At 39.0% G+C, this 288,358-nt stretch overlaps 3 protein-coding genes, 1 long non-coding RNA gene and 1 pseudogene across 15 annotated transcripts; 3 read left to right on the top strand and 2 right to left on the bottom strand.

The window, feature by feature from the left end:
* Positions 1-28,051: 28,051 nt before the first annotated feature.
* Positions 28,052-55,859, top strand: LOC123939249 (annotated as a pseudogene).
* Positions 55,860-79,395: 23,536 nt separating this feature from the next.
* MAP3K1 (mitogen-activated protein kinase kinase kinase 1) lies at positions 79,396-159,742 on the top strand. Of its 4 annotated transcripts, none has more exons than XM_045998637.1 (20): positions 79,396-79,877; positions 125,688-125,838; positions 129,120-129,320; positions 132,778-132,978; positions 133,380-133,496; positions 133,857-134,005; positions 140,721-140,842; positions 141,451-141,532; positions 141,637-141,820; positions 144,054-144,329; positions 148,103-148,224; positions 149,811-149,902; positions 150,363-150,552; positions 150,864-152,142; positions 152,502-152,654; positions 154,019-154,181; positions 155,425-155,556; positions 156,446-156,588; positions 157,323-157,454; positions 158,783-159,742. In XM_045998637.1, the coding sequence occupies exons 1-20, from the start codon at positions 79,396-79,398 to the stop codon at positions 158,930-158,932; spliced, it is 4,521 nt and encodes a 1,506-aa protein (XP_045854593.1). In that variant the 3' UTR covers positions 158,933-159,742. The 4 variants fall into 4 exon arrangements, with proteins under 4 accessions (XP_045854593.1, XP_045854594.1, XP_045854595.1 ...); XM_045998638.1 differs by lacking the exon at positions 79,396-79,877 and adding an exon at positions 80,002-80,471; XM_045998639.1 differs by lacking the exon at positions 79,396-79,877 and adding an exon at positions 80,575-80,945.
* LOC123937861 lies at positions 143,339-199,217 on the bottom strand. Of its 2 annotated transcripts, none has more exons than XR_006817631.1 (4): positions 198,953-199,217; positions 163,518-163,614; positions 145,549-145,689; positions 143,339-143,574 (listed from the first exon to the last, which is right to left on the bottom strand). It is a non-coding gene; the product is annotated as an uncharacterized LOC123937861 (long non-coding RNA). The 2 variants fall into 2 exon arrangements; XR_006817630.1 differs by lacking the exon at positions 198,953-199,217 and adding an exon at positions 198,777-198,945.
* SETD9 (SET domain containing 9) lies at positions 198,992-209,817 on the top strand. 3 transcript variants are annotated; one of them, XM_045998641.1, is made up of 7 exons: positions 198,992-199,089; positions 200,695-201,062; positions 202,804-202,927; positions 203,214-203,329; positions 204,263-204,368; positions 209,458-209,677; positions 209,788-209,817. In XM_045998641.1, the coding sequence occupies exons 1-6, from the start codon at positions 198,992-198,994 to the stop codon at positions 209,663-209,665; spliced, it is 1,020 nt and encodes a 339-aa protein (XP_045854597.1). In that variant the 3' UTR covers positions 209,666-209,677; positions 209,788-209,817. The 3 variants fall into 3 exon arrangements, with proteins under 3 accessions (XP_045854597.1, XP_045854598.1, XP_045854599.1); XM_045998642.1 differs by lacking the exons at positions 209,458-209,677; positions 209,788-209,817 and adding an exon at positions 206,071-206,509; XM_045998643.1 differs by lacking the exons at positions 204,263-204,368; positions 209,458-209,677; positions 209,788-209,817 and adding an exon at positions 206,071-206,509.
* A 977-nt stretch (positions 209,818-210,794) lies between these two features.
* MIER3 (MIER family member 3) lies at positions 210,795-264,674 on the bottom strand. Of its 6 annotated transcripts, none has more exons than XM_046000108.1 (13): positions 264,633-264,674; positions 243,798-243,822; positions 240,616-240,761; positions 231,311-231,445; positions 229,307-229,427; positions 228,261-228,346; positions 227,990-228,062; positions 225,634-225,785; positions 222,624-222,705; positions 221,124-221,215; positions 215,371-215,498; positions 215,145-215,287; positions 210,795-215,039 (listed from the first exon to the last, which is right to left on the bottom strand). In XM_046000108.1, the coding sequence occupies exons 1-13, from the start codon at positions 264,657-264,659 to the stop codon at positions 214,582-214,584; spliced, it is 1,668 nt and encodes a 555-aa protein (XP_045856064.1). In that variant the 5' UTR covers positions 264,660-264,674; the 3' UTR covers positions 210,795-214,581. The 6 variants fall into 6 exon arrangements, with proteins under 6 accessions (XP_045856064.1, XP_045856063.1, XP_045856065.1 ...); XM_046000107.1 differs by having other exon boundaries at positions 210,796-215,039; positions 221,124-221,218; XM_046000109.1 differs by lacking the exon at positions 264,633-264,674 and adding an exon at positions 245,260-245,351 and having other exon boundaries at positions 210,796-215,039; positions 221,124-221,218.
* Positions 264,675-288,358: the final 23,684 nt, after the last annotated feature.

Here is a 288,358-nt window from a genome sequence, read left to right as displayed (position 1 = left end):
GAGCTTTGGAAAAAAAGTTGTACATGTACTTGACCCAGTTACAATCTTCCTTTCTCTTTTCCCCTACCCACTATTCAGGAGCCTCTTTCCTTACTTCTAATTATTTTTTTTTTTCATTGCAACGTATTTTTCATCTTAGAGTTAGATTTCATTCATTTCAATCTCTTTTTCTTCTATAATGTTTTCTTTAAAAAAATTTCTATGAAAACACATTAAAAGTTGTCTACTATAAGACATTAAAAAATACAAAGAAGCAAAATAAAATCATTTCTTATCCTACCACTTGGATGATCACAATCTTTTTCTTTATTAATCCCAGGTCTTTTCATTTTTCTTTGTGTTAGTGTGTATGTGTGTGTGTGTTTGTACATATATTCAGTTATTTTACAAAACTGGAATCATTCCAAAACAGTTTTGTGATCTGCTGTTTTCTAATTATGATGGCAGCATATTCTCAAGCCATTAAATACTCTTTGAAAATACATTTCTTTAAATAACTACATAATTACTATTCTTTTTCAGGCTTTGACTTCTGAATGCAGTATATTAAATGGAATAATACATGGATTTTTTCCTTTTTTTTTTTAAAGATTTTACTTATTTTATTTGACAGAGATCACAAGTAGACAGAGAGGCAGGCAGAGAGAAAGAGAGAGAGAGAAGCAGGCTCCCTGCTGAGCAGAGAGCCCGATGAGGGACTCCATCCCGAGGCCCCGAGATCATGACCCGAGCCGAAGGCAGCGGCTTAACCCACTGAGCCACCCAGGCGCCCCCTTTTTTCCCTTTTTAATGTAACTATGAACCATTTGTATTTGATTATACTCACTTTTTATGTACTTCTCTATTGTTTTTCAAAATCAGACATTTTAAGTGCATCCAATTAAGTTGAAAACACTTAAGAACACCAGGAAAAATTCACTGATGGTAAAATACTAATGATACCTAAGCTAGCTACATGTCTCAAAACAGCCCCATATATCTACAATCAAAGTTCACCTCCTAGGAATAAGAGATTGTTTCTTATGATTTTAAGAGTGAAAATAGGCTGGCTTAGTTATGTTGTGACCTGTGATAGCACTGTATCCCCTGCTATTGGCCATCCATTTGTAAACATCTGAAAACTTGTATCCCATCAGATGGCCTTTATTAGCCTCACACTGTCTAGACTTTTAGAAAAATCTGGATAAATGACTGCATTATCAGTAGGATTAAACTTTCTAACAACTATTATTCCCAATGTCTGGCTTCAAACTGGTTGTTTGGAGCTCTCAGAAAACAGGCTCCCAAAGAAACAAGCTCTAAGTAGTAAAGAGCTAACCAGGACCTGAGGCCACAATATGCCATGCTACAAGTACCATGTAACAGTGTCACAGTGATACTGGCAGAATACTGGTGGGATCAGTGGGATCAGTGACTTTCTCACCTTTCACCTCAGATACCCAGCAGCAGGAGTGAAGATTTTAGAAGGCAATTTTGGGACACTCAGAGAGGCAGAGTGGTGACAGGAAAGTTCAAGGGCTCTCAAGAAACATGTCTCTTTCTCAGTGTGGGTCAGCTTTCAGACACTCTGCACTGAGCACTGCTTTAACTTTCTACCATCACCATCTTGTGACGCCCCCCCACCCACCTGTCTCAGGCTTTGCCCACTTCCCAAATTCTCTCAGGCCTTCCTTTTCCTATAAGCAAGTTCAAAATCTTTTGAGGTTTTCTAGGAGCATGTGTTGCTAGGGATACTAAGAAAGTTAAAAGCTTCCTCCTAAAGTTACCTCCCTCTTAAATTTACTAACATAAGATATTAATTTTAATACCCTATAGTGAAAGATAAGGGTAACAGTAAGGGATTAGGGAAGCTTCAGAGTACACAGAGGCCTAAAGAAAAATAGGCATCTACATTTCAGAGCAGCATTCCAAGTCAATGACCCCCTTGATCATTGGGGCCCCCCCACAGAGCAGGGAGGGAGAATGAGAGGATAAGGTAGAGATAAGGATTCTTCCCTGTGAGACCTCATGAATAGCAAAGGGAGAAAACCTACATAAGAATCAGCCTCTGGTCCTCTTTTTCACCTTTTTGTTATTTGCATTTCCACCACTTGTGTGGATGGGAAATAGGGTATGTTAAAACAGGAATGAGTATTTCTCAAATCTTATCAGGGTTCAGGCACTGGGATTATACAAATGAGAAATAAGACTCAAAAGAAGTTAGAATAGAAACAAGGACAAAGGGAAGCAGGAGGAGGGCCACAATTCTTAACAGAAGCAAAGCCAAAAACAGGGAAGAGGGATGGAAGTCCCAAAGGGTGTCAGCTGGGAGCAGAAATCAGCCCTCTGTTCCCTGACTGCCATTTCCTGATTCCTGGCTGAAATGGGGCCACCATCCTGAAGACTATTCCTACGTATGGGATAGATGTAAGGCATGCATTTGTATTCTGATTTCCTTTCAGATATTCTGGCATCGTGTACACACCACCATGGCATGTTTCATTTCTACCAAAACAAAAAACCCTCAAAAGAAATTATTTACAGCTTAATGTTGGCAAGCAGACAGCCACTCTACTCTCTCCAACCTGCACTGTCAAGCTCTGAATTTGGTTCCAAAATCCCAGTCTAGTCTATAGTCTTTAATGCTGAAAATAAATTGCAATTTAAACATGAATTTTATTATTTTCAAATAGAATAGTGCTTGTCTTACTTTCAATTGTTCTTACATGAACTAACAGGAATTTGCTTTCCTTTTCAGGGATCACTCATTTTAAAATTTCATTTCTTTCTTTTCCCTTTAGCTGGTTATACCAGGTTTTTCCCCCAATGTTTTAACCTCTTTATTCTAAAGCTCTCCAATAAATCAAAGTTGTAGACACTTTTCTTACGATCTCTAGAAAAACTCTTTCCTAAGTAATTTGAACTTTATCTTCTCATTTTAATAGATCACTTAGCATTTGTTGTTATTCTCATTGATGAATAATATTAGCAACAAAGACAGCAACCACAAAACCATTCCTAAGGAAAGGAGATGAACTGGAAAGCTCAGGCAAGAATTGATAATATTCTCTCATACTTGGCCAATTCCATGTTATTGCTCAGTTCAGAATGTGGCATTACAAATGTTGTGGAAACAAAAATATGAGCATCCCCGGGAAAGTCTTGTTTTCAAAGAGCAAGAAAACATTTGACAATCATGCAGAAAAGGTCTAGACACTCCAGCAGTGAAACAGAAGGAGGGTATGGTTCTTACCGGCAGTAAAGCCAACAAAAAGGTATATATAAGAAGAGTCCCTGGACTGTCCATTATAAAGCAAAAATTCTTTGGGCTTCTTCCAAAGAAGTCCCTTCAGCATGGAATATAAGCAACTGCTTCATTAGCACTGCCAGCAGTTAGAAGTTCTTTGCAATCTAAGCACAGGGGACAACTTCATTGTTGAAGGGAAGTATGCTCTAGTTCCCTGGGTCATAGCCATGACAAATCTCAGAGGCAAAACAAGATTTTCTTCATTGTTCTCATGGGACACAAAGTCTTTCTGAGGTTTAGAGTTCAATTTTTTTTTTTTTAAGATTTTATTTATTTATTTGACAGAGAGAGATCACAAGTAGACAGAGAGGCAGGCAGAGAGAGAGACAGGGAAGCAGGCTCCCCGCTGAGCAGAGAGCTCGATGTGGGACTCGATCCCAGGACCCTGAGATCATGACCTGAGCCGAAGGCAGCGGCTTAACCCACTGAGCCACCCAGGCGCCCTAGAGTTCAATTTTTACAGGCACTTTACTTTTGCCTTCAGAATTACTTTATATTTACATGGTGAAATCTCTTAATTTCCACAGGCAAATTTATTCCCTATAAAAGAAGCAAAAAAATCAAAGATGTTTAAAAAGCTCAGAAACTTCAGTCCAGAGACTTACAAACACTTTGGATTTTATTTATGTTTTCTGTCCCTTGGTGTGATTATTTATGTGGGTTAGGTTATTATGGATAAACAGAACTTGTTCTAAAATTTAGATAAATGGATAAGTGAATAAAGGTATCATTCATATTCATATGTACACACACACACACACACACGCACACACAATGGAATATTTTTCAGCCATGAGCAGAATGAAATGTTGCTATTCACAACAATATGTATGGACCTCAAGAGCATTATGCTAAGTGAAATAAGTCAGACAGAAAAAAACAAATACCATATAATTTCACTTACATGTGGAATGTAAAAAAAAATTGAAAGAAAGACAAATACAGAGAACAAACTGATGGTTAGCAGAGCACAAGGAGTGAGGGAATGGCAAAACAGGTGAAGGGGATTAAGAGGAACAAACTTCTAGTTATAAAATAAATAAGTAATGGAGATGAAAAGTACAGCCTAGGGAATATAGTCAATAATATTGTAATAACTTCGTATTATGCCAGATGGTAACTACACTTATTGTGGTGAGCATTTTGTAATATATATAATTGTTTAATCACTATGTTGTACACCTGAAATTAATATAACATTGTATGTCAACTATACTTTAAAAAAATACATAAATAATTAAGTGAAAAGGAAATCATTACAAGTATTTATAGCACATTAGTAATAGCCTAGTATGGAACTATTGCTTTAGTTTTACTCTTTAATCACTAATAATTATATCTTAATAAGCCCTACCTTTCATTGTGTGTGTTATTTACAAAGCACAATTTCAGTAGCTATAGCTTTTCTTCCTAAAGTTTTATGTGATATGTTTCAAATGAACAAGCTTTCTGTTTTAGTATTCATTTCATTATTTAATTTTCCCCTAATTTTATTTTTCATAATTTTATCTTTCATGCACATCCTTTTTTTCTCATAACTTTTTTATTGAAATATAGTTGAAACACATGTTACATTAGTTGCAGGTGTACAAAATAGTGATTTGACAAGTCTACAATATGCTATACTCACCAAAGTACAGCTACCTCTATTACCATACAGTGGTATTACAATATCACTGAATATATTCCCTATGCTGCACCTTTTATCCCCATGACTTATTCATTCCATAACCAGAAGTCTGTATCTCCCACCCCCCTTCACCCATGTTGCCTATACCCCACCTCCCATTTCTTTCATTATTTTAAACAAACTAATTTTATAATATCCTAAATTTCATAACGCTTTATTAAGTTCCTAGGATATAAACTTTCCAAATTTTAGTTCCCCTATCATTTCGTTCTATGGCACATGGGGTGTGTGTGTGTGTGTGTGTGTGTGTGTGAATTTTGTATGCTGTGAAGTGCAGAAAATACTTTGAGAATGATTTTGAGTTTTCCTACAAAGGAAGCCCCAGGGGTTTCATTACTCCATAGTCAGTTTTTATACTAATTTTTCAGTTTGGGATTCCCCAAGATGCAGGTAGGTTAAATTTGGGTTCTATACCCATGTGCAGCACACTCATGTGGATATTATTTTTTCTACCAGAATGCAGGATACTCAGGAGCTGTCTCAGAGCTTTGCAGGACCAGTGGAGAGTTTTTAAAGTGCACCTTTTATTGGAAGAGCAGGCATGAGCTTAGCCTCATAGTAGGATCTCAGGAGCCTTAATTAACCCAAGGACAGATCTTTGGGCATTAAAACCCTACCACCTATCTAAACATTTGGGTCATATATCAATGTTTAATTCTCTTCTGTGTCCTGGTGACATCTGCTCATTAGCTTACCACTCCAGTTTGGGTTCCCTCTTTGCGTCTGGTAGAGATTTCACTTTCTTCTTTTGAGGACCACTTTCTATTTTTAATATTTTATAAGTTTTTAAAAAATTAATTATTGTGTTAATGTATGTGTTTGTTGTGCACAGTCTTCTACAATAGACTGTCATGATGCTGGAACCAAAAATTCAAAGAACTTTTTTTTTAACAATGTATTTATTTATTTGAGAGAGAGAGAGAGCATGCATGCAGATGGGAGGGGGAGAGGGAAAGGGAAAAAGAGAGAGAACCTTACGCAGACTCTACACTGAGCATTGAACCCAACATGGGGCTTGATCTCACAACCCTGAGATCATGACCCAAGCCAAAACCAAGAGTCAGATGCTTAACTGACTGTACCATTCAAGTGCACCAAAAATCTAAAGAACTTTAATGTAATTTTCTCATTTGTTCATCATGCCAGTGAGGTAAACAGAATTCACCCTCACAATTTTATATGTGAGGGAACAGAAAGACACTCAGACCTGTTAAGTCACAGAGCCAGTACATGATGAAACAAGGCCTACAACATCTAGACCTTCCTTCTTTCCACTCTGTTAGAGATTACTCAGGGGATACTTTGAGCCTTTTGACTCCAGACACTGTCTTCAGGCTGAATAAATAATGCCTTAACATGTATATTCTACTACACTTCAAATATATCTAGATTTTGTGAATAATAAATATGAGTTCATTTAAAAGGAAAACTCCCTGCAAGTCTTCTTCTTGGTACCTACCCCAAAGAATAGTTGACTACACAATTCTAAGGAGACCCATACATACAAAGGGTGTTTCAGAGAACAAATGTACCAGACATATAAAGCAGCACCGAATATATACTATTTTTATGTATTAATAAGATAGCAGAGAAAAGATAGGGATGGATATGAACTATATTACTATGAGCAGTTTCCTCCAGGGAGAAGACAAGAAATGGGGCACAGGTAAGAAGTGAGAAAGAAGGTACAGTTTTACGGGTTGTATCTAATTTACTCAACAAAAATGTAGACATATATTAATTATATAACTAAAAATTAATGAACAATTATACATAAATACATTCAAACAGATACCATGTACCTGAACTCGCAAAAGCTTTTTTTGTTTACATTTTGTAATTTCTCAATCCACAGATACTAAAAAGACATATGTTAATGAAAATTGTTGAAGCATAACGGGCCCCACAATCACATAATTGGGGACCTCTATCCTTAGCCATATGCCTCTTTAAGTAATTTATGGATATGTTGCTGAGGATGGAAAAGCAATATGGCATTTACTGTGAATCAAACAAGTCCTTGACGTGTCAAGTCCATGACTAGTAGTCCTACGAGTAGGCTAGTAGATCACAAAGAGGTGTGAATTAAGTAAGCAAGTGTCATATGAATCTGCCATTGCCACAAACATTAATGTAAGAAAGACAATATATCAGAGCCCCTCACTGTGAAAACAGTCTTTATTTGCACATGGATCAATAAAATGGGCAAAATGCTAAGATCAAACAACCAAAAAAAAAAAAATTACACATCTTTACACATCTTTCTTGTGTCTTTCTCACATATTATTTCTTGTCTTTGGAGATTCTTTCTCCCTGATGAAGGTTAGGCATGCTGGGTATTTCTCTTACCACTGAAAACAGCACTTATCCTGTTTTTCCCTTAATTCTTGAAGTTTTTGTTAAAAAAAAAAAAAGGAGGGGAGGTAGCCCAATAGTAAGGCTATTGAAACCAAGCCCTCCTTCTGGGAGAAATTCTTACAAATACAGACCGAAGGACCTTTACATTCAAATCATTTATAGCTACTAAAGACCCTGTGGTACTCCAGGAGGCTCATGGTGAAGAGGCCCAAGAAAATACAAATAGGGGAAATGCACAGAAACAATCAAACATCAACTGTGAAAGAGCAGTGCATAAACCTATATATACCCACTGCTGACAAATGGTTCAGCGTCCCTCATTCCAGTAATTTTTTTCAGACCACCATGAGTGCACCTTTGTCAGGAATGAAAAAGGAACACTAGCCAACACGTACCTTTAACAAGGGAAATGTCTTTAAAATGAGAAGGTCAAATTCTTCAATAAATACAAATCCATTTATAGATCTGGAAGTAGCCAGAAATAAGGTCTACAATGCCAAGCTAAAACAGTCAGGTAAATTGGACTTTGCAATGATCTACAAACTCCCCTCCAGAGTATCAAGAGCCCTCAGGAGCATGCAAGGGTCTAGACTACTTGACAAAGCCTCACAGAGAACCACTCTGCACTTTGAATTAAACCAGGTTTAAAAAAACAAAAACAAAAACAGATCTATCAAGTCAACGGGCAAGTCAAAACATTCATGGATATCAGTGCTATTCAGTGAGGTCTAGACCCATGTTTCTCAGTGAAATCCCTACATGACAGGACTTAGAGAAAACATTTCTTATCAAAAGAAAGAAATTTGCTCAGAAATCATGGGAGAAATTCTCCAAATGCTTGTTTTAGAAAACAATTTCCCATCACTTAAAAAAAAAAATTTCTTGCTACATGACCATTTTCATGCAGATTTAAGCACTTTATACAATTTGCAAACGCAGCTACTGTCATTTCTCAGACCTTGGGTGATGAACACAAAGACTGCAGTACCTCATGGGACCATGGAAATTGAAAAGCTCTGTTTTTCAAGTAAGTTACATTAACTTTAGAAATGCCAACCAGGCAAAGCTCTTAGCTCTTTTTTCAGTTTCTCTATAATAAGCACCATTGTACTCAAACTTTAATGAGTTTTAATATTATCCCTTCAAGCAAGGGCAAGTCTTATATCCACAGAAACATTCTTATGAATCTGAACAAAAGTATCTCATTTACTTTTACCCATTAGATAGCATCCTGGCTCAAAGGCTACAATGAAAAGTCATATTGCGTAGGGAATTCAACCTTGAGTTCTCATTCATTCAGTATGGCTTAGTTGTTCTCAGCTATGCATAAGATCTCCATCTGATGTGAAACGGGTTAGTAGTTTGGGCAGATATAGCTAAGTATCAACAGGGAGTAAGAATTAGTTCCAAGATTCCATCAAAAGCATGTATCATCATGGAAGTCAGACTACTCATCATAAGAGTGTTACTGCTACCAAGGTCCTTACAGTTCTACCTAATTTTTCCATTTGACACAGAAGGAAGGGAATTATAACTTCAGCTATCATCAGAGGGGCATTTTGCTTTAATGCATTCTCTGACTGAATTCTCAGTGCTACAGTCTGAGAATCAGATACTATCATTATTCCATTTAGCGATAAGAAAACTGTGGCTGGAAAGACCAAGGACTTCCTTTGGATATCCACTCAAATGTCATCTTATCTGTGAGGTGTTCCCCTTGTAAGACAACAATCTCTGTGACACTCCTTCTCCCTCTTATTCTGCTTTATTTTTCTCCCTGTCACTTATTTCTATCTGACACATTTATATTTTCACTATGTTCCCTTCTAGCAATATGAGCTTCATGGAAAATAGGCTTTGCTTTGTTCACAGCTATATCCCCAGCACAGAGAGTACCTGGCACATAGTTGGTACTCAATAAATATGTGGTGAGTAAAAAGTTATTAAAGAAACCTGCCCAGGCCACAGAGCTAGTAACTAGTAGACCCAGAATTTGGACCTAGACCTATAACTCTCAAGCACACACTTTGAACCATTTTGCTTTTTACTTGTGGTTACTTCATTTTCTCTAAGGAATCAGCTTACTTCACTAAGATACTCTGCAAGAATTCCAGACTGTCTTTAATCTTCTCTGGTTGCCTCCTCTCCCCTTGTGGTAGTTACGCTCTAAGGATATTTATTTGAACGAAAGAGGACACATGAGCTGGGGATCCTAGAGGAGGCTCTATGCCTAGTTAACTGGTTACTGAACTTTCCTACATCTTGCTTCATCAACAATAAGCATTCTCTCTGCTTAAGCTCTAACTCTATTATTCTAAATTCTTAGAACAAATATTTACAATGTGATAAGAATCCCAAGTAATTCCAAATGATGGCAGAAGCCTCCTAATCAAAATTAATTTTAATTGAATTATAATTTTAAAATAACTGTGTATGTTATATCCACATTCTGCATGCCCAAACCCCTCCGTGCCAAAAAAATAATGTTTTTTTTAATTCTTGATAGAAAAGTCTACAAGAAAATACAAAAAATATTAACAGAGTGGGCATTTGAGACCAGTAATGACTTTTTTCTTCTCATGTTCCTATATTTACCAAATTACCTTTCAACAGAAAAATATAGCTTATCTTAAAAAGAAATCTAAAGGGGCGCCTGGATGGCTCAGTGGGTTAAGCTGCCTTCTGCTCAGGTCATGATCCCAGGATCCTGGGATGGAGTCCCACATAGGGCTCTCGGCTCAGCAGGGAGCCTGCTTCTCCTCCCCTCGCCTGCCTCTCTGCTTACTTGTGATCTGTCTGTCAAATAAATAAATAAAATCTTTAAAAAATAATAATAATAAATAAATAAATAAATCTAAAAATAAAATAAAGGTATATCTGACCTCATTTTTAAGACAAATGGAGTTTCATCAAGAATGCAACCATTCATTCTATAATTTATTAAGTATCATTATGTGATAGGCACTGTAGTATTCCTCGAAAAAAAAAAAAAGAAGAATATTGGTCTTTAATTTATAAAGTATAGTAACACCAAGAGTCCAGGATAAAAGATTTTGCTAGATTTGTTTCCATTTTATGAATGGGTAAATTTAATGATAAGATGGGGAAAAAAGGGACTTGGCCTCTTACTCTGACCCTTTAACATTTATCTTTTCCATAAACACCTTAGAACTGCCTAGGGATTCACTGTAATTCATGTGATCAATGGATTCTAATTCACCTGAAGAGTCTACTTAATATTGATAACTCTAGAGTAAGCCATGGATCTTAATCAGAAGCTGGACATTTTACTCAATAAATTGAGTAAAATTTTCAGTTTGGAATCCTTCCCCCTTCTTTTTTCCCATTCTGGTGGTCCCTCTGACCCTCTCATTCCCCTGGTCCCTGGAGACTCTGTTCACACAGATTTTTTTTTTTTTTTATCAACCGGTGCTTTCAGCCCTAGCAAGAGCCAGCTTCACAGTGCCTATCCTCTCAGATGTGGCCAAAGCAGAACAATGTGACTAACAAGAGAAGAACAAGAAGAAAGCAGTCAGGCTTTTCTGTAGCCCCAATTTATTGAGTCATTAATGGCCTTGGTGTCACCTAGTCTTCCAAAAACAACAGGGCAGTAATTAGCTTGGCTTGGCCAGTTAGCAGCCCTCAATAAAATGCAATAAAATGGAAAGACAAAAAATAAAATAGGTTTACAAGAAACATACCTTTAAACATTTTATTATCATTTAAAATGAAAAGGTTTAGACTTTTAATTACATAATTAATAGCCCAAAAAGCTACTTGTCTGGACAGAAGGCATACCAACTTCAAGCACCAGAGCAAGGGTGCCTAGGAGCAACTTGGGCACAGGAAGGTGCAAATTATAAATTCGTTTATGGACAGCAACAATGTCTAAAAGCCTCTGATCTCCCTCCTGAATTTTCTTCCAGAGAGGAGTAAGTATTCTGCTGTCCCCAAAGGAGCCGCGAGGACTGGCAGCCTAGGAACCTCACAAGGCAATTAGCAAATTATCTTTTACCTTCAGTAAAACAACACTTAAATTTTGGACTTGGTGCCCACTTCACAAACACCCTTGTTATGTTTTCAGTAAATAAATATAATTTCAGTATGTGTGTATTTATGTGTATATATACACACATATATATATATTTATATATATAATACACATACATATCCATGAACCAACCACAAAGCCAAACATAAATATCACTTCAGGTTAGCATTAATGTTAATATCAGTTTAATTATTCAGATTTTTTTCCAAGGCCATCTTGACTTGCAATGTTACAATGTAGAACTGAATAAGTCTTAGATATTTGCAGCTTGGAGTGAGACAGTTGGGTCTTCTCAAAACCACTGTCTAGCTTGGATATGGATCTCCAAATCCATATCCTCATGAGCAAAAAATAATGTTACCATTGCTACTGAGAATGGTCATGGTCTTGGTGACATTACCCCTCCCCATGGTCACATTTGAACAGGTACTGCTACTACAAGTATCTTGAGTGAGGGTAGGAACAGTGAGCTGTGATGAGACCCTAATTACAAGCTAAAGGTAAAAGAGAAAAAAAACAAGAAATGAGGGAGCCAAAGCTAAGAGAACAAGACCATGTAAAATGTGAGCCCTTAAGGGGAGTGGCCAACAGTCCACACCACAGTGTGCAAAGGAGCAAGGTAATCTAAGCTCAGTGCAGAGCAGCATGAAAGGCGCTCTAAGATGCTGAGTGGATGCAACACTTGGAGACCCCAGACAGACAAGTATCAACACAGGATTCTAGAATATCTTAGCTCAGTGCAGGACCTCGCCCAAGAAAAAATTCTCTATAAAGAGTTGAGGATGGGGGCCCCTGGGTGGCTCAGTGGATTAAGCTGCTGCCTTCGGCTCAGGTCATGATCTCAGGGTCCTGGGATCGAGCCCTGCATCGGGCTCTCTTCTCCGCAGGGAGCCTGCTTCCTCCCCTCTCTCTGCCTACCTCCCTGCCTACTTGTGATCTCTCTCTCTCTGTCAAATTAAAAAAAAAAAAAAAAAAAGTTGAGGATGTGTAGACTGCAGCTAAGAAAGCAAGCTACACTTCAAACCTAGTTCTAAAAAGACAAAAAGTAAGGAATGAGAAAGCCAAAGCTCATATAACAATGCCTATGCTTATGGCCATAGTGAGGGCAGGGAAAGTCAGAGGTAAAGCAAAAAGAACCATAGTGGCTAATACCTTCAAAGCCTTGACCAAGATTGGCTCAGAACAGGAATCTGTTAGTAGAAGTTTCCTGATATTATAACAGAGCTGAGGGGAACTAAGGGAAATCTGTAACTGAAAGGCCCTAATGGGAAAAAGTGTATTGAAATAACTATAATATAGTTCTTAAAATCTGACATCTATCCTAGCCTGAGGATAGGTGGATAACTGCTTTTAAAACTTTCATGTTTCCTAAAAGTGAGCATTTGTGTGAAAATCAATACTCTGAATTCCCCAGTACGTTTCTGCTAAAATAGACAAGGAACATGACTCCTCAGAGCACAGGCCTGGGTACATCTCCTTAGATATCAAGATGATTAGAGGAAAGGGCAACTGTCTTCCAGGTTCTACATGGAGCCACCCTCCAAAGCCAGAAGAGAATAATTAAGACTAGGAATCTTAACAAGCTATCATCTTGACACTATAAGTGAATCCAGTGGTTGTATCTGCTCCTGGCCAGGAGTTTCCTAACCAGCTTCTGGATAAATGCTTAATTAACATTATTTTTACTCTGTCTAGATCTGTGGTTAAAAGGTTAGTCATGTTCTGTTTTACAACATGAGGGGAATTTGGTCCCTTGGAAACAGAGTGGCTAACACAGACCATAGGCCAGCGGTTTTCAACTCAGGCAGCACATGGAATCATCTGGAAACGTTTTTTAAAAAAATAGCAGGGGCACCTGGGTGGCTCAGTGGGTTAAGCCTCTGCCTTCAGCTCAGGTCATGATCTCAGGGTCCTGGGATCAAGCCCCACATCAGGCTCTCTGCTCAGCGGGGAGCCTGCTTCCTCCTCTCTCTCTGCCTGCCTCTCTGCTTACTCGTGATCTCTCTCTGTCAAATAAATAAATAAATAAATAAATAAATCTTCTAAAAAAACACACACACACAAAAAAACAGCAGTGTCAGGGCTCCACCCCTAGAGATTCTGACTTAATTTATCTGGGATAGACAATATGCCATGGAATGTTTTAAAAACTCACAGGTGGGGGCGCCTGGGTGGCTCAGCGGTTTAAGCTGCTGCCTTCGGCTCAGGTCATGATCTCAGGGTCCTGGGATCGAGTCCCACATCAGGCTCTCTGCTCAGCAGGGAGCCTGCTTCCCTCTCACTCTCTCTGTCTGCCTCTCTGCCTACTTATGATCTCTCTCTGTCAAATAAATAAATAAAATCTTTAAAAAAAAAAAAAAAACTCACAGGTGATCCTTCCGAATAGCTAGGTTAAAAGCAGTTCTTCTCAAACTCTAATGGGCATATGAATCCCACAGGATATTATAAAATAAGCAGACCTTGATCCTGTAGCTCTGAGGTGGAGCTTCCCAGGTGATGCCCAAGCTGTCTGCAGGCCACACAATGCGACATTAAAAAAAGGGGGAGAAAGTATCAGGAAAGAGGTTCCACAATCATGTTCTCCCAGGAGTGTTGGTAGGTGAGCCCTCCCTGACCAAGGCAGAACACAACCCCACTCCCAGGCCTGTGGTTCTGCCCTAATTATGAAGTTGAGCAGATGTTCCCAGAGCTCAGAGATGACCTTCTGAGTTATAAAAATAAGGAAGTGTCCAAATATCTAGTAAGGCCTCAAATTAATCTGGAAAACACTAATGGGAATCCCAGAGTGAGCAAGTAAGAGTCAAAACAGTGAACTTTAAAAAAATGAATCTGCCTTTGTTTCACTTTGGCTCTGTGTTTGTGGGGAAACTCCATAAGCAGAAGCTTGTGTGGCCCTAGTTTAGTCAGATGGTGAGCAGGAACTATAAGGGAAGAGGAAAGACACCAAAGAAGGAGGGCTCTGTTTACACAGAGTGGCTTACTAGAACCCACTACACAGTTCACTAAATTCCACAGACCTAAAACTTGGTCAGTGGGAGATTGGACCGTATGAGGTCCTCCTGCCTGCCACTCTCCTCTTCTGTCTTCACTTTCCTGACATCCTGCTTTTCTCATCTCCTTTCCTGATCAGAAAAGTCTACCAGGATGAACTCCAAACTCTGTGTGACCTCTAGATCTGTATAATTCCTCAGCCTTATCTGCCAGGACATTTTCTTTTCTGTCCTCCCAAACGCAGGGGTCACCTCTTCATCAGGGCTATCAGCACGACATTTCCCCACCTGGAACAGTCTCCCTTGCACATTTCTATTACTGAATTTCTCCCACTCTTCTCAAGGCCCAGCTCCAGCCCAATCTTCCTCATCAATGACTCCCTCATCCTCCAGCCACCATACCTTCCTGGGCACTTCTAGAGCTTTCCCTTTCCCCAAATTCTACTTGTTCTGCTGCTCCCTCCTTGTCATCTTTTCATAAGAATATAGTATATCTTTCTAACTACAGCATAAACTTCTCCTGGCAGTACTGTACCTATATTTTCTTGGACCTCCTATACTAAATACGGTTCTATGTAAATGAAAGATGCTGCAGTAAGATTTGTCACATGTTTACCAGAAAACTCACTCAGCTGAAACAGAGATTCCCACGGGCAAGATTCTCAGGAGCTTCCACTCACAGACAAGACTTCCCACAACTAACAAAAGTGTCAGTTGCCTCAATGCCTCAGATCCCTTTCTACTCCTGTTATGTTAGCCATTACGCGGCAACAAACCGTCCCTGTTCTGGATTCGCTCAAAGCCCTATGCTTTATACTCTAAGAGTCCTCATGCCTAGCCAGCCCTTGTGTTAAGGTGTGCATCCACTTCCATACCCTAATCTTCAGGTCTGCCCAATTTTCAGTCCTTGTAAGGACGTCAAAATTCCTTTCAGGATCAGGCCCTCAGTCTGCTCCTCTGAAGAGAAAAACAATAGGGTGTGGTCAGGAGAAAAGCGGAGACCCAGCCAAACAAATGTCTCCTGGAAAAACTATTCATATAGCTGGAACAAACAGGTATGGCCATTCCACTAGCTCTAAACAGAACTGTGCCAATGCAAGGCTGCAGACAAATATGGAGGAATGCTATCCAAAACCATTCATACTGGTACCACTAAACTTTCTATGCGGGGAAAAGCCTATCTAAAAAAATAAATAAAAAACAACGGAAATTGTAGATGTGATCATTAGAATGCTCCAGGAGAATACTCTGAAAGTAGACCTCACCTAGGGGTCTTAGGATTATCCCAGTGTACTGGCAGCGCTTGACAAAAAAAAGCAAAAGAAAAATGAGATTCATTTGCTGCACATTTTAGATTCTCCCCCAGGGCTTAGTGCACAAAGGTCCTACTCCTTTCTCCCCCAGGATACACAGCCAAAAATGCTACTCTCAGTTGCACACAGGCTTGGTTTAGCTAGGTTCTGTGTTAGCCTTGGGCACTACAGGCTGTTCTGAATCCTCCCCCACTGCCCTCAGTCCTCTTTTGTTTTGGTTATACTTCTCTCAGGTCTCTGTCCTCCGCATTTCAGACAAGTAAGAGAGTTGGGTTCAATCAAGGTTGAGAAGAAGACTTTGCAATTAAACTGCTAATTAAGGAAGTACCAACCTGAAGAAGCTAATTTGCACTGATCTGTTTAAAATATCTAGCAGCAGATCGGGCATGAATTGAGGTACAGTCCTTTTATGCGTCAGCCAACTGGCCTTCTTTCAGAGCAGCAGCTATCAATAATTCCATGCTGAGGACCATCTGATAGGAAATCAACCACAGGCCCCTGGAATGCCAGCATTCCCCACTGCTCTGTTTTCCCAGTTGTCAGATCTGTTTATAAATTGTCCATTTATAGCAAATCCAGCACCTGCTATGAACACCTCATCCTGCCAAGTGTGGGACTGCATCTCAAAAAGAGCCACTATAGATTTTTTCAGTTCCTTTTAACCTTCCCCAACCCAGGAGTCTGAATATTTGCCTAGGAATTCTGAGGGGGAATATATTCTATACGGAAAAATCTAGTCTATTAAAAGTCAGCATTTTGCTCCATTTAAAAAAAAAAAGAACTCATTATTCTCTTGGGAAATATAATGCTCTCTTTCTGAACAAGTCTGACATTGGGACACATTTAAAATAACCCCCAAGATATTCAGCAGGGTAAAAATGTTCTGGGGAAAAGTTAAGGGAGGCTTTCTTTTTAACTCTATTATATAGCTTTTTAGCTCATTGTCAATACCTCCACTTACGAGACAATGCTGCCTGCTGTTCAAAACCATTATGTAAAATATATTTAAAGACACCTTCCCATTGCTGGAAACCCAATATATATGGCCTAGATTTGGGGGTTTTTCTTGCCAATTAGCCATCTGCAAAGTGCCTAGAATTAATTCTCAAAGTTCCATCCCTTCCCAACCCCACAATGCTTCTGTTCGTTTTGGTCTTCGCAAAAAAATAGAAAATAGTATACATATAATAATTGTAGTGTGGGTTCATGATTTCTAGAGGGTTATGAAGTTCAAACCAGATGCCATGGTGGACAGAAATGTGTATATAACCCTCAGAAATGTGGGGTAACCCCCTAATCCTTCAGTTTACACCTTCCCTCAAAAATCCTTCTCAAGCATAAGACTGTTACTTTTTTTAAGCCACGAAGGCAGACCCTAATTAAGAGCACGTGGCAGAGGCAGCTGGTCTGATGGGGTGGCATTTCTGTTGCCCAGTTCTGCATTCAGCAAAGGGGATAGCCCCGTATTTTCATGGGAGGACTTGGGCACTTAATATTTCTTTTTTAAAAATGTTGAGGTATCTGGATACAGAAGATAACTTTTGCAAGGTAATTATTATTAGTAGGCCAACAAAGTTAGGCGGTCATGAGATCAGGCAAAACAGAAAGAACTCAAGAAAAAGAATTAGAGGGCATGAAATTAAACACCTGTAAAATTAAAAATGCTTGCTCTAGGTAATGGTTTTCCTTTACAGAGGCCAAGGTCTTCAGCATTCTAGTCAGGGATAGCTTGTATCTTTCTGTTGCAGTTTATATATATTAAACTAATCTTAAATTACATATGCATAAATTCTTTCTTTCCAAAATGGAATTGTGCTTAATCTATTACATGTTACTCCAATGCAAATCATCTTTGCTTACTTTTTGGTCATTTGATGACCATCTGTTTTACCAACCTGGATTCTTTCACTCATCACAGAAGTCAGGCCCCATTACTTGAGATGATCTCTAAGATGCCCCTGCTGGAGAAAGGAATGTGCAAATTAGAAGACTACAAATCAGTTTGAAAACTCAATGACTCCTTCCCATAAATCTGTGTCCTTAATATTAAAAATCATTTGGAGGTGCTGAAAAGAGAACTGAGAGCTAACAGAACACAGCAGTCCTACGCTCTTCTGGTCATGGATTAGCAGTTGAGAGGGACAATGCAGATCTAAATCCATATTCTCCTACCAAAAATAGAAAAGAGGAAACCTTTGAAGCCAAAGAAGGCCTAAGAATAACTGTCAGTAAAGAGCTAGAGCTCCATGGGCAGGAAGCAATGCTCAAGTGGCCGTTTTGTGCTGCTTTTTTCCCCCCCTCCCGGGTGGCTTTCACATTTATCCTGTTAGAAAGATAGCTTTGAAAGACTTCCCTTTAACACAGACACACAGGCCTTCACAACCCGCCTTTCTACAGCAGCTCAGGGATCTGGCGCTACACATCACTTCCACACAGTCCTTGGGTTTGGTGCGATTTCCCCCCACGGATCATTTCAATCTGTTTAAGGCTGAACAGTGAACTCTTCATAGACCACATTACACAGAGAGCCTCAGTAGGAAATGGTTGGCCAAGCAAACATTTGTTTCCTGTTTTGCTTTTTCTAATTTTACATTCCAACTCAACCTAGCTTTCATCATTTTTATTCTTTTTATAGTCACAAAAATAAATGCACCAAACCAGTGAAGTTTGTTTGATCTCATGTGCTTCGAATGACACATAAAACCATACACTTGAATCTATCTTATAAAACATATTTGAGTTAGAAGAGGTTTTGGGGAACAAGACAGGGAGGGCGCCTTAAAATGGCCTGTGGGACAGCTGGAGAGGCACAGAGGCTGAGAAGGTTACTAGAAGGAGATCTGGCCAATACATGATGATGGGCAGTTTAACGGCCAAGGAATGGAAAATAGGGTAGGAAGGAGAATAGAGAGAAGTAAGACACTGAGGAAGATGACAGAGCCTCCTCTAGCACTGCGGCATCTTATGCAGATTAGGAAAAGCAACGCTTTTGAGCACACATAAACTGATGTGAAGGTGCATGGCTGGATTTCAGCCCTCACTCTTCCTTCCCTTTGGACAGGTGCCTTTCTGCAAGGCACAGACTACAACATACCACATCTGGGGGAAAATGTGGGCAGGAGACTGAAAGACACAAATGGGGAACTTTAGACAAACTGACAAAAAAAAAAAAAAGAGTCACAGATGCTTCTGGTAGCATACAGGAAATCCTGTTTTGAATCAAACAATTTTGCTGGTGAGTAGGGGTGGGGGAGGATGGTTGGCAAAATTGATTTCTGCAAACTAACTATATCAAAACATTCCAGTAGAATGTTTTATCTTTTGTTATGTTTCATACAATGCATGTATTGTTCATTTTAAGAGAGGTTTGCATTCATCACATCTAATGAATATCTTCCATGATTAATACAATTCATATTTATTTGTCAGGATCTAGGCAAATAGAAAAATTCTGGCATAAATTGCTGGAACTTGTTAAAGATGAGCACAGTTCATAGATTGAAAGTTGGGAATGCTTAACTACCTTTATCTCAAAGTTCTTGAATGTCTTATTGAAACAACTGGTTAGGCTTCAGCCAAAATAAAAACATAATAACCCCACCACTCAGAGAGACTGCTTTTTCAAGGTCCTGGCCTCAATCTGTACTATATAATCCTTTATAAATCTGCTTCAGTTAGGTCCATGAGTTGCATCATAGCAAAACTGAAATGGGAAAAAATCATAATCTCACAGAAAACAGAGAACAAAAGAAGAAACAGTAAATATGACATTACATACCTATTATTAAAACACAATCAGTATACCAAATGTGCCACTCTTGCTCTTGCTCAGGACTTGGGCATTCAATGACTATAAGAGGAACCATTAACATTTATAACAATTTACAGGTTTTATAGTTCCTCAACAACTATAACATGCACCATCTCACTGAATCCTCAAAGAAGTCCTTAGAGGTGGGGCACCTGGGTGTCTCAGGTGGTTAAGCAAGAAGTCTACTTGTCCCTCTCCCTCCGCTCTCACTTTTCCCCCTACCCCTTGCACTCTCCCATGCTCACTCTTGATCTCTAAAATGACTAAATAAAATCTTAAAAAAAAAAAAAAAAGTCCATAGAAATAAGTATGGTTTCATCATCAACTTTTATAGATGAGAAAATTGGGAATTCAGACAAGCTGAGACCAACTCAGTAGTAAGTGACAGAACCAAGACTCAATCCCAGGCCTTCTGGCTCAAAGCAATGATCCTACCAGTATACTGGTTCTTTGGTTCAAACGGAAATATCTCCTGATAGCTTGTTGCATCACGGACAAGTCTACCTATTCCTAGGATGACATTAGTTAGCCTGAGTGGTGATGGGATCAGCAGTGATTTATTCTAATAATCTCAATGACTTACTTTTAAATATCTATTTTACTTGTTAAAGATTTCTTCTTCATGCACTCCTTCTGCCAAATGCATTTTTGGAGAAGTCAGAATGTTAACTGATTTCAGTTAAAAACAGCCTCCGAGTTATCTACTTCTTTAACACCCTCTCTCAGTTCTAACGCAGATTCCTGATTAAAAATGCAAAACTATTTTTTTTAAATAAAAAACTACATTTAAAAATTAAGGATACATTTGTACTTACAACTGCATGGGTCTTGAAACCAGTGTGATTAGCTTCTGAGTATCAGAGTCTCAAGCTGTCTAACAAGTGACAAAATAATTTGGGAGGTTTTAAGGTCAAGGCTGGCAGTGATCTGTTAGAAGAATTGCTTCCGAAAAGATTCAACCACGTGACCAAGTGATGACACCAGATGGTCAAACTCATCCATCCTCACGTTTTTACAAACAGTATCCTTTAGAATAAATCTATTGGAAATGATATATAATCTAACCAATTAACTAGTGATAGTTCAAAAAAAATAGTCCCTTACAACTTATATCCACTTTAGTCCTAAAAGTTTAGGTTACATTGTTAAAAGTTTTCATTTCCCAACCTACTCTCTAACAACAGAAATTCTACTTCTAGTTTTCTACTATAAAAAATTCTTGCACATGGGAGAAGTACAAAAATGTTTGTGGCTGTTTGACATTTTTCAAAAGGTAAGAGACAACTCAACCACCCCTTATTGGAGAAATGATTTAGATATTTATAGTTAATGTAAATAAATCAGAATTATATACAACAAATAAAAGGAATGAATTGTATGTACACATCAAGGTGGATAAATCTCAAAATATACTGTTGAAGTTGAAAAGCAAACTGGAAAACTGGACATTCACAGGCAAAAGAATGATATTGGATTCATACCTTATACCATATATTAAAATTAGTTCAAAATGGATCAAAGACAGGGGCGCCTGGGTGGCTCAGTGGGTTAAGCTGCTGCCTTCGGCTCAGGTCATGATCTCAGGGTCCTGGGATCGAGTCCCGCATCGGGCTCTCTGCTCAGCAGCGAGCCTGCTTCCCTCTCTCTCTCTCTCTGCCTGCCTCTCTGTCTGCTTGTGATCTCTCTCTGTCAAGTAAATAAATAAAATCTTTAAAAAAAAAATGGATCAAAGACATAAACATAAAAACTAAAACCATAAAACTCTCAGAAGAAAATAGAAGGAAAAGCTTTATAGCATTGGATTTGGTAATGATTTCTTGAATATGACTCCAATCACAGAGGCAACAGAATAAAAAATAAATTAGACTTTAAAATTTAAAAATTTATGTATCAAACAACACTGCTGACAGAATGAAAAGGAAACCCACAGAATGGGAGAAAATATTTATAAATCATATATCTGATAAGGGATCAATATCCAAAATATATAAAGAATTCCTACAACTCAACAAAAACCCAACCCAACTTAAAAATGGGCAAAGGACTTGAATACATAATTTTCCAAAGAAGATATACAAAGGGGAAAAAAATCACATGAAAAAATGTTTAACATCACTAATCATTAAAGAAATGGAAATCAAAACCACAATAAGATACCACTCACATCCACTGGGAAGATTATTATATAAAACAAACAAACAGGGGCGCCTGGGTGGCTCAGTGCGTTAAGCCTCTGCCTTCGGCTCGGGTCATGGTCCCAGAGTCCTGGGATCAAGTCCCGCATCGGGCTCTCTGCTTAGCAGGGAGCCTGTCCTCCTCTCTCTCTCTGCCTGCCTCTCTGCCTACTTGTGATCTCTGTCAAATGAATAAATAAAATCTTTAAAAAATAATAAAAAATTTTAAAAATTAAAAAAAACAAACAAAAATATGTGTTGGTAAGTATGTGGAGAAACTGGAACCCCTGGGCAATGCTGTTGGGAATATTAAATGGTACAGCCACTGTAGAAGACAATATGGTGGTTCCTGAAAAAAAATTCATGAAGTTCCTATCTGATCCAGCAATTCCACTTCTATGCATATACTCAAAAAAAGTCAAAGGAGGGATTTAAACAGATATTTGTAGGCCAACATTCATAGCATTATTCACAATAGCTAAAAGACCAAAACAACCCAATGTCTGTTGACAAACAAATGGATAAACAAAATGTAATGCAATGGAATATATTCAGCCTTAAAAAGGAATGAAATTCTGATGCATGTTACAATATGTATGACTCTTGAAAACATTATGCTAAATGAAATAAGCCAGACACAAAACAATAAATATTGTATTATTCTACTTATATAAACTACCTAGAAGAGCCAAATCATAAAGAGAGTAGAATAGTGGTAAACAAGGCCAGGGGAAGGAGGAATTAGGAGTTATTATTTAATGGATAGACAATCTCATTTTTGAATGATGAAAAAGTTCTGGAGATGAATAGTGGTGGTGTACAATAATGTGAAGGTACTTAATGTCACTGAACTGTACACTCAAAAAAAGGTTAAAATGTTAATTTTTATGTTATATATCTTTCATCTTAATAAAAAATTTCCTTCAGGAGGGAGAAAGAGGTGAATCAAATATGGCAAAATGCAAATTTACTATTTCTTTAAACCCAGTGGTAGGTTTACAAATAGTCTATTAGTTTCTGTACTTATGTGTACATGAAATGTCTCAGCTTAATTTTTGTTAATTTATTGTAGGTTTTGAAGAGAAGTTTTAATAAAATTATTCTGACCCTCACTGTAAAGTAGAACAATGAGACTCTGGGACAGGGTACAGAAGGCTGAAGGCCTCAAATTATTTGATTAGTTTCTGGGCTACAGAACAGCATTTCTCAAATATAAAGTGCATACAAATTACCTAGAGTTCCTATCAAAATGCAGATTCTGATTGAGCTGGTCTAGAGAGGCCTGAGAGTTTCCCTTGCTTACTGGTTCCCAGGTGATGCCCAGGCTGCCGGGCCATAGACACATTGAGTAACAAGGATCTAATGAATGATAGTACTTGTCACATATTATCTTTAATCTGAAATTTTCTTAATTATGTACTTCTTGATGATAAAGGGCTAAAGCCAGTCTTGAGTACATTTAAATGTAAAATTCGGGGTGCCTGGGTGGCTCAGTGGGTTACGCCTCTGCCTTCGGCTCAGGTCATGATCTCAGGGTCCTGGGATCGAGCCCCGCGTCGGGCTCTCTGCTTAGCAGGGAGCCTGCTTCCTCCCCTCTCTCTGCCTGCCTCTCTGCCTACTTGTGATCTCTCTCTCTCTCTCTCTCTGTCAAATAAATAAATAAAATTTTAAAAAAATGTAAAATTCATCATCTTATAATGTGTTTGATAAAGACTACCATAAAGCAAAATAACAATTAAAACCTAAACATCATTGAAAATATTTCAGAAAGACTATACCTCTTTCAAAAATCCTAAATTAGAAACTTTGACTCAACTATCGAAATATATAATAAATGCGTAGTTTAGGACATATTAATCTCTCTTCCCCAAACAATTTGTGAAATAGGAATTTCTACAGCTCAAATTTCCACTGATGGCAAGTTACTTCAGTTAATTATACAGTCCTTAAATAGTTTCTTTTTACTTTGTAAATTCCAGTATAATTCTAGGTTGGGAGCTAATAATTTCACCTACTATAAAATGACTGATTAATTGCCTAAAATGTAAAAATCCTCTAGGACAATATTTCTTGCCAGAATGGTTTAGAATCTGGTCGTCTGGTGGACCCCAAGGTGCCAATCTAGTTAAATGAAGTAAAGCTTCAGGAGATAGAGTGTTTCCAGAATCGCCACAAATGTGATCCACCCCACTGCCAAAAACAAAGAAAGCCTCTATATTCCCCAGTTAACCAACAGGCGATCAAATTCCTCCTTAAAATCAAATAGTATGGTTCTCTAAATAAGTATAGTTGATTAAGAATAAGCAGACTTTAGGCCTAATGAGCCCAGCTACTGAGTTTGTTTCTAAATAATGTAAGGCCATACTATTTGCAGCATTCACTATCTTTCATCAGTCTATCATTTCAGAGGCATGAATTGTCTTTAGTCCAAACTTAAAATTTTGACACATTTATTATGTTAATCGTTCTTTGGAATCTGCTAACAAAGTAATAGTTACAATAATAATATATATATTATATATATAGAGAGAGAGAGAGCCCACTCACTTTTACAGTCCCCAAACTTTGTGCCAAGGCCTGATTTGTTTACATGGATTATCTACTTGAATCATTTTAACAACCCTGTAAAACACATATTATAATCTCTAATTCACAGTTAAGAAAACAGACTCAGAAAATTAAGTAACAGGTCCAAAGTCACAAAGTAAGTGGCACTTTCTGACTCAGGAATACTATTCCTAACCATGATGCTCACTTGTTAACTTTAATTGTTGGCGCGACTCCCCATAATGAATGGTGTCAGATAAGTCCGCTCCAAACTGCTTGACAGAACTACAGTAAAAATTGGAAGGAACTCCCTTTCTTGATATCAAGTATCCTCCTCTAAGTCTTTATTCAATATCATTTAGAGTAATCAATAGAAGCCTATGGGTCTATGGCTAATACTGCCAAGAAAAAACAATCATTATATTTGGCAGAAAGGCTGCAATATCTAAGTGGAAGATCACTAATGCCTCTATTGAATCACTCAGATCAGTTTGCCCACTTAGAGTAGCAAGCAATAGAAGTAAAATCTAGGGGTCTGCTGAGATTTCTTTTTGAAGGATGGCTAGTCGTAATGCAAGCCTGAAAATAAAAAGCTGGGTTTGGGAAAATATCAGCACATTTTCATTTCCAAAGTAATTTGAATTTCTTCCCAAATGACTTATTTCCCTCCACAAAACTAGGCTCTTAGATTCTGGGCTTGATATTTCATCAGCAAATTGAGAATAGCTCTGTATACATACAAAATATTAATAGCCCCAAAGGAGGTCACATAGATTCAAGAATCACCTATTTACTGAGCCTGCGTCAGAGAGCTCACACTCTAGGTGAGTCAGAGGAAGAAAGGGTTGAAGGATATTGACACTATCAAGTCTGAAAACAGAAAGCCCACTCTATTTCAATCTCATTTGTAGACTTATATCACAACTTTTACTGACAATTCACTATTTCAGAAAGACATTTCTCAATAAAATGTAATTCAAGGGCAATTTGCTTCCCAGAGGCCAAATGGCCATCTTATCCTTCCAGATGAGCATAGCACATTTTCCTCAGAACCTGAAGGCAATAAAGATATATTTAATTGAGAGAGGAAACCAAAAGACCACAAGGCTTCCTCAAGATACAGAACGAGTGATGGTTCTTTTAAAATTAGCAATTGCAAATTAAACACTAGCAAAGAATCAAAAAGAAAAGCACTTAGGTCATTAATCAGAGTGATTAATTATAAAGGACCTAACATACATATCTCTTAACTCTTCTTTCACCTCACAAACATAGGGAGAAAATGGCAAAGCTAAAGATTGCATCATGAGTGGGGTCAGAACTACAGGATGGCCAGTAAGTATGAAACATACTTTATGCATACACACACATACACACACAGAGAGATTAAATTCCCTTGATTACTTCTTTCCCATTATGCAAAGGCATAGGTTTACTTAGTTAAAAGCAGAGTCACATATCACTTGAGGCCACTCATCTGAGATGTATGTGCAGAGATTTACCTAAATACCTGGTTAATGCACATGTTCCTTGTGGTTTTGCCAGAGCACTGGACTATGTGCTGCTGAAGAGAAACAACACAAAGAGAGAAATAACATCATATATCATAATACAAAAATTATCTATTATAGATACTTGCCATATTTCCAAACTCAAGGACTGCCCTATAGAGTTCAACCAATTATTCTATCTAACAGACCAGTGCTTGTGAAATATTTCAGGCTTGGGAATTTTTCACACTACTAAAATACTAATGAGGTCCTCAAATAACTTGTTTCTATATAGGTTATATAGACCAATATTTACCGTATTGGAAACTAAAAAAAAAAAAAAGAAAAGAAAATTTTAAAATATTTATTCATTTAAAAAAACCCATTGTAAGTTAATATATTTTAACTAACAGTACATTTTTCAAAACAAACAAAAATTAGTGAGAAGTGGCAATGTTTAAATGTTTGTCAATCTTTTTAATGTCTGGCTTAATAGACAATTGAGTTCTTTTATATTCAATCTGTTCTGATACACTGTTTTGTTAAAATACATGAAAAAGATACACACTCTGGGGCACCTGGGTGGCTCAGTCATTAAGCATTTACCTTCAGCTCAGGTCATGATCCCAGGGTCCTGGGATTGAGTCCCACATCAGGCTTCTTGCTCAGAGGGGAGCCTGCTTTCCCTCTGCTTGCCTCTCCCCCATCTTGTGTGTGTGTGTGCATGCACATGCTCTCTCTCTGAGAAATGAAGAAATAAAATCTTTCTTAAAAAAATAAATAAATAATTTTTAAAAATTAGTTGCAATGTAGAATCTAAAACAAAACCCCATCAACAAATGTTTCATGCTGTTGGGGTGTCTGGATAGTATAATTGGTTAAGCATCCTACTCTTTCTTGGTTTTGGCTCAGATTGTGATCGCTGGGTCATGAAATCAAGCCCTGCAATGGGCTCCATGGTCAGCACAGAGTCTGCTCAGGATTCTTTCTCCCTTTCCCCCATCCTTTCCCCCAACAAGAACACATTCTTTCCCTCTTTCTCTCTCTCTCTCAAATAAATAAATCTTAAATTTTTTTTCATACAGTTATACTAAAATCCATTAGTCTTATGCATTTTAATGGGTCTTTTACCCATGTTACAATGTAAACCTATGCATTGTCATTTGGAAAGTTCACTGGAGTTACAAAAATCTTCCAAATGTTGACACAATTCTTCACACAACAGCAAATGTTGACATTTGTTGATTACAATCACACTAGCATATAATATTCATTAATGTAACACTGATCTCATTAAAAAATCTTTAAACATTGGGCAGCTATCAAGCTCACAGTGACAGATACAAGTTTTCAGGATTTCTTTTTTGTTGGAAATCTCGGGTTTTAACACCGGCAAAAATACTGCCAGTTGTTCTTCTGAAATGGCAGTCTACCTTTGTTCATTTTAAAGAAAATGTGTGCCAAATACCCAAATTTAAATATCCATGGTTTGCCATTCCTTCAAGTAAAGATGGTGTTCCAAATTCAAAAAATTGTATAATTTCCTTTTTTCAATATGACACACTTCAATTTATAACAGAAGTACTTCATGAAGCAGACTTCCATTTCATTATAAAAAGTATTTTTAAAAATTGTGTCAACAGTGTGGTGATGAAAAATAAATATAATTACAACTAGTCCAATTTGGTGCTGCTGCCTTTACTTCTGTTGAGTGACTAGCAGCTTTACCAACTATTGTTTTTGTGCCATCTGTGCAATCGTCAACTCAGATAAAAAGTAAGCTCTTGGGGCGCCTGGGTGGCTCAATTGGTTGGGCGACTGCCTTCGGCTCAGGTCATGATCCTGGACTTCCAGGATCGAGTCCCGCATCGGGCTCCCAGCTCCTTGGAGAGTCTGCTTCTCCCTCTGACATTCTCCTCTCTCATGCTCTCTCTCACTCATTCTCTCTCAAATAAATAAATAAAATCTTAAAAAAAAAAAAAAAAAAGCAAGCTCTTACTGTTATAAACATTGTTTTGAACTTGCTGACCCCCTGAAGAAGTCTCAGAGACCCCAACAGTCTGTGGGTTACACTTTGAAAACCAGTGGAGTACACTATAGCTCACATAAAAACTCATCATGTGTGAACTGCGTTCTTTAGGAGACAATACCTATACAATTCTGGAGTGTGGTTGCTGAGCAGAAGGCCTACCAGAATGGAGACTCTTGACCGAGGAGCAAATGTTATGTGCTGAAATATCATTTTCATTTAAAAAATCGTTCTACTCTCTTTGTGTGTCATATGGTAGATGATAGTAACCGTGACCGTGGAGAGGGGTAGTTGCAGAAGAAGTTTAGGAAGATGAGATGGGAAGAACCCAGAAATCTCAATGACATACCTGACCTTGTTGATTTGGAACCAGTGCCCCATCACCCAATCACCCAGTTACCACGTCTGGTAGGCAGTGGAAATGCCAGGAGCCCCAGGAACATAGCCCCAGGAAAAGAGGCCTGTTATCTGGCATTCGAGATAGCCTCAGGCAAAAAGGAACTAGGGCAGATATTGCTAGCATCTATGAGTTAGGTATTTCCAATGAGGACATTGTTGTGCCACATACCACTGGGGGTCCCCCACCTGTCCTGTGGCTTAGTTGGCAGGAATTCTTTTTTAACATATTTTTAGATCTCTTTCAACACATACAGCCAGGCTCCAATCCCATATTTACAATGAAGTTTCAAGAGAGGGGCTAGTAGCTCCTGACTTCCCCACATTCCAAAACTGGGCCCCCAGATTTTGAATAAACATCTCATTGCATGGATCCAAGAATTCATGTTTATACTTTAACTTTGCCCTTCTCATTTTTGATGTGAATTTCTTTTGTTATGTTGTATTTTTAAAACCCTCATTCTTGGGGCGCCTGGGTGGCTCAGTGGGTTAAAGCCTCTACCTTTGGCTCGAGTCATGATCCCAGGGTCCTGGGATCAAGCCCCACATTGGGCTTTCTGCTCAGCAGGGAGCCTGCTTCCTCCTCTCTCTCTCTGCCTGCATCTCTGCCTGCTTGTGATCTCTGTCCATCAAATAAATAAATAAAATCTTTAAAAAAAGAAAAACCCTCATTCTTACTACTCAGAAGTAGAAACTCTCATTCTGTTGATTCTGGTAAGATTTTTGTTGGTGCTAGTTTGGATAGTAAGAAGGAACACCTGGGCTAAGGAATATACAAGGTCTTTTCTGTTGTGTACAGAAAATATTTAAGAGGCACAGTAACAAAGTTTCTCCACATACCCTACTGATCTATCTATCAGCAATTCCTGTGGTATTAGTAATATCTGCAAGTAATTCCACTTTACAGATGGAAAAATGAGGCACCCAAGGTTTAGCTAACTTAGTTAAATCAGTGGACAAATACGAGATTTGAATACCCTCAACCTGATGTATTTTATTCTAGGCCAGTGGTTCTGGGAGATTTCAGCATTCAGGTTCATATCCCACCTCTCTATCCTCCACCAACCTTGCACCATACCCCCCCAACAACAACAACAAAAAAGCCAATTTTTATCCATATTGTTGTTAATATTGGGAAGTTAATGAGAAGAGTGATAATGACAATGAATACTGAGTCAATACCAGCAACAACAAAGAAAGAAAATAAGTTTACTATAAATGCTTTTCCATGGTGGTTTTTGGTTACAAAAATATATTTTAAACATGTACTGGTCATTTTTTAAAAATAAATTTTGGATACTGATTCACTTGCCCATTTTACCCTACCTAGCAATATGCTGATATCACCTATAATTAATGACTGGAAGCAGAACTCTTATCTTCTTTCAATTTGATTGTTGGGTCTGTATTTGTATTATAGAAAGTGCTCATAATTTAATAGTATTTTTTAAAATGCGCTACTTTGAATTGATCTGTGACCCCAGTTGCCTTGTTTTCCTTGTCTTTGTTCTATAAGAAGAGCTTCTGTTGGATCCTGATTTGTAGAACTAAATATACTCTGACAGAAGCATAGCCCAAACCCCAATGCTATTAAGGCTTCATTCAATTATAGGTAGAAATGAAATTAAGAAGCTTCCTGCAGTGCAGAGAGCATTCATATTAGGTGAACCATTTTATTAGAATGGTGGCAGTTTCTACTATTGCTTATTTCTACCTTTGCCAATGGACCCTCCATCTCTTGCTCGGGCAATCAGCTCATTATGAATATTTGAATTATTGATAATAACTATTTGGCACTTAATTAGGGCACTGTGCTAATGAGGCCAAATTGCAGCTGTGTGTCTGTGGCTGCGATTGGTTTCACTCCATTTGTCCCAACCTCAGCTCACTATCTTGCATCATGCTTTCCACCAAGTTCACAAAGGGGACTCAGCAAGCAAATGAAGAGCTGACTCAATAAAAAAACCAACAATGCTGTCAAATAACTTCCAAAATATTTATTCTATTATAGGGAATCAAAAGCATGATCCAAAATTATATATAATTCTTATTATGTCTTGAATTTGTACAAGGCATTTCAACTAATGGAAATTAAAGTATACTACTGAAGTTACTTCAAATTATCTTAAATACTCAGTGTCTATAAGGTTCATAACCTTATGCTAGCCATGGGAAGTGACATAAAAAAGTGAATAAGGCCTGGTCCATACTTGATTATACCCTAAAAGAGAGGTGGGAAGAAAATTATAACGTGTATGTCATTATTAAACTGTATGTTGAAGATAATGTTCTAAGAACTGTACACTACCATATTTTCTCCCCAATCTCCCCAATCACTGAGGTAGATATTAGTATCCCCATATTACTAACAAAGAAACTGAGGCTCAGGAAGTGGGAGTTACCAAAAGATATTAAGTGCCTGAGGTATAATTAACTCATGCCTCTTTGATATCAAAACCTTAACATGTAGCTACAATGCTAAAAATTACAAAGACTCGAAACGGGAAAACAAGACATCAAAAAAAAATCAATTTAATATAGTTGAAAAGTTCCCACACTTTATCAGTCCACTGATACCAAGAAAGAAAGAAAGAAGGAAGGAAAAAGAAAGAAAGATCAATAATGAACAAATCCTGTCTTTGCTCCACCTGCACCCATGGAGTATTTGGCTGACTCTCTGAAATGTACATGCCTCCCCAGTTATTTTTGGGAAACCACAAAGGAGCTGCAATCTTTTTTTTTTTTTCATTAGTTTCTTTTTAGCGTAACAGAATTCATTGTTTATAAACCACACCCAGTGCTCCATGCCATATGTGCCCTCCATAATACCCACCAGTTAGAATGGCCAGAAGTAGCAAGACAGGAAACAACGTGTGTTGGAGAGTATGTGGAGAAAGGGAAACCCTCTTACACTGTTGGTGGGAATGAAAGTTGGTGCAACCACTTTGAAGAACAGTGTGGAGATTCCTTAAGAAATTAAAAATAGAGCTTCCCTATGACCCTGCAATTGCACTACTGGGTACTTACCCCAAAGACACAGATGTAGTGAAAAGAAGGGCCATCTGTACCCCAATGTTCATAGCAGCAATGGCCACAGTCACCAAACTGCGGAAAGAACCAAGATGCTCTTCATTGGACGAATGGATAAGGAAGATGTGGTCCATATACACTATAGAGTATTATGCCTCCATCAGAAAGGATAAATACCCAACTTTTGTATCAACATGGATAGGACTGGAAGAGATTATGCTGAGTGAAATAAGTCAACCAGAGAGAGTCAATTATCATATGGTTTCGCTTATTTGTGGAGCATCACAAATAACATGGAGATGGAGATGGAGATGGGAGGAGATGGAGAGGAGAAGGGAGTTGAGGGAAATAGGAAGAGGAGATGAACCATGAGAGACTATAGACCCTGAGCCAGGTGATGAGCTGCAGTCTTATATGTGTTCACAAACCACTCTTTCAGCTAACATCCTCAGGAGGCACTTACCTGAGGCTTTACAGAACATGAAGAGTTAGTACTAGACTTTCTAGAACCAGAATCTTACCCTAGATAGAATTAAGGAAATAGAGTCTCAACTGGCTATTACAATGATGTTTAAAGGACTCACAAGTAATTCCACTACTCTATACTTAGTTTTGGGATTCCCTCAGATGTGATCCTGCACATACACACGCACAGATTGAACCTGGTCCCCTAAATCTCTCAGTCATTACTAAGGGCATTCAAAGGGTCATGTCTGGAGCTTGAATCAAAAACAAGCATATGCAAATGTGCAATTGAAGAAGTTGTGCTTTTTTTGTAACAGAGAACTGGGTGTTTGATTTCTGTTACAAAGACAATACTACAAGCTCACTACACCATTTTTTATGAGCACACAGAATGAATTTCCTAGCTTTCTCTGAAGATAGGCTGGGAACTGGTGAAACAGAGATGAAAGTACTGAAGCCACTTGTTACACTGGTCATCAAAAACATCTCCCTTGATAATCCAGCATTCTCTTTCCACTTCATGGTTACCTGGGAAACCATGTGTCTAGATAACATGGTCAAATGAAGAAAGTTCTATAAGATCCTTGAGTTATAGCCCCAATGCAAGCTGCTAAGAAAAACTACCTGACCTGAATTAGACTCATGGGAGCAAGAAATAAATCTGTATTCCATTAAGCCAATGAGACTTGGTGGATTATATTACCAAAACGTTGCTTAATCTATCCTAACTGATATGGCCCCTTAGTGAAAGCTCCAGGACTCTAAGTATATATCAAGAACTTTTTTCCCCCAAGGAATATCACTGTGTTTGATATTTAGGATAACAAACAACGGGTTAGGCACTATGGGAGACAAGGAGTTGTGTCACCCAAATATTCCTTGGTACAAACTGAAAAGGAATGAAAGGGACTATACCACAAAGGACTGCCAAAAACTACCTGTGTGTGTTGGGCAGATCCAGGAGAGGACATATAGGACTGGATTCTGAGCTACTACATGAAATTAGTGAAGAGTATGTCTTGGAATTCTTCTGAGATGTAGGATTTCACACCTTGGAGAAGACCTTAGGAAATGGTAAAGTCACTACTATGATAGCTCCTAGAAGTATGGAAAAAGGATGGGCATGCCAAATAAAGCTGAAATGCCAGAATTACCATGACAGATGGTGGACAAAGGGATTAAAAGGCTCAGGAAGGTGACCATACTGGAATGGATATACTGTTTATGGCCAGATGATCCATCAGAATATTATGTTCCACAGAAAAGCCCAAAAGACACACCATTTGTAAAGCCATAAGGTATACACCAGGGAGAAGGGCAAAAATAAACCAACAAAAAAACAGTGTTGGCTCCTCTTCATAGGTCAGGGCTGACCAGGGTAGGAGATACCATTATAGAACTGGGCTGACTGACAGCAAAGAAAATAATAGGGCTCCAGAACATACAGTCCCGAACTGCCAGAACCCAGCAGTTTACAGTCATTGCAGGAATCAGCAAAACTGAGATGGCAGTCTAGGGTGCCTAACTCAGAGCACAGTATCCAAAGGAGCAAAATAATAAATGGCAGACAAAAATACTATTCTACTTGTACCAGCAGAAAATTAAGGACAGATACCTGGGAGCTAGAGGGCACTCATCCCAATAAAATGTCACACTTCTTGCCCAGTTTCTAGACTCGAGCCAGTTTTCAGATCTAAACCCAAAGACTGAAGATGTGGACAAGTTCATAGGAGAAAGGACCATGCTACACCATCAGCAAGAAGCATAAACCTGGTAAACCTCTTGAGGATCTGGAGACAACATACCCACATGCAAGGATACTTTTCTGTCCCACATACTGATAAAAAAGGCTGCCAGATTTCTGGGTGGCCTAGATGGTAAAGGGATCTATAGCAGATTCAGGCTGTGGTAAAGATAGCCCTTCCACTAAGGCCATATGGTGTGTAGACACTGTGGTGTTGGAACTATCAGTAATAGGAGAAGATGCCATCTGAACTGATGGAAAGTCTCAGTGGAAGAAATCTTCTACAGAGATCTACAGGTTTTAGTCCTTTTCTCAGGATCTGTTTCCAGAGAACCCAATCTATGATCAGGGTAAATGGAATGCTTACAACATTGCCATGTGATGAGGATGCATTACAGAAAGAAATATGAGGAAAAAAAAAAAACAAACAAACTTCATGATAAGCATATATTGAGTGTATCTCTGTTTCTGTATTTAAAAAAGGAAGTTACAACCCAAATAAACAAATTTCCCCATGAAAAACTTTTTGAAGAGTATTGCCAAGATTCACTCCATGTACCTTTCAAAGGAGAAGGCCACTGTTCTTCCAAAGTCACAAAAGACCCAACACTCAAGTAGCAGGGCCAAAGCCTGATCCTGATATTCACTGAAGAAGAACATCAAAGAATGTTGGAAACTGAAAGGATTTTGTGGTCTTTATTCATTGGTAAACCCTGACATCACACGATGGAGGCTCCAAATGTCTAATAGTCATTTTCCTACCTTCCTTTGTGACTACAGCAAGGAACCTAAGAAGTCGGCTGAGGTCTTCTATGAAAGGTTTCTTCCCTGATTTAAAAAAAACAAGGACAACACACACACACACACACACACACACACACACACAAAACCTTACAAGGAAGTACACTCTTGATGCCTAAAACCATGGCAGCTATCTGCAACCATCAAGAGAGACATTAAACTAAAGATGACAGCATAAGACAAAAGAGTCTATGTCCTTAGTTATAACACTGAGCTGCTGAGCCAATCCATGAAATAATCTTAAATCCAGAATTTTGATTTTGACATTATACATCCCTTATTTTTAAACCTTATGATTTTTATACCTTATGATTTTCAGACAAAAGTCCTCTGTTTAGGCATCATCTAATCCAGTAACTTTGTTTCACAGATAAACTGAGATTCCAAATGAGTAAGTAACTTGCTCAACACTAGCAATGATTAAGTGAAAGAGCAACAGCTCAAATGTTGCTGTCCTGTTTCTTGGACTAGAGCACTCTCTCCCAACCCTTGGAGAACACTCTAGCTGGAATCAAAAGGAAATAGGAAGACCAAAGAGAGAGGCCTGGTAGGCTCTGAAGGGAACAATCTCAGGTACTCAGGGAGAAAAGGGTTTGGGATAGAAAGTACAGACCAAAGGGACAGGATTCCATTCAATTTTGAGTGAATTCCCTGTCTTGTTCCTGACCTCACAGCCCACCCTTGTGTCCCCAGAAAGCCAATTAAAAATAACCACTGACCATGTCACTGTCCTAGATACATAAAAATAACATTACTGTACATGACCAAAAGTGAACCAGATTCTCTGAATTTTTTTCCAACTTCCAAAAATAGTTAGGACTTTCTGCCAAAGAGAGTGGTGCTTGAATTCCCATGAAAAAAAAAAAAAAAATCAATCCATGGCATTTTCTCCAGTGTAGAAAGAATTAAGTACACACTCAAGAATGGAATTCTCCATGCTCTCTCACCCCACAAGCCTGTTTTCTGAAAATAAAGGGGAAAAAAGCAACAACCAAGACGTAGTTAAAAAAAAAAAAAGCATGAGACTTGGAATCAAGAAAGCTAGAGTCTAAACTTCAGTAAACATTTGCCATTCTTTTCAGTGACCTTCCTTTACAGGTTTAAGGGCTCTCTTGTCTTAAGACCCAGAACCTATCTCACATTATATAAGCTTCAAAGACCAGATAGTCATTATCCCAGCCTCCCTTGCAGCTAGAATTTGGGTACATGATGGCTCCACTGTGATGACTTACTTGATGTGTCAACTTACTGGGCCACAGCCTGCCAGATATTTGGTTAAATAATATTCTGGGATGGGGTACCTGGGTGGCTCAGTTGGTTAAGCAGCTGCCTTTGGCTCAGGTCATGATTCCAGGGTCCTGGGATTGAGCCCCGCATCGGGCTCCCTGCTCAGCAGAGAGTCTGCTTCTCTCTCTCTCTCCTTCTGCCTACCGAACTGCTTACGTGTGCTCTCTATCTCTCTGTCAAATAAATAAAATCTTTAAAAAAAAAAAAATTCTGGGTATATAGTGTGCCTGTGAGCGTGTTTCTGCATGAGACTAGCATTTCAATCCATTAACTAAATAAAGCAGATTGCCCTCTCCAATATGGATGGGTCTTGTCCGATCCACGGAAGGCTTGAATAAAACAAAAAGGCAGAGGAGAAAAAATTTGTTCTTTCTCCCTGACCTTCCTCAAGCTGAGACATCTGTCTTCTTCCAGAAGCTGAGACATCTGTCTTCTCTCTACCTTCAGGCTCAGAGTGGAACTCATACTATTGACTTTCCTGGTTCTTAGGACTCTGAGTTGGAATGAGACTATACCACCAGCATTCTTGGGTCTCTAGACTTGCCAACAGCAGATCGTTTTTTTTTTAAGTTTTTTTTATTTTTTAAGATTTTTTATTCATTTATTTGACAGAGAGAGATCACAAGTAGGCATAGAGACAGGCAGACAGAGACGGGGGAAGCAAGCTCCCTGCCGAGCAGAGAGCCCAATGCGGGTCCTGGGATCCACCTGGGTGGCTCAGTGGGTTAAGCCTCTGCCTTCGGCTCAGGTCTGAGATCATGACCTGAGCTAAAGGCAGAGGCTTAACCCACTGAGCCACCCAGGTGCCCCCAACAGCAGATCTCGAGATTCTTCAGCCTCTATAATTATATGAAACATTCCTTATAATAAATCTCATTCCTTATAATCTAATTCCCTACAATAAATCATATATATCCTACTGGTTCTGTTTCTCTGAAAAAGCCAGACTAATACGTGCACCAATCAAAAGTGCCATCCCTAGACTTTGAACAGGAAGTCAGTGTGGCCAAGTAGGATCCAGAAAGAGGGGCTGGTGAAGAGAAAGGGAGGGAAAAGAGAGAGTTGATTAGACCCTCCTATTTGAGATCTGACCAGGAATCACAGGAAACAATCCTGAGTCTTTAACAAAAAACCCGTACAATGCGGAGCTTTTATTTTATCTCTGTGTTGAGGCAATGAATATCATTGATTCACAAGCCAGTCTTTGGATCTTGTCAAGATTGCAAGCTCCATGAAAAAAGAAATCTTCACTGGCCTATTCATCACTGTGCCCTTGCACCCACCTCAGTACCTGGAACCACTAGCTACTTAAAACTCTTTGTTGAATGAGGTCATTTTTGTAAAGGAACATATCGGCCATTATTTGCAAATAGGACCATTTTATTTGGAGAATTTTTTTTATACTGATCAAATCACTGTAGGAACTTTGTGGAAACCCCAGGCTAACAGAAACATAATAATAACCAAAAAGGTCTGGATTTGGACTTAACTTCAGGTTTGACTGCAGTTTGCAGAAGCCACAACACTGACCATTTCTCTAACAATGAAGGATCTAGCAATTGGCCCTTTGGCTGGGATGGTGATAACCTCCAACCATACAAATTCTCATACTCCATGCCAAGATGAGCTGGGATACAGAGTAATAAGACCTGCCTGGACCATATCCGACTAGACAATTTCAACAGCGCCTCAACTCACATTGTGGTCTTGTTACATCTTGCTGTTGCTATTAAAGGGTGAAAGGGAGATCAAAGGAGCAAGCAGATTCCCCCTTTATAATCTGCCTTGCAATCTAATCTCTAAGTCTAATTATTTTCTTGATGTGTTTATTATATTACAAAACACCTTTAGTTCAAAATGTAACAGAAGCTTACACTTAAAGATATATAAAAAATGGAAAATGCAGTTTCTTTTGTCAGAATCTTATTTCTTCAGGGCATTGTCTGGGTGTGGCAGTGTGTGTAAGGCAGGGCACAGAAACTCATACTCACTTAACTGGAACAGAAATTTCTCTGGGCTGATCCTGGATACCCTAACAAGCTGTAGAGGTACCACTTACAAGCAGATATTAGGTGTTGGTCACTAAGTTCTTTATAGGCACTAGCTCAGGTAATCTTCACAAATCCCAGTAAGTGTGTTACCATCATTTTACCCATTTTACAGATAGACAAAGCAGGCACAGAGAAATAAGTTATTTACACAAGTTCACACAGCTAGGATAGGAAGAAATGAGATTCAGATCCAAGCATCTGGCTCTGGTCTATGCCCTTAACTACTATATAAGTGAACAATAATGGAAAAACCCAGTAACTCCTGCCACAGACAACATGGTGCTCACTACCTCAAGATGAGCCAGGGCTAAGAATTAGTGAGTGAGGAACAGGCTGAGGAGCAAAGAACAAGTTTAAGGCCTTTTTTAAAAATCCACAAAAGTCACCTTCAGTGCTGTTTATTTACTAATTATAAAAAGGATATGCTCATAGGAGAAAAATGTGGAAAATATCAAGTATAAAAAAATGAAAATGTCGGGGCGCCTGGGTGGCTCAGTGGATTAAGCCGCTGCCTTCGGCTCAGGTCATGATCTCAGGGTCCTGGGATCGAGCCCCACATCGGGTTCTCTGCTCCGCAGTGAGCCTGCTTCCTCCTCTCTCTCTGCCTGCCTCTCTGCCTACTTGTGATCTCTCTCTCTGTCAAATAAATAAATAAAATCTTTAAAAAAAAAAAAATGAAAATGTCATGTCAGTTTGAGTCTTTTATATCCATCCACAGATCTTGCTCATTCATCTGCGCATGTGGCCTACCAATTTTTCAGCATACTTTTTGCATTGTGCTGTGTCTGGCTCTGTGGAGCAATTAATTGTACAAGTCACATAAACTAACTCAGCTCTGGTTTAGAAGAGGAATTAAAGCACACCTAAGAAATTTCCATTATCTACAATTTTAGGCAAGCTGTTATTAAAAGTGATGCAAATGGAGCACAAAGGGTTTTAAGGCAGCAGAACTAGGCTGTGTGATTCTATAATAGACATTTGTGAAAACTCTCAGAATGTGCAATACCAAGGATGAACCCTAACGTAAACTATGAATTCTGGATGATAAAGATGTGTCAATTGTAGATTCAACGATTGTAACAAATGTGCTACTCTGCTGAGGGATGTTGATAGTGAGGGAAACCATGTCTATTTGAGTGGTGGGGGATAATGTGGAAATCTGTGTACCTTCTGGTCAACTGGAAACCTAAAACTGCTCTAAAACAATAAAATCTATTTAAAACTCAAAAAATTTTAAGTTTGAAAAATTGATACAAAGTTAAAATAACTAATGAATTGTGCTTATGGTGTGCTACATATAGTTCCAAGAAGCTATACGAATTAACTCATTCAATCTTCAGTACAACCAAATTTAAATCACCGTTTTATAGATGAGAGCGCCAAGGCACAGAAAAACTATGTAAGTTACCAAAACTCACAGCTATTAAATGGTACAGGCAGACTTTGAATCTGAACAGTGAGCTCCAGAAGGTCCTAATCACTATTGCCCCCAATGATTTCATGAAGACTTGAGATAGCTAAGGATGGTGGGATTGCTTCAGTGGAGGGTAGAGTGAAGGGAAGAGGGGAGCTCTAGAGTGGTATAAGCAGGACAGAGGAACATTTGAAGAAGATGGAGGAGTCCTCAAGTTTCTTGTTCCTCAAATATTTCAGAGCCTCCCAATACCTTGTGGGTGCATTTCTACAAGGGCAGAAAGCTAGATTTCTGATCCTTGGATGGAGGGTTCACACCAAGCAAAATGACAACCATTTCCAGAAAGAGTCATAGTGGACTTATGACCACTGTAAGATAAGCACTATAGATATACTGTATATTTAGGCCAGAGTTGAGTATCTCTGTCTCAGTCAACTTGTCCTGTGCCTCTCTTTCTTCCCCTCACAGCCCTATCTCAGATCTCTTCCCAGTGACAGCTTGTCCTTGTCCCTCCAGGGCTGCCGCAGGACAATACTCTGCCAGCATCCCCGACCCTCTTTCCTGGCACTTCTGCTCAGGTTGTGGTTTGGCCCTGGAGGTCTACACTGGCCAGGGACAGCAAGATGAACTACAGATAATGAGAAAGTTCCATGTTTGCCTGAGGCATGACAAGTCATTCAATAGAACCTTATACTGGTTAGTACTCCAACCCAGCTATGCCCTCACTGTATATTTAGGGCTGCTAAGGAAAGCCAGTCTTGATAGGCCTACTTCTCTCCCTCATCCTCATTTAGGGGCATTACTAAGACTTCTTTCTGACATAAATTTCTTTTTCTGTGCAATTCTCTAAGTATTCAACCACTTCACAAGTTTGCCTTAAACTGTACCAAACTATATTTGAATACATTTTCAAAAGTCATCTGTGGTAGCTTAACTCCAAAATGACTAGCATCAATTCCTACCCTCCCTGCAGGTACCTGCCACTCTTATTCCATCAGGAGGTGTAATCTAGGCTAGCTGTTACTGCTTTCAATAACAGAATATGGTAGAAGTGACCAGGACCAGCTCTGGGTCCTGGCCTTGAAAGGACTGATAGCTTTTCTTCCTATTCATGGAGCCCTGAGCGCCATGGAAGAAATCTAAGCCACTTCACTGGGGAGAGGCCATGTGGAAGAGCATAGAAATACCAGACATGCATGAAGAAGCCCTGTTAAATAAATGTCCAGCCCAATAAAGCCTTCAGATAACTCTAGCCCCTGCCTCCACCTAACTGCATGAGATCAGAAACTAGAACTGCCAAGTTCAGCTCATTCGACCCACGGAATCATGAATGTCAATAAATTATTTTAAGTCTCCCAGTTTTGGATCAGTCTGTTCCATTGCAACAGATAACTAAATTATGATCATTCAATTTTATCTAGTAATTCTGAAAATCCAGAAAAAATTCTGAAATATCGACCAAGATTCATGAACAAAGATGTTTAGTATATCATTGATGCTCACCATAAAAAAAGAAGAAAATAAAATACAATAGTCAAGTAAACTGTATATATAACTTATTACGTAGCCATTTAATGCCTAAGAAGTTTTTCATATCATAAAATTCTTAAAACATATGTATCCAAAAAAAGATTAAAGAAACAAAAGAAACTGAGTTCCCCAAACTATACATACTCTATGATCACATAATAGACATATAGAGAAGGATGACTGAAAGGAAACTGGCCAAAACATTAGCATTTTTAACTGAGTGGTGGATATGGGATAATGGTTATTTTCTTCCTTATACTTCTCTGGATTTTCCAAATTTTCTAGAACGGACATGTTTTTTATTTTTCTGATCTTAAAAGTACCATGTGCCTATTTTAAGGAAAAAAAAATTCAAAAGTTCATAAAAATAAAGTGCTATCAACCCAAGCCCACCTTGTAGAAGATAACCACTGTCAACATTTTGGATTAACATTTAGGATTTACTTTCCTCTGTACATTTCCATGTGTAAATACATTTTAAAATAGTCAATAATACTGTACATGCTGCCTTATATTCTGATTTTTGTACTTGTTTTATACAAGAAAATAAATCTTAAAACATAAGATCAGTATTATTTTTCTCAGGACTTCTCACGCCTTTTTATCACTCTTCTTACATATAGGTTTTCAGATATGTGCAGATATACATAAATAATGTAACCCCAGGAACATAACACACCATGCCCAAAAATAGCAGTGTAAAAAGTGTGCCATTAAGTAGTAATTTATATATGAGGAAAACCGATATTTAGCAGCCCAGAGAAAGAGGCTTCTTGGTTCTCCCTTTTCCCTTAGAGTTGCCTTGGAAGACCTTGAAACTAACACTGACCCACGGCAAGTAAGGCCTATTTAGCAAAGAGGTTACAAGCAGAGCTATGCTCAGCCAGCCTGCCTAAGTTAGAATTCTTCCTCCTCCACCTCAGGCTGGCTCTCAGACCTTGGGCAAATGATTTGACTTTGGCAAACCTTCATTTCCCTATCAAAAAACACAGGCAATTCTATTAATGACCTCAAAGTGTTCCTGTAAAGATTGAATTGAGCAGTCCATGTGAGGTGCTCAGCATAGTCAGTTATTATCTAGGTGGTAGTGATATACGTTTGATCTGGCTTAAACCCCACCAAGGCAAACAGCATTTAGTCCTTCCACTATTTCGCCAGCATTAAGAAAAAGAAAAAAAAAATCAAAAGGCAGAAGACATTACACATTATAAAGTATACATATAATAAAATAATGTACCACAGGGTCACCTGGGTGGCTCAGTCAGTTAAGCATCCAACTCTTGATTTTGGCTCAGGTCATGATCTCACAGTTGTGAGATCAAGCCCCATGTCAGCCTCCTAGCTCAGCATGGAGTCTGCTTGAGAGTGTTTCTCTCCTTCTCCCTCTGCCCCTCTCCCCACACATGTGTGCAACACATGTGCTCTCTCTCTAAAATAAGTAGATATGTTTTTTAAAAATAAATGGAAAGAAAGGTTATCATTTAGGTTTTTACACATTTTGTTAGGCATTAGATATCATGATACTAACAAGAGGAGAAGGGAAGGAAGAGAGCAGCTATAATTTTTGCATGCTTTCCATATGTCAAGTAGCATACTCTGGGAGGGTAAAGAACTAAATGCTCCTTACCAGTATTTTTGCCCCCATTTTACAAATGGGGAAACTGAGAATTAAGGAAATTAAACAACCTGCCTAAAAACACACACCTGAACCCAGAGTATTTGATTTCAAAACTCTGAGCTCAACCGCAATGATACTCTTCCCAACAACTCCACGAAGTGGGCATTAGTTGGAGTGTTATCCAAGGTTAACACCTAAAAATCATTCCATGCTGGAATTTACAACATCTTTTCTGGAATAGAAAAACCTGGAATAAAAAAACCCTCAAAACTAGATGTTAGTTCCCTGATCAGAAGCTGATTTCATGGCTGCACATTAAAATTACATGGACGGGATTTTGGTTTTGTTTTTTTTTTTTTGTTTGTTTGTTTGTTTTGAGAGAAAGAAAGCAGGGAGGAGGGGCACAGGGAGAAGGAGAGAGAGAATCCCAAGCAGGTTCCACATTCAGCCCAGAGCCCAACAGGGGGCTTGACCTCAAGACCCTGAAATCATGACCTGAGCTGAAATTAAGAGTCAAATGCTTACATAACTGAGCCACCCAGGCACCCCTAGACAGGATTTTAAATACAGTAAACACTCCTACAGAGATTCTAATGTACTGTGTCTGGGTGGCCCCAAGTCCACCTCAACCCAACTAAGCCAGCATGGAGAAGAACTGCCCTAAATAAATGGCACCAAGAACACCTACGGCTCCTGAACAGATTCTCAAGTGGTTTCCCCATCCCCTCAGCATCCCAGGATTCCTACTCCATCCAGAAGCACCTACAGCTCTTGCCCTAGGTTTGTTCTTCTGTCTCAGTCATTCTCTGCTCTGTCACTTTAAGTCACTTCCCTGAATGTTCCACCTCCCCCATTGCCCTTCCAAAGTTTCCTAGAAAGCTTTGGTGAAAACAAGTGCTATTCTTTTGTTCCAGTGAGTTTGGGGAACCACTCTTTCTGTGGTTGTAACCAAAAAAAAAAAGAAAAAGAAGGGGAAAGAAAAGAAAGACAAGACAAGAGAAAATGATGGCCTTGTCTGAACAACCTGAAACTGATTCCAACCTCTACAGAAAGCTTTTGCAGTTTTGCATCCCAGAAGAATCTTGACACGTTAAGAAGAATGTAGAAACAGAAACCATGATATTGCTGTACAGTCTCCTCTTGAAAGGACTCTGGCTGATTCATGTGCACCTCATTATTAATTTACCTTTTGCTGCAGAGAGAAAATGCACAAGGACCAAATTTCCAAGAGCAATGTTGGGGGGAAAAAAAGGGTTTACCATGGTGTTTCTGGAAAGGAGTTCCAAAAGATACAGAATTAAGAACAAATTGTTTCAGCAACACAAGGTGCTTCTTATTGAAACTGGTCTTCAAACACATGCACACACACAGATATAGGAAAACAAGGGTTTAACAGTCGTTCAAAAAGTTACTAAATTGAGCACCTGGGTGGCTCAGTCTGTTAAGCATCTACCTTCAGCTCAGGTCATGATCCCAGGATCCTGGGATCGAGTTCTGCATCAGACTCCTTGCTCAGCAGGGAGCCTGCTTCTCCCTCTGCCTGTCCCCCTACTTGTGGTCTCTCTCTCTCTCCGACAAATAAATAAAATCTTTAAAAAAGTTATTAAACAAAACCATCTAAACTGGGATAAGTAGTTACTTAAGGATAACTTACTGCTTTGAAAAACAAAGTGACTATAAGAATTCTGTAAACCCAATTTATAAATTATATGACTTATTAACTTTAAAGTCACTCAAAATCATGTTCATTGCAATTATCATCTTTTAGAAAAGACAATAAAATGAATACAATATACTCAGTTTTATAATGATGTAAAATAAATTGAAATCAGAATTAGTTAACAAGGAGGTGGACAAGGCCCATTTTAGCACTTAAAAATACTTGTTTAAAAACTTCTCGGCGGAGGAGTCAAGATGGCGGAGAAGTAGCAGGCTGAGACTACATCAGGTAGCGGAGATCAGCTCGATAGCTTATCTAAACATTGCAAACACCTACAAATCCAACGGGAGATTGAAGAGAAGAAGAACAGCAATTCTAGAAACAGAAAATCAACCACTTTCTGAAAGGTAGGACTGGCGGAGAAGTGAAATCCAAAACGACGGGAAGATAGACCACGGGGGGAGGGGCAGGCTCCCGGCAAGCGGCGGAGCAACAGAACACAAAATCAGGACTTTTAAAAGTCTGTTCCACTGAGGGACATTGCTCCAGAGGCTAAACCGGGGTGAAGCCCACGCAGAGTCAGCGTGGCCCCAGGTCCCGCAGGGTCACAGAAGGATCGGGGGTGTCGGAGTGTTGCAGAGCTTGCAGGTGTTAGAACGGAGAAGCCGGCTACAGAGACAGAGCCGAGGACTGAACTCTCAGTTCGGGGTTACCTTGAACCGGTCGCAGGCTGTCGGAGCACGGCTGGAGGCCGGGGATACGGGAGTGATTGGGTGCTGTTCTCTGGGGACGCACTGAGGAGTGGGGCCCCAGGCTCTCGGCTCCTCTGGGCCGGAGACTGGAAAGCCGCCATTTTCATTCCTGCCCTCCGGAACTCTACGCAAAGCGTTCAGGGAACAAAAGCTCCCAAAAGCGAACCCGAGCAGATTACTTAGTCCGGCCCCCGGTAAGGGCGGTGCAACTCCGCCTCGGGCAAAGACACTTGAGAGTCACTACAACAGGCCCCTCCCCCAGAAGATCAACAAAATATCCAGCCAGGACGAAGTTCATCTATCAAGGAAAGCAGGTTCAATACCTAGGACAGCAGTGGAATTCCAGAGGAGGAGAAAGCAAAGCACGGAACTCATGGCTTTCTCCCCATGATTCTTTAGTCTTGTGGTTAATTCAATTTTTTTTTTCAATTTTTTTTCTTTCTTTTTTCTTCTTCTGCTAAATTTTTTTTTAAATTTTATCCTTTTCTTTTTAACGTTTTTTGACTAGTTTATCTAAAATGTATATTTTTTCTTTCTTTTTTATATTTTTTCTTTATTTGTTTTATTTTTTAAATTTTTTTCTTTTTTTTTCCCTGAACCACTTTTTATCCCCTTTCTCCCTCCCACAATTTGGGGTCTCTTCTGATTTGGTTACACTGCATTTTTCTGGGGTCTTTGTCACCCTTTTAGTATTTTATTTGATCCTTCATATCCTCTAATCTAATCCAAATCTTCATATCCTCTAATCTAATCCAAAATGACGAGGCGGAAAAAATCACCACAAACAAAAGAACAAGAGGCAGTACCGAAGGCTAGGGACCTAATCAACACAGACATTGGTAGTATGTCAGATCTAGAGTTCAGAATGACGATTCTGAAGGTTCTAGCCGGGCTCGAGAAAGGCATGGAAGATATTAGAGAAACCCTCTCTGGAGATATAAAAGCCCTTTCTGGAGAAATTAAAGAACTAAAATCTAACCAAGTTGAAATCAAAAAAGCTATTAATGAGGTGCAATCAAAAATGGAGGCTCTCACTGCTAGGATCAATGAGGCAGAAGAAAGAATTAGTGATATAGAAGACCAAATGACAAAGAATAAAGAAGCTGAGCAAAAGAGAGACAAACAAATACTGGACCATGAGGGAAGAATTTGAGAGATAAGTGACACCATAAGACGAAACAACATTAGAATAATTGGGATTCCAGAAGAAGAAGAAAGAGAGAGGGAGCAGAAGGTCTATTGGAGAGAATTATTGGAGAGAATTTCCCTAATATGGCAAAGGGAAAAAGCATCAAAATCCAGGAGATGCAGAGAATCCCCCTCAAAATCAACAAGAATAGGCCCACACCCCATCACCTAATAGTAAAATTTACAAGTCGTAGTGACAAAGAGAAAATCCTGAAAGCAGCCCTGGAAAAGAAGTCTGTAACATACAATGGTAAAAATACTAGATTGCCAACACAGTTATCCACAGAGACCTGGCAGGTCAGAAAGAACTGACATGATATATTCAGAGCACTAAACGAGAAAAACATGCAGCCAAGAATACTATATCCAGCTAGGCTATCATTGAAAATAGGAGAGATAAAAAGCTTCCAGGACAAACAAAAACTGAAAGAATTTGCAAACACCAAACCAGCTCTGCAGGAAATATTGAAAGGGGTCCTCTAAGCAAAGAGAGAGCCTAGAAGTAGTAGATCAGAAAGGTACAGAGACAATATACAGTAACAGCCACCTTACAGGCAATATAATGGCACTAAATTCATATCTTTCAATAGTTACCCTGAATGTTAATGGGCTAAATGCCCCAATCAAAAGACACAGGGTATCAGAATGGATAATAAAACAAAACCCATCTATATGTTGCCTACAAGAAACTAATTTTAGATGCGAAGACACCTCCAGATTTAAAGTGAGGGGGTGGAAAACAATTTACCATGCTAATGGGCATCAGAAGAAAGCTGGGGTGGCAATCCTTATATCAGATCAATTAGATTTTAAGCCAAAGACTATAATAAGAGATGAGGAAGGACACTATATCCTACTCAAAGGGTCTGTCCAACAAGAAGATCTAACAATTTTAAATATCTATGCCCCTAACATGGGAGCAGCCAACTATATAAACCAATTAATAACAAAATGAAAGACACATCAATAATAATATAATAATAGTAGGGGACTTTAACACTCCCCTCACTGAAATGGACAGATCATCCAAGCAAAAGATCAACAAGGAAATAAAGGCCTTAAATGACACACTGGACCAGATGGACATCACAGATATATTCAGAACATTTCATCCCAAAGCAACAGAATACACATTCCTCTCTAGTGCACATGGAACATTCTCCAGAATAGATCACATCCTGGGTCACAAATCAGGTCTCAACCGGTATCAAAAGATTAGGATCATTCCCTGCATATTTTCAGACCATAATGCTCTGAAACTAGAACTCAATAACAAGAGGAAAGCTGGAAAGAACCCAAATACATGGAGACTAAACATCATCCTTCTAAAGAATGAATGGGTCAACCAGGAAATTAAAGAAGAATTGAAAAAATTCATGGAAACAAATGATAATGAAAACACAACGGTTCAAAATCTGTGGGACACAGCAAAGGCAGTCCTGAGAGGAAAATATATAGCGGTACAAGCCTTTCTCAAGAAACAAGAAAGGTCTCAAGTACACAACCTAACCCTACACGTAAAGGAGCTGGAGAAAGAACAAGAAAGAAACCCTAAACCCAGCAGGAGAAGAGAAATCATAAAGATCAGAGCAGAAATCAATGAAATAGAAACCAAAAAAACAATAGAAAAAAATCAATGAAACTAGGAGCTGGTTCTTTGAAAGAATCAATAAGATTGATAAACCCCTGGCCAGACTCATCAAAAAGAAAAGAGAAAGGACCCAAATCAATAAAATCATGAATGAAAGAGGAGAGATCACAACTAACACCAAAGAAATACAGACAATTATAAGAACATACTATGAGCAACTCTACGCCAACAAATTTGACAATCTGGAAGAAATGGATGCATTCCTAGAGACATAGAAACTACCACAACTGAACCAGGAAGAAATAGAAAACCTGAACAGGTCCATAACCAGTAAGGAGATTGAAACAGTCCTCAAAAATCTCCAAACAAACAAAAGCCCAGGGCCAGACGGCTTCCCAGGGGAATTCTACCAAACATTTAAAGAACTAACTCCTATTCTCCTGAAACTGTTCCAAAAAGTAGAAATGGAAGGAAAACTTCCAAACTCATTTTATGAGGCCAGCATCACCTTGATCCCAAAACCAGACAACGATCCCACCAAAAAAGAGAACTACAGACCAATATCCTTGATGAACACAGATGCAAAAATTCTCACCAAAATACTAGCCAGTAGGATTCAACAGTACATTAAAAGGATTATTCACCACGATCAAGTGGGATTTATTCCAGGGCTGCAGGGTTGGTTCAACATCTGCAAATCAATCAATGTGATAGTACACATTAATAAAAGAAAGAACAAGAACCGTATGATACTCTCAATAGATGCTGAAAAAGCATTTGACAAAGTACAGCATCCCTTCCTGATCAAAACTCTTCAAAGTGTAGGGATAGAGGGCACATACCTCAATATTATCAAAGCCATCTATGAAAAACCCACCGCAGATATCATTCTCAATGGAGAAAAACCGAAAGCTTTTCCGTTAAGGTCAGGAACACGGCAGGGATGTCTATTATCACCACTGCTATTCCACATAGTACTAGAAGTCCTAGCCTCAGCAATCAGACAACAAAGAGAAATTAAAGGCATCCAAATTGGCAAAGAAGAAGTCAAACTATCACTCTTCGCAGATGATATGATACTATATATGAAAAACTCAAAAGACTCCACTCCAAAACTGCTAGAACTTGTACAGGAATTCAGTAAAGTGTCAGGATATAAAATCAATGCACAGAAATCAATTGCATTTCTGTACACCAACAACAAGACAGAAGAAAGAGAAATTAAGGAGTCAATCCCATTTACAATTGTACCCAAAACTATAAGATACCTAGGAATAAACCTAACCAAAGAGGCTAAGAATCTATATGCAGAAAACTATAAAGTACTCATGAAAGAAATTGAGGAAGACACAAAGAAATGGAAAAATGCTCCATGCTCCTGGATTGGAAGAATAAATATTGTGAAAATGTCTATGCTACCTAAAGCAATCTACACATTTAATGCAACCCCTATCAAAATCCCAACCATTTTATTCAAAGAAATGGAACAAATAGTCCTAAAATTTATATGGAACCAGAAAAGACTTCGAATAGCCAAAGGAATATTGAAAAAGAAAGCCAAAGTTGGTGGCACCACAATTCCAGACTTCAAGCTCTATTACAAAGCTGTCATCATCAAGACAGCATGGTACTCGCACAAAAACAGACACATAGATCAATGGAACAGAATAGAGAGCCCAGAAATAGACCCTCAACTCTATGGTTAACTAATCTTCAACAAAGCAGGAAAGAAAGTCCAGTGGAAAAAAGACAGCCTCTTCAATAAATGGTGCTGGGAAAATTGGACAGCCACATGCAGAAAAATGAAATTGGACCACTTCCTTACACCACACACCAAAATAGACTCAAAATGGATGAAGGACCTCAATGTGAGAAAGGAATCCATCAAAATCCTTGAGGAGAACGCAGGCAGTAGCCTCTTCTACGTCAGCCGCAGCAACATCTTCCTAGGAACATTGGCAAAGGCAAGGGAAGCAAGGGCAAAAATGAACTATTGAGATTTCATCAAGATCAAAAGCTTTTGCACAGCAAAGGAAACAATTAACAAAACCAAAAGACAACTGACAGAATGGGAGAAGATATTTGCAAACGACATATCAGATAAAGGGCTAGTATCCAAAATCTATAAGGAACTTAGCAAACTCAACACCCAAAGAACAAATAATCCAATCAAGAAATGGGCAGAGGACATGAACAGACATTTCTGCAAAGAAGACATCCAGATGGCCAACAGGCACACGAAAAAGTGCTCCACATCACTGGGCATCAGGGAAATACAAATCAAAACCACAATGAGATATCACCTCACACCAGTCAGAATGGCTAAAATTAACAAGTCAGGAAACGACAGATGCTGGCAAGGATGCGGAGAAAGGGGAACCCTCCTCCACTGTTGGTGGGAATGCAAGCTGGTGCAACCACTCTGGAAAACAGCATGGAGGTTCCCCAAAATATTGAAAATAGAACTACCCTATGACCCAGCAATTGCACTACTGGGTATTTACCCTAAAGATACAAACATAGTGATCCAAAGGGGCATGTGCACCCGAATGTTTATAGCAGCAATGTCTACAATAGCCAAACTATGGAAAGAACCTAGATGTCCATCAACAGATGAATGGATAAAGAAGAAGTGGTATATATACACAATGGAATACTATGCAGCCATCAAAAGAAATGAAATCTTGCCATTTGTGACGATGTGGATAGAACTAGAGGGTATCATGATTAGTGGAATAAGTCAATCGGAGAAAGAGAACTATCATATGATCTCCCTGATATGAGGACGTGGAGATGCAACATGGGGTTTAGGGGGATAGGAGAAGAATAAATGAAACAAGATGGGATTGGGAGGGAGACAAACCATAAGTGACTCTTAATCTCACAAAACAAACTGAGGGTTGCTGGGGGGAGGTGGGGTTGGGAGAGGGGGAGGGGTGTTATGGACATTGGGGAGGGTATGTGCTATGGTGAGTGCTGTGAAGTGTGTAAACCTGGCGATTCACAGACCTGTACTCCTGGGGATAAAAATACATTATATGTTTATAAAAAATAAAAATAAATAAAATTTAAAAAAAAAAAAAAAAACTTCTCCAAGGAGGGGCTCTTGTGTGGCTCAATCAGTTAAGCATCAGCCTTCGTCTGAGGTCATGATCTTGGGTCCTCTAATGGAGGGCTCTCTGCTCAGGGGGAATCTTTTTCTCCTTCTCCTTCTGCCCCTCTTCCTCCCCTGCCCCTCACCTGTTCCCAAACACGCACACACTCTCTCTCTCCCAAAGAAATAAAATCATAAAAGAAAACAAAACAAACAAACAAACAAAAAAACTTCTCCATGGATACAGATATATCTATATGCATGGAAGGTACACATACACAATTTTTTTCTGGTGATAATGATGAACATTTTTGTTTAGTTTTCATTTCAAGTTTAGTTTAAAGCTGTCCAGTTGAGCTTTCTAACTATATACTAGGGACAGTTTCATTTTAATAAAACAAGGGTTACCTGGATAATGATGATATAGCCTATTTTAATTTTTTTTTGTTTTCTTATGTTAAAGACTGAATATATGCTATTTTAAAATTAAATACCATTACCCATTCTGTTATCAAAAAAATTGGGGAAGAGGGCAAAGTCATCACATCAAAGTTAGAGCTGGTTTAAAAAAACATGATTTAAGACATCCTCTAGGAATCAAGATTTTTTTTCCATTCATTTATTTATTTCACTGTCCATTCACATCCAGATTTTAGTTTTGTATTATATTTTAGTAAAAAAAAAAGTTCTGGGAAAAAAAAAACTCAAGACGTACCAGAATAGGCAGTTTTTATTTCATTTCGTTTTGTTTCCAACGCGAACAAGTTATTACATGGTCTTATTTTGAGTAGCGCCATGGGAGTGGGGGGGGTATGGATTGGGGAAGGCTCTACATTTTCATGAACTGTACTCAGATTTTGAGTATAGTATGTTGTTCCTCACAACTATGGGTACTTTTATACTTCCTTGCTCCTCACAAAGTATAATTATTTAATGTTTTCTATTGTCCAGCCCCCAAAAACCTTGACTGAAGAACCAGCAGTCTGTGCTGGGTTTGAATTCATCATTAGCACCCAGGGTAATCTCAGTCCACAGAATGTAAGAAGACAAGTGAGGCAATGTTTGCAGACTCCAGCGGCTGAACCCGCTCCACAACAGAAGAAATGCCCCAATTGTCCTTCCTAAGCAAAAATTGCCATGATTCCCCATAAACAAGCAGTTGTCCGTTGACTGTTATAAATAGACTTTAATATACAACCAGCTGTCTGAGAAAGAGTTTATAACTGTTGACCAGAGATACAGTGGGGAAGAGAAATGGGAGGTTTCCACATAGCGGGAGAATGGCTTGTATGCAGTGAGTGAGGGTGAACACAGATCCCCCATTTAAAATATGTTAGCATGCCTGAATTCAAGCTAAAATTAGGGAATAGCACAATAGGCTTCATGTGGGAGTCTTTTCAATAGAGACTGTATTCTTCTCTGATGGGCACCCTTGAATTCGGGATTGTGAAATAAGTAGGAGTTACCAGCAGACATCTTACAAAGTGCTGGTCAAAGGAGCTATTTCGGAAGATATATAGCAAGATGCACCAGTTTGGCTGTGATAAGAACTAACTTCTACCCCTATCTCGTCCCCATTTCCTGTCCTGCTTTTCTTTATCTTTTCCAAAATGGCTGTCCTTCTCTGCCTTCTTTCCAATCTCTCCAGATAACAATTGTGAAAGTGTTCTGAACAGTTTATTTTAACCAGATCCAATCCCTGGGGCAAGATGCAGTCTCAAAAATCTGATGGGCTATGAAAGAGAACAAGGCCCAGAGCAGCCAACCAGGGCACATGCCTCTGTACTGCAGCAGGATCCCACCCACGGCTGCTGTTGAATTCTGATCAGCCAGCCGGAGATAAGTAGATGTGGCTGAGGCTGAAGGTAGCTATGGTACTGTTGCAAAGTTCAGTAAAACTAAACAGGGAAGGACAAACATGCCTTAGACAAATATGGAAACAGAAGGGTAGGGATAGCAGACAGACACAGGAAAGTAGAACCTAGAGGGGAAGACGTATCAGAATGTTTCTCCCTTCTGTAAAATAAGTAGGGATGAAGAAAGAAAAGGATATTTTAATACAAAATAGTACACTTGTACATTTTTAAATGTACACTTTTCCAGATGAATTCCTAATTTGGTCCCCGCCCTCTAACAAATTTTAGAGGCATCATAAATTTTTAAAAATCACTTAGATTTAAAAAATAGGGCTATCATGATTGCTTTTGAATTATCCAGAGCTAGCATCCATCCTATGATCCCTGCTTATTCTGAAATTGACATGGGTGAGAAAGTTTCTGCTTAGTTTAAACTGGATATTTTTTTTTCCTTCTGGTTGAGACACACGTAATTTAACACCAGGTCTTATTTAAGAATTACAAGTCCTATTTTGAAGATTGAAAAACTTTAAACTGAGTAGACAAGAGAATACACCCATAAAGATGTATACCCAGAAGATTTCAAATAGCTGATATCTCATACTACACACTTGTCAATGATTACTCTTTCCTTGGGAATCGCCATTCCTCAATTTCCTTTCATAAAGCAGCACCCCCCCTCAGAGTGTAGTAATAGTGCTAAGTGAGTGGGAGAGTGCCTTGCACATGGCACTCAGTAGTGTAATATAGCACAAACTAATGTGTTTTAAAACTTGACACTGCTTTCTTTTTCATCCACAGTGACTTTGCACTTTAGTGTTCAGACACAAGTGCACGTCAGTTAACAGCTTGAAGAATTTTCATGAACTGAACATACCCATGGGACCACCACCCAGATTAAGAACATTCCCCATCTTAGTGACCTCCCTTCATACTCCCCGATTGCCCCACCTGTCAGCTAACAGTAACCATTATCCTAACAGTATCAGTTTTGTTTTTTTTAGATAAATATTTTTAATTGTGGTAAATAGACAAAATGAAATTTACCATCTTAACTATTTTTAAGTGTACAGCTCTGTGGCATTAAATATGTTCATATTGTTGTGTACCATTATCAGCTTCCATCTGCAGAACTCTTCATCATCCTAAGCTGAAACTCTATACCAATTAAATAGTCTCTCCCAGTTCTGCCCAGGCCTTGTCAACCACCATTATATTTTCTATATCTATGAATTTGACTATTCTAGGTAACTCGTATAAGTGGAATAATATATTATTTATGTTAGTGTTGTCTAAGAGATACATATCCAACATAAGAGACCACAACTCTGGCACTATGGTTAAAGAGTGTTATTAATGATAATTAAAAAGCCACTATAATTAAGTTAAGCAGTCATTAGTCAGAAAGCTTCTTAAATGACAAGGAGAAACTTAACCTTTCTATGAGACCAAAGGCCCAACCCTCAACCAAGGGTCAGCATCCAGCAACATCCTCCATACCCAGAGAGTCCCAGGTTCTCAACTGACACAGACCAGTAACTAACACCTTAGTGTCCTGCATCCAAGCCAGCCCATGACAGAGTACTCCAAAGAGTAATGCCAGATGGTGAGGAACTGACATCGTAAGGTGCAGGTCAGCCTTCGGCCAGCCCTAGGCGTATGATACAAAGAAGGACAGGAACAGGTGAATAGGTTGTATCCCAATCAGAAACCTGTTTAACAACAATGTAAGTTTTACCCTCACCTCAAGAGCAAAAAAACACTCATTCCAGGTCCTCTTTTCCCACCTAAGTGACTTGAAGGTGGCGGTGAGCCTGGCCAACACACAATCTAGAGCAGAGCAGTATTCAGACATTCTGACAGAACAGGCCCAGCTCCTCCCAGTGAGGGGGATGATGGGATCAGAGCTAGAGGGGCCTCCACCGTATCAAAAACAAGTGTCCAAGGAGGCACTACTCCCATAAATCCATCCATCTTAGAGAAACGGAAACCAGATTTCACCTTCCCTCCCAAGAGCTCTCACCACTACGAGGACTAATCCCAGTCTCTAGCTGGAGTCCTGAGACTTGCACGGCTACGGAGCCAGTGGAAGCCTCCCCAGTATCTCCAAAGCAGGCACACTTTCCTGTCAGGTATGTGTTCAGGTGGTACACACACATCTTGTGTTTGCCATCCTAGACCATCAAGGAGAAAAGTCTGACTTCAGAGACAGATCTACCCGGAGGAGCCAGGAGCAGGCAGGAGAGGCCCTTGTAGGAACAAAGGACAGGAGGGTGGACATCGTCATAGCCACAGCCCAAACTTAGGGGCATCAGGGCAGACGAGGTGGTCATTTACATTCCACAACCCCACCAGCTCCATGAATGCTACCAGAAAGCATCTGGAACATTCCTTACCTGACAGGGACCGAAGCAGCAGCTATTTACTAGTGGACCTGAGGGTAAAGCCACGTCATCTGGCAAAAAAGATCTCATTCACATGGGAAGGCGGAATCCAGCTGAGATAATCCAAGGGCTCTACCCAGCGAAAACGCAGGACCAAAAACCCAGAGCCCATCGCTCCACATCAGCCCCAGATGGGTGGTGCTGCGTCAGAGACGGCAGCACGGCGGCGACGCTGCGTACGGCCGAGAGCCGACATGCACACGCGCAGCTGCTGCGGTCGAAAGCCATGTGTGGGACCGGGGCTTTGGAGATAGAGCGACGTGGGTGTCCCGCGCTCCTCATTCCACCTGCCTTCCAGTAGGCCGTGGATCTCCTTTCTCAAAGGGAGGTAAGAGGCTTTCTATTCAGAATATCCTGAGTGTTGCATGGATAGAAAACCCATTTCACCAGAGAAAGCTGAAACCAAGAAAGCCCTCATGAGCCAGTGTGGGAAACCAATGCGCAACATCAGCTACAGGCCAGCTTATGACCCGGGCAGCCTAGTGCCCGGGTCTTCCACCTTGGAAGAGCCTATCATGCATCCAAGCACGAGTTCTTGGCCAACTGCCACATCACTGCCTTGCTGAATGCCTCACAGCAGACTTTGGAATCCTGCATGACCCATGGCAGTACAGACGGAACCCATGTAAAACAGTCACATGACTGACATTAGCTCCCGCTTTAAAGAAGCAATAAGCTTCACGATGTCAGGGAAAGGGGAAGCAAGGTTTTGGTTCACTGTGAGGCTGGGCTCTCCCATTCACATACCATCTGCATGGCCTGCCTTATGAAGACCAAGCAGTTCTGCCTGAAGGATACCTTCGATTACATCAAGCAGAGGAGGAGCATGGTCTTGTCCAACTTTGGCTTCATGGGCCAGCGGCTCTTGCCGTATGAGTCTGAGATCCTGCCTTCCACACCCACTCCCTGGCTCCCTCCTGCCAAGGAGAGGCAGCCAGCTCTTCATTCATGGCCCATTTGCAAACATTGAGCCCTAATATGCAGGATTCCTATTGCACATTCCCTACCTCAGTGCTGGTTCCAGTGCCTACACAATCAGCAGTCTCAGAGCTCAGCAGAACCCCACAGCCAGAGCCACAGCCACATCCTGCAAAAACTGGGCTAGGGGAATTAGCTCAACTCCAACAACTGTGATTTTATTTTTAAACTCAGACATTTCATATAATATTGAAACCCTCACTGTCTCCCACTATGAGTGAGAGTGAGTAGTCACCAGACCTGCAAATGAACTTCAAACCAACCTTAGAGATGGGTTTTTGGGACTGAAGGAAGGTCAAGCTATTATGAAAGCACAGCATATGTTGACTACTGTACTTTCAGACCGAGTGCTTTCTCACTTCTCTGTACGCTGACTAGTTCACCTGTTCATTTCAAGCTTAAGGCAATAGATAACCTTTAGAAAAATGGAAAAAGCAGGCACCTGGGTGGCTCAGTGGGTTAAAGCCCCTACCTTCGGCTCAGGTCATGATCCCAGGGTCCTGGGATTGAGCCCCACATTGGGCTCTCTGCTCAGCAGGGAGCCTGCTTTCCTTCCTCTCTCTCTGTCTGCCTCTCTGCCTACTTGTGATCTCTGTCTGTCAAATAAATAAATAAAATCTTTAAAAAAAAAAAGAAAAATGGAAAAAGCAATTATGAAGTCAGTTCATTTTAAAGGAAACACAATTTCCACCTTACTTTAATTTTGACAATCTCAGACTCTGTCTGCATTGCTTCAGGGCATAAGCTTATCATCATCCAGCCAGGAAAATAACCCAACAGGATTTGTAGGGACACAGTCTGTGTGCTGATTTCTAACCTCAGATGTTTTTGAGACTCCTTGAGCCCAGTGGAGGCAATTGCTTGAAGTAGTGAGATGTTAATCTTTCTGGGTGTCCTGTCTCCTATGTTCTTCCCTGACTTTGGACTTTGCACAATTCTTATTCGGGACTTTCTTATCATACCTCTCCTCAAACCATCTTTTCTGTCATTTGAAAAAAGTTCTTCAGATCTTATACCTAATCAGGCCTTTGAGGTGGTAGCACCGGCGGGGGGTGGGGTGGGGGCAGGAGAACAAAAGTACCTACTAGTCAGGTAGCACTGAAACAGTCATCTCCCCCAGTTAGTTGTCCTTGTATGTGCTTGTCTCATCTCTTAGAACAAGTGTTTTCTTCCCTGACCATAGGAGTTGTCTTCTAGCTGTTTGTTGACTTCTGGAATTTACAGGTATTACTTTTTGTCTGCAAGTTATTTCTTCAAGGGTAAAAGCAGTAATTCCCTAAAATCCATATGAATGTGAAGAAAAGCAGTATGTAACTGGTTGTTGTTGTTTGTAGTACAAAATAAAAATAGTAAAAAGAAAAAAAAAAAAACAGAGCCAGGAGCACAAAAACAAACCAAGGGCTACACCCTCCTATTGCCACCGCTCCAATCAGTCTTACTTTCCAACGCTCAGCTGCCTTTATCACATCCTTAAACTATCCTTCTGCACATATGTGAGCCCTTGTCTAAACCCTATAATGTAGGACTGATCATCAGTCCTAGAAAAATTGAATTTGGGTAAGAGAATCTTATATTCCCAGGGCAACATCAATACCTACTCCTGCTTATAGAAAGTAGAGGTACAAGAAGTAATAATACAGAGTGTTTCTTAAACGAAACCCAAAAATGCAAGTATATAATAGTAAACAGATGCACTTATTTGGAAAGTGTTCACTGTCAGACTGTATCAGTCCAGATGCTGGCAGCAAACACAGATGGGGACAGTTTATAAATTACAAACAATCTAACCAACTTTATATCCTCCAGAGCAGTATGCTTCTTGGACTTCAGCAAACACCAAGAGGATTTGTTGAAACACAGATTGCTGGGATGCCTGGGTGGCTCAGTTGGTTAAATGTCTGCCTTTGGTTCAGGTCATAAGCCCCAGGTCCTGGGTTCAAGACCCACACTGGGCTCCTTCCTCAGCAGAAACCTGCTTCTTGTTCTGCCTGCCGCTCTCCCTGCTTGTGCACACTCTCTCTCTTTCTCTGTCAAATAAAATCTTAAAAAAAGAAAAAAAATTTCTTAAAAAACACAGATTGCTAAACTCCCTCCCCAGAGTTTCTGATTCAGAGGTCTTTGGTGGGGTCTTCCATGAGATCCAAAATTTACCTATCTAACATGTTCCCAGGTGATATTGGTCCTGAGACTACACTTTGAGATCATCTAGCCCACATTACTTATACCAGAACTAGTAGAAAGAAGATATTCGTTAAGCTTGTATTGATTCATTGATAATAGGCTATGCCTTGTGTGTTTTGTAGCTCTCAAATCCTTAAAAAAGCTCATTAGGTAAAAAGGATGAAATTTACTAAGTCTGGAAATTATCAAAGGAAGTGCCCACGTAAAGAAAATAGCATTTGAAATTCATACTCCCAACATTCTTTTGTTTTGTTTAAGAAGAGGAGACATTTGGATCTTCAAAAATTAAGAAACAGTCCTCTTTGTGTTTCCCAACACTTACAGATTGTTATGAATATCATAGGAGTAGTCTGTCAATTAAACATTCAAGGTAAGATATACTTCATTAACAAATTAACCAGAAGTTCACAATATTTGTTTTTCTTTTTTTTTAAGACTTTATTTATTTATTTGACAGAGAGAGATCACAAGTAGGCAGAGAGGCAGGCAGAGAGAGGAGGGGAAGCAGGCTCCTGTGCAGAGATCCTGATGCGGGGCTTGATCCCAGGACCCTGGGATCATGACCCAAGCTGAAGGTAGAGGTTTTAACCACTGAGCCACCCAGGTGCCCTAATATTTGTTTTTCGTAAGAGACCAAATCACTTTGACACACATACACAATCAAAAGAAGAGAAACTTGAGAGTCATTTACTCTCATTAAAAAAATTCAGAGTGCATATCCCAAGCTATCTAAGTAAGTATATCAAAAGTAACAATAATCAGCACATTCCATCTTTAGAAAATGCTTCATCAACATTATTAGCTAATAAACTCACACAGCAAGTTTGTGAGGTAGTCATTATTATCCTTGTTTTGCAGATGGAGAAACTGAGGAAGGAGGAGGTAATGACTTGTCCAAGGCGGGCATGAGTCAGCTTCAAATGCAGAGTAGACTCTAGGTTAAGACAAATGCTTTGGATTTTTATCTCTTAAAAATCAAGAAATACAAAACAAAACCAAAGGAGAAAATAACTCAATTTAGGAAAATAAGCCTTGATAAAGGGAATAGTTGTGTGTGTGTGTGTGTGTGTGTGTGTGTGTTTTCAACTGAGAACAGAATTTCCAAAGCTAGTAATTTGTATGTGCCAAAGTCTCCCACTAATTATCACCATCTCCTCTGTGTTATCTTTCTAGTAAGTGAGAAGTTGATGATAACTCTATTTTGACTCAAGAAGCTTTCCTTTTTAATGAACAGGGTTTTATGGAACCCCAATTAAATAAGTAGTGAGCTTATGGAATTTCTAACAAATATGGCTTTCCTTTTGGTGTACATAAATTCTTCTTCAAATTATCAGTGAAGGAAAAAGGGGTTGCTCCTGTGTAATTTCCAGACCTTCCCTAAATGCCTTCAAAAGCCGTATTAAGTGTGAATGTATTAAGTGAAATCCTTCATGAATTTGTAAATTACTTTAAATAAAACCCTTCAAAAATAATTTTGCAAGAGAGGCTTGTTTTCGTAATTTATAGCTAAGCAGCTGTTGTTTTGGTGGTGTCTTCAGTCTCTTTTACACAAAAAAATTCTGAAAATGAGTCATGTAGATAAGAAGACCAGATTGCTTTACATAGTAAATATTTTTGTATGCTTGCCTCATAGAACTTCTAAAATTTCAAGAAAGTAAACACCAAAAAAAGATCATTCATTAACCCTCACACTGGAAAAAATGTTAACCAATGTTATGTGCAACTTATACTCCAATGGATTTTTGTATTTCTCGTGTATTTCCACGCAATCGCTGAGTGTGTGTGATGAGCACATAGGCTAGCAAAATACAAGACAATCTCTCTGAGCCCCTGCAAAGCCTAGCAGATGCCTCCTCAAGGGTGTAAGAATTGACCTGAAATCATTTACTCTGATATGCCTATATCTGTATCATTCACTTCCATCCACTTGGATGTAGCAAGAATCAGAACGTGATGAAAAGCATGTAGTTACTAATATGCTCAGTATATTCTTGGCTCTTGAGGTGATGTATGTAAAGGTGGTTGGTAAATTATAAATTCCAAGTCCCTTCTGTTGACAGAAGTGTCATATAGTTCAGTAATGTGATCATCTCTAAGCTTCTGAATGAGTACCAGTTAAAAGAAATTAACGTTTACCATAAAATCTATATATGTGTTTTTTCACTGATTAATAAACTATATATGTATACTTCTCTGCTAATATATTATACATATTCTAAGACCCACAAAATAGAATTGGAAAGGGATAATAAAAATAAATAAGGAAGATGGGCCATCTGGGTGGCTCAGTTGGTTAAGTGTCTGCCTTTGCCTCAGGTCATGATCCCCGGGTCCTGGGATGGAGCCCTGCATCTGGCTCCCTGCTCCATGGGGTGTCTGCTTTCCTTCTCCCTCTGCCATTCACTCCACTTCTGCTCTCTGGCGCTCTCTCTCTCTCTCTAATAAATAAATAAATACATAATCTAAAAATAAATAAATAGGAAAGAATTTATAGTATTTTCTTCCTGCTCTCAATGGATTATCTTTGGAAACTACTGCTCTAATGGATTGTCAAGTCTATTTTGAAAATAAGGGGTGATAATTATAATTAATATATAGTATATGTAAATATTGCTAAATATTCCTAATTCTAGTGTTTTACATATATTAACTTGTTTTATCTTGGTATCAGCCTAATGCAAGAAGTGTAATTATTATCTCCACTTCAAAATGATAAAATCACAGCACATACTAGTCATCTAACTTGTCTGTGGCCCCACAATTCAAAGGAGAAGGGATGGGATTTAAATCTAGGCAATCTAGAGCTAGACTTTAGCTAATCTGAAATTCTAAATGCCTGGCACATTACTAACCTCTAAGTAAAGGACCCCAATTCATTAGTTTCCATAATACCTTCATAATGGCATGTATCTTACCATATTATAACTGTTGCTTTGTTTGTCTCTCCCACTAGAATGAAAACTCCTTGAGCTCAAGGACTAAAGTACTTTTATGTTTGAATCGCAGCTTTAATCACAGTGCCTGGTATCTGGAAAGCATCTGTTGAATAAATGGCTAGATGAAAGAAAAAATCTTATCAGGGTTGTCCCTTCAATTTTTTTATAGTATATCCTTTGAAACTAAAATTACTCATTTTGATGAAGTCTAATTTCTTCTTTTGCTGCTTGTGCTTTGTGTCATATTTAAGAAAACGATTATTAAATACAAGGTCACAAAGATTTACTCCTATCTTCCAAGAGTTTTATAATTCTACCCCTTACACTTGGCCTTTAATCCATTTTGAGTAAATTTTTATATATGCTGTGAGGTATGGATCCAACTTCATTCTTTCGCGTGTGGCTATCTGGTTGTCCCAGAACCATTTGTCAAAAACACTATTCTTTCTTCCATCTAATTGTCTTAATATTTGTGTCAAAAATCAATTTACCATAAATACGAGGCATTATTTCTGGACTGTCAGTTCATTCCACTGACCTGTATGTCCTGTTCCATATGCCAGTACCATAATATCTTGATTCTTGTTGTTTTATAGTAAATTTTGAAATCAGGAAGTCTGAATATTTCAATTTTATTCTTTTTCAAGATTGTTTTGATGCATATAATTTTTAATTTACTTCATTTTTATCTACATATCATTTTTATAATCAATTTTGAAACAAAGTCTTAGTGATAATTCCATGTAAAACTGCCTGTTCCTATTTGTGGAGATGTTCTCCCCATCTCTTCTCTGGGTTGTTTAAACAGCAAGTCTCCTCTTGCTGAAACTGACTAAGGCAATGTTTCCAAACAAAGCCCATATGTGAGGTTGGCCATTCTTCCTTCTCCCTCAAAGTTTCTCAGACCAGGTCTCATCTCTTTGCATTGTTTTTTCTCAAGATTGTCGCGCCTGGGTGGCTCAGTGGGTTAAAGCCTCTGCCTTCGGCTCAGGTCACGTTCCCAGGGTCCTGGGATCGAGCTCTGCATCAGGCTCTCTGCTCAGCAGGGATCCTGCTTCCCTTTCTCTCTCTCTGCCTGCCTCTCTGCCTACTTGTGATCTCTGTCTGTTAAATAAATAAATAAAATCTTTAAAAAAAAAAAAAACTCTCAAGATTTTTTGAACAAGTACTCTATCTCTGACAATTCCAGTTGAACTGTTCAAATTGAAACTGAGCAAATGTCTTAATAATAGGTTTTTGGGGGAATATATATATATATATATATTTTTTTTTTTAAAGAGTGTATTTATTTGACAGAGAGAGATCACAAGTAGGCAGAGAGGCAGGCAGAGAGAGAGGGGGAAGGAGGCTCCCCACTGAGCAGAGATCCTGATGCAGGGCTCGATCCCAGGACCCTGAGATCATGACCTGAGCCAATGGCAGAGGCTTAAACCACTGAGCCACCCAGGTGCCCAGGGTATATATATTTTTTAAGCATGTGTATACAAAACATGCACACAGAGACAAGCATGAGTCATAATGTTACAGGTGTACATTTATATTTAACTTATGCAAATGATTGTGATAAATGTACATATAGAGATATATTTATCTTTCTTTTTTTCACATGAGTTTCCATACACAACTTTCATAATGACCAAATACAAACTTGGTTTCACTCCCTTCCTAGAGCAGAGTATAAATTTTAATTTAAAAACAAACAGACCTTCCCTCACCAGGCATATAGCTACCTCTGTTGACTACTGTTGTCTTGAGGAGTATCGGTCCCCTGGTGCCACCACACTGGCTGTGCCACCAACCCTGAGATCAGGACCAGCCACTGCCTGACACCATCAATGCAGGTGCCTCTGAAGAGGTCTCATGACCTGAGAGGTGGAAAGGGAGCCCAAGAACCACTGCTTTTATAACAAAACTTGTGGAACTATTTGAGTCCCTTAATAATTTTTATTGATAATTTTTTTTTTAAAGAGGAGGAAGAGAGGAGAGGAGCTTGGAAAATAAATCAGTAAACCACCACAATAATCCAGGAAAAACTGAAATCTGAGAGAAAGGATGGAAATGGGAAAGTGGGAGAGAACTGAAAGAAGTATCTTAGGAAAATTCTTTTTTTTTTTTTTTTAAGATTTTATTTATTTGTTTAGAGTGCACAAGCAGGGATGAGCAGAGGAAGAGGAGAGAGAGAATCTCAAGCAGACTTTGCACTGAGTGTAGAGACCGACCTGGGGCATCGATCTCACAGCCCTGAGATCATGACCTGAGCTGAAATCAAGAGTCGGACATTCCACCAACTGTGCCACCAAGGTGCCCCTTCTTCAGAAAATTCTTAGGAATTAGTGCTTTTGTGTGGAGGAGAGACACTGAGAAGCCTGAAATCTCGGTTTATTGGGAGAACAGTGCGTACCTAGAGGAAAATAAACTATATTATTTGGCACATACTGTCCAATTCTTAGGATCAGTGCATCATTATACACTATGATGTTTTCTAATTACGTAATTGTAGAATCTGGTGCCTGTTTGTAGGACTGTCATCCTCATGAACACCTTCATGTTCGTATCATTTTTTAACAACACTAGAAACTTCCTTGCTTTTTATCACTTTCAAATGCCTTCCTGGTTCCACACAGCTAAGGAATTATAGATTCTCTGGGAACAATCCATGGTTAATTGATGATGTAAGGTAGAAAAGACAGGTTTTTAAATGTTGAAGCTGGTAAGTAAAAAGAAACCCAAATCTATGATTCTAAAGTTACTTTATTTATAAGTACTTTATATGTTATTTTATATAGAAGTAGAACAACTAACATTTATGTAGTACTTTCTGTGGTCCAGATACTATTTTAAGTGCTTCATATGTTTTAACTCATTCACCCCTCTCTCGGACCCCGTAAGATAGGTACCACTATTACGCCCATTTTTTAGATGAGGGAACCAGTGCACATGGAGATTAAGTAATTTATTCAGTTATACAGCTACTAAGTTGCAGAATCAGGTTCAAACCCAGATGGTCTTACTCCACGTTTACATTCAAATATATATGTCAATATGGTATGACACTGTGATGTAGTATAACTAGAGAATAGCACAACATATCATAATGCACAGTATGATTCAGAGAGACTGTTCAAGCAACCAGAGAACAGAGAGGTCCTGGTGAATGGAAATGAGTGGGAAAAAATTTCCTAAGGAGAAACAATATGAGTGAATCATAGTTCAGTTTGCTATAAGTCAATATACCTACTAAATGATTAATTTGCCAAATGACAAATTTGTGGAAATTTGTCAGAAAATTCATCACAGCTATGTTACCATACAAGACATCCACGTGGCTAGGGGCAAAAGGGACAGAGGTATCTAAATTGTGAGAATGGTAACCAAAACTGATAATTTGACGAGTCTTACAAACCTCTAGCTACAGGACTATAGCAAAGCTTTTTTAGTAGGAGTGAAGGCTGACAATCCTTTTTTTTTTTTTTTTTAAAGATTTTATTTATTTATTTGTCAGAGAGAGAGATTGCACAAGCAGGCAAAGTGGCAAGCAGAGGCAGAGAGAGAAGGAGTCTCCGCCCTGAGCAAGGAGCCCAATGTGGGACTCGATCCCAGGACCTCCTGGGATCATGACCTGAGCTGGAGGCAGCAGCTTAACTGACTGAGCCACCCAGGCATCCCGACTATAGCAAAGCTTTAAGGAAACTAGAATATAGGAAAAGTCCCCAGTAAGGCAATGAAGTATGAGTTTGTGATTAAATCATTCATGGAGTGGATTTTCAATGAACTGACTTGAGGCAAATTAACTTATTGTCACCGAATTGACTTTTGCTACAAGGGCCTGATTCAACAGGTAGAAGTGAAATGTATAAATGTAGGTTAGGTCCTACTTTGAATGATCTTGAATCCTACTGTACTGTAACACATGGTAAGGAATACGCTTTACAGTGTAACTACATGAATATGCATACACACACACAGAAGATCCATGTTGCACTTCAGACAATGTATTCTCATATTTTCTATCCTATTTGATTTTTTTAATAATGGCTACAAACCAATAACACGATTTCTAATCATTTAATTGGTTTTGACCTGCAGTTTATAAAATCTTGGAACAGAAAATCTGTTGTAACTTCCAATACATAGTATAAGATTAATAGTCCTATAGCACCAAACTAACATGTCTAATACTGTTTTAGAGAAAATAATGGATATAATTCCAGCTCAGCTTCTGGAGAAGCTGGCGGGAGCCCCGGGGATAGTTCTCTCTTCTTTGTGAAAGGCGGGTCTCCCTGGAATGGTTTCGCCCTCCAGAGCGGGGCCAGTGCCTTGGAAAGCATCCCAGATCCAACTCAGTGTTCCAGGATATAATTCCCCACTGCAAGGGAATGTTCTATCTACTGTAAACCCTGTTGTGGGACTGTAGGGAGGAGATATTGCAGGAGGTATGGTGGCCCTGGACTCATGGGTCACGGAGGAGCTAGTTAAAAGGGAGGAGGGAGATGCCTTGGTCACAGATGCCTCACTAATGGAGTCCTTCCTTCTCCTCTACCAACACTACTGGTTTACCCTTCTGCTACTCAGAGGAATTGCTCTCTCCTTTTTTCCACTAGTAAGCCGAACACCATCTTTTTTTTTTTTTTAAAGATTATTTATTTATTTATTTGATAGAGAGAGATCACAAGTAGATAGAGAGGCAGGCAGAGAGAGAGAGAGGGAAGCAGGCTCCCTGCCGAGCAGAGAGCCCGATGCGGGACTCGATCCCAGGACCCCGAGATCATGACCTGAGCTGAAGGCAGCGGCTTAACCCACTGAGCCACCCAGGCGCCCCAGCCAAACACCATCTTAAGCCATTCACTTCCTCTTCTGGCCTGTCAGCAGCCCTAGAGATTTCCTAAAGGGTATCATGCTGGCCATAAGAAATGTACAGATGGGTTAGAAAACACACCTTTTCACTTGTGCTGGGAAGGAAAAGAGACAGGATTGCACCTAAGATACTTCTGAGATTTTCAAGTGCAGCAGCATTAATTTATCACCATTTTAAGAAAAACCAGACTTTGGTTGTTTTGACTGGGCTTTCAGGTCATCTGCCTACAACCACTATTTTATGATACTGTTTCTAATTCAGTGACATAGAAATATTAGAGGGGAAAACGATAAAAACATACGCCATATGCTATTGTATAATGTCTCATCATTTGGCCATGCATTTAAACAAATTAGATGCTGATTATACTTCAAGTGTAAAACGCTGAGGGCCTCTTCTGCCCTTTTGAGTTCAATTAAATTTTTAATTACTTGGTAAAGGGAGGCACTTTGGAAAATAGAGGTAATATTTCACCCAAAGGCTTTTGTAAAATTAAGAGTTGAAGAACAATGATATTTTTATCTGCTATTGTTCACTGATGGCCAGCTAATGTTTTTGCTTGTTTGTTTTTGTTTTTAACCATCTCTGTGTATCCATCCCCACTGGACTTGTGTTAGCCCTACTGAATGCTAATAGAAAAGATTAGAATCAAAGATGAAGAATAAATAAAATCCTACCTGTTTTCAAGTATTTGCAAATTTCTGGGACTCCTCCTTTCTCACTGGAGCTTTCCATATTGAAATCAGCCCAAAACTCAATTTAGGAAGAATATGTGATTAGCATTCCTTCAGTTATAAAGCCTTTATTAAAGTACAGTGTTTTCTTGGCATCTTTGGTTGATATTTTTTCTTCCTTATCCATGTGAGCATCTTTACAAAAATATGAAAGAGCTGAACTTTGAAATAGACTAAGAGGGTAAACGTGACGTAGTCAATTTGCAAAACTGAAAAAATACAAAACTGAGAGTGTTATATCAGTATTTGTGTATCCTGAACAGCTAGTGTTGGATCATTCTACTGAAATACCTAAGAATCTGTTATGGAATTTCAGGCCCACTTTGGAGAGCCGATAACTTAGTGAGTTAGAACATAATGTTAATTAGTCAAAATGACAGTCATGGTCCTTGTTTGAGTTACTCAGCGTAATTAAAAGAAATTTTGTTACTTTTACCACCCGCTAAACTTTTAGTCCCAGTGACCTGCTTTTGTGCTACAGCTCAAAATAGGACTGGTTGAGGACCTTGATTGATTTCACTATCGTTATACAGAAAACCTTCAAGTGCCTGGTGCCTGATAGGCACTTGATAAACATTTGTTGACTGATTAGAGATGCCTGATTGTTACACAAAGAGTACATTTATTCTTCCTGGAAGCAGTGATGTATTATGGTTAGAAGACCAAATTTAGAGTTAGCATCCTATCATGCCAATTTTCCAGCTAAGTGATTAGCAGCAGGATAAAAAAGAAATCTCTCTATGAGTCCATTTCCCAGTCTGTAAAACGGGGGAACTAGGTCTGTCTCCAAAAACACCTGTGGAAGAATTAAGTGGGCAACGATATGCAAAAACACCTGACAGACAGGGGCCCCGAGTAAATGTTGGTTGAATTGAATCTTACATTTTTCATTGTCATGAATGAGTTTGTCCTTAATGTTAGGCTTTCCACCAATAATTTTAATCTATTTATTTTGTTCTCTGGATTAGGTAGTATTCCTCTTCTCTTAAAAATAACCAACTCATTTTGGGCAAAGTACAGAGATGCAAGCAAAAATAATAGGAATATTAAATATTACAATGCCAATATAAAGGATTAATACTGACTGAGGTATTAGCAAGCTCACAGTGTGTATGTTGGTAAAAGAGGCAGTGAATCCAATAGTAACTTCCCTAGTTAAGGACAGCTGCAGCATTTCACAGAGAACTGAGCTGATGTTGATTTTATGCCATTCTCTTCTCAATTATGGCCTCTTGGCTGTCCTAAGCTGACATTATTATTGTTGATTAGATTAATATGAAAAGTTATGATGGATGCTGGGATATTTCCCTTCAAATAAAATGAAAATAGAATCCAAGGAAAAGTGAAGAAGCTAAAAATCACCTGAGTTAGAAGGGGCCACTCTGAACATGGCTCTGCTTGTGAGGAGGCTGACAGCTCCAGTATGAGACAGGCCAGACTGTTTGGGAGCTCCCCTTTCTCTTCTGCCAGACCCGATGATCAGTAACTGTCACATGAATAGGCAGAGCTGGGGCTGGCCCTGAAAGTGCAGTGAGGAACACTGGCCCCAGCCAACAAGCCTGCAAAGCAGTTGGAGAATTAAAAAATGCAAATGTCCTGGGTTTCCTCAACCCTCAATACACAATCTAAGTTCCAACATAGGGTCAACTGTTTCAGGAAGATAAAGAATTGCTTTTAGGAAAATCTGGCAATTTAAAAATCAGCTTAGAAATGTTCTTATATCTCAGAAGCTTTTGATCTCTACTGATATTTCTATATAATTTCCACCCCTGATCATTTTAATATTTGAAAAATTTTAAAAACTTAACTCTTCAAAAAAAAAAAAAAAAACTTAACTCTTCAAATTAGTTCACTTCATTTTACCAATACCTTATTTCTAAAGAAGGAAATGAATCTTTAAAACATAACTTTGAGACCCTCTGCAATAAGAAAAGTGATTTAAAATAAGATGAAAAGTTTGTTTCCACGGTCTTACTCTGCCTAGTCCAGTGTTTTCTTATCTTAAAATAAGTTGGCATTCCAAAGTTTTCATTTACATACTAATAAGCTAGAACAGTTATGGCCTCCCACCTTATACTGAGCTCTTCAGCAATAAAGGAATAGTTCTTTGATTTTTCAAACCATTTGGAGTGCTTCTCAAAGAAAACCCATTTTAGTTTACCTTTGCCTCTCTCTTAAATGGGCGTATGACCCAATTTGCTTTGTAGTCTATAAACTGAGGAGAGTAAAATCTTCTTCTTAGCTTCTTCATCTTGCCATGTTCTCCTACAGCTTGGCCCAGCAGATTCTCTGCCAAGAATCATCTGAGACAACGGATGTGTCCTGGAATTGCCAACAGAATGTGTGAAGCGGGGGGGGCGGTCTCCAGAAAGGCAGCCTGTGTTTTAGAGCTGTTGATTCAATGACTTTTTCATTTCAGAAGTTATTTTTCTTTGTAATTTAATTAGAGATGGAAGTCAGTAATAGGTGTCCTCTAAGGAAATGCAGAGAGGCACTAAACTAAATCCAAAAATGAAGATTATTTTCCCCATCTCATGAATTGTATTTCTTTTTTAGTTTTTTTTTAAGTTAACCAAAAACACTTTTTTAAAATTACTTACTATGCTGAAAAATAGGCTGTGTCCATAGCATACACTGAATATTATTGCAAGGATTGGCCTTCAGGGTTATAATTTCGGACTGAAGAGCAAAGACTTTATAACCAACTCAAAGTTTCACCACTAAAGTTTGGGGGAAATAAGTCAGTAAAGTTTTATGTTCCCCAAAGGGAACCTGGCATTCTAGCATTTAATGTCACCCTGACTATTCCTCTTACCCAAAACGTAAACTTCATAATGTGTGTAAATTAAGGCCTTGTTATAGAAACACTCTGATTTTCAAAAAGTTAGGCAAGTTATAGGACTCTAACTAAAACTTAGCCAAAACAAAATCACTGATAATAAGGCAAACTTTTTTGAAAGATTTATTATTTCATATTTGTATTTATTATTTAAATTTATTATTGAGAAAAGATCCATGTGTTTTAAGATGGACAAACAACATAGAAGTAAAAAGTGAAATTTCCTTCATCCAACTCCCAAGAGTTGCTATTAACTATCTTATATGTATTTGAAATATATAAAAATTTGTCATATTACATTAACATTATATATAGTATACATAATAATTATAGGCTTTACAAAAATGGAATTTTATTCTATTCTGGTACTTGCTTTTGCACTTCAGTACATTTTAGACATCTTTGTCAATACAATAAATAGGTACAAGTTACTTCACTCTTCTCCATGAGTGAATATTCACTTAGGTAGCATAATTTTTGGAAATCTAACCACTACTAAATAGCATCTGGTGCACTGTCACTTTGTCATGAATGTAAACACCCCTCTAAAGGACATTCTCAGTTTTCCATAAAATAGAAATGGTTCTCTGCAGTGTAGAAAACCATGCTGCTTCAAAACACAGTTTTATTTAAAAATTTGAAAGCTATTTCACATTGTCCTCTATGGTTCTATACTAGATGCCTCCTGTGCCCACCTTTCATCTCAACCACCTTTTATTTCGGTCATTGCTACAGCTATGTGCAGCTGTCTGTAGTGGCACAGCACCTCATTCCAGCCTGACCTCATTATCTCTCATTTCTCCCCAGGGTCTCTCAAGGCCTGGGGACACTGATCGGCTTTTGCACATGTGCACACCTTGAAATGTGACAGGCTAACATAACACTTATTGGTGCAACTCTTATCCAATGAGGACAGGAGCTGGTGGGTAAATGTTCCCGTCCTCCTCCCCATGTGCAATTGTAAGGTACAATCCACATAGCTCCTCAGAAGATCCCTGAAGGATCTAGTCCAGACTGCCTACAAGGGTGGGAACCAGGTAGAAAAGGCTCCCCTGGACTGTCTTTAGCCCTCCCTTTTCACCGTCCCACTCCTGTTCCCCTGTCTCAGGCTCTGATTTTGGGGGGACCTCAGTTAACATAGATACAGATTAAATCCTACCAATGGTGACTGTTTCTTCTTATCCGCAGTCACATCAGGTATTGTCCACCCTTTTAAATTTTGTCAATGTTATAGGGGAAAAAATAGATCTCACTGCTTTAATTTGCAAGTCTGAATAATAGTAAGTTACATATAAAAAACACTTTAAAACATCAGTAAGTAAACCATAATCAAGAATCTGCCATTTCTTTTAACAGTAAAACCCTAAGGAAAAACACTTTGTTGCCCCTTTTTTCCCTGGATGAAGGCAGTACTTTCTGATTTTCACATAGTAATCGACACAACAAAGACAATACCAAGTATATAACATGAACATAAGTCTTTTCATACTGTCTTATAGTCCTTGACATATTAAGACAGGACTAGCAAATGATGGGTACATATTGGGGCCTTTTTTTTTTTTTTAAGATTTTATTTATTTATTTATTTATTTGAGAGAGAGAGAGAGAGAGAGAGATCACAAGTAGGCAGAGAGGCAGGCAGAGAGAGAGGGGGAAGCAGGCTCCCTGCTGAGCAGAGAGCCTGATGCGGGGCTCAATCCCAGGACCCTGAGACCATGACCTGAGCCGAAGGCAGAGGCTTAACCCACTGAGCCACCCAGGTGCCCCATATTGGGGCCTTTGTCCATATGTGTCAGTCTCTGATAAATGTTAGATTTTCATAAAATAGTAGAGCTGAAATAGATGTTACATACCATCTTGTTCAGGATCCTTACTTTGAAAATGCGGACACTAAAATCCAAGGAAGAGAAATGAGTGAATGACTCACCCAATATGACACAGACAGAGGGAGTGATAATCTGGAACCCCTGACTCTAGGTTTAGTGTTTTTCTTATTAAATTATGCTTTCCTTTCTCCAGAAACTGATCATTTGGCTTTTCCAAAACATCCTCAGTCCTTGTGTCTGAAAAGACCCATTTATTACTGAAATATAATAAGATAAGAAATGTTATTCATAATATCATCATAGAGCATCACAAAGGCCTATAGGTTTCCCCTGCTATACAAAAGTAGAGCTTTCCTGTGAAACCCATTATAAGCCCAAACAGCATAAAACAAAGAAGTAACAACTATTTATATGGAAAAGTTTTTGAGCATTCCCAGATGCAATAATAATAATCTCTCAGGATTTTCTGATACCTTATGACATATCTTGCTAACAGATGCCAAAACAAATCAAGGTAAGGCACAGATGCTCACAGACACAGTTCCAAGCTATGGCGGCTTGGCGCTGAGATGCTGAGTGTGGTGTGTGAGTTCATATTTCTTCTGGTTAGTGAAAACAGGTACTAATGTAGCCCTTTCGCAGAAGCAAAGAGTTGTAAGGAGAACTTTTGGAAAACGGCGGGTAGCTGTATTCTTAGAGTGGTTATAGCTTTGTAATGGTGACTCTTGAAAGAGCTTTCTAATGGCTCCAAAATTACAATTATAAATATTAGAATACTGGGATCCTGGCACACATCACTGTTAAAAGGTCACACAAAATATGAGGTCAAGATAGGAATCTAAAATAAAAAACAAAATAAGACAAAATCTATGAATAAATAATAAATAATATGATAAATAATAAAATAAATAAATAAATAAATCAAAATCTATGAATAAAGGGATCAGAGACTTTAAATTTCTGAGAAGCCTATAGATACCAGCATGTAAAGGGAGCCTAAAGATGATATTCCTGAATTATCTTTGTTTCTTTGGATATGTTAGACATTTACCTTAAGTTTTCACATGTATAGTTTCTTTATGTATGATAAAACTATTTAAAATAATGAAAGCTTTAAAGAAGTCGTTGGAGGGCAACCCCTTTGGGTCCCCTCCCTCATTGGGAGCTATTTACTATCACTTTGTTATTGCTTAATAAACTTGCTTTGCTGACCACCAAAAAATTAATTAATTAACTAATTTTAAAAAGTCACTGGATGTGATTTATGTATTTAGGCGAACTGAGTTTTAAATGCATACTTCCAATTCCTATTATGGTTAACAGGCAAGAATTCTGCTCAGTAGGTTTTAGTCATATATTATTTCAGTAAAGGGAATTGCTAATATTGGTGGAGCATCTGCTAAGCACTATTCACTTTACATAATTTCAACTTTATTTATTGTTAGCTCCTTTCCTGGTTTGAGTTCCCCTAAAACCAGACCTTGAGACAGGATTTTAAAGCAAACAGTTGTTTGAGAGGGGAGTGCAGGGGAGTGGAGAACTGAGACAGGAAAGACAGCTAATAAAGGTTGTATTTCCAAGCTGGCAATCACTATAGGTAACTGGAGATCAGTCCTGCTGGGGGGGAAAAAATCTAGAAATCATTGTGGAGCACACTCCTGAATTATCCCACCCCAAGGGTAAGAAATTCTGGCATGTTGGTCAGAGTTTAACCAACAGCTCTGGTAGAAGATGGTAGAGTTCTGATTTGTAGCATTTGCTAATAATTCCCATGGTGTAAATACACTCAGCATGGTCAATTTTAAGCTACCAAAGTGAAGTTGGGAAGACACATGCACTCCAGGTTCTTATAAACTGGTGCAGAACCATCTGCAGTACACCACTGCAATCCTCATCATTGGTTAAGGAATGCTCAGGTTAGGGGTATGGGGTCCCCTTCCAGCAGCCTATATAATCAGCAAAGTGACCTCAGAGGCCAGAGAGATGTAGTTGCTGGCATAGAAATCTGGATGGTATAGACCAAAATAATGGTAACAGTGAGAGGAGAAGAAGGGGAGGCTTCAACAGAAAATCCCCATGTTTCTGATGACTGAAGTGTGTGCAACTTGCCAAAGGTCATGTAGCTAATAATGGAAGAACTGAGATTCAAACACCAGCCTGGCTGATGCTGAAGTCTTCTTGTGTCTGTGTATTGGTGCTTCTCCTATCAAAAGCAGTATCACAATGCTTTAGTGAACAAAGAAAATTACATTGTGTTATTTATGGTAGATTAAATTGTTATAATACATGAGTCTAAATAAGTGATGGCACAAGACAATAGCATTTTATTCCAGGGAATGAATTCAGGTTATCTAAGAGGAGCTGTTCTCTACCTAGTCCTTTAGGGACCCTTCCATTCTGTGACTCTGCTATCCCATGGGGCTTTATAGTTATCTGTATCCAGCCAGTACCATTTCTTTAAAGCCATGGTTCACATTCTATTGGTGAGAACTAGTCACATGGCCACATCTAACTGCAGGGATGGCTAGGAAACAGTCACTGGCTGGTCAGCTGTTTCCAGCTACAACTGTATAGGGTGACCTAAGGAATAGACAGATACTTGTAACTGGAGCCCAGGCCTCAGGACAAGGTGAAGGGTAGAGCAGAACAGTTAATGGTGGAAACTAGAAGGAGGAGATTGATTGAGAGGTTCAGGAGGGTAGAAAGCATGTTGCTACTTCAGTCCTAGGAGATTCTCGGGCCTTGCATGGTGACTAGCACGTAGGAGTTAATGCACTTAATATCTGTTGAATGAATGAAAGAATTTAGATTCTATTCTCTATGTAATGTGGAACCATTAAAAAGTTTGAGAAGAGACAGAATCAGAATTGCAATTTAGAAAAATAACTGATAATAGTGCCTAAAATTTATTTGTAAGGTTAACCACTGTACTACCTCCACTGGAGGTAGGAAGTAATTGACTTATTATATGTTACCAATTTCTATCTGTTGTGATTTTTCTATTTCCTGAACACATAAAGGTGGACATTTTTAATTATACCCCAATCTGGCCTAACCAGGCAGTTAAGAGTACATCAAACTCATAAGTGTTAGGTCCAATGGCTCTAGGACTGGGCTGCCTGAATCACGGCTACTAGCTACATATGTCTTTTGAGCATCTGAAATGTGGCGAGTCTAAAATTATGTTCAAGATGTTCTGAAGTATAAAATACACACCAGGGGCGCCTGGGTGGCTCAGTGGGTTAAAGCCTCTGCTTTCAGCTCAGGTCATGATCTCAGGGTCCTGGGATTGAGCCCCACATCGGGCTCTCTGCTCAGCGGGAAGCCTGCTTCTCCCTCCCTCTCTCTCTGCCTACTTGTGATCTCTGTTAAATAAATAAAAATCTTTAAAAAAAAATACACACCAGATTTCAAAGATATAGCACAAAACAAATGGTAAAAGTTATCATGAATAATATTTTATATATTGATTACATATTGAAATAGTAATATTTTGGATGTACTATTTAAAAATAACACAATATAGTAATTAATGTCACTTTTTTTTTAATGCAAACTAAAAATTTTAAATTACATATGTGACTTGCCTTTGTGGCCTGCATTATATTTTATTAGCACTGCTCTAGCAGACGCCAATTTTGTATACCTATTTAGCAGTTTTCATCCCAAAACAATGCAAAACAATTGCAAGTAAAGGTGCAAATGTTGCAAAAGATGCAGAAGCTAATTAAGCCACTGGAAGTGGTACTTAGCTCACATGTAAAGCTTGTTCAGTCTAAGATTCAACAGATCTGAACCAGCAGACCACAAAGAGAAAACCAAGAGGGACATCAATTCAAAGAAAGTAACTGAATATTACAGGAGGACCTTAGAGTAATGTATAAAGTCTGCAAATACTTTTTGCAAAAATAATAGTCACAAATAAACCACAAAAGTCAAATGGAGAAAGAACACCTCACCATACTTCGAAAATGTTAATCAACATGACTCAAAGAATTCAAAGAATCAGTGCAGTTGTAAAGGTAGCAGAATTTTGCTAACTGTGAGAGAGACCAATTTCATCCGCTGTAGTTTTATTTTGAAGTAGAAAAGCCCAATTCATCTGTTTTTTTATTTACTACAAAATTTAGTTTCTGATTTTATGTACATGCAAATATATCCAAATATTTAGATGGCTGGTTAATAAAAAGGAATCATAAATATGTGTATGTTTACATATCTTTATAAGATACACATATCTTAAATATCTTATTTTAGCCTAAAACATAAATAAAAGGGTTTTGTTTTGTATGGTTTGGGGTTTTTTTTTTTTTAAATATTTTATTTATTTATTTGACAGAGAGAGATCACAAGTAGGCAGAGAGGCAGGCACAATGAGAGAGAGGGAAGCAGGCTCCCCGCTGAGCAGAGAGCCCGATGCGGGACTCGATCCCAGGACCCTGAGATCATGACCTGAGCCGAAGGCAGTGGCTTAACCCACTGAGCTACCCAGGCGCCCCTGGTTTGGGTTTTTTTTTAACCAGTATTTGGCTGTAGGACCTTGGTCTGTTGAGTGTGCGTTTGCTATTTAGAGTTTCATGTATCATTGTCACATATCTCACTGTCTACATTTTTTTTTGAGTTTTTTAAAGCAAAGTGGGAACTGATAGATACTTGCTTTCCCAATCTTTTACAGTTATCCCATCCACAACTAATTTAATAGAGATTTGTTTAAGGATTTATTTATCTATTATTTGAGAAGGGCAAGGAAGAGGGTGAGGAAAAGAGAGAATCTCAAGCTGACATCCTACTGCATATGGATCCCGACCCCCGAGGGGCTTGATTTCATGACCCTGAGATCATGACCTGAGCCAAAATCAAGAGTTGGACACTTAACCAACTGAGCCACCCAGATGCCCAGTAGAGACTTTTTTCAGTGTCTCACCTTCTTTCATTTTCCAAACTGAAATTTAAGTTTTCTTTGGAACAACATTCTTTTTGCAATCACATACCCTTGTTTTATTAATTTAATAATTTAATAGTGTTTAATTAAATTTTGTAAGGACAGTTATAATAGGTATAATCAGGTTTGGGAACAAGTAGGACATATTTTCTTGGGGCCCACAATTCACCTGGAGGGAGAAGTTAACAGGCACCATGAGCATTCATTGTCCTCTGGCATCCCTCTGCAAGTTGTACACCACACTGGGAATGTTGCTGGATGAGTCAGCTAAGTGAAGCCTGCTTAAGAAACTTTCTACTATAATGTCACCTACAGTGCCCTTGTAGGGGGGTCAATTACCCCACAAATGACAAGATTTCCTGACCTAGAACATATAGAAGCACCTAGAAATATGGTATCTGGAAAGTATAGAAAAACCAAATTCTAGCCCAACTCTCCTGCAAGTATTATTTATATATATATATATGCATTTGCCCCATTCTCCAGGTCACATTCCTACTCTTTGTCAACCTAAGACTAAGACATAAAAATCTTACAGACAAGCATGAAAACACACACACACACACACACACACACACACACACGAATCTGAAATCTTCAGAGTCAGCCTGATAAATACCTAATAAAAATAAATGCAGATAAGAATGTTTCATCTAATTTTGTAAATATGAAAAACAACAAACAATATCCCAGAGAAGAGGAAAAACCCTTGCATGAGCATAGTAGGTGCTAGGTGTTTAATAAATACATGATGAATGATGTACAGTCTGAAATATTTCTGGCAGTACATACTGAACCTGTTCATTTTAAGGTCAGCGATATTTATGCACAACCAAGAAATGCATCAGTATTAAACTAGATCCTCCAAATGAATGTGTGTAGGAATTGAAATGTGACCATTCCCAGAAGCACTGTGTAGAAGCAGTGATCTGTAAAGCACTAGCATAAAGGTTAGTAAAGTTGTCATGGCATAAATGTAATCATTGCAATGCTTGTATCTAAGAAAGGATAGAACTAAAGAGCTTGGGAATAGTAACTGGAATTTTCAGTATACAAGCAATCTTTGAAAAGACACAAGTCTACTTTATGCCATTAAAGAAATCAAAGTAAGGCACTTCAAGATATGCATTTGAGCAGTAACATAAAGCAGGATCCAATAGCACCAAAACCAGTGCTAGAATCCTAACCATGCTTAAGATGGAGAAACTACAGTAGCAATCCCACCAGTTAACTCCTCTTCAAACGAGACTTTGTATAACATATGGCAGAGGAAGAACATCCTTTGCAGTCAAGCATGTCCTTTGATTATTTCTCTATCCCTCAAAAAAAAAAATCAATTTGTTAGTATACAGATGCATAATGACAGCTGAACATTTACATAAAAGATCAAGGGCAAAATGACTTAAAGCATCAAAACTAGGCAAAAGACCAGTACTGGGGTTTCTCCATGGTGGTGTGGAGAACTGGGGCTAGTTGACAGTGTTGTATTTGGTACAAATAAGGAGTTTTGCTGGAATCCTGTTCTACTTTGCTATTATGGCCAAACTTCAAAATTGGAGCAATCTTGAAAGGCTAAGGGCATCCACTTGCTTTTCTCCTTTATAGGTACCTGATTATGTGTTTCGATCTAAATAGGAAAGAGGAAAGTTGACCCTTTTTAATTTAGGATTTGGTGGGTGTGGCAACCTAGAAGACCCGGGAGATTAGTGTTTAGTTTAGATGACATACTTGGCAACCATTAAAATACTATATAATTATAGCCTAAATGTAGACTTTAAATTTTAACAGATTTATCTAAACTTCCAAATTTGTACCGTTGAATGTAACTATCTTATGGCAGATGCAGCAGTTTTCAAAACATTGAGCTTATATAAAATCAGTTACATTTTTAAAATCCCTCGAATATCACCACCACCTTTTTCGGTTAACACTTATATTCGGGAAGATTTTCCATTTTATCTAGTTCCAAGAAGTCAAATGAATTATTTTGTAGACTACTGACTTAACGTGTAATTCTAGGAACACTGACAAGATCGCGCTCTTTCTGTTCCTGAAGAACCCTCCCCCTTCCACCCACCCCCTTGTCTTAATCAACGTTTCACAAAATGAATCTGGGGATACAGGTCCCGGGTTGTGGGAGGTTTCCCCTCACGGACAAATCAGCTCCAGGAAAAGAAGGGAGGGGAGAAATAAACGCCACGCAGAAGTTCTACGTGTCAGAAGAAAGGTCGAAAATCATTAACATGTAAATGGTGCTCTTTCACTTCCAAGGCTCCTTATCTCCGAGACCTGCCCAAAGACTACAACAGTTCGGAAAGCCAGGTTAGGCAACTCCGGGACTGCGGAAGAGGGCGGGGGTGGGGTGGGGGGAGGGGCGGAGGGAACCCAGACCGTGGCCAGACCCTGCCAGGAAAGAGGGACGTGCAGCCAGAGGCATCAGATTCAGGGAGGGCCAAAACCTGGCCGAGAATGACATTATCGAGGACTTTCCGGCAGAGCCTAGGTTCCTTCCCCTAACAAGCTCTTTGTGGTCCTGTATACTGCTGCCTTTCCCAAAAACAGCGGAGTCAAAAATAAAGATGTCAAAAATAAAAATAAAGGACTTCCGCCCCTCCGAGTCTCTATCTAGCGGGGGCGGAGAAGGAGGTGAGAGGGATATCCCAAATCGGTGACTTCAGGTTGTGAACAAGATACCCCAGGAAACCTTGAGGTTGTATTTGTAGCTCGCGTTGGGGGAGAGGAGGACAAGAGGAAAAAGGGTTTTTTAAAAAAAACTTTGGAGGGGGGGAGCTCCGCGGCTGCACATGTGCCAAATATTGGGTTTCTTTCGCTTTGCATCAGGCGACAACCCCGGGAGCCACCTGCGCCTCCCGCGCGGAGTGGGGGCGGAGGGTTAGCCCTTGCCGGGGTTCCCCGACGCCCACTGCAAAGGGCAGTGAGAATGACAGACCGCCAACCCTCTCGCTTGCATCCCCTTCAACACACTACACACCTAAATTCGAACTGCAACTCTTGTTAGGCGACCTCCCGACGAGCCTGGCCGAGATTTCGGCGCAGAGGAAGCCGCACGCTGTTGTCGCCGAAACTCCTCCTCTCGCCGGTGCAACCCGGGACTACCTGGCGCCCGGCAAGTGCAGCACTCAAAGCCCAGGGCGCCTTTGCGGCGGTTACGTCCCAGCCCATTTCGACAGCCCGTGCGTGACGCGGGGCGCACAGCCTACTCCTTCCACCTGCTCCCCACCCTGCCCCACCATACCCGGCCCAGCGGAACCCGGTGCGCCTGCCCGACGGTCCAGGCCAAGCCTCCGGCGGGGCCCGTTCACGCAGTTGGCGCAGGCGGCCCTACGCGGGCGGCGCAGCGCCCGACGGTCCGCCCTCCCCCTGCACTCTCCCCGCCCCTTCCCTCCCTCGCAGGGGCCGAGCGAATGTAGCCCGCGAGAGAAAATGGCGGCGGCGGCGGGGAATCGCGCCTCGTCGTCGGGATTCCCGGGCGCCGGGGCGGCGAGCCCCGAGGCGGGCGGCGGCGGAGGGGCTCTCAAGGCGAGCAGCGCGCCCGCGGCAGCCGCGGGACTGCTGCGGGAGGTGGGCAGCGGGGGCCGCGAGCGGGCTGACTGGCGGCGGCGGCAGCTGCGCAAAGTGCGGAGTGTGGAGCTGGACCAGCTACCGGAGCCGCCGCTCTTCCTCGCCGCCTCGCCGTCGTCCTCTTCCACTTCTCCGTCGCCGGAGCCCTCGGACCCGGCGGCGGGCGGGAGCGGTTTCCAGCCTGTGGCGGTGCCGCAGCCTCACGGAGTCACGAACCGTGGCGGCGCCCACCCTCTGGAGCCCGCGGCCGCCCAGGACAGCGGCACCCCGAGCCCCGCGGTGGCCGAGCCCGGGGAGAAGCGGACGCCCGCCGCCGAGCCGCCTCCTGCAGCGGCCCCCGCCGGGTGAGTAGCGCGGCCGGGAACGCGGCGAGGACTTGGGGGGCGGGCGGGCGAGGGCAATGAATGAACCCCAGGCACCGCGCACTGCGTCCCGGGGCTCCGCGCTGCAAGGCTGCGCGCGGCTCGCCGGGATTCGAGCCCTCGGGCACCCCCTTTGACCCCTCCGGCGTCGGGCGGCGGCCCGGACCTGGCTTGGGGGACGGAACGGGGACCCGGGGCGGGGACGTGCCGGAGAGTTTGTTATTGTTTGCAGACATGTGACAGGCGCGCGAGCCGCGCTGCAGGGACCCGTGGAGATAAGGTGTGGGGCCTCGGGCAGGCTTTGTGGGGCTCCCGGAATCGGGACTCTCCGGGGTGACGCGGCTGGGACCCTGGCGCTCCCCTCGGGACTGGGCTGGGGGGCGGGCAAGAGCCAGCGGCGGCGCCCCCAGAAGAGAGTCCCGGGATCGCTGGGGGTGAGGCCCGAGCCTGCAGGCAGGCGGTGGTCAAAAAGGGGGCGGAGTGGGTGCGGAGCCCAGCCCTAGGCCGGGTGGGGGTGCTGGGGCGCGGAGAACGCCGCGAGGTACACCGGACCTTGACAGCAGAGCCCCTTGTCAGGTACTCGGGCCGGGAATCGGCCGAAGGCAGCACTACCGCAGGGCGCTCGGGGTGGAAGGCTTCGTAACGCCTGTCAAAGCGGTGTGGGCGGACGGGCTGCAAACTCGGGGATTTGTAATGTTTTAGGACTTGGGTTCTCTCACTGCGCCCCTCAAGGGGCTCCACATGTTCTTGGGAATGCGCACAGCGCCACTAAGACTTGAGTGACTTCTGTTTGGAGTTTGAATTTGGCCTTTGAAGTTTGCATTTGGCGGAGTGGTGTAAGAGCCAGGACCGGATGTGTCAGCCATTCAGTTTCAAAGCAGTGGTGACTGCTCCCCGCAGCCTCTCCGGCGTGGCTGGGGACCGTGGCAGGGGTGCGGTGCTTGCTGCTCCGTGCAGCTAGCTGCGCGGGCTACCCGCCGGCTGAGGGATTCCAGGGACCACAGTGCAGTGGACTTCGGCTCAGAGAGTCCTACATGCCTGTGCATTACTGTACGTGTAAGGTAACAGACCAGCCGTTCTCAGCCTGACCCTTTTTTGGCAACTGGAAATCTTTATGTTAAAGGAAATTCTTTAAGTGTGACAGTCGTAATCCTTCTTTTTAGGAAATCTGACTAGTGTTTGCACAGCATAGTCTTGATGAGTATTTTGAGTTGCTGGAAATGTTTTTCTGATAGTTAACCGTTGCCTCGTAGACTTTCCTGACCTTTATTCTGGGTATTTTAAAGACTGTGTCTTATATTTGTTCCCCTTGTGAGACGACTTTGACAGTAGGAATGCTTGGTTTGGGTTAATTATCTAAAGGGCTTTGGCACTTTTTTGAGCTTAAATTTTTGTTTATTTAAAACCACTGTTCATTTATTACCAGGAAGTTGCACTCCCCACAAAACCCTAAAGATTTTGGTCAACACTGCCATGGCAGTCTTGAGAGGAAAGGAGATTTGTGACTGTGATAGTTTTCTGTGTGCACTTGTAAATATAACTTTGTGTAACAAGAGCTAGGTTTCTGTACACCTTCCTGCTTCTGTGAAGATTGGATTTAAAACCTCACTAGACTAATTCTTTGAAGACAGTTGGTACTACAAATGAGCTCCATATAAAAATATTAAACCTTAATTTTAGAAGTTAATTTTGTCTGTTCTTATGAGAGCAGCTTTTTGAATACAGTAAATAACTTAGTGTCAGCATTCTAGTCCTTTTAATAAGCTATGAATATAGTAGAGGAGCGACCACTGTAAAAATAATTATAGAAGTTGTTTAGAGTTGCTTCCATACAAAATAAGAGGACTAAGGTGGAGGCAGAATTCAGGAACTGACTAACCCATGTTTAATTTTTGCATGTTGTAAGGTAGGTGTTTTTGCATTCTTTGTTGAAGGAGTGGATTGTATTGCAGTGTATGAAATAATGAACTAATCAGCATAATCATTTTTAAAGAATGAATTTCACTAGCCAGAATGCTGTTTGTTCACCCCAAATATAATACCTACAGACTTCATTTATAGTAAAATGTTGATTTCCTCAATTTGAAAATAGTGATTTTCCTTCCACTTCCTTGTCTGTGGGGTTGAAATTCATTTGCATCTATTGGTATAAACACTGACTAAAAAGAATTCAGTGAACTTTATATTTTACTTTTTTGACAGTAATTTTATTTGTACTTTCTTGAGGAAAATAATGGCATTGAGATTTTGAAGTATTTTTGTGTTCCAGTAGTTGTATGGGTCTGGAGTTCCCTTCTGTCTAAAGATCTTTTGGATTTTTAAAAGAGAATTCTATGATTTTTAATTTCAGAATTTCCTTCAGTTTTTTTGCTCTTTGGATGTAGAAACTGAAAATATGGAAAACATATTTGTGAAATATAAATTGTGCAAGTCATACTCATTAAAAATAAAAGATTTTCTGTCTGTCCCTCGCCTTTAGAGTAATAATTGAAATCAATGAAAAGTTTTGTGCCTGTAAGTGGCGCCCAAGGGTTTGGAATCTTAACTTATATTATGGAATTAGGAACTTTTTTCCTACCTATTATTTTTGAAGAAAAATTACGGTGTTGCTTTCCATTGAAAAGGCTGTTGTGTTTGGTAGATATAATTACTCTATCCTATTTTTGTAACTTAAAAAATCCCTAACTATCAATTTGCTGGCCCCATGAAAGAACAAGATATGCTGTACTTGTTAATGTTAGTTTTTGTTTAAAACTAAAACCATTTCATAGGCTGCTTTTATATCCTCATATAGCCTTCAGCTTTCACTTCCTTTAGAAGCTGCTAGGTTAAAAATACAGTTTAGTGACGTTTTACTAGAGGAGATATAGGAACATTATTACCTAAAAATAAGTTGTAAAAAGTTAAATTCGTGATTTTATGAAACAATAGAAAAAATTACATAACTTAGGTTACATGAATTTGTAAGTTTTATAGTTATGAATTTTCTACAGATTCTGTTTTAAATCAGGTAGGAACATTAATGCATTCTTTATTATATTTAACCTTATTAAATGTAATTCTGAAAGAAAAATATCAGAGCTGTAGTTGTTGCCAACTTTTGTTTTCTTTTCATATCTGATTTTGGCAAGGGTGACTGGTTAACCAACATTCCTTAATGTATGATTTCCAATACACTATAATAACTCCATTTTGTTAGATACAAAAACCAGGAAGTAGCCCTGTTCATTGATACTCTTTCCCGTCTTCTGTAGCACCTCAAACATATGTTGCATGTCTTAAAAATGGCCATTGACTTACTGACTTGAAGATTTCAAAACATGTAAAGAAAGGAGTGTTCTTTGTTTTCAGGAGAGCAAAATAACCAGCTACAGCTTGCCTAGGCTGTCTGCTCATCAGTCTTTGACTCTGGCTGTAAGCATTCCAGAAGAAGAAATAATGGGGTGGCAAAGCAGTTAATGGTGAATGGATTCCCCTGAGGGAAAATATGGAGCATTCAGAAGTACTCTGAGAAAGCACAGTTTTTGCATTTGTTAACCCATTTTCTTGGGTTGAGAGTTACTCTCTGTAAAGGAGGCAGTAGAAAACATGGCATGGAAAAGTAATGGTCTCCATAGGCTGCTGAAGAACTACGCTATATTGCATATATTGCACCTCTGACCTGGAGAATACTTTGCTTATATTAGATATACCAAGTATATTCCTTAGACTTGTTGGTTTTCCTCAGTCCTTGCCTCTTTTTATATTCCAAGTCAAAAGTTAGAGCTACTTAAAAATAAAAATGGATAGAAGATTAACATGAAATGTGCAGTTTTAGGAACAGACCCAAGTTGTCATTAACAAAGAATTTAAGAACTTTTTTAAAGATTTTATTTATTTATTTGACAGAGAGAGAGATCACAATCAGGCAGAGAGGCAGGCAGAGAGAAAGGGGGGAAGCAGGCTCCCCGCTGAACAGAAAGCCTGATACAGGACTCCATCCCAGGACCCAGAGATCATGACCTGAGCCGAAGGCAGAGGCTTTAACCCACTGAGCCACCTAGGCGCCCCATTTTAAGAACATTTTTAAACATGAAAGAAGTCATCAGGAACAGAATTAAAGTAAATGTTGCAAAACAATGAGATTAGTCAGGTGCTCTTCTTATAGCAAGATTATAAGAGGATTTTAGCCCTGGCTAAAATATGTTCATTGAGTATACAGATATGTTTGGATTCCTTTTATGTAGTCACCTTTCTTGCCTTCTGCAGGTTAGGCCAGTTATATGTAGTATCTCATTTCATTATCACTACAGCCCTCCAAGGCCAATATTATAATTCTGTTTTCAAGAGAGGTAAACTCATTTGTGATGCTAAAGCCCTGTGGTCACATAACTAGAAGACAGAGCTATGTCTGTCTGACTCCATAATTCATTTCTTTCTACCATCTGTGCTGGTATTATTTTTCCAAATTAATAATTAATTGTTGATTTTTTAGGACGAATTTGCTCTGCAGGACTCATAATAAACATAATAGATAGGTCTCTGCCCAGTGCCATTGCCAATATATTTGTTTCTTTACATGTATATACTGCATAGCTTTCTATAACTTGGCCTTGTATGTGTAATACAAGTAGACTGTACTTAAATTACCTTATTGTGTTAGGCAAGGAGAATAATTGATTCAGGCTGAGTGTTAGATTTTTTTTTTTATTTGTGCTTTATTATAAGTGGAGGGAAATAAGGTAAAATTAACATTACTCATGAATCTTAATCATCACACATGGAAACAAGCTGTTCCAGTATAGTGGTACCTTGCTCCTTTGTTTTTTATTTCATTCATCCAAGGTTTACGAATCTCTCTATGATGATGGTCTGAGAGGTAGAGAAAAAGATCACTGATGCATGGCTGCTGTTTCTTTTGGTAGGGTCTAGTATGAACATATTTAACAGTACTATATTAAATGCTTTAAGAGAGACGGAAATACAGAGAGATTCCCAGTTTAAAAACTAGTGCTTTGAGGGACGCCTGGGTGGCACAGTTGGTTAAGCAGCTGCCTTCGGCTCAGGTATGATCCCAGCATCCTGGGATTGAATCCCACATCAGGCTCCTTGCTCTGCAGGGAGCCTGCTTCTCCCTCTGCCACTCAGTCTGCCTGTGCTCGCTCGCTGTCTCACTCTCTCTCTCTCTCTCTCTCACAAAGAAATAAATAAATAAAATCTTTAAAAATATATATATTAAAAAAAAAACTAGTGCTTTGAGTCTCATGCACAGCCTTTCACACTGTAGTCCTGTAGTGAAAACAGTGGTGTCTTCCTAACTTAGTGAAGAATTAACTGGCCTTCCAGGTTAGTAAGGGTGGTGGCTTTGTTCTTTGTGCTTGTATATTTGTTCTCATAGTTTTGGCTCCTTTCCTTTGGTCTCTTTTGCCTTTCTTAGGACAGGTATAGGCTGTAGTTTTTCCATTTCCAGAGTAATGGAAAAAGGAATCTAGATATAGATTAGTTTCAAACAATTTCTGTCTACACTCTTAAGAGGAATATGTACAGAACTGCAAGTTCAAATGTGATTTTTTTTTTCCTTTCTTGAAAGAGAACATTAAAAGGAGGTATGGAGAGCAAGAAACTCAACACATACCAAGGGTGGTTTTAAAATTTAGTCTTTATTTTTAGTAACAGCAACTCTGCTAGTTAAGAAAACAATGTTAGGGGATGCCTGGGTGGCTGCTTCTCCCTCTGCCTGCTGCTCCCTCTGCTTGGCTCTCCCTCTCTGACAAATAAATAAATAAAATCTTAAAAAAAAAAAAAAAGGAGGAAAGAAAACATTAGGAAATGTCACATATGCTCTTGAGTGTAAGATAATAAAAAAATACTTATCTTCATTTACTGTATGGCATGTCACAGTTGGTTTAGGTATGTTTAATATGGAAGGGAGTTCTGTATTGTTAATGATTGAGTCCTTTGGAATACCAGTCTGGTTAGTTTGGTTTAATAGATTGAGATGTCATAGAGTACCAATAACTGTTAAGTTATTAATACCCACCAAGCATATTTTTCTGAGTACAGTCTGACACCCAGGAATTATTAAAGAGACATCAGACCTCTTGAAGACTGGAAGAAGCTTACACAGTGCTGTAGTTTGTGCATTAACTAAGTTTATCACATGAAAGTATAGTGATGGTGAGTGTATATAGAGTAAGGAGATAGTAGATATTGGGTGGAGACTTTACTCTTCACAAATAGACATGATCATTACCTTTTGTTATTGCCTAAATAGTCATTTAACTGATACATTATCAAATCTTCAACTGTTCCTACAGCATTCTAATACTGAATACCAGTTGTTAACAAACGAGGAACTCCGTTTTACTATTTATACCACTGCCTAGTGCCTCGTGTCTGACACCCATGGATATTAGGTACACCCATGGATGTTAGGATGAATTAATTTTCCTGAAGTGGTAATTTTTAAATTACTGTATCTGAAGATTACAATAATTGACTCTGATGTGATTTTAACCATGGTCTAGTTTCAGGCAAGTTTTGAAGGCAAGATCTGTTTCTTATGCTGATACATAGTTGTAGTAGGTGGTATTTAGCAATCAGTGGTTGATAATATTGACTGCTTTTATATAACATAAAACTTAAAATACTTAGTTTAATAGCTAAGTATCGTTTCATATTAATTAGAGCCATGCTTAAACTGAGTTTCTGATATTTGAAATGACTAGTTATTTGGGCTAATGGGTAATTCTCCTGATTTTCTTTCTTTTTTTTTTTTAAGATTTTATTTATTTTTTATTTGAGAGACAGACAGAGATAGTGAGATAGAGCAGAAGCAGGGAGGAGAGGGAGAAGCAGGCTTCCCGCTGAGCAGGGAGCCCAATGCAGGATTTGATCTCAGTACTCTGGGATCATGACCTGAGCTGAAGGCAGACACTTAACTGACTGAGCGACCCAGGCACTCCTCCTGATCTTCTTTTTGACCTTGGCAGTTTTTCTTTAGTGGCCCATCATCACCCACTTGAACGTAAATATTAAGAGATCCTTAGGGTGATCCCAGGGCTTTTGTCATTCTGTCTTCTCCATTCCCACCATTAATGCCTTTAGATAGTTATTGACCATTCACAAGTGATTGCAGAATTTGTTTTCCTAGCCATGACTTCTCCTAAACTCCAGACTTGCACCTGTCTGTGTGACATAGCCATACTCAGATATCTAAAATCAAATTCAGGGTTTTCCCTGTACTTTGTCCTACTATGTATTCTTTGCTCTTGAAATGGCAGAACCAGAACCTAGGCGTTACCCTCGAGCACTCCTTGTATTTAGTCTACCATCAGAGGCTAGGGATTTGACCTGTTGCCGCATCCCTAGCCAGGCTTGCATGATCTCTTTCTTGAACTAATGTAGTAGCCTCCAGACTTGTTCCCTGTCTCCTGCTTTCTCCCTTCCAGTCTGTCCTCCATATTATATGGCCAGAGTGATCATTTTAAAGTGTTAGTCTGGGGGCACCTGGGTGGCTCAGTGGGTTAAGCCTCTGCCTTCAGCTCAGGTCATGGTCCCCTCATCGGGCTTTCTGCTCAGCAGGGAGTCTGCTTCCCTCTCTCTTTCTCTGCCTGCCTCTCTGCCTACTTGTGATTTCTCTCTCTGTCAAATAAATAAAAATAAAATAAAATAAAGTGTTAGTCCGATTATAACAATGTTCCTCTAGAAATGCAAATAAGATTAAGTCTAAAATCTTCCTAAAGCTTGCCCTTTGGTTAAAGACCAGAGAATCCTTAACATGCCCTACCCAGTCCCTGCCCTGTCTGGCCCCTGCGTGCCTCTCTGGGCCCATCTCAGATCACACTTGCCCTTGTTCTCTGCAAGAGTGCCTTCTTTCATTTCCTTAAACTCAGCACACTACCTCCTGCCATCAGGCCTTGGCATGCACTGCATGCTCCCTCTGCCGGGAACACTTTCCCCAGTCCCAAGTCAGCACTTCATTGTTCAAATCTTAGCTCACTGTTAGTTCCTCAGGGAAGCTTTTCTTCCCTCATCTCCCAGACTGGCTTCATAGCACAGTGTCCTTACTCTCCGTGTTGTGATTTTACATTTGTTCTCATCTGATAAATGACTGTCTTCTCCAGAAGACTTTAAGACCTGAGTGGGCAGTGCCTGTGGCTGGATAGCAACCCAGCACCTAGCAAAATGCCTGGCCCAGAGTAGCCTGTTGGTAAATATTTGTGGAATAAATGAGTAAGGATAATAATGACATGACAAGCTCAACCTCATAGATCGTTTGTTCTTCACCTTTGGTTAGACTTGTCTAGGACCTAGCTGAGACAGGATTAAACAGCAAAAGCCTAGATGATTGGTATGTCCTAATTTTCGGTTTGTGATAGATTCTTTGGGAGGTATCCGGACTATAAGACACACCAGGTGCCTTGAGTGAGGTAGGACAGCTTAATGTGGCATGGAGGAAATAGCTATATAGTAGTCCCTGCCTCCCCTTTACATGGTTTCACTTTCTGAGGCTTTAGTTACCTGCAGTCAGTCACGGTCTGAAAGCAGATGATCCTCCTCTTGATACTGTCATCAGAAACTCACTGGTAGCTTAATGCTTCATCACAATGCCTACGTCATTCACTTCATGTCATTGTGTAGTCATGTTATCATGTTACATCATCACAAGAAGGGTGAGTATAGTGCAGTAAGATTTTGAGAGACCAGTACAGTAAGATTTTGAGAGAGACCACGTTCATATAACTTCTTAAAAATATATTGCAATAATTGTTCTATTTTTTCAGTTATTGTTACTCTTTTACTGTGCCTATAATTAATTAAACTTTATCGTATGTATGTATGTATAGGAAAACACATTGTGTATATAGGGTTCAGAACTGTCTGTGATTTCAGGCATCACCTGGGGTCTTGCAGTGTGTCTTGAGTGGATAAGGGGAGACTGCGATACTGTGTGATAATCTGCTATAGGTTGGAAGAGTTTACTATATGTAATTCTTTTGCACTTACTAGGGAGGTGAAAATGGGTGTGTATGTATATTTATGTATATATGATATCTGTAATCATGTTCATATTCATATATACATAAATATACACATAAAGGTGTCATGCATTAATGCAATGGCTCATTTTTTCAAATTCTCAGAATGTTATGTAAACTTAAGATGCCATTTTAGAATTCTTGTCCCTTGAGTATTTATTTTTTGAGTGTATTTACATCTTAAGTATAAGTATACTCAAAAAGGTGTTATGCATTAATGTAATTGTTCCTCTTTCAAGTACTTATAATGTAAACTTAAAATACTACTACTGGAGTTCTTGTCCCAATAACCCTACTGTCATGCAAAAATTTTTAATTTGTTATTAATTCATCTTAGAGTAAATAGACGTTCACGTTTGCATTGAAGAAAAGATCTGCTAAGCAAATACTGTATGAAATCTTAGGAACCAAGAGCCCACGTAACAGAAAACACTTTAAAGTTTACTGGTGGTAATTAAATCCTACAGCCTGCCTTATCTAGAACATGGTTTAGCACTAAGAAGTAAGGAAAAAAGGCTCTCAGCTGCCAGAGGGCCTGTAACAAAATCTGTCCTTTGAAGTTCTTTGATTTTATGCTTAACAAAAGTTCAAGGGCATTGGCTCAGAATTCACTGACACTTATTTCAGATATTATTCTTGTAGTCTTATCCATTTGGTATCCCCAACACACTGCAGTCAAAAGCAGCCAATTAGACTAGCAGTATGAGGAAGAGACAGGTTCTTTGATGGCAGCAGTATAGAGAGAAACTTGACGGTAAGAGGAGAGAGGGAGGGAGAAGAGGACATCATAGCCTTGGTGTCAGGGGACACCTGGTGTGAGAACATTCATTTCCACATATCTGGATAGCTTCTCAGATTATAAATTTATTAAATGGCAGAACTTTCCACATTACATTTTGAGTACCAATTTCCTTATGTAGATAGAATGAGTGTGATCAGGATTGTTTTCATAATGGCGAGTGTGGCTCATTATTACAAGGTTTTGTTTCTGTCTACTCACTGAGCTAGAAGGCTTATTATATTTTAAGCAAGATTTCCATTCAAGATAGTTGGAGAAAGTATTTTGATCCTTAAAGTGGTAAGCTTCTAAGTTACCTAGAAGAGATAGTCCTATGGCCTTGATGATACTGAATAAATGAAGTGTTCTTTAGAATTGCGTAAAATTGGAGGGTACTCATTAGAAATGCCATGTGGATTGTCTGTATGGGAAAATCTTTTTTGCTTTATTTCTTGGCCTGAGGCATTTTACACCCTGTAGTTTCCTTAGGATACTTATTAATCACCACCCTGGGTATACACTGACCTTTATCCTAGTGTGGCTGTGAAGAGTAAGGCAGTAAGCTCCAACTCTGTAACATTGATCAATTTAGTTAATGACTGTAAGGTTTTTGGTTTAATTACTTGCAAAAACATTCTTCACGTCTGTATGCGCTAAGATGATAAGTGTTTTGGAACAGATATTTCACATTTCTTTTTTCTCCTTCAAGATAATAAATTGGCTACATCTCTTATTTTTGGGTTTGTGTTAGTATTCTTAAATTCTTTTTGTGTATTTATTGAAACTTAGATTTTATAAAAGATGTGACAGATTAATGTAGATACTAAGTTTCCTGAAAAAGTTTTAGTGTTTGAATTTTTTTTTTTTAAAGATTTTATTTATTTATTTGACAGAGAGAAATCACAACAAGGCAGAGAGGCAGGCAGAGAGAGAGAGAGAGGGAAGCAGGCTCCCCGCTGAGCAGAGAGCCCAATGCGGGACTCGATCCCAGGACCCTGAGATCATGACCTGAGCCGAAGGCAGCGGCTTAACCCACTGAGCCACCCAGGCGCCCCTAGTGTTTGAATTTTGAAAATATGTTTCAGTTACTCTGGTACACTGACATCTCCAGGCTGTTGTATGAGTTCCTAGTGTTTCTGGGATTCAGAATTGATAGTATTAAACTTCATTAATAAAATTCTTATATAATCCTTTTGAAAGCAACAGAACAATTTATTTTTAAAAAATTGTATCTTTATCATTTAACAAAAAGGACTGTACATTGTAGACTATCCTTTGCTTTTTTCTTGACAGTATTTTGTTATCATGATAAACACAGAGCCTTTTAATGACTGAATAATACTCCATCTTATGTATGTCACCTTAGCCAGTTTCCTGTTTTTAGACATTTATATAGTTTGTTTTTGGATTTGTACATTAAGCTTCAGTGACTACCATTGTATATACATTTTCATAAATTTGTGCTTGTAGTGCTGTAAAATATTCAGAAGTGGAATTGCTGAGTCAAAGGACATGCTTATTTAAAATTTGACTCTGTAGCTGAAGTGCCCTGTCAAACACTGTAGTTTATATTTACTTTATAGCATGTGAGAGTGCCCATGGCCCCACATTTTGGCCAGCATTGCATATCAATAGTCTTTTTCATTTTTTGCCAGTTTGGTGGATGAAAGATGGTTTCTTATTCTAATTTATGTTTGTTAGCTTTTTAGCATCATTGTACAATTTGTCCTGTTTATCATCAGTTTCATATTTTTTTGTATATATCCTTTCACACAAGGGTAAGAATTGTTCATTTTTTTCTTACTGGTTTGTAATCGTCCTTGGTATATTAGAATTTTAGCTCTGAGATATATTACATTTGTTTTCCTCCATTTCTGTTATGAGTTATGAATTTCAGTTACAGTATTTTTCCATAAAGAAGCTTTAATTATTTTTTCAAATTTCAGTTCACTTTCATTATTTCTGTTTAGGTCTTATAGAATGGCCTAGAGGTGCAGTGCTGCATAGTATCTAAGAGTACAGACATGTGAATTCTAATCAGAGTTTCCCCACTATCAGGTAGGGTAACCAGGCAGTTCACTTCAGTTTTCTTTCTTTTTTTTTTTTTTTAAATATTTTATTTATTTATGTGACAGACAGAGATCACAAGTAGGCAGAGAAGCAGGCAGAGAGAGAGAGAGGAGGAAGCAGGCTCCCTGTGGAGCAGAGAGCCCGATGCGGGGCTCGATCCCAGGACCCGGGATCATGACCTGAGCCGAAGGCAGAGGCTTTAACTCACTCAGCAACCCAGGCGCCCCTCACTTCAGTTTTCTTAACTGTGATATGAAGATACTGCTTCATAGTTGTTGCAAAGACTGCATCTTTGTATAGTTCTTCAAACAGTGCTTCATGAATGGGAAACCCTGTATAAGTAATAGCTATTATTATTTCTCCATTGCAGAATTATCACAATTCAAGATTTTCTAATATTTTTATGTATTTAAAAATATATTTATATGTATTTATTTGAGTGGAGAGATAGCACATGCAGGGTGGAGGGAGAGGGAGAGAGAATCTAAAGCAGACTCCACACTGAGCATGGAGCCTGATGCAGGGCTCGATCTCACAACCCTGAGATCACAACCTGATCGCAAACCAAGAGTTGGACACTTAATCAACTAAGCCACTCAGGCACCCCTAATTTTATGTATTTAAAAGAAATACTTTAACCTCTGATACATCTGAAGTTTAAGGGGTGCAGAGGGCTCTAACTTTATTTTTTCCAAATGACTAGGTGTTCTGGCACTGTGAATTGACAAAAAAATATCCCCTTTATCATACACTAAATTTTCAAGCATTTAGAAGTTCCCACATGCATTTCTTTTTTTTTTTAATAAAGATTTTATTTATTTATTTGACAGAGAGACACAGCAAGAGAGGGAACACAGCAGAGGAAGTCGGAGAGGGAGAAGCAGGCTTCCCACCGAGCAGATAGCCCGATATGGGGTTTGATCCCAGGACCCTGGGATCATGATCTGAGCTAAAGGCAGACGCTTAACAACTGAGCTACCCAGGCACCCCACACAAATAGATTTCTTTATTCCAGATCCTTTTCTTAAAACCAGGAGCCTAAACTCCTGAATAGCCACATTTCAAGTTTTGTACAAAAATTAAAAGAAAGTCATTGACTAAAGAGAAAGAATATATCATGAGATTATTAACTATATGTTTGCTGACTCACTGATATTTCGGTTCTTGAAATGTCTTAGCTTCAGTGGCAAAACCCTGCGTCCAAGTGCCTCCCGGTTAATTTTTCTCGAAGGTATAGCTCTGGAGGGCACTGCAGTTCCCACCAGTCCATACTGAATCTCTGTCCTCCCCAGCCTTCCCATCCTCTCCCTCAGATCTCCAGGTTGTTTGGGATGCCTGTTAATTCCTGCCACCATCCCCCTAATTACTGTGGTCTTACTCTGCTGGCTTTCTCAGCCTCAGCATCCAGGCAGTCTCCAGTTCTAGTGTTCCCGGTTCTCTGCTGGCTTTGGAATCTACACCATAGCTGCTAATGCAGGGTCATGCCTCTGTCACCTCATCCCAGTTCTTGGAAAGCTTTCTTCGTACCTTTGTACCCTCGTACTGCTTTCAGACATGTCTTCCTGTCTTTTCCCTACACTGCGGTTAGAGTGGGGCTTCTACATTGCAGGTCGGACCATAACACTTCTGTCCACGAAACTTTCCTTCATCCTCTGAATGAAGTCCAGACTCCTTATTGTAGCTCAGAAGCCTCTGGTGACCAGTTCTGCTCCCCTCTTCACTCCCCTTTCAGGGCATCCTCCTCCAGACATCCGTGTTCATCCATGTTCATTCATGCTCATATTACTGTTTTCTCAGCTTGCCCCTCTTTTTTCTCAGTGTGCCCTTTCCCCTATCTGGAATACTCATTTTATTTCCATTGTGAGATGTTTTTAAATATGTTTTTATTCTCTTTGCAGTAAAGAATTATTGGCATTTTACTAAATATAAATGTGGCTATTTGCAGAAGTCATTACTGTATTGGGAATTCTGCTGAACTCTTTGGTTTTGAGTTCTTCAGTATCTGAGTTAGATTTGCCACTTTTAAGCCTCTTGGGTTTTGCCTCTGTCACTGCATATACATGGTCATGTTTCACTGAACAATAGTGTTTACAGAGTTGTTTGTAAAGTACATATTATTATAAAATGAGTCAGATTTTTCTATTTATACTAAAATTTCAAAGGTGCAATATAAGGAAAATATTTTGGTGCCACACAACGTATTGCTGTCTTTGAAAATAATCCAAGACCATCTCCAGTCAGAGAACAAATGTGCTCAAATGCTGCAAGCACAGGGTTTGACTGTGTCATGGGCACATCATCACAAGGTTTATATTGGCTTCCTGGCCTCCTCAGGCAAGGTTCCAGGAAGCTGATGGGCTATAGAAGATAGGCATGTCAGTTGTGGGATCTCTTGAAATCTCTTTTTGTCTGGTCTGTACTCTCTGTAGAGAACCCAAAGGGCAGAGTAGTAAACATGCCAGGGCAAATGACCATTGCCAGTGCTCTTACCCCCCCGACGGCGCCATTGCCCGTGCCTTCAGTAGCACTTTGAGTGACTGCTGTGAGCCAGGCACCAAGGTGCTAGGAACCCAGCAGGGATGAAGCCTAGGTATGAAGGACTTTAACAAGGTAACAGTGTACTGGTGACAAGGAGTGTGCAGGCCTTAGTCAGCTGGGAGTGAGGCGGGTATAGGGAGGGTATTCTGGGAAATGGAAAGTCGGTGGCAAGTCCCAAAGAATGCGGAGTTGTTAAGCAGGTGAAAGGGCCTTGCAGGAAGGTTTCATGGCTGGGGTGGCAGGGGTTGGGAGGGCAGGCCATCTCTGCTGATATGGAGAACTGCAAGTATAATTCAGATAGCTCTGTCTGGGTGGAGAGCAGGGTGTAAATGGGCCTCAGGAATGAAGCTGGGGACAAGATTTCTGTCTCTGTCCAGAGAGTCATCCTCTCTGCTTCCTTACTGCTCCCACTGGCCGGTCCTTAGATCTTTGTGTTTAGGACAAAATAAAAAGCTTTTGTAGTTTGACAGGTAATCACAGGTTGCTGGGAATTGGGTTAGGAGGCCCAAAGGAGTTACATCAGAGCTGGTGCGAGATAGTCTGCAGCCACAGGTCTTGGGAGCTGTGGCTCTTTGCACTGCCAACAGCTCCCACAGTTTCAGAGGTTCACAGATTGGGAAGTGTTCTCCTGTAAAACAAATTCCATCCACTTTGATCCTGAATGTGGTTTTGGAACTGCACTTTATATTTTGGAGATGGCTCAGTGTAGTGATTGGGAACCTGCATCCTGAGAGCCAGGCCTGTTACCGACTTAATACTGCTGGACTTTGGGCAAGTAACTTACTCTGAACTTCAAATGTCCTACCTCAAAAATGGTGTGAGTGGAGTGATTAGATGAGATAATGAAGCATGATTCTTGACCCAGAAGACTACTCAGTAAACATTGACTGTCCATAATTTCACTGCAAGTAACTATGAAGACTCACTAATTAATACTTTGTATAGATGAGGATGAAATTAAGAGACTCAAGGTTACCTTACCAGTTGCCATTAGTTTAGCAAAAGTAGTGTGTATAAATTATACATCATCTTGAGAGCAGTTTATTTTCTCATTATTTTGAAATTATTTGCTAAAATAATAGAAAACACAACTTTCAAAACTCTGTGTTGAGGGATAAAGCATATCATTGGTACTACATAGATCAGGGATCTCATCATTTTGTGAGGACATAAGGCTGGTCTCCTGGGTTTGGTTTTCTCACCTGTGAAAAGAAGAGGTTGACTTACATAATCTCTTGGTTCCTTTAAAGTTCCAGCAACTTTCCACTAACTTAATTTGAAAATTACCTCTTATGTATATCTTTAGTAATAATTATTGAAACAATATTTAGTTTTTTGAACTACAGACTTGGAATTTTAAACCTGGATATCAGCTCTAAAGAGAAATACAAAGGAGAATTGATGAAAGCTCAGAAAAAAGAAATCATGTTTGTTAAGTACATTAAATGATGAGAAAATACTTACTTTTTTTTTTTATTAAAGATTTTATTTATTTATTTGACAGAGAGAGAGATCACAAGTAGGCAGAGAGGCAGGCAGAGAGAGAGGAGGAAGCAGGCTCCCCGCAGAGCAGAGAGCCTGATGCGGGGCTCGATCCCAGGACCCTGAGATCATGATCTGAGCCGAAGGCAGCGGCTTAATCCACTGAGCCACCCAGGCGCCCCAATACTTACTTTTTTAAAGCCTATAACTATACTGGGAGAATAGTATTTTGCAAAGTGGAGAGAAATTAGGACTGAGTAGTTAGCATATTTGTGTTTAACAGATTCTGTTAGAACGGAATTTTGAAAATAACTTTAAATCTAATTTTGGGAGGCACCTGGGTGGCTCAGTTAGTTAACTGGCTGCCTTTGGCTCAGGTCGTGATCCCGGGATCATGTAATTGAGCCCCACATCAGACCCCTGCTCGGCAGGGAAACTGCTTTTCCCTCTCCTCCTGCTGCTCCCCCTGCTTGTGCTTTCTCTCACTGACAAATAAATAAAATCTTTTAAAAAATAAGCCTAATTTTTGGTAACTATACTGTTAAAAATTGTCTTTCTTTACTTCAGCTTTAGTTGTATAAGGATGTATATTCCTTGGGTAACCTCTAATAAGCAAAGCTCTCCTTGGACTTTTTCCTGTGTTTATAAAGTTCTTCCCATAAATGTCCATATGCATATATATTTTCCTTTTTACTTAAAACTTTAAAATGTGCTGTTTGGTGAATGCTTAGTTGTATTGTTTCCTGATTGTGAAAATTCAAATTTAATTGTATTGGGCGGGGTTATTTTCACATAACTTTGAAAAGAGTTGGCAGTTCCTAGTAAATATGAGTTTCACTGTGAATTTTTTTAATCTAATAATTTGGGGCTCAGGTTATAGAAAAATTTGACTTTCAAGTAGATGTAGAGTAGGACTTTTTAACTGACTTAATCATTGTGATTGTACCAACTTGAAGCATATCCACAGAAAACTCTCTGGCCCATTGCTATTCTTCTTATATAGAACTAAAGCTGCTTCTAATTGATTGCTGAGCACATCCAACACTAATATTGTTTGTCTTAGATTCCTGGTCATGAGGAATATTTGACCCTTCCTGTTTCCATCACAGCCCATACACTTAGTTCTGAATGTTGGGATCAGTTATTCACACATCTGGGAGCACTTATTGTATGCTACACTCACCTGATGTGCTGTGATGAGAAATAGAGCAAGTTCTTTTGAGTCTCTATTGCATTAGCACCATTCTTCTAGCTTATTGTGACTGATTATGATAACTTGCTATAGTTTTGGTTACCACTGATAAGGCAGGTAAGACTGTCATTTGCATAATGCAAACTGAACTCATCCTTCAGTTTTATAAGTGCATGGTGGAACATTCCCTCCACTGCAGGAGGATTTGCTAGGAGTTTTAAATAGTGCCAAAGATGCATGAGAACAAAACCTTCCCTCTTGGGGCTTAGATCCATAAAGGCAGTTTTGGCACCGAAGAGAAAAGGTTTATGCTCAAGAACTTCTTGCTTTCTCTTCTCCCTCTTACTTCCTGGGCCAAATTTGGTAGAATGGTAAAAAACCATTAGTGTCTGAAGTCAGCTTATCTCCAAATACAGCAGCTTGGTAAAGAAATGTGCTCGGGGCGCCTGGGTGGCTCAGTGGATTAAGCCGCTGCCTTCGGCTCAGGTCATGATCTCAGGGTCCTGGGATCGAGTCCCACATCGGGCTCTCTGCTCAGCGGGGAGCCTGCTTCCCTCTCTCTCTCTGCCTGCCTCTTTGCCTACTTGTGATCTCTCTCTGTCAAATAAATAAATAAAATCTTTAAAAAAAAAAAAAAAAAGAAATGTGCTCAGAATTACATTGTGTAATACAATGCTTTATTCTTAACGAAGGTTCCCTAAAATAGTGAATGTTGCAGGTTTTAATTACTAAAATTAGTAGAAATTTCTTATCTAAGTAGATAATACGTTTGACCATACACTGAACCAAGATGAAATTATTTTTACTGAGTTCTGCCTGTGTTTCATAGTCCCTGCCTGTAACACATTATACATCCCTCACCCCTCTCAGCCCCCAACACACATGTAGGTCTTGCCTTTTCATTCATGCTGACGAGTTGTTCTGGGACTTGATATTACAGGGTCTTCAGTAAGAACTGAATTCTTTGCTATAGCAAGTTTCCTATAATGCCACTGCATTCATACATTTTCATGTATTTCTCAGTTGTTTATTAAAAATAAATCTTTATAAATCATTTATTGAGCATTGATAGGGTTTGCCTTTGCAGTCAATCTGCTCTATGCTTTGAGTTGCTTATCCCATACTTTTACTCCTAGGTGATTTTCTGTCCTCATGCTGTTGAGTTACTTCTGCCCCAGTATGTTACTTTGAGCACAGGAGCTACATTTTGTATTGGCTGAAGTCAGATTGTTTTTAACTCTGTCACAGAATTTAGCTCAAAGACCTAGAAAAGTACATGCTATCAATTAATTGATTTTTTAAAAAATACCTAATCTAGGATTGATTTTTTTTTTTTTAGGGGTACTAAGGGAGATTGCTTGCATCAAAAACATTGGTAATAGCACTTATGTTTTATAAAAAGTTTCTGCTTAAGGGATATATTTTAAATGTTCAGTTTTTTTCCATACGTGTTGTTAGCCATCTGAAACAAATCTTTTAAAATACAATATTCTGTCTTCTTTCCACTAACCATGAAGATATCCTTGGAAATTTTATAATTTCACCATTCCAGCTCTTTCTTCTACAGCACTTTTACCTGTGAAAATGGGATAAAATCCTGGGTTTTTAGACTGATGTTTTTTTTTTTTTTTAAAGATTTTATTTATTTATTTGACAGAGAGAGAGATCACAAGTAGGCAGAGAGGCAGGCAGAGAGAGAGGAGGAAGCAGTCTCCCTGCAGAGCAGAGAGCCCGATGCGGGGCTCAATCCCAGGACCCTGAGATCATGACCTGAGCCGAAGGCAGCGGCTTAATCCACTGAGCCACCCAGGCACCCCTAGACTGATGTTTTAAGAATCTGGGATTTGGACACTGAAGACCTGACAGCCAACCATCACTACCTCTCCTCCAGGATTATGTGTCATGAAGGAAATTGTGAAGTCAGCACTCTTAGCTCTTGTGGCTTTCATTTTCTGCCCAGCAGCTCAGTAGTTATTTTGGGGTCTCTCCTATAAGTCTGGGAAGGAAACATCACTGGGTCTCACCCTGGATCCTGGGCAAAGAGGGGTCCTCTGGTCTGCTGCAGCTGAGGCTGGGGTGGACTCCTTGCTCTAGGTCAGTATAGATACCACAGAGTTGCTTTTGGATAATACTTGCTCAGGATATTGACCTGTTCTGCCTTGCTGGAGCATAGAAGTCACCAGTGGAACTTTTTTAGGAAACTAGATCAGGAATGGGTGGATGGAGAAAAGAAGGGACCATTACTGGAGGCAGCGGTAGCCACATCAGCTAGAGTCAATCTTTACAACTAGTGAACTACAAAACTTAAATCAGGCTTATTTATTACAAGGTAGTTAGACTCTGACAGAGGGAGATGGACCACAGAAGACTCAGGCCTTAATTTTTTGTTAACTCCTGATTTGTAACTTAATGTTTTCCTAACTGTTCATTTTGTAATTCAAGTTTAGTTGGACTGTCAGTGGGGCTTTGGACTACCCTTTCAAAAAATTGGTAGCATATTCACTTCTGCATTTATCAAATGATATTTGGAGTCATTAACTCTTTCTCTTAGAACTTTAAACATTAAAAACAACTTTGAATATTCTAGTCTTTTTCAAGATACTTAACAATTGCTTATGTAGGACTAATGAAAAAAGTGTGGAACAAATGAATTCCATGACACTTCTTCTTTGACCTCTCAGGAATCAAATAGCCCAACTTAAAGGTGAGAAAATATGGAAAGTACTTTGAAAACCAAAATTATTCTGATACAAAACTTGGACTTTTCCCCTGTTTCAGTTAAAATTAAAAGCCTAATCAAATTGCGGTTCATATTCAAGAGTTTCTTATGGACACGTCTGATTCCTTCTTTCCCCTTTCAGGTATTGTATAGGGAATTTTCACGTGTCTTTAACTGAAGGGTATTTGACCTGCTGTCCAGGAGCTGATTGTGGTAGACTAAGTATTAGCATTGGCTCACACCATCTGGCCTGTCCCCAGTACTGTCTTCTCAACTTTGCAAGAGATTGACTCAAGTACTCCACCCTCTTTGACTTTGTCCTCATCTGTGAATTGGAAGTAATACTTTCCCTACGGTCCAGAATTGGAGAAGATCACATGAGATATTGTATATGAAAGTGCTCTCAAAGGGTAGAAATAATGCACTAGGATTTATGGTCCCAGGACTTTAGAATTCCAGAGTGCAAGCACCTGCCTCTCTAAATATCACAGTGGGATTACACCAACAGGATTGAGCAGAGCCCTGGAGTGCCAGGCTGCAGCGGCTGGCCAGTGCTGAGTTCCCTCAGCTCATAGTTCAGCCCCATACTTCTGTGTGCTGGTCTCACTGGAAAGAGCAATAATAATTTGCTTCCTCCATGCCTGGTCCACTGGGTGCATTATATATTTTCTCTCACTTAAGCCTTGCACTATCCTTGTGAAGTGCAGTTTTATTCCCATTTTACAAGTGAGAAAGCAGACACTTTGAGAGATGAGGTAACTTGGCAGCTAGCTAGGCAGTGAAGTCTGGCTGTGAACCCTCATAATTTGACTATGCCCTTAAGCTTTAAATAATCTTTTATACACACACGATGTGTATATATATGTATGTGTGTGTGTGTGTGTATATATATATACATATATATATGTGATATATAAAAAATACATACTAAAATTAGGATAGGTTTTAGTTACAGTAGCACACAGGTTATTATCCGTTATTTATTTCCTTGTCTTGGCTTTTATTGAAGTAAAAATCATATCTGGTGGTGATTTTTAAATTATGTTTACATCTTCCAAAATACACAGGAAGCGTCAGTGAACCATGTTAACATTTTTCATTGTGACGTGAAGTTCTTATAAAATAAGGCCAGTTGTGAACACAAATAAATTTAGACTTCATTGTTTACTCTGCTAGAGAAGAGAGTAGGCTCCAGGCTGCAAATGTAGTTGAATTCCTTAATACACAGAACTTTGTCCGCAGAATGGGAGATGTGCTTGGGCACATGTGCATTAAAAGTGGTCATTCTTCTTGGGGCGCCTGGGTGGCTCAGTGGATTAAGCCGCTGCCTTCGGCTCAGGTCATGATCTCAGGGTCCTGGGATCGAGCCCCGCATTGGGCTCTCTGCTCCGCAGGGAGCCTGCTTCCTCCTCTCTCTCTGCCTGCCTCTCTGCCTACTTGTGATCTCTCTCTCTGTCAAATAAATAAATAAATAAAATCTTAAAAAAAACAAAAAAACAAAAAAAAAAAAAAAAGTGGTCATTCTTAATACTGTGGAATCTTCACCCTTCAGAGAGTGCACACACAGACTTTATCTCCCCCACACCCTGGGACACAGCCATCATTCCCATCTTGCAGATGGTGGGAATACCTCAGAACAGTTAGCCTCCCCAAGCAAGTGAATCAGGAAGAGACACAGTGAAAAGTCTGACTCTCTGCTGTATATGCACATACTCCCTCCTCAACTTACACTTGAGTGTCCTAATGCATACTCTAAGGTAGCTGCCTTGGGTGTTTTCAGACATTTTGGAATTTACTTCTTTATACCTAAACGTAGTTATTAGAGCTCTTTGTGAGTCCTGAAAGAAATAACTAGTTTTCATGTCCAGTAGTTTTAAATTAAAGCTCAATTCAGACTTTAGCATTCTTTTAGTAGGTGTATTTTAATTGTTGACTATTCCTATTTACTAATTTGGGGAAAGATGTTAGTTTCTAAGGCTACCATCCAATATATAGGTATGCCTAAATGAATTCTAGTCCATTTATTCTCTTACTGATGTTTGTTCTTATCTGTAATATAAGTTAACAAATGCCTGCCTACTAAGAGTAGGATCTTTAGTTTGTGTTCAGCAGGCATCTTCTTTGATAATTAAAAGAGCTTAGTGGCTTTGAGAGAATTCAGTAATCTCCCTGACCCTATGCCTCCCCCACAAACAAAGGAGATTATCTTTGAGTTTAATTATAGAAATGCCACTCAGGTAAAAATGATATCTTCAGGGCAAGAAATGTACATTATTCTCTTATTTTGTTTTCTTAAAAATAATGGTAATGTGTTTGCTGACCTATACATCTTACATATGTGCTCCTTATAGAAACTTACATTATCATTTCAACTCAGTCCATATTTACTGGCATACTTGCATACTGTGCTAGGAACTCAGTTGGGGAGGTAAGAAGATGATTCATTTCTTGTGTTCCCTAGCTATTGACTCCTGTTAGCTAGTTTCAAGAAAAACTCTTGGAGAAAAAAGGAGTAGTTGTCCATTCTACCTGGATTTGACAGTATTCATGCTTATGCTGGATACGAGGACAGCTTCATAAATGCTGCCTGTTGATTATCCTTTTAGTGTACGAATGATGTAGGCAGTGAAGAAAAAAGATGAAGAAAGGAATACTGCTATGCCTTAAGAAAGGCCTCTTAAAAAAGTGTAAGTTGGCACATACATACGCACACCCCCCAAGGAAAAAAACAAGAATGATGCATCAAACTCCTAAAAGTTATTTTATTAGGTATGTTTTATTTATATACATCTTTTAAGAAAATAACTTGTGAAAAGTAAGATATGCTTAATCTTTATCTATTACAGTTATAATAATTTCAACTTTGTAATTGAAGTTTCATGGCTTCTCATGAGTGTTTGTAAGGATACCTTTGCTCAGGGGCGCCTGGGTGGCCCAGTTGTTAAGTGTCTGCCTTTTCAGGCCTAGGTCATGATCCCAGGGTCCTGGATCGAGCCCCACATTGGGCTCCCTGTTCAGCGGGAAGCCTGCTTCTCCCTCTACCACTCCCCTGCTTGTGATCCCTCTCTTGTTGTGTTCCCTCTCTCGGTGTGTCTTTCTCTGTCAAATAAGTAAAATCTTAAAAAAAAAAGGATACCTTTGCTCAGCTGAACCCTGGGTTGCTCAGAATCTTTCACAGTTGCTGAGCGTTGAGGAATGAATTGGGAGTCGTTGGGGGCAATTTTAATTCCATTACAGATAGGCCCTGGCTCATATGTGGACCTCTGAAATAGTAGGGAAGCCCTAGCTCAGATTTCTTCTTCTCAGGAGTGCCAGGATTTCCTGGCAGGAGAGCAGAGGAGAACCTGCAAAGGAGCCTGAGATGTCACAAGACAGATGATACCCAAAAGGCAGGAGAGAGGACTTTGTCCAAGGAGAAAACAGTCAGCAGCAGCAGTGCAAGGAATGCAAGGGTGGCGGTGTGTGTCTCCTGACCAGCAGTTTTAGTGGAGCGGTGGGCATCAGAGCTGCTGTGCTTCATTAGGGAGTGACAGAGCAGTGAGGAAGCACAGGCTCCTCTTGAGAAGCTCATGGAGAGGGGGAAAGCCTACGGGTTAGCAAAGGCAAAGAAGCGTTTCAGGATTGATTTGGTTGGTTTGTATAGAAGGCTAGGAGAAGGAAGAATGCTTATAGGCTGAAGAGATGGAGCAGAGAGAGGAGGTTTTGTTGTTCAAGTAGCGAGTTTGCTTTTCTGAAACACTGACATTTCTTGAGGAGGAGGCTTGGAGGGCACTTGACTGAATGGTGAATAGGAAGCCAGTCTGTGATTAAAAGTTTGCCATGGTTATGAAATATGTAGATGGGCATTTTCTCTGTGTTTAAGTTATTATAGTTCATGACGTAGCAAAACATTGACTCACTCAACACATCTGGCTGTGTGCCAAGTGCTAGGAATACACCAGCAATGGAACAGACAAAAAATCCCTGCTCTTACAGAGATTATGTTCTCACAAAACATAAGTGTTTTGTTTTAAGTGTACTTGGAACCCATTTCATGATTTCTACGTACACAGTTTGTTCATGTTTTATGGACTTGCCTACAGATGACAAGGAACACTTTTTTTAAGTGACTTTCCATGCCCCAAGTGTTCAGAAGATTGCTTTCTTTCCCAGCCCTCTTGGGGTTCCTTACATTTCTCTACCCCTTCCTTTTTTTTTTTTTTTTTTTTTTTTAAAGATTTTATTTATTTATTTGACAGAGAGAGAGATCACAAGTAGGCAGAGAGAGAGGAGGAAGCAGGCTCCCCGCGGAGCAGAGAGCCCGATGCGGGGCTCGATCCCAGGACCCTGAGATCATGACCTGAGCCGAAGGCAGCGGCTTAATCCACTGAGCCACCCAGGCGCCCCTCTCTACCCCTTCCTAATTGTCACATGTAGTTACCTCATAGAAATAGTGTCATTGTCCCATTTTTAACTTGGTCAGCATGCTTACCTGACTGGCCAATCAGATTTTGATTTTGAAGGTGTGGTGCAGCGATGCAGCTGGCGAGGGGATCCAAGAGTACTTCCTTGGTAATAATAAAGTATCAAAGTTTTTACATATTTTTAGAAAAATACTTCAGAACATATTTAGAAATATCCCTCTAAATATTACGTACATTGCATAATTGGTAGGCTTTCTTGGATGGAAAGTGGTAGAGAGATGGCTTATACTTGGCAGGTATGCAGTTTATCTTATCTCTGCCTTAGGTAGAGGGTGACTTACTGCTTACATATGGCTAGTTGCTGTGCCATCGATAAATTACACTCTCTAAACAATTTTTTAAGTTTTGTTGTGTCTTGTTTATGTAAATATCATATTGTGATTGGAACCTGGTTGAGAACAGCTGCTTTAGCTTATTGGTGAACACTTTGGCCATCCATTCAATTCTGTTAGAAAGAAACTAGGAGTGTCCCGTGCAGTCTGCCATCCTGAGAATGCTTACTTGGAATAATGAACAAAATTGATTCTCAAGTCTATAGACTCAGGTTTACATTAATTAATTCTTTTGAATTTTGTTTTAGTCATCTTTGTATTATTAACACAAAACTTTCACTGTCCCCCTCTCCCAAATCTTAGAATAAAATTGGCATTCTAGAAATAGATGGTCTGTTTTTCATGCTTATGCTGTGGCTTCAAATGCATCCTGCCACCTATATCTCCCTAAACTAGGAGAACCCTTGTTTGAGGAGTCTGGATTTGGGGTTCCAACACTGCCCCTTCCCTGGACACACCCCATTCACTGGCCCCCTTAGCTAGTTCCCTCTGAGTTTGCCTCACAGTAAGATGTAGTCTCATGGCTTCTGCCTCTCCCCTCCCAGACACAAAACCTGTTGGGCTTTTCTTCAAGACCTTTTATTCTTATTAACCATAGGAAAATTAACAGGCATTAACAAAATTAGACTCATGGGTAAGCTCCAAAGTTATTGGAAAGTTTTTTCACTGAAATACAGATGTCTAGGCTCATGGTTCTTGATTGCTTTTACAGGGGATGAAATCTTTAACTTCACAAAGAGTGATCCCTGCTTTCCCCTCTTTCTGCAGTCCCTAGAACTAATGGTGGATACTTGGTTTAAACAAAGGTCTCAGTGAAGCTTATTTACATCCTAGGATCTTTCTGGTCTAGAGGCTTATATTGAAAAGGCGTTGCTTCTTCCAGCCTGCTATGTACAGGTGCCAAGCATTAGAAGGTCCGTACTGTTAGAATGGAAGACGAGTAAGACATGGGCCTTACCCTTAAGAAAAATACAGCATGAGGGAAATGATCATCCTGTTCCTTTATTGAGCACTTAATTATTAAGTACTTCCAGGGTGCCTGGGTGGCTCAGTGGGTTAAAGCCTTTGCCTTTGGCTCAGGTCATGATCCTGAGGTGCTGGGATCGAGCCCCGCATCGGGCTCTATGCTCAGCAGGGAGCTTGATTCCTCCTCTCTGCCTGCCTCTCTCCCTACTTGTGATCTCTCTCTCTCTCTTTCTCTCTCTCTCTGTCAAATAAATAAATAAAATCTTTAAATAAAAAAATTATTAAGTACTTCCTATATGCTTTCTGCTAGGGCAGGGAACATATTGAGACCCATTTCTGCCCTCAAGGATCATTTCTTGCCCTCACAGTCAAGTGTTGGAGACAGATATGTAAGAGACCATTATAACAGTACTATTTACTCAGTGGGGATGGAGGGATCCATCCCTCACCCCAACCTCAGACTGAGTTAGAGGGGCTGTGTGACTAGTGGGGAAGGCTAACAGCAGTATCTGGGACAGTTTCTCTAAGGTAAAGGTGATCCTAGAACTTCAGTGATAAGGACATTGAGACTAAGAGATATTCCTAAAGAAAACTAGACAAATTTTATTTTAATTTTTTTTCTTCTGTATAGTAGATAAATTACATTTTATTGTTAACTTTGTTCCCATTTTTCAACTTAAAAGTTTTAAGGTTAAGTATCAGCCAGATTGGTAATAAATTGAGTCAAAGTTATTCCAAGTAAAAAGAATATTCACATGCATGTTTATGAAAAAGACATGCTGCCACATTCTTAAACAGCAGTAAAGAAAATGATAATTTATATTAGTACAGTCTTTTTTTAAAAAGTATTTTATTTATTTATTTGACAGAGAGGTCACAAGTAGGCAGAGAGGCAGGCAGAGAGAGAGGGAGAAACAGGCTCCCCACTGAGCAGAGAGCCCGACGTGGGGCTCGATCCCAGGACCCTGAGATCACGACCCGAGCCGAAGGCAGAAGCTTAAACCACTGAGCCACCCAGGCGCCCCATATATTAGTACAGTCTTTTGCCCCATTTCCATTCAGATTATTCTTTTTATAACTGAAGTCATTAAAATTAGAAATGGTTATAATGACTGTCTTTTGAAGCATATACTAGGCTAAGTAAGTCAGAACCTGCCATTTTAAAATAAATGCAATTATTTGGCTCTTCTAAATTGTAGCTTTTGCTACAGTGAAAAAAAAATGGCATATTTATGAACACCTCCAGAATTCTGTTGAAATGAGCAAGACATTATTTAGGTAGACAGAAAGTAATAATTCGACTATATTTGGAACACGATATCAGAATTAATGTGTCTTTTCTTTAAAGTGATACCTCTTTTTCCAAAGTGGCTGTACCAACTTGCATTCCCACCAACAGTGTGAGAGGGTTCCCCTTTCTCAAAAAGTTAAAAATAGAGCTATCCTATGACCCAGGAATTGCACTGCTATGTATTTACCCCAAAGATACAGATGTAGTGAAAAGAAGGGGTATATACACCCCAGTATTCATAGCATTTAGCCAAACTGTGGAAGGAGCTGAGATGCCCTTCAACAGACAAGTGGATAAATAAGATGTGGTCCATATATACAATGGAATATTACTCAGCCATCAGAAAGGATGAATACCCACCATTTGCATTGACATGGATGGAACTGGAGGGGATTATGCTAAGTGAAATAAGTCAAGCAGAGAAAGACAATTACCATGTGGTTTCACTTACATGTGGAACATAAGGAATAGCATGGAGGACATTAGGAGGAAGAAGGGAAAATGAAGTGGGGAAAATCAGAGGGGGAGACAAACAAGGAGAGACTATGGACTACAGAAACAAACTGAGGGTTTCAGAGGGGAGGGCGTTGAGGGGTTGATGGGTATTAAGGAGGGAACATATGGCATGGAGCACTGGGTCTTATACACAAACAATGAATCATGGAACACTACATCAAAAGCTAATGATACTGTATGGTGCCTAACATAACATAATGAAAAAAAAAATAAGTAGGGGGGTGGATGACATCTTTGATATTAATAGTTGCCTAAATTACATTTCTAAGGAAAGAGTGCCACCTACTGAATGAGGATTTTTTCCTTTCCTGTCATTCCATTCTAGAATGTTGTTTCATGTTGTAATTCTTAGTTGTTGTTTTTTTAACTACAAACAGGTAGCTTATGCCAAGCCAGTGAACAAAGAAGTTAGGTTCACTCCTGATCTCATCATCCAATGGATTAAATAAATAAGGTGGCTAGTATGAGTAGAGGAAGTTTGTGCCTCCAAAACCAGTTGTAGAAAACATAACATAAACATAAACATGATTCAGCACTTTGCAAGTTTCAAAACCTTCCTGTGAATGTACTGATTGGCCCAAAGTTTTTTGTTTTAAGATGGTATGTGTATTGGGGAGTGTATGTGCTATGGTGAGTGCTGTGAAGTGTATAAGCCTGACGATTCACAGACCTGTACCCCTGGGGCAAATAATACATTATGTTAATTTTTTTAAAAAAGATGGGTATGTGTACACTCATTGAATGGAAATAGGTGGGCAAATGGGTGGGAAGAAATTATTCCAAGGAATAACTGAAGAGGAGTAAGGAACATATGACATTGGTCTCAGCGTCTGGTGGGAAGACCTCAGTCACCTAGAGAATAATAATACGGAGATTATTTGATCACAACTTGGCCGTAAGTCATTTGGGGAGATACCTGAAGTCAAGTTGGAAACCCAAATATCTCTTTCACAGTAATCCATTTTGGTACTTTTGGTAGTTATGAACAAGATGTTATCTCATCAGTGAAAGATTGAGAACATGAACACCAGCAAACACACCAGTAACAGAATTAAAAGATTTTATTTGAGAATTTTACATGACCATTATTTATAGTTTATTGGCACATTTGTGGTGTTTTGGCTTAATTTATTGCGAGGCATCAAACATTTGCAGCTTTTTCCACTTATTTATTGGACTATATAAGTAGAGAGTGATTTTTTTCAAGAGGAACTAGACTGTATGACAGATTGATTTATACCTGCTGTTGTAGATAGATTAATGGTACAGCCCACTGAGGAATGATATTTTGTATTAAATCCTGAACTGAAAAACAAAAAAACATACAGTGTAGGGCATTAGAATTTGTTCCATATAAGATGTTTATGTTGGGGCGCCTGGGTGGCTCAGTTGTTAAGCGTCTGCCTTCCTCTGGGGCCATGATCCCAGGATGCTGGGATCAAGTCCTGAGTCAGGCTCCCTACTCAGGGGGAAGCCTGCTTCTCTCTCTCACACTCCCACTGCGTGTGTTCCCTCTCTGGCTGTGTTTCTCTGTCAAATAAATAAATAAAATCTTTTTAAAAATAAATAAATAAAAGATTTATGTTGTCGAATCCAAACATGTCAAGCTTGTGTTCTAAATACCAGATGTAATTAACCAAAGGTTAGTCACGCTTTCAGTTTAAAGAATAAATTGTATCTAAGAGAGTAGATCTTTAAAAAAAAAAAAAAAAGTAAATTATAGTGATGTCTACTCTTATTACATAAGTAAGGAATGATAATTGGCTGAATGAATGACACGCATTCTCTGAAAATATATATATATTTTTTAATTTGAGAGAGGGAGCTCACAAGCTGGTGGGGGATGGACAGAGGAAAGAGAGGGAAAGGGATTCTTAAAGCAGATTCCCTGCTGAGCACAGAGCTCAATGACATGGGGCTGGAATCCACCACCCTGAAATCATGCCCTGAGCTGAAATCAGGAGTTGGGAGCTCAGCAGGCTGAGCTACTAGGCACCCCTCAAAAAAACATAATTTTTAATAATACAAAATGAAACTATTTTAGCAGTGTTTGGGTTTTCAGGTTAGTATTCAAAATGACATTAAATATTAACATATCCCAGATTTCCTTCGTTTTAGAAAAGCAAAACATCACTTTTATGACACAGATCAAGCATTTCTGAAATTATGACACCAGATAATGACAAAAAGGGTCTGTGTGGCTGCAGAGGGCCCTGGAACCATGGGAATTAGAATGCAGATTGGCCTTTGTCACAAGTGCAGCTGAGACTTGGCCAGAAAGTATCCATGCTTCATTTATCATTTCTAGCTACACTACTTAACATCTTCGTGACTTATAGCACTTAAATATGCAAAAATGGTTTTATCTTTTAAGAAAGAGAAATTTGTGGTTAATTCATTTTTTTTAAAAAACCAGAGTTTTTAATGTAAAACAACCTAAAAATCCATGTTTTGTGGTCTCTCTGAATGTTTTTCCTGACAGTGTGACATTTCTGAGAGAGCTTTTTTTTTTTTAAGATTTTTTTTTTATTTACTTCTTTGACAGAGAACACAAGTCAGCAGAGAGGCAGGCAGATAGAGAGAGGGGGAAGTAGAGAGAGAGAGAGAGAGAGAGAGAGGCGGAAGTAGAGAGATAGACAGAGAGGGAAGTAGAGAGATAGAGAGAGGGTGAAGCAGACTCCCTGCTGAGCAGAGAGCCCGATGCAGGGCGATGCAGGGCTCAATCCCAGGACGATGAGATCATGACCTGAGCCGAAGGCAGAGGCTTAACCCACTGAGCCACCCAGGTGCCTCTGAGAGAGCTTCGAGAGTCTTTTAATATAATACTCATCCCTTTTCATAATTAGGTTTATTGCTTTTATGATAGGGACCATCAAGTATACAGAGTCTGTATGTTTAGTATTTTCTAGCCTAAGTTTTCACAGGGTCTGCAGGTCTACATGTGTACCTTGCTGATGATGGTGCTGGTGATGTTAAGAAAGGATTCTCACAGTTTAAAATACTGGGAGCTACTAAATCGTAGGAGCGGCAAAGAATAATTTGCACAAATAAACTATTAGGAGGTAGCCTTCAGATTTAACAAATAAGGGAGTTTTAGGAGTCATGTTGAGGTTTATATTTTTTGATATTATATTTCCCTTTTAGGACTATAGCATGTAACTAGTGGAATTAATAAATGAGTCATAATGTTCACATTGGATGACCCTGAAGTATTGCCTTATAGTCTGATCAGATTTGGTAAATTTTGGAATTCCAGAAAGGTTGTGAATTACTGACAATCACGTACCTGGTTAATGGCAGTTAGGACTTGACTGAATCTCCAAACTCCCCAGTCCTTTTACTCTTTGGTTCTTGAAGCCTCTCAAAATGTAGAGAGTAGTAGTTCCATACCATGTGCTTATTTTTAAAGATTTTGGCCATATAGAAAAATGCAGAGGGAAAATATTAGAGAATAGTATAATGAACAGCCATAAAACTTCACCTATATTTAGTAAATGTTAATATTTTATCATTTTTGTTCCAGTTGGGTACATGAATGTATGTACTTTACAGGAACAAATATTAAACAAATAGTTGTTTGTCCCCCTGCCTTCCTCCTGGCACCCCACAGAGAACAGACTACCTGGTAGACTTGTACAGCAGTTACCTCCTGAAACTAGAAAAACATAGTTGTATTTTGCTATATTCATCTGTTTTCCACTAATGTATTGTTAAAAGAAAATACAAACCAACATAGTGTGCAAGGAGGAGGATGGGACTTTGAGGCCAAATAAACCCAGTTTTAAAACTCAGAAATCCACTTACTATGAATTCTTAGTCAAGTTACTTGATCCTTCTGTAAGAGTTTCTTTGCTCCCACCATGAGGATGGTGTGTTTCACCTTGAAGCCGTGGGGAGAATTAGAGCCACTCTATGGACAACATCTAGCATAGTACCTAGTACAGAGGGGATGCTCCTTAAAGTGCAGCTTTAATCAACATCATTATTATAAACAATATTAGTAGTAATTTTAGTAGATAAATTTATTTGGGTGCTTCATTCATGTTCATTCACTTTAAAATTCTGTTAGATGAGAACTATATGCAAAGGGCTTAAAACAGTGAAAGGCACATAGGAAAGTGCATCATATAATTAATAGGAGGAATTAGGGAGGTTAACTTCCTTTTAGGCATTCTACATGTACATTAGCTTATTTAACCCTACTAATGACACTATGTGGGAGGTATTTTTATCCCCATTTTACAGTGAGGAAGTGGAGGTACAGAGAACGTAAATACCTTGGGCCAAAGCCATAACTAATAGTGTCAGACCTTGGATTTGAATGCAGGCAGTCTAGCTCCAGAGTTCATTCCCCTTATCACTGTGCCATACTTTTTGATTAGGTGTGTGGTATGACTTCTGTTTCTACCCTATCCTAGAAACATATCCTTCAAATTAATGTCATCTCTGGTGAATAAGAAGTCTTTTAGGTTTTATTATGTGTGCAATCCAGATTTTACTTGTTTGAGTGGCTATTGCCCCCATCAGTACCCTTAAGACATCCCACTAAGCCACCCCCCGCAATATTTTTTAAACTCGCCAGTGTGGGTCTGACATGGCTAGTGAATGCATTTGGTCTGTTGCCCTGTAGCTATCTCTGGACAGCGCCGCCTCCCTGTCTGTTGCCTTTGCTTCCCCTGGCCATATTGGTCGCACTGCTCCTCTCGGGGAACTGATGCTCTTTCTGCTCTAACCACCTTCCCACCAGTCACTACCGGGAACACGGCTATCAGTGCCAAAGACACAAGTGTGGTCCCACAAGTGTGCTAGAGCTCTGGGAGTTTGCAGTGAAGTGAAGACTGTGCCCCCAGGTCCCTGTTTCATTTCATACACTAGGGCTTTACTCGAGTCATATGGAGATGAGAGAAAATGGCTTGTCAGGGTTTTTTGTTTTTTGTTTTTTGTTTTTCTTTTTCCTTTGGCTGATGTCTCATCTTCACCCAGGACCTAAGTCCTTGGCAGAGAGTGAGTAGAAAGGGGCAAATCTTAGTGACAAACTCTGGCCTCTGCTAATAGACTAGGCGAAGTGTGAATGTCTGACATCCCCATCTCTTTGGATGGGTTTGTATCAGGTGATTTTACGCATTTCTGAAACTGGCTGTCAAGTAATCTTTCCCCCCATATTTTGAATTCTTAGAGCCTTAGTTGCATTAAAAACATGCTGAATTTTGTGATAGCTTGAGAAGTCTTACATTAAGACAGTAAGATAGCCAGTATTAGTTTCTTCTCTGAATTCTTCTTAGACATACTAATTTGAGCCAGAAGGGACTGTAGAGATGATTTAGTACGGATTTCTCATAGTATATCCCCCAAACCACTACTCTGTCAAAGGAGTTCGGCTCAAAGGGACTTCTGTGCCAACTAAGCATGAGGAATGCTGTGCATCTTCTTCCCCCTGCCTTGGAAAATTAAGTGCACATAGGTTTTTCTTTCTTTTATTTTTTTTAAAGATTTTATTTATTTATTTGACAGACAGAGATTACAAGTAGGCAAGAGAGGCAGGCAGGGAGAAAGAGGAGGAAGCAGGCTCTCTTCGGAGTAGAGAGCACGTTATGGGGCTCAATCCCAGGACCCTGGGATCATGACCTGAGCCAAAAGCAGAGGCTTTAACCCACTGAGCCACCCAGGTGCCCCAGCACATAGGTTTTTAAATAACCTGTTTAATTTCATTTTATTTCATGTTTTCTAACAGCGGAATCATAAACTGTTTAGTATTTTATAGAACATTGTTTTCACCAAAGTTATATCTTTTGTCTAGAAAATCTTTCAGCCTTAATCAGCACCATGCCTGCCAATCCTATTCTTTCCTTTAAGATTATTTAGGTATGACCTCCTCTGTGGATCTTCCCAGGACTCCCCTAGATAAAATTAAGGATGGATATCCACTCCATCCTTGCAGCTATTTATGATATATTAAAATACTTCATGATAGCAGAGATGGCATCATATTTTCTGTGTTGTGCTAGACTAAGCACCTGGAGGGATAGAGATCCTATCTCACTTATCTTCTGTCTCTTTTTCCCACTTTGTATTTCTATGTCTGTTGCCTAGCCCAGAGCTTCCATGTAGTAGACGTGCCAACATTCATTGAACAGAGTGGTTTTCTAGTATTAAAAGCATAAAGAAGAAAAGCAGCATTTGTCAGGAAGTCATTCTTCCTCATTCTGAGCATCCCAGTTAACATGCCTTTCCACCAACTAGAAGGAAGTATTATAGAAATAGTATCAGCTGTTCTGCGGCATTTGAAAGAAATCATTCTCCTAGCAAAGGCTGTAAGAGGGCTTTGTGCTGTAATCCAGTGCTATACTCTCTTCTCCATTAATCTGGGAACACTAAAAACAGCCCAATGGTTTTTATTAACATCAATGGTATTCACTCAAAATATTCTAATTTTAACTGTAAACCTACTTTTCTTTCTTTTTTTTTTTTTTAAAGATTTTATTTATTTATTTTGACAGAAAGAGATCACAAGTAGACAGAGAGGTAGTCAGAGACAGAGAGAGGGAAGCAGGCTCCCTGCCGAGCAGAGAGCCCGATGTGGGACTCGATCCCAGGACCCTGAGATCATGACCTGAGCCGAAGGCAGCAGCTTAAACCACTGAGCCACCCAGGCGCCCTAAACCTACTTTTCTTAAAAGAGGGGAATATGTACTGTAACAGACCAATTTCCTAATTATTAGCCTTATTCATTTGGTCTCTTAAAAGAATACTCAACTAAGCTGCCATGGTTTTTGAAAAACAATTGACATAGTAAAAATGCAGTTGCATACCCACTGGAGAAGGTTCCAAAGAAAAGCATACAGCCGAGCTTCCATATAACATTGATTTGGGATCTTCTCCATGAAAAGCAAAATGGCGAAGGAATAGCCCTCCCTTCCAACAACCCCCTGTCCCCTTACCTGCTTTGTACCATGAACTATGTACTAGATGGAGGACAGGACACACAGTACTTTGCTGAAAACTGTCTCACAGTGGTGGTATAGGGAGTTCCAATCTACTTCTCTAATGTATTATAAAAGCTCACTATACTTATGCATCATTTGTTATTTAGACATTCCCAACCCTAGATTTGTTATGTAGCACAAAAGGGGAATTCTTGAAAGGAAATACACATTTAGCCAAATACTATAAAATATTAGCATCCTTTTCCTTGCTTACTGATCTATGTTCAACAATTAAGGAAGAGGATGCTCATACATCCCATTTTTTTCAAAGGTTTTTAAAGGTTCTTCGTCAAGTATCAAGGACACACAAAGGAAGGAATAAACAGTGGAATTTTTAGCAGTGAATATCAAAAGAATACAAAGCTTCAAGATTAAAAGTATTTGAACTTTCATGGGTTTTTGTTGGAAAGGAACAAATAAGAAATGGGACCATATTGGTCTTAAACTCCCTTTGTAAACACTGGCTCTGAGAAACTAGTTTACACTAAACCTGGTAGCTCTCCCAAGTTTGTGGGTGCAAAGAAGAGAATTCTGTGAGCCTTTCTCTGGAAAATGGGTGGCAGGATAGCAGTATTTAGAAATATTGTTACAAAGGCCATTACTTTGATGAGCAAAAAAAGTATTTTCGAAAAATACATAGTAAACATTCCACTGGCAGCTAGTTAACTTTTCGGTCCATTTGTTTTGTCCATCATTGTTAGAAGAAGAACATTCGTTGGTGTTCTGTCAGTAAGATTTTCATATATTTCGTGAGTTGATGAATCTTAGAAAACAACAAAAGTCATTTCTGTTCAGTTCTGACCATTCTTACAGTTTTCACTTGTCTGCCATATATATTACTTCTTTTTAGTTCATAATTTGTGATGAGTCAGTGAATTTCACTGAAGTCAAGTCATTATAGAACTCAAAGCATGTGTTTAACTGTAGTGTGATTTGTTCTTTTATGCCGGTATATAAGGGGTATTATCTTGAAAAGATGTCTGCCTTCACTGTCTCTGCTTTTTCTCTTTGAGTGCTTTTTTATGAACATATTTTCTGATGTCAAATTGCTAAGCTTGTAGGATTTTTTTTTCTTACTAACTTAATTTGATTACTAATTTGGCTTGCCGCCTTATTTCCTTTAGATTTTCTTTAAGTTCTTTATTTTATAAATATAAAATTTTATATAAATAATATAATTTTATAATATAAAATTTGTATCTGTATATCATATTCTATAAGGATAAATTTATAATATAAAATATATTTATTTTTAATAAATATAAAAATTTATTTTCTAAATAAAATTTAAATTTTATTTTCTTGAAATTCTTTTTGCCTCCTGGCAGGTTTTAACTTCTTTTGTAGACATTTTCTTGACCAGACAGTTACATACCTTTCAGTACATGTGATTATTCTTAAATATCCTCTGGCTTGATAAAGTTTATATATTTTCATTTAATATAAATTTGTTGATTTTCACATTCATCTGTCAGCACATTTAGAAGGAACAGTAAATTTTTTTTCCAGATTTGGATAGAATATCACAGTTCCATACCTTGTGATGTCATCAGTACTGCATATTAGACTGATCTGTTTGTGGTAAATTCATTAACTTGGATGTTTGGTAGTTTTTAATATGCCATTACATTTCTGAGATACATGGATGAACCAAGGAAACTTCTTAACCAAGTTTTTGCATTGCTGCTTTATATTCTCTCTGGGACGACGCCAAGTGTTAAGAGTGATTTTTTTTTTTTTAAGATTTTATTTATCTGACAGAGAGACAGGGAGAGTAGGAACACAAGCAGGGGGAATGGGAGAGGGAAAGCAGGCTTCCCGCCTAGCAGGGAGCCCAATGTGGGGCCTATCCCAGGACCTTGGGATCATGACCTGAGCCACCCAGGCACCCCTTTAAGAGTGATTTTGAACACTATTTTTCACTGTATCTTGTTCTTGGTTTACGTAGTTCTTAGGCACAGGTAACACACCCCTTCAGTTTGATGATGTTTACTGGTGTGTAAACCTATCTACCTGAAAGTCTAACCTTGGTGTTTACCTTCAGCATGTCAGTCACTTTGGAAGCTACTGAAGTCCATCCAAAAGGCTTGTGTGTTAATTACACAAGATTTACTTTTCCTGCAAAGTAATTTTTTATCAAACTCTTATTTGAATATTGCTATGGGTATTTGTGATCAAGAAAAGTGCCTTTTAATCATAAAACAGTTTTGAGTAGAATGAAATTAAAAAGTTCATAAAAGAAAACCTAGAATGTTTTCTTTCTTCACTTAACAATTTATCCCCCATTCATCATGATATTGCTCTAGTTGGTAATTACCAATATGTTATGTACTTTTAAAAAACATTTTTAATGATGTCTGACTTTAAAACAGTTATAATTACCAGTAATAATTGACTTATCAATCCGTTAGAATTTATTCAGTATTCTGTAGAGTTTCAATTTCTTTAAATATATCCATACATATTTATCACATATATAAGAACATATAACAAAGAACTATGTAGTTAAAATACACTTTTTTTTAAAGATTTGATTTTTAGGAGTGCCTGGGTGGCTCTGTTATTAAGTGTCTCCCTTTAGCTCCGGTCACAATCTGAGGGTCCTGGGATTAAGCCCTGTATCTGGCTCCCTGCTCCACAGGAGGCCTGCTTCTCCCTCTCCCAGGTTCCCTGCTTGTGTTCCCTCTCCGCTGTGTCTCTCTCTGTCAAGTAAATAAAAATCTTTTATTTTTAAATAATCTCTATACCCATCGTAGGGCTCAAAATTACAACCCCAAGATCAAGAGTCCCATGTTCCATGGACTAGGCCAGCCAGGTGTCCCAAAATACACTTTTCTTTTTGATTCACTTGAATTCTCTAAAAGGAGCCTTTGAGGCATGTAGTTTACTCCATAGACTAGATAATAGGTAATTGACTGCCAAAAGAAATTCCATGTGGATTTGCTACCTTTACAAATGCTTTGATACTGGGGCGCCTCGGTCCCACCTACATACAGTCAGTTAAGTGTCCAACTCTTGGTTTTGGCTCAGGTTGTGATCTCAGGGTTATGAGATCAAACCCTATGTCAGGCTCTGCACTCAGCACAGAGTCTACTTAAGACTCCCTCTCCTTCTACCTCCCCCCACCAAATACATAAATCTTTTTTTTTAATGCTTTGATGCTGTCTAGTAGCTCTCTGCTTTTTGTAAAGTCATTTGCATAATGATTGTTAAGCTAATATTTTACAAATTACTAATTTAGAAGTCAGAAAACCTTTTGAATATTCTTCTTGTTCTCTTTGAAATTGTTTTTATGTCCCAGAAACACTAATTTATGATAGAAGTTATGGGCTAAATAGGCTGTGTGTGTCTCCTGGATACTACATCTGCAGTGTTATTTCCCAGATATTGTTTATTAGAAATGATAACCAGCTACTTCTGACTCTGAATCAGCAATTATTTATGGAGCCCATGGGATCTGTTGCTCTAGGTGCTCTGTTGGTAGCTACATGACACGCCAGGGGAAAAGGCCCTGCCTTCAAAGCACTTGCACTTTCCTTGTCTATGTTGGCCTAAGTCAGAGAGTAAACAAGCACTTGCAGTATGATTACCCATTAATATATTCTGTTGGTTTCATTTTGTCTAATTTCATATATACTCTTCACGTTTCTATACCATGTTCAACTTTACAAAATTTTGTAATTTTTACTGAATAATTTAATCTAAAGCTCAGATGAAGTGCCATTTTAACATGAGATCAGATAAATGGAATTTTAGTACATACAAATAATTTGGAATAATTTATAAATAGAATCAATCAAAATCACTAAGGTGGTATTAAACTAACTACTTGTAATAATACTTGTTGACCATAAGTTATATTATTATCTTTGTTATTTGGCCTCCATACTATTTTACCTTTGATGTTGTTAACCAGTACGTGGGCTTTTTGAAGGTGAGATTCTGTGCCTATATCCCTCAAAGGACTAAATAGGAAGATTTGTACAATACTAGAAATAGCTCCCTCCCCGTAAAAACTTCTGATAGAGGTTCCACATATTATAAAACTGATTATCCATGGCCATACCCATATTAAGAAATCAGTAGTCCTTTGTTGTGCTAAAGAGACGATGGTTACTCTTTATGGGGAGAAAAAAGCAGTTCCTCTTTCTCATTGTAAATAAATAGGAATTGTGCCATCATTAGTTCTCAGAGTCAAATAGTACCCAGCACAAGTTGTAATAAAGTCTTTTGGGGACTAATTATCATATACATGTGAGCCATTTTATATACTATTATTTCATATGTAAAATATTAGATACGTCATAATTGTCGTATTACAAAGGTGGAAGGGTTGGACTGACCATTGATTTTATTTCATTCTTGCTGCCCAGAAGAGCCTATACTCGAGAAATTATCTTATGGGAAAATAGAGTTTTTATGGATATTTTGGACTCAGATCTTGGTCAGCATTTGTAAGTACTCATTTTCCTTTTGACCTGAAGGATATAAAAGACTGTGGAATTGGGGGCACCTTGGTGGCTCAGTGGGTTAAGCTTCTGCCTTCGGCTCAGGTCATGATCTCCCAGGGTCCTGGGATTGAGCCCCACATCAGGCTCTCTGCTTGGCAAGACTGTGGAATCATATATTTATATCCTGTATATAAATATCCCTTTATAGCCTGTATTTTTCACATACAGACCTTATCACCTTGAAAACAAGTTAACCTCCTTGTTTTTTCTTACCTGCCAATGGGACAGTAAAAGTCCCAAGTCATGAGAATTGACTGAGGTGACCCATGTGGAGCTGTTAGCACAGTGCCCTGTCCATGGTAAGCGATTGTTAGCCTCTGTTTGTTAGCCTTATGTTTCACCACACACTTTCCCCATTCTTAACTAAATCATTCCTTCTCTTGACTTTTACCTGGGAACTCAAATTTTAAGGGTCCCACAACAGACTAGTTTTCTTTTGGAAGATAGTTCCTCGCTTGCTCTCCTCTCCCCTTGGCCAAGTGGACCTCAGTTGGGTGGCTCTGAATTGTACCTATTCTAGACAGTCCAGTGTATTTTCCAGAGTTCCTTGAGAGTCCTTGGACAGTGAAAGAATTAAGTTTCTTTCAATATAAAGTTATCCATAATGTGAACTGTTCTGGAAATGTTTATATATATATATATATATACTAAAGTTAAACTCCCATTACTTTCCAGGAAGGTTTCATGTGATCATTACATACTCTTATTACAGTGAAGTGCTCTATTAATGAAGAGAACATGCTGCTTTAATTCTTAAAATAGTCACCATTGTAAATACTTGTTTAAACTTTGTATTCTCATCAGGTTGATAAACAGCACAGGTATCTGATGTTGAATCAGAGTTGACAGTGACCTGCCATAGCAGTCAAGAGTCAGGTTGACCGGGGTTTGAATCCTGCTCCTGCTCCTTATACACTGTATGACCCCAGGCATGTAAAGTGAGTGTCTCCAAGCCTCAGATGGTAACTACCTCATAGGGTTATTGGGAGGGTGAAGTACATGTAAATACCTATAAAGCACTTAACACCTTGCCTGGCATGTAACATTAGTTTTTTCTATTATGATATAAGTCTGGCAGTTAGTTCTCCATATCACTAGTTGTTGACTAACATACATCCATGCTAAAGATGAACCATTTGAGAAATACCTTTTAAAAATCATAATTAACTTGGTAGAATTCTATTTCCGAGAGTTTTTCTAGTGTCTTCTGTGTGCCAGAGCAATGTACTGTGTTAGTGCTGTAGTCAAGCTCTTTGGGGATGGCGGGAAGAGAGACATAATAGGGTTTATTTCAGTGCAATGTAAAATGGAGCCATGAAGTTTCCTCCATTGCAGTGCATACATTTGACCTCTGGAGAATTGGTTATTCACCAACCAGGGAAGTTTAAAAGTAGCTCTGATCATGTAACAGCATATTGTGGGACCCAGGTACAACTCTTAAGTTTATTTGCATTGCTTTTTCCCTTACTTCTATTGCCAACCATATCTTCTAATTTCTCTTTCTTCTTTATTTTTCTTATCGTTCCTACTTAGCTACTTTGCTCTTTTTCTCTAGTTCAATGCCATTCTTCCTACAGGGACAGGATCTATGTATCTTACAGTCACATACCCATAGTGGGCAGATCTGGTTAGTACAGTACCATTCAGTATAGAGGGTCTTTGGACCAGGGGACATTCTTGCGCCAGCCAACTGTGGAGTGCAGGATGGGTTCAGATGAATAAGCACGGTACTCCCAAGCATCAGGCACCACCATTGGAAGGGGTGGTGTCTGTTGCTGGATAGACCCTCTGGCTTGGGTTCAGGTGTGTTTTGTGGCCTGTCGAGGACATTTGGTACTGATGACAGAAAAATAAGTAAGATGTTGTAACCTGTCCCAGGAAAGCTCCCAATGTGATGAGGGAAACAGATACTTAAACTAATACTCAACTTTATAATGTATTATAATTAATATTAACTCAGTGGGGAGGGAGTGGCAACTGCTATAGAATGATAATGGGAAATTCTTTATTGAAGACATGTAAGATGATAGGGTCATTTTGTCAAGAAAAAAAAAATCATCTGCAGTACCAGAGAGGTATGAAACACCTTGGTATGCTTTAAGAAGAGTAAGTGTTTTGAGAAGTGGTGGCTCGTGTTTCAGGGGCTCCAGGAAGAGGGTCTGGTATATGATACCAGTGAGGTCAGTCAGAGAGTTAGAAGCAGACCTGGGGAAAAAAATCACCTCGTAGAAGTTCACGGAGAGGAGAGCTGTAAGAGTGACAGTCCAGTTAACAGTACTTGCTACCACAGGTGGTCAGGCAGGGACCAAGTGGCTTCATTAAGAAGGGACCATTGAACCATCTCATTTGTTAGCAGGTAAATTCTGTAAGTCTAGAAAGGGACCAGAACAAGAAGCCTAACTTCAAAGGAGAAAGGTTCTTTGAAGCTCTAGGTTAATCAAAGATTCATTCTGATGAATGTTTAGAACAAAAAAAAGCAAGAAACATGTTTTCTAAATAAACAGGAAAGGAGGATAAAGCTTAATTTGTAACAATCTTTAATTTTCTCATATTTGTCTGGCTAAAATTTCATTTATTTTTAAAGTCTTAAAAGCAGTTTCCCAAAATATGTATGTTTGTTTTGTCAAAGGGTCAGAAATGTAGAAGCTATTACTTTGCTTAAAATAACAGGTATTGGTTGTACGTACTAATGCAAAAATAACTCTCCAAAACACTCACGTTGCTTAACTAAATTGAATTAGAGGCCCTCTAATCTCCTAGTGATTTAGCAACTATCTGTTTAGATTAGTTTGTGTTTAAAAAAAAAAGATGTTTCCTGTTATGGCTATAATATTAATTGAATAAGAAGTTACATGACTGCTATATACAGACACACATGACTTTTTTCCTAGCAAGTAGACAGGATTCACTGTATATTTTATTGAATCTAAGATCCCATTGAGTATAAATTGAACCATTATCTTATATAAACCCTACCATAAATTACATTTGATTGTAAGAAATATTCAGATTTCACAAATACTAAAATGCAAAAAATACACATTTTTGAATAATATATGATTATTAAAACATTAGAAATAACTTTTTGGTTTATATTTGCAGATTAATTTAGGAGCAACAAAAATTGCTCCACTGAATAAAATCTAAATTGCAAATGTAGTCTTAATTAAATACAAAACTATAGAAAGATTAACATGAGTAGTCATTAAATTTTAAAACTAGGGAGGTACTGGGTAGCTCAGTTGGTTAAGTGACTGCCTTCAGCTCAGGTCATGATCCCAGGGTCCTAGGATTAAGTCCCACATCAAGCTCCTTGCTCAGCGGGAAGCCTCTTCTCCCTCTCCCTTACTCTGCCGGCTTGTGCTCTTTCTCTCTCTCTGTCAAATAAATAAAATTTTTTAAAAATATATTTTTTAAAGATTTTATTTATTTATTTGAGAGAGAGAGCATGAGAGGGGAGAAGGTCAGAGGGAGAAACAGACTCCCTGTGGAGCTGTGGAGCTGGGAGCCTGATGTGGGACTTGATCCCAGGACTCAGGGATCATGACCTGAGCTGAAGGCAGTCGCTTAATCAACTTAGCCACCCAGCCCCCCCCCCCCCCAATTTTAAAACTAGGAAGGTCCTTAGGGCTGCCAAAGATGTTAATAAATGAGCGTTCATTTAATATATGCTTTGAAACCTATCATAAGTTAGACATTGTTAGTTGTTGGGTATCGAATGATGGATAAAACACTGGTCCCTGCCTTCATGGAATTTATAGTTTATGGTGGGGAAATAGGTTTGCAAATTGCAGTGAGCACTTTAAAGGAAAAGTGCAGTGGTGTGAAGGAATGGAACTACAGATTCCTAACTGAGATTGGGACCATCTCTGAGGTATAGAAGAAAAGTTAAAAAGTCAGTAGAGGGGCGCCTGGGTGGCTCAGTGGGTTAAGCCTCTGCCTTCAGCTCAGGTCATGATCTCAGGGTCCTGGGATCGAGCCCCGTATCGGGCTCTCTGCTTGGCAGGGAGCCTGCTTCCTCCCCTCTCTGGCTGCTGCTCTGCCTACTTGTAATCTCTCTCTCTCCCTCTCTGTAAAAAAGAAAAAAAAAAATTTAAAAAAAAAAGTCAGTAGAAATGAACAAGGTGAAGAGTAGACAAGAAACAGTCTGTACAAAAGTCTTGAGCAGGAGAGATGTTGGAGTTTTTCAGGCAGTGAAAGAAACACAAGGAGCAGGGGGGAGGTCTAGGTTACTTCAGTTGAGGGAAGACCAAGTGATGCCTGGCCACATAGGACCTGTTAAACATTTTGAATTTTAGTTCAACCCAGAGGGATGCCTGGAGGGTTTTAATAGAGGAAGTAACCCTGGCTACTCTGTAAAGCCTGGATTGGAGTAAGATTCAAAGTGAAGAAGCCTCCTTAGGAGTCTTTTGTTAGTACAGACCAGCTAAATTGGCAATTTGACCTGGGGGTTTGGAGTAGAAGATACATTTTCTTGAAGATAATATGCCGGTATCACCAAAAATCTTAATTTGTGTACTATTTGACCCAGCAATTCCATTTCACAGCATTTGTTGTGAAGAAATAATCCGGTATGTATGTACCAATTGAGGTACTAGTATGCGTATCCCCTATTATTTATTAAGAAATTGGTTTAAGTGATTACAATATTTTCAAACAAGCAGAAAGAAGAGGCAAATCATGCCAGCTTTAAGGAGGCCACATCATTCAGGAAGATTTGTTTAGACAGGGAGAGTCTTCTTCATGTTTGAGTGAGTGCCAGGGAGAGAGACACTGAAAATACAGAATGGAGAAAACAAATTTGGGGGAGGAGAGACATTTAGGACCAAAGGGAAGATAAGCTCCTTTGTCCATGAGTGCAGGAGCTTCTGGGGTGAAAATGCACTGCCCTTCTGCAGTGTGTCTTATTTTTTGAGAACTAGCCTGGGAACCTAGCCACGCCTTGCAACATAGTTTGGGGAGGGGAAAGTGTTTGCTTTTCAAACCAGAGAGTAGTAAGTGAATTTTTGGTATGCAGTCAGCCCATAAATTGGGTTCCCTGTAGATCCGAGCTTCCCTGGGTAAGTAGTAACTGAACATGATGAAATTTTGGGAAAACATTTCTCTACTCTCCCTGCCTTCTTATCCTTCCCTTTGCCCTCCCTTGCCAACTCCTTCTTTCCCATTTTCTTCTTTCCTTCTCCCTTTCCCCTTCCCTTCCTGCCCTCTCTTCTTTTCCCACTCCCCTCCCCTCTCTACTCTTCCTCTTAGATACCCAAAAAGTTACATTTTATACTATAATCAGAGCAGGAAAAAGAGCCAGGCACTTCTAAGCAGATAAAAGAATCTCCTTCCTTCCATTCTTTATTTACCTTTTTTCTTTACATATAGGCACTATCTATTTAGGAGTTTTCTTAGACCTTTGTGGCAGAAATATTCTACTATATGCTCTTAATGCCCACTTGCAAGTTTCAAGTGTTTTGTGCCCTCTACATTCCTAAAATTAGACCAGTCTTTCTACACAGGGGTATTTAACTTGTTGATTTCCACTGCCCTCACAGAATTGATGCTTCAGGAAAACCAATTAACCATTTCCTTTCTAGTGCATATTTAGTTTTTAGTAGGTTTTTTTGCTGGTTCTCTGGAGATATTGATGCTCCATGGTTGAAATTAGCTGGAAAATTCCTAGAGGAGTTTGCATTTGACTTTTTAGTAAGCTTGCAGTTATCTTCTGTGGTATTTCCTTGAGTATTTCCTTTTCCAATCTGTAAAAAACACACACAACTGTTCTGTAACTTTATAGAATATCCAAAATAGTTATTGAAACTAGCTTAGTATTTTTTAAGTTGTTACTTCTTCCAGAGCACAAATGCTTTAACTCTTTCCTTATGAATCAGTTTTTAAAATCCATGCATATGTATTTTGCATTTGATATATATATCCACATGTGGATATAAGTGTATCTGAAATTAGGAGATGATGGGGTGCCTGGGTGTCTTACTTGGTTAAGCGTCTGCCTTCAGCTTAGGTCATGATCGAGCCCCACATTGGGCTCTCTGCCAGGTGGAGAAAGTGCTTCTCCCTCTCCCTGTGCTGTGCTCCCCCTGCTTGTCTCACTCTCTTTCTCTAAGGAATAAATAAAATCTTAAAAAAAAAAAAAGAAAGAAAAATTAGCAGGTGCTTTACCGTTTAGGCTTTGTAGAATTAGTTCTCAAAAGTTACTAGCTTCCAGATTATTTTATTCTGATAACTCCACACTGTATTATGGAGTAAAGGTCAGATGTTTGTACCAATTTTTACTTTTTATTTACAGAGTATCCCCAATGCTTTGATATGGAATTATTGTTGGGAGAATACAAATTTAGTCATTTAGGCTTTGAACAAATATTGTGGGATCACAGAAGGTGGGTTAGGCTACAGTTAGCTTATTAAATATTTATTTAGTGTTTTTCATAAAATGAGCATATCCACCAGATTCAATCTATAAAGACTTAAATTATTGGAAATGCTAGAATAAATTATTGGAAATCCTTAAATTACTGGAAATCCTAGAGTAGTAAAATACTCTTCTAAATCTCTGTTAAATACTTTAGGATGTGAGAGTGGTGCAATTGGAAACAATGCAGTGTTCGAATGTGTTCGTTAATGCCACACTTAATGTCTTGGGATCCATTTTGTTAACTACCTGGGAACAAGGTCTGCATTAAATTGTTAAGTCTGTACCTTCTAAATAGAACCTTTTTTAAAAGGCATTATTAAACTCACATTATCATGTGACATTGAACAGGAGTATGATTCACAGTGATACTTTTATACTTGGCTTAAATCATTGGGGGGGTGGGTTAGCAGTTACCTTTTTAGCTACATGTCCAATGAAGGTATAAAATTCTGTTTGTTCTTGGAAATTATTTTTTATATATTAATCTCATTCTTGTTTCTCCCTCCATTTCAGTCGTGAGATGGAGAGTAAAGAAACTCTCAAGGGCTTGCACAAGATGGACGATCGCCCAGAAGAACGAATGATCAGGGAGAAACTGAAGGCAACCTGTATGCCAGCCTGGAAGCATGAGTGGCTGGAAAGGAGAAACAGGAGAGGCCCTGTGGTAAGTGGCTGTAGGTTACCTGATGTAAGGAAGAAAGCATAGCAGGAAGTGGGAAATGAAGCATAAATAGATCCTCTTGTAAGCTTTTTTTTCTTCTTGATTTTTAAATACAGTCGTTTCATTTGCTTGATATTCTAGCCACTTGGAACAAAATATACCTAAAACTATGCTCACTAAGCACCTTAAACTGTTAAAAGAAACTAAGCCGGTTGGGCTGGGGAGGTAATGCTTAAAGCAACACTGCCCCCTACTGTCAGTATCTAAAACCTTTTAGTAGAGACTGCTATTGTATTTAGAAAAAGAAAAGCCCCCCCCCCCCCCATATTTTATTTCGATACTCTTTCTCCAAGGTAGGATCCAAAGATCTGAGTTCCAGAAATCATTCAGGAAAGCAAAAAGTTTGAATAGACTCATGGCGTTTGAGGTAAATTTAAAAGATGCCCAGGGTTTGGGAAAGAAAACTTAGCTAGCTAGGATTAGGAAAGAAAGGTATTCTCTATCCTTTGCCATGACTATTTTCTTTTAAAGTATACAAATACTTTGAAATGTGCTCATCTTTCTTATAAAAGAAGTAGATCTTGATTTTTAAGTTTCCCAGTATCAGTTTGTATCCGCAGGTTTTTATTTGCTTTTTGTTTGTTCTTTATAAGTAAAGACAAGATTTATTAGATTTGGGGGAGGGCAAAAGGATGGTGGGTATAATAAAAGTTACTGGGCAAGCTACTCATTTGACAATTGAAACCTTCCAGTTGTATGATCATCTAGCCCTACATTTATCCCACTTGCCCTTTTTTTTTTTTTTAAAGAGAGGAGGTGGGAGGAGCAGAGGGAGAGAGAATCTTACACAGGTTTCATGCCCAGTGCAGAGCCCGACATTGGGCTCAGTCTCACAACTCTGAGATCATATCTGAGCTGAAATCAAGAGTTGGATGCTTAACCAATTGAGCCACCCAGGTGTCCCCCACTTGCCTATTTAAGTTTAAATTTAAATATAAATTAGTTAGGGATGCCTGGGTGGCTCAGTGGGCTAAAGCCTCTGCCTTCAGCTCAGGTCGTGATCTCAGGGTCCTGGGATCAGGCCCCGCATTGGGCTCTCTGCTTAGCAGGGAGCCTGCTTCCTCTTCTCTCTCTCTCTGCCTGCCTCTCTGCCTGCTTGTCTGTCAAATAAATAAAATCTTTTTAAAAATAAATATAAATTAGTTAAATATAAGTAAGTAAAAATTTTGTTCCTCAGCCACATTAGCCATGTTTCTAATGCTCAGTAGCCATATAGACTTCCCTCATCACTGAGCTGTGTTCTGTCTTGCACACTCTACCCAATGGTGCTAACCTACATGGAGCTAATATAGAATATATTTAATTGTTCTTTTATATACCAGCTTTTATGCTAAGCTACCATATTACCCATGAGTCCTTTCCTTTCCAGCTAAGCTTCCACATTCCTTCCATTTGTTTTTCATATGAAGTAGTATGGTGAGAACCCCCCACTGTTGCAGTAATCATGTCAGAGGATGCAGATGAAGAAATCAGGGATTCATCTTAGAAAAGAGAAAGTTCTATTGAAAACATCTTATAGAAGGGATAAATTTCTGCCCAATTAATATAAAGAATCTTTGAGTAGTTTAAACCATCTGAAGTTTGAATGTGCTTTCTGGAGCTCCTTGTGCGATGGAGAGTCCAGATCTTTTGAGAATACCATAAAGCAGAAATCACAACTTTTTTAAAAAGAAGCCAAAAAAGCCAATCCTTTATGACATATAAACTAAGGACATTCAGTTATCTAAGGCTAAATTCTGTTTTTTCTCACTGTCCCCTTTCCATCAAATTCTTAAGTACGTTATCTGTGTATAGGACAGAGGTAAAGAGGGAAGAGATGTATGGAATAAGACATACAACTTAATAGTCCTTAAATTCAGTTATGCTACCCTACATCTCACAGTTTACAGATTTCATATTACCCTTAAGAGGTTTATAGTCTACTTGGAGACTCTGCTTTTGTTTGTTTTTATTATGTTTTATGTAGTTTAAATCAGGTCCTTCTTAAAATGTGAGGTATAAATATCTCCAATTATGAAAATGGAACTTAAAAAAATAAAGGCATGAAGTATCATGGAACAATATGTGACTGTATGCCAAATGTGTAGAGTGGGCAGAGAACAGTAACAACTTAGAAGAAAAATGTCAGGCTGACAAAGTTAAGTGCACATCTGTAAAAGGTAGGATTTTAACCGACCCTTAAAAGATGGGAATTTTGGGATGCCCGGGTGGCTCAGTTGTTACACATCTGCCTTTGGCTTGGGTCATGATCCCAGGGTCCCAGGATCGAGTCCCACATCGGGCTCCCTGCTCAGAGGGGAGTCTACTTCTACCTCTCCTACTCTCCCTCCTTGTGTTCCGTCTCTGGCTGTGTCTCCTCTCTCTCTTAAATAAAATAAAATCTTTAAAAAAAAAAAAAAAAGATGGGCGTTTTTACCAGGTGAAGGAATGCTGCCTGGTGTGCTATAGGCTGGAGATGTGATTAGCAGGGAGAGTGGAAGATGACAGGTTAGTCATGTTTGGTAGGCACATCAGCAGGCTAGTAGAATAAAACAGTAGTGGGAGAAAGACAGGGAAGGTTGGCTAAGGGTACAGGGTTTGATCTTTTGGTCAGAGCTAGATTAGGTCTGTTGAGAAAAAACAGGTCTTGCAAGCTGCCTTTCTGCTTGAGACATTGCTCTTTAAATGTGTAGTTTCCTTTGATGATTTTGAAATACATGTCTAAACTACTGTAATAAAACATTGTATTAAAAAAAGGCAAAATGATTTTATATTAAACTATTTGGGCATTTAAATTATGCCCATTATTGTTTTCAAGATCCTGCATTTTCTCAATAGAAATGAAAAAGAAAACATCTCCTTGAATCTAGTTGAATAAATTAACTGTAGAATCTAGTTGAATAAATTAACTGTAGAAATGTAACTGTAGAAGAACGTTTGTTTACTAACCTATGATTATTGATTTTGAGTGTTAAGTGATTAAGGGGACATAATAACAGATAATACTAAGTTCTAAAATTATGTATAACATTTTAACTAGTGATAAAGCCTAAATGAATGAAATCTGTGGGTAAAAATAGTCTTAACATTTATTGTTTGAAGTAATACTAAATAAAAGTTGATAAATTGTTATATTTGTATAACATTGTGTAATGAAAACTTGAGTTCATTTTTTGGTCTGTTGTGTTTAATTTACTTAGTTTTTTATATTGTTAAGTAATCAGAATATTGGAATTTTAATTTAGGTGGTAAAACCAATCCCTATTAAAGGAGATGGTTCTGAAATTCACAACTTGGCAACTGAGTCACAAGGAGAGGGCCAGGCGAGTACCACGTCACCCGCTCCCAAAGGCCGACGTAGTCCTTCTCCTGGCAGCTCCCCATCGGGTCGCTCAGTGAAGTCGGAATCTCCAGGAGTTCGGAGAAAAAGAGTTTCCCCAGTGCCTGTAAGTTAATGTTTCAACGAGTATATTAAGTTTCTGTAATTTTTTCATACATTTATAACACAGAAAAGATTGGCTAGCCATCTGTTAGAGCAGCATTTCTCCAAGTATAGTCCACAGACCCTTGGTTGAGGGAAGAGCACAGGTCCTGAGACCTTTTCTGTGGATCCATTAGATCAAAACAAATTTTGTAATAAAACTGAGATCTCACTTGCCTCTTCAACTGCATAAACATTTACAGTGGTGGGTAAAGCTGATGAATTCACCTAAATTAAGGCTATGACCACAGGAATCAGGGTATTTTGGTCAGACATTTTCCTTAAGACAAGTTAAGTGAAGGAAGGAACTTCAAGAAAGAAAATTGAACTGTTTTTTCACCAGGGAGTTTAGAATTTCAGGAAGCTCATATCCACCACTATAAACTTGACAGTTTCCCAATACCTGAATTTTCTAACAAGATTGGTGATGTTACCAAATGTGACTTTTTTTTAATGTATTGCACAGCAAAATGCATAAACATTTAGGAAATCTGCATAACTTGGTGAACCAGTATTTTCTTAATGACCGATGCATGATGAAACAAAATCATCCTTAGGTAAATGATCCATTCAAATTGTGAAAGATAGACCATCTGGATTTTCATGTGTAACAGTAGGAAGAGTTTGTTGATGTGGTTTCAGATTTCATATCCCAGTCTTGGGACTGGTATCAAAGAAGAGTGTTCATAATTATTGGAAGAGTCTTTTAAAATACCTTTTCCAGCTGCATATATTTGTGAAGCCACATTTTCTTCATGTACTTTAACTAAAATGTCATTATCACAGCAAACTCAATGCAGAAGTGTGGATGAGAATCCAGCTGTCTTCTATATTAAATCAGACATTAGAGAGATTTGCAAAATGATAGGTGCTAACTTTCTGAGAGAGAAAGACTTCTAGTGGCAGAAATACAAGTTAAAATTTACTTTCTGAACTTGAAGAGCAAAGAGCAAATGAGTGGGTGGTAGAATGACTAAGATCATGACCACAGGGGGTATCTGGTTTTCCTGTGATCAGCATATAAATCCTTCCAAAAGTAAATTTTAAGTAAATTTTTTTACATTAAAGTCCAAACTACCTAACAGTATTTATTGGCTTTATGTTGACACATCTTTAAATGAGCCATTCTTTTTAAACTTAAAACAAGAACAACCTTGTTTTTGCTTATGAATCTGTAAATTAGGCAGGGCTCAGCAAGAATGACTTATGTCTGGTCCTCATGGTATCTGCTGAAGCTGGAATATCCAAGATGCTTCCTTACTCATGTGTCTGGTGCTTCAGCTGGGATACCAGAACAGTTGGAGGCTGTTGGCATCTCTTCCTCATAGCATGGAAGTTAGGTTGCAACACCAAGTTTTGCAAACTAGGAGAGCATGGAACAGATTCTCTGTCTTCAGAGGGAACCCTGCTGACACACCTGTTCTTGGACTTCTAGCCTCTGGAACTATGAGACCAAAAAAAAAAGTGTTATCAAGAGGGCAAGTCCAGTGTGGAAGCTTTTATCAAGCTGCCTTGTTTCCTAATGCCTTATTGCCCAAAGGTAGTTACATGCTAGTTGCATATCCAGAATCAGTGTGGTGGGGGACTACACAAGGGTGTAAATACAGGGAGGTATGGTTTATAGGGGCCATCAAAGTATAAAAGTCTACCACAAGTATATATAGAATTGCATTTCCCCTTCACTCCCCCACTTTAGGATATATGTTAGTCAAAATTACCTCTCATTCTTTTTATACCAAGTTTAGCATTTCATTATCTTGATAAATCATACTTTATTTAATGAACTGCATACTAATGGACATGTATATTCCTTCTTTTCATTACTAAAAAAAACAGTTCTGCAAACATACTTTTTATGCATATGGCATTTTACACATCTGTGAGCATACCCGTAGTCTGAATACTTAGGTCATATAGCATGTACATATGTACTTGTTTTTTCTTTTTAAGTAATGGCTGGATTGAGATATAATTCCCGTACTGTGCAATTCACCTGTTTAAATTGTACTATTCATTGCGTTTTGGTCTATTCAAAGTTACAGCCATCACTATAGTCAACTTTAAAACATTTCCATCACCCCAAAAAGAAACCACAGACCAATTAGCAATCTCTGCCCAGCCCTTGGCAACTATTAATCTGCTTTCTTAGTCTATATATAATTTGCCTGTTCTAGTTATTTCATAAATAGTAAATGGAATCATTCAGTATACGTGGTGCTTTTTTTATTGGTTTCTGTCACTTATCATCATGTTTTTGAGGTTCATCCATAGTATAACTTGTACCAGTACCCCATTTGGGTTTTTTTTTTTTTTGGTTTTTCTGTCCCGCCCCCCCACAAAATATGTTCGTTTATCAATGTGTGGGTTGATTTTTGCGACATACATATTTTAACATAAAAATATTAGTTATGCACATTCATGGGGTTTGTTTGTTTAACATTCAAAACTAATTTCTGATTGACCCAGTTCTCTGTAATTCTGTCTGGAGTTACTTCATTTTTAACTATAGAGTAACAGTCTTTTGTATGGATAAACACATTTGGTTTATCCATTTGTTAGTTGCTGGACTTCTGGGTTGTTTCCACTCTTTGGTTATTATGAGTAATGCTGTTTGGAACACTTGTGTACAGATCTCTTTGTATCTTTTCACCTCTCTTGGGTTTACACCTGAAGGTGGAATTGCTAGCTTGTGTTTTCCAAAGCAGCTGTACCATTTTATTTTCCCACCAGCGCTGTATGAGGGTTCTAATCCCTCATGTTCTCACTAACATTTATTATCTTTAGCAATTAAACGAGGCATCAAAAAGGACTAGAATTCCCCCTGGGCATTGATGTAGAAAGTCCAAGTTCTAGGGGAATCAATGGGATGGAATGAGTGATATATATCACCTTCACCACAGGAGATTTTGTCTGCCTTCAGTGAAATGTCTTAATCTGGGGAAAGTCACTTAGTAGTTCTCTATAGAATATACCACAGGAGGAATTCCATGGTAGTTATAAATTACCAGTTGCAAAGAGCCTTTAGTAACATGTTAAGTGGAAGCCAGGAAATTGGATGTTTAATTTTTATCACTAGAAACAATTCATTTTGCTTGCTTATGGATGAATTTTTATGTTTTTAATCTTGGGTTACCTGATACTTTTCAAAGAACTCAAATATTTACATTTTGTAAAATTATCACATAGTTGTCTCACTTGGCCAAATATTTGTCATTAGTTATAAGGATGACTGAGATTTTAGTTTACTTGTGATGCATATGTCAGATAAGCATTTGCAAAACACATTTTGTCCCATTATATTTTGGAGCATTTTTTCAGAATATAAAATGCCACGTGGCCATATCTGGTATGACCCTTTTGGAGGTCATTGATTCTTATCAAGAAGTAAGTAATATACCTAACACAAAAACAACGTTGTGAAGTTTCAGAGTGGGCGAATCACACCACCTCGAAGAGCCCCTTCACCAGATGGCTTCTCACCATATAGCCCTGAGGAGACAAACCGCCGTGTAAACAAAGTTATGCGGGCCAGGCTGTACTTACTGCAACAAATAGGACCCAACTCTTTCCTGATTGGAGGAGACAGCCCAGACAACAAATACCGGGTGTTTATCGGGCCTCAGGTAGGATCTTTCACCATTTTACGTTTTATTAGTATCTGGTATTAACTCAAATGTATGTACTATAACAGTTTAAATTTAGATCAGTTAATTCTCTTTTGTTAACTAAAGTGAATTTAAAATATATTTTGGGCTAATAAACATTTTTATTTGATGTATTTGTGAAGTCTCTAGTATGACTCAATATACTTCAGACCACAAATCTGATTTAATAAATTCACCAAAAATAAGAGATTAAGTCATAGTGTAGACTTTTCTTACATATCCTTATATACTTTACTATGTAAGAATAATGAAGCAAATTAACAGAAACATTGTTAAACTTGGAAATTTTTAAAAAGTGATCATTTTAGGAATTCTAATGGAACCACAGATTACCGATAAATTCTCTTATAACTCTTTAGAACTGCAGCTGTGGCCGTGGAACTTTTTGTATTCATCTGTTGTTTGTTATGCTCCGGGTGTTTCAACTAGAACCTTCAGACCCAATGTTATGGAGAAAAACTTTAAAGAATTTTGAGGTAATTTTTAATAAATGCTTTAGAGTAAAACTGCTAACAGTTTTTTATGGCTCATTCCTGACAATTTCCTGTGAGCTATAAATGTAAATAGACATTTTGAAGGTGTGAAGATATTTAAGAATTATTTGAGATTTATCTCTTATAATCCACTGACTAGTTTTTTTCTTCCAGATTGAAAAGTAAACACTGACATGTTATAATAAATATTGTCCTTAGTAAGCTATCTATGTTCTTATTTTTGAAGCTCTTAAGATTGGCTTTATACAAAATTTATGAAATAAAAGACAATGGAACCTCTAGAACTCTTTATATGTATATTATAGTGCGAATATCATTGTTACTGTCTTTTTTCAATGTTAGGTTGAAAGTTTGTTCCAGAAATATCACAGTAGGCGTAGCTCAAGGATCAAAGCTCCATCTCGTAACACCATCCAGAAGTTTGTTTCACGCATGTCAAATTCTCATACATTGTCATCATCTAGTACTTCCACATCTAGTTCAGAAAACAGGTTAGTACAATTTAAGGAATTAAAAGCATTAATCCAGTGTTACTTTTTAATTATAGGGGTAATTTTTTATATTTACTTGTTAAGTTGCTCGAAAATAATTATTGAATCTTGGCTTTGAAGTTAAAATGAAGGGTAAACAATATTTAAAGGTCATCTGAGTATTTGTGTGTATACATACATATATACATACATATATATATGGACTTTTCATCCTGAAAAACTATGCTGTTGAAAAATGGCACCATAAAAATCAGAATATAATAGGCACTTCATAAGAAAAATCAGGTGGCAAGTATAAAATATAAGTGGCTACTGTTTATCAATCATTACTTTTTGCCAAGCACCTAATGTGGTTTCTCATTCTCTTCTTATACAGACCTCATTACATAGGTTTTACCACTCTTTGGCAGACAGTAAAGTTGAGCTACTGTGTAAAAAATACGTCTTTAGTTCTTTTATAAACAAATTATATACAAGCCAAAGTGGTTTTCCAAAATCAGTTTCCCATGTAGGACCTTAAATTGTATGACATCACTACTTCTTTCATAGATATTTTCACAGAATCCTCATTACAGGCTGTTTTATGTGTGAGGACACAAGGATACTCTTCTAAACAGATTAATCATTTGTAATTAGTGATATAGTAGCTGTTAATCACAGGTATTTAAAACCTTCAGTGGTTCTCAAACTCTTCCATTGCTTAGCTGCTAATAAGAACGAACACATAATGCTGAAGGATCTGAAATACAGCCCAAAATGACAGGTGTGAAAAAATTTTCAATTCTCATGTGAATTTTCTTTCTTTTCTAAGTTCTTTATTGTGTTCCTTCACTGGTAAATAAGAGTTTTTAAAATTACTCCAGAAAAGGAATGCTGCTTCTCTTAAAGGGCACTTCCTATATGTTTCCGAGGCACCTGTTTGAGAAGCACTGGTCTTAGTGATTAAGTCCCATCTTCATATCAGCAATTTTTTTTAAGTATTATTACTACTTCAAAATTGATGAAGAATGGAAAGAAATGAGGTCAAGGGATTTGTAAAGAAAAGAATGGAGTGGGGCGCCTGGGTGGTTCAGTGGTTTGGGCCTCTGCCTTCGGCTCGGGTCATGATCTCAGGGTCCTGGGATCAAGCCCCGCATCGGGTTCTCTGCTCAGTGGGGAGCCTGTTTCTCCCTCTCTCTCTGCCTGCCTCTCTGCCTACTTGTGACCTCTCTCTCTGTCAAATAAATAAATTTAAAAAAAATTAAAAAAATAAAAAGAATGGAGAGATCTATGGGAAAAGTAAATGTTTAAATTTTCTTATTTTTTATTAAATGAATTGATTTTAGAATTGCAGAGTTTTACAAGTTTTGGGGGGAATTCGAGATTTCTGGTTTACATGGTTTAGTGATAACTGAAGCCAAAAGAGGTCATGCAGCTCAGCCGAGCAAAGGAAGAACCAGAACCTCAGTATCTTGACTTCTAGTTCAGGGCTCTTTCTCTTACTCCTTATCTCTTGTAAATAGATGAAAAAGTGAGCTTTATTTCTTGAGCTTCATGACCCAAACTTATTCTGGAACCCTCCTCCTTTTGATTCACATTGCTACAGCCTTTTGCTTTGGAAAAGAAAAAAAAAATGTTTAAAACCAGATAGCCAGGGGCGCCTGGGTGGCTCAGTGGGTTAAAGCCTCTGCCTTCAGCTCAGGTCATGGTCCCAGGGTCCTGGGATCGAGCCCCGCATCGGGCTCTCTGCTTGGCAGGGAGCCTGCTTCCTCCTCTCTCTCTGCCTGCGTCTCTGCCTAGTTGTGATTTCTCTCTGTCAAAGAAATAAAAAATTAAAAAAAAAACACAAAAAAAACCCAGATAGCCAAAGTTAAAAATAGAAGGTTTCTCTCTAAAATAAATGAAGAGGGGTGCCTGGGTGGCTCAGTGGGGTAAAGCCTCTGCCTTCGGCTCAGGTCATGATCCCAGGGTCCTGGGATCGAGCCCCACATCGGGCTCTCTACTCCGCAGGGAGCCTGCTTTCTCCTCTCTCTTTCCGCCTGCCTCTCTGCCTACTTGTGATCTCTGTCTGTCAAATAAATAAAATCTTAAAATAAAATAAAATGAAGATACCCTCCAAATATGGACTGGCCATAATATGGAGGTTTTATTTATTCACTTGGATTAATATATATATGGGGGGGGGCACTGAAGCTGTCATCTTGATATACTGACATTATACTGTATAGGTAGGTTAATGTTTCATGTAACCACATATTTTTATATCTAAAGACTACAATAAAAATAAAACAGGAAATTTGTCTGGAGACCTGATTGCATTGTATTAATTTTAAATTATATAAGAAACAACAAAAGCCAGAATTGGGACAAAGTGAACCTAAGGTCTTAGTACATAAATGGGTAAAGGGCATGAAGAGAACATTCACAAATATGTTTTTTTAAAAAAACGTTTATATTTGTTGATGTAGTAAATGTACTTTTTTGACAAAAAATTTTAATCTGAGAAATGCATAAGATTTATATATATAACCCTGTCATAGTATTATGGAAAAAATTGAGAGCAGCTTAAATATCCAGTCAGGGAATGGTTAAAGTATACCCATATTAGGAATAGTTCATGCAGCAGCTATTGTTTTTTTTAAAAAAACATATTTTTTTCCAGACGGCTACAGAACTTGACATATGGTAAAGCAAATCCTTATACAAGAACTGAATTGTCTGACAAATTATCTCAATAAATCTATATAAATATCTAAGTATCTACACAAATATATAAATAAATCTTTTTTTAATGACCATTTCCTTAGTATGTTTGTTAGCTTCTTGAAATTCTTTTGTGAATGTTCTCTTCATGCCCTTTACCATTTATGTACTAAGACCTTAGGTTCACTTTGTCCCAGGATCATGATCTCCTGAGTGGAAGGCAGACGTTTAACTGACTGTTTAACCGACTGAGCCACCCAGGTGTCCCCATAATTTTTTAAAAAGATTTATTTATTTGAGAGGGAACGCAAGACAGCAAGCGACAACAGGGGAAGGGGCAAAAAACTGGGAATACACAATCCTGAGATCATGATATGCGCTGAAATCAAGAGTTGGATGCTTCTGGGGTGCCTGGGTGGCTCAGTTGGCTAGGCATCCAACTCTTGATTTCAGCGCATATCATGATCTCAGGATTGTGAGACTGAGCCTGGTCTCCGGCTCTGACTTTATCAGGGAGTCTCCTTCAGATTATTCCCAGTTTTTTGCCCCTTCCCCTGTTGTCGCTTGCTGTCTTGCGTTCCACTCAGGAGATCATGATCCTGGGGTCCTGGGATCAAGTCCCACATCGGACTTCTGCCTCTGTTGGGAGCCTTTTTCTCCCTCTGCCTGCTGCACCTCCTGCTTACTCTCTCTCTCTCTCTTTTTCTGACAAAGTATTTTAAAAAAAAAATTGTTTTTTTAAATTATGTAGTCTGAAGAATACTGAATGGCATGAAACTAAATCCAAATTATATAATACTATATGTTATGCCTGAATCTAATTTTTATATATAAAGGTATTGTGGGTGTATACACAATGAGTAAGAATTTTAATGGTTATTAACCGGTGGCATTATTATGGGTGACTTTAAATATTTCGGGCTTTAAGGTTCATCACCTTATAGCTGAAATAGCCATAGAGGATAAATGAATAAATGGGTAGGGCTGTGTTCTGGTAAAACTTTATTTACAAAAGTTGGTACAGGTTAATGTGATCCCCTTGTAGTATGCTAGTATCTGCTCTCTAGTCAAGTGACTTTACTTCTGAGAAAACTATGGTAAAAAGAAAATGTATAATGTATAAGAACTGGGCACAAAAATGTTTCTGCTGGTATCTTAAAAGGTGAAAATAGAGAAACAATTCATGCCCAGCAAAAAAAGGATGCTGAAGTCAGAAAAGCATTTGAGGGGTGCCTGAGTGGCTTAGTTGTTAAGTATCTGCCTTCGGCTCAGGTCATGATCCCAGGGTCCTGGAATCCAGCCCTGCATCAGTCTCCCGGCTCACGAGGAGGCCTGCTTCCCCCTCCCCCACTCCTCCTGCTTGTGTTCCCTCTCTTGCTGTCTCTTTCTCTGTCAAATAAATAAATAAAATCTTAAAAATTAAAAAAAAAAACTTTGAAAAAAAAAGCATTTGAGTGATAAGTTATACTTGCAATTGGACTAAATTGTGGAATTTTATTTTTTTCTTCTAAGTCAGTTGAATAATTTTTGGTGTAATTTGAAAGTTACTTGACCTGGGATCATCTCTGCCATTCATATGTTTATTATAGATTGTTGTAATTTCTGCCATGTGTCTTTTCGTTTTTATCATTACCACATACATATTTTGACAGCACTTCCCCATTCCACATAGCTCCATAATTATGAAAAGAGAAAAAGAGAAGGGGCAAATAATCAGGAGGGAAAGAGACTAGTATGTGTGCCTTCACCTCAGGAATCATGCATCATGACTTTGTTGCACCTGTTTGTTCAGCGTTTATGAAAGTTTTTTAAGCAAACTGTTATTTTGCTGTCTGTCATCCAGACTGTTTTTCAGGAACAATAGCTTAAGGTCGTAGAAGTGTAATATTAGGCCCAGAGAAAAGCCTAAGCCTTAGTAGAGACTCGAATTTGTTGGGGTAGGCAGAATATGAAATATTCTCCTCAAATTAAAACCTACCACAAACTGATTTTAATGGTCTTTGGCAGCTTAACATCTCAGGACCTATTCTGTATACTTAATGGAAATAATATTATTGATTTTTAAAAGCCACTTGTGACATCATGAAGGTTCAACAAAAACTTATAAAATATAAAACAAAACCCCTCTTTCCAGGCTGAGCTGCATACAAAATAATGTCGGGCTCTCTGCTTGGCAGGGAGCCTGCTTCCCTCTCACTCTCTCTGCCTGCCTCTGCCTACTTGTGATCGCTCTCTGTCAAATAAATAAATAAAATCTTAAAAAAAAAAAAAGGAAATAAAACTCTCCCTGCATTGTTTTTTTATATACATACACACACTCCTTAGTACTTCTCTCATCTTTGTTTTTTAAACAAATATAAATTTCATGCTTTAAATTTTGATCTGAAACTTTTTTTTTAAACTTTAGATACCAGGACGATCTTCCTGAGTCAGTACAAAAATACACACTACTTTCTTTTTATGGCTGTATAAGATAATGGAGATAGGACACAATTTATTTTGCCATTGCCGTGATTAATGGACATTTAGTACATACAACTTTTTGCCTATTAAATGCAATACATTTGCTTTGTTTATATATTCCAAATAACTGTAGGACAGCATCCTAGAAAATAGTTTTTTTAGGTCATGCATATATACATCAAGTAATTTAAGAAATACTAGCACATTCCGTTTCAAAAATTTCAGTTTTGGGCGCCTGGGTGGCTCAGTGGTTTAAGCTGCTGCCTTCGGCTCAGGTCATGATCTCAGGGTCCTGGGATCGAGTCCCACGTCGGGCTCTCTGCACTGAAGGGAGCCTGCTTCCCTCTCACTCTCTCTGCCTGCCTCTCTGCCTACTTGTGATCGCTCTCTGTCAAAATTAATAAATAAAATCTTAAAAAAAAAAACATTAAAAAAAAAAATTTGTTTTTACTCCCACCAGTGGTATATATGAGAACTTGTTTTCCTATGCCAAAATGAAGGCCAGATGTTACCAACTTACACAATTTGTGTCAACCAGATTATTAAAAAAATAAGATAGTTTCATTAATATGTGTTTGTAATTCAATTTTCATACTTAATTGTCTATTGGTGTTTTTCATTTCAATTGCTTTTTTATCTTTGCCCATTTTACTACTGAATTACTAGTATTTTTCTTACTGATTTTTAAAAGCACTTTGTGTATTAAGAGTGTTCGAATATATACAGTATACTTCAAATATACACAGTAACGTTGCAATTTTGCCATATATTGAAATTGTTCTATACAAGTTAGAATTCTGTCATGCTTTTTTCCCCCACCATATAGTATATTGTGGATGTTTTTGTCATTATTTATGAATGTCTTAGATCCTTTTTAAAAGCTTCGCAGTGTGGTGTACTATTTTTTTTTAACTTTCTTTTGATGTTCATTTGGTTGATTTTTTCCTTTATGCTAAATAATACTGCAGTGAAGATATACAGATATAGATATAGACACTCATTATTCTGTCTATTTCCTTATGATACATTCCTGGAAGTCTAGTTGAAGGGTTTTGCTTATTAACAAGGTGACATATGTTTCTAGCTTAGTTTCTAGGAAAGTTGGACCAGTTTATAGACCCACAAAAAGCACCTGTGATGGGCCTTCAGACTTATATGGATAGATGAGCTCTAAGATCCTTTTCAATAATTGAAATCTTGAATCTGTTGGCATATCACATTTCTTTATAGTCAACCTTATAGCAGTTGTTCAAAAGGTACAACTGCAGAATTGTGGGGCTACATAGGTTTCTAAGATTGTACTTCATATTTTGAATTGTGTTCATAGCAAGGGAAGGTTAACACATACCCATAATCTATAAATATTAGTGGTGTGACTCTTACTTAAAATTACTCTATAGCAACAGAAGAAATAAATATTTCTCAAATAGTTCTATAGAAGATGCTCCTAACAAGAATTTCTAATGAGTTTTTTTCATATCGTAAAGAATCCAAAATTGTTTTTAGCTGTGGTGTTAATTCTGCATTATATTCTTTGGCATTTAATGCTTTCCTTTCTCCTTCCTCACAGTATAAAAGATGAGGAGGAACAGATGTGTCCTATTTGCTTGTTGGGCATGCTTGATGAAGAGAGTCTTACTGTGTGTGAAGATGGCTGCAGGAACAAGCTGCATCATCACTGCATGTCAATCTGTATGTGGCTCTTTCTCTCCCTGTGCCTACTCAGCACAGTTACTTTAGGAGTTTTATTCTTTAGGATTTTAACATGACTTTTGGGGAGACTGGGGAGAGAAGAACAGAAGTATATCTTATGTAAACTTATGTAAAGTTTTCAATGAAATGGAGTTGAGGATCTCTTAGGAGATGAACTTTGTGAGCAAAGAAATGTAATATAGGGTGATACATGTAGTAATGGAAGGCATGCACAGAATTAAAAACATAATTCTTATCCGGAAAGTGTACGTGGAGGTGAGGAGGTAGAAAAAGACCTGGGCAGGCATGACAGGGTAATATGAAAGCAAGTTTTGGAATGACTTTACCAGGTAATCAAGTGGGCAGAATGTCCTAAAAAACAGTTAGCAAAATACATGTTGTAACAAAAAAAAAAAGCATATGCAAAAGGTACGTGCATCAGAATAATTTTACCTCTTGTGTTTGCCTGCTTCAGGCAAATACATCAAAGTATTTTTTGAGGTTCCTTTGCTATAAACCTGTACTAACCATTAGCAGCAATTATTACATACAACTATTTAATGTTAGGTATTTATATTTTTTGAAGTTTTTTTCCTTTAATTTTTCAGGGGCAGAAGAATGTAGAAGAAATAGAGAACCTTTAATATGTCCCCTTTGTAGGTCTAAGTGGAGATCTCATGATTTCTGCAGGTAACAGTTTTGAATTAATGATGTAGACATGTTTAATAAAAAGTAAAAATGTTCTGGAAGTGTTACTAAATTTTTTAACAAGCTTTTGTTAATTTTTCATTTAGCCACGAGCTGTCAAGCCCTGTGGATTCCCCTTCTTCCCTGCGAGCTGCACAGCAGCAAACCATACATCAGCAACCTTTGGCTGGATCCCAACGGAGGAGTCAGGAGAGCAATTTTAACCTTACACATTATGGAACTCAGCAGATTCCCCCTGCTTACAAAGATTTAGCTGAGCCATGGATTCAGGTAAATAGTTTTTATTCTTCATTTCTCAAATAAACCTTTATAGACCAATTAATTAGCTATCTCCCAGTTGTTCTAATTTAAGAAAGTACTTTTGCTTGCCTCCATCATGACTGATAATTTGGCTGAAAAATTTTACCTCTGGTATTAACACTCATCTGCTTATTACAGAGTTTAAACTTTGAACATTCTTGGAGCCTTACCTCCCATCTCTAGAAAAATCTCTTTCTGAACCATCAGACATCAGGATTATCTAAGGATAGAGGCTAGACTCCTTCAATGCTAACTTGTTCAAATGTTTAATCCCATTTCTACTAAGAATTTTCTGTCCTTTTTCTTTTTATTACCATTTAAACTCAGTTTCTCTTTTCTGTATCCTCATGGCATATAGTAGGTGCTTAATAATTGCTGAGTGGATGAATAAGGAAAAAAACATACAGCTTTTGCTTTATATTGGCCATTTTTATTTGGAAGGGCAGTTTCCATTTTTACTTTCTCTTCTGATAAAATCTTTTTTCTTAGTCGGTAAATTGAAATTTCTGTTGGTTGGTTGGATTCTAGTGATTTTCTTTGTTATTGTCTGCTTAGTCTATTATTTTTTATAAATGTAGAATCCCAAACTAAACAATGTCTCCAATAGTAGTGAAGTAAAATGTTTTCAATAAACTGTTAAATTCTTTTTAATACTATTAAATTGGTAAACAGACACACTGACTCATTCAGTTTGTCTCTTTTTAATGACTATTATAGTCCTGCAGCTTTTGAATTATTTTCTTAGCATGTAAGTAACCTATCATGAATCTAATAAAATTTGGAAACTTAAAAAACATAACTTTATCTGGTTCATTAATGGTATTGAAAACATAGGCCCTTACCCTGCCCCTTCATGAGTCCTCAAAAGAATTCTCAAAGTTGGTAGTCAGGAGCTACTGGATGCCATTCTTTCATGGTTTTTTGTTGTTGTTGTTTTTGTTTGTTTATTTTGCAATATCTGTGTTTTGGTGTTTTTTTAAATTTAATTTTATTTTTTCAGTGTTCCAAGATTCATTGTCTGTGGATGCCATTCTTTCAGGGCCAGTGGTAGTCAGTTTTGCTTAAGCTTTAGGCTGGACTGTGCTATCTACTAGTTTTTTATTAAGAATATGACATAAGACAGAATTAAGACTTAGGTCATGGTATGCTATTTAACACTGCATGCCAAGCATAAGTTGACTATTCTAGTTGATTTATTCTCCTTTCGTGTCACCTTGTAATGGAACACTTTTAAATCATCATTTATTTGCCCAAAAAATTCAGAAATTTTCATCTCTAAAATTCAGAAATTTTTCATAAGATATCTTGGGTCTTAAGTTTACTTTTTTATATATATATATATATATATATATATATATATATTCTTTTTTTTTCAGCATAACAGTATTCATTGTTTTTGCACAACACCCAGTGCTCCATATAAAACGTGCCCTCCCTATTACCCACCACCTGTTCCCGCAACCTCCCACCCCTGACCCTTCAAAACCCTCAGGTTGTTTTTCAGAGTCCATAGTCTCTTATGGTTCACCTCCCCTTCCAATTTTTTTTTTTTATAATTAAGTTTACTTTTAACTAATTGGCCCATAATGTCAAGACCATGTACCCTTTCTTTGCAGGCATGGTGATTTGCTGATTTGAACACAACTTTTTTTCTTGAGATTTTCCACTCCTTAGTTGTAGTTCCATCTATTTTGTTAAGGGTATTTTTTTTCCTTCACCTTTTTCTGCAAGACAAAAATCACATTTAAAGTTTTTGACTTAATCACTGTCATCTGTAGGAGAAATACTCTGTATCTCTTTGGACACTCCAGTGCCTTTTTTGATTTGGCTTTATCGTGCTTCAGTTTTTTTCTCTGTAACTAACCTTAATACAAAGTTGGGGTTCTAAACAGATTTTTTTTTTGTCATAAGTATGACAGTACAAAAACATACACATATCCATCTAATTACTTAATGAAGTTCACTCTTAATTTTGTTTACACCAATGAATGTTAAGGAGTTTGGGTAATTACCAGTTAAACTTGAATATAAAATTCCTCCTTCTGGTTTTTAAGTGGCTGGACATAATTTGAAACTGTAGATTGGTGGAGATTTTAAAAATATCCATGATTTTCCTTTAGTAATCAAAAATCATGCTTATTTTCAAATACTTAAGACTTACCAGTTTTTCTTCACATTGAATTCATTGTTTTTTTGACTACAGGTATTTGGAATGGAACTCGTTGGCTGCTTATTTTCTAGAAACTGGAATGTAAGAGAGATGGCTCTCAGGCGTCTTTCCCACGATGTTAGTGGGGCTCTGCTATTGGCAAATGGGGAGAGCACTGGAAATGCTGGGAGCAACGGTAGAAGCAGCCCAAGTGCTGGAGCCAGCGGGTCTTCCCAGACCAGTATCTCAGGAGATGTGGTAGAGGCATGCTGCAACGTTTTGTCAATGGTCTGTGCTGACCCTGTCTACAAAGTGTACGTTGCTGCTTTAGTAAGTAGTTTTATTACATAACCAAAGCATTATGGGTGGGTTTTTGTTTTGTTTAGAACTTGTAGATACCACTCTTAAGATTCAGTGAAACTACTTTACCTGAAATTTGGAAAATCCAAATTTTTATTCCATAATCCCAAGAAATTGCAGTTTTCTATTTAATCTCTTCACTTGGATTTTACTTGGGTTTTTTGTTTGTTTGTTTGTTTTTTTTTTTTTAATTTGACAGAGAGAGATCGCAAGTAGACAGAGAGGCAGGCAGAGAGAGAGAGGGAAGCAGGCTCGCCGCCGAGCAGAGAGCCCGATGCGGGGCTCGATCCCAGGACCCTGAGATCATGACCTGAGCCGAAGGCAGCGGCTTAACCCACTGAGCCACCCAGGCGCCCCTTGTTTGTTTGTTTTAAAGATCTTATTTATTTATTTATTTGACAGAGATCACAAGTAGGCAGAGAAAGGAGGAAGCGGGCTCCCTGCGGAGCAGAGAGCCCCGATGTAGGGCTCAAGACCATGACCCCAGCCAAAGGCAGAGGCTTTATTAACCCATTGAGCCACCCAGGCCCCCCTGGATTTTACTTGTCTTAACCTATTCAGGTTTTCTTATATGCTGGTTACTTTTCTCCCCTAAAATAGCCATGGCTTGCTGTTCCAATCTTTAAATCTTCCTAATAACCTTACACATGATCAAATTAAAAGTGCTTTATGGGATAGCAAGTGATCATAGTTCCTTTGATTTTTTAAAAAATTTTGACATTAGACATTAAGGAGAACTGATTATTAATAAACATTGTTGTACGGAAATTCAGGATCCTTTTCACAGAGGAGGGTTCCATGACATAGATAACAGAGTTGTTTTTCTAGTTGAAGCTGTTAAAAGTTGTTTTTCTGGAGTGGGATGGGATTAGGTTGTTTAATTTGTAATTTTGGAGGCTAAATTGACTTTCTCCATTTTGAGTATGTATATCTTTAGAACAGGATTTCTCAACCTCAGCACTCTTGACATTGAGCCAGATAATTATTTGTTGGGGGCAAGGGTGCCGTCTTGCGCTCTGTATGATGTTTAGCACCATCCCTGGCTTCTACCCACTAGGTATCAGTAGCAAACCTCTCTTCTCCCTCCCATCTCCTTCATGACAGCCAAGAATGTCTCCAGGCATTGCTGAGTGTCTCTGAGGGTCAAAACTGCCCCATTTCATGACGACTGCTTTAGAATAATTCTTACCTAGTTCTTTCTTCTTTTAAGTAGGCTCCAAGCTCAGGTTTTTAAAACTCATTAATCTCTCTGCTTCCACTCTCAGTCTTCTTGTAATCCATCCAGTAAGTACTATGCCCAGTGAATCTTCTTTTTGAGAGGTAATATAGCCTGATGGTTATGAACATGAATTTGGAGTTAGAACTGAGTGATTTCATAATTTATCATCCTAACTGGGGTACTTGAATAATCTGCTAGTTAAACTGGTACTAGCCTAGGCAATCTGAACATAAGATCAAGATTATAGAGACCTTAATTGAAATTCTGGTTCTTCCGTTTGCTGGTAGTGTGACTTTAGGACTCATTAAATTTCAACTTTCTCACATAAAATAATGAAAATATTACCTGTTAGGTTTGAAATGAGATTGTGTAAAACCTCTAGCCATAAAGTGTGGCACATTGTAAAGAACACTGACTATATAGTAGCCACCAATATTCCTTAAAGACCACTTTGGTTATTCCCTGGGTTAGAAACCCTTAGAGGATTAGCAGCATTTCCAAAAGATATTCCATGGCAATCTGGCAGGATTATGAAAACGTCCCCTGAGGGAAGAGTTCTCTGTTCAGTTAAAATTGATGAGCAGTGAATTACACAAGTTAAGTGGGTCTGTACACTGCAAGGCTTCTAGGAACCTTCAGTAAAATAATGTACATTAGGAATTTATAAGAGCAAGAAGTAGAATGCATTATTTCCCAAACTGTCTTACCATGGTCTAATTTTTTTCATGTAGAATATCCAGGGACCAGCATACTATAAAGACCAATGTTCTTGGCCCAACTTTTTACCCTTTTTTCTTACTGTTTTCCAACACAAACCTTCAGGCATACTTGACTGTTCAAAGGACTGCCTTACTGTCTGGTTGTTTCTTCCTAAGTTCAGATGGTTTCCCATCATCTAGTTTATGAACTGTGGAGGGAAAGGACTCTGAGAATCAGACTATACTCTTGATTCCTCTATAATTACTTAGTGTGCCATGCACAGTGGAAGCAGAAATGGCTCCATCCCTTAAAGCTCTCCATTCTCTTTCTTCCTTCCCTTTGTCCTTCCTGTTTTCCCCTCCCCTCCCTTGCCATATATAATTCTTTGCTGAACCATTTGAGAGTTATTTTTGGGCATCATGACATGACATTTTAGCTCAAATATTTTAGCGGGTAGCTTTTAAGAACAAATACATTCTTCTGTATAACCACAATGCAATCAGCAGACTCAGGAAATTTAGCATTAATAACAATATTATTATGTACTTAGGAAATCCATATTCAGATATCCCATTGTTGCAACAGTGTCCTTTATAGCTAAGCCACAGACTTTACTCAGTTTTTACCAGTTTTTCCATTAATGTCTTTTTTGTTCCAGGATCCAGTCCAGAAACTCACATTGCATTTAGTTACTGTACTCCCTTAATCTCTTCCCATCTGTGACAGTCTTTCCTCGTCTTGGATATATCTTTACATTTTTAAAGTTTGCTGGCCACTTATTTTGAAGAATGTCCCTCATTTGGGGCTTATCTGGTATTTTCTCGTGATTTTATAGAGTTTATGCATTTTTGTAAGTATATGAGAGGTTGGGGTGCCTGGTTGGCTCTGTCGATTAAGCATCTGCCTTTGGCTCAGGTCAAGATTCCAGGGTGCTGGGATGAAGTCCCACATCAGGCTTTGTGCTCAGCGGGCAACCTGCCTCTCTCCTTCTCCCTCTGCTGGCCACTCACCCTCCTTGTGTTCTCTGTCAAATAAATAAAATAAAATAAAATTAAATTAAATTAAAAAAAATGAGAGGTGGTGTGCCATTCTTAGTGCACTGTATCAAAACATATATGATGTTGATCTTATAGGTGATGCTGTCTTTCATCATTTGGTTAAGGAGATGTTTATTGGATTTCTTGCTAATAAAATTACTATTAATAAATGTCTTAGGGGAGATACTTTGAGGCTGCAAATATCCTCTGTTTCTCAAGAATTTTGCCCACTGATTTTAGCATTTGTCAGTGGATCTTGCCTATAGCAGTTATTATTATGGTGTTCTGACGGTGATTTTCTATTTCCCGTACTCCTTCTCTATTAATTAATTGGAATTCTTCTATCAAGAGAAACAAACTGTCTCTTCTCCCCCCATTTATGTATTTATTCAGTTTTTAAATTTATATCAATATAGACTGATGGGTATTTATTTTACCTGTATATTATAATCCAGTACTATCATCATTTAATTTGTTGCTTATATTATTTGAGCTTTGGCCGTTAGAAGCTCTTTTTTAACTTACTTTAAAATTCATTCTTCAAAAATTGCAGAAATAGTTCAAGAGTTTCCTTATACCCCACTGTTTATTCATATATATATATATAAACACACACATATATATATATCATGGATTATTTATATATAAATATATATTTACATCATGATTATTTGTGGATTACAATCCTTTCCTATCATAATTTATTTTATTAAATGGTCTCAGATTTTGCCAGGGTCTCTGATGCTTTTCAAATGCAGTTAAACTGACCTTCGGTTTTTTCTTCCCAGAAAACGTTGAGAGCCATGCTAGTATATACTCCTTGCCATAGTTTGGCAGAAAGAATCAAACTGCAGAGACTTCTCCGGCCAGTTGTAGACACCATCCTAGTCAAGTGTGCAGATGCCAATAGGTAAGGCCCTATTGATGAACTGCTTCAAACCCTCTTATATTAAAAGCCTAGCAACAAGCCTCACACCTGGTGAGTATTTGATACGTTTATTAAATGAGGCTTTGAATATTGTTTTCTAATACGAGATTTGAAGTTAAAATTTAACTCTTAAAGCTGTTGAACACTAGGGAGAAGGACTAATGACAAGTAAAAACCAGGCTAACAAACTGCATGGATAAACATTTTACTGTGTTGTGATTGATTTTCTTTTATCTTAAAGTAATATTCTTAATCTCAAGTCCAGTTCAAAGAACAGTAGGTGTTATTATATACATAATCTTACTTTAGAGAATGAGTTACACAGGATAGGAACCAATAAAATCATTGCATCTGCTTAAAAAAACAAACCGTTCCATATTTGCTGTGTAATGGAATTTTACTCTATGACAGTTGATGCTAAAAAAAAACCACACAGCATCAAATTCCATTTGGTCCTGCAATATCCTTAAAAACTGGCAAGGAACAAGAGTGATGCTAATTGGAGAGGTAAGGATAGTTAGGTAGAGAAATGAGTCATGATCATAGTAAAAACTAAGCTCTAATTGTGCTTTTATGAGACCAGTGGTTCACCCACTGCTCCTTTAATGAGCATAGCTGGCATTAAAGGTCGTTGGGCATTCTCACCTCTTTACAGTCCTGCCCATCTCAGGTGAGGAAGCACTGGATCTCCCATGTGCCTCTGCCATGACCCATTTGAAGCTCACTCAGCCCAACTTTTGTCTTCTTTCCTAAGTCACATGATGTAGTTTTAGGTTTGTAGCTGGTCTCAAATACTAGGTTCTTAGATTTGACTTCTCATTTCATGAAGTCTGTGCTTTGCCTCCATTGTTTTCTCCACACAAGCCTATGAACTGGAAGTATTAGAGACTGTCTTATTGCTTAGAGAGAATACTATAATACCTGAACATTAGGCAGATTAATAATTTGCAAAATGCATAGAAAAATTACTATTTTTCAGAATCAGAGTATATATTTTTCTGAGAACTTCATTGCTTTTGTGGCATTTGTTGTGTTGTGTGCTTTCCCAAATACTAAAATTAGGTTGTTTACTTGGTCCCTTCAATAACAGAACATTATAAAAAAAAAATATAGTAAAAAGAGTTTAAGGTATTTGGAACTCATTCAGGCTATATAAGAGAAATAAAGTTTTAGATGGGAAGGTTTTGTTTTTTTATTGTTTGTTTGTTTTGTTTTGTTTTGGGGGGGAAGGTTTTGTTTTTAATGCAAGAGATTCTTAATGAAAATTCAGAAATCAAAACAAGTATTTTTTATTTTAATGAAATAACCAAAATACGCTTTTTATCTGGTTTGCTATTTAAATCAGTACTTACTAAGAGCCACTAGTAAAAGTTCTGTGCTTAACACAAATGAGGTAATGAAATTAACCTTAAATAATGAATAGTATTAATGTGATTTTAGTGGTGGAAAAGCAAACACATGTGGAAGCTTTTTTTCCCACCTTTTCACATTAGCATTACATTACTTTTGTCCTTTTAATGTGCATTTTATCTAAGATCCAAGTCTGATGTTGCTTCTTTCATTTGTAGTCGTACAAGTCAGCTGTCTATATCAACGCTGTTGGAATTATGCAAAGGCCAAGCAGGAGAGTTGGCAGTTGGCAGAGAAATACTTAAAGCTGGTAATAACTTTTTACTTAATAATAATATAGCAGATCTTACCATTTTCCTTCGCCGACTGTCTAATCCTATAATCTTGATAGGGCAATTGTATACAGGATTTTGGAGTAATTATGTAAGTTGATTGAGTCAGCTAATGTTAGAAATATGAATTAATCTAAGAAATTCTTTTTTTTAAAACACATTTTCCTGAGAGAACACGGAGGGAGGGGCAGAGGGAGAGGGAGCAGACTCCCTGCTGAGCACAGAGCCAGACTTGGGGCTCAATCCTAGGACCCTGAGATGATAACCTGAATCAAACTCAAGAGTCAGCCATTTAAGCAACTGAGTCACCCAGGGAACCCCTAAGAAATTCTTAAAAGGAATATAATTAGAGTATTGTTCTTGACATTGTGCTATTTTGACCATGTTTTAGATTTTAATATCGCTGCTTTTCAATTATTTTTGCTTTCCTTTTCACAGGATCCATTGGTATTGGTGGTGTTGATTATGTCTTAAGTTGTATTCTTGGAAACCAAACTGAATCAAACAACTGGCAAGAACTTCTGGGCCGCCTTTGTCTTATAGACAGACTGCTCTTGGAATTTCCTGCTGAATTTTACCCTCATATTGTCAGTACTGATGTTTCACAAGCTGAGCCTGTTGATGTCAGGTAATTTTTCTTGCAAATATATTACTTTGTTCTTCCTTTCCACTCATCCCCACCCCCCTAAGGACATATTTTAGATTCATTAAAGACTCAGAAGCTATAGAACATATATATAGGTTACTAATACCTTGATCTTTGATTGATTAAAAAAACCTCAATTCTAGGCTATTTAATTAAAATTTAATAGATCCTTTGTTCTGAAATTACCTTTTTTCAGTGTGTAAGCTTTAAATTAGTACCTTTTTTATTTGCATATAGTTTGTAGTAATTTTGACTTGTCTAGTAATTGAATTTTTTTTTTTTTTTTCTTTCAGGTATAAAAAGCTGCTGTCCCTCTTAACCTTTGCTTTGCAGTCCATTGATAATTCCCACTCAATGGTTGGTAAACTCTCCCGAAGGATATATCTGAGTTCCGCAAGAATGGTTACTGCAGTCCCCCACGTATTTTCGAAACTATTAGAAATGCTGAATGTTTCCAGTTCCACTCATTTTACCAGGATGCGTCGTCGTTTGATGGCTATTGCAGATGAGGTGGAAATTGCTGAGGCCATCCAGCTAGGCGTAGGAGATGCTTTGGAGGGTCGACATGACAGCTTTTTACAGGTGGCTGTCCCAACCAGTTATCCAGAAACCACAGAGAACAGCTCCCTTGAGCGCACAGACCATTTAGAGAAAACTGGAAAAGGACTATGTGCTACAAAACTGAGTGCCACTTCAGAGGACATTACTGACAGGCTGGGCAGCATTTCAGTAGGACTTCCCAGTTCAACAACAATGGAGCAACCAAAGCCAATGGTCCAAACAAAAGGCAGACCCCACAGTCAGTGTTTGAACACCTCTCCTTTATCTCATCATTCCCCGTTAATGTTTCCACCCTTGTCAACTCCTTCTTCATCTGCCCCCTCAGCACCAGCTGGCACTGGAACGGATGTCTCTAAGCATAGACCTCAGGGATTCATTCCCTGCAAAATACCTTCTGCATCTCCTCAAACACAGCGCAAATTTTCTCTACAGTTCCAGAGAAACTGTTCAGAAAACAGAGACCCAGATAAATCTTCCCCCATCTTTACTCAGTCCAGACCCCTGCCCTCTAGTAACATACACAGGCCAAAGCCATCTCGACCTTCCCCAGGTAATACAAGTAAACAGGAAGAGGCCTCAAAGAATAGCATGACACTTGATCTGAACAGTACTGCCAAATGTGATGACAGCTTTGGCAGCAGCAATAACAGTAATGCTGTCATACCCAGTGATGAGACAGTGTTCACCCCAGTAGAAGAGAAATGCAGATTAGATGTCAATACAGAGCTCAACTCCAGTATTGAGGACCTTCTTGAAGCATCTATGCCTTCAAGTGATACAACAGTAACTTTTAAGTCAGAAGTTGCTGTGCTCTCCCCTGAAAAGGATGAAAATGATGATACCTACAAAGATGATGTGAATCATAATCAGAAGTGCAAAGAAAAAATGGAAGCTGAAGAAGAAGAAGCTTTAGCAATTGCCATGGCAATGTCTGCGTCTCAGGATGCTCTCCCCATAGTTCCTCAACTACAAGTTGAAAATGGAGAAGATATCATCATCATTCAACAGGATGTAAGTATAGTCTTCAAGTGATTAGAGAGTTTCCTTGCACCAAGCTAAAAGAAACCTAACTCAGAAATGATGCTTTTCACATGAGTTAATCGTGAGAAGCAGTTTTTCACATAGAGTTATACAACAGTTTTTTTATTGTTGCTTGACCACAAACACTACTTGCCTATTTGAAAGGCATTTCTGTAATGGTGATCCCTTCTGCATTTGACATTGGTCACCAACACTGTCCCTACAGAGGTCAACTTTATAGGTGGTCTGAGAAGCCAGACCAAGCAGGAATAGTATTTTGCCAGGCCAACTTCACAAACTCTTCCTCTTTTAATCTAACAGTAAAAAGATTGCTTTCATTTAATATGTAGACACCAGAAACTCTACCAGGACATACCAAAGCAAAACAACCTTACAGAGAAGACAGTGAATGGCTGAAAGGTCAGCAGATAGGCCTTGGAGCATTTTCTTCCTGTTACCAGGCTCAAGATGTGGGAACTGGAACATTAATGGCTGTTAAACAGGTAAATACCTAGTGAGCACATAAATGACTTAAATTATAAAAATGAAGCATGAGCAAATAAGAAAAATAAAGGATATGTTTCTGTGTGTATATGCTTTAGTTCTTTTTCAGAAACCTAAACTTCAAAGTAAATACTGCCAAAGCACCAAAAGCATCATGAATTTAATGGAAAGCTGAAGCATGATTTATTTTAATGAGCTGCAGAAATGTCCCCTGATAGTCTTCTATCTTTTTAAAATTTCATATATTTATTTGGTGGGGGGGAGGCCTGAGTTAGGGGAGGGACAGAGGCAGAGGGAGAAGGAGAAGCAGCCTCTCCCCTGATGAGCAAGGAGCCTGATAGGGGACCATTCCCAAGACCCTGAAATCATGACCCAAGCCAAAGGCAAATGCTCAACCAACTGAGCCACCCAGGTACTCCTGAAAGTATAGTCTTAAAGCATGATTATTTAAAATGCAGCACCACGGGGCGCCTGGGTGGCTCAGTGGATTGGGCCGCTGCCTTCGGCTCGGGTCATGATCTCGGGGTCCTGGGATCGAGCCCCGCATCGGGCTCTCTGCTCCGTGGGGAGCCTGCTTCCCCCTCTCTCTGCCTGCCTCTCTGTCTACTTGTGATATCTCTGTCAAATAAATAAATAAATAAATAAATAAAATAAAATGTAGCACCACGATGGGCCTCATAGAGGTTGTTTTTGGTTGTGCCTTTTTTTTTTTAAGATTTTTTTTTTTTAAAGATTTATTTATTTATTTATTTGACAGAGAAATCACAACTAGCCAGAGAAGCAGGCAGAGGGGGAGGGGGAAGCAGGCTCCTGCTGAGCAGAGAGCCCAATGCAGGGCTCAGTCCCAGGACCCTGGGATCATGATCTGAGCTGAAGGTGGAAGCTTAACCCACTAAGCCACCCAGATGCCCCTGGTTGTGCTTTTTATAAACAAGAGTTAATGATTTCATACTCCTTTTATCCATGTAACCTGTGCAACAGCATCTTGGGATCTCTAGTTTACTTTTTATGAACATCCTGATCAAAGTAAGAAAATTAAAATAAAGCTTTCATTTTTAAATTATGTTGATTCTTCTATGAATAGGCTTTTCTTATTCCATCTTTAGACAGTTTGGGAGGACTGGCTACATCCCAGTTTTTTCCCTTTTTCTGATATTTCATTGCTTCTTAAGCTAGACTCTCTTTTCTTTCTAAGAGTTTGATATTTTTTATGAAGTATTTATATTGTATCCATAAGCATAAATGCTAACTCCTGTTAATCTATAACTGATTTGAAATTGTCAACTTTAGATCAGATTGTTAATAAAGTTTGTAAACAGAAATTCGTCAGAATTCAAAACTTTATACATGGTTATTGAAACAGGTTACATATGTCAGAAATACATCTTCTGAGCAAGAGGAAGTAGTGGAAGCATTAAGAGAAGAGATCAGAATGATGAGCCATTTGAATCATCCCAACATCATTAGGATGTTGGGAGCCACATGTGAGAAAAGCAATTATAATCTCTTCATCGAATGGATGGCAGGTATGTTCCTGTTTTAAATTGCCAGTAATAGTACATGAATTTAACTTTCTGGCTAATACTAAATTTAGGAAAAACAGCTTAATAAACACTTATTTTTAGTAAATAGTTGCTTTTCTAAAAGCAAATCACCCCCCTAACATAATACGAACCGGAAATACATTGTTTTGTCTTACACTGATTGACTGGTGGGCAGCAAAACGAAGTGTACTGAGTAATAGTACAAAACTCTCAAAGAGGGAGGGGAGCCAAGAGGATTGGGTCTTACATTTAAATATAAATAAGATATTCACTGTCTCTACCTTTCAGACTTTTTCAGTGTTCCTTTTTAAATGATTGTGTAGGACTGTTTTACAGGAATAATTTTTTTAAGACCTGCTTATGTGTAAGAGCCCTATTTTTCCAGATAGCCATCATCAGTTGGACAGATTTGAGATGTTTTAACGTGACAATATAAAAATGAAATTAAGATATAACTTGGAAAAATTATTGTAGGCAAAGTAGCACTGAAGCATAAAGTTGAACCTTGTCATCTACTTGAACAAATAAAAACTGAATTTTATGTGGTATCATATCGTACATACAGTAAAACAAGTAACTTGGGATATAATGAATGAACAAATGCTTGGTTTAACATCTTAGATTTTTTTGCATCTGAAGGAGTGTATTTCTGTTTACATATCTGTTCTTTGGTATGTTCTCTGATTTGGTTGTAGCTGCCTAGATTGTTGTTTTTAGGTTGACTATTATAAATACTTCTCAGTGTGAGGTTTATTGAGCTTGTGACCTGTCACAGGTTAGAGCTAGTAAATAGTTGAGTATGAAGCTTCTTGCTGGCTCTTCTGGCTCCTCTCTGGTCCAGCTTCTCTCTACCTTCTGCAAAATAACATGTTAGCACTCTTTACTTAAGTCTTACTAAGAAAGGTATTTTGTATGTCTTGGTCAAAAAGAGAGGTAGATGGTACATTGCAGAAATAGTTCCATCCAAAATGTTAGGTTTTAAAGCTTTATGAAATCTTGACCTTCCAAAAAACTAGGTCATGAAAGTTGGATGAAAATGTCTAATTGATAGGTTTTGAGATCCCTGGAATATATTAGTTTTAAAATCCGTTTCACTTCTGGTGCAGAGTATAAATTTAATATTTCAAATTGAACATGAGCTTTGGCACAAGCATACGTAACCAAAGTGTAATGAAACTTTTAATTTTGGCTTGAGTTTATGATAATTATTATGTTTGTCTTATAGGGGGATCTGTGGCTCATTTGCTCAGTAAATATGGAGCCTTCAAGGAATCAGTAGTTATTAACTATACTGAACAGTTACTTCGTGGCCTTTCATATCTCCATGAAAACCAGATCATTCATAGAGATGTCAAAGGTAGGTATTCTTTTAATTACTACCTACTACCAATAAATAGAAAACAAATGTAGTTTTACAACTTGGACCTTTGTTAATAGTTTCTAACTTGAAATCGACTATGGGGTTGTTTCTCCTGAGTAACTCAAATCACTAGAATTAATAGAAGTGAAAGGAACCTGTGGAGTCATGTAATCTGCCTTCCTTGAAGAGACTGTGATTTTTTCCAGTCCTACAGCTAATTGATGGCAAATCAGGTATAAAAAGCAGGTCTCTGATTTCCTATCGTGGTCTCATGACCTCCTGCTCCCCAAAAGCTCCTGTCCCTGGCTTTATTTAGGATAATTGGGATGTCATGTACTTCTTTTGAGAAAAATCCTTTCAGTCTTTTGCAGTTCATCTTATTAAGAACAATGTTGGCTTTCTGACATGGATGTCTGCGGCTAGTATTTAACATAACATATTCAAGTAATTTTTTAACATTAAGTTTTTGTAAGTTAGAATTGTGAAATTCCTGTATATTTTCAGTTGGTCTAGTGAGTATGTTTCAGTAGGACTTTGTCTTAAAATGGAAACTACACTAAAATTTTAACTTCAAGGGAAGATTTTTGATGGGAATCATTATATTAAAGGTTTTCAGCACTTAGTAACATTTTATTAAATGTCTGCCTTTATTTCCTTCTGCCTCGTTACTTTGATCTTCCCTCTGAGGATTTGGATTTTATTTATTTTGCACTGTTGGTACCTCTGTGCCTTTAGCAAGAATAAAATGAATTCAGAGGGGAGATTTTTCTGAACCCTTCCATGTCCACTTCCTTTGTTACGGTCCTGTTTTGTTAGTATCTTACTGAGTCTCTAATCTGTTCTTTTGTTTTTAACATACAAGGTCATTTGCTATTTCTTTTGACAGGTGCCAATTTGCTAATTGACAGCACAGGTCAGAGACTGAGAATTGCAGATTTCGGAGCTGCAGCCAGGTTGGCATCAAAAGGAACTGGTGCAGGAGAGTTTCAGGGACAGTTATTGGGGACAATTGCATTTATGGCACCTGAGGTGAGAAGCAGCTTTGAGTGTGATGAAAGAAAATACCTGGAGTTCTAGGTGACAGAGTTAGAGCAAATTAGTTTGCAGTGTTATTCAGTATATGCTTACAAACTCGAAGCGCATGGCTCTAAAAATAAGGTTTTAATTATATCCTTGATTTCAGAACCCTTAATCGCTGCCTTTCCATCTTTGTCTTGACAAAATTTTAAAAGGCAGGTTTTAATAGTTTGCTTATAAGGCTATTTCTAACAAAGAATTTTGGGGTGATTTGTACTACTGTTTTATAGTACACCCAAAGCACACATAATTAGGAATCTCAACAGTTGTTCTTGCCCTGTTCCAAAGGGAGGTGAGCACAGAGAAGCCAGTCTTAGTAGCAGTGGAAGAAGTGTAACTAAGCACTGCTGTTCTGAATCAGGCTTCATCTGTTGTGTTCCGAACTCTTCGTGTTTATATGTAGTGATCACTTGTTGTCCTCTGGCCACTTGGTTTACTTAAGCGCACTCGGGGTGCTTGGAAATTCTGTGATACATCTCTTTCTTTCATTATCTCAGAATTCTCCAAAATACTTTTGTGCCACATGGGAGATTAATAAGTTTATTGATTAAATAAATGAGACATCAGGGTAGTTCTTGGAGTTACCATTGTTTTGATCTGAAATAAAAAAAAACTAGGATCTATAACTACAGAATATCTTTCTCTTTTTTTAATGAGTCTTTTTCCAAATTAACTCTCCATTTTAGGTCCTAAGAGGTCAGCAGTATGGTAGGAGCTGTGACGTATGGAGTGTTGGCTGTGCCATTATAGAAATGGCTTGTGCTAAACCACCTTGGAATGCAGAAAAACACTCCAATCATCTTGCTTTGATATTTAAGGTAACTGTGATATAAAAATTACTTCTTTCTGCTAAAATTGGCAGGAGGCAGATTTTCATGGATTCTCCTTAACTCTCAATCTCAGGTGAAAGCCTCTCCTCCTTGAAATAAATATGCATGTGTTCATCTCCAGGAATTTATATGGTGTGGTGAATATGGGCAGCAAATGTAGTCTGTCCTCATTTTTTACAATAGTAAGGCTCTATAAAGTCACTTGGAACAATGAGTTAGCAAATGATAAATCATTGTTCCTAGGTGAAATACATAAATGGATGTATCCAACTTTCAAAGGTAAGAACATAGAGCTGTTTATGTACATAATCTGCCAATTTTTTAAATCAGATTTACTCTTTCTTGTATTTAAAAAAATTACACCTGAAACAGGTACCAAATCCTATCTGTTCTACCTTTCTGACAAAGCTCAAATCCATTCTGTCCATTTCCAGCAGAGAAGATTGTAATAGTTGAGATTTTTAGCTTTTGATCCAGACATGTACTAGTTAAAAGCTTGGGCTCTGATGGGGAATGGGGTAACTGGGTGATGAACATTGGGGAGGGTATGTATACGTTGTCATGAACACTGGGTATTATATAAGACTGATGAATCACAGACATGTATCCCTGTAACAAATAATATGTTCTGTGTTAATTAATTGAATTTAAGTTAAACAACAACAACAAAAAAGCTTGGGCTCTGGAGTGATACAGACATGGTTTCAAACCACGGTCTAGCCTTTAATAGCCCTGTCACTAGGGGAATGACTAACTCAATCTACCCTCTGTTTTTTCGGTTGTAAAATGGGTGTAATGACAGCACCTACTTCATGGGATTATCTCTGGGCCTGAGTAAAGCAAAGTCTACTGCATTGGCACCCCAGCACCTCCCAGCTGCCATAACTGCCTCTGGTCCTTCCCATACTTAGAGATCTTCCTCCTTTGGTGCAGCTCTGTGTCTGATGTACTAAATGGGCAGGTGTGGTCTTTCTCACCTCGAATAGCTCTCTGTGCTGCATAATAGAAAATGTAGGAGAGCGTATAGTAAAAATACTTTACTTGCCTAACCATTTTGATGCTCTCAGCGGTGTTCATTTGAGACAGTAAGGGAAATGCATAGATCCATCTGCTCAGGATGTATATGGTCAAATTCTAGAAATCCTAAAATTTGAAGGTTCTTGGAGGAAGCCTCCCATCCGGCTGGTGAGTTTTCCCATAAGTTCTGTCAGAAGAAAAGTCCACACACTTCAGCTTCTGTTCTGTGCACAAGATCCATGTGTTCTACAGAGTTCTGACCATGCAAAGTGTCAACACACTGGTGGTTTTTCTTACAGATTGCAAGTGCAACTACTGCTCCATCGATCCCTTCACATTTGTCTCCTGGTTTACGAGATGTGGCTCTTCGGTGTTTAGAACTTCAACCTCAGGACAGACCTCCGTCAAGAGAGCTACTGAAGCATCCAGTCTTCCGTACTACTTGGTAGCCAATTATAGACTCTGATGGAGACAGGATGCTCAACAAGGCAAAACTTTTGTGGGGAACCACTCTGATAATCTGCTGGCCTTCATGCCACTGAACAGCTATGAACAGGACCAGTGGGGAACCCTTACCTAAGTATGTGATTGACAAATCATGATCTGTACCTAAGCTTAGTATGCAAAAGCCCACAATTTGTGCAGAAACTGTAAACCGTGCCTTTCAAAGAACTGGCCGTAGGTAAACAGGAAAGCAGTGAAGTTTGCATGACTAACAGAAGCGTATTTTGAGGTTTTTTTGGAGCACTTTTTCAGCAATATTAGCAGCTGAGGGGCTCAGGATCTGTTTTAATGTTTGAATTATTCTTCCATTTCATATCATGATCACAAGCAGAGGGTTCTGCAATTCCGTTCAGTTTTTTTTTTTTGTCACTGGCTCCCAATCAGTATCTGCCTCTTCTAGGTCAGAATATGCTATAAGTAGCAGTAAATATATTTTTAAAAGTTGATAACTTCTTTATGAACCACAGTTGACCTTTATTTTTTAAAATGCCTGGGCAGTTGTGGTTCACTGTGCATTTTACTGTTGGCCCATTCATTTCGTTTTTAGAAATCATGGTTCTGTATTTTCATTTCACCTTCACTTTCATTTAATATTCAGGGAAAGGTGATTTTTTTCAAACCAGAAAAAAAAAATAGAACTAGGTGTGAACTAGAGTTTATTAAATATCTTGCTATTCCAAGAGGGTTTTTTTTAATACAGATTTAATTTTGTTTGTTTTTAAAATTGGAATACAATAAAATACTACCTTCACTGAGTCAGTCACTGCTTTTTTCATGCAGGTTAAATATAAATTAAGTGAAAATCAACTATTCTCTGTGATGCAGCTCAAAACCAAGATCAAGATGACTTTGAAATTTGATTTTTTTTTAATGTATTGGTTTCTTTTATAGGAAACATCACACCTTTGAAGTCTTACCTTGTATGTAATAATCCATCATTCATCATCCATCACCACTAATAAAATTAAACTGCTATTTTCCTTCTGCCATGCATTATCTCTTTACAGTAGGCCTGTCTGATAATTAAAGAAATTAACTAATAACTCAACTACCAATGAGTAATAGTGTTTTTACAAAATAAATTTTCTTGGAACTCCGAAAACATGTTCAGAAAGAAAAGTGAAATTGAATTTGACTTACACCCTAATTCTTGGATTTTGCTCAGTTATCTAATGGTTTTCATCAGAGTTGAATTCAGATGCATGGAATCCTGAAAGAAAATGGCAGCTCTTTTATCCTTTTTTTATGACTCTTAAAATATTTAATACAACTTTTTGAGATGAGAAGTTTTAACTCTTCAGAAGCCAGTTGAATTATTGCAGAGTGAAACAGAATTGGTTATTCTCAAAGACTCAGGATAAACTAAATAAGCTATACAGAGTACATTTTAAATGTACATCACAAATTGGAAGTAAAGTAAGTTACAAGATAAGTTTACAGAGATATATTGCATATAATTTTTAAAAGGCAGGTTTTTTTGTTTTTTTTTTTTGTTTTTTGGGTTTTTTTTTTTTACGTGAATGTGTCTCTTAGTGAAATTTTACATTCCTTTGTTTTTGGAAGATTGGCAATAATTGAAGAGTTAAAAATAGTACCGAAATGTGAAGTTTGGTAGCTCTAAATGTGTTGTACTTGACTTTCTTTTTTTATTTTGTATCTTTTCTGTGTGTGTGACTACTTAGAATTTTCACAACCCTAATAAGATTGTTTCCGAGTTTCTCATGTGCAAGCTTTAACGGATGCACTCTTGCCATTTTATGTACTGGAAGATCATCACTGGTCAGATTAATACTGTGTCTGACAGAAATGTAAACTGTATAAACTGAGGAACCTCAGCTAATCAGTATTACTTTGTAGATCACCATGCCCACCACATTTCAAACTCAAACTGCCTCTAGATGCAAATCCATTGTTTGAGTTTGTTTGCAGTTCCCTCAGCTTGCTGGTAATTGTGGTGTTTTGTTTTTTGTTTTGTTTTCAATGCAAATGTGATATAATATTCTTATTTTCTTTGGATCAAAGCTGGACTGAAAATTGTATTGTGTAATTATTTTTGTGTTCTTAATGTTATTTGGTACTCAAAAGTTGTAAATAATGTCTACTGCTGTTTATTCCAGGTTCTACTACCTCAGGTGTCCTATAGTTCTTCTTCTACCAAAGTTCACTTTCACAATGAAATTATATTTGCTGTGTGACTATGATTCCTAAGACTTCCAGGGCTTAAGGGCTAACTTCTATTAGCACCTTACTGTGTAAGCAAATGTTACAAAAAAAAAATCTCTGGGTTAAGAAAATTTGGCTTAAATGTATCCTTTGTTATTTTAAATATATCAAGATATTTTAATTAAATTTTTACCCCATTGAACCAATTTTATAGTATTTGTACCTATTTTGGTGTTTGTCTTTATAGTAAATAAAAGTTTTTAAACAAAGGTTGGTAATTTTATTTATTTTGCCAGCTGCCTAGTTATGTCCTTTATAGATGAAGGATCCAGACCAAGAGTACGTATTTCTTGTAGTCAAGTTTCATTCAATCCAGAATCATTCTTCTGTTTTTTCTTTAGGTTCATGACCTTAGTATTTTTTAAGATTACAGGTTTTTTTATAGAGGTCCTCCATTGGAGTTCATCTGGTGCTTCCTCATGCCTGGATTCAGTGTATGCATTTGTGACAGGAATATCAGAGAGGTGATGCTACGCTCTTCTTGGTGTGTCTTTTTTTTTTTTTAAGATTTTATTTATTTGAGAGAGAGTGAGCAAGAGTGGAGGAGATGGGGGAACCACAGGAAGAGGAAGCAGCAGACTCCCTGCTGAGCAGGGAGCCCAGTGCCCGGCTCTTCTGGTGTGTCTTATCAGGAGGCACTTCAAAGCCAGTTTGTCCCAATGCTGGTGATATTAACAGTGATCATCTGAGTAGGCTTCACCACTGTAAAGTTACCGTTTCCCTTTGTAGTTAATATCCAGCTTAGTATGGATGTTAAATATTTTGTAGAGGTGATACTTTGAGATTACATAGTTTGTTCTTAATTCAACTTTCACTCTCTGCTCTTAGCCTTCTTGAATTCGGAATTATTACTCTGATAGATGCCAAATGGTGATTTTTCTAGTCCTTGCATTCTTTCTGTATTTTGTTAATAGACATTTTGCTATAAGATGAGCCACTGCCTTCGGCTCGGGTCGTGATCTCGGGGTCCTGGGATCGAGCCCCGCATCGGGCTCTCTGCTCGGCAGGAAGCCTGCTTCCTCCTCTCTCTCTCTGCCTGCCTCTCTGCCTACTTGTGATCTCTCTCTGTGTGTCAAATAAATAAATAAAATCTTAAAAAAAAAAAAAAAAAGAAGAGCTTTCTCTTTTCCTATTTATTACTCATTTATAAGAATGTTTTTTTGGATTCCTATACAGTGAAAGAGAATCAGTTACTGTCATGTATTAGCTCAAATAGTCATCCTCAGCCACTGGGTGCCTCTGAAAGCCAGCTTCTTCGAACACTTCCATATTTAGAGACTCATCTTGTGTGTTCCCTGTTTCAGCCCTGGGATCAGCCATTTTCTAAAGATTCCTTTGATAGAGACTGGTATTTAAAAACAGGGTGCTAAAAATGCTCTTTGCTCTTGGGTGTCACTTTTGTGTCACCTGCTCCCAGAGTTTTTCTTGTGCACATACAAGAAATATACATACACACATACACATAAACCATGAGTTCATACCAGTCTAATTTCAGTCTACCACCATGAGGTTTATTCAAGCCTCCCCCCTTTCCATATTTTTAATCCTTTCCTGGACAGTGAAAAGCCTGACTCCCATGTACTTCAATATATTTACTTATTTGTTCAAGTCCCCCCCCCCCCCACCAACCCCAACCCTCTGTGTAACCAATCTTCCTAATCCCTGACAGGCTGCCTTCCCTGCATGGGGCCCAACCCCTGCTGGGCTGCCTTTGTTCATACTTATCTGTAGGCTTTCATATATATATGTTCCATATATATTTTTTAAAGCCATCTTACATGTATATATAAAAGTTGTATGATACATACTGTACATATAATAGCATATATATTATATATACAATATACTTTATTTTTTTAGAGTACTTTCAGGTTCACAGCAAAATTTAGCAGAAGATTCAGAAATTACCCATATGCTTCCTGTCCCCATAGACTCAGAGCCTCCCCAACTATCAACATCTAAGGACTTTTTGCCAAGAAGGAAAGCGCTTCCAAAAAAGTTTTTTTTTAATCTTAAGTGAAAGTTACAACTCTTTTAACAATCTACCCTATGTGGCTTAACATGGTATATACTTTCATATAAATACTACTACTGTTCCTAGGCAGCACAGATTAAACTTAGTTGATTCTTTTTACATTGTATGGGAATGAAGTTTCTCTCACCAGAATTATTTGTCAGGCATACCCTGGAACAGTGATTACACTCCATTTTACAAATGCAGAAACCAGCCAGTTGCAATCATTCTGCAGTCAGGCTACACCAGAGAACTCCCCTGACCTGACCCACAGTTTTAGTCTTAGATTGTACCTTGTGGTTGTGTGCTCATTTCTACTTTTATTCTTCATTTTTCTGCCAGTAGTCATCTCTCACAGGATCAAACAATCAGAAACAAGATGAATTAAGCCTGCAAAATAGGTAATGTCACGGATTAAGTGGTGGTTCAGATGGCATTTTCTGTATCTACATTTGTTGTAAAGACTCTGTATAATATGAAAATATGCATCTTTTTTTCTTTTTTTTTAAAGAGAGGGAGCGAGGGGGACAGGGATGAGGCGCAGGCAGGATAGAGAGATTCTTAACAGGTTCCATGCCCAGTGTGGGCCCTGACATGGGGCTCAATCTCACAACCCTGAGATCACAACCTGAGCTGAAGTCAAGAGTCAGACACTTAACCAACTGAGTCACCAGGTGCTCCCCAAAATGTGCATCTTTTAAATAGGCTTTAGATATTACTATTAAACAGTACACTTATGTCATTTCCAGAAAATACTACCTTTGAGAACAGATTTTTGCCTTAGAGGAATTAAATGCTATTGTTTTTTGATTCTTTGCCATCTATTTAAATGGCAATAATAATTGTGTAAAAGGGCTGTATATATAGGATAGATAGAATCTAGAAAAACATTGGGGTATCATGCTTACCCAGAAATGCCAATAAATGCACATGTGAATTAATATAGTAATTCACTTGTTATAAAATGCATGAAATACTGATGCCACTGGGGAGAACAGTGACTAAACAGAAACTTTTGCAATCTGTCACCTTTCTACACCATGACAATTTTTAGGTTTCTAGGGAACAGTAGTAGGTCATAAAGAGGGACCTGGAAACCAGGAATACATACATACACTGGGTCAAATCTGGCTCTGCCACTTACCATTTGACCTTCTGAACCTTCACTTCTGCCTCTATAGAATGAAAGTGACAGTGTTGTACAAAGTAAAAGAACCTATGTAAATGGCCTAGAACACTGTCAGGCACGTTGGATGCACACTGTATGTTTGTATGAACAGATGAGCGATCCAAATGTTAAGGATTCAAATACCTATGTGGCTTGAAATGCCCTTAGCAGGGCCTATGGCCAATCTAAGAGTTCATGCCAAATTCATGTTCAAGAAGGGGTCTGTGCTTGCCATACGGGAATGGGAAGAAAAAAATAAAAGCCTCTAAATTTTTAAAAGAAGCTGGAAATCTGGATTTTATCTGCAACTTCCTGTTGTTTAAATACGGGAAACTAATTCAAAATTTGGATTAGGCACTATAGGCTAAACAAAACTCATAGGCTAGTTTTAAACTGTGGCTAGCCATTTTTTGATCTCTGATTTGGTCCAGTCTTTTAAAACAAAAAAAGGTAGACTACTGGAGGAGAATCTCACTTTTGGAAAAGTGGATCCAGGACTTTTGCCTTTTAAGAGCTGTGAGAAGAGGGGAAAGTGGAGATGCTGATTATAGATGCTAGCGAACAAACCTCTGAGGAAAAAATTAATGTCTAACTATATGCACTAATGTGAAATGTTTACCATTAAATCCTAATTATCAGGTAGCATATTATGCATATGTAACATTCAAATATGCCATCACTGATATTTTAACTTTGTGAATTTTATTTGACAACAGACATTCTGTATTATATGACTAGAGAACTCCATCCATGATTGAAGCAGCGTCACCACTTTATAGTCAACCTGGAATCACTCTAACCCATGCCTCATGGCCCTCATACCTTTGCCACCCACGCAGGCCTAAAACTAAGCTAACATGATGATGTAAGAGGCAGAGTCATCACACTCCAAAGTACCTTTCCAACAATGCTGAAATTCCTATTAGAGTTTAGAGATAATGAAATGCTATTTTCCTTTAAAGTCAATTTGCTAAAGATTTCTCACCATGTATAAAGGCATACTGAGGGGTGCCTGGGTGGCTCAGTCAGTTGAGCGTCTGCCTTCAGCTCAGGTCATGATCCCAGGGTCCTGGGATCCAGCCCCGAATTGAGCTCCCTGCTCAGTAGGGAGTCTGCTTCTCCCTCTCCCTTTGACTGCCGCTCCCCCTACTTGTGTCTGCTCGCTTGCTTGCTCTCAAATAAATAAATAAAATCCTAAAAGAAAAAAAGAGATACTGAGAGAATAAGGGTGTGACTAGGGTGAAAGGGAAAGAAGGAGAAATAACATGGGATGGGAGACACTGAGAAGTCCTTGGCAGGAAATGGCATGATTGTATTTTGTAAAGATCACTCTAGTAGCATCTTGAAGAAAGAAACACAGTGGTACAAGAAGCTGAGACAAAGTCAGAAGACAGCTGCAGTGTCCAGTTAAGAAATTATGCCTGGGTGGCTCAGCCGGTTACACATCTGACTCTTGATCTCAGCTCAGGTCTTAATCTCTGGGTAGGGTGTTCAAGTCCCACATTGGGCTCCAAGCTCAGCTTGGAGCCTACTTAAAAGAAAAAAAAAATTTGTGAAAGATTTGAAAGAATTTGTGAAAAAACGCTCAACAACTGGAGTATAGAAGGAATATACTTCAACATAATAAAGGCCATACATGACAAGTACACAAATAACATCAGACCCAACTAAGTTTTCATATACATAATTATTATTTTCCCTTAAGGTCAGTGTGCTTAGGGAGATTTCTCAACCTTTATGTAAATACACTGCCAGGATGAGGGCTTTACATAACTCAGTTATGTAGAAAAGTTGAAAGATTTTCTTCTAAGATAGGAACAATCAGGAGTGCATACTCTCATCAGTCTTACTCAACATACTACTGGAATTTCCTGGCCAGAACAATAAGAAAAGAAAACAAAAAGCATCCAAATCAGAGAGGAAGAAGTAAAACTCTTTTTGTCTGCAGATGATACAGTCTTACATACATAAAATCCTAAAACTCCACCAAAACACTGTTAGAATAAATGAATTCAGTAAAGTTGAAAGATACAAAATTGATGTAGAAAAATATGTTGCATTTTTTTTTAAAGATTTTATTTATTTATTTGACAGAGATCACAAGTAGGCAGAAAGGCAAGCACAGAGAGAGGAGGAAGCAGGCTCCCCGCTGAGCAGAGAGCCCGATGCGGGGCTTGATCCCAGGACCCCGGGATCATGACCTGAGCAGAAGGCAGAGGCTTTAACCCACTGAGCCACCCAGGCGCCCCAATATGTTGCATTTCTATACAGTGATGATAACTATCAGAAAAAGAAATTAGGAAAACAATCCCATTTACAATTGTATCAAAAAGAATAAAAGACCTAGGAGTAAATTTAAATTTAACCAGGAGGTGAAAGACCTGTACTCTGAAAACTATGAAACATTGATGAAAGAAGTTGAAGATGACACTAATAAATGAAAATATATACCAATATACCATGCTCCTCCTCTGGAAGAACTGATATTGTTAAGATGTCCATACTATCCAAAGCAGTCTATAGATTCAGTGCAGTCTCTATCAAATACCAACAGGGGCCCCTGGGTGGCTCAGTTGGTTAAGCTTCGGACTCAGGTCGTAGTCTCATAGGTTGTGAGACAGAGCCCTGCATTGGGCTGCCCACTTAGAGGGGAGTCTGCTTGAGATTCTCTCCCTCTGCCCCTCCCCCTACATGTGTGCACTCTCACTCTCTTTCTCAAATAAATGCATCTTTAAGAAAAAAAAAAAATACCAATAGCATTTTTCACAAAACAAGAACAAAGAATCCTAACATTTGTCTGAAACCACAAAAGACCCTGAGTAGCCAAAACAATCCCAAGAAAGAATAACAAAGCTGGAGTTATCACAATCCCAGATTTTAAACTATACTACAAAGCTATAATAAAAACAGTATGATACTGGCACAAAAAAAAAACAAAACAAAGATCAACTGAAGAGAACAGAGTAGAGCCCAGAAGTAGAGCCACACTTATATGGTCAATTAATCTATGACAAGAATACACAATGGGAAAAAATGGTCTCCCCCACAAATGGCGTTAGAAAAACTGGACAGCTACAAGTAGAATAAAACAATCAATTTCTTATACGATATACAAAAATAAACTCAAAGTGGATTAAAGACCTAAACACAGGAGCTAAAACCATAAAAAATCTTAAAAGAAACAGTAACTTTTTTTTTTATAGGCAGTAAATTCTTGGACATCAGTCTTAGCAGTATTTTTTGGTTTTCTCTCCTCTGACAAGGACAACAAGAGTAAAAATAAACTACTGGGATTACATCACACTAAAAAGCTTTTGCACTAAAGGCTGCCATCAACTAAACAAAAAGGCAGCCTACTAAAGAAGAGAAGATAGTTGCAAATGATATATACGATGAGGGGTTAATATCCAAATATATAAAGAATTCATGCAACTAAACACCGAAAAACAAACAATATGATTAAAAAATGGGCAGAGCACCTGATTAGTTATTTTTCTAAATAACATATACAGATAGCTGACACACATGAAAAGATGCTCAAAATCATTAATCACCAGGGAAATACAAATCAAAACCTCAATGACTATCACCCCATATTGATAAGAATGGTTAGTATAAAAAAGACAAGAAATAACAAATGTTGGCAAAGATGTGGAAAAAAGAGATTCCTTTCTCTCTTGGGAATACAAAATGGTGAAGCCATTATGGAAAACAGTATGGAGCTTCCTCAAAATATTAATAGAATTACCATATAATCCAGTAATCCCACTTCTTGGCATTTGCCCAAAGAAAACAAAAACACTAAACAAAAAGTATATATCCTTTACGTCTACTGTACCATTATTTTCAAAAGCCAAAATACAGAAACAATCTAAGTGTCCAACAGATGGATACAGAAGATGTGTGTACACACACACACACACACACACACACACACACACACACAAATATTACTCGGCTGTAAAAATAAAGAATGAAATCTTAACCATTTGTGATAACATGGATGGATTTAGGTTTATTATGCTAAGTGAAATAAGTCAGAGAAAGACAAATACCATATGATTCCACTTACATGTGGAATCCAAAAAAACAAAACGATGAACAATGGACTCATAAATACCAAGAACGAAATGGTGGTTGCTAGAGGGAAGTGAGATTGTGGGGGTGGGGGGAGATGATGAGCAAAAAAGGTAAAGGGGATTAACAGGTACCAAATTCCAGTTATGAAATAAAAAAGTAATGGGGATCGGAAGTACAGCATACAGTCAATAATACAGGTTAACTGAATACAGTCAATAATATCAAAATAACTGTTTGATGAGTAATGGTAACTATACTTATGGTGAGTGTTTCAAAATATATATAACTATTGGGGCACCTGGGTGGCTCAGTGGGTTAAGCCTCTGCCTTCGGCTCAGGTCATGATCCCAGGGTCCTGGGATCGAGCCCCATATCAGGCTCTCTGCTCAGCAGGGAGCCTGCTTCCTCCTCTCTCTCTCTCTCTCTCTCTGATGGCCTCTCTGCCTACTTGTGATCTCTGTCAAATAAATAAAATCTTTAAAAAAAATTTATATATATATATAAATAAAACTATTGAATGACTATGTTGTACACCTCAAACTAATACAATATTACATGCCAAATATACTTCATTTAAATCTTTTTCCAGTTGCAGGATATAAAATTAACATACACAAGTCAGTAGTTTTCTATATACCAACAATTAAATATCTGAAAAGGAAAGAAAACATTCTCCTTTACAAGTGCATCAAGGCCAATAAAAGACAGGAATAATTGTAACCATGAAGATGTAAGATCTAGACACTGAAAACTAAAAAACTATGATCAAAGAAACTTAAGTAGTATTGTTAAAATGTCCATTTTATAGGTGGCTACCCAAAGCCACCTACAGAGTCAATACAATCTCTATCAAAATTCCAGTGGCAATTTTTAAAGAAATAGATAAAGCAATTCCAAAATTTCTATGGAACTGCTAAAGACACCAAATAGCCAAAGCAATCCTGAGAAAGAAGACAAAGCTGGAGACATCCCATTTCCTGATTTCAAACTATACTATCAGGCTATAGTAACCAAAATGGTATGGTACTGGCACAAAAATAGGTACAATGACCAATGGAACTAAATTACGAGCCTAGGCATGTACCCTCACATATACAGTCGACTAATATTTGACAAGGGAGTCAAGATATTCAGTAAGAAAAAAAAAAGTACTTTCGAAATGGTGCTAGAAAAACCTGGGTAACAATTTTCCAAATAATGAAAATGAACACTGATCTTACATCACTCATAAAAATTACCTCAAAATGGTTTAAAGACTTATAAGGCTTGAAAATGTAAAACTCCTGTGGGGGGGAAAAACACAGGGATAAAAACTCTTGATGATAGTCTTGGCAACAATTTTTGGATAGGACACCAAAGTGGAAGCAATAAAAGCAAAAGTTAGTAAGAGGAACATGAAACTAAAAACTTCTATACAGTAGGGGCGCCTGGGTGGCTCAGTGAGTGAAAGCCTCTGCCTTCCGCTCAGGTCGTGATCCCAAGATCCTGGGATTGAGCCCCGCATCAGGCTCTCCGCTCAGCAGGGAGCCTGCTTCCCTTCCCCTCTTTCTCTGCCTGCCTCTGCCCTTGTGATCTCTGTCTGTCAAATAAAAAAAATAAATAAATCTTTTTTTTTTTTTTTCAAGATTTATTTATTTGACAGAGAGAAATCACAAGAGAGGCAGGCAGAGAGAGAGGAAGGGAAGCAGGCTCTCCGCTGAGCAGAGAGCCCGATGTGGGACTCGATCCCAGGACCCCGAGATCATGATCCGAGCCGAAGGCAGCGGCTTAACCCACTGAGCCACCCAGGCGCCCCCAAAAAAAATAAATCTTAAAAAAAAAAAAAAAAAACTTCTATACAGCAAAAGAAACAACAAAATGAAAAGGTAACCTACTAAATGGGAGAAAATCTTTGCAAATCATGTCTCTCATAAGGGGTTAAAATTCAAAGTACATTAAGAACTCACAACTCAATAGCAAAAGCCAATCTAATTAAAAGATGCACAGAGGATCTGAATAGTTTGTTCCAAAGAAGACATACAAATGGCCAAGAGATTCAGGAACAGATGATCAGCATGAATAATCGTCAGGAAAACGCAGACTGAAACCACAAGGAGATATCACCTTGGGGAACACAAATTCGTGTAGCCTCTGTGGAAGAGTATGAAGTTCCCTCAAAAAATTAAAAACAGAACTTCCACATTATCCAGTAATTCCACTGCTGGGTATTCATCCAAAGGAAACGAAATTACTATCTCGAAAAGGTATCTGCATTCCCATGTTCACCGTAGCATTATTTTCAACAGCTAACCACCCAAGTGTCCATCAACTGGATGAATGGATAAAGATGTGCAGTGTGTGTGTGTGCTTGTGTATTATTCAGCTGTGAAAAAGAAATCCTATCATTTGCAACAACATCAATGAACTTCAAGGGCATTATATGTTAAGTGAGTAAGAGAAAAACAAAGACGGTATGATCCACTAACATGTAGCATCTTTAAAACAAACAAACAAAAAAACCTCATAGATAGAGAACAGATTGGTGGTTGCCAGGGGTTGGGGACTGTTGTTGGGCAAAAATGGATAAAGGTGGTTGAAAGGTACAAACTTCCAGCTCTAAGTCCTAGGGATGTACCCTATTGAGTACAACACGGTGACTATAGCTAACAACACTATATTGCGTATTTGAAAGTTGTTAAGAGAGTCTACTCTCTTAAAAGCTCTCATCACAAGAAAAAAACGGTAACTGTGTGGTGACAGATGTTAATTAAACTTATTGGGCTGGTCATTTTGCAGTGTATACATAAATCATTATGTTGTAAAACTAACACACTGCTACTTATGTAGAAGTGAAGGGAAGTAGTGTAGATGGCTTAAAATGTTCTTTTCGTGATCTGACTTCTGCTCAACTCTCTCATCTCCTGGACTATCACCATCTTCAGACCAAGATACCTTCCCAGCCACAGCTATTTCCCAGCCTGGGGAATGGTCTCTTTATCATCACATTCCTCTACTAAGACATGCTTGCCCCTCTTTTCACCTAATTCACTTCAACTTATTATTTAAGACTTACTCTTAGTTTCTCTGGGAAGTTACCCTTACCCATGGTGGGTCAGATGATTCTCCCTGTAATGCTTTGGCAACCATAACTACACTTTTTCGTCCTTCTCCCACTGGGCTATAATCCTTTAATTACCTTTCTTCTGAAAGAGACTGTGTTTTGCAGCTGTAGGAAGAGTATCTTATTTATTTCTGTGCCCTCACTAACTAGTGCAGGGGCTGAAACAGACTCAACCTTGATTTGTTGAACTAAATGGCAAGGAGAAATTATTGACTAAAAAAATACAGCTGATTTCTAAATTAAAATATAGCTTAAATGACTGATGAGAACAATTTTCTAACTATATATTCCTAGTGGGATATATTCAAGAACAAAAGAAAGCAAATAAATATTTGGTTTCGGTAGCGGTGTTGTAATTCTCAAAGCATCTTTGCATACTGTAGGACAGAATGAACAAGTAAATATATTGATGCCACTGAGAAACAGCGTTTTCACTGTGGGAGAAGGAAGATAGAAATATGAATAGGAAAAGGTAGGGGAAAATCAGATGTTATTAAATTTCAACTGGCCATGAACTTGCGGTTTTTAAAATATAGTTTCTAGTAACAATGAGCATACCTAGCTCCTCAAACTTGGCGTCTAAGGCTGACACCTTAAATGAAAAGAAACAGGGCTCCTTATATAAATAACTAGTTCCAGATCTGGAACAATATAGAAAGTGAGCCTAGAACACAAGCCTTAATGCGGCAAGTCAAAAGGATATAGCTTAACAGGGCTCCTACAGAACAAATCTGGGGCAATTTGATCATCAAATGGGATAATTATGTTAATATGTCAAATAAAAAAAGCTCCTAGAGCTAACAGTGATTATGAGAGGGCAGAGAATGAGAAAAAGAAAACTGTTCTTTACAAAAGAATATCAACTAATAAACCAATAAATACAGAAAGGGGGATCAAATTAGAAACACATCATTTCATGAATTCTGATGTAGTAATCGACTCAGGCAAAAATCCTCATTGATGCTGAAACCACTGAGTGAAAAGTTGGGGAAAAGGATCGTCTCATAGCCACAGAGCATCACTCTAGAGATGACTTAAAAATACAATGGGAGGGGCACCTGGGTGGCTCAGTGGGTTAAAGCCTCTGCCTTCGGCTCAGGCCATGGTCCCAGGGTCCTGGGATCGAGCCCCACATCAGGCTCTCTGCTCAGCAGGGAGCCTGTTTCCTCCTCTCCCTCTCCGTCTGCCTCTCTGCCTACTTGTAATCTCTGTCTGTTAAATAAAATAAATAAAAAAATCTTAAAAAAAAAAAAATACAACGGGAAACCATTATATTCCAGTGGAGGTCTGCTGTCACTTTTCAAAAGCGCTTGCATGTAGCAGTGCGTTACCAGGACACACTGAAATGACGGGACTCCTGATGCGATGCAGTAAGTACAAATTATATATAATATATATCTGAAGCATCTATATCATCAAAATTAGAAGTCTACCTTTTGCCAAAAATGTCCTAGTTGAATTATGACGAACAATCAGAAAAAATGGTGAACATAAGACACCAGGTCTGATCTCCTCATAAACGTTTTATGTCTTGGGGCACCTGGGTGGCTCAATTGGTTAAGTGTCCAACCAACTCTTGACATCAGCTCAGGTCTTGATCTCAGGGTCATGAATTCAGGCCCCATGATGAACTCCACACTGGGTGTGGAGCCTACCAACTAAATAACTAAACAAACAAATAAATAATGTTTTGTCATGAAAAACAAAAGCAGGGGTAGGCTAAATTAGAGCAGATAAAATAGACAAAATGCAATGCATGAACTCTGGTCCAATTTAAAAATGAGCTGTTTTTGAGATAAGAGAAATTTAAATGTGGACTATATACTCATGATATTGCATATAATATTGGGATTGCATAAAAAATGTTATTCTTGTAAAACCGTTTAAATGGAAAGAAAAAAAACAGAGACAAAGAGAGGCTATCTTGCAAAAAAATTGGTTAAACTAAGATAGATGGTTTTTCATTGTACGTTTCCATAGGTTAGAAATTTTCAAATAAAAGTTGGTAAAATAGAGGTGCCTGGGGGGCTCAGTGGGTTAAAGCCTCTGCCTTCGACTCAGGTCATAATCTCAGGGTCCTGGGATAGAGCCTTGCGTCGGGCTCTCTGCTCCGTGGGAGCCCGCTTCCCCCTCTCTCCCTGCCTGTCTCTCTGCCTACTCGTGATCTCTGTCAAATAAATAAATAAATAGTTCTTTTAAAAAGTTGGTAAAATATTTCTAAGTTTGTACAGTTTTTGGTTTGACATCATTTCTTTTTTTACATTTTACCTTGATTTCCTTCTTTTGCAGCTAATTTCCTGCATTTCAGTGGCAATTCTACCCTCACTAATTGACCACCATTTTAAGAAATATTTCGGCAATTATATAATATCCAGAAGAGGGCAGCAGAGTAAAACTTTTCTTTAAAGGATGATGGTGTGTTAAACTTTGCCAATTATCTGAAAATCAGACTTTACTTCACCCCTCTCTCATGAATAAAGCAGTTGTATTAGTGTTTCTCTTAGAAAATTGGAAAACTCGGGGCGCCTGGGTGGCTCAGTGGGTTAAAGCTTCTGCCTTCAGCTCAGGTCATGATCCCAGGGCCCTGGGATTGAGCCCCGCATCAGGCTCTCTGTTCAGTGGGGAGCCTGCTTCTCTCTCTCTCTTTGCCTGCCTCTCTGCCTACTTGTGATCTCTGTCTGTCAAATAAATTAAAAAAAAAAAAAAGAAAGAAAACTGGAAAACTCCAAAGGCAGTCTCTGAGACTTCAATTTTTCCAATCTAAAATCTAGACTCAATGTTTATTTTCTGATGGGACATTCCTATTCTCCCCTCTGACAGCCAGTTACAACCAAGAAGTGGCTGTATCAAGACACTTGATAACTTCTTTTCTGGCCTTCCTGTTCTGAAAACCACCTTCTTCCTAGCTGGCCATCCACACTCCCACCCATCCATCCACCATTCATCTACCCACTCACACACCCGCACACCCGTCTTGGCAACCACTATTCCCCTGAGCTTCCTAAACTATTTCTATATGCTAGTGCTCTGGAACCTTCAAAGCCTCCCTACCACGTACTACCTCAGATCTCATCATTTCCAATGGTGTGATTCTACTCTGACTGAAAACTTTATTTCCTATTACTCCTAATGCAAATTTTTGGTTTACTTGGATCATCATATTTTTTGCTCTGTGAACCCATTGTGTTCAATCCCATCTCTGTATTTTTGCTAATACCCGTAGTTCTCAAACTTCTTTGTCTCATAATTTGGTCTGAGAAGCAGCTGAGAACAGGTTGCATGAATTTTCCAGTTGATATCAAAGCTGCACAACCAACAGTGTACTACAAAATTCTACGCGGCATCATTCACACTATTGTACTAATAGATTTATGTATTTATTACTTTCCACTAGATGGCAGTGAAGTGTCCGGAAGAAGTAGGGGCTTTTGCTACTTTAAACACTAATAGCATTTTTTTCTCCTTCTTTTCATGCAGTATTTTAGGTCCTACAGCACAAAATAACTTCCAAATACTTTGTGACTAATTTTGTCAATATGCGATTATACTACTGTAATTCAAAGAACTGGCATTAACTCAATATCTAATGCAATGACGTATCACATACTTCCCTCCTCAAAATCTTGCACCACTGTGGTTCTAAAAACTTTTTTTTTTTAAAGATTTTATTATTTTATTTATTTATTTATTTTTTTAATTTTTTTAAAGATTTTATTTATTTATTTGACAGAGAGAGATCACAAGTAGGCAGAGAGAGAGAGAGAGAGGGAAGCAGGCTCCCTGCTGAGCAGAGAGCCCGATGCGGGACTCGATCCCAGGACCCTGAGATCATGACCTGAGCCGAAGGCAGCGGCTTAACCCACTGAGCCACCCAGGTGCCCCACTGTATGTGGTTCTAACACTTGATTCTAAAACATTTTTGTCTTCAGATTCCATTACACTTTTGAAGATTATCAAGAGTCCCCAAAGAGCTTTTGTTTATATGGGATATATCTATTGATATTTCCTATACTGTATGAAAATTAATGCTTTAAAATATTTACCTATTAATTCATTAAAAATCAAAACTCAAAATCTATTACATCTTAATATAGATAACATACCTTTAAGAAAAGCAGCTAATTCACACTCCCTCCCAAGTAGTGAGAAGAATGGCATTTTTTATATTTTGCACAAGTATTTTATTTCCAGAACTAGATTTTTTTTTTAAGATTTTACTTATTTGACAGAGAAAGAGCAAGAGAGAGAAAGAATGTGTGCGTGAAAGTGAGCAAACAAGCAGGGGGAGCAGCAGAGGAAGAGGGAGAAGGAGATTCCCTGCTGAGCAGAGAGCCCTATGCAGGGCTTGAACCTAAGACCCCAGGATAATGACCTGAACCAAAGGCAGATGCTTAACTGACCCAGGCACCCCAAGGACTGGATTCTTGAGACAGCGGAAGATGGCAGAGTAGGAGGACCCTAGGTTCACCTCGCTCCATGAATACAACTAGGTAACTATCAATTCATCCTAAATCCACTAGAAATGGACCTTTAAACTGGCAAAACAAACTCCACAAGTAAATGCAGAGGCCACACTGAAGAAGGCAAAAATGCAGAGACAGAGGTTAGGAGAGAAACAGACTGTGGCCACTACAGTGGGGAGGGAGCCATGGTCACAGAGAAGGACTAGAGACAAGCTAACACTCGGGAGGGCAAGAGGAAAATAAATCCCCATAGCAATTGGCTTAGAAAGCAGGAGGGCCCGAATTTCTTGAGTTCTTCTAACTAGCTGGGCTTAAAGACTGGAGTTCTAAAGGTCAGCATGCTTGGCTCTAAAAAAGTTCAGGAGGACAATGGGGCTGCACTAAGAGAAAAGGCAGGTCAAACATCTTGCAGATTTACAGCATGGAAACAATGATCTGAAGAGCACCTGGGGCACACAAGGTGAGGTTAATTGCTCTTCTCAGAACATATTACAGAGTCAGCATTCATGATGAAATTCCTTCTGGAAGAAAGGAACTCACAGGCACCATTTCCCACCCTGCCCTTCAGCATAATCACAGGGCCACCTGCAGGAACCAGCACAGATACTTGCTACCTAACTTACACCAAGCTCCGCACCCCCACGATCTGTTGGAGCTCCCCCTCTGAGTTATACCTGCCTCAGTCCCAGCATGGCGGGCCCTTCCCCCACAAGACTGGCCCAAACCCATGCTCACACCTCATCTCCTAATGTGGGAGCTCTGGGGACCCTTAGTTCTGGTGGCAGTGGTACAGCACCAACAGGTCTCATTTCACACGCAGATCAGAGGAGGACACCTACTTGAAGCTCAACACATTCAGGCCAGGAACCAAAGACTGCCCAGGAGAGGCAAAGAGCCTCTGCAGACGACTGACCTGAAGGATAAAGCAGCCAGGACACAAAAGCAGAGTCCATGCAGCACACAATGGATATACTCTCAGTAGCACCAGGCCCTAGGGAATAGGTGGCATTACACTGCAGGGACCTCTTCTTCATAAAGCCACTACTCTCAAGAACAGGAGACAGAGTTGACTTTCCTAACACAAGGAAACAGGCACACGGACTTAAGACAAAATGAAGAAAGAGGAATTTGTCCCAAATGAAAGAACAGAATAAGGCTATGCTAGGGATCTAAGTGAAAGAGATCAGTAACAATACCTGATGGAGAACTTAAAGCAATGATTATAAGGATACTCCCTGGGCTTGAGAAGAGTAGAGGACATTAGTGAGACTATTAACACAAAGATAAAGAATAACAGAGAAGAGATAAAAGGTTCAATAAACAAAATGAGAAACAGCTTCACAGAATAAACTGCAGGCTGGAAGAAGCAGAGGAATGAACTGGTGACCTGGAAGAGTAATAAAAGTCATCAAGCTAGGGGCGCCTGGGTGGCTCAGTGGATTAAGCCGCTGCCTTCGGCTCAGGTCATGATCTCAGGGTCCTGGGATCGAGCCCCACATCGGGCTCTCTGCTCCGCAGGGAGCCTGCTTCCTCCTCTCTCTCTGCCTACCTCTCTGCCTACTTATGATCTCTCTCTCTCACTGTCAAATAAATAAAATAAAATCTTTAAAAAAAAAAAAGTCATCAAGCTAAACAAAAGAGAGAGACAAAAGAATTATGCAAAATGAGAAGAGACTTAGGGAATTTAGTGACTCCATCAAACATAGTACATTCCTATTATAGGAGTCCTAGAAGAGGAAAGAGAAGATGGGGCAGAGAATTTATTCTAAAAAATAATAGCTGAAAACTTACCTAACCTGGGAAAGCAAACAGATAGATAACTAGATGCAGGAGCCACAGAGAACTGCCAACAAAAACAATAAAAGCAGAGCCACACCAAAAGATATTACAATGAAAATGGGAAAATACAGTGATAATGAATAAATATTAAAAGCCACAAGACATGGGGCATGTGGGTGGCTCAGTCAGTTAAGCATCTGACTCTTGATTTTTGGCTCAGGTCATGATGTCAGGGTCCTAGAATCAAGCCCCACATCAGGCTCCACTGTCAGCGTGGAGTCTGCTTTTCTGCCTCTCTCTCTCCCTCTGCCCTTTCCCGTGTGCGCATGCATACATACCCTTTCTCTCTCTCTCTCTAATGAATAAATAAATCTTTTTCTTGAAAAAAGCAGTGGGACGCAAAGTGCTGAATGATAAAAACCTGCACCTCAGAATAATCTATCCAGCAAAGTTATCATTCAAAATAGAAGGAGAGATAAAGATTCCCAGACAAACAAAAACTAAAGGAGTTCATGACCACTAAACCAGCCCTGTAAGAAATACTAAAGGGGACTCTTTGAGTGTAAAGGAAAGACCAAAAATGACAGTATGAACATAGGAAACACAGAAGCAGTAAAAATTAGTGTTTCTATAAAGTATCAATCAAGGAACTCACAAAATAAAAGGATATGAAATATACCTTATACCATATACCTAAAATATAGGGAGGACCCATACTTGGATGATACTGATGATGAGATGGACCCAGAGACAGAAGAACCTTATAAAAAGTTTTGTTTGGAATCTGAGCATAAGCAAAAACAGTAAAGCCAGGGGTGCCTGGGTGGCTCAGTCGCTGAGCATCTGCCTTTGGCCCAGATCATGATCCCAGGGTCCTGGGATTGAGCCCCGCATCGGGCTCCCTTCTCTGCAGGAAGCCTGCTTCTCCCTCTCCCACTCCTCCTGCTTGTGTTCCCTCTCTTGCTGTGTCTCTGTCAAATAAATAAATAAGATAAAGATAAATTTCAACATATCAGTTTTATAAAGCAGTTTAGGTTATGGTGATTTAGCAGAACACAGGAAAACAAGAAAATGCGTCACACTTATACCATATTAAGGATATTGAGTTATGTTACTAATGTATGCAACTTTAATTTTGTTTAATATTATCTCCCCAAATAAACTTTATTTCCTATAACTTAAAATGTGTGTGTGTGTGTGTGTACATACTTGTAATAGTTTATATGTACACTTAATTCCACTGTTTTGGCTACAATAATATCAATTTTGAAAAACAAGTCCTAGGCTTGCCTCATCACTTGAACATAGCTAGATAACTACTGAATCATTCTGAAAACCCAAGAAATCAATCTGAGGAGTAACAGAACAAACTATACAACTAGGCAGAGAGAAGAGGCTATTGCGGAAGGTAGGAGGTACAGAGATGAGATTTTGGGGAGGAAAGGATTGTGTATGTTGCAGAGGAAAGGCAGTGTTAATCACCAAGAGAGGCAAGAGAGAGAAAGAGAGGAGTGCACAGAGAATCACATAGGAAAAATTTCCCCAAAGCCATTCATGGGGAAAATGAGAAGAACTGATTATGGTGAGTTCTGACAACCAGTGGAGCTCAAAGACTGGAGTTTTAAAGGTCCATGCCTTAGCTGGTATGGAACCCAGTGGGCTGTACAGTGCTCCTGTGAAGGAGGGCAGAGAACCCAGTAGCGGGCAGAAACATCTGAGGATCTCCTGGAACACACTGGGAGAGATGGTTCCCCCTTCTTGGAGCCATCTGGAAGAGGTGGCACTGCCTCACCAAGACAAAAGAGCCTGCAGAGGGGCACCTGGGTGGCTCAGTTGGTTAATCAACTGCCTTCAGCTCAGGTCATGATCTCAGAGTCCTGGGATTGAGTCCCACATCAGGCTTCAAGCTCCATGGGGAGTCTGCTTCTCCCTCTAACCTCTCCCCTCTCATGCTCTCTCTCACACTCTCTCTCTCTAAAATAAATAAAGAAAATATTTAAAAAAAAAAAAAAAAGAGCCCACAGACACCATTACCCTCCCTGACTCTCAGCACAGGTGCAGAGACACCTGCTAACCTGGGTGGCTAACCTGGACACTGACTCTGCTTCATTTTACTCCATACTACAAGCACCTGCGCTTTGGTGCGAGTTCCCTTCTTGGACAAACCCGCACCAGCCCCAGAACAGTGAACACCTACCCCAGAGAACCAGTGCAGGTGGCAACACCTACTAAGTCCCTAAGGTTGGTAGTTTTAAAACTCAGCCGGCCTCCCTGGGATAGAACATAGTTGCACTGTGCTGCAGGGCAGGGAGATAGCCCAAACACAGACAGGGTGAAGGCCTGAGACACAAGCAGAGAGATTGTTCATTCTTCTGTGAGGGCTTCCAGGAAACTGGTGGGCACAAATTCCCCTCTTCCAGGACAAAGGAGAGGGGTGGTGTCGTTTCCCTCCCCAGTCTCCCAGTATAAACTAACATCAGGAAGCAGCACAGCACCAAAGGTGGAGGCACTAGCTGCTTACACCACGTCTTGCCTCCTACACTCCGCATGTGCTTCTTTACTAGGACAAGTGTACATGAGAAACAGAGCAGCAGGCCCCTCCTCCAGAAGACCAACATAAACGCCCCACATGCACGAAGTCTACTGGCCATAGAGTGCTGCCAAGCTTCAGTTCTAATGGAAACAGCATCAGGTCTCTTTTAATAAGCAGCCCAGAGCACACCTAGTTAAAACTAACCACTCTGGCCAAGGTGCAAACACTCCCCACTGCAGGTAAGAAGAATCTCTGCAGAGGACTGACCGGAGGGAAAGGGTATCCAAAACATAGCACCAGACTTCACACAACATATACCAGAAACACTTCCTGAGTCACCAGGTCCTGAACAGTTTATGACCCTTTCTTAATAAAGCCATTACTCTCAAGAGTAGGAAACTAACAAGCTTTCGTAACACAGAGAAGAAGACAAAGACCTATATAAAAATGACAAAATGGAGGAATTTGTCCCAAAAAAAGAAAAGGTCATGGCCAAGGATCTAACTGAAACAGATATAAATATTATGCATGATCCAGAAATTAAAACGACAATCATAAGGATACTAGCTGGACTTGAGAGAAGCATAGAAGACACTAGCGAGTCTCTCACCCCAGAAATAAAAGACCTAAAAACTAGTCAGGCCAAAATAAAAAACACTGTAACTGAGATGCAAAACCAACCAAGCATACTGACTACAAGAATGGAAGAAGGAGGGGCACCTGAGTGGCTCAGTGGTTTAAGCCTCTGCCTTTGGCTCGGGTCATGATCTCAGGGTCCTGGGATCGAATCCCGCATCGGGTTCTCTGCTTGGCAGGGAGCCTGCTTCCTCCTCTCTCTTTCTCTGCCTGCCTCTCTGCCTACTTGTGATCTCTGTCAAATAAATAAATAAAATCTTAAAAAAAAAAAAAAGAATGGAAGAAGGAAAGGAATGAATAAGTGATGTAGAGGACAAAATTACTGAAAATAATTAAGATGAAAAGAAGAGGGAAAGAAAAATATTGGATCACAAATGTAGACTTAAGGATATCAGCAACTGCATAAAGGTAATAACATTCATATCATAGAAGTACCAGAAGAAGAAAAGAGGGGATAAGGGGCAGAAGGTTTACCTGAGAAAATTATAGTTGAAAACTTCCCTAACCCAGGAAAGGAAACATATCCATATCCAGGAGGCACAAAGAACTATCAATATCAACAAAAGCAGGCCAACTCCATGACATATAGTAGTAAAATGTGCAAAATACACAGATAAGGAAAAAATCGTAAATGGAGCAAGAGAAAAGAAATCCCTACCTTACAAAGGAAGACAAATAAGGTTAATAGCAGATCTCTCCACAGACACCTAGCATGCCAGAAGAGAGTGGCAGGATATATTCAATGTACTTCATGGAAAAATATGCAGCCAAGAATATTCTATCCAGCATGGCTATCATTCAGAATAGGAAAGAAAGAGTTTCCCAGACAAACAAAATTAAAGGAGTTGCTGACCACTAAACCAGCCCTGCAAGAAATATTAAAGGGGACTCTGAATGGGAAAGAAAGACCAAAAGCGACAAAGACTAGAAAGGAACAGAGAAAATCTTCAGAAACAACTACTTAACAAGTAATACAATGATACTAAATTCATACCATACCTATCAATAATCATTCTACATGTAAATGGATAAAAAACAAGACCCATCTGTATGATGCCTACAGGAGACTCATTTTAGACCTAAAGACACCTGCAGATTGATAGTGAGGGGACGGACGGAGAAGCATTTATCATGCTAACGGACATCAAAAGAAAGCCAGGGGCGCCAGGGTGGCTCAGTGGGTTAAGCCTCTGCCTTCAGCTCAGGTCATGATCTCGGGGTCCTGGAATCGAGCCCCACATCAGGCTCTCTGCTTGGCAGGGAGCCTGCTTCCCCCTCTCTCTCTGCCTGCCTCTTTGCCCACTTGTGATCTCTGTCAAATAAATAAATAAAATCTTTAAAAAAGAAAAAGAAAGCCAGAGTAGCCATCCTTATGTTAGACAAACTAGACTTTAAACCAAAGACGGTAACAAGAGATGAAGAACAGCACTATATCATAATAAAGGGATCTATTCAACAACATCTAACAATTGTAAATATTTATGCACCCAACTTGGTAGCACCAAAATACATAAAACAGTTAATAACACACAAAGGAACTAATTGATAATAATACGATTATATTAGGGGACTTTAACACCCCATTTGCAGCAATGGATAGATCATCTAAGCAGAAAATTAACAAGGAAATAATGGCTTTGAATGACATGTTGGACTAGACGGACTTAACAAACATATTCAGAACATCTCATCCTAAAGCAGGAGAATACACGTTCTTCTCGAATGCACAGGGGCATTTTCCAGAATATTACCTACTGGATCACAAATCAGACCTCTAAATCAGAACAACTAAGGTTATGCTACATATTCTCTGACCACAATGTTATGAAACTTGAAGTCAATAACAAGAAAAAATATGGAAAGACCACAAACACATGGAGGGTAAAGAATATCCTACCTTCTTTAAGAAAGAAGGGGTCAACCAGGAAATTAAAGAAGAAATTTTAAAAGTAGATGGGAACAAATAGTAATGAGAACAGAAGAGTCCAAAACTTTTGGTATGCAGCAAAGAGGGAGGTCTAAAATGAGTCATAAGAGGGAAGTATATACCAATACAGGCCTACCTCAAGAAGCAAGAAAAATCTCAAATACACAACCTAAACTTACACCCACAGGAGCTAGAAAAAGAACAAATCAAACCTAAAGCCAGGAGAAAGGGGAAATAATAAAGATTAGAGCATTAAAAAAATATATAGAAACAAACAAACAAACAAAATCAGTAGAACAGATCAATGAAATCAAGAGCTGATTCTTTGAAAGAATCAATACAACTAAAAAAAAAAAAAAAAATCAATACTACTGATAACCCTCTAGCCAGATTTACCAAAAAGAAAAGAGAAAGGTCCCATATAGTTAAAATCATGAATGAATGGGAAGAGAAAACAGCCAACACATAAATACCATTTTAAGAGAATAGTATGAAATATTATATGCCAACAAATTAGGCAATCCGGAAAAAATGCATATATTCCTAGAAACATTAACTGTCAAAACTAAAACTGGAAGAAACAGAAAACTTGAACAGACCAATAGCCAGCAGGGGAACTGAATCAGTAATCAAAAGTCTCCCAACAGGGATACCTGGGTGGCTCAGTTAGTTAAGAAACTGCCTTTGCCTCAGGTCATGATCCCAGAGTCCCAGGATCGAATCCCATATCAGGCTCCCAGCTCCAGTAGAGTCTGCTTCTCCCTCTGACCTTCTCCCCTCTCGTGCTCTTTCTCACTTTCTCTCTCTCACTCTCAAATAAATAAATAAAATCTTTTTTTAAAGTCTCCCAACAAACAAAACTCCAGGAGTAGATGGCTTCCCAGGGGAATTCTACCAAACATTTAAAGAATAGTTAATACCACTTCTCCCAAAATGTTCTGAAAAATAAAAATGGAAGGAAAACTTCCAAACCCATTCTACAAGGCCAGCATTACCTTGATTCCAAAGCCAAACAAAGACCCACTAAAAAAGTGAATTACAGAGCAATATCCCTGATGAAAATCGATGTAAAAATTCTCAACAAATACTAGCAAATCAAACCTGAATGACACATGAAAAGAATCATTCACCACAGTTAAGTGTGTGGTGCACACACTTGGCTGCAAGGGGGATTCAATATTCACAATATTCAATATTCACAAATCAATCACATGATACACTACATAAATAAAAGAAAGGATAAGAACTTATGATCCTTCCAATAGATGTTAAAAAAGCATTTGACAAAGTACAGCATCCATTCTTTTTTTTTTTTTTTAATTTATTTGACAGAGAGAGATCACAAGTAGACAGAGAGGCAGGCAGAGAGAGAGAGAGAGAGGGAAGCAGGCTCCCTGTTGAGCAGAGAGCCCGATGTGGGACTCGATCCCAGGACCCCGAGATCATGACCTGAGCGGAAGGCAGCGGCTTAACCCACTGAGCCACCCAGGCGCCCCCACAGCATCCATTCTTGATAAAAAACCATCAAAAAAGTAGGGATATAGGGAACATATCTCAACATCATAAAATCCATATATGAAAAACCTAGAGCTAATATCATTCTCAATGGGGAAAAATTGAGAGCTTTTTCTCTACAGTCAGGAACAAGATAGAGATGTCCACTCTCACCACTGTTATTTAACATTGTGCTGGAAGTCCTAGCCTCAGCAGTCAGACAGGAAGAAGAAATACAAGCCATCCAAATTGCAAAGGAAAAAGTCAAACCTTCACTATTTGTAGACAACATGATATTCTATGAAGAAAACCTAGAAGACTCTATCAAAAAATTGCCAGCTCTGATACACAAATTCAGTAAAGCTGCAGACACAAAATCAACATAGAGAAGGAAAATCCAAGATGGCAGAGGAGTAGTAGACCACAGTTTCGTCTGGTCCCAGGAATTCAGCTAGATAGCTACCAAATCATTCTGAACACCTGTGAACTCAACCAGAGATCTAAGAAAAGAACTGTTGCAACTCTACAAATAGAAAAGCAACCACTTTCTAAAAGAAAGATAAGATGGAAAAACTCACCTCAAAAAGGAGAACAAGAGGCAGTACTGACTGCCAAGGACCTAATCAGTATGGATAGAAGTAAAACGTCAGAACTAGAGTTCAGAATAATGATTATAAAGATAGTAGCTTAATAAAATAATAATAAAAGAAATAAAGATAGTAGCTGGGTTTGAAAAAAAGCATATAAGAGACTAGAGAATCCCTTTCTGGAGAAATAAAAGAACTAAAATCTAATCAAGTCAAAATCAAAAAGGCCATTAGTGAGATGCAATAAAAAAAGGAAGGCTCTAACTGCTGAGATAAATGAGGCAGAAGAAAGAATTAGTGATACAGAAGACCAAATGATGGAGAATAAAGCTGAGAAAAAGAAAGATAAACAACTACTGGACCAGGAGGGGAGAATTCAAAACATAAATGATGCCATAAAGTGAAACAATATTGGAATAATCAGGATCCTAGAAGAGGAAAGACAGAGCACAAAAGAAGGGAAGAAGGTATACTGTAGCAAATTATACCGGAGAATTTCCCTAATCTGGGGAAGGAAGCAGGCATCCATATTCAGGAGGCACAGAGATCCCCCCTCACAGTCAATAAAAATAGGTCAAACCCTGCTATCTAACAGTGAAACTTGAAAATCTGAGACAAAGAGAAAACCCTTAAAGCAGCTCTGGACAAGAGGTCCACAACCTGCAAGGGTAGAAACATTACACTGGCAGATCAATCCGCAGAGACCTGGCAGGCCAGAAAGGACAGGTATGATGTATTCAGGGTGCTAAATAAGAAAAATATGCAGCCAAGAATAAGACAAACAGAAACTAAAAGAATTGTGATCACTAAACCAGTCCTGCAAGAAATATTAAAGGGAATCCTTTAAGCGAAGAGAACTTAAAAGTAACACAGACCAAAAAGGAACAGAGACAATTTACATAAACAGTGACTTTACAGGAAATAAGATGGCACTAAATTCCTATCTTTCAACAGTTACTCTGAATGAAAATGGGTTAAGTACCCCAATCAAAAGACTCAGGGTATCTGACTGGATAAAAAAGCAAGACCCATTGATAAGCTGTCTGCCAGAGACTCATTTTAGACTCAAAGACACTTCCAGATGAAAGTGACAGAGTGGAAAACCATTTATCATGATAACTGACATCAAGAGAAAGCTGGGGTAGCAATCATTATACGAGACAAATTAGATTTTAATCCAAAGATTATAATAAGAGATGAGGAAAGACACTATATCAAAATTAAAGGGTCTATTCAATAAGAAGATCTAACAACTGTAAACATTTATGCCCCTAACATGGAAGCAGCCAATTATATAAACCAATGAATCGCAAAACTAAAGAAACACATTGATAATAATGCAATACTAGTAAGGGGCTTTAATACCCTACTCACTGCAAAGGACAGGTCATCTAAGCAAATGGTCAACAAGGAAACAAGGGCTCTAAATGATACAGCGGACCAGACAGACTTCACAGATACATTCAGAGCATTCCATCCAAGCAACAGAATATACATTCTTCTCTAGTGCACATGGAACATTCTCCAGAATAGATCACATCCTGGGTCAAAAAACAGGTCTCAAACAGTACCAAAGATTGGGATCATTCCCTACATATTTTCAGATCAAAATGCTTTGAAACTAGAACTCAACCAAGAGGAAAGTTGTAAAGAACTCAAATACATGGAGACTAAAGAGCATCCTACTAAAGAATGAAAGGGTCAACCAGAAAAAAATTTTTTTAAAGAATGTAAAAAATTCATGGCAACAAATGAAAATGAAAACACAACTGTTCAAAACCTTTGAGATGTACCAAATGAGGTCCTAAGAGAGAAGAATATAACAAAACAAGCCTTTCTCAATAATCAAGAAAGGTCTCAAATATACACCCTATTCTTATACCTAAAGGAGATGGACAAAAACCAGAAAACAAAGCCTAAACCCAGCAGAAGAGAAATCATAAATATCAGAGCAGAAATCAATGAAATGGAAACCAAAAGAAGAGTAGAACAGATCAATGAGACTAGGAGCTAGTTCTTTGAAAGAATTAGTAAGATCGATAAAGCCCTACCCAGACTTACCAGAAAGTAAAGAGAAAGGACTCAAATAAATAAAATCATGAATGAAAGAGGAGCAGTCACAACCAACACCAAAGAAATACAAATAATTATAAGAACGTATTATGAGTAACTATATGCCTATAAATTGGGCAATCTGGAAGAAATGGATGTATCCCTAGAGACATATAAACTATCAAAACTGAAACAGGAAGAAATAGAAAACCTGAATAGACTCATAACCAGCAAGGAAATTGAATGGGTAATCAAAAATCTCCCAACGAAAAAGAGCTCAGGGCCAGTTGGCTTCCCAGGGAAACGCTACCAAATATTTAAAGAATTAATACCTATGCTTCCGAAGCTGTTTCAAAAAATAGAAATGGAAGGAAAACTTCCCAGCTCGTTCTATAAGGCCAGCATTACCTTGATCCCAAAACCAGACAAAGACCCCACCAAAAAGGAGAATTATAGACCAATATCCCTGATGAACACGGAGGCCAAAATTCTCACTCACTGAGATACTATTCAATAGGATCCATCAGTACATTAAAAAGATTATTCACCACAACCAAGTGGGATTTATTCCTGGGCTGCAAGGAGTGGTTCAACAACCACAATTCCATCAATGTGATACAATACATGAATAAAAGAAAGGACAAGAACCATATGATCCTCTCAGTGGATGCAGAAAAAGCACTGGACAAAGTACTGTATCCTTTCTTGATTAAAACTCTCCACAGTGTAGGGATACAGGGTACATAATTCAGTATCATAAAAGCCATCTATGAAAAACCCACAGCAAATATCATTCTCAATGGGGAAAAACTAAGAGCTTTTCCCCTAAGGTCTGGAACATGGCAGGGATGTCCACTATCAGCACGGTAGTTCAACATAGTACTAGAAGTCATAGTCTAAGAAATCAGACAACACAAAGAAATAAAAGGCATCAGAATCAGCAAAGAAGTCAAACTTTCATTCTTTGCAGATGACATGATACTCTATGTGGAAAACCCAAAAGAGTCCACCCCAAAATTACAAGAACTCACAAAGGAACTCAGCAAAGTGGGAGGATATAAAATCAATGTACAGAAATCAGTTGCACTTCTATACACCAACAAGAGAGCAGAAAGAGAAATTAAGGAGTCGATCCCATTTACAATTGCACCCAAAACCATAAGACACCCAGGAATAAATCCAACCAGAGACAAAGGATCGGTACTCAGAAAACTATAGAATACTCATGAAAGAAATTGTGGAAGACATAAAGAAATGGAAATATATTCCATGCTCATGTATTAGAACAAATATTGTGAAAATGTCTATGCTACGCAAAGCAATCTATACATTCAGTGTGATCCCTATCAAAATACCATTAACTTTTTTCACAGAGCTAGAACAAATCATCTTAAAATTTGTATGGAACCAAGAAAGACCCCAAAGAGCCAAAGGAATTTTGAAAAAGAAAACCGAAGCTGGTGGCATCACAATCCAAGGCTTCAAGCTCTATCACAAAGCTGTAACCATCAAGATGATATGGTACTGGCACAAAAAGAGACATATAGATCAACAGAACAGAATACAGAACCCAGAAATGGACCCTCAACTTTATGGTCAAGTGATCTTTAACAAAGCAGGAAAGAATATCCAATGGGAAAAAGACAGTCTCTTCAACAAATGGTGTTGGGAAAACTGGACAGCCACATGCAGAAGAATGAAACTGGATTACACTATATTACACCATACACAAAAATAAATTCTTAATGGATTCAAGACCTAAATGTGAGACAGGAAACCATCAAAATCCTAGAGGAGAACAAAGGCAGCAACCACTATGACCTCGGCCACAGCAACTTCATACTAGCTAGGTCTCCAGAGGCAAGGGAAACAAAAGCAAAAATGAATTACTGGGACTTCATCAAGATAAAAAGCTTCTGCAAAGTGAAGGAAACTATCAATGAAACTTTAAAAAAAAGTAAAAAAAAAAAAAAAGTTAGTATCCAAAACTATAAAGAACTTACCAAAATTGCAGCCACTCTGGAAAACAGTATGGAGGTTCCTCAAAAAGTTGAAAAGAGCTACCATATGACCAGCAATCGCACTACTGGGCATTTACCCTAAAGATACAAATGTAATGATCCAAAGGGGCATATGCATCCAAATGTTTATAGCAGCAGTGTCCACAATAGCCAAATTATGGAAAGAGTCCAGATGTCCATAAATAGATGGGCATCTGTTGTAAAGAATGGATAAAGATGTGACACGTGTGCACGTGCGTGCGTGCACACACACACAATGGAATATTATGCAGTCATCAAAAATGAAATCTTGCCATTTGCCATGATGTGGATGGAACTAGAGGGTATTATGCTAAGCAAAATAAATCAATCAGAGAAAGACAATTATCATATGATCTCAGCAATAGAAGGAATTTGAGAAACAAGACAGAGGATCATAAGGGAAGAGAGGGAAAAATGAAACAAGACAAAACCAGAGAGGGTGACAAACCATAAGAGACTCTTAATCTCAGGAAACAAACTGAGAGTTGCTGGAGTGGAGGGGAGTGAGAAGGATGGGTAGCTAGGTGATGGCTGGGAGGGTATATGCTATAGTGAGTGCTGTGAACTATGTAAAACTGATGAATCATGGGCCTATACCTCTGAAACAAGTAATACATTATATGTTAATTTTTTTAAAGTTAAAAATAGACCTACCCTACAATCCAGCAATTGCACTACCAGATATTTACCCAAAAGATACAAAAATACTGATCTGAAGGGACACATGTATCCCAATGTTTATAGCAGCATTATCAACAATAGTCAAATTGTGGGAAAAGCCCAAATGGCCATTGACAGAGAGATGGATAAAGAAGCTGTGGTATATGGGGCACCTGGGTGGCTCAGTGGGTTAAAGCCTCTGCCTTCGGCTCAGGTCATGATCCCAGGGTCCTGGGATCGAGCCCCACATTGGGCTCTCTGCTCCGTGGGGAGCCTGCTTCCTCCTCTCTCTCTGCCTGCCTCTCTGCCTACTTGTGATTTCTCTCTGTCAAATAAATAAAATATTAAAAAAAAAAAAAAAAAAGAAGCTGTGGTATATGTGTACACACACACACACACACACACACACACACACACACACACACTGGAATATTACTGAGCCACAAAAAAGAATGAAATCCTGCCATTTGCAATGATGTGGATAGAGTTAGAGTGTATTATGCTAAGTGAAACAAACCAATCAGAGAAAGACAAATGTTATATGATTTCACCCATATGTAGAAACAAAACAGATGAACATAGGGAGAAAAAAAGAGAGAGAGGCAAACCATAAAACAGACTCTTAGGGCATGACTCGGTCAGTTAAATGTTGGATTCTTGGTTTCAGTTAACGCCACATTGGGCTCAGTGCTCAGCACGGAGTCTGCTTAAGGTTATTTCCCCCTTCTCTCCCTGCCCCCGTCCTCTCTTCTCACTCTCTTTTTCTCTATCTCTAAAATAAATAAATAAAATCTTAAAACAAAAACAAACAAACAAACAAAAAAAAACCAGACTCTTACCTACAGAAAACAAACTGAGGGTCACTGGAGGGAAGACAGGCAGGGGGATGGGCAAAATGAGTGATGGTTATTAAGGAGAGCACTTGTTGTGAAGAGCACTGGATGTTTTATGTAAGTGATGAATCATTAAATTCTACTCCTGAAACGAATATTCCATTATGTGTTAACTAACCAGAATTAAAATAAAAACATGAAACAAAAAGGAAAAAAGAAAAAAAGAAAGATCTAAAATCAGTAAGTATCTACTTATGAAGGTCAAAAAAGAGTAAAACCAAAGAAAGTAGAATGTATAAAATAATGCAGAACAGAAATGAACAAAATTTAATTTTAGGCAAACAGAAGAGAAAACTAATAAAGCCAAAAGCTCTTTCTTTGAAAAACAACAACAACAAGAAACTCCCAGTTATAATGAGAAAGGAAACACAAACCACCAAAATCAGAAATGAAAATGGGGTTCTCACTATAGCTCATACAGACATTAAAGGGACAATAAGATTATATTTATGAAAACTTTATGCCAACCAATTTGCTAGACTAAATGAACAAATTCCATGAAAAATCCCTTACCAAACTTGAAAGAAGATGAAACAGAAATTTTCAGTAGCACTCTATCTTTCAAAGAAATGGAATTTAGGAGGGGAGATGGAGACGGCAGAGTAGGAAGATCCTGAGCTCACTTCCTCCCGCGGACATACCAACATCTGTAACTACATACAAAGCAACTATCTCTGAAGACAAACTGAAGACTACCAGGACAGATCGTACACAACTACAGATAGAAAGAAAAAGCCACATCAAGATGGGTGGGAGGAGCAGAGATGTGATCTAGCCAGGATCCACCACCCCTGCACAGTGATCGCCTGCAGGAGAGATACCACAAACATATAGGCCCTTGGGGAGGAACAAAGGGTCCAAGCCCCACATCTAGATCCCCAGTCAAAGAACATGCAAACATGCATGGGGAAAAATGAGGCTCATAACAAATGGCTTTGCAAACCAGCAGTGGTTATGTTTGGGAGATCCAGAAGGCAGTAGGAAACTTAAAGGGCAGGTGCATAATTTCACTCACTCCCAAGTTCGAGAGAAGAGGCAGCAATTGGAAAAGCACCTGGGTTATATGGAAAGATCCATTCACCAATTTCAGGACCTGTGCCAGAGGCGCAGGGATCTGTTAGAACATTCTCCAAAGAGTACAGCATTCACAGACTAGCTGGTCCAGCCTGGCAGCAGCCATTTCCGACCCTCAACTTACTGTGCTAGCACCAATCAGTGGGCCGCAGCCTTCCTCTGCAGACTTCACCAGCCCAACTTACCTGTCCCAGCCTGCCCCCTGCAGAGCAGTTCCCCACCTGGCCACACCTGCAGGTGGAGGCAGCTGCACCAAAGTCCCAGCCTCCCTATTACCCCATCCCTACCAAGCAACCTCCATCCCAGGGGAAAGAGCCAAACACTAGAGCACCTGAAACAGTCACAGCTGGGCCTCCCATCCACACACATGCCCACAGCTGTTGCTCCAGAACTTCATGGCCAACTGCATGAGGGGCCAACCCTGCACATGAGCACACTCACAGTAATTATGGCCTGGACTCTCAGCCAGACAGGCTGGGGACGGGCCCCACTCACCAGCACATCCACAGCCAACGTGGCTAAGCTGCACAGAAAGCTGCCCTGGGGAGCAGCCCCTCACACCAGTGAATCCACCACCAAGTGCAACCCAGCTACAGTAGGAAGGTACCTGCAGCTCAAAGAGGGGAGACCACTAGGGCACCTGGCTCAAGTAATGAGGGGTGAGGGGTGGGGTTGCACAACTGGACCTGACAGGGTACTTCCGCATAAAGCCACTCCTTCAAAACTGGAAGGAAGCCATCAACAAAATGAAATGCGCCCTATCTACTAAATAAGAGAAGATATCTGCAACTGATAAAACAGATAAGGGGTTAATTTCCAAACTATATAAAGAACTCATACAACACACTATCCAAAAAAAAAAAAAAAAAAACAATTAAAAATGGGTAGAGAACCTAAACAGACATTGCTCCAAAGAACACAGATGGAGAACAGACATATGAAAAGATGTTCAAGATTGCTAATCTTCAGTGAAATTCAAATCAAAACTACGATGACCTATCACCTCGTACCTGTCAGAATGGTGAGTATCAAAGACAAGAAATAACAACGTCAGCAAAGATGTAGGAAAAAGGGGAAACTTGGGCGCTGCTGGTGGGAATGCAAAATGGTGCAACTGCAATGGATAGTCTGGAGGTTCCCCAAAAAATTAAAAATAGAAATACCATACAATCCAGCAATTCCACAGCTGGATATTTACTGGAAGAAAACAAAAGCAGTAACTAGAAAAGATATATGAATCCTCTTGTTCACTGCAACTTTACTTACAACAACAAAGATATAGAAACAACTTAAGTGTCCATCAATAGATGAATGGATAAAGAAGATGCGGTATAGATATACAATGGATTAATAATAATAATGATGATAATAATAATAATAATGATTAATAATGATAATTGAAGTCATCAAAAAATGAAATCCTGCCATTTGCAATGATGTGGATGGAACTAGAGGGTATTATGCTGAGTGAAATAAGTCAATCAGAGAAAGATAATTATATGAGATTTCTGACAGGAGGAATTTGAGAGGCAGGGTGGGGTCACGGGGTAGGGAAGGAAAAAATGAAACAAGATGGGACTGGGGAGGGAGAAAACCCGTAGAAGACTCTTAATCTCAGGAAACAAAGTGAGTGTTGCTGGAGGGTGGGAGGGAGGGATAGGGTGGTTGGGTGATGGACACTGGGGAGGGTATGTGCTATGGTGAGAACTGTGAACTGTGTAAGACTGAGGATTCACAGACCTGCATCCCTGAAGCAAATAATACATTATGTGTTTAAAAAAAAGGGGGGGGGGAGTATGTGGTGTATAAACAATGAATCTTAGAACACTGAACAAATAAAATTAAATTTAAAGAAAAGAATATATGGTATAAAAATATACAATGGAATACTATTCTGCCATAAAAAAAAAAAATGAAATCTTGCCATTTCGAACAACATGGATGAACCCAGAAGGTACTGTGCTAAGTCAGGGAAAGACAATCATCAAATGATTTCACTTATATGGGGAGCCTAAAAATAAAGCAAGAAAACAGAAATAGACTCATAGATACCGAAAATAATCTTGTGATGCCAAGGAGAGATGGGCAAAATAAGGAAAGGAGAATAAAAGGTACAAAATTCCCAATTATAAAACAAATAAGATGGGAATGCAATGTACACCATAGGAAATATAATAATAACGTAACAACTCCATATGGGGACAGACGGCAGCTAGACTTATAATGGTGATCATTTCCTAATGTATATAGATATCAAATCACTATGTACACCCAAGAATAATACTGTATGACAACTCTACTTCAATTAAAAAAATGAATTCATTAACAAAGAATAAGACAAGCCCAATGGTTTCACTGGTGAATTCTATTAACATTCAAAGAAGGAATAACATTACTCATATACAAATTTTTTGGTGTTTTAGAAAGTAGAGAAGAGAATACTTCTCAACACATTTTATGAGGTCAACATAAGCTTAACGCCAAAATCCTAAAACAAAACTACAAATAAACCTGAGGCTAAAAAGTTAAAACACACGTCAAAATAAATGTAAGACAACAAAAGCATATAAAAACCTATAGGGTATAACCAAAGTATTACTCATAAAGACTTTAAGGATGCTGCAGGATTTGACAATGTGTCATTATAATTCATTACATTAATAGAAGAACAGAGAAAAATGGCAAAGAAAAATATGTGATATTCACCATTTAAAATTATGACAAAAATTCTTGACCAACCAAAACTAGAGAACTTTTTAAACTCGAAAGAATACCTACCAGAAAATTATAGTAAATATTAAACTTGATGGCAAAACCTTAGAAATAAACAGAATAATAAAGTAGAATTATACAGACTAATATGGGGAGACTCCAAAATATATTTTTGAATAAAAGAAGTTACAGGTATTTACAGTAGTTTAAAAACACTCCACATATTTCTATGATTTTCTGTAGGAATATACACAGGTATACAAATACACAGAAATAAGACTTATAGAAAACACATCAGCCTGATAACTTCTGAGGAGACCAGGTGAGGACCAAGACTGGCCTAAGTACAAGTCACAGGGTCTGATTAAAGGAGATTTTAGCTTTATCTACCATGTTTCTATTTGTTGCCAGGAGAATGTTGTTTTTATAAATAGCTTAGGTAACTAAAAAGTAACTTTAATACCATAAATTTAAATTCACAACATAGTATTGGAAGTCCTAACCAAAGCAATTAGAAAAGAAACAAAGACATCCAAATTGAAAAAGAAGTAAAACTGTCACTATTTGCACATTACATGATATTATATATAGATAATACATCTAGAAAACCCTAAAGACTCTACCAAAAAACTGTTAGAATTAATAAATTCAGTAATGTTGCAGGGTTATGAAATCAGTATACAAAATCTGTTGTGTCTATACCCTAATGAACTATCAGAGAGAGAAATTAAAACAATATCCTTTACAATTGCATCAAAAAAGAATAAAATACAGGGGCACATGGGTAGCTCAGTTGGTTAAGTATACGACTCTTGATTTTGGCTCAGGTCATAATCTTTGGGTCATGAGATGGAGCCCCACATTGGGCTCCATGCTGGTGGTCATGGAGCCTGCTTAAGATTCTCTCTACCCCCTCCCCCCCCACACACACACAAAAATCTCTCTCTCTCTCTCTCTCCTTCTCTCTACCCCGCCCCCTATCTCCCTCGGTGAGTGGGGGAGGGGGAGAATAAAATACATGAAATAAATTTAACCCAGGTGAAGGATCTGTTCCCTGAAAATTTTAAGGCATTAACGAAAGAAAATGAAATAGACACAAATAAATGGAAATATATTCCATGTTCATGGACTGGAAGAACTAATACTGTTAAAATGTCCATCTACTCAAAGCAATCCACAAATTCAATGCTATTCCTTTGAAATTTCAATGGCATTTTTCACAGAACTAGAACAAGTAATCCTAAAATTCATATAGAATCACAAAAGCCCTAAACAGTCAAAGCAATCTCACAAAGATGAGCAAATGTAGAGGGATCATGCTCCTTGATTTCAAAGTCTAATATAAGGTTATAGTAACCAAATAATACAGTGTTAGCATAAAAACAGACAGATACATGGAAGAGAATACAGAGTCCAGAAATAAACCTATATTTACATGGTCAAATAATTTATGACAAAGGAGCCAAGAATGTACAATGGGGAAAAGACAGTCTCTTCAACAAATGGTGGTAGAAAAGTGGTCAGCCTCATGCAAAAGAATGAAACTGGACTACTATCTTATACCATACACGAAAATGAACTCAAAATGGATTGAAGACTTGAATTTAAGGACTGACACCATAAAACTCTTACATAGTGAGGAAAATATAAGCAGTAAGTTCCTGGACATCAGTCTTAACAATAACTGTTTTTTGGTGGTGGTTGTTGTTTTTTTTAACCTAACACCAAAAGCAAAGACAACAGAAGTAAAAATGAATAAGTGGGACTACATCAAAGTAGAAAGCCTCTGCACAGCAAATGAATCCATCAACAAATTGAAAAAGCAGGGGCACCTGGGTGGCTCAGTGGGTTAAGCCGCTGCCTTCGGCTCAGGTCATGATCTCAGGGTCCTGGGATCGAGCCCCGCATCGGGCTCTCTGCTCTGCAGGGAGCCTGCTTCCTCCTCTCTCTCTGCCTGCCTCTCTGCCTACTTGTGACCTCTCTCTCTGTCGGATAAATAAATAAAATCTTTAAAAAAATAAAAAAAAATAAAAAATTGGCAGAAGACCCAAGCAGATTTTTTTTTCCCGAAGAAAATATACATATGGCCAACAGACACAGAAAAGATGCTCAACACTACTAATCTTTAGGAAAATTAAAGCCAAAGCTACAATGAAACATCACCTCACACCTGTTAGAATGGCTATTCTGAAAAAGGCAAGAAATAACAAGTGTTGGCTGGGATGTAGGGAAAAGGAAATCCTCATGCACTGTTGGTAGGAATGCAAATCAGTGCAGCTATTACGCAAAACAGTGGAAGTTCCTCAAAAAACTAAAAATAGGGACACCTAGGTGGCTCAGTAAGTTAAGCATTTGTCTTTGGCTCAGGTCTTGATCCCAGGTGCTGGGTTCGAGCTTCCCAGTGGGCTCCTTGCTAAGCAGGAAGTCTGCTTCTCCCTCAGCCTGTCACTCCCCCTGCTTGTGCACTCTCTTGCTCTTTCTCTCTCTGACATATAAAGTCTTCTCTAAAAAATTAAAAATAGACCTACCATAAGATCCAGCAATTTATAGCATTTACCCAAAGAAAATGAAAACACTTAGCTAGAAATGATATATGCACCCCTATGTTGACTGTAGCATTATTTACAACAGCCACAACATGGAAACCACTGAAGTATCCATCAGTGGATGAATGGATAAAGAAATCATGGTATGTATGTGTGTATATGTGCGCACGCGCACACACACACACACACACAGACACATACAATGGAACATTACTCAGCCCTTAAAAAGGAAACCTTGGGGCATCTGGGTGGCTCAGTGGGTTAAAGCCTCTGCCTTCGGCTCAGGTCATGATCTCAGGGTCCTGGGATCGAGCCCCGCATTGGGCTCTCTGCTCGGCAGAGAGCCTGCTTCCTCCTCTCTCTCTCTCTGCCTGTCTCTCTGCCTACTTGTGATCTGTCTGTCAAATGAATAAATAAAATCTTAAAAAAAAAAAAAAAAAGGCAACCTTGCCATTTGGGACAACAAAGATGAACCCTGAGGGTATCATGCTAAGGGAAAGAAGACAGAGAAAGGCCAATAACATGTGATTTCGTTTATATGTGAAATCTAAAAAACAAAACAAAATAAAACAAGCTCAGAGACAACAGACTGATGGTTGCCAGAGGTTGCCAGGGGTTGGAGGGTAGGGGGTCATTACAAGAGAAGTAAGATCTGGGGATGTAATGTACAGTGTGGTGACTATAGGTAACAATACTGTATATTTGACAGTTGCTAAGAGAGTAGATCTTAAAAGTCCTCACCACAAGAAAAAAAATTATAACTATGTATGATGACCAATGTTTTTTTTTTTTTTTTTTTAAAGATTTTATTTGTTTATTTGACAGACAGAGATCACAAGTAGTCAGAGAGGCAGGTAGAGAGAGAGAAAGGAGGAAGCAGGCTCCCTGCCGACCACAGAGCCTGATGCGGGGCTCGATCCCAGGGCCCTGAGATCATGACCTGAGCCGAAGGCAGTGGCTTAACCCACTGCGCCACCCGGGCACCCTATGATGACCAATGTTAAATAGATTTATTGTGGTGGTCATTTTGCAATATAACAAACATGGAATCGTTATGTTGCACATGAAAAACTAATGTTATAAATCATTATACATCAATCAATCAATAATAAATAGGGTCTATGCAAAATGATCCCCTTAACTGGACGGACAACAAAGATGATTACACTACATGATAAAAATTTTAAAAACACTGGAAATATATACAAATTTTTTTTTGAAAAGTATATTATTATAAGTAAATATTCTACTAGTTCATTTCGGTTCCTTTTAAGTTTAGAGACCATAAAATCACTTTCTTTGAAGGCCATCTATTAATACAACCTGGAACTGAATTGACCCCATTTAGCAAATCAGGTAAATCTGCAGGATGCCAATTTACCAAACACAACACCTGAGCCTCTAGAGTTTGCCAACATTCTGTATTACATAAGAGTGAAATGGGGACTTTGGCAGATATTCTTTCTCTCCTTGTGTTTGAACAAATTAGTCCTAAAGCCATCTGCCTTTACCTGAATTTTCACTAGGTCTCATGCGTTCTATTTAGACTTTTGCTTAGGATCTCGCTTTCATTCTCCGCCAAAGAAGAGGAGAGCAGTTTCCGGCCTGAGGAAATGGCACCAACACATTTAATTTTTAATAAATACTTGGGGATCTGAAGATAGTTGCGAGATTCTTGAAGTTTGCCTCCACCGGAACTAAGCGTGGGCTAAACTTGTCCTAAGTGGGTGTGTGTGGGTGTGTGTAAATACACGAGCGAATGGAGAAAGTAAAGGGGGAGAGAGGGCTTGCCTCAGCTCTACGCACCTCTGATTCAGCCAGCTGGGGACAATAAAGGAGAGGCAAAGACGCCACCAGCAACAGGATCCAAAGGAGTACCAGGGCCACAGAGCTCGGAACGGAAGGCGGAGACGGAGAAGGGGCGGGACGGCGTGGCACCCCGCTCCTCCCCGGACCGGGGCGGGCCCGAGACCGCGACCCACCTCTCTGCGCTGCTCTCGTCACAGCGCCGCGGGACAGCCATGCCGGGTCGCCTCCTGCGGGGCCTGTGGCAGCGATGGCGCCGTTACAAGTACCGCTTCGTTCCTTGGATCGCGCTAAACCTAAACCACAACCCGAGGTGAGAGGGCGAGACCGGCAGACCAGGGGCGCCTTCGTTCAGCACCGCGACTCCACCCGGGCCGCTGGACCCGAGGCCCGTGAGCCCTACGTGGGCGGAGCCTCCGGCGGACGGAGTCTCAGACGGGCGGAGCTTAAGTCGGCCTGGGGGCCCGAAGCTAGTGGAACCCGAAGAGGGCGGGGCCCGAAGAGGGCGAGGCCGAGGCTGGTGGAGTCCCGAGGGGAGCTGGGATACTGACGGGGGCGGGGAGCCTGTGGTGGGTGGGGCCTGTGGCCTAATCTCCCATGGTGCCCCGCGCTGCCAGGTCTGCAAGGCGGGCATTGCCCACGTGGAGAGGAGCGTGTTCTCCCCGGCTTCTGTCCCGGCAAAAAGAGACTTGAAAAAGAACGAAGCTCTTACAGCCGGAGGGTGCGTGGTCTTCTCTCCGCCAAGGCATAGTTAGGAGCTTGAAAATCCTTAAAAAAGCCAAATCGAGGTTTATTTTCACAGCTCCATAGTTTACCTGGTGAAAACAGCCCAGCTTGGCTGTGAGGATAGCAGCTTGGACTGACACGTAAAAACGAGCAAAATGCCATTAATAGCACATTGGAGTCATGGGTTTGTTTGTTTTTTTTTAAGATTTTATTTATTTACTTGACAGACAGAGATCACAAGCAGGCAGAGAGGCAGGGAGAGAGAGAGGAAGAAGCAGGCTCCCTGCTGGGCAGAGAGCCCAATGCGGGGCTCGATCCGAGGACACTGGGATCATGACCTGAGCCGACGGCAGAGGCTTTAACCCTCTGAGCCACCCAGGCGCCCCGGAGTCATGGGTTTAAATTTGTTCATACCTGAGACAGGGATCTAACTGAGAGGGTGGCTGTGGAGTGAGTATCATTGCGGGCTCTAATAAGTGGCGTGCTAGTGATCTGGAAGCAGTTCAGTAATGCTCACTTAAATGGGGCACACTAGCTCCACTGAAAGCCGGTTAATAACCAAAGAGCCTTTCCAAAGTTTCTGTCGGCGAATACGTGAATTCAGGGCCATCCTTACTATAGAACTGCGAAGCAGGAATTGCTTTTTGTTAAGAAGTAAAAATAATACCATTATGCAAATAAAAACGATTCAGCCATTGAAGTAGTCAGTACTCCCAGGAACGAATGTGACAGTGTTTAATGTTAAACTTGTCTTTAAAATTACATGCCTACAAAAAGAGCCATTGCAATATGTGGATTCTTATGTGATGTTCACATAATGGCTATGCGTGTGGTGGAAAAAAGAACTTGCTCTGTTTCAGCTTCTGGCTCTCCCACTTAACAGCTTTAGGATGTTGGACAAGTTCCCCAAGCCTCAGTTTCCCCATCTGCAAAAAAAGAGATCATGAATGTAAGGACCCAACTGCTTGGTACAGTTGAAGCCTTCACAAATACTAGCTATTGTTAACTTGGGTAGGTATTGTCCAGAGCTAGGTCACTAAAACTACCCCTAAACGACTCTTCCCTGAACGTCTCAGTTTTATGCTGTTCAGACACATGAGAATAATCATCATTAAGACCAGTGACTCAGAAGGCATGAAGTGCGGCTTTTGTCAGTTGAAGGGCAGTGAACAGAAATTTTTCCCATTTTCAGGACCCTCCGATATGTTCCAGAGGAATCCAAAGACAAAGTTATCTCAGATGAAGATGTCCTAGGAACATTACTGAAAGTTTTCCAGGCTCTATTCATAAATGATTTCAATAAGCAATCAGATATCTTGACTATGCTTCCAGAAACTGTTAAATCAAAATACCACAACCTACTGTCAGTTCAACATCCAAGGGTGAAACTGTTTGAATACAGACATCAACAGCAAAATACCTTTAAACCAGAAGAAATTCTTTTTAAGACATTGGGTTTCAGTGTTGCCCGAGCAACTAGCTCACTGATATCTGCTGGAAAAGGTGTCTTCGTTACCAGAGGATTGGTACCAAAAGGCGCGGTTGTATCTATGTATCCTGGTAATCACACAATTAGTGCTTTGCCAAGAGTTTCCTATTTACCCATTTATATAAGTTCAAGTAAATACATAGTCCTGTAATCCTTCGAGTTAAGGCATGAATTGAAAACTCAGATTTCCACAGATTCTTAAATCCTGATTTAGAAATTAACCATAAATTATTTTATGTGTTAGAAAACATCCTTGAGTATTTCTTTTCTTTTGAGGAAATTTTTGTAGTTAATGTTTAAATGTGGGATATTTAAATGTGGGATACGGTATAGCCTACTTTGATAAGACGAATTACTTAGAAAGCACTAGAGAATCAGTCAGTTGGTTTACATAATTGGTAACTAAAGGTAAAAATAGTATGGGTTAAAACAAGAAAGATAGATTTTAAACCCATAAATTATTGAATAAAGACCTTCCTGCCATTTCTACACTTTGAAAGTAAAGCAGCTACTTTGCAAAAAGACCATTGACTAGAATGCTCAGGAGAGTATGTTATTTGTTGAATTAAGATGATATAATTTGGTGTGGTACAAAATATGTGTGAATGCTTAAGTAGACCTATGTTTTCAAAAAGTCATTCTACTATTTTCTGATTTTATATCCTTTTTTTTTTTTTAAGATTTTATTTATTTATTTGACAGACAGAGATCACAAGTAGGCAGAGAGGCAAGCAGAGAGAGAGGGGAAAGCAAGCTTCCTGCTGAGCAAAGAGCCCGATGTGGGGCTTGATCCCAGGACCCCGGGGCTCGATCCCAGGGCCCTGGGATCCTGACCCGAGCGGAAGGCAGAGGCTTTAACCCACTGAGCCACCCAGGCGCCCCTGATTTTATATCCTTAAGCAAGAAAGTTGGTTTCCTCCTACACAACTAACCTAACTCTGTAAAGACTAAATAGAACAAATGAATACTAAAACAAATTTAATAAAATAGCATGCCTGGAACATAGGACAGGCCCAGTAAATATTTTGTCCTTTCCTCCATTGCCAATGAAAGGAGAAACAACCTGAATGTCAGACTCATTCATTCCCATTTTTTCTGCATTATTAAATCAGTTTTTAACAAAGTACGTTTCTTAAAAGACTTTTTAATAGATGTCAAATCACAGCCTACTTTAAAAAGCCAAAACAAAAGGTTGGGGGAACAGGTGGTGGGTAATAGGGAGGGCACGTTTTGGGTGTTGTGCAAAAACAATGAATACTGTTACGCTGAAAAAATAAATAAAATGGAAAAAAAAAAAAGCCAAAACAAAACAAACCCCCGACTTTGCAAAACTGAACCTCAGATGTGGTGTTCACATTTTAATCAACCAGAATAGTCACATTTTATTTGGCTGTCTGAACAAATTGGTCCTCTGCTCCACTTACTATTGAGCACTCTTCCAAGGAGGAAAGTAACCAAAGATAATGTGATCATCTAGACTGGAGATAAAATATTAGAAAAAGGATAGAGGGCGTCTGGGTGGCTCAGTGGGTTGGAGCCTCTGCCTTCGGCTCGCGTCATGATCCCAGGGTCCTGGGATCGAGCCCACATCGGGCTCTCTGCTCTGCGGGGAGCCTGCTTCCTCCTCTCTCTCTCTCTCTGCCTGCCTCTCTGCCTACTTGTGATCTCTGTCAAATAAATAAATAAAATCTTTTTTAAAAAAAGAAAAAGGGTAGAGAAATTAAAAGTTTCTTTCATATTTTACTTATGTTTCCAGATGTTTATAATATTTACATGTTATGCATGTTATGTCTTTATCTTATTATATAATAGGTACAGTATATCAGAAGTATGAGCCAATCTTTTTCCAGTCCATTGGAAATCCATTTATTTTTAGATGTCTGGATGGGGTACTCATTGATGGAAATGACAAAGGAATATCAAAAGTTGTATATAGGTAAGTTGGTACCCATGTTCAGACTTAATGTAGGACCACCACAAAATGATTATGACCACTAGCCTTTTTACTTTAAATAAAAATCTGTTTAAGCAACTGCTAAGTAGCCACTCAGTTGCCCTACTGACTAGATAAAACTTTTTTAAGAAAAAAAAAAAAAAAGGAAAAAAAAAACTTTTTTAAGAGAACCTGGACTTGTTCAGTTTTAGGGTTGCTTTTGTACTTTTGGATTTTATTGTAAGATATAAAACAACAATCCCTTAGCTAATTTTTTCACCTGTTTTAGATCTTGTAATGGGAGAGATCAACTTGGTCCTTTCAAAATGAGTGATAGTACATGGCTAACATCAGAAATTTGTAATCCACTGGCTGTAGGACAGTATGTCAACAATTGTTCAAATGGTAAGTTGGCATCGTGGGTCTGTAAGACAAGATATAAATACAGCAGTGGTAATTTTCCTCCTTTGCCCTATGACTGAGTGCCAGAGGCAGTTACATTTAACATCTCAGCTATTCAAAGCCCATCAGTAAACTATAACATTCTGGGGGCAGATATCAAAGAATCTGGGGAAGTAATGATATACATTAATTGAATAATGTATTGTTTTTCTTCTGGTTTTGCAATAAATATAGGCAATGATAACTGCTCTTTTGATCATCATTATTATAGCATTTTTTTTAATAGCTCACTTAGAGATCATGCTTTCAGTGCCTCAGTAGAGCTTGGTAGGTTGAACTAGACTGGTATCCCTTTCTGTTGCTATGTGCATGAGTCACTTACCTTCCCATAGGGCTTGACTTCCCAAAAGTTTAAGTTTGATCTGGCTCTATTTAGCATAGGTTTTGGTGTTACGGAGATGTGAACTTGAAACCTGACTCTTCTACTTAACCCTTAACCTTTCTGAGCCTCTGTAAGTAATAGGGGTGCCTTGGTGGCTCAGTCCCTTGAATGTGCGACTCCTGATTTCAGCTCAGGTCATGATCTCAGGGTTGTGATATCAAGCCCCAAGTCAAGCCCCCAGTCGGTCTCTGAGCTAGGCAGGCAGTCTGCTTGAGGTTCTCTCCCTCTGCCCCTCCCCCATTCACACGTGTGCACCCTCTCTCTTTAAAATAAAATAAATTCTTCAAAAAGTAAATAATAAGTATGTATATATATGTATGTACGTATATATATGTATGTATATATAATCTAGTAATGCCTGGAACATAATAGTGATTACTTATTTGAGCATGTTCTTATAATTTGGAAAACCACACATCAAGTGTCATAATTCAGTACTGTTTTTCACGACCTTATAAAATGGCTGTTGCTAAAAATTATATACTTGTTCCTAGACAGAGCAGCTAATGTCTGCTATCAAGAATTTGATGTGCCTGCAGTCTTCCCTATAGAGCTGAAGCAGTATCTTCCAAACATTGCCTATAGCTGTGACAAACAAAGGTTAGTTTTTTTTTTTCCTGTCTCCTGTCTTGTGCTATACTTTAAAAACGTACGTTTTCTATGGCGCCTGAGTGGCTCAGTTGGTTACCGACTCTTGGTTTTGACTCAGGTCATGCTCTCAGGGTCCTGGGATGAAGCCCTGCATGGGGCTCCACACTCGGCTGCTCAGTGAGGAGTCTCCTTGTCTTTCTCCCTTCCCCTCTACTCTTCCCCCAGCTCTCATGTAACCCCCCCCAATAAATGAATAAATAAACCTCAAAAAAAATTTTTTTTCCAAGAAAAAGCTATATAGAATTAAAGGAAATTTTTTTAGTGAAAAATTATGACTTAAATTTTTATTTTTTCATCATACCTGAATGTGTTAATGTACACTTATTTGAAATTTAAAATTTTCCATTAACCTAGCTCATTCTTCTTCTTATTACCCATTTTTATTTTGTGTGGTACTTTAAAAGTATCAACCTTAAAATTTTTTTCAAGTGATTCTGTTATTTTTCTTACAAATTCCTCAAATACATTTTTTACTTTAATCATTTTAAGGATCATGTTCTTCATCTCACTTGAGAGTACCCAGTTCAAGAAAAAAGCCAAATTACACTATTACTTATTTTACCCATTTCACTATTAGGTTTGGAAACTTAACAATGAAAAAAAGATAAATATTCAGAAGATACATATTTGTAATATAAGGTTTATTTTCTATTCATGAAGTGGAAAGTCTGCTGAAAGAATTCAAGTAACAATTTCTACATATAAGTAATTCTGTAGAGTTTTTTATCAGCGATGCTATAGGAAGATACAATCATTATATTATGACAGTGAGCTGCCAGCTACTGGCAAACTCTTGTATGGACCCCATTAAATTGTCCTTTTAAGATGAATGAGATTTAAAACTTAGACTGTTTTCTTTACTTAAAACTCAATAACTTCTCTGTCTCTATTCATATGTGTTTGTATAGCTAACAGTTTGAGTGTTTTAGCCATATACAGTGGAGTACAATGTCATTACTGTTCAACAAGTACAGGAAGTGTTAACTGAGTAGGAACATTGAAGGCTACATATGTCTTGTGGTATCCATAAAAGTATTTTTTTTTAATTCTGATTATTATTATTATTTTTTTTTTTTTTGAGAGGGAGAGAGATAAAGGAAGGGGAGAGGGAGAGAGAATCCTAAGCAGACTCCATGCTCAGCACAGAGCCCAACACAGGGCTCCAACTGACAACCCTGAGATTAACACCTGAGCAGAAATCAAGAGTCAGACATTTAACCACCTGAGCCACCCAGGTGCCTCAAAATTCCAATTAATTTTAAGTAATGTTTCCAGCTTTGCAGAATACAAAGATAAAAATTAATTTTAAAATGTTAAACTATAATAAATGTCATTTTAAAATACTTTTTGTGATAACTAGTTTTGGGAGCCTGAACATAAAAACAACATATTTGTGGTCTTTTTAAATGCTAAGGAATAGACATAGGTACTTAAACTCCACCAGGAAAAATAAGTAAATAAATAAGTTTTTAAATATGTAAATAAGATAGTGCCATCAGGGATAAGAGCTATTTTCTCGTGGAAGTCAAATAACTAAGATAATAATAAGAAATTTGAGTAAAATTATAAGATCTATAATGGTTATATTAAAAATATGAGCTTGGATCTGTTAATACTTATGACTTTTATGTATTTTTCTTTTTGTTTTCAGCCCACTTCGATGTGTCATTCTTGTAGCACTAAGGGACATCAGACAAGGAGAAGAGCTTTTTTCAAACTACTATACAATTGTCAGCTAACTATGAGCTAGAAATTAGGTTTTCTGCCCAGCTATTGAGTTCACTCTAAATGTTTTTTGTTCATTGTATCTCTGACTTAACCTATAGAACAAATATTTTGAGGCCTATTTGGAGAGAGTATTTTGTTTTTATGATAAAAGCTATGTGCTTCATTGCAATTTCAAATTTGGAATACAATTCCAATTTTATTTGGCTTTCCCTTAAATATACAGTAGCTTATTAAGTTAAAACCTACTGTCCGAACTTAAAATTCAAACTTTCTTTTATTTTGTATATTTCTGTGGTGCTTTATAAAATTCCAGTCAAACTGGAATTTTCATTTCTTACACTGTTGGTGTGTACAAACTTGTGTAAAAACTTATTTTTATGTGATAAACTAAAGCAAAAAATGTATGTTGTGTTGTCATGAATTTTGTGTGTGTGTATGTGTGTGATTTAAGGATTGTTTTAGCTAGGTGAGGGGGAATTGGAATTGGAATTTACTCTTATTTGCATGTTCACACACATATACAAAGTTTAAACGAGTGAGAGATGGTTTTAGCATAGAAATACAGTTAAGGGGCGCCTGGGTGGCTCAGTGGATTAAGCCTCTGCCTTCGGCTCAGGTCATGATCTCAGGGTCCTGGGATCGAGCCCCACATCGGGCTCTCTGCTCCGCAGGGAGCCTGCTTCCTCCTCTCTCTCTGCCTGCCTCTCTGCCTACTTGTGATCTCTCTGTCAAATAAATAAATAAAAAATCTTTAGAAATACAGTTAAAAGATAGTGGTGGTAGGAGGGACACCTATTCCCATTCTCATATTTCAGTGGGGAGTGCTGACATTAGTGATGCTCCCGGCCTCTCTGTCTGTTGTAGGAAGAGTGATTTTATGAGATTCTCTTTGGAGAACTAGGCACCCACGGCCCAGACTCCTCTAGTTCCTTCTCTGTGGGCTCTCTGCCCAGCCAATGACAAGTGAGTCTATTCAGAGGTAGAGTATTAGTGAGCTGACCTGCCCACAGCTCTGAAGCCACCTTCTCCAGTGAGTTTCACTCATGATACTTACTTTGATCTGCATTGACCTGACTCCTGCATCTAACTCTCAGTTCCAAACTTGGATGAAGAGGATGTTTTTTAGTGGACTCCTTGATTTCTAACATGAAACCTGTATAACCATATTCTAACCACCTAAACTGCTACATCAACAGCTTTTCTCACTTCATTTATTGTAATTTCAATAGTCTCCAATTGCCTTCCCTGTTTCTACTCCTGCTGCCTTTACAGAATGGATCACCAAGAAAGGTTCTTGTAAATATAACTCCCATTTGACCAGCCTCTGCTCAAAACCCTGTGATTACTCCTTATATAGTGGAAGGAATGCCCAAGTGCTTCACATGTATGACATAGCCACTCAATACCTCTTACCTCATCTCCTGCTCATTCGACCTAGGCACATCTGTCTCCTCACCACTCCTAGAACCTGCTGGGCACACTTGTACTTCAGACTTGTAGTTTTCTGTGCCTGCAAAGGTCTTCCCTCAGAGTCACCTTGCCCAACCAGCCTACTGAAATTTACAGTCCCCAGCTGCCAGCCCTGAAAATTCCCATTACGCTTTCCTTCTTTTTCTCTATTAGATTTATCTCGTGTAGATAGTAAATGTATATTCGTGCAGCATCTGATTCCTTTTCTCAGCCTCATTTGTCCTTTATTTGTGTCACCAAGATGCTGGGAAAACAGGGAGACTATTTTTATTAAAAAAAAAAAAAAAAAGCCAATCTACTTGACCACTTGACCAAGAAGATCCTGTTATACAGACCTTTAAGTAAAATACAGAAATACTAACTTCTGGGGCTCGTGGGTGGCTCAGTCAGTTGAGTAGCTGCCTTTGGCTCAGTCATGACCCCAGGGCCCTGGGATCAAGCCCCACATTGGGCTCCCTGCTCGGTGGGGAGCTTGCTTTGCCCTCTCCTCCTGCCTGCCACTCTGTCTACTTATACTCTGTCAAATAAATAAATAAAATCTTAAAAAAAGAGAGAAATACTAACTCCTGTGGACACATCTGGTGGGCTAAAGTATTTAGGAGTGAACTCTTGCAATGTAAATTTAAAACTACTTCAAGAGGAAAAGAAAGGTATGTTATATAGAAAAAGATCAAATATGATAAAATGTCAATTGCTCAATCTGGGTTTTTCTTTATTCTGTTCTTTTAGCTTTTGTCTTAAGTTTTTTTTTTTTGTTTTTTTTTTTTTCTTTTAAAGCTAGGGGCAGGGGCGCCTGGGTGGCTCAATGGGTTAAATCCTCTGCCTTCGGCTCAGGTCATGATCTCAGAGTCCTGGGATCGAGCCCCGCATCATCGGGCTCTCTACTCAGCGGGGAGCCTGCTTCCTCCTCTCTCTGCCTACTTGAGATCTCTGTCAAATAAATAAAGTCTTTAAAAAAAAAAAAAGCTAGGGGCAAAGTCACCATTAGCTGCAGGGTAGACGATGTCATCAAACTTTTAGGAAATGTCTACTACGTGAAGGGCTCTGGGGGAGTCAAAGAATAAAATATGGTTTCTGCTCATAAAGTGCTCATGGTGGAGTATAAAGCTTGCCTAGTACAATAATTTGGTCTGCACTGGAGGAGTGAAAAAAAAATTTTTTTTTTTTAATCTCAAGCAAATTCCTATATAAGGTATTTTTTTTTAATATTTTATTTATTTGACAGAGAGAAATCACAACTAGGCAGAGAGGCAGGCAGAGAGAGAGGAGGAAGCAGGCTCCCCGCGGAGCAGAGAGCCCGATGTGGGGCTCGATCCCAGGACCCTGGGATCATGACCTGAGCCGAAGGCAGAGGCTTTAACCCACTGAGCCACCCAGGCGCCCCAGGAGTGAAAAAATTTTTTAATGTAACATAGGCATTTTAAAACAGAAACATCTATTTTTCTTATCGAAATAATTGTTTAGACTTATAAATGGCTGGTTTCATTTCTGACATACTTCTGAAATGCCTTTATGAGTTCTAACATTTCATGAGTTCTATGAAACAACTTCATGGAAATAGAGGCTTTACCTCCATGTAACTGCCTCATCAAAACTGAGTTACCCAACAGCTGTGTCTCTAAAAGTGCATGTCAACTAGTGTATTAAACCTAGGAACACATGAGCACTCCTGATCTAGAATCACAAATTCAATGCCCCTGTGCCCAGCTTTGTCAGAGAATCCCCATAGACACAGAAAGAGAGGAAAAGGGTTAGAGAACACTTACTGGATGGGAAGTGGTAAATAGTCCTGTCCTAGGGATGAAGACAAAGTGTATATAATGAAATATCCAACTTACAGATTCTTTGAGAAGTCAGAGAAGCAGCAAGTTCAAAGCCTATCATTGATGAAAATTATGGCCAACAAGGATAAGGTCTACAAGTCACGAGAAATTCTGCTCCAAGACTCTCCTCCCTCCCCTAAAAGCCTGAAGTACTCTGTAGCTCTCACATGGTATGCAGCTGCTCTTGGCAGGATTCGAAACAAACTGGTGTTCGGTCCCACCTGAAGGCACTTCTGTGTATGTATTCCCCCCAGAGGCCTGAACATTTAAGTTTCTGTGATGTCTGTGCTTGGAGGAATGCGGTTTGTTTTTTTTTTAAAGGTTTTATTTATTTATTTATTTGACAGACAGAGATCACAAGCAAGCAGAGAGGGAGGCAGAGAGAGAGGAAGGAAAGCAGGCTCCCCGCTGAGCAGAGATCCCGACGCGGGGCTCAATCCCAGGACCCCGAGACCCCGACCCGAGAGAAGGCAGAGGCTTTAACCCACTGAGCCACCCAGGTACCCCGAGGAATGCGGTTTTATACAAGTAATCAAAGGAGTCAGAATATGTGCTTTCATTTTATCCTCTTCGTGTGCCTGTACAAAATTTGAACCTGTGTGAAATATGATCACTGCATATTAAGAATGGGCTAGATTCTCTCTCCCTTTTCCTCTGACCCCCCCCCAACTCGCTAATAAATCTTAAAAAAAGAGAATGGACTACATAAAGCTCCACTCAGAGCAAATGAAATATGGGGACAAACTTGTGAAATTAGACTAAAATGAGATCATCAGCTTGAAAAGATGAAGGTTTAAAATATTTCGGGGGGGGCGCCTGGGTGACTCAGTGGGTTAAGCCTCTGCCTTCGGCTCAGATCATGATCTCAGGGTCCTGGGATCAAGCCCTGCATCAGGCTTTCTGCTCAGCAGGGAGTCTGCATCCCCCCCCACCCCGCCGACCTCTCTCTCTACCTGCCTCTGCCTACTTGTGATCTCTGTCAAATAAATGAAATCTTAAAAAAAAAAAAAATTCTAGGGGCGCCTGGGTGGCTCAGTGGGTTAAGGCCTCTGCCTTCGGCTCTGGTCGTGATCTCGGGATCCTGGGATCGAGTCCCATATCGGGCTCTCTGCTCGGCAGGGAGCCTGCTTTCCCCTCTCTCTCTGCCTGCCTCTCTGCATACTTGTGATCTCTGTCTGTCAAATAAATTTAAAAATCTTAAAAAAAATATTTCTAGAGTCTACTAAACTATAAAGACGAGTTTACCATAAATATATTGTCAAGTAATAACATCCGATCAAATTTCAGACACCATGTCTTCCTAAAAGACAAAGTTACCTAGAAGAGTGTTTGAAACATAACAGACATTCAGTAAATATCTCCTGAATTAAACTAAAAGTGTAATAAGCCTCACTTTGGAACGACTGGTTTAGTATAAATGAAAATCTGTTATAGAGGATTTAAAGGAAACTTATTTTATCTACTAACTTTGTCACATACTTATTTACAACAGCAAAATCCCAGTTGAAAAGTGGTTAAGTTTCCACCCAGGTGTTATAGCTTAGGATTTATTAAATAAGTATCTAATTGCAGCAAATACTCACACGAACCAAGAAAAAAAAAAGATTTCCAGATTTTTATTTCTGGAACTGTACACCAGGTATTAAAGTACAACAAATACAAAATAATGCTCAAAAAAATCAGTGTTTATGTACAAATATTAAAATCAATGCAACAATAGCAACTTCCTCTTGAACATCTGTTACTAAAACTTGTTGTGATTGTCACTAATTAATCTCATACTCACAGGGTACTTATTTCAAACTAGGACAATTGGAATCACTGGTCATCTAAGAGGAATTTTAATATCTACCTAACAATAAAACTAATAGTTTCCTCCTTTTAGTGAAAAAATTAAGAACTTTTTAAAAAACATAGTAATGTCAATATTTTTATAAATTATTTCAATTTCCATTTGTAGACAATGTGCTTTGAAACTCTGGGCAAACAATCTCCTTGGTGGTCAGGTTTATTCATTAGTTTACATTCAAAGTTGAAATATTCACTAGAGACTTTGGTTAAATTAAATAGTATCACTATGCTCTATTAGATCTGAAGTTCTCAAATATTTATGACCCTCAATTTTAAAAATTAAAAAGGAAACAACTGCACAATTCTTTGACCTAATTGTACACACTTTAGTATTGTTTAAACAGTATTCTACATCCTTCAAGTAAATTCAGCAGTTGACCATGACAAGAGGAAAACTAAACACTTAAAAAGCTAGCATGTAAAAGATGAAGTACGACTAACAAAAGTAAAGTATTGCTATAATCACAGCACCAGTTACACTTCTAAATGAATCCAGGTCCTCTTCAAATTCCCTGTACATAAAAGATACATCAGCCAACAATGCAACAGCTCACCATGGATTTTTGGTTTGTTCATAAGAAAATAATGTGGCAAGAGGAAAAAAGAATTTATCACAGTTTGTTATAAGAATTGTGCTTAACACTTGATAATAAAGGCATTATTGTTTCTTCATAAAATTGCAAATCAGTAATTTTCATGCTCTCAAACGCAATTCTTCTAATAAACGGTAACAAATTCTCTGTTAAAATGCTTAACTGGAGGGGGAAAAAAAAACAGTAAACCCAGCGTTCAAAAGAAAATTCAATAAATAGCTATTTTACATGGATAAAGTCATAGTGGTACAATTTATGAATGTCACATCAAGCATGCACAAAAATGGTATTATACATGGCGGAAGCAGTCAGAAAATACTGAATTAGATCTAAAAAGATATGAAGAATTTACATATATATATACAAAAATCTTGCAAATTATTGCCTCATTTTAAGAAGGAATTAAAAGTAAACGTTACCAGCTAGTTAGCGCTCTCTAAGAGGCTAAAATCAGATTGACATTTAAAAATCTATTAAACTAGCTGGAATTTATTTTTCTCTCATATCATTTACTGGATTTTGGTCAAAAATCTTTATTTAAATAACTAAAGTGTCCATTCAACTTGCTGATAATCAAAACTTTAGATAAGAAACACTGTTTCCATCTTATATCAAGATCCCAGCAATGCATAGATAAACTGAGTATGTTACTGCATCAGCTACTGAGAATGGGCATGTTCATTTAAGTGCAACTGGTATTAGCATTCAGTCATCTTTGTGTAAATTACTTTATACAAACCAGCCACTGTAAACCCAGAGTAAAAATCAAAGTTAAAACAATGGAAGATTATGGCCAGTATCTTACTAAATTATAAAAGGTATACTGATTTTTAACAGAAGAAATAAGGTTCAAAGTTTAGCACAACACCACAGCAATAAGAAGCTGATAACTTGGATAAAAATATCTGAAAGCAACACACAGCCCAGGCTACCCATTATTTACTGTGTGCATACAGGAATGCTAGACTTTCGATGTATAAATTAGAGACTGATTTTAAGTTATTAATTTAACTACTTTTGTCCACTGTGCTAAACTAAATTTTATAGTAAATATGCTACTGCGTAAACACTTCAAAGCAATCTTCATTAAAATGCTGCAAAGAAAAATAAGAATACACATCATCCAAAACTAAGGATGTCATTGCAGTTCACAGTTTGTATAATAAATACCCTCCCTTTCCATCACTACTAAGGTCACTACAACCTATCTACTCCTCAGCACAACCTTGAAGCGACTTACTCTTACAAATATGAGCAATGCAGCCAAACATTTAAGGTTTTTGCAAAGCAAGACAACTAGTAGAATTTGGAAATTAAGATGGTGCGCAAAAAAAAAAAAAAAAAGCAAAATTCTGTCTTAACTGAACTATAAAAGCAAAGCTTATTACACCCTAATACTGTATTACATACACATTGTTTGAATTCACCTTTTAACTTAGAGATGCATATCTATAGAGCAAAAATGGCCAAAGTTTAGGACAATGGCTTCTCATTCACAATGTCTGCAATAAAAATAAAACAGTCTGAGATGCATCTGAACGTCTCTCACTTTTGAAACTTAAAGTGGTAAAGTACCATGCTATTGCAGATAGAAACTCACATTTATCTCACCAACTGTTCAAGCTAAACAAAAAAGTTTAAATATACTTCAAGGTTCTACTGCATTAAGTGTAAAATCTAGAAGTCCCTCCAAAATATTAACACTTTGAACTGCAGTGCTACAGACAACTTAAGAAGTGTCCCAAAACGTAAACCATTGAGTGGCAACATCCTAGACTTTGTAGACTGTGTCCTGCAAGTCAGTTGCCTCAGGATAAACTAATTATCAATGACCAGTATGATTTTTACAATTATAATCTTGACAATGGTGGACAAAATCCCATCTGAATACCACATCTTTAAATGCCAAATTTTTAGCCAATAAGTGAAGGTACACAGAACTCTTCCCACAGTAAAATGACTGATTCTGTGTAAGGTAGCCCTGGTCTAGAATTTTGAAACAGGATCCAAGCAAGCGTCTTCATAATTTGCACGCAGTTCCTCGTGCTGGCTTCCATAAAGATGGACTTGCTGTTTTGTAAACTGAAGTGCTCTAGTTGAATAACATGAGAGAAGTTTCCATTTTAAAAAAATCCTTGCATGTTTGTGCAGTTTAAAGAAACCTACCCCTGCTTTTATTTAATTAAGAAAATAAAACCAAAAAATGCTACATTGAGCAGGGATTGGGATCGGTACCTGTAAACATTGTTATTCCACTGCATCCATTATGGCAAAAGGAATTTACACGAAAAGAAGCCACTCCATTCAGTTCAGAACATCTGTGCTGGTTTTGAGCTGGTGGCCTCTGTCTACAGGTTTTAAAACTGGGAGTGAGGGCAGTGGGGAACTGAAAAGAATAGAAAAAGAAGGGAGTGGAGAAGAGGTACTGGGGGATGAGGAAGAGATAAGCAGAGCTTAAAGCTGCACCACAGAGTTCAATCTTAGTTCCCAACTCTGCTGATCATAGTTCATTTCCACATTTATGGATTGAAAAATGAAAATACTCTTGATAAATCAAGATATAGTTCTATACATACTGACATCACTGATGTCATACTGAAAAAGGTTCAAACTTCCAGTGAAAGACTAAGCAAACCTGATCCTTTCCTCAAGTTTACTGGTACTGCACACCCACTGTTTCTGGGCTCCTCACTCCTGTCACTCAGAGTGAAGGGCGGTATGCTGATGCAGAGCATGGGCACTGATGAAACCATTGGTCTCACTGGCAGACAGACTGCCAAAGTCAGCCACGGAGACGGCCATTTTGGCACTGGTGATATGATGTGTGTGATTTTCAAAGTCCACACCCAAATTATTTACAGAAACCTCATTCATAAAGGATTCAGGAACAGCAATGCCCATTTTCAATCTCTTTGCTGGTCTTTCTGACTCTTCACTGCACATGTTCATGGGGTTTAGCTCCGAGTGATAAAATCCAGTCTCAAATAAATTAAAACAATCACTTTCCCCATTGCTCGGCAGGGTGAGTAACTCCTCCGTTACGACAGGCACATGATTGACTTGTCCACGGGGTGTGTTGCCCAGTGGAGGAAAGCTATCATCCAAACAATTCACATCCGTGGGGTTGCAGACCGTTGCCACACTGTTGGTCAGGGCTAAAAAGAAATGGAAAATGGTTTAAGGTAGTGGTCCCATGTCCTGAAACGAAGATGACCCAATTTTGCGCTAAGCTAACGAACACAAAAAGATGCTCATTTTACCTGTCAAGTCACTGGCAGTGAAAGAATTGAGAATGTTCAGTTGCTGATCAGGAAGAGGCTCAGGTCGATTGGAAGTTAAGGCTGAAGAATTTACTGTTGAACCCAGAGCTTCTGTTTCATCTACCAAACGATCCATATAGTCCCTGAAAAACATACCCCAGTAACTTCAAGACTGCCTATCACAGTTAAAAACAGAAGTCTCTAAAATCAACCCCATAGTACTTACGTAACTCCAGGGTGATGGTTATATCGCTTCTTTCCAAATCTTGTCTGTTGAGCAAAGTAATCATAACGTTCAGATTTCTTCCACATATAGTAGAATGCTACACATTCAGCAACTGTTCTAGTTCTCACCTAACAAAAAAAAGTTAAAATTTTTAAATAGAAACCAACAGACCCAGCCCATTTTCAGTAACATCTTTTTTTAAAGAGTTTATTTATTTATTTGACAGAGAAAGACAGAGAGCATGCAGCTGCACAAGCAGGGGGAGAGCAGAGGTAGCGGGAGAAGCAGACTCCCCACTGAGCAGAGAGCCCAACTCGGGCTTGATTCTAGGACCCTGGGATCATGACCTGAGTCACCCAGACACGCCCCACCATGCTGTATTTTTGGGTTTTTTTTACAACACTGTAACTTCAATCTATGTGTCTTATTTTCTATCCTCCCTATTATAAATTCTGAACATTTTACTAGTAAAATGTTGTTACGTTTAAACTATTTAATAATAAGGATACCCTCAAAAGTTCAAAGTTTGTTATTTAAATCAGAATGTATTCATTTATAAAATAAATGTGTATCCAGGAATTATCTTACACGTTTCCTGAAAATCTTAAAACAATGGCAACCTTTACTTTTTCCGCACTGAACTCTCACTGTGATGCTGACTGAAGCCAACAGTCCTTCCTAACCCTGAGGGGTCCACGAATGATATTCACTGGCATCCATTAGATTCCAAAATAATATGCAGCTGTATTTTTCTGAGAAGAAGAGCTACAGCATCATCAGATTATCAAAGGGTTCCATAATGCAAAAGGGACACAGAACCCTTAGAAAAGGGAGTAGCACTCAACTGCATCTGCAATGTAAGATGATCTGCTAGCTAATGGCAGGGTGTTTTCCTTCAACATGGGTTTGGTTCATAGCTCCAACAGAGTTTGTAAAAACAACAACAACAACGATAAAAAAATATGAGCCTTGCCAACTTGGCCCCACATCCAGACTGGGGCTGGTCAAACTATACACAGTTACAGGTATGAGTTCAGGCATACAGATAAAGTTCTGTACCCTTATCTAGTAAGCACTTTGCCTATTACTTAATCGGCATCAAATAAAGAAGTTTCAGAGTCTCTATCCTGATTAGTGAGCATGATATAATAAGTTCATAACATAAGGAACTAGCTTTTTAAGCGAAGAAATAAAGTACATATTTCAAAAAACATCATCCACTTTAAGAACATAGGCTTTCTGGGGACAGAGACCTTTCCTGTCTTACTCACTGATGTATCTCTAGCAATTAAAATGTCTGGTAAATGGCAGAACTTAATTATTTATGGAATGAATGGACAGATTTCACTAGTCATTGAAAAATTTGTGTTTTATTTTGACTTAAACAACCAAGACTTCTTGAAAAAAAAATTTTTAAGATTTTATTTATTTGACAGACAGAGATCTCAAGTAGGCAGAGAGGCAGACAGAGAGAGGAGGAAGCAGGCTCCCTGCTGAGCAGTGAGGCCGATGCAGGGATGGATCCCAGGGCCCTGAGATCATGACTTGAGCCGAAGGCAGAGGCTTAACCCACTGAGCCACCTAGGCGCCCCCTTGAAAAATGTTTTATCTACTCAGTAAATTAAGTATTTCATCTCATCTTTAAGAAAACATTAGGTTTTCATACATACAAAAAGGCTCTCAACTATTCAACATCTTACTAGAAGGTCTAGCAAATGCAGTAAGACAAGAAAAAATTAAAAGGTATACGAACTGAGAAGGAAAAAATAAAACTATCTCTGCTCACAGATGACATAACTATTTACATAGAAAATTCCAAAGAATCAGCAAAACACTCATGTAACTAATAAATGATTGTAGCTAGGATGCAGGATACAAGGTTAGTATCCAAAAATCAACTGCTTGCCTATATACCAACAATAAACAACCAATATGTGAAATTTAAAAATACAATAGCATTTACATTAGCACCCCAAAAATGAAATAGTTTAGGTACACATCTAACAAACTGCACACAAGATATTATGTGAGGAAAACTATAAAACCATGATTAAAGAAATCAGAGATCTAAATAAATGGAAAGATACTCCACATCCATGGGTAGAAGACTCATGATTGTTAAGATATCAGTTCTTCCCAACTTGACCTATAGATTCTGGACAATCCCAACCAAAACCCCAGCAAGTTAGTGGGTAAATACTGATAAACTAACTCTAAAGTTTATGTGGAAAGGCAAAAAAAAAACCAAAAACAAAACAAAAAAACAAAAACCAACAAAAAACAAATCAGAGTGGCCAACACAATATTGAAAGAGAAAAACAAAATTGGGGAATGATACTACCCAACTTCAAGACTTACTACTATAAAGTTACAGTAGTCAAGACAGTGTGCTGGGGGGGGGGTGGCGCAGATATAAATTAACACAAGAGAATGGAGAGCCCAGAAACAGACCCAAAGAAAGGCAGTCAACTAACTTTAACAAAGAGTAAAGGCGATGCAATGAAGGATAGTGTTAAATGGTGTTAAACCAAATGGTGTTAAAACAACTGGACATCCACATGTAAAAATAAAACAACACAAAAGAAAGAAAGAAAAGATAAGAAAGAAATTAGACACAGATCTTAACAATTTCACAAAAATAAACTAAAAAATGGAATACAAACATAAATGTGAAACACTAAACTATAAAGCTCCTAGAAGATAACATAAAAGCTAGATGACCTTCGGGATAACAATGACTTTTTAGATGTAAAAGAAAATCTGAGGCTCAGCTGGTTGAGCAGCTGCCTTCGGCTCGGGTCATGATCCCAGCGTCCTGGGATCGAGTCCCACATCAGGCTCCTTGCTCAGCGGGGAGCCTGCTTCTCCCTCTGACTCTGCCTGACACTCTGTCTGCCTGTGATCCCTCTCTCTCTCACTCTGACAAATAAAAAATTAAAAAATCTTTAAAAAAAAAAAAATTCACTAAAATTAAAACCTTCTACTTTGCAAAAAACACTGTTAGGAGAATGAAAAGACAGCCATATACAGGGAGAAAATAATTGCAAAACACATATGTGATAAAGGACTATTACCCAGGGGCACCTGGGTGGCTCAGTGGGTTAAAGCCTCTGCCTTTGGCTCAGGTCATGATCTCAGGGTTCTGGGATCGAGCCCAGCATCGGGCTCTCTGCTTGGCAGGGAACCTGCTTCCCCCTCTCTCTGCCTGCCTCTCTGCCTACTTGTGATTCTCTCTCTGTGTGTCAAATAAATACATAAAATCTTTTTTAAAAAAAGGACATTATTCAAAATACCCAAAAAGAGCACTTAAAACTTTACAATAAGGCAACAAACCATTCAATTAAAAAATGGGCTAAAGACCTTAACAGACACCTCACAAAGAAGAGATACAGATGGCAAATAAACAAATGAAAAGATACTCCACATCTTATGTCATCAGAGAAATGCAAATGAAAACAACAAGACACATTACACACCTACTATAATGGCCAAAATCTAAAACCCTGACAACATCAAATGCTGGAAGGATGAGGAGGAAGAGGAACTCTCAGTGCTGGTGGGAATACAAAATGGTAAAGTCACTTTAGCAGACATTTTAAAGAGTTTGTATGTTTCTAACCAAACATAATCTTACCATGGAATCCAGCAATCCCACTCACTGGCATTTAGCTAAAGGAGTTGAAAACTTAAGTAATATACAAAAACCTTCACACCAGATGTTTACAGCAGCATAAAACTATCAAAACTTGAATGGGACCATGATGCGCCTCAAGGGGAATGGATAAACTGGCATATCCATACAATGGAATAAAAAGAAATGTGATAAAAAGAAATGCACTATCAAGTCATGACAAGACATGAAGAAACCCTTAAATGCATACTACTAAGTCAAAGAAACCAATCTGAAAAGGCTACATACTATATGATTCCAACCATATGACACTCCGAAATGGCAAAGGTATAGAGAGAGTAAAAAGCCAGATGCTGGGGTAGGAGTGGAGGAAGGAGGGGAGGAACAGATTGGAATTGGTTGTAGTACAAAGGATTTTAGGACAGTGAAACCATTCCGTACGATACCATAATGGTGGATATCAATATATATTAATGGCACAAGTCATTACATACCTATCAGAACCATATAACACAAAAAGTGAACCAGTATGTAAACCATGGACTTCAGTTAATAATAATATACCAATATTGGTTCATTAATTATAACAAATGTATCACACTAATCTAAGATATTAATAATAGTGGAAGCTGTGTTTGTGGGGATAAAGGGACATATGGGAATCCTATGTACTTTCTGATCAATTTTTCTATACACCAAAAATTGCTCTAAAAAATAAAGTCTATTATAATGAAAAGAAAAAGGAATAAAATATTGACCTACCCACCCACTTCAAATCTTATGTTCCTTTAGGATGTAGAGCGATAATAACAAATAAACCATACTTTAATGAAACTTAATTATTCCAGACTACTGGGATATACACATGCACACACACTTTTTTAAAAATTGACTTTATTTTTTAGAGCAGTTTTAGGTTCACAGCTGACATGAGCAGCAGAAAGTACAAAGTTAACATAACCATCTTCTACTCCCAAACATACAGAGCTTCCTCCACTATCAATTCCCCCCACAGTGGTACATGTTACAATCAATGACTCTACACCAGCACATCTTTATTACCCGAAGTCCATCATTTACATTAGGGTTCACTCAGGTACTAAACATTATATAGGTACTGACAAATATATGACGACATATATCCACCATTAGAGTATCATACAAAATAGTGCCACTACCCTAAAAATCCTCTGTACTGTGTCTATTCATCACTCCCTCTATGATAAATCTTGTAACCACTGATTTACTGTCTCCCCAGTTTTGCCTTTTCCAGAATGTCATATAGTTGAAATCATGCTGTAATATAACCTTTACAGATTGGCTTCTTTGACTTAGTAATATGCATTTAAAGGTTCCCCCATGGTTTTTTTTGGTGTGTGTCTTGATAGCTCCTTCTTTTTAGAATTGAATAATATGCCATTGTCTGAATGTGTCACAATGTATTTATCCTCCACCTCAAAGGACATCTTACTTGTCTCCAAGTTCTGGCCATTATGATTAAATGTGCTATTAACATTTTGTGTGGATATAAGTTTTCAACTCTTCTGTGTAAATACTAATGACTGTAACTGCTGGATCATATGGTAAGAGTATGATTAGCTTTGTAAGAAACTGCCAAACTATCTTTTTGAAAGGGGCCATACTATTTGCATTCCCATCAGCAATGAATGAGAGTTCCTGTTGCTCCACATCCTTGCTAGCATTTGATGTTATTAAAATATTTATAGTTGGTTTTAGTTAACCAATGTTTCTTCTTTCAGCAACTACGGTTCTGGCTGCTAAAGAGAAATATTTTTGAGACCGTAAACTTATGAAGAGCTTAGAAAGAAATCAAAGTCAAGGCAAACAGAAGAAGAGTAAGACTACGTAGAAAATATAGTCAATCCATTCTCCATGAGTAGAGTGTAACAACTATGTATGTCAAAAGATAGGTGAGTCCTCTATCAGCCACCCTGCGTGAAAGCCAATCCCAGTCATGTGCAGAGCAACTTAAGAAATGCTAACGGCAGGAAAGGATTAACAAACTCTTCCTTTTTTTTTTTCCCTACCCAAGTGACTTAAAACTTACATGCTTCTATTCATTGTCTATACTAACTGATCTATACTAATTTGCCTAACTTACCTTATTCTTCTGTATAAGATGAAAATCTTTTCCAAAAAGCATGAGTGCATGTTCAAAGCTCCGGCATTCTTCTTCCGTCCATGCAGTCATTCCTTCTAAAAAGATTTAGAAAGAAACTTTATTGGCTTCAGAGCTCTTTTACATGAATTGCCAGTTCACACTTTCAGTATGTTTCCCCTATAAAAGGCCATTAAGTAACGATCCCTCTCTCTCTCAATCTCTCTCTCACATGTACACATACACACAGTTCTGTATGCAGAAATCAGTTAGGATTACCAAAAGTATGCACAATACAAATCTTATTTAAAAATCAACAATGCCAAAATACAAACAATGGGTTCTTTTTCTCTACATGGGAGGATAAGAATAATAATGTTTTTCTATCATTTATGCTCGCTGTTTTTTTTAATTTTTTTAAACAATGAGCATGTATTTTTTCAAATTAAAAAAGTTATCTCGTTTATGGGGAAAAAAGCCTTATTTTGGGTATTATATCAAAACCATAGTGCTTTTAATTAAAGACCATAAGTAACCAATACATATTTATTTAAAGTCAGTTTGCAGAGTGCTACACTCTGGAAACCCAATGGGAATATGAACAGCCCATGCTCTTAAAAGACTAAATCCCATTCGACTGCTCAGAAGATGCTAATATGAGTGACCTCAAATCTGCTTGGGGCAGAGGAACTTGAAGTTCTTTACTTGAAGACACTGGGGACCAGGTCCTCCCTAAGAGTAGTCCACCATAAAGACAAAACATAGTTTGAACTAAAGAAAAAAACCAGTATTTAGTTTTTGAGATTAGGAAAGCTTAAAAATAATTTTCTCAAAAAAGCAACTTCTGTAAGAAAACACTTCTACAGACTATCTCAACCTATAAGTTTAAATGTACTGTTTTCAGCTTTTCTATTCCTCCAAATCATTTATATATTAATGAGTATTATTTCACTGTATATCTACTTAATGAAAGTTATGGTGCATGCAATTATTTATATAGTGACAAAACTACTGAAATTAAAGGTAACCATTTTCCCTGACACACATAAAACAAAGCCTAAGTACTGTAAAAATTTTATTACATGATTACTAAAAATACCTTCTTTGTAATAAATTCAATGGAATATGTTATAATACATTTTTTTTATCTGTAATCTTTTCATTTCCTGTTTGGTTTAAAAAAAACAACTTTTCAATGAAATCATAAAATCATTCTTTTTAATTACTTTGGATATATTGTCATCTCTGGGGTCTGCTTTGTTCTGTAACTATTTCTTCAAGAAAGTGGAGGTGACAGGGGGATAACTAATTTGTATTTGAACAATCTCTCGTACGTCTAAAAATAGAGGGCAAGAAAAGGAAAAAATTATTGGCTATGAAGATGAACAGAGATCTTACAAAAGTGTTACAGGACTGCTCCATCCTTTACAATACTTTGCTTATTCTAATCCCCAAATGAGCATGCCCTATCACTTCCCTCTCTTGATCCCAAGCGTTCCTTACCTTGAGATGCCTTTCCATTGCAGCAGTACCTTTCAATTGCTTCCTTTATATTATGGTTACACTTGAGAAGTTCATATAATGCCTACAAGAGAAAGGAAAAAAAAAAAAAACCTATCCAATAAAAACTACCAGAAATTCACACTTAAGAGCATTAAAACAAATAGACACAAAAAAAGGGGTGGGGGGGGGGACTAGTAAGGGTCCTAACAAATACTGTCTGAAATGCTATCTAAATGCAAGACATTTAGGGGTATGTTTGCCCAAACATTTCATCTACTTAACTATCCTGGTGATGGACTCTCATATCCCAGGAGTTTGTTCATTTTCACTCTACCCCTCAGAAGTCACTTGCCAGTATACTTTTTTATTTATTTATTTATTTTAATTGCGAGGCCATCTGAACTGGGCAATTTCCCTGTTAGATGATTTTTTTTCTAGTTGGGAAAAATTAGCATTATGGTCTTATTTCTTGACATGACCTACTCCCTGCCTTTTAGAGCGTTAATAAGAGGGAACAGCAGCAGACCTAGAAGAGAAGGATGGGTACTTGAGTGACTGGTGTTTATAATGGTCTCATGGTCTACTATGAAGGGTGTCATTTTTCTTAAAATTAGAATTTCTTCTCATTAAATCTGTTTGGAATTACAAATATATGAAATAGCAGCAGAGAGAACTTAAATGAAAGTAAAATAATAATCCACCTTCCCAGGTAATTTCCAAGAAAGGCAAAGAGGGCTCAATATTAGTAAATCTATTAATACATCAATAGGTTAATAATCAGAAAATCACCATTAAAAAACAATCCGGCTGCTAAAAAAGCATCTGATAAATCAGTATCCATTTCTAATTTTATAAAGGACAAAAAGCATCTGATAAATCAGTATCCATTTCTAATTTTATAAAGGACAAAAACCATTATAAGTAGATGGTTACTACCTTCGTATAATAAAGACAGCCTCTATCAAACCAAGCACTGCTTATTATTCTTTTTTTTTTCCATTTTATTTATTTTTTCAGCGTAACAGTATTCATTCTTTTTGCACAACACCCAGTGCTCCATGCAAAACGTGCCCTCCCCATTACCCACCACCTGTTCCCCCAACCTCCCACCCCTGATCCTCCTAAACCCTCAGGTTGTTTCTCAGAGTCCACAGTCTCTTATGGTTCGCCTCCCCTCCCCAATGTCCATAGCCCGCTCCCCCTCTCCCAATCCCACCTCCCCCCAGCAACCCCCAGTTTGTTTTGTGAGATTAAGAGTCATTTATGGTTTGTCTCCCTCCCAATCCCATCTTGTTTCATTTATTCTTCTCCTATCCCCCTACCCCCCCATGTTGCTTCTCCATGTCCTCATATCAGGGAGATCATATGATAGTTGTCTTTCTCCGATTGACTTATTTCACTGGGGGGGGGGGGGGGTTCTTTTTGACAGCTGCAAAGCTACTCTGAAATTCAGCTACAATGATTTCTGTATGTTACTTGGAAATTCAAGTCTGAGTCCAACTATCTCTGGATATTCATTTCAGTTAGGATTATTGAGGCTAAAGATACAGAGTGAAAAGTATACAAGAGGGGCAAAATGATGTCAGATGGCAAAACCAGGGGCATTAAAAAAAAAAAAAGACCCTTACTAGGCAATACTCCCAGTCCCATCCCACATACAATCAAGAGTATCCTGCAACTATATGTACACAGTGCCTAACAAATGCTCCTAAAACATATTTATACAATCTTAATAGGTAATACATTTCAACACTTCCTGAACAGAGTTCAAGAATAATCCAAAAAATACCTTTATTATAAAATCTCAGGTCCAACCATACAGAATGTTTAAATAAGTTATATTATAGCTACAGGATGGAAGAATATATAGTCATCAGGAAGAGATACTAAAGAATTCTCAATGGCAAGGAAAATAAATGATTCAAATTAAAATATGCACATACACATAGAAAAAGGACCAGAAGAGAAAATGTTAAACAGTATGGAGCGGTTATCACTAGGTCATGGGACTTTTTCTTTTTTTCTTTCTTTCTTTCTTTCTTTCTTTGACAGACAGAGATCACAAGTAGGCAGGGAGGCAGGCAGAGAGAGAGACAGAGAGAGAGAGAGAGAGAGAAAGAGAAGGAAGCAGGCTCCCTGCTGAGCAGAGAGCCCGATGTGGGGCTTGATCCCAGGACCCTGGGATCGTGACCTGAGCCGAAGGCAGAGGCTTTTAACCCACTGAGCCACCCAGGCGCCCTGGTCGTGGGACTTTTTCTTAACCAACGTTTTCCAAGTTTTAAAAATCTATAGCGAAAGAGATATCCAGTTCACATATAAGAAATACTTGAATCAGGGGCGCCTGGGTGGCTCAGTGGGTTAAGCCGCTGCCTTCGGTTCAGGTCATGATCTCAGAGTCCTGGGATCGAGTCCCACATTGGGCTCTCTGCTCAGCATCGAGCCTGCTTCCCTCTCTCTCTCTCTGCCTGCCTCTCTGTCTACTTGTGATCTCTCTCTGTCAAATAAATAAATAAAATCTTAAAAAAAAAAAAAAATACTTGAATCATATATAAGAAAGTCAAGAAAGTGGCGTAATCGGTCAAGCATCTGACTCCTGATTTCAGCTCAGGTCATGATCTTAGGGTTGTAAGATCGAGCCCCACATCCCGCTCAGGGCTGAGCAAGGAGCCTACTTAAAATTCTCTGACCTCGGGGCACCGGGTGGCTCAGTGGGTTAAGCCTCTGCCTTCGGCTCAGGTCATGATCTCAGGGTCCTGGGATCAAGCCCCACATCAGGCTCAGCAGGGAGCCTGCTTCCCTGACCCCCACCTCTCTCTGCCTGCCTCTCTGTCTACTTGTGATCTCTCTCTCTCTGTCAAATAAATAAATAAAATCTTTAAAAAAAAAAAAAAAATTCTCTGACCTCCATCCCTGTCCCCCTTCCTTAAAAAAAAAAAAAAAAAAGAAAGAAAGAAAAAGAAAACCAAGAAGAGATTAATTAGCTGCTGTTTCAACAGAAGTGGAAGTATACCTGTTCATTGTCCCTTGTGTGCGTTCCTGCAGATATCCTATCCATTATTTTTTCATTTCCAGTTCTTAATGAGGTCTCAACAAGGTACTCCTTAACTTTGCTCTCCAAAACCACACCAGGACGCCAAAGTAACTGGTCTTCATTTTCATACACTAATAAAGAAAATTTCATTAACACATTAAAAATAGTGAACATACTCCTAGATGTATATTAATTGTCCTTCCTCTTCTTTGATAGGCTACACACTACACACAACTAACTTTGAGGATAGCAGCAATTTGACTGTCTCACAAGGTGACTCTTTAATTGGTAAAGGTACAAAAAAAATTTTTTGGACTTTATGGGAGGGCCGAGTGTTTCAATGCCTAGAGCAAGTAGCTTTCTCACTGATAGGATTTACTATCCAATCAGAAGGCATTCTATGCCTAGTGAAATCTAATGTAAAACTCAGAAGGGTGTTTTATATTCTCCTAATGATGGGGGAAAAATAACGTGTATAAATTCTGTAATAGCCTCCCTGGAGTTTTTCTTGAACTCTATGCCTCTATGATGTGAATAGGTTAAAAACAAATAAAACAAACAAAAATAAATAAAAACCAAAATATCTGCCAAAAATGAAATACCTAAGAAAGGTAGCTTTTTATTTTACTAATTTCCTCCCAAAGAGTGAATTTTACTTAAAGGAGAATACACATCAATCAAAAAGGGAAAAGAATGATTAACAGTAAGAGAACTAAACTTTCCAAAATATCTTAAAGAGATTGATCTATTACTAACCAGAATGTCACTAAAACAAGGTGTAAATTCTATTAATGCACACACTGCCACCATACTTAAAGCTTCTACTTCACACAAAGTAACACAGATGGCACAAATATTTATCCCATTGCTTCAAGTGCAATGCACTCTTCAAGTGTATGGTAAGTACTAAATATAGCTAATAAAATGATTTACTGAGAGTTCACTATGTACCATGAACCAGGATAAGTGCTTTATATTCAGAACTATGTGAGGCAGGCACTATCGCTCCCGGTGAGCAGGAAAGTTAAAAATAAAATATGCCTATGAACCAGCAAGACTGACTTTTGATGTACATTCCTCTCCTCTTTGTCAAAACTGAAATAGGTAAAGCAGTCTGGGTTTATTCCCTCCAAGGGGAGAAGGTATACCTTCCCTCCTGAATGTGTACAACTGAGAGATGACTACCTCTGTTACGTTTAATCTAAGAACTGACAGTGGCTGAGCATGTTCTTGACTTCAAGGGTGTGTGTCATTTGGGTGGGGGATCACCACCTCTCTAGTGAGAGGCTGGGCCATCTCAAGATCAACTACTGTTTTTGCTTCCCTGAGACAAAAGCATTTTGAGAGCAATTCAGAAAAACGTTGTTCCTGAAGCTGTCAATGCTAACAATCTTAGGGTAGCCCATCTTCCCTTCCTTTAAATGGAGGATGACCTAACAGAGCAAAGGGAAAAAGAAAAACTCAGGAAGAGTTGTGTTGCTGTGCTGCTCTGGCCCCATGATGTCACAGGGACAAACTGACTCCTTAGGGAAAGTCAAATGTGCACGGTCAAATCTGCAGGCTTCCCAAGTTCAGCTAGGGAAATGTACCTGTATTTTTATTTTCTGCCATATTTTCAGAACCAACTATAACTGGGATCTACCAAAAATGTGAAGAAAGACCAATCACACTTAAGTAGGGGTATACAAAAAAAGAAACAGAATCGTGTTCTATCACGTTCTCTTTCAGGGCTCGTACAGGAGAATTTCTTCTAGAGTCTTTATTCATCAAGAGTTTTCTTTGCAAGAGCATTTTATCTCTAATGTGCTCATTATCTCAGGTTATAAGATTCTACCCACTTCTACTAGAGTGGGATGTAGGTCAAACAGATGCACCTGCAGAGGCATTCCATGACTTTACCTGGTGCCTTAGCGTACCTGTAGGGCTAAGAAGCACTGTATAGCACAGACGTGGTTCTCTGAGTCTGTTAATTTTGATATATTATTCCTGAGTCAGGCCTAAACTTTCGCTGACTCCAAATCTATCTTTACACTGTCAAGGTTGAGGGTACCTCGGTTGCTCAGTTGGTTAAGCATCTGCCTTTGGCTCTGGTCATGATCCCAGCGTCAAGGGACTGAGTCCCACATTGGCCTCCCTGCTTGGTGGGGAGTCTGCTTCTCCCTCCCCCTCTACAGTTCCCCCTGCTTGCACATTCTCTCTTTCTCTAATAAATAAATAAAATCTTCCCGAAAAATTGATGTATACTCCCTAGGTTGATATATAATCAAATAAACAAATATATCAAGGGATAGCTTGGCCTACCAAATAGTATCAAAATCAAAACCAAAAATCTTACCTTTCTCATCACCATCATACTCTCCAAGGTAAGGGGGAATCTCTGCCTGATACTGTAAACCAATCATTATTTCCTACAAGAAAATTCAGAAGTAAAAAAAACTTATAAAAATACACTGAAAAACCAGTTCCAACTCATTAATGAGTTACTACAAGTTGAAAGAACTTTCATCTCACACAGCAAAATTATCTTAAGTTACTTCAGAAACGTTTTTAAAAGCTACTTTAGTCCAAACTATCCACTAAGTTATTATGATGGTAACTCAACTTACTTTCCTTAAATCTTCAGGTGAGTTACCACTGTCTGTTTCAACATCTTCAACTTCTGATTCCTTATCTCCATCACATGTAGTATTTGCTAAAAAAAAAAAAAAAATTAAATTTTAAAAAGGTTTTTACTGCCTGTTTTTGCAGCACATGTCCCTGACACATGGTATTTTGTAAAAAATCTGTTGAATGAATGAGATCAGCACAAATATACTCAACTTATTGTACTATTTACATTTTAAAACTAGTCAAAACAAGACACTGAAAATACTAAGAAAGTGTATAGTATCCTTAAGATTTTTTTGGTCTACTGTCAAATAGTTTCCGAAGGCAAAGGAAAACCACTATGTTCACCCTAAAAAAAAACAGAAAGCACTAGAGTTCTTTTATGCTAACCCAGAATGGGACACAGACAAAGAGGTGCATATTAAGTCTATCAAAACTGTTTTTGCACACATACACCTATATGTGTATTTGCATTTATTTGTTAAGTGAATAGTTCTTCTATGATCAAAATACCTAAAAAAATAAGCAAAACTGTACGTAAGAAATTATTTCACTTAAAGACGTTTTAAATATTACTGATACACATTAAGGGGTAACACCAAGAACTAAAAAGAAGAAAAAAGAATTAAATAAATCACTAAAAAGATAAAAAATACTTATTGAGCATCTGATGGTTTGCAAAACCAGGAGAGTAAAGGGCCTTCTAAAACAAGTCCAAAAATGTCCATAAAATTTCATGGTTGAAGAACTAAGATTGGTTACCATAGCAACAGATGAATCTTGGGAAAGAAAATAGACAGCTTTGCAAAACTAACCAAATGTTTTAGGTTTTAAAACAACGTTAGTTCAACTCTACCCCAATAAAAAGTTACAATCGTATTTGGATTGTAATAGAATTATATTTCCATTAAGTAAAACACTTAGAATATTCTGACGAACTCTTTTGTTCTTTTGTTTTATGTCTGACAAACTAGTGAATGCCATAAAACGTACTTGAGCCAGAGCATCAGTGCTACTATTAACCAGTAACGACTGAGTTTCTTACATCGTAAAGGCCTAGGGAAGAAATCGGAAGTTTCATGGGAAGTCACAGATGGTGTCAGGTCATCTGCAGAAGACTGAGTTTCCTCATCATCACCTGACAATAGGTCTTTTGCTATTTCCTCCTAAAAGAATAAGAATGCAGTGCTGGAGTTAGAAATTACTACATCTCATTAAAAAATTTTTTTCATTTAAAAAAAGAAATTATACTTCATCAATTTCATGTTATTTATAAACAAATTATGTATTATGATACAATTAAAAACTTGTTGAAGGCCCCTTAGTTTTGAGGAAAGTAAATCCGAAATGCTCTTGTAATTTACTTCATATATATAAATACTTAATAACACTTGGTATTTAACTACATATAATATTTATTAACTATATTATTACAGACTTAAACAATCTGCCTAACTCACGGAGAAGCAGGAAGCCTATCCGAACCTGCAGGCTAATTTTTCATGAATTTACAACAAAATTAATCTTTTTTTTAAAGATGTTATTTATTTATTTGATAAAGAGAGAGACAATGAGAGAGGGAACACAAGTAGGGGGAGTGGGGAGGGAGAAGCAGGGAGAAGCTTCCTGCTTGGCAGGAAGCCTGATGCAGGGCTCGATCCCAGAACCCTGGGATCATGACCTGAGCCAAAGGCAGACATTTAATGACTGAGCCACCCAGGTACCCCAAAAATCATCTTATTTCTATGTGAGTAAAAATTAAACTCACTTTCTACCAATATAAGTAAATAAAACCAAAAATTCTCCAAACTCCTATTCTCCAATAATTAAAAAAAAATCTAACCAATGAAAAACTCTGACTAGTGATATAATTTTAAAAGAAACAGGTTTGAATTAACTTTTATCTAAGGATATAGTCATCTGTGTTCTGGTACATAGTAGGCACTCAATATTTCCTGGGTGACTACAGTCATTAAGGTGTGGTACATTAATACCACATTTGACTGAAAAAGGGGAACAACAAAACTCACAGGAAGAGGTTCCAAGATGTGGATTCCTCTCCCTGTCTGAGATCTGAAAGGCAAGGAAAGCTTTCCAGAGACCACAGAAAGTTAGCAGAGATCATGGCTGTATGAACTTTCCTCCGCACGGACTATGCCTTCCCTGCAACCAACAATGTTACAGATATATCTCCAAGACCTTAGCTGCTGTGGCTGCTGCCACTCACAGAGCCCAAGAAAACAGAACTTCTCTCCAACCATGCCACACCTAAGCCAGCTTGGCTTGAAGGCTTCTGGGGGATTTATTAATCAATGGATTCAAGAGTTCAGAAGATCAAAAACAGGGCAAAATCTAAGTTTAGATATAATACATCAACATAGGAAAGATAAACTTTATGGGAGAACACTCAAACATACAAAGTATTAAGAAGCTACTAACACTTTTAAAGCAGTGTAATCAAAGCCAAACAATATTTAAATTGGTCACCATAATGATAAAGAGCAATGGGTCAATAAGAAATTTACATTTCAGGGGCGCCTGGGTGGCTCAGTGGATTGGGCTGCTGCCTTCGGCTCGGGTCATGATCTCAGGGTCCTGGGATCAAGCCCCGCATCGGGCTCTCTCCTCTGCGGGGAGCCTGCTTCCTCCTCTCTCTGCCTGCCTCTCTGCCTACTTGTGATCTCTCTCTGGCAAATAAATAAATAAAATCTTAAAAAAAAAAAAAAAAAAAAAAAAAAGAAATTTACATTTCAGAAATATAAAAGCTTCAATTAAAAGGAAACTAATAAAACACCCAATGGTAATGGATCTGGAATTTTTCTTCTTTTTTTAAAATTTTATCTTATTTTGTTTTCAGTGTTCCAAAAATTCATTGTTTATGCACCATACCCAGTGCTCTATGCAATACATGCCCTCCATAATACCCACCACCAGGCTCACCCACCCCCCACCACCCGTAAGACCCTCAGTTTGTTTCTCAGAGTCCACAGTCTCTCATAGTTTGTCTCCCCCTCCAATTTCCCCCAACTCACTAAATGCCTGTACTTACTTTGTCTAGTGTCATGTCAGGTAGTTCATCAGCAAGTTCACTTGGAGAGCTATTTGCACTGGAATTTGCCACTGCTGGAATTGTAGGTTCATAGCCATAGAATGCCAGTAAATCTTCTAGAGGCATGTTTCCTTCCTATTCAAGCCAGGACACAAACATAAGCTCAGTAGATGTCACAATACAGAAGCACAGATAAACTGTGATGCCATTAATGTTCATAAAACACATTTTCAAAAAAACAGCAGTATCATATCAAAGCCAAATTTTAGTTGTTCTTTTTGTACTATTGCTAGAAAACAGGCTCAAGCACTTAGAGTATTGTTAATATATTAACAAAAAAAACCAATGATTAATATCTTCATTTTTATTTCCAGCAGCACTTTACTCTTTAAAAAATTCCTCAAATATTTGCTTGAGTGATCTTTTTTTTTTTTTTTTAAATACTTTTTTTATTTATTTGACAGAGAGAAATCACAACTAGGCAGAGAGGCAGGCAGAGAGAGAGGAGGAAGCAGGCTCCCTGCAGAGCAGAGAGCCTGATGTGGGGCTCAATCCCAGGACTCTGGGATCATGACCTGAGCTGAAGGCAGAGGCTTTTAACCCACTGAGCCACCCAGGCGCCCCTTGAGTGATCTTTTTTTAAAGCATTCACATTAGTATAAAGATTTACCTTGAAAGAACTCACAATTAATCAATCAATAACTTCATTATAATATTCAGCTTGTTTCCTTGGACTTAACAATTGACCACTTGGTTTATTCTTCATGTTAATTAGATGATAGCTGAAGGGCAACCACTGCGAAGCAATCACTAATACTAATAATACTTATATATTACTATTCAAAATTATCCTTTTATATTACTAACATTTTATCTGTACTCTGTACAACTGTTTTAAGTTTCTCTCCTATAAACACCTAATGAAGTTAGTATCATTACCACCATCTTAGAGATGACAAAACAGAGGCTTAGTTCTGGGTTCAAATCCCAGTGCCAGTTCACTTACTTGCTGCAGTGCTTTGATAAAAGTACATACTTTGGCTGCAATGCTTCCTGTTATGAATACCTATGCTATGCCACATTTTGGTACACTTTCCCCCCCAACTAATCCATCTGAAAATAAGTGGTGTATCACCTTTTCAAAAATACCTTAATTCAACTACTAAAGTGTATACAACTATTTATAATTATTCAAATACATAAATACAAAAAATATATCTATAGATTAATCTACTCAACATTTTATGAGATGTTTATGCTCATCTATTAAGAAATTCATTAAGCTTGCTTATAGGTTTAGTTTTCCCTTTAAGGCAAAATGCCAAAGTCATGAAGCAAAAGCATGAAAATGCTAAAGCTGAGTATGTAAAACATGTCCTCAGCTGATCACAAAGTGAGTTGAAATGAGCCACTTGTGATTTCTAGAAACACACTGCCTGCCAGGCTCGGGGAGGTGCCCAAGAATCTGACTTTCACCTTTATAGGTCTAGAACTTGTATTTTTCACTGTGCCTGATTCAAACAAATTCATGCTAAATGAACTTAGAATAAGGTTTATAACAGAATTTGACTTTGTAAATTTGCAGTAGGAGACCTGTGCCTTTCCAGTGACCATACCAATCATGTCACTCGTGAAATCCTTTCAGCTTGGGATTGAAATCAGTTAAAAAGCTGCTTTAGGGGCGCCTGGGTGGCTCAGTGGGTTAAGCCGCTGCCTTCGGCTCAGGTCATGATCTCAGGGTCCTGGGATCGAGTCCCGCATCGGGCTCTCTGCTCAGCGGGGAGCCTGCTTCCCTCTCTCTCTCTCTGCCTGCCTCTCTATCTACTTGTGATCTCTCTCTGTCAAATAAATAAATAAAAAATCTTTAAAAAAAAAAAAAAAAAAGCTGCTTTAGTAGCATGGAGTCAGCAGAAATGGAGTTGGAAGTTCATCCACGCCATGGGAAAACCTCATCGATTATTCTTCTCTCAAATCAAAGAACAGAACCCCTCAAATGTGCCCAGAACCAGATTTAGTCTCTCTAACCCTGCTCCTTTCAGATTCCATGCAGCCCATTCCCTTTGGCTCATATCAGTTCTAAGAGGAGATTGTGTTGCAGCTTTTGTAAACCACCTGTCTGTATTACTTCTTCAAAACCTCATAGTTTCTATGTCAATTTTCATGCATCATACACTAATAGTCCACCTTTCCATCAATACAGCATTTACTGGGTTCTAGGTACTATGCAGAGGTTGCTAGCTGTGGATACAGAAATTTATAGAAAATCCTTGCTCTCAATGAGTTCAGTCTTGATGGAAGAAACTGGTAAGTTAACAATTACAATACAATGCGGTGACCACAATAATCAATTCCAGAAATGGTAGTATACATTGATAGATAAGAGAAGGGAAGAACTAAACTCTAGGAATAATGGCATGCATGAGATTAGGGAGGTGCCACATAGGGTGCAAAGACCGAGCTAAGCAACATTCAATAGATGAGAGCTATGTACTAGGGCCTTCTGGTGTGTCATAAGAAACACTGACTGAGCAGTTACTGGGTGCCAGTAAGCCACTGTGCCAAGTGCTGGTATAAAAAAGAGGTCTTGCCCTTCTACAATGCACAGTCTGGGGGACCAGGGTGGTAGGGGAAGAAGGTGGAGGGGGATAATGACAATACCCAAATACAAAACTGTCAATTATGATGAATCCAAAGGAAATAAACAGGGTCCTGAAATACAGAATAATGTAGAGTGTACTTTTACAGGATCAAAGGGAAGATCAATGGGAAGTGAACGAAAACTAAAAAAAAAAAAAAAAAAAAAAAAAGTGGGGGGATGAAGGGGAGGTGCTATGACTTTATTTTTTCTTAAATGTTGGGCAGTTACATAAAGAAAAGGATGAGGAGATGGAGAGATAAGGGAAAAGCAGGGAGACCACCTAAGGGTTCCATGCTGGATTAAGGTAGTGATATAAACATGGAGAAAAGTAAATAGATGATATATATTCTAAGGTGGAATCAAATAGGTTCCTGGATGTGGGAGTGAAAACAATGTCTCTCCAGATTTCTATTTAAGCAACTCTATTTGAGTAAAAGTGGTAACTTTTATTGAGATAGAAAGGACTGAAGAAGGGGTGCCTGGGTGGCTCAGTCGGTTAAACCGAGCCTTCAGCTCAGATCATGATCCCAGAGTCCTGGGATCGAGTCCCACATTGGGCTTCCTGCTCAGAGGGGAGCCCTTCTCCTTCTCCCTCTGCCTGCTGCTCCCTCTGCTTGGGCTCCCTCTCTGTCAAATAATAGAACCTTTAAAAAAATAAAAAAAAACAAAGGACTGAAGGAAGGGTTTCTGAAGGAAAAAAGAGTTTTGCAGAAGACAAAAGTTAAGTTGGAGAGGACTATGAAACATCTAAGTAGAAGAGTCAAGTTGGCCAGCAGCCTAGTTCACAGGATCAGGCTGGGCTAGAGATATAAATATGGCATTTGTTAGCATCTAGATGATACCTAAAGCCAAAGGTGAGAGGACAGACAGAAAAGAGAAGGGAATATTAGAAGAACTTCCAGATATATTACCCTACAAGATGATGTGCTATGTCTGGAAAATTTTAAGTACAATATACATTTTGAAAATAACATTCTAGGGGGGAGTAGAAGAATGAGAGCCTCAACTAAGGAAGGGAATTATCTGACTGAAATTAAGAGAAAAGAATGTTATTTCTTGACGTACTTGATAAAATGAATCAAAGTGACAGAGGAGTCTAAACGGATTGCCGGTTTCTGACCTGCAAAGGCTAAATACCTATAGCACTGTTATGAGACAGAAACATCAGACAAACTTGAAGGTGGACAATGGGGTGGTAAATGATAATTCAAGGCAAAGGTGAAGCAATGGGCTTGAATGAGGTCACCCAGAAAAGGGATAGAGAGTGAGAAGACAAAAGCTAGAACTCTGGGAAATGCCATCAATTAAAATGCGGGCAATGAAAGAATGGCCCATAAATACAAAAGAGGGAGATACCAGAAAGGAGAACTAAGAGAAAGCAGAATTTATTACATAAGCTAAGGAAGAAGCAAGTGTGGAGAGACCAGAGATAGTCACTTGGGCCAAATATCAGAGAAAATCAAGTGAAATAAAGAGAAACAGGAATTCTAGGTACCCGTCAAGCAGGAACTATTGGTGACCCTACAGCCTGTTGGGAGAAACAAAGCTGAATTGATGGAGGGGAGACGGTACTCTGAATGGACTGAATGGAGGGAAGAAAGTATACACACTATAAAACAAGAATCACTAAAGGCAACACAGGTTTAAAAAAAATTTCTCCCAAATTTAGGAAACATATGAGTAGGATTTTCTATACTGAAATAAAAGAATAAGTGGGAAGAATAGGCTCAGGGCGGGAGGGATGGAATTACGAGTTAGCCTAGGATGTGGCATATAATCTTGGGACAGCAGGGGGAGAATGAATGAGTTTAAAAGTTAAGTGTGGGGGCGCCTGGGTGGCTCAGTGGGTTAAACCGCTGCCTTCGGCTCAGGTCATGATCTCAGGGTCCTGGGATCGAGTCCTGCATCGGGCTCTCTGCTCAGCAGTGAGCCTGCTTCCCTCTCTCTCTCTCTGCCTGCCTCTCTGTCTGCTTGTGATCTCTCTCTGTCAAGTAAATAAATAAAAAATCTTTAAAAAATAAAAATAAAAAAAATAAAAGTTAAGTGTGTATGTGTGGGGTACACAGGAGATTCCAGGTGTAGTGACTCATGAAAACCCTACTTTTTCTATAAAGACAAAAGTATGATCATCCGTTGAGAAAGAGGGTGACTATCTTAGTGGAACTTCACCAACACATTCAAGGAATGACACTAGTTACCTAAAGGGAGCTGATGCTAAAATACAGAAATTACTTGTACTAAAACTTGTGTAGCAAAACTAGGAAAAGTGAATCCAATCTCTGAAACACTTCACAAATGAGATTTCTATTAGACCTATTAATAAAGGACTTAACCCTCTGAAGCACAAGTTGTTTTTTTTTTAATGGAATGAGTAAATCTCCATCTCTGAGAACTGTGTGGCTAGATCTAACAGCTTAGAAGTTTGATCCAGCACCTCATCCCAGGTAGAAGATTTTTCTCGTTTTTCTCAGGCATTTCATTGACCCTAAACTATAAGGGGCATATTTGAGTCTAGTCATCCTTATAAATGAACTATTTTCTAACTCAAAGGTTTTATATCAGGAAGAACATAAAATCTAGAGGCAGAGGACTAACTGCTAACCGTTACTGTAGGCAAATCACCTAACTCCTCTCACCTACATTTCTTCATCTGTAAACAGAAAAGTATTTCCTTGATCCTATGATGCGTAACCTCACATACCAGATATCAGGATGCATCCCACTACCAATGTATACGTCTCCCATAGTATTGTTCCTCCCTGCCCCATCTATATTATTTCTACATCTGTGATAGATTTCACAATCAACAAGGACTCTAAACCAAGGAAATAATGCTAATACTTACCTGATACACCTGATGGTGTTCCTGGATTGATCAAAAGAAATTGTCTAAGTGAAGTGTAGAACAATTTTCATGTAACGCCAGTCTAATATCTTAAAATGTACATTGCAAAAACAGTATACATATAGTTTTAAAAACTTAATTAAAAAAAAAACCACAAAACAAGAAGGATCTATACCAAAGTGTAAGTGGAAGAAAAGGTGATTTTTACTTCCTCGTTTCACAATGAATATCAAGTGATAAATCTACAAATTATTGTAAAAAAAATTCTCTAAAAGTTATAGCTGGAGACTATTAAATTAAAACCTCACAAAAAAGTAACATGAATAAACTATAGTAAGACACAATGTAAACCTTATTTTATATGTTTCATAACATTCACCTAGTCACAAAATGTATTCTCTATACCAAAGTTCTACTATACAAAAACTGTTTTTATCTCTTATTTTTAATACATACTGTACCAAAAATCTGTAAGCACTAAAATACAGATATATTTATAGTCTATAAACTATCAAGTTTACAACGAATATAAAAACTTCTTGTAATTTCTAAAAACAAACATTAACATCAAGCCCCTAAGACTATGAACAGGTAAGAATACCTAAATCAGTATTCCAATAATAAAAGATTAACAAGAGTACTTTAAATGATATAGAAATAATTTTAAATTTCTTCTATAAATGATCTTTACTCTTTATATTTGTTACTCTATCTGCTATTTATTCAATTTCTCGTTTCATTAAACATCAACAAAGAATAGAGACCACATCTACATAGTTATGCTTTACCACAGATAAGAGTTATACTTCAGAGGAAGTGGGCAGTCACTCTTAGAAATAGCTCCTCTTGTACATAGTTCCATGAGAGAATGATTAGGCTTCTAAGTGGAAACATAATTCTTAGATCTTCACTAGAATCTGTTTAAAGATCACCTGTAGTGGGGCACCTGGGTGGCTCAGTGGGTTAAGCCTCTGCCTTTGGCTCAGGTCATGATCCCAGGGTCCTGGGATCGAACCACATTGGGCTCTCTGCTCAGCTGGGAGCCTGCTTCCCCCTCTCTCTACCTGCCTCTCTGCCTACTTATGATCTCTCTCTCTCTCTCTCTCTGTCAAATAAATAAATAAATAAAATCTTAAAAAAAAAAAATCACCTATAGTTTTCTGCAACTTCCAAGAATGTCATAAAATGCCAAGAAGCAAAACTGTCCAAGTACAGAAAAGTTGAAATAAAGACCTAATTTTTCTGAATTATCATATTCAGTGATAGATACCACTACAAAGCAAAAAATTAATTACCAGTGTTTATTTCTTTAAGATTTTTATTTATCTGACAGAGAGATAATGTTTTGGTTTTTTTTTTTTAAAGATTTTATTTATTTATTTGACAGAGAGAGACATCACAAGCAGGCAGAGAGGCAGGCGGGGTGGGGGGAGGCAGGCTCCCCACTGAGCAGAGAGCCCGATGCGGGGCTCGATCTCAGGACCCTGGGACCATAACCTGAGCCGAAGGCAGAGGCTTTAACCCACTGAGCCACCCAGGCGCCCCGACAGAGAGATAATGTTAGCTGGATTATAATTCTCAGTTATTCTAGGCTACCCATCATAAGAGCTGGGAAGGAAGTGCCTGAATAAAGCCAAGGCAGAGCTCAAGACTCTTGGACATCTTTTCTTATCAAAAGACAACATTTTATCATCACCCCTGAAAGGAGCTGCAATACCCAAAGCTTTTCTTAATTATTTCCCAACCATTTTATCTCTATATGCTCAAATCTGTTTAGCTGTAAATTGGTGTGTTTTTTTTAAATGATTAAATCTAATAGCAATTTTCTTGGGTTAATTTGTCAAGTGAATAAACATGTTTAGAAATTTTCAGGTCTACCAGAGTAAGCCTGGGATCTAGATCCTCAAGACTGCCTCCATTTCCCTGTATATGAACATGAAGGAAGACATGCAATAAGAATTCATCTGTGCCTTACAAAGACAGCAGAAGAGATTATATAAGAATGTGTCTTGTCACTATACCCTTGGGGCTAATAATACATTATATGTTTATAAAAAAATGAAAAAATTTTTTTAAAAATAAAAAAAATTGGTGATATTAAACCACTTCTTTTGATATTGATAGAATAAATAAGATATAAAAAACAGGAAAAAAAGAAAAAGAATGTGTCTTGTCTTCTTGAAGAAAAAGAGGTATAAAAACACAAAGGACTGGGCGCCTGGGTTGCTCAGTGGGTTAAGCCTCTGCCTGCGGCTCAGGTCATGATCTTAGGGTCCTAGGACTGGGTCCCGAATCAGGCTCTCTGCTCAGCAGGGAGCCTCCTTCCCCCCCTTTCTCTGCCTGCCTCTCTGCCTCCTTGTGATCTGTCAAATAAATAAATAAAATCTTTAAAAAAAAAAACAACCAAAGGATTATTATTTAATATTATTCCTGAAAGCTTTTGTTATTCTGAGCTGATCAGAAATGTGCAAATAAGATTAATTTATAGATAACTATAATCCTACATTTTTTCAAATGACCCCTATGGAGACCTCTCTCTATAGTCCTGATATAAGTATGTGTTTAAAATCCAGTTCAGGGGCACCTGGGTGGCTCAGTGGGTTAAAGCCTCTGCCTTCGGCTCAGGTCATGATCCCAGGGTCCTGGAATCAAGCCCCACATCGGGCTCTCTGCTCTGTGGGGAGCCTGTTTCCTCCTCTCTCTCTCTCTGCCTGCCTCTCTGCCTACTTCTGATCTCTGTCAAATTAATAAATAAAATCTTTAAAAAAAAATTTTAAAAATCCAGTTTATTCCCATCTCTATTGATTTTAGGTTTAAGAAGTTACAAACTACATTTATTATTGCCAACTTTTTAAAAGATGACTGAGGGGTGGAAAATGGGACATTATTATTTTACAATTAAAAACAGAGTAGGGGGGGCGCCTGGGTGGCTCAGTGGGGTAAGCCGCTGCCTTCGGCTCAGGTCATGATCTCAGGGTCCTGGGATCGAGTCCCGCATCGGACTCTGCTCAGCGGCAAGCCTGCTTCCCTCTCTCTCTGCCTGCATCTCTGTCTACTTGTGATCTCTCTCTGTCAAATAAATAAATTTAAAAAAAAAAAAAAAAAAAACAGAGTAGGGGCACCTGGGTGGCTCAGGCGCCCCTACTCTATTTTTTAATCAGTCATTAAGCATCACCCCTCAGCTCAAGTCATGATCCCACAGGGTCCTGTGACTAAGCTCCACATCAGGCACCCCTCTCAACGGGAAGCCTGCTTCTCCCTCCCATTCCCTCTGCTTATGTTCCCTCTCTCGCTGTCTCTCTCTCAAAAAATCGTAAAAAAAAAAAAAAAAGAGTAAAACTTTTTCTCTTTCAACATTCTTTTAGTATTCTACCAGATTACAAGTTATTTAAAGGAGGAGACTTCTCCCTGTATCTACTGTGGTATTTAATTAAACTCAAGTTTGACCCTCAGTAGAATAATGTGGTTTAATGCACTGGGCTGGACTACAATTCAGCAACAAGTCTAGGGCCCACAGTTCTCTGCATCTCATTATGTAAGATTCTCATCTGTAAGATGACCACATGTACCTACTTCACTGTGCCTCAAATACTTAAAAATTAGATTAAGAGCTATAAAATAATTTTGAAAAATTAAGTGAAAATCTACTTACTAGGCTTTCCTTCAAAATAATGAGAAAATCAGTGACAGTCCATAAAAGATAGGTAAAAAACAAAGACACTGATCCTGTTTTTATTTCAGGTAGATGGTAAAATAATATATAATACAGTATCAAAATCTTTACTATGTTTGTTATTAAAATATGAAAGTAAAATCCTTTACCTTTTCCAAGTCTTCAATTTCAGAACTGAAGTTTTTACCCTCATCCATCATTTCCTCTTCTTCAAGAGTTCTTTCATCATCATAGTCATGGACCAACATCTCAGCAGTAGGGTCAAAATCATGATCCTCAGAAGACAAAGACCCAACTGGAATGAAACAAACTGAATCATTTTACATATTCACAACACTACTTACAAGGAAAAATAATTTGTGTTCTTCTGCCAGTTCCTTTTAATGTTCATATGTGAGCTTTATTAAATACATTTACTATATTCTTAACAGGTTATAAAGACCATATAGTTCAGAAAAGATATCTAAATCAGCAAAAGAACAAGGCAGAGTAATTTAAAAACACTTTAATAAGAAGTCCAGTCCATGAGAACAGAACCTATACTGGCAGCAAAGTGATTTAAACAGAGGAGTCCTAAAAAAAATGTTCTAAAAGTCAAACCTGTCAGTTTAATGCATTTGTCTAAAAGCAACAGAAAAATGACAGAAGATTTATTAGTGGAAGATTCCACAAGAAACTGTTATACATTAAAGCTCAACACTTCATTCAAAGAGAATATATATGTTACCCTACTTACAACCCTCAAAGGTACAAAACACAATAGAAATTGGGTTCATAGGAAAAAAATTGAAGTTTTTGTGAAGGAACTATACAGCTAATCAGTCTCTAAAAGTAGTATGTCACTTTTCATGTCCAGAACTGTATTTCAAACTCTCCACACAGGCATTAAATTATAAGAGAATGCTTTTCTTTGGACGACTAATAAGGTAATTAGTTTTTAAGATTATGTGAAGGAAGTATAGAAAAATCGTTATCTATAGGTTTTTGAAAGATGCAATTTGTTCTGGCCAATTCATACTGATTTATGAAATTGTAATGTTTTTCTAAGGCAAATGTGAAGTCTACAGGATATTCTGAAAATGAAGTTGAGAAATGAGTAAGATTCACAATCCCAAGAGAATGAAACTGAATCTATGAAAAACGGAGTTTTCTGTTATTCTCTAGTATCTAATTCAATTAGTCCAGTAACGTAGGAGCAGGGAAGCAAAGAAGTACCAGAATCTTGGGGTAGAGGAAGGGGAAAGTGGAAGGAAATACAGCTAACATAAAAAGTTTGGTCTGTTTTTAATAAAGCTATTTAATATTTTGAATTTCAAACATTTAAGGACAGTATGAGATCATACCAAAATACTGACCTACTGCAAAGATTTTTCACTATGAGAAAAAATACAGACATAATTCAATGATTTTGTTTCTAAGTTTGGAGAACTCTAATCATTAGTCCTAAAAATAACACAATTTCTGTGGAACTCAATTATTTAGGAAGCTTACATTATGATGTTATTTTTTTTAATGCTGAAAGATATTATCAGCTCATTTTAAAACCTGTTGAAATACAGATGGTTTAACTTAATTTTAAGGAGAAAAATGAATAGTTACTGAAGAGCTCAAAAGCAGATCATCCAGGAGCATTATCAATTTCCTATTTTGAGGAATTTCTGGAAACCCCTGTGGTACACAAAGTGTCAGGGATGAAACAGATGGTAACTCTTCTACCTCTTTAAGACAGAGCCGTGTCCTCTTTTGTAATCCCCGTATCACTGGTCACTGTGCTCTTCCCTCTTAAAGTGGAAGGTATTCAGTTAAGGGCCAGAAATCAAAGGGCCTAAGGATCTACTCCTGGCTTTGTCCCTGGCCTGCTGAGACCTGAGGCAAGTCATTTAAACTTTCTGGGCCCAAGTCCAGTTTCTCATTTGTGAAATGCATATTGTTGGCTTAGATGACCTCAAGAGCCTCTTCTAAGTTCTAAAATTTTCTTGAAAATTGGCTAAGTGATTAAAAACAGGTTATAAAAGTTTGTTTAAACACCAAAGCCACAATGTCTTCTTGCTCTTTATTTGGATTGCAACTTCTTAAAAGCAGACAGTGATGCAAAATGGAAAAATTCCATTATCATCCAGATGTCTGGCATCATGTATATAAATACTCTATTCCTGAAATCAGTTATGACAAAGAAATGTTTGTCTAAAAATTAGAAAAACTTTTAAAAACAATCTTTCAAATGTAAAGATATAGACAGCTATTTAAAAAATAACCACAAATTTCTTCTACTCTGTGACTAATTATTTTCTAATACCTTGAAGGATAATCAAGTGAGATCTTAAAAGTCAACTAAATACACAAGGTAATACGCAAGGAAATGGGCTGTTCACTAAGGCAACATGCTGCAAGGAAAGATTTGGGAGCTTTTCCAGGCTCTATTAACTAGGTGACTCTCAGCAGAGTTATTTAAAAGTCTTCTCAAGTGTAAAGTAAGGGACTTGGAGTAGTTCAGAGGTACTTTTCCTGGAGACTATTAGAGGGAAAAGAGACAGCCAAAAAAGGGCTGGAAAGGGGTGAGAAACTGAAACAAAACTGTCCTCTCCGTTATGGTATTCAAGGGAGCCAGAAACCCCAAACTGTATGCAATAAAGCTACGTGGAGAGTTCAGGAGACAGTCCCTTGCTTTCATCTGAACCTGACAATGTTTCCCATTTCTAAAAGGTTAAACACTACTAGATCAACCAAGGCTGTCTCACCTCAAAAATTCTGTATTACCACTTTCACATGACAAACTTGTAATTCTGTTTCTTTTAAGGTGGGTAGCTTTACCTAACTCTCAAGTTCCGATTTCAATAAATCTATAATCATTTCTCAATTATGAAAAATTTAGGAGACAAAATAAGGCGAGATGGGGAGTCATGGTTAGTTAATAAGCGATGTAAGCAATCCCAAAGTTTCAACAAATTAAAGGGTTGATTTCTTGAAAAAAAATTAAAACCTAAACTAATCTGGAAAAGTTAGTGGAAAGTTAATTTGGGATTAACTGTTTCAGGCTTAGAGAAAAAACCGGTATGTGATAACTAAAGATATATTACTAAAAAGAACACTTGTCTGTTAGCAGCTTTGTAACAAGCTATTTTTTTAAACATGCAGGAAAAAAAGAGAAAAGTGTAACTGCTCTGTCCTCAAACAACTTAATTACCAAAATGTACGCTGAAACTCTAAAAAACAAATGAAAAAGCTCGCCCGACAATTTTTTGTGCAAAAACCTTCAGTAATGTATCTCTGAGCCACCATCACCCCCCATTACCCTTTGGGACCCATCAAGAGGTAAGAAAATAGGACAAACCTGGGCTCGAACTTCCAAAAGAAGCCTACGAGAGAGAAGAAAACGTGCGGTTAGATCGCGCAGCCGAGGGGGGGAGAGGCAGCGCCGGCAACAGGGCGCAGAGGAGGCGGAGCCCAGAGCTCCTCCGCAGCTGCCAAAAGTACAAGACGTAGCTTCGCTCCAATCGCTCCCAGCCCCTCTTGGCTGCCTCGCCTTCCTCCCCGAGTCCCCAGTGTGCAAACTCGCAGACCCGGGACGAAGCCCAGAGTCTAAGAGGCAACTCCAAGCCGCTCCTTGGAGCTCAGCAAGTTACAAAGCGGAGAAGCAAAACCCAGAGCAGTCGCCTCACGGCATCGGTCCCCACTCCCCGGCATCTCGGAGTCCCCCAGATCCCACTCGGCTCTCCACGGACCCAAACACCACATTTCAAAGCAAGACCCTTTCCTGGAAGGGAATCGTCCTCCGATCACCTAGTCTACCCCTGAGGCCCGAGAGCCCCAATTCCGAGGCTGTCCTCGGACCTGTGCGTAGGCCAGCTCGAAACTGGACACCCGCCCCCAAACCAAAGCGCAAACCCCCCATTCTCTCTCCCGAAACTAGAGACGCGGTCCCTCAGTCCCAGAGATGCTAGTTCCTTCCAGGGTGTTCAGTCTCTCCTTAGGCCCGCCAGCGAGCCCCTCGCCCCAGCGAGCTCCAGCCGAAGGGGCGCCTGCTGCGCCACCCCCTCCCCCCAGATCACTAGTCCCGGGGGATACGGCCGGGGCAGCTTTGCTCGCCCTGCCTCCCTCCTTCAGGCCAGAAGAAAGTGGGGTTACCGAGAGCCCCGGGATATAACGTCGAGAGTCCTGGACTGCCCCCTTCACACCCAGGGGTTCCCGCACCTCCAGGGTTGCGGGGCGAGGAGTACCGCTCGCCTACTGCGAGCCCGGCGGCCGTACATCCCGCTTGCCTCGGTGCCCGGAGCAAAGTGGAGCGAAAGGCTCCTTGGCGCCGCAGCCCGGACCCAGTGGGCCGGGGGCACAGAGCACTCCTCCCGCAGGACAGTGGCGCAACCCGCTCCCCGCTTTGCAATCCGGCCGCGGAGTGGGGGGGAGCTCGGCCGGTTTCCACCCACCCTGGCCCTAGAAAGCGGCGCGGAGGCTCCGGCGGCTCGCGTCAGCTACCCCGGACCACGGCACGGCGCCGTCCCCAGGCAGGGGCTCGCTGCCGCCGGTCGCCACCTCCGGTCCGGCCCCGTCGCGCAGCCGGCTCGGGGCCGGAGCCGCCGCGGCCTAGTCCCGGAGGCAGACCGCTCCCGCGCCCGCTCCCGCCCCCTGGCCGGCCCCGCCACGGCCCGTTGCCGCCCCGCAGCCCCCGTCCCGCCGCGCCGCCCCCCGTGGAGCCGCGGGAAGGGCCCCGGGTCTCCCAGGCCGGCTCCGGAGGCGCGGGGGGCCGCCGGGCGCCCGGTGTAGCCCGGCCGCTCCTGCCCGGTTTCTCTGCTCACCTCCGCCATATTGGTACCTTTAGGGCGAACGAGCAGCGCCGAGCCCAGTCCCCGGATGGGGCGCCTGAGCCAATCGCAGCCGCCGCCGCAGCCGCCGCGGTCCGCCCGGCACCCGCCCGGCGGCAGAGGCGGCTCGGCCCCTTATAGGGCAGGGCGGCCCGCGACGCCCCCGGCCCGCTCGCACGCCCACCCCGCCCGGAGTCCCACGCCGCACCCCGCGCCCCCTGCGGACCGCCCGAGGCGCACCGGCGCTCACCGGCCCTTCGCCTTTCGGCTGGAGTAAAGTTCCTGCCGAATTGGAGGCAAGTGGGGGACGAATGGAAACTCGGGCATGGGACGGACCCACGTCCAGGCAATCGAGGCCGAAGAGCCGGCCGGGGCAGCGGAGAATCGATGGACGGACACTCTAGTCCGGTAGGACGTGGAGGAGGCGGGCAGGAGACGTGGAGGGACGACTCGACGGACGTCCCCAAGTGAAAAAGAAAGGAGGTGATCGATGCAGTAGACTGACGGACAAGAGAAATCCCCGGAAAATGGGAGAAGTGACTGATGGACGGCAGGGTCAGTCCAGAATGAGAGGACAGCGACCACGCACTTTGCGGTTTCCCCGAAGAGATCTGAGGAATGGAAGGTGCAGACCGGCATATCCTGGCTCTTGGACTGGCTGGTGGAAGTGGTCATTTGCCATACAGGCTTTCAGAGATAGTGACATACAGAAGAACGGACAAAAGATCATCGAGGCAAAGAATTTGAAGAGACTTGCACAATTCAGAAGAGACATTCATAAAATATAAACCGTGCATGTACCCCCCAAATTAGAACAATCCTAAAGGTTGTTAATTACAAAATAGTCCAGGGGATGACTCAGGGGTACACACTTGATAGACCTGTGGAAGAGCAAAATAGTATATCAGAGGTCCTGAACTGAGTCTCAGAAACTCTACTTCCACCCCGAAAGGCCAAACTTTTGCTTATGGTCAAAAAGAAAACTAGTCCTGTGGGCAAGTGGATGGGTGGAGAAGGGAGGACAAGGCTTAACAGATATACCTACTCTTAACACTTGCCTTCTGGCCATTCACTCTTCATTGGGAGAAGTAAGTTTAACTCCTGACAGATCCATATCCACGCTGAACTACTTTAAGCAAAGTACACAGAAAGTCACTAATAAGTCATGGGTAGCCCACAGAAGTAAATCCTGCAAGTTCAAGTCATTATGCCAAGTCCATGTGGTACAGGATTATCTTGAGGCAGGAAGCCAGAAATAATAACATGTATGGAAAAGAAAGTTTAAAAAATGTGGAAGAGGGGCCCCTGGATGGCTCAGAGGGTTAAGCCTCTGCCTTTGGCTCAGGTCATGATCTCAGGGTCCTGGGATCGAGCCCCACATCGGGCTCTCTGCTCAGCAGTGAGCCTGCTTGTGATGTCTCTCTCTCTCTCTCTCTCTCTCTCTGTCAAATAAATAAAATCTTCTTTAAAACACATGGAAGAGAAAAGTCTCTTGTAAGTTCCATGGATAAGGCAGATGCAAATACTCAGAAAAGTATGGCAGGACCCTACAGAGACTTGCTGAGGACAGTGATCTCAGACATCAGAGTTCTTCCAATTGTTGCTAAAACATGGCATGTTAAATGACAGAGCTGAGGTTTTGCTCACAAGTTGAGAACCTCCCATACTTTTAGTCCACACATCACAGGTCTGCTTTTATGCTGGGGTCACCTTTGATTCTCCCCTCCAAGAGCATATATGGAGGCTGAGGCTGAAGACTGGATTATGAATAGCAGGGGAAAGAATTACTTTCAACATTTCGGCCAAGGCATCTTAAAAATTAAAGTTACTCCACTGGTAAACTTTATTTATTTATGGAAATTTTAGGGAAAAATCATTTCAACCATTTCAAAACATCGTAAAGACATGGAAAATTACACTTTCCCTGCTGTGGAAGATATCTTTCGACCTTTTGTCCAGCCAAAGCTGAACTTTGAAACCAGAGGCTTGGCACATGTTGTATGTACTGTCCTCAATGAGGCGTTTAGAGTTTTCAAAGTTAAAAAAAAAGAAAGGCTTGAAATTAAGTGCAAGTGATTAACTTTAGAAATGCAGTGAGCATGTCCAGTGGACAGAGCCATTAAACAGTTCCCTGATCTGCCTGACCACAGCATGAGCTACCACAGACCAAGTCAGGGATCTGAATCATGAAGAAAGTGTCTCCAACAGCCTGCCTTGTACTTAATACTAGGAAAAATATTGTCTTCGTCGCAAAACTTGGCTAATCCAAACTATAAATGTAGTCTTAGATTCCATTTTGCCATGTCCAAGAAGTATAGAGACTCATGCATTTGCATGAACTTAGTAGAGTTTCTGCAGATTCTTTTTTTTTTTTTAAATAAACTGTAAAGATTCCATGTAGGCATTTGTAATTTTGACTGCTTATATTCTCACAGTTTATGTAGTTTGTGTCCAGGGTACTAAATAAGGATTCATAGAAAAATAGTGAAGCTAAATAAATTTTCAGTTTAAGGAAGCAGAGCTACTTTCTCACCTTCTAATCAGTAGAGGAAAAGTTTACTGCCCAGTCTTACATAACACATTCCTTTTATGATAGAGTGTGTAAAGTCTACCTGTGTATATGGATCTCATATTCTTTTCGATGACAAGACTTCCAAGAGTTGGTACAGACAAAAAGTCTCCTCATTCCAGGGAGTGGAATAAAAAAAAAATGTTTTTTACTGTTGTTTTTGTTATTCTGTCACTACACAACTTATGGCATTATGTAGAGAACAAGTCCTACACTGGGCACTGTGCACTATAGGATCACCATAAGATTCCTTGTCTCTCAAAAGCTTATAACGTAACTAACTGTATTCTTGTATGTGGTGGATGGGAACAAGAGGAAGGAAAACTCAAAACTGAAACCATGGTAACCCTTCAAGGAGAACCAAAATGTAATAGATTCTTCAGCCATCTTTAGAAATGAAATAAACGAGTCCGGGTGGCTCAGTGGGTTGAGCATCCAACCTTGGTTTCAACTCGGATGATGATCTCAGGGTTAAGAGATCGCACCTTTCCTTCCCCCCAACCCCACCTGTTGTGGGGCTCCTTGCTTGCTCAGCGAGGAGTCTGCTTGAGATTCTCCTCTCCCTCTGCTCCTCCCCTAATGTGTGCACATGGACTCTCATAAAAAAAAATTAAAAAGAAATGAAATAATCAAGAAAAGTTTATAAATGTGTACTTTGAGACATCTTACACGGGGCGCCTGGGTGGCTCCGTGGTTTAAGCCTCTGCCTTCGGCTCAGGTCATGATCTCAGGGTCCTGGGATTGAGCCCCGCATCGGGCTCTGTGCTCAGTGGGGAGCCTGTTTCTCCCTCTCTCTCTGCCTGCCTCTCTGCCTACTTGTGACCTCTCTCTCTGTCAAATAAAAAAATAAAATATAAAAAAAAAATAGGTAAAATAGGGCACCTGGGTGGCTCAGTTATTAAGCATCTGCCTTTGGCTCAGGTCATGATCCCAGACTCCTAGGATCAAGCCTTGCATCAGGCTCTCTGCTCAGTAGGAAGCCTGCTTCTCCCTCTCCCGCTCTTCCTGCTTGTGTTCCCTCTCTCACTGTGTCTCTCTCTGTCTAATAAATAAAATAAAATCTTTTTAAAAATAGGTAAAATAAAATAAGAAAATGTAAATATGAAAAATGAGGACCAGGAGGTTAGCACCAGAGAAAAAGTTACAACAAGACTATTCAGGTAATGAGATGCAATACAATACGAGAGTTAAATCATAAATATGGCTTGCAGCTTTCTGAAAAAATAAATAAATAAATAAATGCAATTAGTTGTTTGATTCTAATCTTATTTGAAAAGAAATACACAAATTCTTCAAGGGCAACAAAGCTTTTCAGCACACTTTAAAAGAAATATCTTGCCTGAGCTACATAGTAACGTAGAGGAACATACCCTCTACCAGATCCTCAAAAGCATTAGCACGTTTTACAACACTGTTTCTTTTAGTGACCATCCATGAAAGATAGGAGTACTATATGGCCATAGGACCTACTGAAAGCAGTTTTATTAGGGCCTTGGAAATGCAATGCGAATATTTAGCTTTCTACAGATTCCATCTAACCCAAGGGAAAATAATAGGTTATCAAATGTTAATGTCTATGGTAGTTAGGCAGGCATAATGAATGGGTGAAGTGGGCTAATATGAAGGCAAAAATGGGGGCAATAGCAAACCAATAGATAATAATCCTGCCTAAATGGGGCAGCCACAAACTTAATCTCAGACTGGCTCTTGCCTTGTAAGGATGTGGGCCCACTGCTTCCAGACATTTCAATTTTCCAAAAACAACTAGAAAGTTGGATCTTTATGAAGTCTCTTAAAAAACCTGTCAATTAATTAAATTTTTAGACACAGTCTAGGCCAAGTAAGTCACATTAAGTAAATCATGCTGTGAGCTTCCAGTTTGCAGGCCCTAACCTAGAGTATCCAATTAATATTACCTCTCAAAATGATTTCAGATAAGACTGTAATGCTAACAATTCAGCTCTGTTGGATCAAACTACTTGCATTTTTTCTAAATATATCCACTTCTGTGAGATAGTCAAAAATTTTTTTGTTAGAATGAATGACTAGTCTCTGAGCAGGCTAATTCATTATAATACTTTTTCCTATGAAGATTTTATTTATTTATTTGACAGAGAGAGACACAGTGAGAGAGGGAACACAGGCAGGGGGAGTAAGAGAGGCAGAAGCAGGCTCCCCACTGAGTAGGGAGCCCAATTCGGGGCTCAGTCCCAGGATCCCAGGATCACGACCTGAGCTGAAGGCAGATGCCTAATGACTGAGCAGTCAGGGGCCCCTATAATACGTTTTGACTAAGCCAAAATTGTTAACGAAAGGGAGATTCTCTTCAGAAAAAAAAAGAAAAGAAAAGAAAAGAGTACTCACAGAGATGAAAAGAGAGTGAATCCTTAGTTAATTAAAGAAGAAGAGAACCTGGTCCACAGACATGAGAATCTATCTTATCCATGAGTCAAGGCTGTCCTTAAAATATGGTCAATGCATCAGACTAACACACCTTTGTAAGGTGACCCAAATTAGATCTTCAACTCAGTGACTTTAAATTTAAGGTATATTCTCAAAAGCATTGTAAATATTTATAACCCTTTGCACATATCCAACTTGCCATCTAATTTTTCCATTATAAGTTTAAAGAGTTGCAAAGGATATACTTCCCAATGTATTGTAATGGTGGTCATTTAAAAATAAAGCCTTTATTTAACACTTTAAAATGTATGCAGCGGTGGTTGGCACCTGGGAGGTGTAGTCGATTGAGCATCTGACTCCTGGTTTCAGCTCAGGTCGTGATCTCAGGGTCATGGGATCAAGCCTGGAGTAGAGTCTGCTTGGGATTTTCTCTCTTCCTCCCTCTGCCACCCCCACATAAATAAATAAATCTTTTTAAAAATAAAGCAAAATGTATGCAATGGAATCTAAATACCATAGCAATTTGATATGTCCATCATTCTCTTCTATAAATAGAGAATATAGAGGCACCTGGGTGGCTCAGTGGGTTAAAGCCTCTGCCTTTGGCTCAGGTCATGATCCCAGCATCCTGGGATCGAGCCCCGCATTGGGCTCTCTGCTCGGCGGGGAGCCTGCTTCCTCCTCTCTCTCTCTCTGCCTGCCTCTCTGCCTACTTGTGATCTGTCTGTCAAATAAATAAATAAATAAAATTTAAAAATAGAGAATATATTTCTTCTTTAACAGTTGGAAAATTTTTAATTCCTTTTTCTCTCTGATCTCATATTCCCATCCTATTTCATCCGAAGAATTTTATCCCAGTGTAATATGCTTAAGCCTAAAAGTCTTTTGGTGATGCCCCACTATCTTTTTCTGCAACAAAAATTTCTCTATAAATTGACACTCAAAGTTAATAATTTCCCTCTAGATTAAGTTATCAGTCCAATTATTCTTAGTCCTATTATTAATTCACAATTGATCAAAACAATATACATGTATCACAAAGTTTGATTAAAGCTTATTGATCAGAAATCAAAATTGCACTGAAATCAATCTCTTATTAAGATGTATGGGATCTTAAAAAAATTAGATCATGTACTGTGGACAAATTTTACAGAATACTAGAATGAGAGTGAGTTTAACATTGGTTCCATTCTTATTCTTTATGTATATAAAAGTAAACTCTGAGAAACTATTCATACAATAAGGGTTTTGTTGTTAAACCATCACTGAACTCTTTGAACCCTTAGTAATATATCATGTGTGATCTCCATCAAACATTATTGCTAATCTTACACTGTTATTTTGATTGTCTTCAATTTTGTTGAAAGCAAAGACTTAAAAGCTACCTGATTGCAAAAGGATTTGTTACCCAGTCCTTATGGTCCTTCACTGTAATTCACTTCAATCTTGATGAATACCAAAACAGACTTTGCCAAGACTTATCAACTGATTGATTATACTGGTAACTTTTTTTTTCCTCTTAGAGGCACATATTTAAGCCAACATACTCAGAAAAGGAAAGGAAAATGGAAATATTCTTAATTTTTGTACTTTCTTGTCAATACAGTATTTTTAAATAAAATCCTTTTTATCTTGTCACACATTTTAAATATATTTTTGTCAAAACCATGAGCCTGTATATTCAGCCTATTCAGTTTGTGGAAAATATTTGCCAGACAAGCCAACTAGCAAAGACTGTCCCTTTTGTCAAACCAAACTGCCGGGTCAGATTTGCTTTCAGAAAAAGTCTGACTTCATTTTCCAATTCTAATGAGTGTGTTAAATCTTATTTTGAGGCATATTAAAAACCATTGGGAAATAAATCACAAAACATGTTACTATAAAATAGGTTACTAAAAGCAGGCAATTCAAGATTAAAATGATGTAACATCTAATAGAATTTATTCATTGTATCAAAAGTTATAAAAACAAGAGCAACAATATGCAGTTCCTCATTACTTCATTTATTTTCATTCAATGTAATGTGTAGCTAAAATTGATAAGTTATTTATATTGCAAAGGATGTGGTAAAAGGCATAGTAATCCTTTAGCAAATGTGTACATGTATGTATTGAACTTTGGTATTTGCTTTGGAAATAAAAGAATTATGAGTAAAAAATCAGAAATATTCCACTAGTTTCATTTGTGTTCAAACATAATATTTGATGATAGAGAAAGATATGTACTGCTAAAAATAACCAGTCTAGAAGTTCACTTTTCTTTTTTTTTTTAATAGGAAGTGGGAAAATATCATAAGATGAAGTAACATAAGGATTTTTATCTGTGAATTTTATCTAGTGTTCATAGAAATGTAGAAATCTGAAAAAAATTCAGTTTCCTCTTGGAGATATGACCTACAATATGTATTGAAACTAGTTGAAAATACTTGTTTAAATAGTGATTACTATTGCCTATCAATGCTGGCTTCTTTATTTTGTTCTTTCCAGAACCCTCCTTCAAGAGCAATGCATTTTTTTTTTTTACAATGGTCAGGAGAGAAAAGAAAGAAAGTCATTAAATGAAAATTATTCTGCCTCTCACTATCTACACTCCAAAGTGTACTGTCTGATACCAAAAAATCCCAACAAGGACCAAAATACTCCATTCTTCATACCATGCTTAACCTAAAAAATATATGAAACAGGAAGATTAAACACGCATTCAGTAAGTTCTATTAGCTTATTATATATCCTTCATCTTAATGTGTATTATATCTTAGTAACTCTAACTGCAATGGAATGCACAGGGCATGGATAAACAGGGTCTTCTCTAGATGGAGGATCATTATCATCTCCCAGAGTATTAGCAGAACTAGACTTATAAATTATCTTAAGGAAAAATGCACAATTTAAGGAATGCCAGTGACTTTGCTCTCCATCCCCTCAATTACTATATTCTGGGGTTAGCTTGAAATGGAAGACTTGCATCTTCTATACTCTTGCTTGGCTTTTCATGATGTGAGCATCTTGCTGTACTGAGTGCAATTCTGGTTTTTAAAGGTACAATCTTGGGGCAGGGCTACATGATGGCCCAAAAATACAAGCCAACTTCTTCACTTGGTGTTCACCTAAAGAGATACCTAGTACTGAAAGAAAATTGACTCCATTGGACTTTTTGAAAGGCTTTATGCCTACTTTCAATGTGGTAGTTTTCTTTTCCTTTTTTTTTTAGATTTTCTTTTTTTAAATTTTATTCATTTGATAGTGAGTGAGAGATCACAAGCAGGCAGGGGGAAGTAGGCAGAGAGCCCAATATGGGGCTCGATCCCAGGACCCTGAGATCACGACCCGAGCTGAAGGCAGAGGCCCAACCCACTGAGCCACCCAGGTGCCCCCTCAATGTGGTAGTTTTCTAATCCTTCTTTTCTCAGTTCAATTTTTTTTTAATTATTATTATAGGGGCACCTGGGTGGTTTGGCCAGTTAAGCATCCAACTCTTGGTTTTATCTCAGATCATGATCGCAGGGCTGTGAGAACAATCCCCAAGTTTTCAGGCTCCAAGCTCAGCAGGGAGTCTGTTAAGATTCTCTCCCTCTTCCTCAGCCCCTCTCCTGTGCGCTCACTCTTTCTTAAGAAAAAAAGTAAATTAAAAAAAAAAAGTAAAGTCATTATTAAGTGGATGCCTGGCTGGCTCAGTCAGTGGAGCACATGACTCTTGATCTTGGGTTGTGAGTCTGAGCTCCATGTTGGGTGTAGAGATTAATTCAGAATAAAGAAAATCTTTAAATAAATAAATAAATATGAAGTGTTTCAGGAATATCAGAAAGTATGCCATTTAAATAGCTTTTTATCTTCCTTTTTCTTCATTTAGTTTCCACATCTGAATGTAAATGCAGTATGATTCCACATTATAAGCATTTATTGAGTACCTTAAGTACATATTATTTCATATAATCCTCTCAGCCACCTTGGAGGTGGGTATTTTCTCTATATCATAGATATAGAAACTAACAGAAATTAAAACTTACCCAGTTTGCAAATGATAGAGTTAAATTTGGGCACAAATCTGCCTGAGCTCTTTTCCTCATAACAAGAAGTTATGAGAACTACTTTAAAAAAAAAAAAAGCATTTGGTTGAAATCTTGATAATTATGAATGAGACTAAGCAAACTCTTTTTGGAGCAAAAAACATGCCAAACCAAAGGACCCCTTTGGGATTAACCCTTGAAACTGGATAAAAGAAAAAATGTGTATCATATCAACTTATTGTAATGATCATTCAGTTAGGTAAAATAATCTGAGTTATATGGTGTTTAAGAGATAGTAAGCCGAGAGAGCACAGGCCATGTCCAGCTGAGTCCCTCTTTGCATACATGTGGCCTAGCACACTGCTTGGCACATAGTGCACACACACGGTAAATATGTGCTGAATGAATGACTCAGGATCTAGTTCCGCTATAGCCACTTCCAAATGACCTAAGATATATAATATGATGATAATAGTCAATGTGTCCGAATGCATCATTTGGAAGGGTGTTTTAGGGGCAGCAGTCATTCACTTGTTAATCCATTTACAAATCACATCCATGCCTGGCCTTTGGTTGGATTAGACCCACCCATATCATGCACATAATGCACATACCAGGAAGTCCCGCCCAGGACTCGGGCCCACTGACTTCACTGTGCATTCAGGCAGCCCCTATTGCTCACCTGTTCTAATTTGTTGTAGTCCATCTCCCTCCCCCACCTCAGACACCTAACTCCCCGTGATGTCGCAGCACAGAGTCACGTTCCTCAAGATCCCCTTACTTGATGACTCACTGGAACATGCTTCTTTGGCTTTCACCCTCTGTGTTCCCTCTGCAAACTCCACTCACCCATAACTGCAAGTTTTTCCTCATTCACACAAGCCACCTCAGCTCTACCTGGCCTTCCATCTGGGAGAGGAAGGGACATACTGAGCTCATTGTGCTGGAATCTATAAGGGGACCCACTATAAAACTACAGTGCAAAACAGCTCTCCTCACTCACCAACTTGTATTTTAGCTTTTGAAATACTTATACCCTAACCCTTTTCTTTGCACACAAATGAATCCTCCCCACCACTGAGTGGATTTCAAGCCAAAATGACCATGTCAGAGTTGTGCAAGGACAAGTCTATTCTTTAATTATTTTAAGATTGATTGATTGATTGATTGATTGATTGATTTTAGAGAGAGTGCAGAAGCATGGGGGGTAAGGGGGGCAGTGGGAGAGAGAGATTGTCAAGCAACTCCTCATTGAGCGCACAGCCTCATATGGGGCTCAATATCATGACCCTGAGATCACGACCTGAGCCAAAATCAAGACTCGGACCCTTAATTAACTAAGCCACCCAGGTGCCCCAAGAACAAGCTTATTCTTTGGCAGAACTTTTAGACGTAGAAAGAAGGACTTTCTGGAACTGTTTGTATCAGAAGCATTATGTGCTGTGTTAGTCTTCTAGGGCTGCCATAACAAAGACTGGGTGACTTCAACAGCAGAAATTTATTTTCTCACAGTTCTGAAGAGTGGAAGTTCAAGACCAAGATGCTGGCAGGTCTAGTTTCTCCAGAAGCCTTTTCCCTTAGCTTCTAGATGGCTACTTTCTTGTCCTGTCCTCACATGGCCTTCCCTCTGTGTGCATGTATCCTTGATGTCTCTTTGTGTATCTAGAGGTCCTTTTATAAGGACATCAATCAGATGGGACTAGGGCCTACCCTAATGGCCTCATGTTAACTTAATCACATCTTTTTTTAAAAGGCCTGATCTCCAAATATAGTCACATGAAAGAAACTGCAGAATTAGAAATTCGACATATGAGTTTGGGGAGTCGGCACAATTTAAGCCATAACATGTGCCCCCCTCTGATTCTTTCCACCCAATCTGCCTCTCAGACTCACAGCTTCTGCCATGGATGACCAACTCTGTGTAGGGAACTGCATGCTGGTATCCAGCTTCTCCTGCTCCTTCTGTACTCGGACAATACACCAGCTGCAGAGCATGAAATCTAGCTTCTTGAGTAAACTGCTGGAGGGGCTGGATGGTGTAAGGCAGAAACATGAAAGTTTTGATTCTCTATGAAACAAATTTTGATGAATGCAGATACAGGAGACTGAAGAGTGTCAGGCAGTTAGACTTCCTCTCTTCCTTCCTTTGGATGCATGACTCTGGGGTACTAGTTCTCCAAGAAACCTGTCCTGAGATGTCCAGCGTAGTTGAGTAGATGCACCTGCTCAGCCAACCTGCTGGGCTCCTGTTACTTTCTCATGAAACAATGACCAACATAATTATGCACCACCTTGCATTGCTTCCTGTCCTTCCCTATCTGACTTCCCTTTTTCCTCACTCTTGTTGCCATGTATTTGCATTGACCAATTATTCCCAAATACATCATCACTTAATCCTTGCCTTAGGCTCTGTTTTCTAGGGAACCTGGGCTAGAACACTGGCACACTTGACAAATGGAAAATGAGACAAAAAAAAAAAAAAGTTGTGGTAATTAGAGACAAACATTGACAAGGAATCTTGGGCCTGATCCTGAATGCAGTCTCAGTTAATCAATAACATGGTCCTGCATTACATACGTTGAGTTCAGAAGACTCACCATCACTCTTAATGAAATATAAGATTAAAAAGTACATCAGTTCCAAATAGTAAAACAGAAACCACTTTAAGATTTGAAGAGAGGAAATCCAAATAAATAAATAAAAATAAAATAGAGGAAATTAAACCATGAATTGGTTATGGAAGTCCTGAAAGAGCTGAAATTCCAAACAGAAGACTGTCAAGTTATCTGGAGATTTGTAAAAGCAAAAAGTGCTACCACTCCTAAGCTGGAAAGACAAAGAATAATCCATGTCACCACAGTCCAGAGGCCAGTAAGGGGGGAAGCTGGAACTGTGGTGCGCTTGCCTAACTCAAGCTGTGCTGGACATGTAACCTGAGACAGAGAAAGAGGGACGAGGATCCTGGTATCTCTCTTCCTCTCTGTGACTTTCTGCTAGTGCCTCCCATTACCTGAAGCCAAGAAGAAGCCAGCTGACCAAAGAGCCTGGGAAATGGAGCTTATAGGAATTGCTGCCCCTGCCATATGGAGGAATTCAAGGGAATTAATGGCACAGGTTCAGGACTGGCCCAGAAAACAAAGTAGGTTAACTTGGAGAAATTGTTAGAGGCCAATAACTTTATGGAGCAGGGAAGTGTACCTTGGGAGAAAAAGTACAACACAGATATAGCATAGTGGACATCAGAATAAAACAGACCTGAATCTAAAAGTCACTGGCATGTGACCTTGGGTAAGTCATTTAATTTATCTGAACCTCAGTTTCCTCTTTTCAGTCTGTGTTTGTAACCCTCTTAGAAAGAGTGTATAATACTTTAGAATTGTCCCACTGAGAGATGAGGAAGCTGGAATTATATCCACAAACTCCCATCCCCATTTGAAGCTAATTCCTGGCATTACCTCTCAGGGACTTTTGTCCTGACCTTCGCAAGGGCCCAGCCCATTGTCTCAACAAGATAACATTCTTCCGCAGAGGAACGCAGGAACCAGGTGTGTAAGGTGCTGTCCGAAAGTAACTTCAGGACAGACGGAGGAATATGGATCAAGCATAGGCAGTATCTACTGCTGATGGGTCGGTGAAGAAGCTCTGAAGATCATATTAGACCACAATCCAGCCTTAAATCAGCATAGTTGCACTTTCATATTTTCCTAGACTAGTACTTTTTTCAACTTTACTGACCAATCCCCACACTTAGAAATATATTGTTTGACATGGTGACTCAGTACACATGTGGGCATTTATATATATAAGTATACAACTGAAACAAAAGATTCATAAAATTATACTTATTCTAAATAGCATATACACTGATATTTTTCCATTTCATTAGATTTTTTTTTAAACGAAGTTTGCAAGTCTTGAATTGATTTCATGACCTTCTAAAGACCCTTGGTTCATAACCTAGCTACTCAAAGTGTGGACTGCTGCCACGACAAGTTAAAGAACTGGAGCCAGAATGTAAATAAACGATGTCACTATACACTACAGTTATCAAGCACTAAATTCAGTTGACATTTTTTCATAGGAAGATACTCTCAGTGAAGGAAGCAGTATGTTGACTGATGGGTCGTAAAAGTCAAAAAGACGTTTTCTAACATTTGCCCTTTTCTGTTGTTAAAAGATCCCTAGCCCTCCAAAGTCTTGTTCGGTTATTTCTTGGGGTCCCTGAGGAACATCTCTGATGCTGTCATCAAACTACATTTACAGAAGGTTCCCCACTCTCTCCTCAGTGCTGATGGCTAGAAGCAAGGGCGAAAACCACTGCCTACTCCCTCCCCTCATCCCTGTAAGAAAGGCCACTTGGCCCATACTCCTGGGCTTCCTCCTTCTGCTGCCATTTCCAGCTTAGTGGAAATGAGATTGACAAACTAAAAAGAGAAGGAAAACTGGGTCCCCACTACGACTCTGATGTCCAGGTTGCAGATGAGTTGTGTGAAGGTACCATCTTCCAGGACAGCAGTCCTCAAATGGGAGAACCTTAAGGCAGTGGTTCTCAACCACGGGTATTTTGTTCCCCAGGGGCATGTGTGCCAACATCTGAAGACCTTTTTGGTTGTCACAGAGCATGGGAGGGGTATGCTACTAGGATTTGGTAAATATCGTACAATGCACAGAACAGCCTGCCATAACAGAGTGAAATGACCCAACATGTCAAGAGTGGTTCTAGGGAGAAACTGTGCCCAAACAGTGCATATGGTCTTCCCTGAAGTGAGTGGGCGAGGACTATTGGCAGGAGACTAGTGAGTGCACTGGTTACTGGTTAATTTCCATCTGTACTCCTTCTTAACTTTGGTCTGCAACAGCCAGCCAAGTCTTCTTTCCAGACTGTTCTTGGTGATCCTTCTCCCCAAATCCCAAATATGCATCACCACCAGGTCTAAAAACTTAGGAGGTACCCGAGAAAAGGACAGTTGGAAAATGTGTGGCTCTCTCCTGTGTGGAGAAGCAGTGAGGCAGTCCCTGAGGGCAAAAAGAGCTTCATAAGAATATGAAAGCATCAGTGTTTTGTTTCATGCAGGTAACAACCGTCTGGCATGTCTCTGAGTTTTATCCCCCCATCTGTATAGAAATAGAATCCAAAAGTAAGATAAATCCATCACAGGGAGACACAGGAATACGTTTATATGAATTGATGAATGAAGTCCAACTTCTGACTGCAAATTCAATCTGGCTAATTGGTTTGACAATGAAGACTGGCTTTGCCATTTAGATTATACAGCAGACATTTCCATAAATGAAACTGGTTAAGTCTGTGGGCCAAGGTACGCTACTATAAAAAATGCCAAAAATGACATCCTTTGCAATTCTTTAGATTTATAAAAGTTTTCACATTAACTTAAAAATGTGAGAGGATGGTGATATAAGTCAGAATAGTGGCTACCTACAAGAGGGAGAGGGCAGGTTATCTCTAAGAAAGGAGCAGGAGGGAGCCTGCTAGGTACTGAAAATGTTCTACATCTCTATCTTTGTGGTGATAATGAGACTGTGTATAAATATGGAAAAGTTCACTGAGCCATACACTTAAGATTTGTGCATCTTAGAAAAGTTACGTTTTAGGGGCACCTGGGTGGCTCAGTTGTTAAGTGTCTGCCTTCAGCTCAGGTCGTGATCCCAGGGCCCTGGGATTGAGCCCCGAATTGAGCTACCTCCTCAGCAGGAAGCTTGCTTCTCTCCCTCTCCCTGCTTTTGTTCCCTCTCTCACTGTGTCTCTCTTATGTGTCAAATAAATAAATAAAACTTTTAAAAAGGTTATATTTTAATAAAAACAACAACAACAAAAGTAAAGGGTGTTTTCAAAATTCTTTTCGAAGAGACTATTCAAGCAAAAAATTTGAAGACCACTGCTGTAGGAAACTGAGAGGACTAAATTTGCCTAAAGCCATGTTCCAAAACATCTATCCTGTCCTCTATCCTCCGGACCTCTCCTTCCTAACATGTCTCACTTTCCTCCGAAAATCTTTTTTAAAAAATTAATTAATTGATTAATTAATTAATCAATTAATTAATTTTTATTACCCATTAGTTGCCTATAACACCCAGAGCTCATCCCATACATCCCCTCCTTAGTCCCAAACTCTTGCAGCAAGTCCCCGGAAGTCTTACTCTGTAACCTCACACCCCTTACATCCTGAACCAGTTCCCTGGGCATTTTCCTGGTCCACATGCCTTCACTGAGATCTGCTCCCCTCCTTGATTCTCCCTGCCCTGCCCACCCAGGACACCACCCTTCAGACTGCACAAACCTAGGATCAGGAAGTGAGGTCCATGTCCTTGATGCTCTGATAGAAAGCCAGGATTCTCCAAACTCTGAGAATCCTAATGTTCATTATATTGTCTTCATTCCTGGTCACTGTCATTTACTGACTACCTGATCACTGTTCTTCACCAACAGAGGATCCAGTGTACACACCGCCTTCTCTACCCTGCTATTCTCTTGGTTGCATTTATACTTGAAGAACAGAAGATTTTAATTTTGATGAAGTCCAATGTATCCATTTTTTTCTCTTATGATTGGTATTTATTGTAGACTTGTAATTTTTTGTCTTCTCCAAGCTTTTCTCTGGATTTTTTTTCAAAATATGTTATAGCATCAGCTTTAACATTTAGATCTATGACCCATTTTGAGTTAATTTTTATATATGGTGTGAGCTAAGGGTCAAGGTTCTTTTTTTTAAATAGAGATACCAGTTGTCCCAACACTATTTGTTGAAAAGCTTTCCCCCAATGAAATGATTTGGCACATTTGTAAAAAAAAAAATCACCTGAATATAGACAGAGATATAGATAGACTTTTGATGGTTCATACACATATATGTCACAAAATCTATTTTTTATTCATATATATATGAAAAATTATGTATATAATGCCTACTACTACATTCCATGCTTTGTTTCATTATTCTATATGTGTGTCATAAGATAATTCTTGATGACTTATAATATTTATAATAAATCTTGAAATCAGACCATTTAAACCCCTCATCTTTGTCCTTTTTCAAAATTATTTTGCCTATTCAATATTCCTTATTTCCCTGAGAATTTCAGAATCAGTTCACCCATTTCTACAAAATGCCTGCTAATATTTTGCTTGAGATTGTTTTGAATCTATAGATGAATTTGGAGAGAAATTACATCTGAGCAACAGTGAGTCTTCCCATCCAATGAACATGACATATCACTCATTTTACTTACGTCTTATTTACTTTCTCCTAGCAATGTCTTATAGTTTTCAATGTACATGTCTTACATACCTTTTACTAAACTTATGCTTAAATATTTTATGTATTTTTGATACTATTTTAAATGGCACTTCAAATTTTCATTTTACCATTGATTATTGCTAGTATATAAAAATTTAATTAAATTTTGTATATTGACCTTGTTATCATAAAACTTTGCAAAATTTATTTATATTTTAGTAGCTTTTGTGTAGATTCCTTTAAATGTTCTATGTTCACAAATATGTCACCTGCAAATAAAGACAGTTTTACTTCTGCCTTTCTGATCCATAGGCCTTGTTCTTTTACTTGCAGTATTGCGATGACTAGGACCTCCAGGACAGTGCTGAATAAAAATGTCGAGAGTATTTATTCTTCCTTGTTCCTGATATCCCTGGAGCAAAGCATTTCATCTTTTACCTTTGTGGTGGTTTTGAAATATAGTCACAATTTCTCTCACACTCCTCTCCTCAGAGAGTGCAGTCTTTTCCCCTCTCCCTGAATGCAAGCAGTAGTTAGTGCCTTGCTTTTAATGGAGATGCTGGTGGAAAGGACTGTGACTTTCAGAAGATCAGGTCATAAATAATGGCATTATGGCTTCCTTCTTGCTTTCCATTTTTCTTGGATCATTTACTCTTGGGGAAGCCATTTGCCAAGCCATGGGAAAACACAAGAAGAGTTCCATATGGTGAGGACCTAAGGCTTCCATCAAATAAAGAGTAAGGGTGTGAAGCTTTGTCCTAATAGTTTTGTGTATAAGCTACTTTGGAAGCAAAATCTTTTGGCCCTAATCAAAGCTTTAATTAACTTCAAATGACAAGCTGATATCTTGAACGGAACTTCATGAAAGAATCTCAGTCAGAACCACTCTACTAAACTTCTCTCAACTCCCTAGCCCTCAGAAATAGTAAGATGAGGGCGCCTGGGTGGCTCAGTGGGTTAAGCTTCTGCCTTCGGCTCAGGTCATGATCTCAGGGTCCTGGAATCGAGTCCCACATCGGGCTCTCTGCTCGGAAGGGAGCCTGCTTTCTCCTCTCTCTCTCTGCTTGCCTCTCTGCCTACTTGTGATCTCTCTCTGTCAAATAAATAATAAAATCTTAAAAAAAAAAGAAATAGTAAGATGATAAGTGTTTATTGCTTAAGCTGCTAAGTTTGGAGGTAATTTTTTATACAACAATAGGTAACTGATATAGCTGTTAAGTATCATGTTTCCTGTTTATGTCCTTTATCAAGTTAGGATATTTTCCTTCTATAATGAGTCTTCTGGGAGTATTTGTTGTGAACGGGTACCGAATTTTGTCAAGTACTTTTTCTGCATATATTGAGACAATCATATTCTTTTTCACCTTTATTCTGGTAATATGGTGATTTCCAATGTCTTTTCAAACTTTCATTCCTAGGATAAGCTTTAATTTATCATTTTGGTGCATCCATACACTGAGAAATATCAAGCAACAAAAAGGCATGAGCAACTGATACACGCAGCAGCATGAATGAATCTCAAAAACACTCTGGTTCTATTTATGTAAAATTCACAAAATGGCAGAACTAACTTAGTGACAAAAAGTATGTTAGTGTTTGCCTGGGGCCAGAGAGTGGGTAGGAATCTACAGCAAAGGACAGGAGGAAAGACCGATGGAGATGCTCTATATCTTGAGCATAGTAGTGGTTACCAAAATGTGTAACTCATTGATCAGTACCATTAAAATGGGTGAACTTAGATGTAAATAAACTATATCTCAAGAGAGTTGATGTTTAAAAGTTTATCCTTGAGAGGCGCCTGAGTGATTCAGGCTGTTAAGAATCGACTCTTGTGGGGTGCCTGGGTGGCTCAGTGGGTTAAAGCCTCTGCGTTCAGCTCAGGTCATGATCCCAGGGTCCTGGCATCGAGCCCCACATTGGGGTCTCTGGTCAAGCAGGGAGCCTGCTTCCCCCTCTCCCTGCCTGTCTCTCTGCCTACTTGTGATCTCTGTCTGTCAAATAAATAAATAAAATCTTAAAAAAAAAAAAAGAATCTGACTCTTGATGTCAGCTCAGGTCATGATCCCTGAGTCGTGAGATCGAGCCCCGCAATGGGCTCTGCACTCAATGTGCAGCCTGCTTGAGATTCTCTCTCTTTTTCTGCCTCTGCCCCTCCCCACAGCACATTCTCTCTCTCCCTTAAACAAATAAAATAAAAGTTTATACTTGGGACGCCTGGGTGGCTCAGTTGGTTAAGCAGCTGCCTTCAGCTCAGGTCATGATCCCAGCGTCCTGGGATCGAGTCCCACATCGGGCTCCTTGCTCAGCAGGGAGCCTGCTTCTCCCTCTGCCTCTGCTGCCACTCTGCCTGCCTATGCTCTCTCTCTCTCTGGCAAATAAATAAATAAATTCTTTAAAAAAATAAAAATAAAAATAAAAGTTTATACTTGAGTTCTATAAAACTATATAGGTGGAGAATTGATTACCCAATCATGGCCATTAAAATAAAAATGCCAAGAGAGTAGGTCTAGGTTATCTTTAAACATGGTTATCTGTGTTACAACTAACGCTAGCAATTTGGTTAATAACCACAGTGAGAGAGAAAACACTGGCCCAGTTAATGGATTTAATCTATTCGTGAATCTAAATGGTTGTTAAGTAAAGGCTTCTGCTGGTTATAGAACTGTTACTGAAATTAAGTGCATTCACTGAGCCTGGTTTCCTAGGGTAAAATTCAAGTATGCTTGAGAAATCCAAACTCAAGTCAATTTTCCAAGTCAGAAAACACTACTTAAGCTATCCGGCCTAAGTAAAGGGGGTTAAACAGAAACACAATCCATGACTTTTCTAATGGCTTTTCTCTTTGTGCTGACAGCGTCTTCTCCTTTAACTGTGATAATGCTGAAATCTATCTTACCCTGAACTAGGACTCTTCAGCCTGGAACACATAGAAATGGTACAAATGCCAACAGTTGTTTCCAAATAAACCAGTCATAAAAGAGAAGTCACTGATAAGAGAAATGATTAACATTATCAATTGTAAGTTACTGTCAGTAAAACAGTTTTCTATTATTACCATATGTAGTGCAGAGACTCCTCTCCCTTATCTTTCCCTTTGCAGAAAATAAAAAGAACAAAGGAAATGAGAGATTACCTCTAAATTGATAATTGCACCGGCCATACCATCATCCTTGGCACACTCAAGTTGGAATTCCAAAATGATTGATGTCCCCAGGTCAGACCTTCCTCGGTCCCTCAGCTGGTCAGTCCAACAACTGGAGTATGAAAAAAAGAAAGGCATTACTGTAGTCACATTCAACCTTCCTCTTTCTATATTCTTTTATCTGGGGGATAGCATTTGAGAACCCCAATATCTGCAAGCCTTTTTCCTTAGTGGGGGAAGTCAAGGGCTAATTCTGCCAGTGTATTGGAGAACACCTTTTACAAGAAACTAAAAAATCCCTGAGATCAAGGAAATGCAGGACACCTAAGGTCAGGGAGCCAAACAGGAGCCAGGAACCAATAGTGAGAATTGAGGTGACCCTAATCAAAAAGACAGAGATGAGAGCACCTGGGTGGCTCATTTGGTTAAGTGTCTATCTTCCGCTAAGGTCATGATCCCAGGGTCCTGGGATTGAGCCCCAAGTCAGGCTCCCTGCTTGTCAAGCTCCCTGCTCAGTGGTGAGCCTGCTTCTCCCTCTCCTGCCTGCTTGTGCTCTCTCCCACTATCTCTGTCTCTGTCTCTCTCTCTCATAAATAAATAAGTAAATAACTTTTAAGAAAAAACAGAGATGATAGTGTTGACAGAGATGTGGAAAACTGGGGTCCTCATACACTGCTGGTGAGAATGGAAAATGCTGCAGTTGGTTTGAAAACCAGTCTGGCAGTTGCTCACAGACTGACTAGAGAGTTACCATATGACCCAGTAATTCCACTCCTAGATGGACACCCAAGAGAAACGAACACGTATGTCCACACAGCAACTTATACACAAATGTCATAGCAGCATTACATATAAGTGCCCAAAATGGAAACAACCCAAGTGTTCATCAATTGAAGGAAAAAAACAAATCAAATGTGGTATATTCACATGACAGAATATAATTCTGCAATAAAAAGAAACACTGAAACATGTTACAATGTGGATGAATCTTGAAAACATCATGCTATGTGAAAGAAGCCAGTCACAGAAGAGCACATAATATGTAATTCCATTTGTATGAAATCTCCAGAATGGGCAAATCTATCCATTCAGAACGTTGGATAGTGGTTGCCTAGAGAGGGGAAGAGGGTGGGGAGGTAGGTGGCCCTGGAACTTGCTGTGTTTCTTTTTGGGGTGATAAAAATATTCTAAAATTGACCACAGTGATGGCTGCCCAATTCTGTGACTATACTAACAGCCATTGAATTGTACATTTTGAATGGGTGAATTGTATGGCAGGTAAATTACATTTCAATAAAGTTATTTAAGTGGCGGGGGGGGGGGGGGGGGGGGAAGAACCATGGGACCAGGGCAGGAATGGAAAGCCCAGGAGCTAGCCAGAGGGAGGGTTGAAAGAGAGAGTAGGCAGGCAGGGGAGCCTAAGTCAGCCCTCCTAGGCTGATGCTAGGAATTGTTGTTGCTGGTGGTCTGTATTTGCAACAACACAAGGGCAATGATAGTTTGAGCTGAATTTAAAGGACCAGGGGTGGGCTGGGCATCTACTGTTTTTAAAACAGAAGACTGCTTCTGGGGTGCCTGGGTGGCTCAGTGGGTTAAAGCCTCTGCCTTCAGCTCAGGTCATGATCCCAGGGTCCTGGGATCAAGCCCCACATCGGGCTCTCTGCTCTGCAGGGAGCCTGCTTCCTCTCTCTCTCTGCCTCTCTGCCTACTTGTGATCTCTGTCTGTCAAATAAATAAATAAAATCTTTAAAAAAACAAAAACAAAAAAACCCAGAAGACTGCTTCTACACTTGCTATTCAAGAACTCCAAAGAGACTGTTTCTGTGTTCAGGGTTTTTTTAGGGGGCAGGTTGTGGACACTACGTTTATCTGTTTACTTAGGTCTTCAGAGTCCGGAATCTGAGTTACACATACCCAGTTTGAGACACTTATCTTCACTGATTCCATGTAAGGCCTTTTTTTCTATGTTCCTTTATGTTTATTCCTTTTTACCCCCATAATCTACCCAAGCAACCTTTCTGGTGGGTATGATGAACACCTTTTGGTTTGTATGTATACGCTTACATAGGAGTCTTACTGTTTTCTATGCATACGTTCTCACATTTAGTAAATATTGTGATCGATGCTTGTGTAGGGTCTGCTGTCTACTTTTGGCTAGTTGTGATGTACACTAAACACAGTACCTAGTAAGAGCTCAGTAATTGTTGATCATTAACAATATTAGACCAGTGGTTCTTAGCCCCAGATAATCTGCACCCCCCCCCTCCCCTTTCCCCTAAAAAAACATTTGGCAATGGCTGGAGGCCTTTTTGGATGTCTCCGCTGGAGAGGTGGTACTAGGATTTACTGGGGGAAAGCCAGATACGCTGATAAACATGCTACAGTGTTCAGGACAGTCTCAAAACAAAATGTCAAAAATGCCCAGGTGAAGAAGCCTTCCCCAGAACAGGAACCATACAGGTGTTCACTCACTATTGTATCTCTAGCACCTAACACACCTTATGGTCTAGAGTAAATATTCAATAAATATGTGTTGTGACATTCATGCAAACTGGCTACATGGGTGAAAGGCTTTTGAGATGAGTGTGGGCACACCCTCATAGTCGGGCTCCAAGACTTCCAGAAAATTAATCCAGACCACTTATGCAACTTAAGTGTCCATCAACAGATGAATAAATAAAGAAGATGTGGTATATATATATATATATATATTCCATAAACACCATATATATATATATATGTATATATATATAGCCATTAAAAAAAATGAAATCCTGCCATTTGCAACAACATGGGTAGACCTAGAGGGTTTTATGCTAAGGCAAATAAGTCAATCAGAGAAAGACAAATACCGTATGATTTCACTCATATGTGGAATCTAAAAACAAAACAAATGAAGAAACAAAACAAAACAGAAACAGACTCATAGATACAGGAAAAAAACTGTTGGTTACCAGAGGGAGGAGGGGTTGAGTGGGTGAAGTAGGTAAAGGGGATGAAGAGGTACAAACTTCCAGCTGTGAAATAATTAAGTCACGTGGATGTTATGTACAGCATAGGGAATATGGTTAATAATATTGTCATAACTTTGCATCGTGATAGTAACTAGACTTGTGGGGATCATTTCATAATGTATAAAAACATAGAATCACCATGCTGTATATCTGAAACTAATAGGATATTGTCTTTCAATTACACTTCAATAAACAAAATGGAATAAAACACAAATAGCTAGTATGTTCCAGAGAGGCTGGACCAGAATACAGGCCAGTACTGTTTCCACTAGGACACCCTGCTACTGGGCAGGTTCTTTGAAGACATATGAAAATGATTTTGATAAAGTCATACAAAATAATCACACTATAAAGGGGGTTGGCATGAAAGGGAGCTGCACAGCACACATCCTAAAGACATTTTTATGTTCACATTCCAGAATGTAAAACTGGGAAATCATCAAAGTACACAATAAGTTGTCTTTTCTTTGCTTGGAGACATGTCACAGAGAGAAGTTTTGTATGTGGTCCTAAAATTTCTCTGCTCATCAAGTTTTGGCTCTTCTTTTTAAGGCACCAATCTACACAACAGCAAATGCCATAAACTTGAGTTCACGCATGACTGTTGCCTGCGTCACTCCATGGGATTCAACCAGGCTTGGCAATACTCACGGATGGGTGGAAGGGGGAGAGGCAGCAGGCCTTGCATGCATCTCAGTTGGTCTCCAGGGGTCAAACACAAGGGAGGGAGAGGAAACGAAGCAGCTGCAGCTACAGTGAATTCCAGTTTACGTGGGGGCAGGCGAGCACAACTGCAGACAGCCTGAGCAGGCAGTGGAGAGGGAACAGGAGCCCAGCAGGTGTGTGAAGCACAGGAATGGAGCATTCAAAGTGTATCACCCTTAAAAGTTCAGGACGGCAAGCCAGCAGTCTGTCAGCCTGGGGGATATCTTTGATTCTGATCCCTGGGAGCTGGACTGGCATGGCCAAGGAAAGCTCCTGTTCTAAGAGATGGGACATCAGCCAGGTAATTGACAATGGGCCCAAATCCAGAAGCCCACATCCAAGAAATGGAACCTTTGAAAGCAGATGGCGAATTCAGAAACCAAGTAGGTGCTGCTGAAGGATCCCTAGGTGGGTCAGTCATAACTCAGCTGGAGTAGAAAGACTACACAGTGGGGATAGGGAAATGAAGAAACCAGGCTTCAGACTGGACAAAAGAAGATGGGGGATTACCAACTGTCAGGAGGCTCTGGGATCTCTGATGGTTTCTGTTGCCCCATTGTGAGCACAGTAGCAAGCACACTGGAGTCTCTGTGTTCCAGAACCTTCCATTCCCACAGGCTGCCCTGCAACAGACTCACAGGTCATACCACAGAGTTATTATTAAAGAGAGAAAGGAAAACTTGGGGAATTCTCTCAGTTGAGATTTTTAAATATTTATAGTATTTTTTGCAGTTGATTATTAGTCAATTTCTTCCATTCCCTTGTGCCACCTTGCACCTGCACCAATGCATGGAGCTCTTTCTACACACCCAGCTCTGACCTCCTAAACATGTGAGCAATCTCCTTGAACAAAGCCCATCAGAGATGTCTAAATAAAGAGAGGGTGAGATGAACAGAAGGAGGAAGAGAAAAGGACCAGCTCTAAGTGAGGTCTGAGATGGAAGAACACTAAAAAGGAAGTTGTATAAAGAGAATTCAGGTGTGCTCCAAAGCATTTTGTGGTAGGATTGAGTCACCCTATGCATGAATCTTTTCAATGCTCATCTAAAGAGAAACAAATAAATGAATGGCAAAATGAATAAATCAGTGAATGAATCAAAGAATTAATGAACTAATGAATGAATCAATGATGATGATAGGAAAATGGCAATGAGCAACCATCATTACACAGGTGTGTGTGTGTGTGTATACAGAGGGAAAAGATCCAAGAGTTAAGGGGCTACTCAGGCCCTGACAGAGGAATTGGTGACAAATTATAGGAGATTGACAAGCCCCAAAGTTCCTCGGAAATCCTCAACCCCAAGGATGACGACAGACGTGTGTGGCAAGTACACTCTCATAGTTGGCAGCTGTCATGTTCAACTCTTCCCTTCCCCCATCCAACCACAGGGTGTGGAACAGAGGGGCTCAAGTCAAAGGACTCACCACTTACCCAGTTCTTCCTCCGACAGTCCCTAATATTAACTCCCTGACAATACAAGAGAAACAGAATCACTCACACAGCATATCAACAATGTTTTCATGCAAAAGAAATCCTGTGCTTCTGAAAGACCAGCTACCTACCATTGGCTACACTGATATTCTACACATGTGCTACATGATGGATGGTGAAATTGAGGCTATACAGAGTGGGGTGACCTCCAGCTGGATTTTACCTAGCAAATCCATAGGGGAATAATGTGTCCTGATGACCTATTGTGGCTGACCTTTTTAGAGTGAATATGGAGTTCTAAACTGATAGAGGGGGTGAGTACCAGCATCACCTGGGGAGCTTTGTCAAACTGCACACGCCCCAGGAGTCCTAGCCCTGACTCTGTTACTCCCTGCCTGAGACAACAGCTACTAGATAGAGGGCAAGGAACTAGATCTGAAGTTGTTTGTGTCCAATACAATGCCTACCACTCAGTCTCGGCTCAATATGTAGTTCCTGAATAAATGGATAGATAAATCAATTTAGTTATTTTTATAACCACAGAATCTGGAGTTTGGAGAGACCTTAGAGTTCAGCCAGACATCTTATTTAATGACAGAAATAAGGTCTAGAGTGGTGAACTGACTTGCCCAATATCACACATTTAAATACTTAGCATGGCTACAAAAATTACAAGAGTATTCCAAGTAGTTAGCATAAAAGACAAACATAACTGTGTTCTGCAAAAGGCAAAGCACTAGTTTGAGAGAACTAGTCAGATGGTCTGATTGACAGGGGAAAAAAGCATACTAGGATCACACAACAAACGTGGGTTATAGGGGCCATGGAGCTGTCCTATCTTTAGGTTCTTCCCCTCCACAGTCTGAAAAGCCCTCTGCCAACCAAGCCTTATCCTATAACTCTAAGCCTACAAGGTATGGCAGATGGGCATGGTTTATCAGGGAAGTATCTCCTTTAGCAAGAGAAAAGGAACCAATGTCACAGGCCAATTCAGTGCTTCAAAGAAGAGTCTTAAAGAGATGTTCATTAATTGGGAGTGATTTAGATGAGATTCCATTTCAAGACATATGATCTCTATTATGAAAATCCTCAGCACCATTGAAATGTCTTTTCCTGAAGGAACAGCAAAGTGTTAAGAACATGGCTATCGATTTCAGAGGAAAAGCTACTTATGTCTACTGTGATGAGCCAAGAAATCACTCAACACTGAAACAACCACATTTTCTTTCATTGTGCAAAGGCCAAAATAAAAACCACAGCTTCTGCTTGCAGGTTAAATTCCTTTCAATACTTCACAGTCCAAGGATCTATACAGAAGTCTACTTGGCTTTAGGTTGTCAGAGAGCAGAATGTTATTTTAAACAAAAACACAACCAAGAGCGACACTTTCCATGGGTCCACTAAGAAACCACCTAGAGAAGGTAATGATGAGGCACAATCATCTTCTTGGACTGTGCTTTGGTGATTGAGGAACCAGAAGGAAACAGTGATGTAAAGGGAGTACAACTGTGTCAAACAAATGACCCAGTCCTTTGATAGTAGGAGCACTCAGTGAAACTGGACTCCAAAAAGAAGTTCCATCATCTGTCTTTGGATTTTATTCATCCAATCCAAATGGTTTAAGCCAAAATCAAGTATTGCCATACAAAATATTTTTGTGCAATATTTTGTGCAATATAAAAAATATGTGCATGACCCTGATTAAAAATGTTTAGGGCAGCATGCCCTATATTTCCAAAAATATCTCTCACATATGCCAGCAATGGATCCACAACCTGTGTATCTGTGCCTTCAACCAATTGCACTGTTCTTCATCTTTGAAGCCAGCTGCTAAAGGGCATTAAGAGCGAGGTCACTTAGTCTCCAAAGAGGATCATTTGACAATGCCACACAAAGTCATCTGCAGATACAAGATAATAGTCTTTGTAACTGTGTGCAGCCTTGCACCATTGCACAGTATCATTGAGAGCAGAGAAGCCACCACGGATCATTTCTGAAATTAAAAAATGCATTCTACTGCCTTGTTTTCCCTGAGAGAACTGATTTTGAAATCCACCAGTTTTTAAGATTTTAAAAACCTTCAGACTGCAAGACTTGCAATATATACAACATTTTATGAGTTTATCTTAAGATAAAATCATCCCTCATCCCTCATATTTTCATCTAATGCTGGTGTTAATAGTTAAAATAATCAAATTTTAATGAAGTTTTAAAAAATCATTTAAGTACTTAAGCAAATTTGAAAATAAAAAGTTTCTTGACCAGAATGATTTCCACAGAATGTTAAATGCAACACTTAGGTTAACATGGGTCCATGTGACTTAGGTTAATATGTATTTAATTGCATCCTTCCACACAGACCTTGACATAGGAATATGTGGAAGAATGGCTAGAAGCTTGTCTTGGCTCACATCTCATTTTTCCAAGGAATTTCCATTGTAGTAAACTCTCTATAATAATATTTGTGTTGAGAGATTGTAATTCTTTTTTTTTAAGATTTTTATTTATTAATTTGACAGACAGGGATCACAAGTAGGCAGAGAGGCAAGCAGAGGGAGAGAGGAGGAAGCAGGCTCCCCACTGACCAGAGAGCCCGATGTGGGGCTCAATCCCAGGACCCTGGGATCATGACCTGAGCCGAAGGCAGAGGCTTTAACCCACTGAGCCACTCAGGCGCCCCGAGAGATTGTAATTCTAAGTAATGAGACATTTTCTTCTATAGTCCATGATCTAACAGTTAAAGCTGGCAAACCCTCCCTTGGTCACATAATCTATGACATTAAAATATGGCTGTGGTTTGGTCAAGGCCAATGAAATCAGGCAACCTTGCACTAGCTGTAAGAAGGAAAAATTAAAATTAGCAATTCCACTTTAATGAATTTATGTTTAGAAAGTAAAGAGAGGAGCAAAGATTATTATACAAAGATATTCATGGCAGGATTTGTCTTATAAGGAAGAACTTGAGGCAAATTTTAATGCTCAATATTAGGCCACTAACTAGACCATGATACTGCCTAAAAAATGATGATTGAGGGGCACCTGGGTGACTCAGTCAGTTACATTTCTACCTTCAGCTCAAGTCATGATCTTAGGGTCCTGAGATCCAGCCCCTTGTCCAGCTCTCTGCTCAGTGGAGAGTCTGCATCTCCCTCTCCCTCTGCCCCTCCCCTGCATGCGCTCGCTCTCTCTCTCTCTCTGACTCAAATAAATAAAAAAAAAATCTGTAATAAAAAATGATTGAAATGTAACAATGTTTACATTAAACATTGAATAATGGAAACAGTTGTAAAATACTAAGAACAGATGAACTTATTTTGAGAAAAAAAAATTTATATACAGAGAAAATAGTCCAGAAGAATATATGGTATAATTATGGGTTATGTTAACTTTCTTCCTTCTTTCTAAGTTTTCTAGAACAAATATGCAAAGACTTACATAAATTTATTTTTTAAAACCCATTTTATAGAAAAGAATAACAATGTCAGAGGCCAAAAATGCTATTTGCCAGGTGTTTGTCATAGACACCCACAAGCCTTCCTTCCTACATGAAAAGTCAGGATGGCCTAGCAGAATGAAACAGATAGTCCCACAACTCAGTGACTAAATGCAAAGAGAGGTTAGTTTTTATAAATGTAATGGTCCAATACAGCTGTCCCTAGACAGCTCCTTTAAGCAATTCTTCTCTGAGCAGTGATCCAGGAACCAAGTCTCTTTCAATCTGTTGGCTTCACCGGATCCTTTACATTAAGTCAACAGGGGAGGGAAGAGAGAATTTGTAGGGTTGCACAGGAGGTTTTCCTAGCCAGTCCCAGATATAACACATAATTCCATTGTCCAGAACTCAGTCATATTACCATGTCTAACAGGGAGAAAGACTGAGAAAAATCTAGTTATGTGACTGGAAGAAAAGGGAAATAATGTGATAATCAACCCTCCAGTTGCAGCCACACTACCATCACCAAGATGGGCACAACTTCTAAATGGTAACCCTACTCAGTCTATGGAGGTGAGAGTGAGGCATCTTTCCAAGAAGTAGAAAATAAAGAAATGAAAATTAACCTATGGACACCAACCCAAATTCATGAAATATGTCAAATTCCCACCTATTTGAGCAATGAACAGAAGTGAATGAAATGGATGTTTGATGGAAATGGGCGCCTGAGTGGCTCAGTGGGTTAAAGCCTCTGCCTTCAGCTCAGGTCATGATCTCAGGATCCAGGAATCAAGCCCCCCATCAGGCTCTCTGCTCAGCAGGGAGCCTGCTTCCTTCCTCTCTCTGCCTGCCTCTCTGCCTACTTGTGATCTCTGTCTGTCAAATAAATAGATGACAGATAGATAGATAGATAGGCGGGCATTCCCACCTATGCCCTCTATTCCAGGACTTATTTTTTTCCAAGGCCAACTCATGATCACAATGCCAGAATGGAATGTTTTGTGTGATCCCTGACAGAGATCTAACTGATTGGCTAGATACAGGTGACTGACGATCTGATAACACCCGGAACGAGTGGGGTTGACTTTCGTCCACCCTTCAGAAACATGATTGAACCAACACACCTGAAATTGTGACACCATCAGACAGTAATATAGTCCAACATTTTAACCTAAAACCTAACAAGATGAAGCACTCTATCTGAAGAAAGAGTGTGTTCATACAAAATGATCTTCAGAGAATCCAGTAAAAGAGAGAGCTAGAAAACAGGAAGAGTTTGGTAGTTTCTGCATCACTATTCAGGAAGAGACGTTAGATCAGATTCATTGAACTCTGTGGCTCTCATATTTCTAAATATTTCAGGCATATTGTATCATTTAATTCCATAACAACTCTATGAAATAGCTTCTGTTGTTCTAGCCTTCCGACAAATGAGGAAACAGATGGTCAGGGAGTGCAAATGACTTGCTTGAAGTTTTCAGTTTCTAAGCCTCAGAGTCAGAGGTGACCAATGGTTTCTGACACCAGAAGCTGAGAGTCAGTGAGCTCACTGCATCACAGGGGATGAGATCCAGCCCCTCACTGCATTACACGGGACATGAAAACCATGGTTACTTGAGAGGTGCAAGGCAGGAATAATTCATCAAGTCCCACCTTGACCTGAATGAAGTATTTCCCCAATCACTTGTTCCTAAACATGGCTGGTATTATCTGTGAGCCTGCAAAACTCTAGTTACCAAACCCTATCCCAACTCTTACCAAAAGAACACCTCTAGGAGTAGGGTTTTAGGATCTTTATTCTTACAAACCTCCTACGGTGCTTCTGATATGCAGTAACATTCCAAAATTCATATTCCAGAATTTCCCTCCCTTGGCACTGATTCATACACTTGAAATGTTCTATTTAAAAAATCAGCCATGTTGATGATGGGACAGGGTATTCTCAATGCTTTGCATAAAATTCCATTCACAGTAAAATTTCTACTCTTTTGTAAATTAAAAGGTTAGCTTTTAATTTTATAAATTCATCTTTTAGAAACTTGATCAACATGAGTAGATCCTTCCAAATCTGTCCATTTCACTTTGTGATTTTTGTAGGGTGGCCGATAGTCCAAAAGCTTTCCTGGTATTAACACTGGAAGTCCCACATCCCAGGAGGTTCCTCCAGTCAAACTGGTATAGTTGGTAGAGTGACCAGCTCATCTGAGTTTGCCTGAGAATGCACCCTGTTTTAAGATTGAAAGTCCCAGGGGCACCTGGGTGGCTCAGTGGGTTAAGCCTCTGCCTTCGGCTCAGGTCATGATCCCAGGGTTCAGGGATCGAGTCTGGCATTGGGCTCTCTGCTCAGCAGGGAGCCTGCTTCCCCACCCCCTCACCCCCGTCTGTCTCTCTGCCTACTTGTGATTTCTGTCTGTCAAATAAATAAATAAAATCTTAAAAAAAAGATTGAAGGTTCCACCTCTTGGGAATCCCCTAAGTCCCAGACAAACTGTTTCATCTGGTTACCCTAATTGGTCACAAACCACTGCCTCCCTATGAGACTCTGCATAGTCTGATAACCTCAGACAAATTCTCTATTTTATCATTTACTAAAATATATCTTTCCAAGATTCAATGATATCCAGAGTTTGTGGGAAATGAGGATTTTGTTCCTAATGAGATCTCATAAATATTAAAACATATAACTTACGGGGCACTATGGAGACTTACTCAGAAAGAAGAAAATAGTCATTTAGGATTTCTCAGAGATGGAATGCTCTATAACTTTCTTGCATCCTTTCATAAATAGGATTGAAAAAGTAAACCAAAGATGTGTTGCTACATAGGCCCAAAAATGGATAGGAAGAGATCCAAGAGTCACACCAGAAATGTGATCACAGAAACTCCAAGGTCCCTGGAACATGCAAAACATTTAATGTCACCAAGTGTTCCCAATCAAGGAAGGCCCCAATGCCTCTCTGACTTGGGGTTCAGGCTTCATTACCCATCTCTCACACTGGCTGATTATGTTTCAAGTGAGTGACCCAAGACAGTAGTTTGCCTAACAGATTTCTACTTTGTTTTTGAGACCTTATCTTTATGCAAAAATTGGTGAATGCTGGGTCAGTCTTTCATACATTAACACATTTGAATATTCATAAACAGTGTCTGTTTTAGTGTTCCCAAACTCTGTTTCATGAATAATTCACATGTTTGACAGCAACCTATGTTATTCAATTTATTTAAAGACTACAATCAATATAGCATGCTGCTCCAAAACATAGCAACCAGTCCTTTAACTGTAGTGTGCTTTAAAATTTCTTTCCAGTTATTTCTCCATCACACTGAACTACAAATATAGGGTAATTACTAATAATTCTATCTCCATTTTGCATGTCACCACAATCAACATATTGATTGCTTTTTGATTATAATAAACGGTTGGTTAAATTGAAGGTTTGCGATTAAGAATGTTAAACTCTGATATTTATTTAATTCAGCTGCACCAATTTAGGCTCTACATGGTAATTTCATAAAAGCTATTGAGAATCAGAGTAGTTATTTGAATCAAGTTATAAAGAGAGCCCAGTTTCCCCAGGAGAATCTGGCATTTGAGCAAATTACACCAAGTAGGGGTTTGGTTTTGCCTCTTAGAGCATACAAATCACTCTAGCATTATGCTCATTTTGATATGTAAATATCAAAGCAGAGAAAAACAGGAAATTTCTTAGGTTAATTTCTTACTTTAAGATTTAAAGAAGAAAGGTTCAGAGAAATACTAAATGAAACCTTATTTACAAAAAACTTTGTCCTGGTCCCCAGCTGGCTGGGTGAAGAGAAAAACAAGCATTAAAGAAGAAATATGACGTAGAGCAGTCAACTTGGATAGAGAATTTGAGAGACTACCAAGATTTTGGCTTAAGTTGGGATACCCATTTCAAAGGACTGAAAACCCTCCATGTTTTTGAATCCCTTAGGAGGAGATACCAAATTTTTGTATAAAAACAGTACTATAATTACAAAGAGCAGCCCAAACTAGAATGTTCAGTGACAGGAGATTCTGGCTAACATGCAGATTTCACTTTCACCTCTTTTCCTCTTGTTTTCTTTGAATGGCCATTTTTCAACAACTTCCTCATTTTTTAATGTAAGAAGCAAAGTATGTTCTTTTGAAACCTGTGCCTCCTACCTCCACCAACCAGGAACGTGACAAAGTTATATAGAACCAGCTTTCATATTTTTTTAACTCTAAGGCATGCATGTTTTATACTATAACGTTTCCTGAAACCAGGATATGTGATTAATAGATTCTTTCCTTATACCCCCCCTTAAAGCTGTTATTCATTGCTTGGTCTCATGATTTGTATTGTCTTAAAATGAAACTATGGTACTGTTACTGCTCATGGAGTCCTCTAAACTAGAGTTCCCTTGAAACTATAATCAACCTGGGTCATGCCTGACTTGGTACAGAAAACCAAGTCCCTCCTATTCATAAAATCACTGTGGGGACTAAGTCTTCCAGATACCCTACTTTCAGTACAACATGGTTCACTTCCATATCAACTTTTTTGTCATCCCTTCTCTCCTAGACTTTTCCCCATACTATTTTGTTTTTCCTTTCTCACTTTGAATTCCCACTGTATGTTCTTGACTCTTGTTTCTTTATCCTCTCTGTATTCCCTTTTATATCTAATCTAGACCCCATAACCCATCACTTCTACCATTCTCCATCCAGTTTCCTCTACTGCCTTTCTCTTTGATCCTTCCATCACATATGCCCAGCAAATCTCCATGTCTAGAGAATGCAACCACCTGCCTTTGTACCCCATACCTTGTCTGTTGGGCATGATGGGAAAAGAAAGAAAGAAAGAAAGAAAGAAAGAAAGAAAGAAAGAAAACCCCAACTATACAAATTCATCTAGTCAGGCCACAATGAATACACATGTCCTCCAAACAGGTCCTTAGGGGCTGTATGGTAATCCTTCTATTGTCTAAGTAGCTCTTTACTCCTACTCTCTACAGAAATCATTTGAAACTTCTCCCTTCTTTTCTCAGCTTATATCCCATCACTTCTTACTCCCTGTAGGAGACTTCATCTCAACGAAAGTAGAATTCTTCATTTAGGAACTCCCTCAACTTTGTTCTACTCAATGCACAAATTTACTTTTGTCTGTACTTCCTTCTTCTTCTTTTCCCATTGCCAAACTAGAAAAGATGGCCTGCCTTTTTATCTAAATCTATTTTCTCTACCTGTAATCTGATCTCATTTGGTTCCAGCACCTCTCAATATTGTATCTTCATTCTTGGCCTCACGCTACCTCCTTCCTGAAAGCATTTAAACAGGCCCTAGTATTTTCCATCTTTAAAAAATAAACCCATTTTCAACTCCACATCCACCCAGGCTCTCCCTTCCACAGACAAGTTTCTTTAAAGAGGTGTCTGCTCAATATCTCCTCTTCCTCACCTGTCATTTACTCCTGGGCTGCTGCAGTCTTGGTTTTTCACTGAGATGTCCAATCCATACTGGCAAATCCAGTGGACACTTGCAAGTCTGTATTAGAGCTCTGTAGCGTTTGACTATATTAACCATGTCATCCTTTTGAAGATCTCTTTCTTGCTTTTCTGTGAGGCCATGGTCTCTTGGTTTCCATTCTGCTTCTTTGGCCACTTGTTATCAGTCTCTTTCTCTAGGCATCTTTTCCTCTGCCCAGCCTGTGAATATAAGTGCTCCTCAGAGCTCTCTTTGGGTCCTCTTCTCCTCTCTTCTGGATGACCTCTGCTATTTCTAAGCCTACAGTTATCATCCAAGAAGCAACCATCAAGATGTGACTAGATGTGTAAGAGACTTATTGAGGGAAACATCTGTGAAGGATAAACGGGAGACAGCAGTAGCAGGTTAGGAAAAGCAGTTAGATCATGATGTCATTTTGACACCTGCAACAGAAGTGGGTGAAGGAAAGATGAGTTGGAAGAGTCTCAGACTGTCATGGAGTTCTAAGACAGTTTCATTCAGGAGAATCCTGGAACCAAAGTTGCCTATTAAGTAGTCCTGTAGCCTGCTGGGGAGTGTGGCCTTGGTATGAACCCAAGGTAAGATTCAAATGGGGAGAGTCAACTGGGGCTATCAGTCAAGTATGCCTCTCATAGCACAATCACTTGAGGGAGGTCTGAGCAGTGCACTGCATGGCCATTATCCATGTCAGTAAATTTCAACCTTGGCAGGGACACCTGCCAGAATCCTGATGGAGTTCTTTAAACACAAATGTATCTAGATCTTGCCTTCTGAGAATTTTGATTTAGTTAGTCTTAGATGAAGTCAAACATGTTCTTTGCAAAAAGCTCCATAGGCAATTCTGATTCTTAGCCAAGTCTGGAAACAAAGATCTTCAAGTCAATGGCTTGAATTGCTCTATTTAGTCTAGGTTTTCACCTTGAGGTCCAGATTCATATAATCAACAGCCTACTGGGTCTTCCCATTTGGATGTCCCAAATTAAAGTCAATATAATCTGCCCCAAGCCTGTTTCTTTTCTTGCATTCCCTATGTCAGTGAATGCCAATTACTTCCACCTTCAGTGGTCCAAACCAAAAGCTATCACATCATGATTGACCCCTTTTCCCCTTACTCCTCACCACCTCTTAGGCACCAAGTCCTGTTGATTCTGTCCTCTTGATACTTCTTGACTATCTCTCTCTTCCCTAGTGTCACTCTGTTATTTCAAGTCATCATTCTTGCCCCCATTCTTGTTCCCTCCAATTCATTCTTTACACCACAGCTGAGTGATCCTTCCATAACACACATATGGATCCTTCCATAACACACACATCCTTCCATAACATACACAATGTCACTCTATCGTCTCCTCATAGCTCACAAAAAAAGTACAGAATCCATTAGATATTATACATGGCCATACACATTTGGACCCTTGTTTATCAGCCCCTGTCTTAAGTGTTGTCAGCATTCTACCTCCTGCTGAGCTACTTGCAATTCAGGGAGATCTCTAGGCATTTGTATCAGCTCTAAGTTCTTCCTGGAATATACTGCCTACTTCCTTTCCTTGTTAATCCCCAGTCTCTCAAGGCACCATTTGAATTCACTTCCTTTGTACACCTTCCTTAAGGTCAATGTCTCTTTCCACTTCCACCAATTCCATCACATCCTATCATTGCATGTTTCACAAAGATTAATGTGCTCCTTCAGGGTATGAATGTGCCTTCTTCAGGAATATCCCCAGAACTTAGCACATTGGAGCTCTCAGCTAAGTATCTCACGGCCTATGAACAGTGTACAGGCTTTGAATTTTACCAAGGCCTATTTCTGGATAATCTTGGGCAAGTACTTAACCTTCAGTTTTCTCATTTGTAAGCTGAAAAAAAAAAATCCCTCTGGATTGCTGTAAATATCGAGTGGATCATTATCTAAAACACAGTGCCTAAAATTACAGGTTTTTAAACTTCTCTTCACTTTTGCCAGATCTCTGCTTAACACTTCATCAAATTGAATCTGATATGCCATCTTCATTGTTTCCCCCTTAGAGCTGTTTCCTTCCTGCATATTAGACTATCTTCCCACAACTAATCCACATAGCTACCTTCCTCTTTTCTTTGATTTCTTCCATGAGCCAATTCCTGTACCTCATTGCTGAGGCAGACACCACTAATGGTTTTTGCAGAAACTGTGGCGTCAGACACAGCAGCAGATCCATAAGTTACTGCACATCCATGTGAGCGAAGGCTAGGGCTTGAATCCCCAGGTGGGAAATGATAAATATAATTGCTGAAGTGGATACCATTAATGGTTTTTGCAGAAATCATACTGTAAGATCCTCCATCATATGGACACATGAGCTCCCCAAGAGCAAACAAGATAATAAATTCTGGTGTATCAGAAGTTCGTAGCCAGATCTTGGGCATTAAAATACAATCTTGTGTAAGCTTTTGCTAGGGACAAAGCAAAAGCTAGGTAACAAATCCTTCTCACCCAGACATTCTAAAAAAATTTAAAAATGACTTAGGACTTCTGTCCTACATAACTAATTAGCTAACTAACTAAATCCTCTAGTATTTACTGAGTACCTTCTATGTACCAGGCATTGTGAATGGTCTAGGGATAAATACAGTTTGGAACTGAAAGCAGTTTAACACAGTAGTTAAGAGCATGGGCTCAAGCTCCTGTCCACCTGAACTCAAATGTAGGCCCCACCACTCATTACTTATATGACCTTGATCAGTGACCTGTGGTGTGCCTCTGTTTTCTTGTCTGTAACTTGGGTTTAATGATAGTACGTTTCTGATAAGTTTGCAAATAATAAATGTGTTAACACATGTTAAGGCTTACTTAGAACAGTGTCTGCCACTATATAAATTTAAATATGTTAACCATGATTATTGTGGAACCCAGAGGAGCCTCGGGGACCAAGAAGGACTTCCTAGAGGAAATGATGTCTGAACTGATACTGGAAGGATGATGGTAGGTGGAGAAAAGGATGTTTAGACAGGAACTGTGTGTGCAAAGCTCCACAGCACAGTTGACAATGATCCACGGTGGAAAAGTGTTAGAGTTGCTGGGTTGTAGTGTGTGTGTGTGTGTGTGTGTGTGTGTGTGCGCGCGTTGGAAATAGGAGGGCTATGGAGAGAGATGATAAAGGTAAGCACGTGTGCCACCTGTCTTCCATTTGTCCCTCTTATTTATACTCTCCTCCACTCTGCTCTTTGTCCAGAGACTGACTTCTATGGACTGTTTTTGTGGCTTCCTTGCATACTGGCTTCCAGTTGTTATTTGGCCACTGAGAAGCTCTAGAAGGTCATCGGAGGGAGATAGGAGAGTGAGGGTGACCTTACTTCCTGGTTCTGCTCCCAGTGAGCCACAGCTTCTTTCAATCACCCTGTCTCATCCCACAATATTTCCCAGGTGTGAGAAAAGAATCCCAGCCCAAGAAAGTGCCTGGGGAAGGAGCTCACCAAGCCTGATATTCTTTGGATCACTGGATATTCTTAACACTCACTGGATGTTTGTAACCCTATCCCAAGTGTCAGCCCTGAGGAGCAAAGAGAACAAAACTACTTCTCTCTCTTCTAAAAAAAATATTTAAGGGGCACCTGGGTGGCTCAGTGGGTTAAGCCGCTGCCTTTGGCTCGGGACATGATCTCAGGGTCCTGGGATCGAGTCCCACATCGGGCTCTCTGCTCAGCAAGGAGCCTGCTTTCCTCTCTCTCTGCCTGCCTCTCTGCCTACTTGTGATCTCCCTGTGTCAAATAAATAAAATCTTAAAAAAATTTTTTTTTAATTTTTTTAAGAAGACTCCATGCCCAGGATGTAGGGCTTAAACCCACAACCCTGAAATCAAGACATGAGCTAAGATCAAGAATCAGATGCTCTACTGACTGAGCATCTGGCTGGAAATGGGGTCCATAAAGTGAGTTAGCCCCATACGTTACTGGGACAAAAATACATTGGTTCAATATGCTCACGATATTTTACTGTTACACAAAGATTAGCAGTAATGTATTTATAATGCATGACCAAATCCTGGCACACAAAAAAAGCACTTATACAGTACTTACTATTTTGTAAGTCAGAGATGATGGCTGATATGATTGTTCTAAATTCTTAAGCAGTGATTCTGAAGGGCTTTCTCTACTGCTTCCAGATGACTAGAGCTCTACTTTCACAGCCTTTCTTCTTTCTCATTTTACCTTTTTTTAACTCTGTATCTGGGTTCCTCTGTGTAGAGCTGTGGTAAGAGTTGTCTCAATCCTATTATCACCTGCCAGGCTAATCTGTTGACTATTCTGGTTTCCAGTATTCTTCTGCTCTTCCTTGAGAAACACATATCCAAGCAGGAATGGGCCAACCATTGCTGCTGTCCCTGATTCAAACCCTGCAATCTCTCACCAACATAACTTCCTTAGGGTCACCGGAACTTAAACCTTTGGCAGGCCTGAGAGCTGCTGGCACTACCAGGCATAGCCTCTAGGGGCACTCAGGTCTCTCTAGCCGCCAGAACTGAAGCGGTCAGGTACTGGTCACAGGAATGGGCTCTTTTACACGGATCAAGTTTTTGATCTTAATGTAATTAGAAAAGCAGTAGACAGTTCCCAGGTTCTGTGGAGTAGGATAAAATATTTGCAAGCTTTACAAATGAATAATATCTAGGATATATAAGGAGCTCTCAAAACTCAGCAGTGAAAACAAACAATCCAATTAAAAAATGAGCGAAAGACATAAAGAGACATTTCCCTGAGAAAATACACAGATGGGAAATAAGCACAAGAAAAGATGTTCAACATCATTAACCATTAGAGAAATGCAAATTAAAACCACAATGAAATATCACTACACACAACTAAAATCCAAAACACTGACAATACCAAATGTTGTCAAGGATATGGAGAAACCCAATCAGTCATACAATACTGGTGGAAAATGTAAAATGGTACAACCATTCTGGAAAAGAGTCTGGCAGTTTCTTTAAAAATGGAACATTTTTAAAGTGGCTCAGTCAGTTGGGTGACCAACTGTTGGTTTAGCTTGGGTCCTGATCTCAGGGGGCAGGGGTATTTCAATACCCCCTTGGCTCCACCATCAGCATGGAGTCTGCTTGTTCCTCTCCCTCTGCTCCTCCCTCCTCCTCCAACCCCCCCACTTCCATTTATGCATGCACTTGTGAGTTCTCTTTCTCTGTCCCTCTTTCTCTAAAACAAACAAACATCTTAAAAAAATAAAATAAGGGGCACCTGGGTGGCTCAGTGGGTTAAATAAAGCCTCTGCCTTCAGCTCAGGTCACGATCCCGGGGTCCTGGGATTGAGCCCCGCATCGGGCTCTCTGCTTGGCAGGGAGCCTGCTTCCTCCTCTCTCTCTGCCTGCCTCTCTGCCTACTTGTGATCTCTCTCTGTCTGTCAAATAAATAAATAAAATCTTTTAAAAAAATAAAATAAAATAAAATAAAAACAAAAGATGCAACCACCCTGCTACCCAGCAGTTGCAGTCCTGGGTATGTACACCAGAGAAATGAAAAATTATGTTCACATAAAATGTGTACACAAATGTTTACCGTAGTTTTATTCATAATAGCCCCAAACTGGAAATAGGTCAGATGTCCTTCAAAGAGTAAATCGTTAAACAAACTGTGGTACCGCCATATCATATAATACCACTCTACAACAAAAGGAAGCAAACTAGTGATGCACACGACTTGGATAAATTTCCAGGAAATTATGCTGAGTGGAAACAACAATCCAAAAGGTTACAGAATACGTGCTTCCACTTATCTAACATTTTTGAAAGACAAATTAGAGAAACAAAGAACAGTGGTATGCAGGAGTCGAGGAACAGGATAGAAGGTAAGAGGTCAGTTTGGCTACTCGAGAGCAACATGAGAGATCTTTGTGGTGATGGAAATGTTTGTTTCTGTATCTTGACTGTATCAATGTCCATATCCTGGTGGTAATAGTTTTATAAGACATTACCAGTAGGGAATATTGGATTAAAGGATTATGGAATCTATGCATTATTTCTTAAAACTGTATGTAGATCTCTAATCTCAAAATAAAAAGTTTAATCTAATAATGTTAAAGTACTAGTTAAAATTCACCAATTGTTCAATACTGGAAAAATTTACCAGCATTGATCATTAGTTACTTTGAATTTACCTGTTATGCCTTTATTAAAATCATTTTACTGAGCTAAAAGTATAACCAAGTTCCTTACCTTCACCCCACATACATATACACATATGTATTCACACATTTACCTAGATATTAAATACTCCTCCTCTGCAGGTCTAGTGTGGTGCCTAGAAATCTATATTTCTAGCAACGAGCTAATTCTGATGCACACTAAAATACTTCTTTAGGTGAAATTTTGTATCTTTCCCTATCAATCTAAATTAATATTCCAAGATCACCTCTAAGTGACCATGTGGTGTCAGTGGTAGGACAGAAAAGTCCTTGAGCTTTTCTAGGCAAACATCTTCCCAGGAAGCCTGGCTCCTGCTATTTCATAGGACACCCTGCCTATTGGAACACATATCCTCCCGCTTCAAGTATGCCTAACATCTTCATCTCTGCTCACCTCTCCAGACTGTACCTGGTGACCCATACAGTTTCATATGGAGGGAAAACACGGCATTGAGAGTCTTAGGGTCAAAATGAAGGTCTTTTGAAAAGTACGGATGTTCTGATTTTAAAAATAAAACTCTTACTGTTACAGTTCTGTCTCCTGCAAATGGTAAAGAATGAGAAGAAAGTGCCCTGTCAAAACAAAAGCTCTGGACTCCATGTAATCACACATTCTTGTCTTGGGGTAAACGTTCACAGCTAAGCGAAGGTAGAGCATTTCCTCCTAAAAATCTATTTAAGGCAAACAGGGATTTAAAAAAGACATACAAGTTACCTCTGGTATCAAATAGAGAGAATTGAAACCTGCACTAGACAGCTGCTTGCTTCCCAAAATGTCTTGGCAGGATCACAGCTGCAAGTTTTCTGAAATCTGAGGAATCAGATTCAGAGAGAAAGTTGGGGGCTAAAGAATCAAGACTTTAGAATACCAAAGCTTTAGAAAGTTGAGAGAAATTTTGATTGACTAGGCAAGTAATTCACACTAAATAAATCTATGTCAAGACAGGGGAGCAGGGTGCCTGGGTGGCTCAGTTGGTTAAGCAACTACCTTCCTTCAGCTTGGGTCATGATCCTGGAGTCCTGGGATCAAGTCCCTGCTCAGGCTCCCTGCTCAGCAGAGAGACTGCTTCTCCCACTGACCTCTCTCCTCTCTCTCTCTGTTTCATTCTCTCTCTCTCTCAAATAAATAAATAAAATCTTTTAAAAACAAACAAACAAACAAAAAGGGGAGCAACGCAATGGCTTTGGGATAGGGGAGTGGATATACTTTTACATCCTAGCACTTGAAGACCTTTTCCAGCATATTTCAAGGCCAAGTGTCTTCTATCAGGCCATTAGACTCTCTCCCAGGGGACAATGAGATAAACTCTATGTTTTCTTCTCTCTGTTAGAGGCAGGTGATAAAGAATGAACAGGGACTGAACATTCCAAAAAATTTCATTTGGCTTTTGTACTGGCCAGAGGATTTGGTTTTACATGATGAAGATTTGGGGTAATTAAGCATCATAGGAATTTATCACCAGGACACTTGAAGAATCTAGCTCAGAAAAGGAACGTGTACCATGGTGGGCCAAGCAGCTAGGCCCACTGCCAAGTTAATGCCAACCTGGTTAGGTGCCTTTGCTGCTGCAGCTACCACTGCTATAAACTGAACTCTGCCAATGCCTCAGCTACCACTGAACCTGAGGGTTGTCAGTGCTGTCCACATCACTAGAGAAGCTGTCTCCCCAGAGAACCTGGGGTACTGAATGCTAGCCTAAGGAATCTGAACTTAATTTTCCATAGGTAATAATTAGCCATTGAGTAATTGTTGAGCACGAAACAAACATTTTTTCCAGACTTGGAAGAAGTCTGGAAAACTGTCTTCCTTTCTCTTCTAGGTATCCAACACAGCAGTCCCATTGAACTGCCTTGATCATTCCATGGCTCTGCTGATATGCCTCTTGGCTCTGCTCCCATCTTTATCTGCTGAAACACTCTTCATTATTCAGGTCACCTCTACCACAAGTTTTCCTTAATTACTTCTCAGCTTTCTCTGACACATTTCTCTTTTGACACATGATATTAGGACTCTGATATAGATTTTTGTCATATATGGTATTTATAGTAATAGATAACAATCTTTGCATCACCTATTGTGTAGAGAATAATACCTGATTCATAGTAGATATTCAATAAATATATAAACAAAACCCACCTAAGAAATTTTTCCAGCCAGATCTATAAAGTACATTAACCCTGAACAATGCTTCCAACTAGGGGCAGAGCTTGCCACAAATTCAAATTATCCCAAACAGTAGTCTGTTTTTCAGGTTTATAGATCATGAATCTTTAAAAGGAATGGATGACCACACTAAGTCTCCTCAACTACAAAAGTTGCTTACCTTAACAATGAATTGAATACCAATGAAACTATGTTTTACATAGATCACACCCTGCCCTCAAAAGTTAAAATTAAGAATGTCTATTAACTTATAACAAATATTACATAAAGATCAATACTGTTGATGGTAGCCAGGAGATAAATACTGTATTGTAAACACACAGCAGTAAATTTTAGATAGAAAATTCCAAAAACCAAGTATCTATTTTTAAACTGGTTGAACACAAAGAAAGGGTTGTTCCTTTACCTCTCAGGTCAAAGTCTGAAGGCCTGGAGTGATTGATTGGCACAATGTTGTGTGGTCAAAAAGTAGGGAATATGAGCTTGTGTAGCCACTCTAGAAAACGAAATGGAGGTTCCTCAAAAAGTTGAAAATAGAGCTACCCTACGACCCAGCAATTGCACGACTAGGGGTTTACCCCAAGGAGACAAATGTAGTGATCCAAAGGGGCACCTGTACCCCAATGTTTATAGAAGCAATGTCCACAACAGCAAAACTATGGGAAGAGCCCAGTTGTCCATCGACAGATGAATGGATAAAGAAGATGTGGTGTATATCTACAATGGAATACTATGCAACCATCAAAAATAAAATGTTCCGGGGTGCCTGGGTGGCTCAGTGGGTTAAAGCCTTTGCCTTCGGCTCAGGTCATGATCCCAGGGTCCTGGGATTGAGCCCTGCATCGGGCTCTCTGTGCAGCAGGGAGACTGCTTCTTCCTCTCTCTCTCTGCCTGCTTCTCTGCCTACTTGTGAGCTCTGTCAAATAAATAAATAAATAAATAATCTTAAAAAATAATAATAACAAAATAAAATCTTCCATTTGCAGTGACATGGATGGAACTAGAAGGTGTTATGCTAAGTGAAATAACTCAGTCAGAGAAAGACAATTATCATATGATCTCATTGACATGCAGAATTTAAGAAACAAGGCAGCGGATCATAGGGAAGAGTGGAGAAAAAGTGAAACAAAATGAAACCAGATCAGGAGACAAACCATAAGACTCTTAATCTTAGGAAAGAAACTGAGGGTTGCTGGAGAGAAGGGGTGGGGGGATGGGGTGGCTGAGTGATGGACATTGGGGAAGGTATGTGTTGCAGTGAGCTCTGGGTGTTATGTAAGACTGTTGAATCACAGACCTGTATCTCTGA

This window comes from Meles meles, chromosome 3, assembly GCF_922984935.1.
Source record: "Meles meles chromosome 3, mMelMel3.1 paternal haplotype, whole genome shotgun sequence".
NCBI lineage: Eukaryota > Metazoa > Chordata > Mammalia > Carnivora > Mustelidae > Meles > Meles meles.
Note: the sequence above shows the minus strand (reverse complement) of the source record. Positions and strands in the feature narration are given on the sequence as shown.

What these genes read in the sequence shown, in the direction of transcription:
- MAP3K1 (XM_045998637.1), top strand. Translation starts at nt 79,396, where the DNA reads ATGGCGGCGGCGGCGGGGAATCGCGCCTCGTCGTCGGGATTCCCGGGC. An exon ending in GAAACAGGAGAGGCCCTGTG is followed by an intron (nt 125,839 to 129,119) that starts GTAAGTGGCTGT and finishes ATTTTAATTTAG; the next exon opens with GTGGTAAAACCAATCCCTAT. An exon ending in AAACTTTAAAGAATTTTGAG is followed by an intron (nt 133,497 to 133,856) that starts GTAATTTTTAAT and finishes TTTCAATGTTAG; the next exon opens with GTTGAAAGTTTGTTCCAGAA.
- SETD9 (XM_045998641.1), top strand. Translation starts at nt 198,992, where the DNA reads ATGCCGGGTCGCCTCCTGCGGGGCCTGTGGCAGCGATGGCGCCGTTAC. An exon ending in AACCTAAACCACAACCCGAG is followed by an intron (nt 199,090 to 200,694) that starts GTGAGAGGGCGA and finishes TCCCATTTTCAG; the next exon opens with GACCCTCCGATATGTTCCAG. An exon ending in GGTTGTATCTATGTATCCTG is followed by an intron (nt 201,063 to 202,803) that starts GTAATCACACAA and finishes ATTATATAATAG; the next exon opens with GTACAGTATATCAGAAGTAT.
- MIER3 (XM_046000107.1), bottom strand. Translation starts at nt 264,659, where the DNA reads ATGGCCGGTGCAATTATCAATTTAGAG. An exon ending in CTTCCCTAGGCCTTTACGAT is followed by an intron (nt 228,347 to 229,306) that starts GTAAGAAACTCA and finishes TTTTTTTTTTAG; the next exon opens with CAAATACTACATGTGATGGA. An exon ending in CACTGCCAGTGACTTGACAG is followed by an intron (nt 215,040 to 215,144) that starts GTAAAATGAGCA and finishes ATTTCTTTTTAG; the next exon opens with CCCTGACCAACAGTGTGGCA.